General features: G+C 38.6%; 11 protein-coding genes across 13 annotated transcripts in view; 8 read left to right on the forward strand and 3 right to left on the reverse strand.

Annotated features, from left to right (window-relative positions):
• The first annotated feature begins 8,758 nt into the window (after window positions 1-8,758).
• On the forward strand, window positions 8,759-9,889 carry LOC121514424 (carbohydrate sulfotransferase 6-like). Its single transcript, XM_041794529.1, has one exon. The coding sequence runs from the start codon at window positions 8,759-8,761 to the stop codon at window positions 9,887-9,889; it is 1,131 nt and encodes a 376-aa protein (XP_041650463.1).
• Window positions 9,890-13,703: 3,814 nt separating this feature from the next.
• Window positions 13,704-62,246, forward strand: spire2 (spire-type actin nucleation factor 2). Its single transcript, XM_041794539.1, has 15 exons — window positions 13,704-14,147; window positions 30,144-30,187; window positions 32,386-32,784; window positions 35,953-36,033; window positions 36,159-36,323; window positions 40,604-40,690; window positions 41,889-42,006; window positions 46,348-46,514; window positions 48,423-48,645; window positions 52,124-52,251; window positions 54,044-54,181; window positions 54,262-54,329; window positions 56,426-56,453; window positions 56,990-57,087; window positions 60,958-62,246. Exons 1-15 carry the CDS (start codon window positions 13,853-13,855, stop codon window positions 61,316-61,318), a joined length of 2,400 nt encoding a protein of 799 aa, XP_041650473.1. The 5' UTR covers window positions 13,704-13,852; the 3' UTR covers window positions 61,319-62,246.
• A 4,894-nt stretch (window positions 62,247-67,140) lies between these two features.
• sntb2 (syntrophin, beta 2) lies at window positions 67,141-129,347 on the forward strand. The gene is made up of 7 exons (XM_041795727.1): window positions 67,141-67,964; window positions 104,919-105,135; window positions 108,900-109,110; window positions 117,420-117,562; window positions 118,276-118,472; window positions 123,712-123,902; window positions 125,225-129,347. Exons 1-7 carry the CDS (start codon window positions 67,238-67,240, stop codon window positions 125,315-125,317), a joined length of 1,779 nt encoding a protein of 592 aa, XP_041651661.1. The 5' UTR covers window positions 67,141-67,237; the 3' UTR covers window positions 125,318-129,347.
• Window positions 129,348-130,728: 1,381 nt separating this feature from the next.
• Window positions 130,729-142,859, forward strand: vps4a (vacuolar protein sorting 4 homolog A). The gene is made up of 11 exons (XM_041795373.1): window positions 130,729-130,941; window positions 131,769-131,880; window positions 131,982-132,126; window positions 132,226-132,287; window positions 132,578-132,697; window positions 134,689-134,845; window positions 135,482-135,630; window positions 135,794-135,875; window positions 138,471-138,690; window positions 138,801-138,941; window positions 140,844-142,859. The coding sequence occupies exons 1-11, from the start codon at window positions 130,921-130,923 to the stop codon at window positions 140,943-140,945; spliced, it is 1,311 nt and encodes a 436-aa protein (XP_041651307.1). The 5' UTR covers window positions 130,729-130,920; the 3' UTR covers window positions 140,946-142,859.
• A 125-nt stretch (window positions 142,860-142,984) lies between these two features.
• cdk10 (cyclin-dependent kinase 10) lies at window positions 142,985-157,283 on the reverse strand. The gene is made up of 13 exons (XM_041795374.1): window positions 157,094-157,283; window positions 154,687-154,759; window positions 154,508-154,579; window positions 154,240-154,342; window positions 153,009-153,090; window positions 152,672-152,739; window positions 152,242-152,294; window positions 148,311-148,380; window positions 148,139-148,198; window positions 147,599-147,722; window positions 147,369-147,508; window positions 144,479-144,531; window positions 142,985-144,385 (listed from the first exon to the last, which is right to left on the reverse strand). Exons 1-13 carry the CDS (start codon window positions 157,181-157,183, stop codon window positions 144,288-144,290), a joined length of 1,086 nt encoding a protein of 361 aa, XP_041651308.1. The 5' UTR covers window positions 157,184-157,283; the 3' UTR covers window positions 142,985-144,287.
• Window positions 157,284-161,960: 4,677 nt separating this feature from the next.
• LOC121515546 (charged multivesicular body protein 4b-like) lies at window positions 161,961-164,240 on the reverse strand. Its single transcript, XM_041796372.1, has 5 exons — window positions 164,065-164,240; window positions 163,025-163,121; window positions 162,683-162,800; window positions 162,296-162,422; window positions 161,961-162,112 (listed from the first exon to the last, which is right to left on the reverse strand). Exons 1-5 carry the CDS (start codon window positions 164,222-164,224, stop codon window positions 162,042-162,044), a joined length of 573 nt encoding a protein of 190 aa, XP_041652306.1. The 5' UTR covers window positions 164,225-164,240; the 3' UTR covers window positions 161,961-162,041.
• A 2,007-nt stretch (window positions 164,241-166,247) lies between these two features.
• chmp1a (charged multivesicular body protein 1A) lies at window positions 166,248-181,779 on the forward strand. Its single transcript, XM_041795469.1, has 7 exons — window positions 166,248-166,377; window positions 166,918-166,937; window positions 167,037-167,114; window positions 170,002-170,148; window positions 170,360-170,488; window positions 175,496-175,689; window positions 178,247-181,779. Exons 1-7 carry the CDS (start codon window positions 166,371-166,373, stop codon window positions 178,266-178,268), a joined length of 597 nt encoding a protein of 198 aa, XP_041651403.1. The 5' UTR covers window positions 166,248-166,370; the 3' UTR covers window positions 178,269-181,779.
• A 4,629-nt stretch (window positions 181,780-186,408) lies between these two features.
• On the forward strand, window positions 186,409-188,852 carry slc10a3 (solute carrier family 10 member 3). The gene has a single exon (XM_041796537.1). The coding sequence runs from the start codon at window positions 186,875-186,877 to the stop codon at window positions 188,288-188,290; it is 1,416 nt and encodes a 471-aa protein (XP_041652471.1). The 5' UTR covers window positions 186,409-186,874; the 3' UTR covers window positions 188,291-188,852.
• A 7,724-nt stretch (window positions 188,853-196,576) lies between these two features.
• LOC121514958 (Fanconi anemia group A protein) lies at window positions 196,577-228,727 on the forward strand. 2 transcript variants are annotated; one of them, XM_041795437.1, is made up of 42 exons: window positions 196,577-196,806; window positions 197,546-197,658; window positions 197,942-198,038; window positions 198,251-198,393; window positions 201,116-201,211; window positions 201,498-201,571; window positions 203,266-203,372; window positions 203,648-203,758; window positions 203,936-203,999; window positions 205,416-205,528; window positions 205,662-205,738; window positions 206,981-207,122; window positions 207,445-207,578; window positions 207,950-208,060; window positions 208,287-208,382; window positions 208,502-208,564; window positions 211,199-211,281; window positions 211,385-211,445; window positions 211,554-211,603; window positions 211,700-211,770; window positions 212,068-212,166; window positions 213,601-213,734; window positions 213,865-213,935; window positions 214,280-214,379; window positions 214,486-214,673; window positions 214,788-214,884; window positions 217,187-217,390; window positions 217,519-217,592; window positions 217,697-217,828; window positions 220,685-220,763; window positions 220,862-221,037; window positions 221,834-221,939; window positions 222,080-222,139; window positions 222,259-222,363; window positions 225,364-225,479; window positions 225,651-225,816; window positions 226,341-226,403; window positions 226,845-226,938; window positions 227,037-227,109; window positions 228,132-228,276; window positions 228,360-228,458; window positions 228,587-228,727. In XM_041795437.1, exons 1-42 carry the CDS (start codon window positions 196,746-196,748, stop codon window positions 228,683-228,685), a joined length of 4,347 nt encoding a protein of 1,448 aa, XP_041651371.1. In that variant the 5' UTR covers window positions 196,577-196,745; the 3' UTR covers window positions 228,686-228,727. The 2 variants fall into 2 exon arrangements, with proteins under 2 accessions (XP_041651371.1, XP_041651372.1); XM_041795438.1 differs by having other exon boundaries at window positions 220,688-220,763.
• A 3,221-nt stretch (window positions 228,728-231,948) lies between these two features.
• On the reverse strand, window positions 231,949-240,852 carry znf276 (zinc finger protein 276). Of its 2 annotated transcripts, none has more exons than XM_041795439.1 (12): window positions 240,740-240,852; window positions 237,977-238,280; window positions 237,163-237,478; window positions 237,019-237,065; window positions 236,523-236,939; window positions 233,954-234,035; window positions 233,788-233,871; window positions 233,591-233,701; window positions 233,361-233,436; window positions 232,985-233,102; window positions 232,629-232,728; window positions 231,949-232,233 (listed from the first exon to the last, which is right to left on the reverse strand). In XM_041795439.1, the coding sequence occupies exons 2-12, from the start codon at window positions 238,224-238,226 to the stop codon at window positions 231,960-231,962; spliced, it is 1,875 nt and encodes a 624-aa protein (XP_041651373.1). In that variant the 5' UTR covers window positions 238,227-238,280; window positions 240,740-240,852; the 3' UTR covers window positions 231,949-231,959. The 2 variants fall into 2 exon arrangements, with proteins under 2 accessions (XP_041651373.1, XP_041651374.1); XM_041795440.1 differs by lacking the exon at window positions 240,740-240,852 and adding an exon at window positions 240,417-240,653.
• Window positions 240,853-247,441: 6,589 nt separating this feature from the next.
• The window catches only part of LOC121515790 (C-C motif chemokine 4-like), a 6,432-nt gene continuing 5,785 nt past the window's right edge, over window positions 247,442-248,088 (forward strand). The window contains exon 1 of the mRNA XM_041796768.1: window positions 247,442-247,505. Coding sequence (XP_041652702.1) covers window positions 247,442-247,505 — 64 coding nt within the window. The remainder of the gene's footprint in view (window positions 247,506-248,088) is intronic.

A 248,088-nucleotide genomic window follows, 5' to 3' on the forward strand; every position in this document is an offset into this window, starting at 1 on the left:
TTAAAAATGTTAATTTATCTTAAAAAAAATATATAAATTCTACTTCAGAAACGGTTAGCTCATGTTCATAACTTCATAAATTGTTTTCCCCTCAAAATCATTGTAAATCTGAGTATTATAATGTAACACAATCACAAATCCCATTTTAAAAAAATATGTTCATTGTCATTGTCTGTTAACAAGACTTAACAGAGGAGAAAACATAACTCACAAGCCTTATAGCCAAAGATACAGTACTGTGCTTAACTTTAAAGCATGTCCTTGCATATTAGGAGGGGTATGGGAAAATAATCTGTCAGAAAAACAGCAAAGTCTGCACCTTTAGGGTTGCGTGTGGGTTGGCTGTAGCTAATAAGCCTAGCCTAGGTTCCGCTAGTGGTCTTCAGCCTTCACCAGGGGTGAAAAGGTCTGGACAAAAGAACTGCTGTTGAGCTTGACCTTGGCTGCCAAGCGACAGATGTGTTTTGACATGTGTCGAGAGTTAACTATGGCCAGAATCCACCCTCTCCAGCCCGGGTTTGGTGGCATATAGGGCCTTGTGATGAATCCTTAGCGCCTAATTGAGATTGTAGAGTTGTGGCTGGATTAATTTCCAGCCTTCCCCAGATCTGTGCTTTGCAACAATCCTGTTCCTGAGCTCTGCAGGCAGTTCCTTTGACCTCATTGCTTGGTTTTTGCTCTGGTATGCAATGCCAGCTGTGAGGCCTAGATGTGCGCTTTTCCAACCATGTCCAGTCAATTTATTTTATCACGGATGGATTTCAGTCAAGGTGTAAAACATCTCAGCAAAGATTGAGAGAAATGGGAAGGAGCTGAGCTGAATTTCAAGCGTAAAGGGTCTGAATACTTGAAATGGCATTTTCCCCCCTTATTAATACATACATAACACATATACATGTTTTTTTTTTCACTTTGTCATTATGGGTTACTGAGTGTAGATTTTTCTGGCTCTAGCATCAGGCTGCAACATCGCAAACCACCGAAAACTCCCTGAATGCACCGTATTAGAAGCATCACATCCTCATCAACAGTGTTAATCCCAGTACGCCTCTAGAGGGAGACAGAATCCATTTGACTGTTTAATCAGGTTCAGCGAGAGGCATGAATCTGACTCGAGTTTAAATTATTTAACAGTAATAAGTACATGAATGCATTTTTCAAATATTATTGACATTCAAAAAGATTGAATATTTCCTGAAAATGATGAGCCATGAAGCTAAGACCGTTACTTCGATTGTGGCCACACTTTTAATAGGATCTTTAACTAATGGGATTAAAGAAGAATTAAAGTTTCAACTTTGGTTTAGTGCTCGGTGGTGATATGCAGAATCTAAAATACTTAAACACAAATAAACAAGTAAAAACTCAGAACGAGGACTATAGTCTGCAGGCCACACTCCTGCACTCCTCCAAAAATGCTCACTCATTTTCATTAAACCTCTAACTCTTCATATCACCTGATCACATCTATCCAATAGCACTGCTCCACTCTCTCATTGTTTGGCTATCATTATGCTGCGGTCTTTAATAGATAGACCTTTCTCTTCCACCAGTTCTGCCATCCGTCTGCACGGCCCGCCACCTTTCCATTAACCCCCAGTCTTTAGAGTTTTATCATCGTCTTCATCCCATCAACTTCAGATGGCATCCCCAGCCATCATCAAGTCAACCCAGATCCTTGCAGTCTGATCAGGTTTTTATTCTCTTCAGCCTCAGGATTTGAGAAGATCTCCTGAACCAGCTCTGATGTGCTACTGCGGAATATTCTATCAAAGGCCTGATGAGTCTGGGGAAAAATAGTAAAAACCTAATTCCAATGAAAGTTGGGACACTGTGTAAAATGTAAATAAAAACAGAATGCATTTATTGTCAAATCTCACTGATAGTGCCTTTCTAGATGTGTAAGCTGCCCACACCATAGGCACTATTGCAACCTCATACTATCAGAGGTGCAGGCTTTGACTGTATGTGATAAAAAGCTGTGCCTGAAGAGTTGCCTATGGAGCAGTTATTTTCCTCTGAACCTTTGAAGAGAGGTAGAATATCGACCATTTATAATTTTTTCATTAATTCTAATAATCCCTCTCTAGATATGATTAGAACTGCTTGGGAAGGAGATTTGGAGGTGGCTCTGACAGATGACAGATGAAGAATGGAATAAAGCACTGGAGGGGATACACACTACTTCAATTTGTGCCAGACATGGTATCATCCAGTTTAAGGTGTTGCATCGTCTCCATTTCTCAAAAGTCAAACTCTCTAAAATTTTTCCAGAGGTGGACTCCACTTGCAATAAATGCAAGCTCTCACCTGCGTCCTTAGCACACTCATTCTGGCATTGCCCTCATCTGCACACCTACTGGTGCTCGATCTTCCAAACTCTGTCTGATATTTTCAGAAGAGTAGTTTATTCTGATCCAATGATTGCTGTGTTCAGCATAGTTGGAGAAAAGAGTCTGCAGGACACTGTGTCAGTTATTTCCAAAAATAGTGTCAAATTTATATTCATCTGACTACAGAACAGTTTTCCATGTTGCCTTTTTAGACTTGTTTTTGTGTGGATTATTAAACCTTTGTCCATCTTTACTTCTTCTTCTTCTTCTTTTTTTTTGTTTTTTGTCTTTTTTTGTGAAGATTTATTTTTGGGCATTTTCATGCCTTTATTAGATAGAGGAAGGACAGTGGATGGACTGAGAAACAGGGAAGAGAGTGGGGAGAGACATGTGGTAAAGGGCCACAGGCCAGGTTCGAACCAGGGCCGCCTGTGTATATGGGTGAATATACCCAGTAATGTAAGTAGATATTTTATATTTACTTGCATTACTTGCAATATTATATTTTATCATTTTTATTTATTTATTTATTTTGCATGAAACAAACTTTCACTAAAAAAATCATGTCAAAGAAAGATGACTTAATAACATGTAAAACATCACCCATTTGGACAAAAATACTGATACCCAGGGGTTAACAGTTGGCATTGCTCTCAACCTCTTAATGTATTTTGCAAACAGCAACATGCCCACCCTGATGATGTACACATCATTGTAGAGAGATTTAACCAAGCAGCTTTATTGCAGTCCTGCACACAATCTCTTAAGAAGAACCATTTAAGTATTAAAGTATTAAAACTATTAAAACCTGTCCAGAGGGTTCGTTGTCTGAGCTGCATTGATTCATTAGATCAGACACAAACTAAAACAACTAAACTCTGTGCAATAAGGTTGCTGATGGGAAACACAGCCACTATCAGCCATACTAACACACTGCTCTGCATCTCTGTCTAGTAACAAGCATGCTTTGCTGCAGACTGAAAAAGCATCCAGTGGTACAGAAGAGCAGAAATAAAGCTACCCACTTCCCCCATTAGAGGGCATCACAACCTTACCATACCTCAGCAGTGCAAACATCAGACTCCGCACATGAGCACATCCTGTTTGAGGGTTACACCCCATGCTAAAACACCTTAGACACACAACGCCCTCTTTACCACTCAGTCTTGCCTTTATCCATCAGTGGTTTCAGACTAAAAAATCCCAAACTAGATTTTCCCCAACACTGAGTTGCTTTCCAATTCACTCAGCTCTGATCATTGACATAAATGAACAGTTTATTGGTTGAACAAAATTTTACACAAAAATGGAGGGAATCAGCTGGGGATTATAATAACAACAGCATGGTCACATATTTGACACATGGACATGTAGATGCCTTAAGAAAAAACTAGTGATGCTTCTGGGACTGCAGTAAAACCTTTTTCAACCCTTTCAGGAAAAACTCTGTAAACTCATCTGAACTACACCAATCACTTTAAAGGGCATGCCAACAAGGCCTGCCAGAGTACTGCGTATCTGCACTCTGACACTGTCGACTCAGTCATAATTATATACCACACTAGCAGGTTTTGTTTGTCATCACACAGTTATATGTCAAACACTATTAGAGAAAACAGTAAAGGGAAAGAGGAGGCAGTGTTGCTGTTTTAGGAGAATATATTCAATTCATTTTCTCTCTGCTTGTGAATAAGGTAAGCCTGATTTTGGATCTTATGCTGACTTTAAAACAAGTTTTGGTTCTTCATTGCTGTGCCATGATACTTTAACTTCGGGTTGTATTTGCAGCTCTTAAGTATTTGAAACCTGTATGGATGTTTGTTTTAACCTGGTAGTGTCACAGTCTTTGTAAAGTCATGATTTTAAAAGCAATGATCTGGTACTGGTATTGACTATCAGTCAGATAGTGAATCAAATAGCTTGTTTAGGATTTGTCACAAAGGTAATCCTGGGCAAAGCTATGAGCAGATCACAGATGGTGATTTTGTTAAAAGGAAAAGGGATGAAAATATCAAAGGAATACTGTAAGCCTCCACTTGATAGCCTTTTCAGCCTTTCAGTCCATGAAATTACGGTACCTTTACTTGGAAGAGGGGTTAATATGAGACTAACCTATCATAAGTTTCACCAACAAAAATTGGAATGACTTTAACTGTTCAAACCCAAGGTCCAAAAAAAGTTGGAACGTTGTGTAAAATGTGAATAAAAACAATAAATAATGTTATGAAATCCTTTTCCAACTATATTAAGTTGAATAAAATACAATGACAAATATTTAATGTTCAAACTGATAAATTTTGTTTTATATATGCTCATACACTGAATTTCATACCTGCAACACATTCCAAAAAAGCTGGGACATGAGTGAGTTTACCTCACCTTGTCTTGGAACAACACTGTAATGCCTCCAACTTTTTTACAATCTTATATAAGTTTATGGCATGCTACACCGTGTGACATGAATCCCCACAGGCGACAACATATGCTGGTATGCTGAAATAACTGTCATCAGTGTGCTTCATTCATCTACACGGCCAATGCCGTGGTAAATAATGAAGCAAAGTAACAACAAAATCGTTGTGATTGTGATTGTGATTCATATGCTTATAAAAAAATCTGGGATCAAGATTTTCCTCCTTGTTGGAATCCAACAAACTTCTGCATTTAGGCATCGTCTCCATTCTAATGCTGACTTGTTTGTTGGTGCCAATGTCGTGTTTATCGTTTTGTCATTTATTCTTGCATTCCTATTGGTTTGTTAGTCAGCGTAGCTCGTAGCAGCAGTCACTCTGTGAGATGGTCTTCCCAAATTTCTGACACCGTCAAACTGTTATCTCAAGCTATCTTTGGCCACAAGACCATGACAACGGCTGTCTGTCACAGTCTGATGTAGGACCAGTGTTAATTTCATTGACTAAACTATGACTAAAAATGTTCATCGACAGCCTTTTTTTTCCATGACAAAACCAGGACTAAGACTTACAAAAATAGATCTGCAATGACTAAAACTGACAAAAAGTAAGTTAAGTTTTTATCAAGATGACTAAAAGTAGACTAAAATGTATTTGAGTTTTCATCGGACATTTAAAATCCGTGATATTTCTCCGCTGTGGGTAAAGCTGTCACCATACAATGCATCTATAGCAATTGATTAAGACCTGACTTAGGCAAAAAAATAAATGCTTGGACTAAACGCACAGACTAAAATGTGAGGACTTTTTATGGACTAAAACTAGACTAAAATGTTCTTAAGTTTTTGTCAAGTAAAACAAGACTAAAACTGAAAAGGGAAGAAATGACTAAGATTTGACTAAAACTAAAAGACATTTCATCTAAAGACTTAAACTAAGACTAAAATTAAAAATAGCTGCCAAAATTAACACTGTGTGGGACCACTATTTTAGAGCCATGGCCAAAGATATCACCATGATTAGTCATCTTTTGTCTGGTGCTGTTGTAACTCAAGCAGAATGTGGTTTGTCATGTGGTCTTTCTGAAATAAGGACTCATTCAGCATTTATCAGCACAGTTAGAAAACTACTAAAGTCCCTGTAAAGTGAAATCCAAACTTTGTGTCTTAAGACTCTAGATATGCTGGAATAATGTCGCTGTAATCATGTAAAAACACTGAGATCTACAGTACATGTGCCTGAATTCTTGATTTAGACCATTAGAAAGTTGTTCACCTCTTACCTGGCTTGGTTTTATTAGAGAAGGGCAAAAATCCAAGCCCATGACATCACTTATCTTAATTGGTAATTACCCTGCCCCCCTAACGCTACAACGATATAAAATCACAGAGCAGTTCATCTCCATACAGTCTGTTTGCCAATGCCACTGTCTCAATTGAAAGTTAACAGCAAGCTGTGTTTCTGTTTATTGTGAGGTACATTTCCTGGATCTATCAGCTGCAGTGGCCTACGGGTCATTAAAGATATCATAACAAAGCGATTTGTGCCAGAAAACAGTAAATTTAATCCCTAACATCCGTCAGAGCCAGGCAGCTGTGCTCTGATCAGAAGCATTTTTTTTTTAATTTAAGAGGATGGTATTTCTCATGAGTAGCTGTGGCAAACAACAAAACTTCTTCAGTGTGAGAGGAGATGGATCTTTCTACAAACTGAAGAGCCTCAGGGCCTCAATGAAATACTAAGACCGCAATGTTTTTGTAGCCATTTTGTTTGATCTGCATGTACCAGTGGGATTGTTTTTAAGCCATCCTGAATAAACAGTGCATTTCTGATCCATTTTTTCTCACTCCCTAGGTTTGTTTCTGGACTACATATTTGCAGACATGAAATCTGTTGTTCACTCACTTCATAGAGTTGGTCTAAACTAATGAAGAGTATCAGCAGCTCTGTCTGGTTGAGCGATCACACCTGGCCAGGTACCTGGTTTTTTTCTTTGTCCATACAGTGGCTACATAAAGTATTACGTCCCCTTGGATGTTTTAACCTTCTATTGATTTTATAAATCAGTCATTATAATTTGGCTTTTCTGGAAAAAAAAAAAAGCAAAAAAATGTCTTTAATGTCAAAGTGAAAACAGATTTCTGTGAAGTAACATCAATTAAGTAAAACATGTTATGTAAAGTAAGTGACTGCATAAATATTCAGCTACTTAAAGTGACTTACCTAACAGAGGTCCTGCCAATTGGTGCTACGAGTTTCTCAAATAGTGAAATGGGGATCACCTGACTGCAATGAACGTATCTCAGGTGATTGTAGTATAAAAACACCCGTGTCCAGAAGGTCCAGTCACTGGTTTATCAGTATTCCTGGCTACCATTACACCATGAAGACAAAAGAACACTCCAAGCAAGAGAAAAGGTTAATGAAAATTTTAAGTCAGGGGATGGATACACAAAATATATAAGGCACTGAACATTGTCCAGAGTTAAGTCCATCATCAAGAAATGGAAGGAATATGGCACATGTGTAAATCTGCCCAGATCAGGATGTCCTCATAAACTGAGTGACCGCGAAAGAAGGGGACTAGTGAGAGAGGCCACCAAGACATCTATGGCTAAAAGCTACTGTTGAAGAAAACTCTTTGAGTTCTCTCTATTAAAATTCTATTAAGTATTAAATCTGGACTAGAGTTTGCAAAAAAGCATGTTGGGGACTCCATGTCAAGTGGAAGAAAGCCATTTGGTCTGATGAGCTCAAATGGCGCCTTTTGGCAATCCGACATGACGCTATGTTTGGTGAACACCAAACACTGCACATCACAACAAACACACCATTGTCTCTGTGAAGCACAGAGACGGCAGCGTCATGCTGTGGGGATAGTTCTTGGCAGCCAGCCCTGGAAGGCTTGTAAAGGTAGAGGGTAAAATGAATGCCGCAAAATATAGGAAAATCCAGGAGGAAAATCTTACTCAGTCTGCAAGAGAACTACAGCTTGGGTGAAGATGTATAATCGAGTAAGGAAATGACCAAAAGCATAGTGGAAGCTGCACAGAAATGGTTTAAGGACAACAAGGTGAATATTCAGGAGTAGCTGAGGCAAAGCCCAGGCCTCAGTCCAATAGAGAATTTGTGGTTGGACATGAAAAGGGCCGGCCATACATTATCCCTGTGCAACCTGACAGAGCTTGAGCAGTTTTGCAAAGAAGAATACTTAAACTGACTTTAGTTGGATGAATATTTCTGCAGTCACTTATTTCACATTACATATTTTCTATTCAATTGAGATTACTTCACTTTGACATTAAGTTTTTGTTTTGTTTTTGTTTTGTTTTTTTTGTCAAAAAAGTCAAATTAAACATAATGATGACAAAATAATTTAATCATGAAATCAATAAAAGGGTGAAAGAGCCAAGGAATAGGGGTGAATACATCTTGGCACTGTATCTGCCCTGTGATTACTAACGTCTGAAGCACTAATGACAATCATGGCATAATTGTCAGGGGACTGAAACATTTGCTGCTGTTTATTATTTACTTTCTGCACTTTTTTGCATTCATTGTTTGGTCACATGTCTTATTAAAGGAAATTATTTTTGCATTCATCTCAGCCTGTGAACTCTTTGTGCATGCATTTCCTTTGGACAGTGTGCAATGGCACTTACCATTCATACATAATGACTGAAAAACCCTCAACAAATAATAAACAGCAAATATTCACATTTTGTATTCTATCAGCACTAGTAAACAAAAATGGTTTAGTACCTTAAACTTGCAAAAGAAGCAGAATGAAAAAATGCTTTACTAAAAATGAATTTAATAGCTTATATATTGTAATATTTCTTGTTTACCAAATCAAGTTTTCCTCATTCCTTCCTGTTGCTTTAGCGCCTTCCCTCTTGTAATCACTTCAGTTCTCTCATTTCATCTCAGGCCTCTCCTCCCTGCAGCCTCAAGGATGGAAGGATAAAAAGGATTTTAAAAAAGCTACTGCAGCCACAAGGATTCAGAGCCATCATGCTGTGTTGCAGATTAAACCGCAGCACCAGGAAATTCCTGGTGATTCTGCAGGGGGCAGTTTTGGTGCTCCTTTTTGGCTGGCACATGGAGCTGGGTCCCATCCACTCTACGCCCTCTGATAGCAAAGTTCATGTCCTGCTGCTGACATCGTGGCGATCAGGCTCAACATTCATGGGTGAGATATTCAGTAGGAACCCGTCTGTGTTCTACCTTATGGAGCCTGCATGGCACGTGTGGAGGTCTATGGAAAAAGCAAGTACACAGCAGCTCCAGGCAGCTGTGAGGGATCTCCTTCAGAGCACGTTCAAGTGTAACCTCTCTGTTATGGAAACCTACCTACCCAAGCACCCCAAGGTGTCCTCTTTGTTTAGATGGGCAGACAGTCGAGCCCTGTGCTCACCTCCAGCCTGTCCTCTAATGCCACACAACCGGTCCAGAAATGTGGCTCTGTGTAAGAAGTTATGTAAAACTCAGGACCTGCAGCATGGACAGGAAGCCTGCAGCGCTCACAGACATGTTGTAATAAAAGTAGTGAGAGTTTTTGAGCTGGAATCCCTCAACCCACTCCTGCTGGATCCAAGCCTGGACCTTCGCATCATCCACCTGGTCCGAGACCCCCGTGCTGTTTTTCTGTCTAGAGAGGGGGTATGGAAAGCTCTCAGGAAAGATAATGCTATCATGCTAAAGCACAGAAACGTATCAGCAGCTGAAGTGCACAATCAAGTCATGAAGGAGGTCTGTCACAGCCATGTGCACATCAATGAGAGAGCTGTCCTGAATCCTCCTCATTTTCTGAAAGGCTGCTACAAAAGGGTCCGCTATGAAGACATCATCCACAACCCACTAGAGGAGATCAATGCCATTCATGAGTTTGTAGGTCTGGAGCTGACCACAGAGCTGGAGGAGTGGATCTATCGTGTAACCCACGGGAAAAACAGAGGCAGAGGGGGCTTCAGGGTCACATCCAGAAATGCTACTGATGTCTCCCAGGCTTGGCGGAAGGCAATGTCACATGACAAAGTCAAACAAATCCAGGAAGTGTGTGAAGAGGCCATGACACTGCTCGGGTACAGGACAGTTAACAGTGAAGAAGAACAGAAGAACCTGGGCATAGAGCTTGTTGTGTAACCAGAACAGCATTAATTTAAGTGGTTTTAAGTTTAAATAGAGCAATCAGAGACCACTTAACAGGAAGTTTGCATATTATGACATGTTAATAAAATAAAGATTACTGTCTCTTCATGTCTATGTTGTACATGTATATGTTTGTTGTTCTTTTGGTTTAATCTTATCTCTGTGACACAGTAGACCAAGAATGATTTTTCTCAGCCAATCAGTGGAGATCAGTCAACGTCACAAAAAGTGACATCACACTGTCTGACCAATGAGTAGTGGCCAAGACTTTCTCAAACTTCCCATCACCTCCAGAACTCACACAATGCCGTTTTACATCTTTTTTTGTCCCAAACAAATGGCCCTTATTATTATTATTATTATTATTAACATGAAAACATGATGGAACTTTGTGTAGGATTTCAAGCAAAAGCTGAAATTTTAGGGTGAAAATGGAGGAACCACATTTGGATGTACATCTGTTTAGGGGTGTAAGATGGTGTCTATGTTAAAGCATATAGCCAATTCATCTGACAACCAAAGAGTATTGATAAATAACCTACTAAGGGTAGGATAATAGTAATCTTTAGAGTAGTTAGATGCTGCCACAGGTTTGTACAAAAAAATTTGAGTGATCCAGTGGTAAATTTTACTAATATATAGAAAACTTCAAGGAATAATACTTTAAATAGTTCTGCTAAAATTCATAAGGAAAAATAAATAGTATGAATAAATATGTGATTTTAGTCAGTTTTACAACTGTCAAACAGTTTTATCATACTAAAAGGAAAATTGTTTTTTTTTTTTTTGGTCTAAACAAAAAAAAATGCTAAAAATGAATCTATTAATTCAATACGTGTGATTATAACAGGCTTCCTGTTGGAATTATAAGACAAAACTGGAAGTACCACTATTCCAGTGGTTCTCAAACTAGGGTCTGGGGACCCCTGGGGGTCTGTGAGCGACAGCTTGGGGGTCTGCAAAATAATTCAAAATAAATGCTAAAAGTAATGCCATGTCATTAAAAAGAAAAAATACATAAATGGACCACAGAGTCATAAAACAACTAGACTAAACCAATGACTCCCACATAAGTCAGCTTTAGGCCAATAAAAACTCTCATATGACTGTGACATATCACATAAATCTATCACTTGTCACACATCGGTCACTTTGCTCAGGACGCATTTGGTGTGCAGGTAATGTATAAATATCTGAGCGCGTGTACTTCATCAAGTGATGCTAGACCCAAACCAGCTAAACTGAGAAACTATGATGACAGCTATAGCTACAGCTACAGTGACAGAAGACTAAAATGTGTTGTGTGTCTTCATGTGTGGTTACAGGCATGCAGAGTTTAAGGACAAAACAAAATATTTTTTCGACTAAAGGGTGAGAAATACACCTGCCAGAAAACATGAAAGGTGAAGCTGACCACAGCCTCAGTAAAAGCACAGAGGGCTACTCATTTGGATGCTCAAAGGGGTGCAACAAGTAAGAAGCCACACTCCACTGGACAAGAACTTGTATTTAGGCTGAAGAGTTTAAAATCCAGCATCAAGGAGTACAAATGGGAGTTAACATATGTTTAATCAGCGTGAGGGTTATGTGGGGGTCCTTCTCTGCCCTGTAAGGTGTCCCTAGTGCGGAAAAAGTTTGGGAACCCCTGCCTTAATTCAGCACTGGCTGACGTGGTTAAATATATCCCTAAATTTCCCCTTCACTCCCCTCCTCTGGCCTGCAGGAGGATGGTTTCTCCCTCCTGGGCTGTTGCCTAACATTTCCCGCAGATAAAATCGTCTCTCATTGCTGATAAGGTAACGAGCTTGGTGAAGGTTACCACAATCAGCGTGCCCCTGATCGGAAGTGTGGTGGTTTCGTTTTCAAAATAAAAGCACTAATGGTAACCTGTTCTGTTATTCCGTTTAATGAGATCGTCAAAGGAAAGGAAACGAACTCTGTAAAGGAAAGGTACGTGCGTTCAGTTATCTTCAGAGATCCATTTAACGTTTGTCAGCGAACACCCCCACTTCTGTTTTTCACTTTTTTCCAAACAGAGGAGCTGACGGGAGGTAGGAGGTAACTATGCCTGCACTCTCACTCGTCATTTTTCAAGGAATCTGATATACGATTTATGAAGGCTATGTAAATATAAAGATTGTTAATAAAAGACTGTTATAATAAATCAAATTTCCCCTACACATTAAATAGATATTTTAGTGTCTGTAAAAATATTCACTGCCTTGGATGTTTTACCGTTTCATTGATTTTATGAATCAATAATGATCAATATAATTTGGCTTTTTTTGACAAAAGGAAAAACTTCTTAGTGTCAAAGTAAAACAGATCTATATCAAGTAATGTCAATTAAATAAAGATATGTAATAAGAAATAAGTGACAGCATGATGCTGCCACCACTGGGCTTCACAGTGGGGAAAGGGCTTTCTTTCACTTGACCATGGAGTCTCCCACGTTTTTGGTGAGCTCTAGCCGAGATTTAATGTGAGTTTTCGTCAACAGTGGCTTTCTCTTTGCCACTCTGCCATAAAGCTTTGACTGGTGAACAATCTGGGCAACAGTTCAGAGTAGACACAGGTGTCTTGGCGGCCTCTCTTACAGGTTTCCTTGCATAGCAGGCAGATTTACACCTTTGCCATATTCCTTCCATTTCTTGATATTGGATTTAACTGAATTCTAGGAATTATTCAGTGCCTTGAAAAGTTTTTTTTGAATCCATCTCCTAACTCATAATTTTCCTTCACCTTTTCTCTGATTTGCTTGGAGGGTTCTTTTGTCTTCATGGTTAAATGGTAGCCAGGAAAACTGATAACCAGTGACAGGAACTTTCAGACACAGTTGTCTAACTACTACAATCACTTGAGACACATTCACTTCACACTCGTGACCCCCATTTCACTGATGTGTCATTTTAAAGGGGGTGACTATTTATGCTGTCACTTATTTTACCTTACATAATTTTATTTAATTGACAATACTTTGTAGAAATCTGTTTTCACTCTGACAACTAAGATGTTTTGTTGTCAAAAAAGCCAAATGGTACTAACCATGATTTATTTATAGAATCAAAAGATAAAACATTCAAGGGGGTGAATACTTTTTATTGGTAATGTATGAGGATTTAGGCCACAGATTAGGTCCAGTTCTAGTCAAAGTCTATTATGAGTCTTTGTCATCAAAGCATAATTTGTATATTACGATTAAAACACAAGTGATAGTGTGACTGAGATGCAAACACACACACTATTAAATGTTTTATGATAATTTAAAACAGGATTCGTCTTTTTGTGTACAATTGCAGTTGTGAGAAATAGTTTTGAATCCAAGAAGACAAATGTTCTATCATGAATATATCGATGGGTTAAGTTTTACCCCCGGTTTCTTGGCTGGTGTTGAACTTAAACCTATAAATAGAGTATTTACTGAGGTATTTAACAAATGTGAAGTGGGTTAATTTCCTCAAAGACTTCCACACAAATGGACTTGTATCCCCCTCTGCTGGATAGGAAGAATGCAAGGTTATAGGCTGACTTTCTCAATATCTTCAATTCTGAACAAGCTGCTTTGATTTAAATGTTTTTTTTTTTGTTGTTGTTGTTGTTTTTGTTTTTTTAGGGTTTTTTTTTTTATCGAAGGAAACATTAACAGTCGGCCTCTCGTTCTTTCTAAAATCTTATTTGCTAGAGAAAAATAAAACTAAGAAACAGCGGTAACTGGTCAATGCAACGTGTTGATTAACAACGGTTGAACTAGGGGTTTTATTTTGAATCACTGAACCGGAAGTTCCTACATAAATATGGTGACGTTGACCGTGTTGTGATAACGAGGTGCAGCTGCGGTACTTGAGGAGAGGTAGACGTCAAAAAAAGGACAGGAGACTGGGCCGACCAGCGGACGCAGAGAGCATAAATGGCCTCGGTAACTGCAGATTGAAGGATGGGCTCCATGGTAGCGCAGCCATGGCCAGATCCACTAACAAGAGTGCCGAGGACGGGGACCCACGGGTAACCGCCCCCACGGACCGCGGAGAGGCGCGGGACCTGGCCGAGCCCCGGGAACTGTCTCTGGAGGAGGTGCTGAAGTCGTACGAGCAGCCCATCAACGAGGAGCAGGCATGGGCGGTGTGCTACCAGTGCTGCAGCGGGCTGAGGGTGCCCCGCCCGGCAGGGACAGTCAAGCATGTGAAGGACCCGTCCTCTATCCTCCTTCAAAGGGACGGAACCGTGTTACTAAAGCCGGAGCCCCGGACCAACGGTAGGACAGTTGTCCGTTAATGCCAACAACTTCACCTGCTCTGTCAGTCAATAATACTTCTGATGCAGAACTCCGTTATGAAGAAGGGACATTTTTTAGTTCCTATCTTGTACGGAAAAATAAAGTGTTTACGGTTTAACAAAACGTTGTATTTTGAACGTTAAAAGCCACGTTTTTAATTCGGCATAAAGTTATTTTTACGAATCAACACTGTTTAAAGAAAATTTCAGACTTTCAACTAGTTCACGGAATACTTCCCTGCTGTCCTCTCCTTGTAATCTACTCCACTAGACGGCATCATAGCCTTCGGGAACACAATCATTGTTTCGATTTTATAAGTTTACAACGTTTAGGTTGATTGTTTCTGAGCAGAACTGAAGAGAATCTAACAGTGTCACATAAAACATTTCCACGTTTGTTATAGCTGTGAGGGACTTGGGGCTGAACACATTTGTACATAAAATAATCAGTTTCCAGACGAGGATTAGCACGTAGGAACATCCTGTTCATAAGAGAATCAAAACGTTATATTTCCCTGCTCCAAACAGCATTTCATCCCCAACTACAGGACATTTCGATGGATTATTGGAATATTTTTTAAAATATCTGCGTAACCTGTACGCTTAAACAAACCGAGACTGTATTCCAGACACTCAAGTCTGTATTTTGTCGCACTCCCCATGCCAACAGGGATGACTTGTATTTGCCGGTAAATGATTAATTATTCATTGAGCACGGCTCCTTCCTTGCATCCCCTTTTGCAGAGACTGTTTTGGAGACTTCAAAGGGTGAATGGAAACCCCAAAAGATTATACAACTTCTTCTTGTTGTTTCCCCTCTGACTGTAGCCTGTACCTGCATAATATCAACTGCATGAGAAGTAGTTATGTCTGCACTGTGAGCTGGCTGAGCAAAAAATGCTGAAGAAGTCTGACTAGTATAGAGGCAACTTCATCCACACTCAAAGAGGGATTTGAGTTGAGCTATTTCCAAGCCTGTAGTCTGCCTACTGGGAGAGCTCAGAGAAACACTTTCTAATGAAGCTAATAAACTATATACCCTCTAACGGGGCTGAGTTCACAATTAAGTGCCCTCTTAGTAAACAAAACTTGACAAAGTTACCCCTGAATAGACCAAATAAAAAAGTAATCTTAAGTACACTTTTTATGGAAAAAAATTGACAACGTGCTCTCTGGAGTGTCCTCTGAAATATATAAAATTTGACAGTGCCTTTTTAAGTTCCCCTCTTTGTGCACAGAACTTAACAAAGTACCCTCTGAAGTTCCCTTTGAATAGACAAAATTTGACAAAGTGCCTTTTAAAGTGCCCTCGTAATATACAAAATTTGGCAAGTGCCCTCCATGCAGCCACAATTTGACAGTGATCCCTTTAGTACCCTCTGAAGTGTCCTTTAAACAGACAAAATTTGACATTTTGCCTTTTTTAAGTGCCCTCTTAATAGACAAATGGAAAAAATGTCAGTGTAAGTGCACTCTATCAGTGTTAATTTTATTGACCAAAACTATGACTGAAACTATTTGTCGACAGCCTTTTCTTCCATGACAAAAACTAGACTAAAACTAACAAAAATAGATCTATGATGACTAAAACTGACAAAAACTAAGTTTTTTTTTCATTATGATGACTAAAACTAGACTAAAATGAATGTAGTTTTCGTCAGACATTCAAAATCTGTGATATCTGCCCTCTATATAGACAAAAATTGAAAATGGTTATCTTACATGCTCTCAACATGGACAAAACTTGACAAGTGTCCTATGAAGTGTCCTCTTAATAGACATAATTTGACAAACTACCCACTAGATTTCCTCTTTGTGGACAAAATTTGGCAAAGTGCCAATACAAGTTCTTCTAAGTACAGTTTCTGACAACGTGTCTTTAGGTTGCCTTTTAAGTGGACGCTGCATGATAAGTCGCCCTCTTTGCTGCCCATCCAGTGGGCAATAGGTGATGAAGTGCCCTGGAGAAAATGCAGTGAAAGTGCTATAAGCTCCTCGCCATGAAAAGAGCCATGCTCCACTTCATAGAGTAGGTGCCCTATTCGTCAGTTTGGCCCCGGCCCTTCAAACATCTCGAGTCTGCCACTGTCCTCCAAGCTGGATAAAGAAGCAGCTTATTTCCTGTTTCTTAGACTATAGTAGCACCTGTGTAGCACCTGTTAAAGAATCTAACAGGAGAAGTTTACATTTGGCTCCAGGAGATGTTTGAAGCTTGTTGCTTGGCAACAAGATGGCACCTTCTAAAAAGTATAGTGATTTTTTTGTTAGTCTGTAAAAAAAGACTTAGACTTCATATTACCCAAGAGTTCAGTTGATTTTAGAAGTACATGTTCAGTATACTGGTTTCATGATAAGGAGATGGTAGCGGAGTGACTGTTGGTGCTTTTATATTCTGCTCAGACTATCGTAGCATTAAAGTGGTCCTCATTTGACAGAGGACATCTGGACCTCCCTCATGCACCAAAGGGAGCTGCTTAAGATACTGGTGAACTAAGTTTCCCAATTAACTGTTGCAGTCACTTCACTACACTCATTATTTCTCAACTCTCACCAAGGAGATGTTTAACTCTCATTAACAGGCTCGTTTATCCTCACAGTCTGTGTGGGTTTTACACCCTGCTAATCCATGAGTAAACACAGTCGTTATAGAAGCAGTGCAGCAAATCCCTCTACCAGCATCAAGTGACTCTTGTAGTGCTTCTGTTTAGTTTATTAATAAAGCCAAAAGATCATTTTGAATACTTTCAGTGGCTAAACTCACCGTAAAACATGGCAGCAGAGCTATGGCAGAGAAAAATGACACTGGACAGCATTCTAAAGAAAAGCTGTGGTGTATGCAGACTGCATTTGTTGATTTATTTTTATAAAGCTTTTGTTTAGGATATCTAATCACACAGATGTGCCAGCACAACACCCCAGTGGATCAAACGCTCCAGTGGACCTTACTTTACAGATGTCGAGTACATTAGTCACCATAATTATTCTAGATGGTTACTGATGACACGATATGATGCATTATATCTAATGTGCTATGATATGATATATGAATCATATCATGGCCCATGAAAACCTTTTTTTGATGCAAGAATTGATGCATTGTTTGCAGTTATGTGATCCCAGTGACACGCAAATGTCAGGTGGGGAGCAGGAAGTAAGTAAAGTAGACAAGGAAAGCTAGTGTATTAAAGCTCTAGATCATTTTGCACACTGCAGTTACCCTCAGAAAAATTCAGCATATATTAGGTATGATCCCTACACTGATTGATTAAACTGGCATGGAAGTGATCAATATAGCCAGTGACTTAGTCTTGCAGGCCTCTTACCACACGTCCAGCCATACGAAGGCAGACTTGTTGTGAGTTAAAGTTAGCTGCACCCCTTTATCAGCTTTGACTCTTGTTTTGTCATTAACATGCTTTTGATTAAAACAGTGATACACTCTTAATTAAAGAAACCTTCTCAGGCAAGAGACTGAGAATGTTCCTCTTCTGTTTCCCCGTTTAAATTGCATTTAACCAACTAGTCTAAAGAGGAGAAAATATTTAGAAAACAAATTCCCCACAGGGTCGTTGTGTCAGCAAGTGCGATACAAGCCTGATATACTCTGCATGGCTAACATTAGCAGCTAGCTCCGCCAGCCTTCGTTCGTCTTTGAAGATTAATATCAAGCTTTGACGTGTTGCTTCTATTCATTTTAGTTCAGTAGTCACACTTGAGTTCAACCATCGACAGCCTACACCACTTTATTTTCATTTTCTACTTCAAAAAGCCTGTCATACTGTGCTGTTCCTACTACATGCCAACTGCTAAGTTTCTTGTATTTACATCCACCAAAGTGCTGGGGGAAGCTCTGACAGGAAGGCAGACTGGGATTTCAAGCCTGTGTTTATAAAAACTGAAAGGTAATTAGTTTAACTTACCTGTAGCTAAATGTTGTGCTGGCTAATTTGAATCATTTAACCACATGCATCCCTAGAGGAGATGTTTCATTTACATAGCCAGTTCTATGAAATGGCTCTTTTTGAACCAAAGAAACTGTCTCCCTTTTAAAAAGCCAGTTTTCTTCCCCACATTTTTGCTATCATTCAAAACCAAGGTTATAATAGTTTTGGATTTTTCATTAGTTTGTATTTTTATTTAGTTTTCACTTTCTGTGCTTGATTTCAGTTTAGTTTTTATTAGTTTTGACTGTTGGTTTGTTAGCTTAGTTTTTATTTTGCAAAAATGCTGAATTTTAGTTTAGTTTTAATTAGTTTTAGTGTTAGTTTTAGTTTTTTTACGAATAGATGTCGGGACTGAGTGAGCATAATACATTTTTAAAAATATATTCAAACAGGCTACTCTTCACTAATCATTTTATTTACCTAATGATGATGTTTGAATACAACTCCAGACATAAAACTACCACTGTGTGAACTCTTAACCAATCAGATCAGGCAATTTTACTCTCCACAGACTTGTGTGTAGGTGCCAGTCAGTATGGTTGTGCCAAAGACTAAAACTAAGGATATTTTTTCTCCATTTCTTTTGTATTTCAGCTAGTTTTGTAAATGCATACAGTTTTAGTTAGTTTTCTGTTTTTTTTTTTTTTTGTTTGTTTTGTTTTGTTTTGTTTTTTAGTCAAGCTTAGTTTTTATTTAGTTTCAGTTAACTAAAATGATTTTTGAATTTTAGTTTTAGATATTTAGTTAGTTTTAGTTAACTATAACAGCATTGTTCAAAACGTATTAATAAAGCCAAACTATACCAAATGCAGAGCTGTTTGGGAATCAAAAAGCTGGCTCTTATTTCTGAGCTAAACCCACTGATTTGGATCTTTAAAAGGTGTCAGATTTCCCATCACAGTGACCAAGACTGGACAGACCTCAGCTGTGGAAACACTAGCAGGATTAGAGTTTATGATGGCAAACCATGAAAAAGTATAGTGAACCAAACCAGACCACTTGGTGGAAATAAACCATACACAAGCATAGTCTTGTCACATTCCAGGCTTTAGACAGAGGTTTTTAATCCAAGTGCAACCATTTCTCTATGATTTTTTTTTTTTTACCCCTGTCCCCCCAAATGTGTCACTACTTTTTAGGACTCAAAAGCAGTTCAAGATTTTTTTTTTTTTTTCCACAATTTGAACAATCACGAGAGCCACAAATGATGTAAAAGGTTGGCATTTTGATTGCGCTTCTCTGTACAGAATCCCCTCCCTGTCCCTGAAGTTCTTCCCACATGATGTGACATTGTCTGCATACCACTTACTGCAAACTTTGTTTCTTAATATAAGAGAGCTGTTGTTCAATTGAATTTGCGAACAGATGAGAAGACAGGCTCAGGTTAAACTTCTGCAGAGAATAACAGATCAGTGTTGTGAGAGTCAATGCTGTTGATTGAAGTTATCGCTCAAGTGATCCTGATACGATCATTGCATAACATGAGCTAGCTAATGCTGGATAACACACACTCACCTGCTCTTTGCCCTTCACTCCCCAAACAGCATTACTGACCTAAACCCACTGAAATGACATAAAACTTGTCCTTTTGTAGACTTTTATCCTGGTGTGTAAGGAGAGAATCCTTCACTACTACAGATATACCAGTATGTAAACATCATCTGTGTCCCTGAGATCTAACATGACAAAAATGTATAGGTTAGATGAACATCCTCATATTTCAGTGATGCTGGTGCTAGAGGACCATGCAGCATCCAGTGTTAGCGACTACCATTCCAGGCTTTTTCCACCTCCTGGCCTCTGGCAATCATGTGACTAAAAGCTATGAATATAATAAAATGGTACATTACAGTATATGGGTAACTGAAGAATATGAAATACCTCTGAACAGCTTAACTACAATACTATGTGTTTATTAACTGTAATTCTGTTTCTCTTTTACCTCGTATAATGATTCATTTTTTTAGTTTCTTCTCTGCTGACTGAAATTATCCTGCTGTCTCCTTTTTCATTCATACATGCCATGAGGACCATAATGGGGAGACCTAAAGTATGGATGTGAGGGTCACACTGACTGGGAGATCTGTAGAGAGACTGTAATAACATTAAGACACATTCTTCTCAAGCATGATAAATGAAACTAGCTATAAATCTTCAGGAAGAAAAAGGAAGAAAAACTTGGTTCAGCTTATACATTTGTACATTATGCTGATATGTATGGCTGAAATATCAAATGTGGATTATTATGCAGATAGCAATATTAAACTTTTAAAGCTGTTATCTTCTGATATCAATATAATGTTGATAATTTTTGCAAACACAGACAGGTGCAGCTATGGAGATGACTGTGTACTGCAGGTCTGGTGCTGAGGACTGATATATGTGGACTACAGTGAGGTGGCTGAGTTGATCAGTTCAGCTGGAGGGGGTGTAGTTAAAGGTTTATGAGCAGAGAAAATGACCTTGAATTGGATCTATTGTTGGGACACAGAGCTTTGAAATTCATGAGGACTTTTGAAGATGTGCCACGACTCAAAGTTTCTCTGGCAAAGAAAGATATGGGTGTGGGTGGAGACTTACTGTGGTTTTACAGATGGAAAAGACTTTCTTTTTAGTCAAAGCAAGGGATGCAGCAATGCATTTTAGTTTAGGTTGGCCCTGTTGATCGACATCAGTCAATGGCATATAAGGCTGCATGAACACATATCAGTAGCCAATGTTTAAGGTATCTGAAGTGCCCATTCAATTTAATGCAGCAAGGAGTGACCTGTGTGAAAAACTCAGATCTGTTTTCATGGTCAAACACAAGAGAAAAGTGGACTGGAATGAATCCTGATGCCTGTCCATCATCCACTAAAGCCAAAAGATGGAACAGATGTTACCACTGCTGCAGGAAAAGTGTCAGATGAGAACATTGAAAGTTTGCTCCTAATACAGCATTTTATTTTCAATACTCAGAGTTCATTTTAATTTGTGCAACAGACCTTAAAAAGTGGGTGAAGTTTTTTTGTCTGAAAACACAACTTACACACGTACATAACATGATCAGCAAAGATCATGTGTTCGTCTGACTGAACTAGGACTTTCACAATGCATGTAAGACCATTAGTCTGACTGAAATCATGCTGGATGTCACACTGACACCTGGGTAATTTGTTTGGAGGTTGTTTTACTCTAGCACTTAAACACCTTAAAGCTGGGGTGTCAAACGCAAGGCTTGGGGTCCAATTCAGGCCCATGGTATAGTTAAACCCGGCTAGCAAGATCATATCATATTTTCATTCTAACTGGTCCACGACTGGTATAAAGTCTGCTGATTTCCTCCAGTATAAAAATGCAAACTTAACCTTAATGATTTAAACTATCCTTGTTAAGTCAAACAGTTTTGAAAAAGTAAAGAACGAAAATACTTAGATAAAAGTCAGGAATATGAGAAAAGAAATTAATTTGTGTTTTCTTGTCATATTTTCAATTTTGTGTCTCACAATTATGACTTAAACTTATGATTTTGACTCTTTATCTCTTTCTTTTTCACCTCCTTAATTAACAATTTTGATTTTTTACCTCCTATTTGGACCTTTTAGGGTCACAGTTTTAATTTTAAGTCATATTTTGACCTTTCTAGGTCAAACTAAAGCATGAACTGAGGTAACTTAACAGGATGTGTCAATATCGTATCGTATTGTCGCTTATTGCATCTTTCATATTGATGAGATATTTCCACTTTATGTTTTCATGCGACTTTGTCCTGAAAACATAAAAAAAAATACATGTCAGCAGTCTACTGTTGGATCTGCATAACCTGAGATTATAAAATGAATTTCTGTTTCCCACTAATATAAATTTTATCCGGCTGCACATCGGTCTGCAGCAGAGGAGCATGTTAATGTGAATCCCAATATGAGCTGGCACAAAATCTGCACTACAGCGATTTAATGAAACCTACACCTGATGTACGAGCCTGATTCACTGCAACAGAGAAAACATATCCTCCCCTCTGACATGCTGCACACTCACTCTGCTTATCGAAATTAAAATTCTGCTGTCTGCTACAACCAGGAAGTAAAGAGGGGGAAAAGCAGTAGGAAACAGCAGTGAGCAGCACACGCAGAGAAAGCTGATCTCAAACATTTCTTGCTTTTATGTCTTCATTTTTAGTCTGCTTTGGTATGAAACATGACAGACCATCCCTGGTGGAGCATGTGTGTGCAGATTACTGACGTCACTGACAGCATCTGTGAGTGACTGTGTCTGGCCCACTCTTACTCCACTGAGAGCCCAAACTGTAATACAATCGCAAGCATGGTGATTCAGTAAGCTCTAATAAGACAGAGATGTCATCATACTGGTACATGAGCTGTATTTAGGAGCTAGCTGTCATCAGTCAAAGATGAGGCTTTAATGGTGATCCTAGTACAGAAGTGCCTTAAACAAGCAGTCTCTTAAAGAAGAAATACATCACACAGTGATGTATGCAACATAGCTAACATTTAAGGAACTAGTTTTGTATCTAATCACAACAATTAAGTCTTCTTCTGTTAAGCAGGATGTTTTTTTTAACCATGGTCCTGTTTAGAGTGAGGATCTGATTTATGGACCTGTGACCTCAATGACTGAAACATAACTTTTTAAAAAGAACCCTGCATGATCAGACAAGTTCATCTTGTTGGATAGATATTTCTACCTCTCATATGTATATTGAACAAAAAAAACAGATATCCTAGATATCTAAGGTGCGGCCCTAACACTGGCTACCAGTCTGAAACAGTGGATACTGCATAGTAACAGCGAGGAGCGCAGTGACACTGTGCCGTCACAGTACCAGTGCGGACCAAAATATGGCGGCCTCCTGGTGAGTTTATAAGCTCAAATTACCCAAAATGCAGATATCTAGTGAGTTTTTTAGTTCAATATATATATGAGAGATATAAATATCTATCCAACAAGATGAACTTGATCCACTGCAGCAGAGGAAATAAGGTCTGTTCCATATTGTTTACTCCTGTACTAAATACTTAATGTTTCAAGTGCATTCATGTGCAGAGTCCGTTCTGTCTGACAAGAATGTGAAAATACACATTCAGTGCCATCTTAGGATTGAGTTCGGAACAATGGACACTACCCACCCTCAATGAAGGCAGTACTGGCGATGCAGCTGGTCTTCAATGATTTGGCATGTTTGCTAACTATAGCATCTGCTAGCCAACCAATGTGCTACCAGTAACTGTGACACATTTAATCAGGCATCAACATTGAGTTTGGTTTATGTGTGATATATTGTCATCATCACTGTACACATTCCTCTGTAAAAGATGTCTAGTCAGATTATTAGCAAGTTGTAAATTTTCATAAAAATTTGATAGCTGAAATTACGTAACTTTTACATCTGTTTAGTGGTCATCAAAAATAAACCATCCTGTTGATATCACAGCCACCATAAAAAACACTACAACTTATTTTTTAAAAGTGTAAATGCCAAATTAAAGGCTTTCAATTGTTAACTAACAAACCAGACAGTCTACTTGGAAGAAAACCCCAAGTTCTTATTCATGAAATAATGACTTCATGAAAGTTGCAGTCATGTTTTAAAGGTTAAAATATGTTCTAAAATTTTAAATTATGAGCCTAAAAGGAAAAAATATAGAGTTAAAAGTCAGTTAGGAGTTGAAAAGGTCAGAATATGAGATACATTTCATAATAATGAGTTAAAAAGGTCAAATATGATTTAAAATTCTGAACCTTAAAGGTAAAATGCCTTTATTTTACATGCCAAAATACATTTTAAGTAGGACGGGTTGTGACCTGCTCAGGTCTTTAACAGGTCTATTGTCATACCAGTGCTGACAATATATGAATCAAACTAAAAACTGTTATATTGTTTGATCTTGATGTAAATTTCGAATACACACTATCTGTGTGCCCGACTTCAAGTATAATCACTCAGAGGAGAAACTCCTAAATCTAATCATACCCTTAATATCAGCCTTAATATTTGGCCAATGGGCAGCAAAAAGCTAGCACTTTACCAGGGTTGTCAAATGAGAACCCCCCTCCACCAGGTTTTGTTCAGAAGATTAAACAGTGAGCTCCCAGATCTCACAGCCACCCCCTCCATACTGTCTCTCACTGCCCACCATGCCAAAATGCAGACGTTCTTTATCTTGCCTACCCTGCCACATGGTCATCATTGTCCAAAGGGCATCATCACTTCGAGCAGACCCAGGCTCTGCATGTGAAACCTCCAGGTAGTGACAACACGTTAACATGACACATGGCCCCTAATGGCCCTCAAAACAAACACAACTTTTCCTGGTGCCAGCAGAAATAGCAGGAATGTTCTTAATCCCATGATTGGACTTTAAATGAGTTCCATTATGCAGGCACAGTACTGTCCTTGGGCAATAACAATTACTAAAAGGGTGCAATACATTCACACCTGTAATAGAGTGATGACTGGGTGTATATTTTATTGTCCCTTGTAAAAGCTGCAGTGTCCCAAACTCTACTAAGCTCATTTACGGCTCTGCTGGTGTAGTTTAAGGTTCAGGAAAGCTTTTGATTATTCATTGATTCAGCTTTGCCTATCTTCCTCCCACATCAACTTTAGGTATAGTGCATCCTAATCTTTACCCTGTAAACAGAAAGAGTGATGAGATGAAGATGTTCATCAATGCAATAATGACCATGAACAGTAATTCACTGAGTGTATTTAAAACCAAAGTCCAGTTAGATATTGCTCCTTTAAAAAAAAGTCACCTAAATAGAAACAGGAAGCAGTTTTAGCTTCCCACTGATTATTGAAACATTCGATTTGAACTCATTTGCAAGGATTCCTATACTCCACTCAGCTCTCTTGAATAACTCCTAACTGTATTTGATGTAGATCAGTTGCTCAAGATAAGACTTTCTCATTTTTTTGTTAGAAATTGCCTTCAAATGTAAAAGTTTAGGATCAGAACCAGTACAAAGTTATCGCTTTGCTGGTTAGTTGGAACTGTCTTGGTATTTTTGTGCAGAACCTAAAAGAAAAGAGAACAAACAGCACAACTACTGCTGGGTACTTTAGTTCTTATAAGCTGATATTATTTTAATTTAAAAGTGAGCAAAACTGAAACCTGAAACTTTTTAGTGAAGTGTTTTTTGCGTGATTATTTTTTCCCTGTGATTACCGTCTCCCGCTGTAAATGCTCTGAATGCAATTTTAAGAACGAGCAAAGTTCAACTTCAGCTTCACTGAGGCTGTGGCTGCTATGTACAATTACTTCATATGTTTATCAGAATAATGGATTTTAGATAATGGCTGATTAAAATGCTAATATCTTACAACAAGAACCTTGTAATAAATGTAATTTAAAGTGGGTAAGCCACTGATTGGACTTTTTAAGGTGCTTATGAAGATTAATAAGTCCAGACAGTGTTAACATAACCAACACCTTTATTATTGCTTAGAAGATGCTTTAGAGCTCTTCTTTTCTTTTTTTCTTCTTCCTACAGTAAAAGCTCCCCTCTTCTTCCCAGCTCTGTTTAACTTTTTTTTTTCACTTTGCGGTCTCTTTACATGACTGCCTCCAATGATGACAATCAGGCATGTGATTTTTGGTCTGAATTACATTAAAGTATCAGTATCGGCTAAAATTGACTTGTAAATAAAAGCATTTTGGGTATTGGCAAAAATCCAGTATCGTACATCTTTAGCCATAACTGTAACTCAGCTTCACTCTTCATGTCACCATACTGACTGTTTCAGTGTTTCTCAGATGGGAGCTCCAGGGCTCTCTGAGGTGTTTTGGATGCAGATCCCTCGCCTCTTTTGTGCTCACTGACCTGTAACTGTGGGAAACTGGCGGCGCTATTATTTAAACCTGTCTGACAGGTTTGAAGGGGGTTCATGTTCACTCACTCCTGAGGGGGGTTGTGGATATGGGGTGCATCATAATAGAGTATTTCTTTGCCCTCCTCTAGTGTCTGTTGTTGCCTTTGTTGCAGACTGAGGCAGCATCTGCGTTCACATGGGGAACAGAGTGATGCTATGTCCTGGTCTCAGCACTTTGTTGTTGACAGCAGAGGATGCTGTGGCAAGCTGACCCCCCATACCCACACATCCAACCCCCTTTTCATCTTTCTTTTTCTGCTGATCTCTCTCTCCCTCTTTTCATCTTTCTTTCCTTTCCTTGATGTTTCCACTATCTCTCTCTCTCTCTTTCCTTGTCTGTCTGTATCACTCTGTCTTTCCCTCTCTCTCTCTCCATCTGTCTTTGTCTGCATCTCTTGTCCGCTCGATCTCGTGTTTCTCTGCAGTGAGAGCTGCTGACCGAGGGCTTTCAGGCCTCTCGGGTGTCATTACAGACATCTGAGCTGGGAGAGAGAGCTTTTTTACTCTCTCACAACACACATGCATACACTCTGACAAAGCCACATCAAACCAGAATCAACACAGTAATGCATGTCAGGATAAGACTGCTGGACATATGGAGGAACAGGTGAGATATATATAAAATAGAGCACACTAGCGAAGGCCTTTTTACTGCCTTCAAGTTTGAAGCATGGCTGTTGGTGAGATGGATTAAATCTTCTCCAGACAACTCTCTGTCTAATCAGCCAGATTTTTTGAAACTGCCTCTGGCAACATTTTCAAGCATTATTCTGAATTTGTCTCCAAACACAGAAGGGGATAAATCTAATATAGTATGAACTATGAGTCTGTGTTCTCCACATTATTGCCATCTGTTCATTCAAAGCTTCATTTTGAGGAAAGTCAGAGCAGCAGATATCATTAAGGATTGTCCTTGTATTTTCTTTTCTCTTAAAAACTCATTGAGGTTCTAATAAATGCATTGTAGAAGTTCTTGTACTGTTCTGGCAGAATGCGCTCTCATAATAGTGGAAAAAAATCCAGATTTAAAAAGACAGGAGTTCCCTTTTAAATAATACCTGTGAAGGAATACCTGTCGAGTCTTCTAGATCAGGGGTTTTTTAAAGTGTGGGAGAGTGAGCCTCCCCTAAGAGAAAATTATTCATTCAGTGGACCCCATAAAGATTCAGACTGAAAAAAACAACCATATTGTCAAACATTTATGTCTAAACTTAAACAATTCTTAACAACATATTTTGATATTTTGTTCTGTAAATGTTCTTAAACATCTGTCTTTCCCAGGCAATCAATTATTTGGCTTCAGTAATAAATGTATTGCCAATACTACCTGATTATTATGCTCTATGGTCTTATTTAGTGGGAACTAAATACATTTTCATCTGTACTGTTGATGCAGGATTGCATAACAGCAGACCATCCTCCACCTTCTGCCTTTCTCGGTACTTGCTTTTGATCAGTGCTGGTGCACTGATCAGTGACCGAAATTCCCTTCACTTCCTGTTAAAAATTCCCCTAGTTTGGTCACTAGACTTTTTGCTCAGTCTTAAGATGACCCCAAGGTTTACACAGCCTTAAGCTGTCATCAGCTTGCATCTTTGCAAATTAAAAACCGTGACTTGAGCAACACTGGGATCAACGTAGGAAAATCCTAACTTGGAAAGTTGACTCTATTGCATAGTCCCTATAGTAACTATAAGTATATCCATTTTGCTTCATGCACAGCAGAAGTTAGATCACCTTTTCTCTGGTTTCTGGTTCCGCGCCTCCCCTAAAGTTCTGCGACGCCCCCCGGGGAGGCCTGCCTCCGACTTTGAAAACCGCTGTTCTAGATAATTTGGTGAACCAATGTATGTGCATCTGTCTAAAACTCATCAGACTTGATGCTTACCTGCTAAAGTAAAGCAAGACATGGGTAGCGATTTTGGAATATTAAAATACTCAGTCATTAAAAAAAAAAAAATCAGTGCAGCTGTTATCTCAGTGTGAAATATTTTTTCTGGTTATTTTATCTGGTACCTGGTTTTAATGTGGCGCTTCTGCCTGTGGCACATATTGAAGCTGTTAATGATACAACTAAGGAGTTTGTAACCAGCTACTTACCCTGGCAAGCCAAATAGATTTGTTTCACACATCAATCTGATAGGCCTCTTGTACACAGTGTTTGGGAAAGGGCAGAGCCTTTGAAAAAAACTCAGAGGGTGATTGGATGAACATTCTGTCTGTCACATCTTTACGGGCCAATCAGAGCAACAAAGCACGTGATCTAACTGCCATCGAGCGGCTAGGTGTGCAGCGAAGGCGTAAACTCCATTAGGGCTGCATAACGCGAATCATGGCAACTATAAAAATGTCAGTACACGACATTTGTCTTTTTTGAAAAGAAAACAGCTCATTGCTGTTCTTTGTTCTTCTTTAAACGAAGAAATGTTGTCAAGTTCTGATAAAACTGGCGCTTTAACAGCATCCACACTAATGGCTTCTGCCACAACTGCAATGACTTCTTTCTTGTTGCTGCTTGCTTGCGTCACGACTCCGCTGCGCCTGAAAGTACTGCCCCTTGTCGCTGATTGGTCCTGTCACTTTCTTAGCGGGCCCAAACGGTTCAGATGGAAGCTTTGCAAGATGGATTCGCCAGTGAGAAACATGGGAATGGTCGTATCCATCTGCTTTGCAAGGTTACCCCCTGCTCATATCCAGGAAAAGCTAAGCCCCCGCAACCAGAACATACTTCATAAAAATTAAACATCAGTTTTAATTGACAAATGATTTTTAACACAATCCCAACATAACAGGCCTAAATGCACTTGTTGTTACCAAACGATGTATAAACCATCCTTCATTATGACGGCGTGTTAGGGCCACTAAAAATTATAAGAGAAGTTGTTATTTTTCAAGAAAAAAAAAACACAATTTGCCAGTTAAAAAAGTTCTAAATTTTGTAGAAAAAAAGAAACTTTTTACTTAAGTTTCAATTCACGTGAACTGAAACTTAGAATTTTTGAGATTATAATGTCAAAAATAGCCAATTGCTTGGAATAAAAGGATTAAGCTGTTTTCCTTGCACAAGTTTTGCAATTGAGAGCTGAATAAAATGATACTTCTCACTGGTACTGAGCAATGAAGGAACAGTTGTGATTTTAGCCCAGAAATGTAAAATTGTCATTATCATTGGGACTTAAAAGAGACATTTCTGTAAATTAGGGATATTCAACCACTGATTTCAGGTTCCATCCATTTTCTATACCACTTATCCCATTGGGGGTCGCTGGGAGCTGGACCTTATCCCAGCTGTCATTGGGCGAGAGGCAGGGTACACCCTGGACTGGTCACTAGTTAATGGCAAGGCTTGATTTCAGTTTGGTTTTTCCTAAAATTTTGGCTTTATAATGTTGTAAATTTATGACTTGATATCTTTTAGTTTATATCATCAAAATTTCCAACTTTGTAAACTCAGATATTTATTTTTTCTCTCAAATGTACAACTTTTTAAGGTCAGAAAATTGGAATGTTTCTGAAGTATGTCTAACATTCTTGTAAATATGCAACTTATCTAAAAAAATTGGACTTTTTCCTAAAAAATTTAAAGATCCTCTTATTTTTTGTAATCTTTTGGTCTTAAAAAAAATTTGTACGTTTGTAGATACATTGGTGTTAATACCACGTGAACAAACTTAGATGCACATCTCTTAGATTCCTTGAATTGTCTCCTAGTAGTTGCCAGTGACTTTTCAAGATTAGCTTTCCTTCAAAAGCACATCTCCTACTGCTGAAACAAATAAGATAAAAATCATCGGGAAATGTATTGGCTGATTTTTCCTAACTTCCAATACCGATAGTTAAAAATTTAAGATATTATCTACCAATACCAATATTATGCTGATTATACCGTGCGCCCCTACAATGCTATCAAGAGAGTTTAACAACACTTAACTTCATTACAGACACACTTCAGGTGCATAACTATTCTAGCAAAATGCTAATTAAAATAGTTATCAAAAGTGTCGCACAGCTTGTTTTACATTGCAGCAAAGCCTGAAATAAATTCAAGAGTTAAAGAAATGACAAACAACATACAATCAACAAACTGGCAGGAGTTTGAAATATCATGCATGTTTTTTGAAATCATGAAAGTAATTTTTTTCTTTCTTTGTCCCTCCAGATGACACTGATGGACCTTCTCATCCACCTGCAGAAGAGCGTCAGGTGAGAAAGTTTTCACAATGAACTTCCCAGCTTGAACAGTATAAGACAATGTTTTCTTATTGGTTGACTGTCATGTGAAATTTATGGTTTTGGAAAGGGAATTTTTTAACAAAGCTAGAGCTACAAAACTTTTGCCTACTATTGTAACAATACCACTAAATTTCTACTGCTTTAATATCCTAAGTACAACCTCACCATTTAGGTTTGGCAGAGTCAGCATAGGAGTATTCTAATTAAATGACAACCCCTTTATTATTGTGCAGTTGCAGTGATTCACAGTAATGTTTGCATGTGATCTGTATCAGCCAATTAAGGTCTTAAAACTTGATATCTGCTCAAGCCTGAAACAAATATGTATCCTGATATTTAAGACACCAACATGATACACTGCACTATCTTATAACATTACTGACCTTAGATGATAAAGACACTCTGGGAGGACTATGCACCTTAAAAAAACTTGAATTCAAACAAATATGGCTAAATTACAGCTAATTGTTAGACTAAATAATACAGTTAATATTGCTTGGAATGATTTAAAAAACATTCCATGTTAAATTTTATTTTAAAGGTATAATATGCAAATATACTTTAACTAAATATATCATTGAGCAGTGCCTTTCTAAAAAAGTCTTAAATCAGATTTCCTCTGGGTTTGTTGTTCAATGAAACCTCAGCTCCTGATGGACGCTTGTTGTGCAGGGATTTCCCCCCTTATCAAACGTTGGACCACCGCCTTCATGTAACATGCAGCTCATCTAATGGCTGCAGCATCAGGAGTACAACCCCTGTGCAGATCTTTTAGTCATAAGTGTTTATGTGTAATGTAGATTAAAGGCATGGGGTTGCAAACCCTGTGCCCCGAGACTCTGGAGGCAAAGGACAGCAACCACCTGGGGATGCTGTGGGTGCTGCCATCAGGTCTGTGTCTGTGACTGGTGAGAATGTGGAAGTTGTAATGTTCACCTATTCAGGCAGCATAATCCATTGATCTACTGACTGTGAGGCTGAAATCAACCATAGACTCCTGCATGGGGTGATGAGTCCGCTTAGCAAGACAGTGTGGCATCCCTGTTATCTTTGCATGTGGACGAAAGCCAGGGTCTTTTGGGCCTTGGTCCTCCTGGTCTTACTATACTCTTGTGAGGCCTGGATGTTGACTGATGGCCAAAGGCGCCATCTGGACTCCTTTATGACAACTTTTCTTTGGCCTATCTTTGGGTATTGTTGGCAAGACTGTGTGTCTAATACTGATGTGCTCAGTTCAGCAGGGATGGGAAGAGTCAGCTGCTTGACATGGGAACGACTGCTCTGCCTTTATAGGCAACTGGTGTGCTTTCCCTGGGCCTGATGCATCTCACCGTTTACTGGTGGGCTGGTCCAGAAGCCAGAGGTGACCACGTGCCTCATGGAGGGGGCAGCTGGGAGAATAGCGGGAGAGATGGTGCATGGGCCTGGTGCAGGCCTGGAGGATGGCCATCAGGAGGCCAGAACAGCACAGAACCAGGGTTGTGTTGGCAAAGTCCCAAGCTGGCATATGCTCCCATACCCAACCTGACCTTTGTTGTTCTCAACTCTATGGTCACACTGACAAGATGATGCTGCCTTCAGCTTCTTTTTGTTTTGCTCAGAGGCTTAACTGTTTTTCCATTTCCCTGAGTAACCCCTCCCCCATCACCCAACCATTAGTCCTTCTACTGTGTGGGGGATAATAGACAGCCCCACACACTCAGGGATGGGAAAGCCAAGAGAAACCAACTGACTTTCCAAACTCAAAAAAATACTTTGTTTGATTTGAAATCAGATCAACTTTGAGCTGCATATTTGAATGGTGGTCAGTGCTACAAATGGCTGAACTTGGTCAGAAAACTTGAGGGGATGTGGTGCACTTAAGGGCAGTGGAGGTGTGGACAAAGATGAGCTTTGTTTTGGTCTGAGAGGCTGGTACTAAAATGCACCATCTGCTGGCCATGTACACTAAAATATGCATAATATGCATACATTTGGAATTCTTTGTATTTTATGTGTGCAGCAGACATCTATCCATAACATTTAGTGTAGACATGATAAAATGAAAGATTTGAATGTCTTTGGATTAAGTCTATCAGTGGAATCAGAGCCATAGTTATTCAGAAAACATTCACACCGTGACACAAAAAAAATACATCTTTTCCTTCTTCTGTTTCCTTCATTTCCAGGTGGTTCAGTCACTGGGCGTGGCCATCTACCAAGCTCTGGACTGGGGGCTGGATGACAGCGAAGAGCGGGAGTTGGGCCCACAGCTGGAGCGCCTCATCGAACGCATGGCCGGGGGAGACCAGGCAGGAGAGAGCGACAGCTCTATTGGGAACAGTACAACAGATGAGGGCTACAGTGGGCAAGAGGAAGAGGAAGAAGAGGAGGAGGAGGAGGAGGAGGAGGAGCAGGAGGGTGTGATAAGGCCAGTGTGTACGTTCCACCAGGTGATGGCACTGTGTGCGTCTCGCCTGGCCAACCCCAGCTTGGCTCCAGAGCACTACCAGGCTGTGTGCAGGGCTCTGTTTGTGGAGACTCTGGAGCTGCAGACCTTCCTCATCAGGATAAGAGATGCTAAAGAGGTATATGTTAGCTTTAAAAGTCGCCATTAATTCTTGAAAAAGACGACTGCTGATAACAAGGCAGCTAAGAGTATTAAAGTAAAATACATCAGGATTAAGGACCTGCTTTCATCTATTTCAGTGCACTAGAGGCCTGCTCCTCAATAAGTTCATGCCCTTTGATTTGAATGCTTATACAATCCAACATTAATATTCTTGTGTACATGCTGCTCAGTAGAAACAGATGAAAACTACAGAAGCCACCCAGTTTCCTTCCAGAGCTCAACCTGATGAAGCAGAGAGCATGGCAGTTAATGAGAGTTGAACAGTGTAGCAGCGCACTGCATGAACTGTATCTGTTGTGAAATAAAACAACGTAAAAATTTCATATCACAATATCAGTGACTAAAATTATCACAGTCATAAGTGTTTTCTTGGGTTTGTTAGATGGTGAAAATGTGAGGAAAATTACCAATACGTCTCACTGATATCATTCCAGAAGCTTTATTTGCTGTTTATTACAACAACTGGTACATCAGAGCGAGGCATTAAGTTTAGATATCATGGAAAAGATGGATGCATTGAAAAACCAAATGGTCATGAAGAAAGATGTTTTCTAATCAGGTTTTCTAAGTTTTTGACACTTTTTCATGACCTTATCCACACAAAGCTACCAAGCAAGAGAGAGAGCGTGTAGCAGTTGACACTAGGATTACTTTGCCTGGAGATATACTTGTGGAAACTACACATACATGGATCCATCATGCCTACTACATGAGGTGAAGGATGTGTGACAGCCAATATGGCAGCCAAGACAACAAGTAAAAGTTTTAAAGCAAACTGGTAAACCAAGTCCATATTTCTCCACGTCTTCACAATGTGTTATTGTCACTGCACAGAGAACAGATTATCTGTCTAACCAGCTGGGACAGATAGATTTGGTTCTGAATCTTGTTTTTTTTTACCTCTAATAATACAAGCAAGATCAGTGTTTCATTTTAATCAGTGACCATGCAAGGCTGAACAAAAAGTGTTAGTGGCTGTTTGTATAGTTTCTTTTTTCATGAAATACATGGCAGATGACAAAATAAATTTACTACACTGAGAGGTTCGCACAGACTCTCTCTGTTTTTATCAGCTGCTGTAAAAATGATCTATGAACCAGGGTTAATTTCACTGACTAAAACTATGACTAAAAATGTTCGTTGACAGCCTTTTTTACACGATAAAGACTACACAAAGACTAGCTCAAAATAGATATTTGATGACTAAAACTGATTAAAAGTAAGGTTAGTTTTTGTCAAGACTAAAACAAGACTAAAATGTAATTTAGTGTTCATTGGACATCTAAAATCCATGATATTTCTCCACTGTGGGTAAATCTGACAAAACACAGCCAATGTGTAGCTATTCTGCCTCTCATCTGTAGAAAGCAGGATCACAGGTTTGGCAGTGTGCATAGAATGCAGTAGCATGATGTGGTGCCAGATTTAGGCAAGAGAATAAATGCTTAGGCTAAAAGTTAAGACTAAAATGTGAGGACTTTTTATGGACTAAAGCTATACTAAAATGTTTTGAGTTTTCATCAACTAAAACTAGACTAAAACTATAAGAGAAAGAAAGGACTAAAATGCAACCAAAACTAAAGGCATTTGATCTAAAGACTAAGACTGAGACTAGAATTAAAAATAGCTCTCAAAGGTTACACTGCTATGAACGCTGTTGCCTTTTCCCAGAATTAGCATTAAAAAAATGTCTTCAAGTGTCTTCATGTTTGTGGTCATCATCACATCCCCCATCCTGAGTTTTCAGTGCCCTGTCGTGGTGTCCTCCAGTCACACACGTGTGTATAGGCAAGTATATTTACAAGAATGCTAATAACACAGCTGAATGCATACGCAAGTGCAAGGTGAAACAGCAAATATACAGGTGCCTCTCAAAAAATTAGATAAAGCTCATTTAGTCCTGTGATTGAATTCAAGAAGTGAATCTTGCATACATTCTAGATTCAGCTCATACAAAGTGAAATCTGTCAGGATTTTTTGTTTTAAATCTTAGTGATTACAACTTACACTAAACAAAACTTCACCATCTTAAAATATTAGAATGTCATGCAACATCAGTCCACAAAAAGGATTTTTAACGTTGACTTCTGGAAAATTATGCTCATTTATGCACAAATTACTGCATCAATGCATCATGACAAGGAGCCAATCTGTCTGTGGCACTGCTGGGGTGTTATGAAGCCCAGTTTGTTCTGATGGCAGCCTTCAGCTCATCTGTATTGTTGAGTCTGGTGTCATCCTCTTGACATTGACCACTAATTATGGGTTTCGGGTCAGACCAGTTGGCACAGTAAAAACATGGTGAGCAATCCAGTTTCTGGTAGTTTTGCCTTCACTGTGGTCAAGTGTCAAGTCCTGCTGGAAAAGGAAATTAGTATCTCCATAAAACTTCTCAGCAGATGGAAGTATGAAGCGCTTTCCTGGTAGAAGGCTGACAGCGTTGACTTTGGACTAAAGCACGGTGGACCAACAGCAGCAGATAACATGGCCCCCTAAACCAGCACTAACTGTGGAAACTAAAAAATCTGGACTTGAAGCACCTTGGACCTTGATATCCAAATGAAATAAAAAATGTTCTTTCACCTGAAAACAGGACTTTGGACAGAGCAACGGTCCAGTTCTATTTTTTTCCCTAGCCAGCGCAGCTGGACACACACAAAAATGCAAGGTGAAACAGCAAATATATCTCAGGCCTTATAGGGAGTAGTGGTGGTTACAAACAAAGCAGTGATACAGAGAAATAAGACATTTCTGAATTGTTTCACAGCACTCTGAAAGCACAGACACATCAACACAAATATTAAAAAGCTCCAGGATTTTCTTTTCTTTCTTAATTATGAACGTGTTCCTTTCTTGGTAAACTAATCTATGTTGCATGCTGTCCAGATGTTATTTAGAGTAATATTAAAGACAGTTACCAGGGGTTTAATGATAATTAAAATGGACAGTAATACTAACTAGATGAATTTTACCCTTTTTTTATTTATAAACTTGAAGACTTGAGACTTGATTCAGACTTTGCCTAAAAGACTTTGTCTTGCAACAAGTGACTTTTGGTCAACTCTGTTGTTTATTCTTCTGTATAAAGATGCACTGATTCTGTGTCTTTCTATTTGTTGCACAGATGCTGAAGAAAATCACAACAGAGGAATCTCTGGAGGATAGATCGACAGTCGAGCTGGACGCTCTGAAACACAGAGACTGGGTGAGATGAAGAGAGTGAGGGTGCACTGTGTGACAGCGGGAACAATACGACTGTGTTTCTGACAGTGGCGGGCAGTGTTGTGGCGTTGACTCATGCAGATGTGCTTGTTGTTGTTTCCATGCCAGGCCCGGCTGTGGGTGCAGCTGATGAAGGAGCTGCGGCAGGGAGTGAAGCTGAAGAAGGTGCAGGAGCAGCCTTTCAACTCGCTGCCCACCGAGTTCAGCCTCACTCCCTTTGAGATGCTGATGCAGGATATACGAGCTCGCAAGTTCCAGCTACGCAAAGTCATGGTGAGAGACGAGAATCTGTTTCAAACACCAAGCAAACACAATGGTACAACAGATGTTAACAATGTAACTGCTGCTACATTTATTTTTGTACAATAGCAGTTAATGTGGCCATTTTCTGTGAAAGTAAGGAGTTTACTTTATTGGCTAATGGTAATAAAAGAAGGACCATTATACTGTAGTTTTCTCCTTCCGTACAGAAGGACAACATCACACTGATTTGAAACATCTGAGTTGAGATGCAAGAGGAAGAAATAAACAGGTTAAACACATGTTATTGATATGTTTTAAAAGTCAGAAATCAGCAGAGGTGGAAGAAGAACAAGACTGTTGCACTCAAAAGTACAGTTGCTTTGCCTAAATAGAAGTTCTGGTTTATAAATCTACTCGGGGAAAAAGTTAAAGTAAGTAATTTAGAGTTTACTTAAAGTACCGAGTTTGGCTTTTGGCTTCCCGAGAGGCTGATACAGTAAAATGTAAGCTTTCCTTTCCTTTTTTCATTTTTGCTCTAGAATGTCTATAATAATTGTAATATGTATACTTTATACTTTATACTTTATATAATATAAATATATTTTAGTTGAGTTCTCCCATTACCTCAATTATTTCTTAAACTTTTTCAAAACCAGAGAGAATGTGTTAAATGTTACAGGACTTGTCTTATTGTGGTTCCTGCCATGATGGAGCCACCATGACAGCCATGTCTTCATCATCATTGCCATTGAAAGGCTGGATGTTATGCAAAAGACTGTTATATTATGTAATGGGAACTGCTACTGGAAGCTGCCTTTCTGTTGTTACTTCTCAGTCATGTTTTGTGCTGCGTACTTGTGATGGAGCCCCATTATTCCCTGTCATGGGTTGCCAGTTCAATCACCTAAGCTCACCTTGTAACCTGGAATTCATTGCAGCCACACAAGGCATTTCCAGGTGGAATAGGGACCAGAGCGGCTGCTCACTGTGCCATGCTTGGTACTAACTAAACAGTAAACCAGTGTTTTGGTTTCATTCCTCATGAGGGAGAAAAGCTGTTATAGTGCCATTCCTCGGGGCGCATATGGCCTACTGGTTAGGTTACGCCCCATGTACACGGCAGGAATGGTAAAAGCACCTGCAACCAGCCTACTGCAGGTACTTTTAAGCAGTGTCTAACCTAACAGGGATTTTGTTACAGTATATGGCATTGATTCAACTGTACCATTTCTTCTTGTTCCTACTGACTTTATGAGCAAGGCTGAGCAGACCTACAGGTTCACTGACCAAAAATGATGGTGCCTTGTAGGAAGTACGGCAGATGTTTGCATGGTTGAATACAGGACAAATTGGTCTTAAAACAAAGTTACAATTTTGGATTATATTTCCACCAACTCTTTCAGTCAACAGCCTATAACTTGAATACTACAAGTCTTGATAAGTATATTATACCTTGATGAATAATGCTGCTTGTTAAAATAGAGTGGCTGGTAGACTTTTGAATCCATCCGACTCTATCGACTGTTCTGTATCTGTAATAAAGGCAATAAAAGCCCTGAAACAAATCTCATGGTGGGCTGTTTTTAATTAAAAAAACAAACAAACCTCAATTTAAAAAAAAAAAAGCTATGGAAATGTAGAACATTTTAGGGGACTTTCTTTATCTGTGAAAGCATCTTCAGTTTTCAGCTGTTATTTGAAAATGGTGACAGAGTTTGCATCTTAAAAGCCTTATTTGGTAAACTGGCTATGGTGAAACTAAGAGACCATTTAGGATTATAGAATGACTAAGAACTACCAAATGTGGGCTGTTATACTTGCTCTATTTGGTTGAAATTAATAGTTTGAAAGGAAATACTTTGATTAAATAAAACAAGCAGGATTTGTAGTATCTTGTTGGAATATGAACAACTAAAACTTAGAAAAAGCCCTTAAAGGTTAAATATTTTTAATGAGAATTTTGCACCAATATGTCTACAGCTGCTCCTCCTATGTTTTGTTAAGGGTGCCGCCATAAAAAACTGCATTTTATTAGGATTTATTAATTATTATTATTGGCTGTGAATCAGTCACATAAGACAAACCTCCCCTCTCCTGTTATGATCAGGCCTCAGCGATAATTTCCAGAGATGTCCTGCTCACAGTCTCCCATCTCTGCTGCTTACTCATTATTGAGAAGTCTTTTCACTTCACTGCACTTCATAAAATGTTTTAATGAATTTGTAATGATTAGGGAAAAAAGCTGTTAAAGGTGCCCGACCTCGTTGTTAGAATGCTTTGTGAGTTACTCAGAAGGCCACTTATAAAAGGCTCTTCTCCCTCATTATGTAAATCATCCACAAAATGAAGACGTGGTTCACCATGAAATAAATACACCTTACAAAGAGCACTTTTATTTGAACATAGACCTTTTTTTTAAGAAAGCTGCAAGTATTATATTCTCTTCCAGGAATTTTAAATGCAAGTCTGAACAAGCAGTGATACCCAGACAGGCTACTTCTGTGTTTTTTGTCAGGCAGCAAGCACAGTTTGACTGACTATAATTGTGTTATTATTATGTTATTCAGGATTTAACAATAAATACCTGCAGTAAGCCTGAAAGCTGAAAAATTAGATTTAAAGAAAATTGCAGTTCAGACTGTTAAGCTAGAGTCCAGTGATCATGCAGCAAACTTTAAAAGTTTAATCAAGACTGCTTTGGTCTTTCATTGACAGCCCACTGAACCAACTGCACCATCTAATATAGAAAATATTTAAAAAATTTTCAATGAAAGAGTAATAGAAACTGCATAAAAAGGTCTGAAAGGCATTACAAACAGTTCAGCTCTCATATCAGGTGAATTCTTGGCTATCCGTGTTTTGAAGCTGATTCAATTTTTTCACTTAACTTCAAGGTTGTTAAAAGTTCTGAATTAGTCAGTTGATTTTTTGGTTTCTGATACACTGAGACCCAATAAACACAACAGTGCACAAAGGTTGTCAGAGCGTTGCCATGTCTTGATGGAGTGACAGCAGGGTAGTATCATCACTATACATCATTAAAAGCAGAGAGGAAAGCACACGACCTTGTGGAGAACCACTGATGATAGTGAGGGAGTAATGTGCTTTGAATGTTAAAGCAGAACCCAAGTGAAATATCACATTTTACATGCCCTCACTTAAAGTGAATGCATGTTAACTTCTAAAGCCATTGAATCAAAGCCTTGCAAACCTTTGGATACATATGAAATACTTTATTCCTCTGATTAAATCTCTGACTGGTCAAAGAGATTTTTCAATTTCTCTTGACTTAATTCAAGGAAACTATGACAGGGATGGAGACTGTGACTCCTGCCTCTCATGTTAAGACGTTAAAGCCCTCTTTTAAAGCACTATACGCCTTATCCAGCACAGACTGTTTTTCAGAAGAAAATGCTATGTTGCAGCCATTCATGTGGCAGTCACCTTGAGGCAGATACATAATTCAGCCTGAGAACACTAATATTAATGAGAGCTTCCCCCACCCGTCTGTTGCTCTGGCAGCAGTTACACAGGAAATCAACTTTCAACTGTAAAGTGTTGTGCTTCTTTGTTTAGGTTTTAAGGTCGAAATCATAGTCACAACACAGGTTTATATCATTAAAATATTCAACACATGCTTTTTTGGATGCATATTTTTGCTGCTGGAAAGGAATCTAGTTTGCACAACAATGAGGTGAACAGATGTATCAAATCTTAAATAGGCCGCAGTTCTTCTATCTTAGATTGTCAAATTAACCACTTGTTGCACAATAATGATATACAAGAAATCTTAAAAGAAAAACAGACTCATTTACTGAATTTATTATTCACAAAAAAATGTTAAGTTCTGACCTCTTTTCCTCGACTCATCTTTTCTACCCACACAGCTACTTCTACTACCTTACTGCATAGAGCTACTTCCTCCATGCTGCTACTTTTTCTCTCTGTATGTCTTTGCTCCACTCACTTCTTCATCACGACCATGTTTGATCAAGTGTTCCCATAGAATCCACTCAGATTTAAATATTTTTCAAATGATAGCAATAGTGACTTGAGGAACAGCAGATTTTGCAGCTGCTCCTCAAAGATAGAAAAATATCTTAAACATTTGCAGGCTGTTTTAACTCCATATAGCCAACTTGAAAAAGAAATACAGTTGAGAACTGGAAAAATCTCGCTGTGGCTTTTCTGACTTGGAGCGTGCTTCCTTCTATTTCAACTTTTCAAAAGCTAAAAGTAGCCACACCTATAGTTTTGTGATTTACAGACTTAGTGCCATGGTATTATGTTTTTTTCTTTGTCTTACCCAGGTAGATGGTGATATTCCTACCAGAGTGAAGAGAAATGCTCATGAAATGATTCTGGATTTCATCAGATCAAGACCTCCACTTAAACCAGTAAGTGTGGTTAACCATTACAGTATATTGCCATTCTCTAGAGCAGTGAGAACGCTACATACAACTTCTATCTGCTACCCTCAATGTTGTGGTACAGATAAAGCTGACATAGTGACACTGGTGCAATACTTGCATTAGCTTATACCTGCTGAGTGTGTTTGCATGCACACTATTAAACCATCATTATCTGGTTCTGAATTTCATGCTCAACAAAATTAAGGATAAGAATATCTTTAATATCTTTCAACTATTTAAGAAGGCGTCTACAAACATGGCCAAGGTATGGTTTAAAAGAAGTGTGGTACAGATTTGCTGTCACTGGAAGTCACTAACATTAGTGTAGTACAAAGCTTAGAGACAAAACAACACAAGCTTTACTGTACGAGGTATGGCTACTAAAAACAAGGCTAATATTATAATACAATTTTATTGAACATAAACATTGTTCAGTGTCTTCCTCCTTCAGTCTCCTCCCCTTCAGCATCATCACACGCCTGCATTCAGGGCTTCCACTGATCAAAGCAGTGCAGAAGGTCTTCTTCAGCCTCTGTCATTCTTTTCTTAACTTCTGACACACTCAAAACAATGTGTTTCTTTGAGCACAGATTTTAGGTTAAAGTCACACTGTACTAGATCAGGTTTTACAACTTTCTCTTTTGTTACAAGTAATAGTTTTACAAACTAAAGATGTCACTTGTTGGAAAGTTACAGCAAAATACCCAAGCTTTGATGTATAACACTTGGTGTGACTGGGAACCATGGTGTTTTAGCCTCATCAGCACAGTCTGATGATTTAATAGCCATGGCCCGTACACCTGTGTGTATATACTTCAACCGATTTAAACCTGAAATAAAACAGCCTCTTAAATTAGAATAATGTTTGAAAATGTTCTCAAAACTCTCAGGGATTTCTGAAAAACTGCACAGAATGTTTTGCATTCACTAAAATCTTAATTTCTCAGCTTTGGTGCATAGAGAAATGAATTCAGAAACTTTCAAAAGCTTCAACTCTCGGTTTTAACTGTAAATAGCTGGGTTTACCCTACGATTGTTATAGTTGTTTATAGGCAGTTTGATTGCCCATTGATCATCTTACTGTTGTTTTACATGCTTTTACACTCAGCCATGAAATAATGGAAAGCCTTTCAAAAAAGCATTCAAGACTTTTGGATGTGCTCTAATTATTCATCCTCATTAGGTTTCAGAGCGCAGCCTCCCTCCTCCTCCCCCACAGCAGCAGTCTCTCCATGACCTGGTCTTGGCCGAGATCAAGCAGGAGAGAAAGCTCCGGCCTGTGGACCACTCTGTCTCCAGACGTAAGTGGACCATCGTATATCACTGTTTCTTTAACACCGCTAAAACTGCATGACAGTCAAACATATACTGCACAGATACACTGTCTATAAAGTTTTTATAAGGACTAAAACATGAAACTCTGACATCTACCAGTCTACAGACGTTTTTTCAAAATTAATATAAAAGTAAACTAGTGGATGAATTGCAGATGTGTGTTGCTCTTTTCATGTGTCTCTAAGTGAGTGATGGACACACATCACTTCCCATGTTCAAAGGGGATTTTTTTGAGGCCCCCAAGCTTACAAGTCCCAATTTACACCACTCCTCTGCTCCTGTCTCTCTCTCTCTCTCTCTCTCTCTCTCTCTCTCTCTCTCTCTGCAGAAAGGGAACAGTGGGCTTGACTATATGTATGTGAAGAATAGGAGTTTATTCACTGGCTGCCCATTTTGGGTACAAATATTGATCTTACAGGGAAGTTTCTGATGCGCTGAGTGTACAAGCTTCCCTCAGGGCTACACTTAGGCCAGAAAAATAAGCTACTTGCTGCTTCACTTTGCATTGTGGCTGCATCATTAGTGTAATTGTAAATACACTTGCCTATGCATAATGTGAGTAAGCGGAGGATACCACTAAAGGACACACCTGCAGGCTTAACTACTAGATGTGTGGAATGTAAAGTAGAAACATGGTAACAGTAAATATAATGATAATTCTGAGCTCAAACCTAACGTTATACAAATCATTTGGTAATGATTGGTGGTCAGGATACAAAGCTTGCACTTTCTTAAACATTTTGCACCACTGTGCATGGATGAAATGGTATGGAAATGGTATGTGTTTGACTGTGTCAACTGTTGACTTTCAGCTGACTTTGTTTGTAGATGTTGTCATTACAAAAGCTGCTTAAAACAAACTGTCCCTATTCATGCATTTATTTTATTTTTTCACTCATAAAAATACAGGCTAAGATGCTGAAGGTCTCTAGTTTACAGAGGGTCTCTCAGTGAACTGATTCACTGATCATATTTTTATCAGCTGCAGGTTTAGACTTCATCCTCTAAAATGGAACTTCCATCCCAGCTGTTTTGACCCTATACAGATGTAGATAATTGTGGACTATTTGCTTTGTCAAACTCTCTGTCATTGTTAGTCCTGCCTGCCTCTACACCCCCCAACACATCTGTATCCTGATTAATTTTTGGATATGTGGCATCCATCATCATATGCATAGTGAGAAGCAAGTTTACAAAAATCCCCCCCTGTGTCTCATCTTGAGTTCAAACTTATCTGGGTTTTTTACTGCTCTTTAAAACAGCCTCTTTTTTAACCAGCGAGATGCCAAACTTTCAAGCTGTGGACTTATCTAACATTAGCCGGAAACAACAACTCATTTAATGAGCCCCAATGTTGTGTAGTACATCAAAGAAGCACTGAGCACAGAGACAACACAATATCCCATCTACTGTGAGATAATTAAACTAAAACACAAAAAACCACAAATATTACACTAAACAATAATGTGACAAAACAATGGATACTAGGACTAAGAAAATGGCAAAGAAAATGTGAATGAATTGTAATTAGAGAAAGCTAAACAAACATGTTTCGATGAAGTTGGTAATGTTTGTCTCTTTATCAATAATTTTAACGTCTTTATTTGACTTGTATTGAAGCATCAAAAGCAGAGTTTATTCTGTACCCAGCAGACATGCACAGAACTTTTAACTGGTCAAAAACACTGCATGCTGCAGTGTTCTGTATCGATTTGAAACATTGAAGAACAAAGGTTTCTGCTAACTTGTTCTATTAAAGTCGCTGCCTGACTTCAGATATGACCCTTGTTATTCTTCTTAAGCTGTGATTCTAGAGATTAAACGCTCTACTGAAGGTGGAAAAACAACGCCTTCTCTGTTGGATAATGATGACAGGGCTGACAGTTTAGTCTGTAAACTCTGTACTGGAGCCAGGGAGGGTCAAACTACAATCAAAGAAAAACTACAGCATGTAACAAGCTTTTTCTACAGTACAAGAGGAGGTGGTATTACATTACATAAATATTGACCAGACAAGCTATTTGTGGATGGAGGTCGACGTGATTCAGGCAGTGTACTGTAAGGTCACGAAACACACTGAAAGCAGTCAGAGTGAGCAAACACGTATTTTGAAGTTTCTTTTTTTCTAACAAAACCATAGAACTACATGGCGTACCTCAATCTGAAATATAGATGCCCAACAGCACCTTATGACCTTTTAGAATAGCATCATAACTCAAAGTCAATACATCTGTTTAAACAGGTCTCTATGTACATGATATAGTTGCTTTGATATAAAGACATTCTGGTGCTTTCTCGGAGGCTTGGATTTATCTGTTGGGGCCAGAGTCCCTCCTCAGGGTATTTTTGGGACAATCAGAACCTATTTTGAAAATATTTATTTGCTCTTGGCCCCTTGTTTACATTCAAAATGCATCTCTTATTCACTGAAAGTCATCCAAGATTCAGCAAACAGCAGTGCCACAGACTGATTGGCTCCATGTTATTTGTGCAAAAGGACCTCCAATCAATTACTAAGTGCATAAATAAGCATAATTTTCCAGAAGATCAAATTTTCTGTATTTGAAATCCTTTTGGTATTTTGGACTGGTATTTTGTGATATTCTAATATTTTGAGATGGAGGATTTTAGAGCTATAGGCCATAATCACTGACATTCAATAAAAAATGTCTTGAAATATTTCATTCTGTATCAGATGAATGTTAAATATATGGAAGCTTCACTTTTGAATTACATCACTGAAAAAAATGAACTTTGTTATGATTGAGATGCACCTGTATTTGATGCACACCTGTAATTACTGTCTTGAGGCCCTTTTAAGCCCAGCTCCCTGGATAATTGGCCACCCTTGCCTAATGGTAAAAATTGCCTTTGATTACAAGATCCACCAGTTAGAGGGGCTGACTCTGTAAAGGTTTAGTCTTGCGGCTTATTTTTCAGGAGCCAAAGCACCAGGAAATGTGTCTTTGTAAAGCTGTCTTCCATATCAAGTCAAATCTGAGGGTTTGAAATAAGGGAGGGAATCATAGGGACGTTTTTCACACATTTATAAGGTCTTTACATTACTGCTATAATTAGAGCAATGATTTTACAGGAAAATGTTTTTGTCAGTGATGTCAACACATTGGTATAGCACTCAGTTTTGTTTCTTAAACCACAAAATTTGGCTCAAATAAGTAAACAGATTAAAATGAATCTTCTTTTTCTACCTAGTGGTCTGTACACAGAAAGAGAAGGCAGTGGTGATGGATATAGCGATCCTAAGTGATGGCAACATCAGAAAGAAGAAACACAAGAAACTTGGGCTATACCAAGGGCTGAAGGAACAGCTAGAGAAGATGTGGGGAGAGAAGGCAACTGGTACTAGTGTTGAATGGAGCACTTGGCGCTGTAACCCCCAAACTGGGAAAGTGGCTCCAACAGATTTAATGAGGAAGACTAGAACCTGCTAAGATACTGCGCAGAACCCTCAGACTCTCAGGCCTCTGGTAGAGGACCAGAGCTAGAATCTTACTTGAATGGGACAACATTCCTCTCCCAAAACTCTTCACTTCCCATGTATTTACAAATGGTTTTAAAAGAAGAGGGAAAGCTATGCGTTGATAAACATGGCTCTGTCCATACTTTTTTGAGATGTGTTGCTGCCATCAAATTCACAATGAGCTAATATTTTTTATGAATTAGTAAAATGTCTTAGTTTTAAAATCTGATATGTTGTTAATGTTATACTGTGAAAAAGATCTGAGTTTGAGATTTGAAAATGATTGCATTCTGTTTTTTATTTACATTTTACACAGTGCCCCAACTTTTTTGGATTTTGGGTAGTAATGTTATTGTTTGTTGAATTATTCTTTTATATCCAAAGGGGCTGAAAAGTGACATTCCTCACACCACCAAGTTATCAATGAAGTCTGGGTAAGCCTCTCAGGAAGTCCACAGAAATGTGGACACACATTAAGTGTGTAATTTGCCTTTAAAAGGTCAGCATTAGAGATCTTAAACTATCTATGATGTGACAGCAGGTCTGCACTGAACTTTTACCAGAAACACAAGAGTGTGGGGTTGTGATTTTGACACAGTCTCCTGTAATGCTGCCAGTAAGACTCAAAACAACATTAACTACAGTGGGAAAGCCCAAAGGAGATTGCAGTACAGAGCTGTTAGTTAACAGCCCTTCTACTCAGATCTCTTAACACGTGTGCTAACAGCTTACTGATGCTCAAATGCTGCAGGTAATGCATCATGAAACCACTGGTCTCTCTAAATTTTTTGTTCTGTGATGGTGTTTTTGCTTTGTCCTCTCTCAGCGTTTGGCTCTCTGCCCTGCCTGGCTCAAACTTGTCCTTGTAATGTCAAATCCACATCGTGCATCGACCTATCCGTGTCTGAGCTTGGGTGCCGCCCGCCGCCCCGCCCTCGTGTCTTGCTCAAGGCTCCCACTCTGGCTGAGATGGAGGAGATGAACATATCTGAGGTGAGGCCAGACGCCGAGATATTAGAGGAGGAATGATGGGACTCATTGTTGCTGTCTCACAAGGCTGATTCACTGCAGCAGCACAGACTCAGTGTTCCAGTCTAAGTGGGTTAAGATGCCTTTGCTGGTGGAGGATTGCAAGCACTGATTTGTTGAATTCTCTTTGTGCTCAGTAACTTGGGAAATCAAAACTTGACTGTTTCTCTCCTTACACAATTAAAACTCAGTTACAATCTCTTATTCTTTCCTTAAGTTTAGGCCTAGTAAGAAAGAGAAATCTGGGCTACAAACTGGAGCAGCTTACCTTACCTTTTTTATTCTTAACAAACTTTTTCTACCTCAAATCTATTTTTTGTGTCTTATGAATTGCCATGTAAGACTTTTTTATGGGGTACAGATGTAGTAGCACTTAGGTTGCACAAGTCAAGTCCAACCTGTGGCTTGTTTCCTGCATGTCATTTTCTGATCTCTCATCCCTCTTTTTGATTCTATCCACTGTCCTATCTTTGTAATAAAGGCATAAAAAACCCAAAATAATTCTTTGAAGCCTTTTCACATTGCCCAAAACTCCTAAAATTCCCTGATTTTTTTTCCAAATTTTGGTGGTCATTAGTTAAACTGTTCGGACATCCAATTACACGTAGCATTGACACGTAACAGAAATCATAGTTTTAATGTTATTCTTTGTTGCTTTGCCTGCAATCTCAATAATATTACAGCCAAGCTGTATTTGTGAATGTATAGTGCCTATAAAAATATTCACCTCCTTGGATGTTTAACCATTTTATTGATTGAAATCAATCATGGTCAATATAATTTGGCTTTAAAAAAAACAAAATACAAAACAACATTTTAAATTTCAAAGTGAAAATAGATTTCTACAAAGTAATGTCTACATGGTGTAATGGTAGCCATGAATGTTGATAAACCAGTGCCTGGACCTTCCAGAAACAGGTGTCTTTATACTACAACCACTTGAGACTCATTCACTGCACTAGGGTAATTTCCATAATTGAGAGACTGCTAGCACCTATTTGCTGGACCTTATGTTGACATTAAAGAAGTTTTTTTCCTCTTTTTTTTGTCAAAAAAGCTGAATTATATTGATTATTATTTCATTTATAAAACCAATGAAAGGGTAAAACACCCAAGGGGGTAAATACGTTTTATAGGCACTGTAAATGGCCAAGCCAGTTTTCTAAGGAAAATTTTAATTTAACTTGTGATGATATTGCTTTTTCCACCATTTCTTCATTTTTCTGTTTGTCATGTTAGGTGCCTGCTAATACAAGCTACTTAGATGCCAAGGGCAACCAGCCTGAAATATAAAGAACATTTAAGGATTATAGGTGTAAAAGGGGCTGATGTCTCCACTGTGGTCACTGCAGGGCAATTTTGTCTGCTTTCTCTGTAGCACTTTGAAAAGTAACTAGGAGAAACTTCAACATTATTGAACTAATAATTATAATGCAGTTTTATATTAACATTTTTAAATGGGTCTTTCTGCAATATAATGTTTAAAGTTCTTTTGGGTGTTTTTGATTGATGGTAATGTAATGGTAGTATAGTGATATATTAATTAAGTAATACACCTAATATTACTAGTGTTTTTATACTGTGGTATCACTGGAAGCCATCGCAAAATAAGCCATTTCAGATATTTAGCTCTTTAAGTGATAAAGTTAAGTTAAAATGATCAAATGAAAGAAATTGATGATGCTTAATTATTCACCTCAAGGTTGTGTAGTAATGTATAGACTGAAGGTTTATAGGTTTTTTGGAATATTGTTTGTTGAAATGGTTCTAGGAGAAACTGTTAATGACTAACAAGTTTAATATGACAGTTTATGTCCAAGTAGCTCTTAATTTTTCTTTACTTCTACCTTCCCTTCCCCTCTGTCCCTGCAGGAGGAGGAATCTCCAGATAGCAGCGAGTTGAGGAGGGCAGAGAGCTCACCCACACCTCTGAAAAGAGATCGCTCCTTCTCAGAGCACGACCTGGCCATGCTTCGCGGTGAGATGCTCCCGTCGTTCTCGGAGTCAACCCAGCTGGGTGGTGGGGTCAGGCTGAGAGGGGAGAGGCCTCGGTCCCGGACGCTGACCGGCTCTGGCCCGCCTCCCAATCACAGAGGTCTGATGATCCTTTGAGAATAACTCTTCAGTTTATGATAGTTACTTCTACATGCCATTTGATCCACAGCTGAATTTTTAAAGCGTTAAAACTGTAATCAAAGTCATGAAGACATGCTTCCAGAGGGATGGCTGCAAAATTCATGATATACTTAAATAAATTCAAAAGAAGTTGGTTTTTGACTCATCAATATTAAAATATGGAAGTTTACAAACTTATCAAAAAACACTGAAATTAAACTTTTCCATCGAAACGCATGAAAAAATGTTTAAAAAATCAGTCAAACTTATGAAGCATCTTTCAAAGAAACCCAGTTATAGTTTTGGGAGCTTTACAAAAGCACAGACTAATGATTGAAAGAATTTGGAATGTTAATAAGAATTAAGAGGATAATTCACCTCTTTATGAACTCCATAAAATGACAATGAAATTAAATATAGATGAATAAAAGGGACAAAAAAGACAAAAAAATCTCATGAACAAGGAGTATCTGAAAGTAGAATATAATATGAGACTGGCCCCACCAAACTGATGGAGGAAAAGTAAAATCTGTTTTCAAATCTAAAAAATATAAACATGAGGAAAACATAAAAACTGTCTGCCATGAAAACATTAAAACTGGAAGTATTCTTCTGATTATAACTTTGATTCCTTTAATATGTTCCTTTTTGCAAGAATTCAGAAATGTTTGTTTTTGTAAGATTTTTTTAAGTATTACTACGAGCATTAAAAAAATGGGAGGTTAAGTGAATCATACTTCAAAAACTTAACATTCTCTTCATTGCATTGAAGATGCATCTTTCATTGTCATTTTAGCTGATATAATTAAGCAGTTTAGTTTAAAAATGTAAATTCTGTTTTGATCATGCTGTAGGCTTTTGTATATTGTTTATTTGGATAAATAGATAGTACTTCTTATTGACTAAGTAAGAGCGTTCTACAATTTATAACACTTCCCCCCTTGGCAGTGAAAAAAAGGATCAGTCCCTTGTAGTAACCAAAGTTGCCCTTCCCTGTTCTTCACTGTGTTTATATACAGGTGCATCTCAGAAAATTAGAATAGCATGTGATAGTCCATTTTTCCTGTGGTTTACTACAAAAAGCTAAACTTATATGAATTCTACATACATACATCTTAAACAAAGTTAAACATTTAAGACTGTTTTGTTGAAATCTTGATGATTAAGGCTTACAGCTCATGAAATTCACAAATCCACTGCCTCAAAATATTAGAATATTGTAGAAAAGTCCCATTTACAATGGTTTCCTGGGCCTTCATTTTCTCACTCTGGTTCAGTTCACACAACTGCAATCATGGGGAAGGCTGCTGCCTTGACCATTGTCCAGAGGAAATCACTGACACCCTTCACAAGGAGGGTAAGCCACTTACAGTCACTGCTTAAAAGGCAAGCTGTTTTCAGAGGCTTTATAAAACAATATCCATTGAAACGTTGACTGGAAGAGAAGAGTGTGGTAAGGAAAGGTGCAAAAGTAACATGGATGAGCTCAGCCTTCAGAGGATTGTCAAACAAAGCAAGAGGAAGATGAGAGACACCAGACTCAACCAGGTTTCTCTTCTTGAAATAAATCACAGAAAGAAAATTGAACTTTGTCATGATATTTTAATTTTTTGAGATGCACATGTATTTTGTTATACCTTCAGCCCCTCTCAAATGTAATAAATGATTTCCGTTATCACTAGCAATAATTTTGAAGAATCTGTCAACAAAAAAACTGAGTTAGAATACACAAACATGGTCTAGTTAATGTCAAGGTCAGAAAACAAACAGGAACAAACCTCAGCATCATTTCATATGAGCCTGACTAACAATCTCTGAGTCAGTCAGTTCAAGACATTTAAAAGTATCATGTTGTTATAGCAACAGCAGTTTGCAGGTGTTTGACACATTTTTAGGGATTGGGTGTGAAAGCTGAGTGCATGTCATCTACATTAAATTATTCACTGCTCAGTGATTCACAGTGATTTGTAACAATGGAATATGACATAGATACTACTGTTGCTCATCAAGCTTACTATAAGACGTTACTGTTAGTGCAACAGAAGAGCTGTGCGTCACTTTATTATGGTTTGGACACCAGAGGAGAAACAAAAACACGTTAAACTTAAATGCAGTTTGGGTTTTGAGGGATATGTTTTCATAGAATTTCCACTTTGGTCTTTTTGTTTGTGATTTTCCAGTCATGATTGAGGATAAGCTACAAAGGTGATTGACTTGTTTTGGCACAACTAATCTTAATAGATATTCTTATTTGGCTGAAATAACCATCATCATGAAATCAGCTGCTCTGCTATTTACTTTTTCCAGTGGAAAACTGTAGACACTCTCAGAAGATGATTCTCACTGCCTGCAGTGTAAATTGCTCTCCCACAGGGGGAGACAGAGCTCCAGTTTTACTACTTTACATTCTGCAGTCTCCACACTTTTATTCTTTTTCATGTATGGTTTACTAAACGGGAGACTGAGATTACCTGACATTGTACACAAGTACCATCACACAGTAAAAAAGACTGATGAATACCTTTTTTAAGCATAGTTTCTGACTTCACTTTATGTCCTCACTGCCTCCATGCATCCTCTGGTACATCTCATCAGCCCCATTAAATTACTGTGAACCTGCTGAAATAAGAGTCCACTGTGATAAAGTCCTTACAGGTTTGCTGACAGAGACTTGGCAGGCTGTTGTGGGTGTTGTGATGGATTCTAATCAAATATAAAGATGTGCTGATAAAGTGTAACTGAGTAAAGCTAATGGGTTAGTCATGAGGAGGCTGTTATCCTTTGAAGGCAATGATTCTTGCATTAGCAGCCCCATCGTCCGTATCCAGAGATAATTGTTTGAAAAACATTCCCACTTCAAGCTCATCCAAACAGCTGCACGCCACAAGCGTCAGACCCAGCCCATGCACATCATTATTGGCATTCATGTTGTAGTTTAGGACTTTGCCTATAGGGGGCTCTCCAGCCTTTATTGTATGCACATTAGTCCGAAAAGCTGAGCCAAATTATATGTACTGATGATGTTTACCCACCTTCCTCTCAGCCTGTTTACTCTCCATTAGAGCCAAATTGACACCTTCCATTTGTAGGATGGAAGAGGAACCCAGTGTGTGGTCTCTTTTAACCCCCCTCCCAGTGTCAGAGCCTCTGCTGAGCTCCTCTTTTAGATCTGCCTCTCACTGTGATCTAAGTTACAGATGGAGCAGCATGGGCTCAATCTCTCCACTGAAAACAGATGAATAATACATGTCTGTGTGAGGCTCGATTGACAGGCGTGCTGAGAACTGAGACAGGCTGAAAGAAAAAGTCTGATGTGTAATTCATGGACTTGTTAGATGGGGATTTGTGACTTCCTCTCTGTCACTCTCTGATTTTGCTCAGCTTTGCTTTGATTGGGTTTTGTTCCCTGATAAACTCTTAGTTTTCTTCTATCTTCATCCAGTTCCATTTCTTTCCAGCTTCCTTCCCAGTTCACGGCTGGGTGCCGCCCTCTCCAGCCCGTTTGTCTCTGAGTTCAGTCGATGAAACCACTGAGCCATCAGAAACGAGGACTAGCTCCAGAACTGCAGAAGAGAACCAGTGGATGGTGAGTTTGAACTTCACGTTAAATGTCTACAGATGCACTGATAATGCTGTTAAAAACATTTATCCTTTCCAGGCAGTTATACCTTTCTCCATACAGGTAAAACAAGCTGACTGCCCTCTAAGATAAATTCATTAGTGTGAACCCTTTAAATTTGGGGAAACTAATTCAGTTTGATTGTCTGTAATGATGGAAATTAGAACTGGAGCTTTCTGTCAATAATCACCTTCAACTGCCAGTGTGCCTTCTCATCAATGAATTTGAACTGTCAGTGCTAATTTACCCTTTTTTTTTTGAGGCCTTTGAAAACTTTATTGTGTAAGTTAGCCAATAAACAATAACCTGCAGCACCATATGACTTTTTATATATCCATTGCATGAGTGTATTTCACATCCATCTGTAAAACTTTCCATTCAAAGAGGTAGGACTTTTAAAGAAATTCTTGGAAGGTTATTGGATGATTGTTCTGTCATTTCATAATTCAGAGGGACCAGACAAAATTGGATATTAGGCTCCTGTAGTAGCATGAGCTTAAACAGTGCCACTTGAACAGTGGAGCTTTTAGGTGGATAAAACTCATGCCGAGGCAGGTCATGACTATGAGAAGTGCAAAAACACCAGGAATCGCTTTCAGTGCTGTTCTTTGCTCTTCTTTAAATAAAGAAATATAGTGTAGTTCTGATAAAACTGCAACTATACTATGGCTACATTAAAGCTAAATGCTACACTGGCAGCAGCCATTGCTAACTGCTTCCAATACAACTAAACCCTGCCAATAGCTTCTGCCTCATTCTCCTCAAACAGCAATGATTGGTTAGGTCCATGTTCAGGCCGGGTACAAATGTTTGCAGAATTGGATATTCCTGATGACAGACATGTAATCGGGCTAATCAATCTGCTTTGCTAGGCTACATAAACAATGATTCAAAGTTAGCGTGTTGCCCAATTCACAGAGCAGTTTAAAGCCATGATATGTATGCTAGTGTGACATTTCACATCCACCTTGAATGTTGTGGAGGCATAAAGGAGGTAGTAAGAGAGGCAAAAACAGTGTCAGTGGAGGCAGCAGAGTAATTTAGTTCTGTATGAGCTCTTGCTTTCCCACAAAGCCAAAATGCTATATAAAATGGCAAACAGGGACACCTAATATCACTTTGTCCTGGTATCTGTAGGAATGTCTCAAGGTGGAAGGATGGCAAAGTTTCATTATGGAACTGTTGCAAAAATGCAATGTGAAAATGTTTTACTACTTCAAGGAAGTACACATAAACTGTCTAGAAAAGTGTCTTAAATTTACACTGATAGGATTGATGGATTCAAATTTTTATGAAACTTCCTCCTTAGATAACTTAATTGGATGGGCTGAGACATGCTACAAGCTGCTAGACAGTTTTGGGCCTGATTTGCCCAGTTTATAGAGTCAGCTGTCCTGCAATCGGAAGGTTGTGGGTTCACCCCCAGCTCCTCCTTAGTCACATGTTCATATGTCCTTGGGGAAAGACACTTAACCCCACTTTGCTTAAATGAATGCATTTGAATGGGATTAGCCAATACTGATGGCCTTTTCTCCATAGCACCCTCTGCTATCAGTGTGTGAATGTGGAGTGAATGGTGTAAGGTAGGTGTGACCTGCTCTGAGTAGTCAGGCAACTAGAAAAGTGCTACACAAGCTCAAGTTAATTTACCATTTACCCACTAAGACATGAACACAAGACATGAAGTATCCACAGAAAAAAATGGATGATGATAATGATGATGATGATTCTTTCCTCTGCTGCTGTCTGCTTTTTTCAGGAGGAGTTCAGCCACCCTGTGGAGAGTCTTGCCTTGACGGTGGATGAGGTCATCAACGTGCGCAGAGTCCTGGTCAAAGCAGAGATGGAGAAGTTTCTTCAGAGCAAAGAGCTGTATAATAATCTCAAGAAAGGAAAGGTAACAGAGTGGAGATTCCCTCTTTGCCATCTGTCTCTGTCTTTGGTTTACTCCTTAACAGTGAATGTTTGTGTTGTCAGGTTTGCTGCTGCTGCAGAGTGAAATTCCCTCTGTTCTCCTGGCCGTCCACCTGCTTACTGTGTAAAAGGTACCACAGTAATATCATTATCTCATCCATGTCATTCCTCGAGATCAAGAGAGCTGCCATATCTTTGATATCATCCAAATCCAAATACATCTGATTAAGTTATTTTAACTGTAAGTCGTTGTTTCTGTCATAGGTTGGCTCCCAATATTTTCACATCTGACAGCTTTACAGAAAGAATGTCAGCAGAGTCAGACTTTTGAATTATTATTTTTAAACATCTTCTTTGACATGCTTGTACAAATCCCTTTAAACTGTTAGAAGACTTGGATGATTAAAAACTGTAATTTTACCTCCCAGAACACAGGAGTTTTTTAGGCAGCTCTTTCTAGATTAACATGCTAGTTTAAGTTTTTTGTTCGACTTTAGTAACAATAGTTAGTTTAAAAAACACATTATTAGTTGGAAGATACAGAAATGCATGGTATAGTATAGTATAGTGGTAGTTTTATAGTATAGTGGTAGTTTTATTTAAATATGCACAAAAAAGAAAAAAATAAGAGAAAAAAGTGAAATAATATTCATACAGTAAGGATACATGCATGAAACAGAAATGTAAAACAATATTTATTGATTTGGTTTACCCATTCGAAAAGGAGTGGGATGTATAAACTTATTTAATCCCACCCCTTCTCCCAAACTTGGTAATAATGAGTTATTTTGCAATAATTAATTCTCTCAGACTTGTTCTAATAGTGTACTAATATTCTTTGTCATGCAACAAATTAAACTCAAAAATATTTATCTCAATCAAAAATGTTTTGTACAGTGCATTCAGAAAGTATTCAGACCCTCTTCACCTTTTTTCAATTTTGTTATGTTGCGCCTCGATGCTACAGTAAAAAATAAAACATTTTTATTCTCAATAATCTACACTCCGTACCCCATCATGACAAAGTGAAACAGAATTTTAAGATTCTTTCCAAAATTAAAAATGAAAACTGAAAAAATCACATTGACATGAGTATTAAGACCCTGAGATAAAAAAAAACACTTTAAATTTAGTTCAGATTCCTCCCATTTCTCTTGAACTTTGCTAAGATGTGTCTATACTGGAGTCCACCTGTGTTAGGATTAAATTGATTGGACATGATTTGGAAAGGTACACCTCTCTGTAGAAGGCCTCACAGCTGACAATGCATATCAGAGCAACAACCAAGCAGGCTTTCATGCATTTTGCACTGATGTGTGGTCTCCATCTAGCCACTTGGCCATAAACAAAGATCAGTGGAGGGCTGCAGTGATGGCTGTCCTTCTGGAACTTTGTCCCACATCCAAACAGGATCTCTGAAGCTCAGTCAGAGTCCTGGTTGTGCCAAACTTCTTCAATTTAAAGAATTATGGAGGCCTTTGTGCTTTTGGGAACCTTCAGTGCAACAGGTTCTACAGGCAGTTCCTTTGACTTCATGGCTTGGTTTTTGCTCTGATATGCATTGTCAACTGTAGGGCCTTCTACAGAGAGATGTTTGCCTTTCCAAATCATGTCCAAACAGTTTATTTTACCACAGGTTGACTTCAATCAAGGTGTAGCAACATCTCAGCAAAGATCAAGAGAAATGGGATGAAACTGCAAAATTTGCAGTGTTTCTGCAAAGGATCTGAGTACTTAAGTCAGTGTGTGATATGGGGGGGGGTCAATATTATCTTTTTGGTGTGTATGCCTTAAAGAATAATGTTGCAACAGTCAAGAGTTACCCTTTAACTTGTTGAGTTTGCTGTAATAAATGCTAAAGCCACAATAAAAAAGCCAGCCAAAACAATCACAAAAACCCACAAACCAACATTTCCCATGAAGCAAACCACTTTAAGGCTTTAAATAAATTTTAGTAGCAACAAATAAAAATAGAAAACTAATGAAAAAAAATTTAGCACTCCATGAATTTTATATCAAACAAGAAGGCCTTACGCTTAACTTCCTAAATCGTGTTAATGCTAGAGACAGTTACCCAAGCTTATAATGTTATGGTGTTATGGTCAACCCAATAATTAATCCTTAAAAATAATACAAGTTGTTTAATGATATAAGCTTCTCAGACTCTCTTTTGTCTACAGTCTGACACCCAGAAATGCAACTCTGTTCCTTTTTGTTTCTCTCTCAGATCTGTCTGCAGCTCCTGCAGTGCAAAGGTGAGTGCTTCAGTGTTTTTGGTGCTTATTTTGCACTACATTGCTAAAACAATATCAAAAGTTGAATTGTATATTGAGCCTCTCATGAACATATTCTTTAGTTTGTGCATAAATCATCAATTCAATTGGCTGATATATCTGTTGACATCTTTTTCTGCTGTTTTTTTGTTGAATTTGATTCGTTGCTGCAGTCCCAGGCTGTGTTGGATGTGTGGGTCTGTGCTCTGTAGGTTTGATGTTCAGGCTGTCTGGATTTTGTGTTTTGTTTTTGTGTTTGTTTGTAGGATATTGTGCTTCATTGTTGTGATGTTGTTTTAGTGTGTCTGGTGAAATCTGCATACTATGTGTTATTTTCTGATAATGCGGTTATGTGGTTTCCAAGTGTGGGGTTCCTAGTGTGTGACTGTGTTTATGTGTGCTTGAATCAATTTAGAAACTAAATAAGAATTGTTGTCAATAAGTCTGTCTTTCACTTTTATTCAATCCCTTTGATTCGTTCTCATTTTTGTTCTGTAATATCTCTTCTTGTGCTGCAGATGAAGATCCCCTCTAAGAAGATGGCCCATATCCCTGTGTACACTGTCGGCTTCCACAGCACTCCAAAAAGCCATGGACACAAAGGCCAAGTCTATAAGTGAGTCTGTGACTGTCAGTAGAGTTCAAAGACTGTCCCATCTTATTTGTAATACATATTATAAAGTTATTACAAAAGCCACAGGTTTTTACAACACTTTATTAGGGTAATCTATTTAACAGTGAGGAGTGATCTTTTATTTCACTTTTTATAACTGATCTTTTTTAATCCTGATCTCAAAACACTTGTTTTCTTTTCAATGCAAGTATATGAGGAAAAAAACACTATCTTCTTTTGATTTCCACTGGCTGCTTAGGCCTTTTAGTCAGCAAAAACTCAGAAACATTTTAGTCTAGCTTTAGTCCATAAAAAGTCCTTAAATTCTAGTCTTAACTTTAGTCCAAGCTTTTATTCTCTTGCTTAAATCTGGTACCAAATCATGGCAGTGTGTTCTATGCACCCTGACAAACCTGGGGTCTCTGCTTTCTACAGCTGAGAGGCAGAAGAAATACAGATGCTTTGACAGATTTGCCCACAGTGGAGAAATATCATGGATTTTGGGCGTCCAACAAAAACTAAACTACATTTTAGTCTAGTTTTACTCATCTTGACAAAAACTAACCTTACTTTTAGTCAGTTTTATTCATCAAAGATCTACTTTTGGCTAGTCTTGGTAGAGTTTTTCTCATGAAAAAAAGGCTGTCAACAAATGTTTTTAGTCGAAAAATTTAAAACTGCTTTGATTAAAGCTATGAGGGACACAGTATTTTTGTTGGCGGGCCTGCTGGTTACCACCATGTACCAAACCTGACCAGGCCGCAGGCATAAAGGCCTAAGTTCATGACTGTTCATGACAAGACAAAGTTCTTTTACATCATTATGCCTCCACAGTGATAGCTGAGGTCTGCGTCTAGACCAAGGACCTTCTTCAGACTTTGCACGTATATGTCCACTCTTACTAAAGGGTGGTCTGATTAGATTTTAGGGGCCAATAACATAAAATAGTATATATACCAAACAAATAAATTGTTATGGTTGTTAATGTTGTAAGCTCTTCCAATGCAGAAAGACACACTGATAGACAGGCTCTAACTTTGTCTGAAAAAATATATATATAGATTGTCATTCATGCTCCCCAGAGGATTTGTCAACAACAATCTTATTGAACTTTGAAATGTAACCAAAATTAAGCTGAACTTTGTTTTACATCTTTAGACATCACATCTGAAAACCCAGTGGATGTTTCAACATGGAACGTGTGCCGTACTTTTTGGCTATGTTGGCAGTGAAATGAAAGCCTGAATGAATGGGCGACAATAAGAAAGACAGACCAATTCTTAGTTTATTTTGTATCTCAAAAACAGCTAAATAAATTAAATGGTTGCTAGTTCTGAGACTTTTGCACTATCAAACGTTGTTTATTTTGTAAATGGTGGTCCCATTTTTAGAAAAATAGGCAATTTAAAGGTTTGTTACTTTCTGTAATTTAAAAGTCACCACCTTTGAGCAAGGTCAGAAGTGAACTGATGAGCACTTGCCTTCTCAGCTGAATAGTCTGGCATTAAAAAGCAAGATTTCAAAGGCAAAACTCCAATCTTCAACAAACCAATGATTGATAACGTAACAAAGTCTATGATAAGCTCTTGTGATTAACTCAAAGTAAGTTGATTGTTTTGTGGATTCTTGGTCACTGACCTAATCTTTGGGTAGGACTTGATGTGCCTTCCAAACATAATCAACATGTCCAGCTGATGCTATGATGTTGTCATTGGAAAACAAATACAGTGCTTAACAAATTTATTAGACCACCTGTCATATTTGTCTCAAAGACCATCCAGCATCATGAAGTGCTTCAATGCAGACTCTTTCATTTTCAGTGAGCTCTCCACGTTTTACCATTTTGAACAGGAATGAGGGATTTCAAACTGAACTCACCCAAATTTGAGCAGTACACTGGGCTTCTCTGAGAAGTCAGAAATTAATCAAGCATAACATTCAACCACTAAAACTCATTTTTTTTGTTCAGGAATGCAAGTAAATAACTATAATTTGACATATTAATCAAGAAATGATAATGTGCTTTACTGTTTTCTCAGTTTTTTTGTTAATCAGTAAATTTAAAAATTCATGGATAATAATAATAATTATATTGTAGCATAAAAATATCATTTGGGTTAAAGAGCTTCTACATGTTGGTGTATTAACCATTGCAGAAACATAAAATATGATTTTGGTAATTACCAGTGCTGTTAATTTAGGGCAGCTATGGCATAAACCTTACTTTGGTTAGGGTTAGTGTGGTCTAATAAATTTGTTAAGCGTTGTACATCTTGCCCTTCCATCTACCAGCTGTTGAGGTTTTCCCGACATTCCTATTTGTAGTGCCTTCGATCCCAAAGTTCAAACGAGGTGACGTTGTCTTGACACTTGGATGGACTCCCAGCTCGTGACACTCAGGCCCAGTTTCCTTACTGTTCTTTCAGCCAATCATGACCCGTGTCCAAGCCAAGGACAACAGCCCAGGCCAGGTTAAGAACATGGGTTGGATCTATTTAAGTCCACCTGCCCCTCCCTCAGGCCGCTGACTGCTAACCTTCTCCAGCCTAAGCAGATACAGTCATATGCTTACCTCAACCAATCACAGATTGCCTACTCAATCCAATCATTCCGACCCCCCCCCCCCCCCTCCATTGTTATGTAATCAGTTTTGTGTCTCTTCTGAGGCCTCTAAGCAGCCATTATATAATAATTACCCAGCTGTCATTAATATCCTCACTCCTCATGCTCATGTGAAAACAGACGTAGACATGAGAGAGAGAGAGAGAGAGAGAGAGAGCTTGGTGGTATTATGTTGATCTGCTGCTTAATACCCGTCATTACCACCACACCATGCAGATATACACACAGATATAGAAGGATTTCTTATCACAAATGTTAATTTAATCATAACTGATTACATTGATCTCTTCGTGGTGACTGTGATAACCTCCTGAGTATTTTTAATGTAATACCATTTCTCTTGTTGAGTTTAAATAAGCTGGGATAAGCAAACAGGATAAGATGATCAAAGTCAAAACTTGAAAAAAAGCATATTTATATATTTTGAAGTTTATATTAATCCATTGATATTCATTCTATTTAATTTGGATTCTACTGTATCGCTGCAAAAATATTTGATTTTAAGTGGAAAATCAACTTTGAAAAAACTATTTTTTTAATGATTGATTTTGATTGATTTTTGAATGATTTTCTTTTTTTTTTCTCTCTTTTTATTTTAACCAATATTGGACCTATCATGTAAAACTTGAACACACTTTTCACTTTCAGCAGAGGTGCATCTAACCTTGCAAAGCAGATGGATACGCCTATTTCCGTGTGTCTCACTGGGAGTCCCTCTTGCAAAGCTCCCGTATGAACCATTTGGGCCCAGTTAGAAAGTGGCAGGACCAATCAGCGACGAGGGGCAGTATTATCAGGTGCGGCGGAATCGTGACATAGGCAAGCAGCAACAATGAGGCTGGTGCAGTTATGGCAGAAGACATTAGCGTGGATGCTGCTAAAGCGCCAGTTCATCCAACATTCATCCAGTCACCCTCCAAGTCTTTTCACATTGGGCCAGATAAATTTGGATGGCTATTACGCATGATAAATGGAATCAAAAATGTTAAAACTGCACTTTTTATTTACTTGGGTTATCTGTGGTGTATATTAACATTTGTTTGATTATCTCAAAATATAAGTGTGACAAATATGCAAAAAATAAGATAAAAGGAATAAAATGATCTGAGGGTTTAGTTACTCTTTATTCTATACAAAATAACTCAAACATATGAGGGGAGACTAATTCACACATTGTTGTCAGAAATAACCTAGTAGTCGCTTCTTATCTGCAGTCATAAAAAATGACACAACATCTCTGTCCCTCTGCAGGTCCCTGCGCAGTTTAACCCGCCGCTCAGTGGAGGAGGAGTTTCCCCATCTATACGCACACGGCTGCACGCTGCGTGACATCTGTGCTGAATGCACCAAATTTGTGGCTGATGTCATTTCCTCCAGCCGCCGGAGCCTGGACTTCCTCAACAACACTCCCAAGAGGGAGGCCAAAGCTGCTGCTGCTGCTCCTCAGAGACCACTGCTTCAGCGTCAGTCTAGGCTGGAGACTTGTCCCCCACCTCCCCCCCAGTGTCACCCTCAGCTCCCTCCCCAGCGCCATCATCAACAGCTTTGCGTGACATCGTCATCTCTTTCGCCTCAGCTACACAACAAGGCCATTAACAATGTGAACCAGTGAACTGACAGACTGATGTTTCATCCCTTTTTCTCTCACGCTTTCACACAGACACTCTCCTTAATGAGTAGTTCCCTCTGCACTCTGTGCACGCTCACATGCACAGGAGAGAAAGGGTTCTTCAAGGGTTCTAGCGCTGACACATCAGATAACAAAACACCAATAAATGAGAACTTATAATCAGAGAAGACTGCTTGGTTGAAGCATCTTTAACGGTTGTGCTTTGATATTAAAAGCTTTTATGGAAATGTGCAGAAAAAGGGGGGGGGGGGGGTCGTCTAACAACATCACATAATGCACATGCACAGAACCCTTCAGTCACTTTAAAGGTTTGAGAAAGAAGCAGTTATGTGTGAATCTGCTGTATTTACAGCTCCATGACTTCCCTCCCTACTGCTCACAGCTGCTGGGAGGCAGCACGGAAGGGTAGAGGGTGGTGTTTGGAGGACTAAACACTGTGAGGGAGGAGGTAGAGGGGGTGTTAAATGTGGTGGTACTTTAAAGTGGATAAAAACTGCACAACAGAGTCAACATGTAACCTTTAGCATTTTAGCTCCCTCTTGTTGCCTTGTTTTGTCATGAATGTAACCTAGAGACACAGAAACAGAAATGTAAAGTTATAAGCTCATACACAGCATAGCAACATATATTTTCAATCCTCCAAAAAGGGATTTGTAACAAGTGGCTGCTGCATAATGACGCCTCTTTTGCATTTTAGACAAGCTTGTGAAGTCCCAGGTACAGTTGGATGGGGTACGATAGCAGCGACACTGTGAATGTAATGAAGTGAAGCTGCACCTTTACCGCCGCAGCATGATGATGCTGATTAGACGCGAGCAGATGAAACTACCGCCTCACACTCCCCATAGACGCTTGCAATCTGCTCTGGTTTTGTAAACACTAAGTAAACCTCAACTGCAATAAAATGTAACGACAAACACAAACAGTGCTGCATCTGCGAGTTTTACTGTTCACTCTGCATGCTGCATTCAGCTGCTCTGTGCAGCTTCAGTTAGTGCTTAGGTATGCCTCATAAATCCATGCGTTATAATCTTGTATATGTATTTGTTTTTTGTTGTTGTATTTTTATTCTGGGAAAAAAAATCTGCTACTAGCTCCCAACTTTGGCAGGCTTTTACATTTTAAAATAAAAGATGCTGGATGAATATATCGGCACATTTCATCAAAAAAGTGGTAGAAACAGGAGCATAAAAATAGTTTGGTCCATTATTTTTAATTACCTTAGCTCGTCAGAGCTACATATATTGATAATATCCATCCAATCCTACTAGGCTTTGAGAGGGGAACTTTGAAACAAATACTTGAATTAAATGAGGACGCCACAGCCAAAGAACAATACATTTTACTCAAAGCAGTTCTTCCAAAATGCTGGCCTAGGTGGGCTGTGACATGTCATTTACAATAACTACAAATCATAGAAATTACAACAACAAAAAAACTAAACCACATTTTAAATCATGAAATGGGGATTACCTGAGTGCAGTGAATGTGTCTCAAGTTACTGTAAGACACCTGTGTCTGGAAGGTCCAGTCTTTCGTTAATCAGTATTCCTGACTACCATTACACCATGAAGACAAAAGAACACTCCAAGCAACTCAGAGAAATGTTTTTTTGAAAATTATAAGTCATAAGATGGACACAAAAAAAATCCAAGGCACTGGGCATCCCCTGGAGTTCATTTAAATCCATCATCAAGAAATGGAAGGAATTTGGCACATGTGTAAATCTGCCAAGATCAGGCCATCCACTCAAACTGACTGTGCAAGAAGGAGACTAGTGAGAGAGACACCTATGATTACTCTGACGGAGTTACAAGCTTCAGCAGCTGAGATGGGAGAGACTTTGCACACAACTGTTGGTCAGGTTCTTCTCCAGACAAAACCTCATGGGAGAGTAGCAAAAAGAAAGAATTTTCATCAATTTGTCTTAGTGCCCCCATTACAGGGACTGAAGTAAAGTTGTATTTAACACTACCATGCTGCTTATAACAGTAGTCGATTTATTGGTTAAATGCAGTTTAAACTAATGCAGTATATGAAAAAACAGTATATCACAAAGTATATTAGCTTTAAGAAGTGATTCCTGATGCCTTGTTTGAATTTTACACTGATGTGGTTCAGTGTCTGGATATTTCTGCATGCATCATGCAGCACCATGTGAAAATATAAAAGGGCTTGTCTAACACACAGGTTGCATCTGTTGAGCTCTCTTCATAGAAAACTGATTTGAGGGAAAATGCCCAATTAGTGAAATGTTCACAGATGTGTCTCTGCTACGTCTCTGCTGGTAGTAAACAAAGGCACAGGAAGAAGTCAGCCATGTTTAACCCCTCTCTGCACTGTTTGTCTCGGCCCTGCAGCCTTATTAAAATGCATGAGTCATAATCTGTAGCCAGCTAGTAGTTGAAGTTATTTTATATTCTTAGAGTGCAGAGCGTGTGATCAGATACAAGAGGTTACATTTACAAAATACGATGAGGTAACTGGAAAATGCAGATATTGTTTTTTCCAGTAATGTATACATATTGATAGTCCGACAGTGTCACTGTGTCTCTATTTGTTTGTTGAATGTACATTTTTGTAGCTTAGGGAACATAATTGAACCCTAGCTGTTCCTTTTTTGTATGGATGAATAAGAAACATTGAGAGGCAGTAGGATTGGTTAAGAAGTTGCTTGTTTGCTTCAGGTCACTGAAGAAATATGGAAATATTTGGGCCTTTTGTGACAAAAAATGCCTTATTGAGTTCATTTTGTGGTTCAATCAACATTTTTGTAATTCAAATCAAATAATTTTTAGGATCATTGTTTGATCTGGGAAAAAAAAACATTTTTAGCCATAGCCTTCTCAATTTTTAGCTGAGAGTTTTTTCTTCTTAAGCTTTAGCAATACCTCAAGGAGAAATTCATTATTTACAGTTGTAGAACATATTGCAGACACATGCACCAACATGATCCTATAGATAGACACTAATGGAGAGATGTCGGATTGAGGGACTGCTGCACATGACGGAGCACCCTAGCACGGGGGGTTTGATATCTTGCTAAAAGCCTGGCAGCACTCTACAGACTTGGTCCCACTGGGACATGAACCAGCATCCATCCATTTCTCAAGCCAAAGCTTTTTCAGAGTGAGCTGCTGCCATCCCATGTTTGCTATTGAAAGGCCAGATATTAAGTCTTCATCATCATAGCCTCTGATGATTTCTGAGTTTTAGTTTGTTTTATTTCTATTGTGCTTTATGGACTTCCTGTAAGTGTATTCAAAATATGGTTTTGAAATTAGCATGGTTACACAAAGCTGTTGTGTATATAATGATGTTGCCCAATGACAGCTGGGATAGGCTCCAGCTCCCCCAGTGACCCCTAAGGGACAAGCAGTATAGAAAAAAGATTGATGGATAGATTTAACACTTTTAAGAGTGTCTATATTGGTCCACACCATCCATCCACCAATTTTCTACACCACTTATCCTGTTCATGGACATGGGGGGCTGGAGCCTATCCCAGCTGTCATTGGCTGAGAGGCGGGATACATCCTGGACTGGTCATCAGTCAATCACAGGACATATAGAGACAAGCAACCGAGTACACTCACATCTACTGCCATGAGTCACTAATTAACCCAATGAGCATGTCTTTGATGGTGGGAGGAAACTGGAGTACCCAGAGAGAACCCACGCATGCACAGAGAGAACATGCAAACGCCACACAGAAAGGCCCTGACCAGGAAGTAAACCGGGAACCTTTTTGCTGTGAGGCAACAGCACTAAACCCTGCAATTCCATGCAGCCTTGGTCCACACTAAATATAGTTAAACTACATTTTTGCAAATGTTGAATATTTCACACTCTGACAGAGTTGCAGTAATTCTTGAAAAACTGTGGCAAGGTGGGTCTCTCTGGCAGGAACAAAGCAGAGCGTCAACCTAATTGCAAGGCAAAGCATACTGGTGCTCTATGCATCCTGCAGGATCACTGAAGTCACTGGCAGAAACTCAGACTCAGTGGATGACTTCACTCATGGTGCAAATGTGTCTCATCAGAAATAACAACAATTCACCAGAAACATGAACAAAAGAACCCCAGCAGGAATCGCTGTACAACAGGCACCATCCAAACACACAGAAACACACTAAATACTCTGCCCAAGAGCATGATGGAGAACTCCACTCACATATTTCCCCAGATTTGAAACTGCAGTGGACAGAGCTCAAATCACATGACTCGTTACAGAGTTCAGCTGACACTGGTGGATCAACACTGCCAATATCTCCAAAGAACAGTTTAGTCAGAATGGATTTAAAATGACACTACTGGAGTTAAAATCAATTCTGACATATTTAACCATGAGAGAACAACACTACAGTTTTTTTCTGTTTTGGTATGTGATGTGGCACGAGTCTCTCAACAACAGAGGTGGAAAAAAACAATAAGTCAGCATGCATAACATTCGTTGTTTGCCAAGTGTTAAAGAGATGACATTTCCCTGTTTCAGGATTAAGCCTTTAAATATCTACATCTTTAAAATCTTTTCTTTTTTTATATGATATGGTACATATATTTGTTTAGTTTATCTCTTCTAAATGTTTAATGATAAATGTAACTTCACATAAATGTAAAACTTAAGACAACATTTTTGCCAAAAGATTGAAGGCCATTTGCAGCCTAAGTCATTGAGTGATTACCATTATTAGCCAGGATTTCCATTACCCGTTTGAAATAGACTAATTAGTCCTTTACCCTATCTTGCATTGATCACTTTGCCTTTGAGAAAGTAAAAACTGCAATCAGAGCAGCTATATCGACCTCCAGCTAATAAGAATGACATTAAAACCTGCTGTGTTTGAAAACTAACAGCATCCATCAATAGACTCAAACTGTGAGTGAACTTAAGAAGGCTTTGAGCACAGTCAGTGAATCCACAATACTGCACGCACGCCCCGCCTTCGTTATCATTAATAAATAATCTACAGGTCTACATGTCCATTGGCTGACCCCGTCTGTCATCACTTCACTCTTCAAAAACACAAACTCTGTCAAGCTAGAAAGCATTAGGCGGACTGAAACAGGAACACATAGGATTAAATTTTCAAAATAAGTTGGAAACAACGTCAATGTTTACAGGTGTGTAGCAGGTTTGGAGCTTTTATCCACCAGATGAACTTTAACTAGGGATGAGGAACCATAGCAACTTTTCTAAATACTCACCTACCCTCAAATTCTCTTAAAAGACCCTGCAAACTAGCATTAATAATATTTTGGTTTGGGTGTGTGGCACTAAAACTGCCAAGTGGTCGAAAGAGCTGTTATTTTGATTTCAGCAATGATTTTAAAAAAGGCTGTAAAAAGTTTCCTTTACTTTTTGTCTGCAGGCTATTTGGACAACAAGCCAGTAGACTCTAAAAATACATTTTCAATATGTTTTTGAAAACCTAAATTCTTTTAACTTTGTTTTTTTTACATGTAGCTGTGCCATTATGACTAATAATACACTGGAAGATGTTTCGGAAGTCTATTTTTTGTACTTCAGATGGGGCCAAACAAGAGATTATTTCTTAGTAAATTTTATTTTGAAATAATAAAGCGGATGTTTGTATATGTTACTGCTCACTTTGTAGTAGAAGTCCGACAGCTTTACAACCTGAACTCAACAACAAGCCCTGTTAGGCTGGCCCATCACAGCCAGTTGTTCTTTTCTTTTTTTTCCCTCTCCCTCTCTCTTTTTTGGGACTCCCTCTGTTTTTCCTCGCCCTCCGCCTGAAGCCACGGAGTGGGAGTGGGTGTGTCGACGCGGGCCAGTGGAGCCTCGTCTCTGCTTGTGCGCACTCTGAAAAAGAGGAAAAAGTTGATGATGAGTTTAGTGTGAAAGCGGCCCGCCTCGGAGCAGGCTAACCGTCCAGGATGGCAGTTTGGACCCGTGCGGATAAAAACGGTCAGCTGGACCTTCTGCTCCGCGACCGCTGGATCCGAGTGGCCGCCGAACTCACCCGAGAAACGCTCACTTTAACGGCCGAAGCGGAGGTGACCGGACAGGGGGGGAACCACTGGGACTACAACTCTTCGGCGGGCCTGCGAAATGGTATGTCGAACGGAAACGACCCGGGAACGAGTCCGGGGAACCCTGGTCGCGGGGCATCCTCGGGTCAAGACCAACTTCAAAACCAGAACCACGGGGGTCGGGGGCGCAGTGGCAGCCCAGGACGCGGAGCGTCTAGTCGGGGTCAATACGACGGCAACTATGCTCTAAACAGCCCCGGAAAGTACCCAAATAACGGCACGAACTCAGACTTTGGAAGCCCAGGCTCCAGCTACGGTAGTCCCGGGTCCAGCTTCGGGTCGAGGCAGGGCGACTTTCCCGTCAGTGTGGACGGTTCCTCAGAAGCAGTGCGGAAAGTACGAGTTGTCAAACAGGAGTCTGGCGGGCTGGGGATCAGTATCAAGGGGGGACGCGAGAACCGGATGCCCATTCTCATCTCCAAAATCTTCCCGGGGCTCGCTGCGGACCAGAGCAGGGCGCTCCGGGTGGGGGATGCGATTCTATCGGTGAATGGTAACGACCTCCGGGAGGCAACCCACGACCTGGCGGTGCAGGCGCTGAAGAAGGCAGGAAAAGAAGTGACGCTGGAGGGTAAGTTGGCCAACTCGAGAGCGAGGCTTTACTGTGGCCGAGATAAGACTCCTTTAGTCGGGATACACACCTCTGCACGGTCCTTCATAGTCTCCTTACTGTCATGGGGGCTACTTTAGTGTGGTTCTTTCAATAAATACCCTACCCTTCCCAGTCAATGAAAAATTTAGATATTATCAGGCAAAAAGTAAAATGTAACCATTAAAATACATTCTGAATGGACTGAGTGTGAAATTTAAAAAAGCCATTTATGCATTTTTTAGTTTAGTACCTCATTTAAATCGATATAATTCACATTTGGGCTGACATTAACATTGATGCTGTGGGTTTTTATGCTTGAGTGTGCATATTTTTGTCATTGCATCTCTTTGTCCTGATGTAACTTTGCAGTTATCCAAGAGCTGCCTGTTATAAACAAGTATATTAAATTGACCCAGATTGACATGATAATATCAGCAGACAGATTTATTTATTTTCATCTTATCTACTCAGCCTTTATTTAACCAGGATGTCCCATGAGATTGAAATCTCTTGTCTGAAGGGAGACCTGGCCAAGATAGCCTGCAGCATATTGGCTAAGCTCTGAAATAATACCACAATACATCCCATCCCCACAGTTCATGTGGAACAAAGCATAAAAACATCATTTGGGAGCCTAAATAGGTAAAATTTTGTGCCATATTTTTATCAGCATCACACATTTTCCCCTTAAATATCATCAGAAAGTATGATTTTACAGCTGGTTCTCCATGCATACCTTTAAAACACAACATGTTTTTGATAAGGAAGAGCAGAGGAGTTTGACAAACAGGCTCACAAACAAGGTTGATCTATGCTCAACTGGATGAAGAGGCGCAGGGCTCCACTAATATCAACAGAACTGAAGTCTTTGATTAGTGTAAACAGGAAAGTAACCACAGTTGTGGTCAGAGCCAGAGTTAGATACATTGTACTCTGTGTATTTGAATGGCTGTGGGTTACTAAAGATAAGAGGGCAGTGCAAACATAAGCAGAAGAGATTTGTGACTGCTGATGCCATCCAGAAGAGAGAGGGAGAAAGAGGAAAACATGTAAATGATGTTTGGGGAACGTGAATGCGATCAGTTATCACTTCTGAGAAAGTAAAGACAGAAGTTGTTTAAGTAAAAGTGAATGAACACGTCCTGAACACCGACAGGTAGACGTACTGATCAGTGTTGGGGTACACACCATATTAGATGTCCTTTTCTATGTAAAGAGGAAGAACTGTACCAGTAGGTGAAATTTCTGCTTATGTTTCTGAAATCTGTGAATATTTCTGGGATCATTTTTGTGAGCAATGAATGATGAATTGTCATGTTTTTAGTTTCCTGCCTTATTATTCCAGTTTTAAAAAAATAAAAGAAACACATAAATAAAATGGCTATTTGACCAATGCCAGTATTGCGCTGGCAGGGCCCATGGTCAATACAAAACAAACGAGTTCAGCTTTTGTCCAAAGCACAAAACGCCCTTGGCATCACCTGTTCTTTGTCACTGTGCTCTTGGCGCTCTCTCAGCTGAAACTAGTTCAATAGTTTTGGAACACAGCAGTGTCACTGATGTCAGTGTTCCCTCAAAATCAAGACGGGGTCTGATATCTGATCAACTCTGTTGACAACGTTGGCGAAAGAGAGACTTTGGACTAAACTGACCTTTCGTTGTGGGAATACAAGTTTCATGTCTAGAACTGCTGCTAAAGCATGGACAGGATACAGTTTATTCTTACTTTTAGCCATTTTTTAGAGTTCAGTTTTCAAGCCCTAATCACTTCCTGTTGGCAGCTCTTATTAAGCCTCGCTAATTATGCTCCTTTTATCTGACAGCACTTAATATCTTACAGATAAAGGGAGTTGTTGAAAGAAAGTCAGACATGGATGCACTATACAGCTGTACATTTTTATCAGATCCTGGTGGAGACCAAAAACAGCATGAATACTTCATAAACGCAGTCATCCAATAGTTGGGAGTATAACTCCAAATGAATATTGCTTTAATGCTCTTTGATAATCACAAAATGATAATAAGGATACATGATATAATTGCATGATATCACTGTTGACTGAGATGAAAATTTCTGACCATATTTAGATTTGATAAATCAGCTGTTTATAGCCCATGTTTGTGAAGTTTTAGGCAGGACTAACAGACCTACGTCTGCTGAAGTCTTTGTTCATAATCATTCCTTGAATGCTGACGTGTTTTAAGGACTTAAGTTTTAGGTTTTCAGTAAATTTTTGAATATCAGTATCCTCTAAAATGAAGCTGTAAGTATCTGCATATCAGATATCATGAGAAACACATGTCAACACACACCTGTGTCGCTTTGGCAGCCAAGGTCAAGCTTGAAGGCATTTCTTTTGTCTGGGTCTTTTCACCCCTGGTGAGTCAACCAGAGACTGCCAGCGGTATTTTTACCCTATAGGGACATCTACAGCAGCGGCCCATGGCAACCCCATTACCTGTGTGGTCAGCACCCTAGGCCACGTTTACTCATCAACCTAAAGGCGTAATGTTTTCAACATTACATCATTTTTCCATGCCCCTGGTAATATGCAAGGACATCCAGAGCATGACTTGGATTTTGTCAATCTTCCTTCCTGCTCGATGGTGCCCTCAGGCAGGCTTACTTGCCATTACACGCCTTTCTTCAGCCGAAGTTTTTGGCCCAAACATGCCTTAAAGTTCTGCTCAGTACTGTATGTGCCGCACTGTCTTTACATTAGCCATCAACAGAAGTTACTTAAGGAAAAAGAAATGAAAAAAAGTTATTTCAGTTATACCCGCATTTTATTAAGCTTACTGAACCTTAGGTTGAAAATGTTAATACATACATAGATGATAAATACATAGTAAGACATGTGAAACAGGAGAGCTGTACTGGCTTATAAATAGGCAGAGTAGAACTGTGGAGCTGAGTTCAGACCCTAAACCGCTCTGATGTTGAACTGTTCAACATTAGGAAAAGTGGAAAAAGAGTAGACTGGATGGCGTGAGGCCACAGAGCCCCGGGGATCGGAAACTTCAGGCCAGGAACAACTAAATCCAGAGTTTAATGGTTCGGAATGAATGCAGGATGAATTCTGATGAGCTTGAATTGTAGGAAGTGATCAATGAGTGACACATTTACACTCAAGGCAGAGGTAGACCTGCTCTAAACAAGGTCTAATAAACTTTTTAATCCACCACATGTGCTTATCCTATAAAAATCAACTTTTTCTCTTATCAGAAATAATCCCTAAAGCTTTATTGTAACAGTTGGTGTTTTTAGCTGATTGATGGTTTCTCCAGATTAGGAATAAATAGGGCTCTACATGACTCATCAAGCTGTCCAACATAAAGCTGCAAGATCATTTCCTTTGGATTTGGATTTCAATCATTTCATCTTATAAGTTTTTCTCCAAACTCCACATTTTTCAATTTCATTCTGAGACACCAGATGACTTGCTGAGTTTTTTCCAGTGGAAAACTCTAAGTTTTATCATGTCTAAGTGTGTAGTTTAACAGGATGAAAGTGTTGGCCAGGCAGTGAGGTAAGGGCAGTAAGAGCAGCGTGAGCTTTAATCTAACCCCACATCATTCTTCATAGCAATCTTGGTTTGGAGATTTAATTGGCCTTAATTACCAGGATAACTCAATCTTTAGTAGAAGGGACCTCTGAAGATAATTTAGTTCTTGTTAAAAAACCCTCATAAACATCAACATTGAAGAAATCAGTCGAGATAAACAAGCTTAGCAGAGAGAAACAGTTAGTGGCAGCTCATTGTCGGCCTCTCCTGACATCTTGAATCTCTTAAAGTAAAGCATGAGAGAAACATCATTCTTTTCTCCCATGAAAGTGTCTTTTAAGTGATGCTGTTCTTAATTATGTGTCGCTTTGTTTTGGAGGGAAGGGGATCTTTATTAAAATGTTGCCATTGGTTTAAGTTTCGATGTGCACCGAAGGATCATTTGACACTCTTGAGCTGAGTTCGGCTTACACAAACAGATGTAGGAATTTTAAGGCAACTCATGATTTGATACAATACACCATGCAAATATAATTTATAAGAAGCTAGACAAAATATAATGTTCTGATTGAATTCTGTCAACTTCTTCCATGGCTAGTTACCATGAAATGTGGTTCATAAAATGCATTTTTAAAGATTATTATTAGGGATATGCAATACTGGATTATCGCCGAAATGATGATATTTACACATTTATTTTAGCCATTTTGATACTTAAATGCTGTTCAGACCTGGAACTTAAGTCCTTAAAATACACTAGTTATAGTTTTAGGAGTAACAAATGAACACATTTCTGTAATTTTTCAAGCTAATACCTGCTGATACTGACATCATGCTTATGATATCAGACATCACTAAATTTTTTTTGTTCCTTTTGACTTGAATTGACAAGACAGCTGAAGAGAGACAGAAGATCTGTGTAGAGAGAGTGGAGGAAGACTTCATCAAACATATGCCAGGACTGGGACCTGTGCTTTGAGGACTGTAGCCTCAGATTATGTGTGCCAGCTCTACTAAGATAAACTGGTGAGCATAAAATGCCCTTATAATTAGGGATGCACAGGATTATTGGCATGGTACAGGGGTCAGCCATTCACTTAAAAAGAGAATTATCAGAATTGACAGATCTGTAAATTTCTGCTGGTATGTTCAACCAATATTTTGGCTGTAAAAATCTGCCTATTGTCAGCTGTAAATACTGGCTGCACAAACAAATACATGAGTGGAGTTTCAGGCTGGATCAATAGACTGATGTCAGTTCAAGTCTTTTTTGGTATTTCTCACCATTCCTTACAACTAAAATGTGTTTCAAGGACTAAAATTTGTGAATTTGTTCATCTTCAAACTTTAAATTGTGTGTTTTATGGACTGAAGTTTTAGGGCTGAAATACATTGAAATATCAATATTGATATCAGCTAAAATTAATTGGTAAATATCAGCATATTGAATCAGCAAAATTCCAATATTGTGCACCCTTACTTATAATCACTACTATTTTCCTTTTTAAATGTTTTCTGCATCTAGTTTATCATTGCAATCAGTAGAAAATGCTTAGACACAAATCTTCAAGTTCATCTAGCACCATCACACACACACTATTTAAACACTCCCCCCCCCAAGTCTATATAAGGAAAGCAGCTTCTTTCATTCATAGCTAATTGAATCAGGCTGGTAGTGGGGCTGGGCAGTTTATCAAGTTTCAATTTTGATCATGATTTTAGCTTTCAACAATCCTGAAAACAAGGTTACAGCGATTTAACAGTTACTGTGGTGTATGCCATTCTGTCGACAGCACAAGAGAAAAAGACAGAAAAATCGCCTGTTGTTAACAAAAACAGCCAACAAAAAGTTATGCAACAATGCAAAATAAATGGCAGAATTTTCATTGCATAGTTGTGATTGCTCCTTAAGGCAATAAGACAAATGTGTTTAATCATCTGAAATTCATGTACAGAGATGTAAAATCAAAGAATTACTGTACTTAAAATCCTGACATCAGGCCTTTTCTGCATGAAACCAGGTATATATAAAAAATGGGGATTTTTCTCCTTTGTCTTCAAAAATAATCCCCTTCACACACACTGTTATAAAAACATATTCATCCTTAAAGGGGACACATTTTACCCTTTTAAGACAAGTTTATATTGTTCTCAGAGGTCCAAAAAATATGCCTGTGAAGTTTGTTGCTAAAAAACCACTAGAATTGGATTTTTGCATGTCTAAAAACCCCTCTGTTTCAGCCCTGCTCAGAGCGAGCTGTTTTTGTGTCCGTGTCTTTAAATGTTAATGAGCTGTCTGACCCCGCCCCTGATCACACCCCTCTCAGGAAATGGATGTGGCACTCCTGATGTTACAATGCTAGACACTTTTAGCCAAAATTGAGGACCTGACTGGGATTTGAACCATTAATCTCCCAGTTTAAAGTCAGCAGGGTAACCCACTGAGCTATCCAGCATCTCATCTGGTAACTGAGAGGACGATCAGGAGACGAGCGTGGAATTTTCTTCCAAGCAGAACTGACTCCCCACATGAGGTCATGAGGGGAAAATCTGAGAACGGCTTGTTTCAGCACACATTTTCTGAAAGGTGGAGAGAGAGAGAGAAAGTGAAAGGGAATGGGAATGGATTTTTCTGGTATTTGAGGGGATTGTGGACAGGCTAGGGGCTCATATTTTTGATAGAAAAGCCTGAAAAAGTGATTTTTGCACAATGTGTCTCCTTTAAAATGTACTTTTACATGCTTTAATGAGCACTGCATGTCAACAGCAGTGGGATTCTATGAGGATGTTTGATTCTATTATGAATGCATGATACTGTATCAGGTATTAGCTTAAAAAATATCGGTATCAGCAGTTATAAACACTCCTGCAGATATTTACACCTATATATGGCTATAAAAATCTGACTATCAGCTGTAAATATTTGGAGTATGAACTAATAAGTTTGAGGCTGGAGCAACAGACCTACAGTATTTAAGCTGAAGTCATCCTCATTCCTTACACTTTAAAGAGAGTTTTCAGGACTACAATTTGTTCATTTGCTCATCATTAAACTTAAGATTGTGTGTTTTAAGGGTTGAAGTTTGAGGTTAAACTATGTTTGAATATTGATACCAGTATCAACTAAAACTAATTTGTAAATGTCAGCGTATCGGATATTGGTAAAAATCCAATATGCATCCCTAGTTTCTATAAACAAGTGCAGCTTACTCAGAGACAGCAACAATGCCCTTGGTGGTAATAATTCCTTGCAAATTTCTCTACAAAGACCATTTCATTTTGAAAGTTTTCCCACCAACCGTAACTAGTTCTTGAATGTTGTCAGCAGGGTTTGTGTCTTTACAGTGTTGGATGAAACAGCAGTGACCTCTGTAGTCATGTAGACCCCTACATTTTCTGTTGGGGGAGAGAAACTGTTTATGGATGTGTAAATATAAGGCTGATCCACTTTTAGTGCTGTAATTTTTTTAATTGTAATGAATTGCACACTTTATTGTCCCTGTCAACACACTTTTCAATCTATAACAAGTTATTTTTTTTCTGTGGCTAAGTTCATGTAATACACTTCGATCTACCAAAAAAAGCACATCTGTGTTCAAACAGGATGTCAGTTACCCTTAGTTTGGATTAACTGCAATTAACTACTGAAATCCTGAGATTAATCAGGACAAAAATGTTGATCTTTTGACAGCCCTAGTAATTATGTCAAAAGATCAATTAGCGATGTAAATACCAGCACAAGTTGAGCATCCATCATTGCCATAGAAATGAAAGTGATAGAGTTGCACACCAGTGATACAAGAGGAGAAACCGATACACAATGGACCAGTACGAGTCCAAATCTCCATTTTCTAAAAAATCTTCACCCTGGAAGGAGTTTTTAAAAAGGCCTGTTTTCAGTGACCTTTAACATCATTTGTGTGTGTATTAGAGGTCAAAACACACTGAAAAACAGCTTTCAAAAATACCTTCCCACATGTAGACATGGTCTCAACATCAATAGAAACAACTGTGATAATGATTTTTTGCCATAATTAAGCAAAAAAGTGGCTAGCTGTGCCATTTTTCACAGCTATGTGTCATAATCATGATTTTAAAGAATGCGAGTCACTAAATGAGAAGACTCCTTTTTTTAAAGATTTATTTCTGGGCTTTTTATGTCTATATTGATAACAGAGGACAGTGGTAGAGTTGAAAACAGGGGTGAGAGAGCTGGGGAGAGGCATGCCGGAAAGTGCCATAGGCTGGATTCAAACCCGGGCCGTCCATGTACATGGGGCGCGCCTTGAACCACTAGGCCAGTGGTCTTGCACCTAAAGCACAGCTGAGATCAAGCAAAAATCTTAAGGCACACCATATCTACATTGGCTTTTTAAAAATGTATTTTGCCATCTCAGTTAAAGGCATTTTAATTACAAATAAAACCTGCAGTGTTCTGGATCGCTTTTTGAAGGACAGTTGTAGGTTTTCTATTTTCTATTTTCTTTTTATTATACATTTTTGAATTTAATACATTTTTTAACTCATGCAACCACGCCTTCACCAGATGAACGGAGCAAATCAAGCTCAACGTTTCCAAAGAGCACCTGTACTGTATTTGAAACAAAAGAGACCAAGCAGCACTTCTTTTTTTTTGTCTTCAAGCACACCATATCTATCTCCGTGCAAAATAGCCTCTTTAATTCTTGTTAGAGTATCTTCAGTCATAGTTATAATAATGATGCAATGTTATACAAATTCCCATGGCACACCTAGACTTGCCTCAAGGCACACCTGTGTGCCTCGCCACACAGTTTTAGAACCACTGCAGGCCACCTGAGCCCCAGAAGACTCCTGTCTTAAAGAGGGGTTATTATACTTTTCCGATTTTTAAAACATAAATATAAAGTCACAATGTTGGGTGTCCATACTTCACGTATGCAAATTTTCAAACCGCAAGATAAACGTATGTGGCAGAAATCTTGGAATTAGACTGTAAACTGATGAAAACGGTTCATTGGGAATCTCTCTGAGATCTTCCCGAGACGAGATTTCAATGGAGCGAACTGATGAGGTCATCGCAATAAGACCTCCTGACTGGTTCGTCCGTGCTGCCGGCAAAGCAGAACAGACCGCCCCCACAAGATGAACAGAGATGAATAAATACACCGCTAAGTGCAGCGGGATAAGTCCACCGTTATCAAAGCCATTTAGTATCACAGTAATTAAACACTTACCAAACAGACACGTCCTGCTCTATCCTTCGCTGCTGCTGGTTTTCTTCCCCCTCTCTCTCCAAACTATCAGGGTCAGACTCTGGGTCTAACACTTACAGATGTATATCAAAATTCACCATATTTTACTCAGTCGGACCGGTTCATTCAAAGTTTACAAGTACTAGCATAGCAATATAGCCACATGGGAGGGGGCGGGCACAAACATTGAGTCCTGCCGCCGGCCAGCCTCCGAAAAATCGGAGGAAAGCAGGTCGGGGGGGGGGGGGGGGGTTGAAAAGACAGCAGCAAAAACGAAGCATTTCAGATGGAGGTTAAAATAAGGGTTTTTCCGGACGCCAGTGTGAGAAACATGAGGAGTTTTTTGAGCTGTAAACCATGTAAAGCTACTACGCAGGTATTAGAGAGATGGTGTAAAGCCTTGAAAAAAGGCATAATACCCCCTCTTTAAAGTTAACAACTTACAGGTGCAGGTGGACAGCACAACTACTGGCATAGTGGTCCAGGTACTTCAAAACAATCAACCTTACCTTTGAGCTCATCCGCTAAACAGTAGCAAGCAGATTTGCAAACTCCACACTGTAAAAACAGATGGTAGTACAGAGAGCTACACAGGTGCACAGAATCAGCATGTAGTGGACAGGAAGAGACTTTTTCCCTCTGGAAGCGTTTTAAGTGCTGCCACAAGGAGTCATTAAGAAGAGACCACATGAGTCGAACTGGTAAGGACATTTGTTCAGAGGGCCATCTATTATCTATTCCACTTGTCCCATGTAGGGTTGTGAGGGCTGTTCTTTGGACTCTGGTAGGAAGCCGCAGTACCCAGGGAAACTCATGTTTGCTTGGGCAAAACATGCAAACTCCTCACAGAAAGGCCTTGTCCAGCTGGGATTTGAACCAGATTACATCTTTCTGTGAGGCAGCAGTGCAAACTACAGTGCCATATTCTTATCAGTTAAAATATGAATGTTGTTGGTGATTTGGTAAATGAGTCTCAGAGCCTGGATTACAAAATATGTTATCATATCAGTGTTTTGTCTCAACCTTGTATAAATGCAGCCCAGAATGTAACCCGGTAAAAATGTGTTTGGTAAACAGAGAAGTACTTATCATTTCACACCAGGAGCTGGAATTTGTCCAGTTGCATTACACTGGAATAAACTCCTTTCCAGTGAAGAAACCTTCAGCACGGAGGATGTGCTGCTTCCTGCCTCAGCACTCTCTCCAGACTTGGTTCTGTGTTTGAAGAATGTGTCAGCAGCCCGTCACTGTTTGTCAGTTTGACAGGTGGTAAGCTGTGTTGTTTGTGGACCGGCTCTTCCCCCCTCTGTGTGTGCAGCAGTACCACCACTCTGAGAAAGAAACGGCAGTCAGACAGAGCCAGGCTTGGGTTTCCAGACCGCTGTGCCGTGCAAACAATACATAAACCCCCAGATATTCTCACAATTAGCTTAGGTGCCCCACATTCCTGACCTCCGCTTGCATGTGCGTATTTAGGCCAAAGGTCAACACTGGTGGCTCCAACTGGGATAAATCATGCTGCTCCACATCTTCAGCACACTTAGACTGATTTTTATTGTCAGTCTGTCTGAGGAGGGACTCATCAGAGACAGTGATAGAAAGAGTTCTAGTTTATATTTTGGCTCACTACTGAGTCATTTCAGTAGAAATGGCATGTTAAAGGGATTTTTCTGTCTTATTTTGGGCCATATTCAACACAGATGAAAACTAGAATGGCCGTCTGAGGCAGCAGACCCACGCCTAAGCAGCGCCACCGAGGTCCTCACGCTCCCATTGATTACCATGGTGTTCAAAATTTCGAAGTCAGAGGAAAACCGAATGGGTGCGCAGATCATCACCAAAATCTAATCGATTCTTCCCTGTCACTATCCCAATATTTCCAGTATATAAGTTTGGTGAGGATCCGCCTTTCCATTCTGGAGTTATCTTGTACACATACAAACAAACAAAGATACGGAACCCTTTCCATAACCCTCTGCCAATTTCATCGGCATGAGTAATAATCAACAATTATTGTACTTTTTTGAGCCAGATTATCTTGTTAAGCACAGTTCATGTGTGATAATAAAAAATATTTTACAATTGTGAAAGTGGGATGCATGGCTGTGCTGTTAACACCTTAAACACCCCAGGAAATTAGACCAATTTTGAGATTCACTATCTGCAATTTTGAAACCACAGGCAAATGCCTTGTGTCAAAATGAAAGCAATGAAGCAATTGTGTAGTTTCCTTCATGTCTGCAGAGATTTTAGGGTCTTTCAGACGTTGTCTGTGGTATTCAGTCATGCCAAACTCATTAATCAAGGCTTGTTTCATGCAGGCAGATATTCAGTTAAACTGTCTTCTGGAAAGATTACCAGTGTGAGACTGAATGTTTCTATAAAATTCTGCTTTGATTAGTCAAAAGAAGGCGTACAGTGTTCACTTGGGTCTTTGCATGTTAAGACAAAATATAGGAAAATGTTAAAAGCATTAGTTTGCTTTATTTGAATGCAAATAATTTTCAAATGGCAAATAGATTATAATACACAAGAGGATAACTGGTGATGATGACTTATTTTGTTGTCATTAATTTGACCTGGACAATTATAACCCCCTTTTTGTTTTGTAAAAGTGGGTTAAATATAAGGATGTTCCTAAGCATCTAATTCCTCATTTGGCTAAATGCTCATTTAAATGTCGTTAAACCGACTGGTCTAAAGAGGAGAAACTACTTAGAAAACAGTCAAACTCCTCACAGTCCTATCCATATCCAATGCATAGATATATTTCACATCCATCTGGGAAACCTCCCATACAAAGTTTTGGGGAAGGGCAGGACTTTTCAAAAAAATTTTCAGAAGATGATTGGACGGGCCCAACGAGAGCGACAAGGCAAAACGAGGTGGTAGGCATGAGCAGCTCCAGTAGTAACCTGAATTAGATGGACAGACACTGTTGTAGTTTACAAACAGTGGAGCTAGTTGGTGGATCAAATTCATGCTGACGTAGGTTAAAAGAAGTGCAAAAGCAACTTCTCCACCTAAACAAGGCTGTCAGTGTGGTTCTTTGCTCCTATTTCAATGAAAAAATGCTGTAAAGATCAGGAAAAAACAGCTGCTGCAGCTACATCCAAGCTAATAGCTTCCCCGTCGGCAGCCGTTGCTATCCCCTTGCAATGGTTCTAAACCCCACCTTTAACCATCACATACTTATGCCGAAGAAGGTCAGGAGGAAAGCCAAAACCCTCTCTTGTGCCATTATTAAACTATATTATGGGTGTTTTAGGGTTTTCGCACTAGCATAAAACTTCTGAAACCTGTCCAGATTTTCAGGATGAGCTGCATGTGTGAACACAACCTGCCGAATTGTTCACCCAGTGTTGTAAGCTGGACCTCCTGCTCTCTGGTAAATTTGTCCAATTTCTATGTAAAGTTGGGGTTAGAATTGGGATATACTGACATTTATATTCATAGAGATTGGTGAGTGACTGATGTGATCACTGAAGTTCTTCACTGCTCCCTTAAGCTGAATCTGTGACTATGTTTACCGAAGCACTGGCACAAAAGCAAAAACTTCCTAGTGTCAGGCTGTGTTGCTGTCTGCCATTTCCACTTCATACTTTTAATGTCATGTTCTGCTTCTCAGATTCCCCGTGATGTTCTTTTTAAGGTATTTGCTGACAAACAAGTAAAACTGCAATGGGAACAAATAGGATGATCTGCAGTCTGCCCAGATCTTCCTATTAGTCAATCATGTAGTCTTCTATTACTGACACAAGATGCATTTTTAATTCTTTAAATCATATAAACAAAAACCTCCACTGAACTTTGAAATATCAGCTGTTTTTAAAGTGTCATTTTTTTATTCCAGTGCAGTGACTCACGGTCTTGAGTACTGAAGATAATGACACTGATATTGACCAGAAAACAGCTCAGATTTTCATGACTTGGTCTTAATTTGTTAACAAAAAAAAATCTCATGTATGCGCTGTCATCTTGATGTGGCCTGTCAGAGTTAATCTTGCTGGTTTATGAGGCCCATTTCCCTCTCTAAGCTCACAGGATGAAATAATTTGTTCTGTTTTTGCCCTTTAACACGTGACATACATCCCAGACATGCCACTGGTTAATCCCCTCCACACGCCGGCTGACTGATAGACATAACATCCCATATGTTCAAATGATTAGTTGAAGCTTGCTGCAGCAGCCGCTAGTGTCTTATTGGGTTATCCCGCTGTTCAGTGAAGGAGACGGAGGTTGATCTCTTTGTGGGAGTAATTGGAGAGATAAAAAGAGCACATAGCAGACACAGAGGCTATTCATGAGACTTTCCTTTTGTTCTGAGGCCAAAACTAGGCGACCGTCGGTGCACAGTACCATGCACTGCACTCATGGGGCGAGATGTGCCTCAGAGCATGAGTCTGCACATCCTGAAATAGGCCACATTGTCAGCTCAGTGTCAGCATGAACTCCATCACCTTTGATATGCTGATGTGTCTGTGGTATCCAACTGTTGGGAAAACTGTTTACATTTGTTCAGCGGATGCTGAAGCAGTTTGCTTTTTAAAGAATGAATCCCTTGTAATACAAAAAGGATGATCACATCAGAGCAGTTGTAAAAACTCCTTCAGGTAGCTTATGGTAGCTTTACCTGAAAATGGCGTGGTGAATGTGCAGGTCACAACTTGTCCACGAGAGCGTTTTGGAGTTGTTGGATTGTGTATTTGATGAGTTTGATGAGGGAAAGCTGGAATACCGGCTGCTTACATTGAGTTGGCACAGCAGGTCCGATCTCGCCAGCGGGCAATCTAAAAATAGCTTGCACCGACAACTGAAGGTAACGAACCTATTACTAAGACTATAGGAACTATGGCAATGGACGAATTTGCCAAAATGTTGAAGTATCCCTTTAAAGTTTGCGCCCATTTTTGTGCCCCTGGTAAATCAAGTTGTACATTTCATGTCTTCACTATTATTCTCCTGTGCAAGTGTAAGAATTTACCACTTTTTTGACACAACAGGAGCAGTTGAGGCATCAGTTGTAGAAAACTCAGTCCGTTTATGAACCCCTTAAAGCAGTGGTTCTCAACTGGTCTAGTGTCAGGACTCACCATCATGTCCTTATTGACAAACTGCGACCCAAATATCTTATATTCAGTATCATTACCAAGTGTTTTAATGAATTCTTTTTTTCTTTTTTTTTTACATGAGATGGAGCAAAACACGTTCAAGTAATAAAGAAATGAGGAAATTTCCTTCAAAATAAAAGCACATCATAGACATTTTGCCACACATTGTTTTTAGGCACAAATCCACAACCCTCAGAAAATGGTTCCACAACCCTCTTTTGGGTCCCGACCCAATAGTTGAGAACCACTGCCTTAAAGGGAAGATAGATAATGGATTTTTGCTAATATCTGATATGCTGATACTTCCAAAACAGGATAGTGACATTTGATTTTACAATACATGATAGATATACCATATTCTTTTCAAAAACAAGCATTCAGTAATGGAGAACAAAGTTTTTCCTTGAATTACATGTACAGTGCCTATAAAACGTATTCATCCCCTTGAATGTTTTACCCTTTAATTGATTTTATTACTCAATCATGGTCAATAAAATTTGGCTTTTTGACAAAACAAACAACAAAAACCATTTCAAATGTTAGAGGGAAAACAGATTTCAACAAAGTAATGTCAGTTTAATGAAAATATGTAAGGTGAAATAAGTGACTGTGTAAATAGTTTCCCTCTTAAAAATGACTGACCTAATTAAATAGAGGTCCAGCCAATTGGTGCTAGTAGTCTCACAATTAGTAAAATGTGAATCACCTGAGTGCAGTGAATGTGTCTCAAGTGATTTTAGTATAAAGACACCTGTGTCTGCAAGGTCCAGTCTTTAGTTAATCAGTGTTCCTGGCTACCATTACACTATGAAAACAAAAGAACACTCCAAGCAACTCAGAGAAAAGGTTATTGAAAATTATAGATGAATTAAAAAAAAATTCTAAGGCACTGAACATCCCCTGGAGTTCAGTTGAATCCATCCAAGAGATATGGTGCATGTGTGAAAATTTGCCTAGATCAGGGTTCTCACAAACTGAGTGACCATGCAAGGAGACTAAAGAGAGAGACCACCAAGACAACTATGACTACTCTGAAGGAGTTACAAGCTTCAGCAGCTGAGATGGGAGAGATTCTGCATACAACAACTGTTGCCTTGGTTCTTCACTGGTCAAAGATTTACAGAAGAATGGTAAAGACAAAGCCACTGTTGGAATAAAACATAAAATCTTGACTAAAGTTTGTCATGTTGGAGACTCCATGGTCAGGAGGAAAAAACTTCTTTGGTCTGATGACCAGAATGGTGCTTTTTGGCCATCATACAAGATGCCATGTTTGGCAGACACCAAACACTGCACATCACCACCAACACATCATTCCCATTGTAAAGCACAGTGGTGGCAGCATCATGCTGTGGGGATGCTTCTCGACATACAATTTTACCCTCTTCCTTGTAAAGGTAGAGGGTTAAGGCCTTGTCCACATGGAGATGAAAAGTATATATTTCTGTTTAGTTTTCAAAAAGTTTTCCGTAAATACAGGACCGTTTCAGGAAATATCCGTGTAACCACGGAACCTCTGAAAATGACTGGAAACGCTGTAGTATATATGCCAAGCCTGTACGTGACACTGTATTGCTGCCACGGATATTCACCAAAAGAGAGAAGAAGATCACAGAAAACTGAGACAAACTTTCTTCTAGTTGCCCTCCTGGTTGTTCTCCACGGTGGATTTAAGAACATCTGGTGTATGTGTTTCACAGTGGTGGTAAAGAAGCATCCGATTTTGCTGTAAAAGCCCATAATAAGCTCAATAGTTTCTGCAGCATGAAAACCCCCCTGTAATCCGCCATTGTTGTTTTGGTTTGATATGGGCATGCAGGGTAAGTAATGCTACGCTGTGTGCGACCTAAATGTTTCAAGAGAGATGCGGTCCACAGGGAGACGAAATGGTTAGCGTTTACAGGTTTGTTCACTCTGGGACCCGGTTTACGGTTTAAGTAGCGATTACAGCCTCCCAAATGCCGGTTCCGTGTGGATGAAACGCTGATATGACAAAAAACTTTTGCGTATACTCCTCAATTCGTCTACGTGTGGAAAGGGCCTAAGTGAATGCATCAAAATATAGAAAACTCCTGGAGGATAATCTTCAGTCTGCAAGGAGAAGATTTATTTTTGAGCAAGACAATGATCCAAAGTATACAGCAAAGCTACACACAAATGGTTTAAAGACAACAAGGTGAATGTTCCGGAGTGGTGGATTAAAAGCCCAGACCTCAATCCAATAGAGAATTGGTGACTGGACTTGAAACACCCTGTCTACGTGCATCCTGACAGAGCGTTAGCAGCTTTGCAAAGAAGAGTGGGGTAAAATTGTACCATGCAGAACTGCATCTGCTAAATACTGACTTTAGGGGGTGACATTTATGCAGTCCCTTTTTTATATTAGATGTTTTTATTTAATGAACGTTACTTTGTAGAAATCTGTTTCACTTTGGCTTAAAGAGGGGTTTTTTTTGTAATTTTTTTAACGAAAAAACCCAAATTATATTTCCCCTTATATAGTGAAGCATTATTGTACATTTTGCTGATATAAACAATACATGAGCTGTTAATTTATCTGCAGAAATGTTAATGCCACCAATATGCCGACGATATCATGCACCCTAATTTATCAAATGAAGTCACATTTTTTTAATTTTGAAAGGGACTGTTCCTGTTTCCTGTAGGGTTGTCTCAGCCATAGATTTATCATATTTATTGTTGTTGCTCTGCTTGTTTCTCCTCCCTGATCTCTTTCAGGTACTTGTCAGATAAAAGGACTACTACACATCCCATCAAACAGAAGCAAAAAATCCTGCCACTGAATCAAATTTTGAATGGCTTGTTAGTTTCCCACTTGAATTAACTTACCCTTTAAAATCACAACAGTCAGTCACTGTTTTTCCACCATTTCCTCTCTGGTGAAGCCTCAGGGGTAAACAGAATGTTAGAATCTTTCAGCGCTAGTTTTTATTGCACTGTGTGTCCCATCCTAAACCAAATGTTAGTTGTCTCAGATTTGTCCCTGAATCATTCATTCAGTCTCATGTTTAACCTTCCAAAGGCAAATTTAAGTGAGTTTTTTCAATGCTGCTTTATTCTGAGCAGTAAATAGTGATTGTAAAGTGTATTTAGTAGTTTTGTTGCTCAGTGCTCATGCTTAGGGATGAAGCAGCATCAGTCTGTGGCCTCATATGATGGATAGACATTTGTAATCTTTTGACAGTAGAGAATGATGAATGTGATTATTTTTGTCCATAATCTTCTTTATCCTGTGTAGACAGTTGGCACACATATTCAAACACTCTTTTAGGTCATACGGTGAATTCTCTGAACGACAGAGGAAAAAACGGACTAATTTCATAAATGTGGAGTGTGCCTGTGCAGACAAAAAACATTTGTGTTTTATTTACCACAGCATGATTTCTCTAAAGGTTTCTCTCTGATCAGGTTAGAGGAGAACAAAGAGGAGGGAGCAGGTGTGACTGTGTCTGAGGAGTCCAGGGAATACTTTGTCTTGTTTTGTAAATAACACCATGTGATGCCATATAGTCTGTGTTAGAAGTCGTAGTTTATCACAGGGGTCATGGGGCACGTTGTCATTATTGTTTTTATGGTGACATGGAAATATTCCCTTTAAAATGAATCTTTTTTGTTTTCAAAAAAGTTAAGAAAATATATGTAAATATTTGAGAAGTGAAATCATCCAATGAAATGTCTGTTTGGGGTGAATATGGTGTAAGAAAATCAAGTGACATCTTCATATGAATTTGAAATAACATTATTTTTCTGCAGTGCAGTACTCATGACTTTTTTTGCACTGGCAGTCTCACAAAAATTCCATCTCAGAGGGCTTTTGCTGGTGTTTACTTCAGCTATGTTACCAAAAAGGGGATTTTTATTGACTTCTGCTTACCTTGATTGTGACATAATATTTTCCTTTATTAAAGGAAACATCATCAAGGAAAACATAAAAATGTTGTCAAGAAAACCTGGAAATTATGAGCTCAAAAGACGAGTCTATTTGAGGTGTTTACACAGTGCGTTTCCACAACAGCTTTGCTTGCATTACCTCATGAGACATTTGTTTTTGTACTATGACGGCATTTTATTTGATGTTCCTGTCCCTCAGGTCACAGTGCATTTGACCCTCGAGGTCCTTGGTGCCCCCCCCCCCCCCAGGTGGTCCAGAACCCCAGGTTGGAAACATATGCCCTAAAGCAACCAGAGGGAAATCACAGTACTTTTACAGCTAGGCACATTTAGCATCATTTCCTGATGTTATCTCTCTCACCTCCAACTTGTAATTTAGCACTCAGACTAGGGTTGCACAGTCTTATTGATATGAGCTGATATGACTTTTTCATAATTTCCTCATTAGATGAGAAAAAATATTTCATGTTAACAAGCAATTCTGTCCCACTCAGTACGCCAACTTTTATCACACTCTGACACCATTTCCATCTGAAAACTAAAGCGAGCTTTCAGATGTCCTCGAGTAAGGCTGAGCGATAACTCATATTTTGATATTTCTGGGCTATATTGCAATACTCATTTTATATTGCACTATTTTGAAATCTCTTCCAAATTATTTTTTAAATGTTTAATTCAGCTCTCTGATGCATAAAATGATCCCACACTGCATCCTTGTCCACACATGTCAACAACGTGGCAGTAAGTTTTCGGCAAAGACAAATAATACTTTCAGTTGAGTGTCTTAATGAGAATTTTAATCCTGGCTTTTCAAAAACACTGGAGCCATGTCTTTGGCAATGCATTGTATTACAGCTGCTGTAATCATGGCCTAATCTTGCAGCATATTTTACAGATTACTGATCCTCCTTTTGAGATCTCAAACCACCGCCAGATGACAGATCAATTGCCTTTTTTTATCTGGAACCAAATTGTGTGTCTATATCTCAGACTACAGTCCCTCACTAACTCACCTTAGACAGATATTTACTTTTCCTGCTCTCTCATATGCATGCGCATTATAGAGTTTTCTGGATAGGCAGGTGAGCGTGCTGTCTGCTGTGAGAGCAGTGTTAGGACACAGTGGGAGAAGAGAAACTCATGAGAGAATTGCATGCTGGCAGCTTAAAACATCCATGTAATTTGGTACCAGCTAGGCTCAGTGGGTAGAACAGGCTCCCACAGAGGCTGGAGTCCTTGACACACTGGTTGTGGGATTGATGCCCAGTCTTGCTGCGGTGGTCGTTACATAGTAATTTATACATCTCATGTGGCAAAAGTCGCAATACATCAGTAAACTTCATACATCACTCACTCCTACCTCAACTTGGATCGCAATATCCTAACATCAATTTGATCAATGTCCCCTGAATTGGAAGTAAACTCAGACATCCCATATCTGTTATCTGAATATTTCCATAGGAAGACCCCAACTATTGGTCTTTCCCCCATGGGCTTCGTTGTTGCTAAATGCTTATAAATGTATTTGATCATTGATAATGAATAAATGAAGAACATATAAAACAGAGAGTTAAGTGTTTTGATCTGTTAAATGAGAATGGACATCGTTATACAAGTTTAAAAATAATATTTGACAGTAAATTGTTAATCAACAAAGAAGTCAACAGTAAAGAAGTCCTCTTATTTATGAATCTGCTCAGATAGCCCATGAAGGGACCCCATGATCTCTCCCTCTCTCTCTCACACACATTGTTCTCATTAGGTTTCTGGCAGAAGTGGACTTAAGGGAAGAGGAGGGAGGAAGAAAGGACGAATGGGTGAAGTGGTGGACCAGAGGATTAAGAAGCAAAAGACAGAGTCAGAGAGGAAGGGCTGTGTGAGAGGTGTGGGAACAGTGGAGTAAAGGATGAAGAAAGAGAGGGAGAGAGAGGGGGACAATGTGAAGGAGAAGGATAGATGGACACAGGACAGACGAGGGGAAGGAGAAGGAGGATTAAGTGAGGAGGAGGAGGGTAAGAGAGGAATGAGAGGGGAGAATTAAGGGAGAGTAGAAGGCCAAACCACAGGGGAATTTCTGGCCAGTTTGAGGGGGGAAAATAGAGAAGCTGGGGTCCTGCTGCATGACTTGCAGCTCTGTTAGCTATTATTTCGTTATTTAGGCCATACCAAAAGATTATTACTTATGTGGATGTTTTGAGAAAGACGAGAGGAAGGCAGTTTAAAACGCGGTTTAAAGCTTCATGCCACAACTAACGCCAAGATCAAATATGTGTCGAGTCAGACTCTTCTGCCTTTTCACTCCTTCTCTCCATGTTTCTCCTTTGTCCGGCCTCTTCGCTGTTTTCCTCTTTCCTTCTGTTTGTGCAGGCACTGATGTGTGAAGGAGGCAGATGAGCTGGCCTCGTGGGATCTTAGTCTTTAGGGAATCTCCCTTACACACTTAAAATGCAGATAAAAACATACACAGAAGCAAAAATGTGTTGAGCACTCACAGACGCGTGATGAGCCGGCAGTCCTCTGTGTGCAGGCCTATTTAGGAAAAGTGGAGCTGAGTGACAGGCCTGACAGAACTAATGAGTTCATACTGCTGCACTAAAGAGAGAGAGGCAGGCTGACAAAGCATCAAAAACACTCTTTACCAAAGAGAAACAGGCTGTGAAGGCAGACACTTATTAGTTCTGGCAGAATAAAGCGGGGAAATTTGTAACATGAGGAAAAGTCTTAATGCTGCTGTAAACATAGGAGGATCTGCTGGCATCTCAAATATTCCCACAGTTGATGTCAACGGCTCAGCCATACTGCCAAAAATCGTGTTTTATTTTTTAAGCTTAGCGATGCTTTATCCTCCATTTTCAGCAGTTTTTTGTACAATTTGTTGTTTTGTACAACCATGTGATAAATACACAGTCAGTCTGTCCCAGGCATAACAAAAATTCTCCTTTGACAAGGCTCAAACAATAAATACAACTTACATTAAAAACTCACTTAAAAACAGGAAGTGCATCCATTAAATAGATGAACTGTTCCACTTTTGCACACAATAATACTGACGTTTTGAAGAAAAAATACTCACTAACGTCCACTTTATTAGGTACACCTGTTCAATTACTATTAACACAAAAAGCTAATCAGCCAATCACATGGCAGCAACCCAATTCATTCAGGCATGTAGACGTGGTCGAGACGACTTGCTGAAGTTTAAACCAAGCATCAGAAAGGAGAAGAACGAGGATTTAAGCGACTTTGAACGTGGAATGGTTGTAAAACGGAAAATGGAAAATATCCAGTGAGCAGCAGTTGTGTGGATGAATGTGCTTTGTTGATGTCAGAGGAGAACGGGAAGACTGGTTTGAGATGATAGAAGGCAACAGTGAGTCAAATACCTATTTATTACAACCAGGTATGCAGAATACCATCTCTGAATGGACAACATGTCAAACTTTGAAGCAGATGGGCTACAGCTGGAGAAGACCATGGTGGGTACCACTCCTGTAAAGCATGGATCCATCCTGCCTTGTATCAACATTTCAGGCTGGTGGTGGTGTGGTGATATTTTCTTGGCACATTTGGCACCAACTGATCATCATTTAAATGCCACAGCCTACCTGAATATCGTTGCTATTCGTTTTTGACCACAGTGCACCCATCCTCTAATGGCTACTTCCAGCAGGACAGTGTACCATGTCACAAAGCTCATATCATTTCAAACTGGTTTCTTGAACATGGTGATGAGTTCACTGTATTCCAACGGCCTCCACAGTCACCAGAGCTCAGTCTAATAGAGCATCTGTGGGATGTGGTGGAATGGGAGATTTGCATTATGGATATGCAAGAGACAAATCTGCAGCAACTGTGTGATGCTATCATGTCAATATGGACCAAAATCTCAGGAATGTTTCCAACACCTTGTTGAAACTATGCCACAAAGAATTAAGGCAGTTCTGAAGAAAAAAGGGTGTCCAACCCGATTTTAGCAAGGTGAGAGCAAGATTTACACTAAGTTCTTGTTGTGACAGTGCTGCTGTTTGCAAAGATCGTATCTGGAACCAGTGTAACGGTAGTGTTTCCAGGCAGACAGACATGGACAGTCCTCCATGCCTGACTAAGCGCAAAGAGAGAGGAAATCTAACTCGAAAAATTAAGGAGAACACAGATGACAGATCTTTTATGAGTGAGCATAACAGAATTATGACTACGAACATGCACCAAGCTCAAATCCCTGCTATGTTACTATAACACTAGTGCTAGCGCTGCTAGAATGACACTAGACTAAAAGTATTCTTCACTAATCATTACATTATTAATCATACATTGGAAAGAAATGTCATGCTTAGACCGTGTCCTTTATTACACAGGGTTACGTTGAGGTACACATTGAAGACTAGGCCCTATCACCACATTTACAGAATTAAAAACAATCCTCAGCTCTATTGTTTCATCTCCTCTTCAGATATAAAGTGGTTTAAGTGGTTACTATCAACAGACCCTTCCAGGATGACACATGAATCACCGTATTGCAGCTTTCATACCAACACGAGTAACAATGAGGTTAACAGTGCCGTGGGGACAACAGTGGATAATTATGACTGTATATTGGGAGCATTTCAGCTGCTAGAAGCTGCTTCATCCCATGAGGATGGTTCTGATTTCTGTCTCTACATCAAAGACTGCAACTGATGCCAAGCCTTTATTTACTCTGAGCAAATAAAAGAAAGTGAATGGAAGCAGATGTGCAAGGCTCAGCTCTGCCAACAGGAAACATAACAGAGCCTTCATGAAGATCACCACTGCAAGCATGAAAGACTGAAGATGTTTTAAAGTATTTAAGAGGCTGAAGATCCTTTTTAATAACATTTGTGCAAAGAGCTTTTTATTCTTTATTCTGTTAAAGAAAACAAAGCATAAGTGTGGCTTGATGTTAACTGTCTCAGATCAAATGTAGTTGTATGTGATAAAGCAGTCAACTCAAAGTAAACTGGTCTTTTACTCTCACCCTGATCGGCAACTCCACAACATAAATACTTGGTCTTCCATGCGTATTTTCTCTGTATATTAGACCTGCATATTGTGTCAGTCCTCACCTTTGGCATAATGCCTTGCACTCTTTCTCAAGTTTTTGACAAAATGTGGACAAAAGAGGACCTTGGATAAGGTGTTGTATTGTTTCAACAGGCATTAGCAACTGTAATTGAAATTGAAGAAGTAAATTGTACATCCTCATTGCTTTAAAGCTAGCTGACAGAATCTTTAAACCTATGGACAAAACTGAAAGTAAAATACATTTGAGGGCCTGACTCATGCATTTCCCACTGCTTACTCATATTGACTGACTGCTTCTGGTAAATGTTTTTGGTTTCTCCTTTCCATAGAACAACCACACTTGTAAAGCAAATTACAACCATTGCAGGGAAATAAATTACTTCTATATCCTCTTTTCTAAACCTTCCTTCTGGATGGCTTGATCCTGCAAAACAGCAATGACCTACAACAGCTGAGTCCTTTAGGCCAGTCTGGATGACTTAAAGTTTCAGTCAGACTGACTGATTGGTTTACTTAAAAAGTTTTGTTTTGATTTGGTCTAGTTTTAATTTGTCATAATAAAAAAGAGAACAAAACTATGGTTTCAAGAGCGCTGAGTTCTTTAGTTTTTTACTTTTTGAAGCAGGACTTGTAGAGTTTAAAGCCCACTTTCCATAACATTACCTATTTCTGCCATATTTGTACTTCTCAGGCCATATTTAGTACTATTTTTACTCCCCTTGGGTCCCTCAGAGCCCTATTGTGGGTCCCTTTCCTTTCTCTATTGTACACTATATTTGTGCCATATTATCACTTTCCACGCCTTTTTTTTTTTTTGCTCATACATTTTCATAAACTTATTAACCCTCTGAAACTAAAGTTGTTGTTTACAGCGAGACAGGTTAATAAAGTTAGGCAACTCCTGAACTGTAATTTTAGTGACCTTTTTCCTCTGGAAGCTCTCCATTGTGCTGTTTTAATGACACTATCCATGCCTTTGTAGCTCTTACAGTGGCATTTCTAGCCAGCCTGGAACTTTGGTGACATTCCTGAGTCTCTAAAGATTAAAACAACACCAGTAAATCTGATATTGGGTGTCTTTTTAATCATTTTAAGATATTTTTCATTTCTGCTGCTAGCTTAGCATGCTAACCCACCATGCATTGTGTTAGGCTGTGAAAACCAACGGCAAGCTGTTCTGTTTTTGCTAATCTGTGCATGTCTTTACACTTAGCTCATGCAGGAAACGGCCTGAATAGCTCATAATGAAAAGACAGAGAGACAGAGATCCTGTGATATGTCCCTCCGTGTCTCTGCAGATAGGAACTGCTTTGAGAAACAACATGAATACAGCCAATACAAAGAAATGTGAGTGTAAATATGTGAATATTTTGAATATTTTTTCTCGCAGAATAATTCCTAAAAGCAAGTTTGTGCAAAAAAAAAAAAAAATTCTTATCGTTAGGTGGCACTGTTCTCCCATCTTTCCTGTCCTCTATGTTTTTTTCCAGTTGGCCCCTAATAGCATCGTCATACCAAATGCCAATCAGACATTTGGTCTCCTCTTGTCCCCCTGTGCTTCTGTGACCAGTTTTGTTTTGGTGTTGGATTTCCTTTTGGATTCTCATGCTGTAGTTTCCTGTCATTGATACAAAGGTGCGAACCTTTCAAAATAATACTTTCACACAGAGGATGAACTGGACCGTGGTTGAGTTTGATCCTGTCTGAGAACACCTCTTTTGGTCAGACCAAGGTCTGGCTGTTTAGTCCAAACCGTGTCCAAGGGGAGGTTTCACTCCTATCATTTTGGTTCTTATGAAACTGAAAAGTCTGAAAGTCCCGACCAAACAACGTAGGTGTGAAAGCACCTTTTTTCATCATCATTAACTGTGCATCATATACACATAAAAATCTTTTAGTTTTAATTTCGGTTTAGTTTTTTCTTGTATCTTTAAAGTCCCATAACTTTTTCAAAATTCAACTGAAGTCACTGCAGCACACATATTGTTAAAGCCCATGTTTTCCTGAAAAAAAGGATGCTTAAGCTTCACTGTGCACCACAGGGTTGATGTTTTACAGTGTTTTAAGGACAATAAGTCCAGGTGAGACAAAATGGTTAGAAATAGCTTAGAGCTCAGAGGGTTAAAAAGACTACTGAGACAAGTTGTGTAATTTTCATAACCAAACCCAACAATTACACCCCTCCCTGCTTGCTCTGTGTTGTATCTAAAACAAGCCAATATTACAGATCTGCTCCACAGGGGTCATTTGGAAAGTAACCACCTCTCCCAAAATGTAGCTCCAGTGGTCATAAGCTAAAATGCCAACATAAGCAAAGAAACATAGATGAAAAGTTGAAGCTAGCCCAGTAAAGATGGAATGTCATCAGACATATTTGCTAAATTTGACTTGAAGTGAAATGAATGTCTTTCTCAGATATTAGAGCCAGGCTCAGACATGTCTTTCTGACATTTGGATTTATGCCCACTAGTCTCAGCAAGAGTTAGGTATGGTTTCACTGAGATGGCAGAGGCCATTTTATCTTCTAAGGCTAACTTCAGCCCCAAGCATCAACTTCAGCTTTGTTCTTTTTAAAGATAAACTTTAAGGTGAATATCTTTACATAGTTTGCATATCAACCACATATTACCTATTCTATGTTGATCTTAGATTTGTCTTGTTTCTGCTTTATTACCTGTGCTTATATTTTTATAGGGAAGCAAATCAGACATCACCCAGTTTCTCCAAGCGATCAATGAAGTATTTCTCAATGTGAAATTTATGAAGATTTTTGCAATGAAATATTTGACCAGTATTTTATTATCCTACTTTTTTACATGATTAAATCAAAATGACCAAAGCTTGAAAAAAAGACCTTCAGTCGTTCTTTTAGACAATAGGACAGTTGAGGCCAAACACCCCACCCTCCCACATCAACAGAGCAGACAAAAACAAATAAGGATCATGACATGCTTTACATCTTTATATCTCCCACAGGGCACAGGGTCAAAGCTGGGGCAGTAAGTCTACATCAAGTCTATGTCAATCTGTAGCAGAATGAGAGTGACTGCATGATCAGTATGTGGCTTCCATATCCTGACAACCTCTTTATACCTGATTCTCAGACTGTTAGTTGCTCCAAGGGACTACAATTACTCACTCTGAGTCTGAAACAAGGATAAAGTGCTTCAGATTTCCACATTAAAGCTTTGCATTTTCTTGTGACTGCAAGTACAATCTTGCTGAATTTTACAATATCATTACTGAGATTAAGATGGAAATTACAAAGCAGTTTAACTCAGGTTAGAATTAAAAAGAAGCCCCTGTCATAGAAGACATGCTACAACACAAGTCTACAGTCAAGTTTTTAATCAAAGCTGCCACGAGAAAAAGAGAGCAGTTGAACTCACAGGTCGGCAAATACTGATATTCCTAAGTCTTTCTAGTGCTTAATAAGGAGAGAAAGGAAGCAGATATTAGCCGTTTGGTATAGAGATATTGCCAATGTCAAATTTAGACAGTGTGTATAATGTTAATAATTGTAATCACACTATGCTTTGTTCTTTGTTAGTTACTGTACTCTTAATGTCAAATTTAAAATTCAGAGCAGTGTTAATTTTGGCAGGTATTTTAGTTTTAGTCCCATTTTAGTCATTTCTACCCTTTTTAGTTTTAGTCCAGTTTTAGTCAATGAAAACGCAAAACATTTTAGTCTAGCTTTAGTCCATAAAAATTCCTAACACGTTAGTCTTTACTCTTAGTCCAAGCATTTATTCTCTTGCCTAAATCTGGTACTAAATCATGGTGGTGTGTTCTATGGACTCTGCTAAACCTGGGGTCCCTGCTGTCTACAGCTGAGAGGCAGAAGAGATACAGCTGCATTGTTTTTTTGACAGATTTACCCACAGTGGAGAAATATCACGGATTTGAATGTCCAACGAAAACGTCATTACATTTTAGTCTACTTTTAGAATATAATGAAAAAGTTCAATATTTTTTCTCACTCATTTCAGAAAATGAAACCAATATATTATATAGACTCATTACACATAGAGTGAAATATTTCAAGCCTTTATTTCTTGAAATGTTGATGATTATAGCTTACAGATAATGAAAACCCAAAATTCAGTGTCTCAGAAAATTAGAATATTGTGGAAAAAGTTCAATATTGGAAAGTCATGGTGTCACACCCTAATCAGCTAATGAACTCCAAACACCTGCAAAGGTTTCCTGAGCCTTTAAATGGTCTCTCAGTCTGGGTCAGTAGGCTACACAATCATGGGGAAGACTGCAGACTTGACAGATGTCCAGAAGACAGACATTGACACCCTCCACAAGGAGGGTAAGCCACAAAAGGTCATTGCTAAAGAAGCTGGTTGTTCACAGTGTGCTGTACCCAAGCATATTCATAGAAAGTTGAGTGGGAGGAAAAAGTGTGGTAGGAAAAGGTGCACCGGCATAAGGGATAACCGCAGTCCTGAGAGGATTGTCAAGCAAAATCCTTTAAAGAATTTGGGGGAGCTTCGCAAGGAGTGGACTGAGGCTGGAGTCAGCGCATCAAGAGCCACGTCACACCGACGAATCCTAGACATGGGCTACAAATGTGGCATTCCTCGTGTCACTCCTGAACCAGAGACTATGTCAGAAGTGTCTTACCTGGGCTGTGGAGTAAAAGAACTGGACTGTTGCTCAGTAGTCCAAAGTCCTCTTTTCAGATGAAAGTACATTTTGCATGGGGAGCAGGTGGCCTAGTGGTTAAAGGCGCTCCCCATGTACGCGGGCGGCCTGGGTTCAAACTTGGCCTGAGGCCTTTTACCGCATGTCTATCCTCCGCTCTTGGTCCTGTTTCCAACTCTATCCACTGTCCTCCTCTATCTAATAAAGGCACAAAGGTGCCCAAAAATAAATCTTCAAAAAAAAAAAAAGTACATTTTGCATGTCATTTGGAAATCAAGGTCCCAGAGTCTGGAGGAAGAGTGGAGAGGCACAGAATCCATGTTGCTTGAAGTCCAGTGTGAAGTTTCCACAGTCAGTGATGATTTGGGCTGCCATGGCATCTGCTGGTGTTGGTCCACTGTGTTTTCTGAAGTCCACAGTCAACGCAACCATCTACCAGGACATTTTAGAGCACTTCATGCTTCCTTCTGCTGACAAGCTTTATGGAGATTCTGATTTCATTTTCCAGCAGGACTTGGCACCTGCCCACACTGCCAAAGGTACCAAAAGCTGGTTCCATGACCATGGTGTTACTGTGCCTGATTGGCCAGAAAACTGGCCTGACCTGAACCCCATAGAGAATCTATGGGATCTTGTCAAGAGGAAGATGAGAGACACCAGACCCAACAATGCAGATGACCTGAAGGCCGCTATCAAAGCAACCTGGGCTTCCATTACACCTGAGCAGTGCCACAGGCTGATCGCTTCCATGCCACACCACATTGATGCAGTAATTCATGCAAAAGGAGGCCCAACCAAGTATTGAGTGCATAGAAATGAAAATACTTTTCAGAAGCCTGACATTTCTGTTTAAAATATCCTTTTTTATTGATCTTATTTAATATTCTACTTTTCTGAGACACTGAATTTTGGGTTTTCTTATGTGTAAGCCATAATCATCAACATTTTAAAAAACAAAGGCTTGAAACATGTCACTCTATGTGTAATGAGTCCATATAATATATGGATTTCACTTTCAGAAAAGAGTGACAAACAATATTGAACTTTTTCATGATATTCTAATTTTTTGAGATGCACTTGTAGTTTTACGTTTAAAGAACATTTTTAAGTATGCAGGCCTCAAGAATCCCGGCCATTTAGAACAACTACCAGACATTTGCTTTAACATTATTTTGCTGCATTAACAGCAGCAAAACGCATAAATCTCTCTCTTTTTTTCGTGTAAGTGGTTTAAAGTATCAAAATTAAAGTTGTGCGCTTTTCCTTACACATGCAGTCAGTTACACTGTATACGCCGCTGTTAAACTCATAAACAACAACAGTTAGCTTCACATCAGCACCGTTAGCCTGTTAGCACATTGGCCACTATCATAACTTTGCAGCTTACAACAGCCAAATACCATCCTCCACCGACAACAACGAAGCATCCAAACACATAACAAAAGTGGTCTGTTAACTGGACACTGCATTAGAACTCTACATTTCGAATGAAAAATGAGTCTTACCATAAGCTTCTAATATCAGTCCTCATGATGATATAACTGTAACCTCTCTGAAGAGAGACAGAGCCTTTGTTATAAGCTTCAAGCGGCCCATGCCGTTCTGCACAATGTGATTCTGTGTTGACTACAATCTAACTTTATCTGAGGATTGGTCATAGGTAGTTTATCGAAATCCACTACAACTCTGCTCAGTGTAGGCCTCTCTCTCTCTGCTGCTGCATCGGTGTTTACAGCGCTCAGCTACACAGTTCCCTTTGTTTCAGCATCTTCATTACTCTCAGTGATGACATAAAATCCCTCCATACCACTGATGATATTAAGCCTTTGGTTAACCAGGAAAACCTCACTTAGATTAAAATTCTGCTTTATGAGAAAGCTCTGGTCAAACTTTCCCACTTTCTCTGCATAGTCCCCAGCAATACTGAGCTGGCACAGACAGGTAGATTTGCTTTGACATCATGGTGCATACATAATTAGCCATGTGCTTGCCTTCTGTTGAGATAAATAACCCCAGCACTGCAGGAAAGTATGCGGTGTGTTTCCTCTGTCCTCTGATAAACACTGATATTTTTGAAGTGGAAGATAAAACGAGGTTTCTCCTTCTCTGTCCTTCACTCCGTGCGTAACGCGGCACTTTTACGCACAGCCAGGCTGTCAGTGCCGTTTGTTTTTTCACGGTTTCATTCACTGTGCCAACCAAGTTTGTACGAGGAGGGACTGACTTTTCATTCATTCGGTCAAATATGATCAATAAGAGTTATAACATTGCACAGCTGAGGCTCGCGGTGAGAGGAGTTAACTCTCTCCACAGCGCACAGACTGGCTCACCTGTTTGTGTTCAAGACTGTCCAGACGAGTCATTTAGCTGGTTGATCTGGAGCTTTTATAAGTCGTATGTCTGAGGTCAGAGGAGACTGTGTTGGTAAATATTTTACTAAAGTCCCGTTAGTTTAGAAACAGCTCCAGCGAGTTTCGCTCCAACGAGCACACATGGTGGTGGTGGTGCCGATTTTTAAGGTAGACAGAGGAGCAAAAACGTCCTCCTCTCGAACACCACCTCATGTTTGATATCTCCTCATATCCGTCTGTATCAGTGCTTGTGTTTTTGCCTCTTTTTTTAAGCCTGCTAGAGAGGGAGACAAGCAACAGGCAGCCTGACATATCCACATGAGCGCAAATGCACTACTTAAATATCCGCAGCAATGTCAAGCTGCGTAATGATGTTGCAGGTGTGGAAGCTCGCTTTGACTCGCTACAGGTTCTAAATGTAAATATTTTGTGTAAATAATTTGCATGAAAAAAATTGCGTATAGAGTGTAAGGACCTTAAGTTTATAAACTGGAGTTAATATTTTGTAGGCTCTTAAATTTAACCACCCTAAAACCCCCTGAGTCTCCCCTATGGCAGAATGGTTTGACCCAAACTGGCATATGCCTGTCAATCACTATATTCACAATCTCTCCATTCATAAAAAGGTTTATGATTTATTTTTTGTGAAAAAATGTTGATCTATAACTAAGTTCATGATTTCAGTTTGAGAAAAGAGAAGTCTTTTTTATAACTTATTTATTATTTACAGGTTTTTAGTTCTTTCTAACTCTATGTTTTTATTTCCAAATTGTTCCAGAGAGACCGCTGCAGCCGAGCAGAGTTTTGCACACTTCTGGGTTTAAAGCCTTTCCAGTCACTGTTTTCAACAGCTACATTAATTTAAATTCCCACATTTAGAGATGAGAAGATGTGCCATGACTTTAGTCATGCATTTTTAATATTTGAAATATATGAAAAAAAGCTAATATTTGTAATTTGAAAGTGTTTATCATTTACAAAGTTTGATAAATCAGACGGCTGTCACAGCACTCTTTAATGTCTTTCTTTTTGGCCAAAAAGCTTTGCGCTTTTTAGGGGGTACTTGGCTGAAAAAATACTTCACGGGGGGTACATGACTGAAGAAAGTTTGAGAACCACTGATTTAATGTAGACATGATTGCGGTCAAGTTAAACATTTTATTTTATAGTTTATTTTTATTTTATATTGTGTATTGTTGGAATGAAGTGCTTAATAAATATTTACATAATTTTGTAATTGATTTATTCTTTGAAGCATTAATATTAATTTTTGCAATTGCAATTGATTTTAGTGAGGTTAGTACACAGTCATAGCCATAAATGCAATGCTACTAATAATTGGCATGATAGTTTCTTTCGGTGTTTCGGTTTTCGGTTTCCGCCAAGAATTTTAGTTTCGGTGCATCCCTAATCTCAACACATCACAAAGATGCAGGTTGTTTGTATTGAAGTGGCGCTACTGAGTGTTTCTGCTCTGCCCTCCCTTACTGCATCAACTCCCGTGGTCAGTTTAATTCAACTGTTGGTAAATAGGCTGCGTGGTATCATCTCCTTTTATAATCTTCTTAAAGTGTTCATGTCAGCGTTAGCTTCTCTTACAGACAGGCAGAAAGCAGAGGGGATAAAAGACGATGTCTGCTGGTCATTAAGTCCCGACAAGCAAACTTTTCCCCTCTCACCTCCGTAAATAAACGCTGCATGCTGCCTGCTTTATGCTCGTAAATGACATGGCGCAGGTTGGATCAAGTGATCCTGTTATTAATTGCCATTATACATGAATAAAAACAATGATCTGAGGTTATTTTGTAGGCTATATGAGTTTAAAGAGTACCACGCTGGGATCACAGAAATCAAAGGCAGGTGTGCGCAGATCGTCTCTAAATATTTTTAGTATGACGTGATGAGCTTTAAAAAAAATACATTAATACTTCCAAAGGTCTTTTTTGTCCATTTAAGGATCATTTAGAGTACCAAGCAGGTAAAGTAAGGAACCTGTACGGATTAAACTGGACCCCAACAAGGTGATTTATTTATTTTATTTATTTATTTTTACCTGAATGACCAGTCGATTGGTTGATGCCTGGGTGCGATTTTGGTTGACCAAGTTTTTCTTTGGTTGATTACAGCCCTGCATTTCAGGTTTTGAGATATTGCACCTTCTGGGATTTGAAAATTGCAGCAGGCCATATTGCAATTTGATCTAATTTTCGATTAATTGCCCAGCCCTAAAAGAAATGTGGCCAAGTTCTGATAAAACTCCTGCTGTATGATGGTCACATCCCAGCAAATTGCTACACTGGCAGCAGCCCGTCTGTATGCCGGCTTCCAGTGCAGCAAACCCCCTCCTGTAACTATCGCAAATTCATGCCAAAGCAGTTTGAAAGAAGAGCAAAACCATCTTTACTGTCAAGATTTCAGTGTGGCCCTTTCCTCTTTATTTCACGTTCTGATAAAACTGCTGCTATACTATGGCTAAATCCAAGCTAATCACTTCACCAGCAGCAGCCATTGCTATCTTCTCCCAGTACAACTAAACCCCGCCCATAGCCTCACTCTCCTCATTTCAGACTGCTTTGCAGGATAGATTTGCCTGGTGACAGACATGTAATCTGGTCAGTCATCTGTTTTGCAAGATTAGTATAATTGCTTGTGTGAAAATGGTGGAACAGTGATGTTTTCTTCAAGATTTTGCAAGGATAATTCATATTAAAGTTCTGGTGGTTATGGATCCACATTTTTAAATATTTTGCATTTTTACAAGCACTAGCAAAGTGTTAGATATCAATCCTTTTTTTCTAACTGAAAGGAAACTGTTGTAAAGTAAGGTGTACTTCTGCCAGCAGTTGACTTGAATGGTGATAACAGTAGTACAGTTATTCTCAGTTTGCTGTTCCTCCAGTATTGAAGATATAAACTTGTACGACCACAGAGAGCCCACTTGGTCTGCAGACTGCAAGTATCTCACTGAACATCACTGCTCCTAATCTGATTATTAGGCTGAAACAAGCAGCAGAGAAGTCCTCTCCCACATGACGCAGACACAAACATGGGCTTCAGGAATGCTCTCTCTCAGAACTACTTACGTTTGCAGAAATCATCCCCAACCTTGGTTGGTATGGGTGGTGTGGTTAGAAGGGCCTGTGAAATGAGGCTCCATTTCTTGGCCTGTTGCCTCAGCATTACTACCAGCCCCTCCCATCACTCTGAGTAATGTACACAATAGTGCATGGACTCTTGCTCTGCACTGCTTCCACTTAGTCATAAACTCTGTGTATCTTTAGTTGAGAGAGTCATATAAGCTCAGTGCTGCACGTACACACATCCTCTCAGACCTAATATCTCAGTCTACGTTCAACAATGACCTCACCTCCTCAGAGTCTGGTCTCAGGTTTCATATAGAGCAAAATAACCCAATGGGCCAACTTAAACACTAGACACACACAGAAATGGCTTACTCTTATTGTGCGCTCAAATAGACTAAAGGAGCATGCATACAAGGAGAAGCAGAGGAGACATTTACAGAAAAAGGAAGGATAAAAGGCAAAGAGGAAGTGAAGGGACATGAACGAGAGCTGGGAGGTGTTCAAGGCTGCTGGGCCAAATTTGGAAAGTCAATCCATCCCTTCGTAGCAAACAGCCGACCCCCGGAGCTCACAGCTGTACAACCGAGTCAGCTCTTGTTTTTCAAAGATGATTTCACACAGGGGACCAGTGTGTCCTTTAAAGACCTGCTGGAAGATAGCAGGAAGTGTTTACATTGCTTGTGTTTGGTTTTGATTTTGATCACCGTGTTCTTCCATTAGAATTCTTCACAGTATGAATTATTGGATTGATAAACAAAGGACAAAATCTATTTTCCAGCCTGTGCGAATCAAACCACAGTTTTGTCCCACTGTGTTTAAAAAGTCTGACCCTACCTGGGCCCAAAAGTGTTTTTAAATGCAGATTAAATGCTCACGTCTTTCTGAAAACATCCCAGAGTGTTTCCTTATGGCTTGGATCATGTCTGGCTTCACAGTATATTCTAAATGACTGGCTGTTATTGAGTTCAAACCCACATATGGTCAAACTATCAACACACTATTTGTTCTGGATCTGAAGATATTCAACAGCTGTCATGCTGTCAGTTTGATAAACCCTAACAAAGCACAGCAAACAGGCATGGTTTCTTATTTTATGATAACACGTTTCAGTGGATCTCATTTATTTGTACAAGATTTTACTTGATGGGTGATTTAAGAGGAGGATTGTTGGATATCCTCAGGCCTGTTGAAGTCTTCAGTGTTCAAGCAACTCCCAAACATTCAAAAATCTATGCTTTGCAACAGCCTTTCCCAAACTTCAGTACGCTGTGGCTTAATCTGAGACCTGAAAATCTTCTGAGGCCCACCAAAACCCTCTTATAACCAAAACATGAGACTCAAATATTTACCTTTATTATTCATGTTTTGCTTTATAAATGGGGACTTTCAATGCAAATACTCTGCTTTCACACACTGGCAGTACTCAGGATGTGTTTGTGGAGTCACAAAGTCAAATGAATCAGCTACTGACATTTATTTATTTCAATCAGGCATCTGCAAAGACAATTACATTTTCTTTTCTTATATTTTTATCTGCAAATGTACTTTGTGGCCTGAGGAAATCTTTCCAAGTATCATTAATGTTGATGACACTTAATATTCTTAAAATTGGGAAGTGTGCAGCATACTAGAATGTTAAAATGTCACCAGTAAATCCAGCTCCAATTAAACCATGACACCAGTAATACATCAGACAAAATTCATGATAAAAGGGTAACATTAGTCAAAACTTCTAGCTGTATTTTTTACTTCTGAAACTTAATAACATTAAATCAAATATAATGATAATTGATTTTTTAAAATTTCTATTATTTTTAGTTATTATAAATGGCCTCTCGTGGCTCACTTACAGTAGCTCCTGGGCCATCAGGTCAGCCCTGGCCCACAGTTTGGGAAGCACTGCTTTGCGACAAAGAAAACAAGTCTTTAAATATTTTAATCTGAAACTAGAAAAGCTTTTCAATTTTTCATAACTCAACTCATAATCATTTGAAAAATTCTTTTCATAATGTTAACATGGTTTGGATTAAGGCTGCATTAGACTACACAAATTTATCCCTATTTTGACCTGATCGTCCTGCTGCTGTCCATCATTAAATTCAGATGTTGGAACCGAACATGGACGTTGGGGACAACAAACGCTTTTGTAATGTGACATAATCAACAATGCACCTAGGATGCCACACAACCCTGACTTGACAAGAGTGGAAGGTCAGGATTTTTCTTGCATCTTCTGTCTAGTTTGACACCCTGACCTGACGTCAAAGATGTGTAACCTGGCACTGACCAGTCGAATCCCCTGTTTACATACAGCAAAGTTTGTAATGCTAATGGTAGTAATGATTGAGTGACGAATGATAGTAATTTAATGGTTAATTTCAGGGCAAATTTCTTGACATGTTATCAGATGTACGCTTCAAATGCTATTTAAAATAGGGGTGGACCGACATTGTTTTTTTCAGGGCCTATACAGATTATTAGCAGTTCATGAGGCTGATAACTGATGTTTAGAACCGATGTACATTTATCATGACACACAAAATGTACTTAATATGGCATGGTAAAATTGCATGATCAAAAAAATGAAGGGGGAAACAAACAATGTAATGCTATCAGCATGTGAAACAGCATTGAGAAGAAAACCGTAGAGGAACAGGAAGTGATGCCATAAGCCTGCTGTTTCAGTGGCACTCAGGCCTAGGTGTAATACTGGGTTGTACATTTGGTGATATGTACTTTGCAGTGGAACCAAATTAGCACACTATTTTATATTAATTTTACTGACTATCAGTAAGATAAAATGCTGGTACTGATAATCGGCCAAATGCTAAAAATTGTCATCAATAATCAGCCAGGATGATAATCTGTATACAGCTAATTTGAAGGATGGCCCATCCACATTGTCTTCTTCCGTAAACATAGGCACACAACTGTTTTTTCTTTTTTGTTTTCTTCTTTTCATAACACAAGACCACTGGTATCTCACATTGAGCTGTAATAGCAACCATTGACACTTTTCGACCCCCCACCCTCCCCTAAGGACCTATGAACTCATGTACAGTGGCAACAGCATACAATAACTGGTTGATATCACACTCTTTGTGTTGCCAGTCTGTCAGCAAAGACAGGAGGAGATTTTTGTGGCACAGTCTGACATGGTGCCATCATAAAAGACAAAATTAGGGCGCCAGTTTAGCTCAGTTGGTTGAGCAGGCACCAATATACAAAGGCTGTAGTCCTCCACACATTGGTTGTATACATTGGGTTCATGTCTTTCCCTATTCTCTCTCCCCATATTTTCTTCAGCTGTCCTATAGGAGTTCAGGCAAAATGCCCAAAATATCAAATTAAACAGAACAAAATAAAAGATAAAATTAACCAGAGGAGACTTTTTAGTTAAAGTACAGTTATCAGTTAGTTTTTAAGATGTATCTTTGGGCCTTTTAACTTTATTTGACAGGACAGTAAGTGGATAAAATCAAAACAGGAAAATCGTTGAAGGTCAGACTTGAATCTGGACTGCCCACTTGGAGGAAGATAAAAGACGAGATAAAACTTTATTAACCCTTGGTAAGTCTTGTGCCAGGTTTCTCCTACATTACAGTAACATAGAAAGGCATCAAATTCAAGTTAAATCCACAAAAACATGAAATCTAAAGTCTTTTATAATGATATAGTGAATAAGGATTTAATAGTGCCTATAAAGGGTAAACAAAGACATGAAAAGTGAAGTAATAAAATATGCTAGGCATGATGGTAATGATATTATTGACAGTTCAGACACAGACCCAGGGTCTGATGTGATCCTAGTTTTAACATTATATTTAATTACTTGCTTACATGGACAAAATCATGAATTGCTACAATAAAAATTAGGCTGTCAATACTAAATGACTTTAATTCCTTTAGTAGCTAACAAATCTACAGAAAAAAATAATCTTGTGTCATTCTAAAATTCCCGAGGGCCACTCAGTAATCTGTTGTTTGTCTTGGTATTATTTGTACATTTCTCATGATTCCTCTCTGTTGTTCCTCCACAGTGAAGTACATCCGTGAGGTTTCTCCACTCTTCAAGAAACCGTCCCTTGTAGCTGACCTGCCGTGGGACGGGGCCCGAGCACAGTCACCCAGCTACAGCGGTAGCGAGGACTCCGGTTCACCCAAACACAGCAGCTCATCCTCCAAAGACAGAAAAGTCATCAGTCTGAAGATGTGCTTCATCAGCAGGAACCTCACCATGCCAGATCTGGAGAACAGGTAGGACACGTGGCGGGACTCTTTGATGTTCGTGCGTATGTCAGAGAGGAACAGCTGAGCACAGGGGACTCGAAGTGTGGCTGATTGTGTGTGGTTTTAACACTGGGTGTGTGTGCGTATTTTATTCACACACCAATAATTAGATAGGAATGTTTGGTCTGTGGAAGATAATGATTGAGATTAAAATTATTTTTGGGTTTGTGGATAATAAACAGATTTTTTTTCTCCCCACAAAGTATATCAGTGGTTGGAAGTGAACTATCATGGCAAGATACAGTCCTACAATCCTAAAAATATCCCTGTAAATTGTATAGTGAGTATCCAAGATGCAAGATCAGCGTATTTTGAAACAATCTGTTATATTCCTGATGATTAGATGAACCCTTTCTTATATCTGCTTCTAAATAACTCAAACCCATTTTGTTTTCATGCAAATTATTGAATTCCATTCTCATTGATGCTCCTGTAACTTAAATAGAGAGCCATTTGACTTTGTGGGTTTATGGATTATCTTCAGTTGTTTAAAAGCTTCTAAAACTTCTGTTGGTTAGTTTTCTTTCATGAAAAATTGATTGTAATACATTTTGCACAAATCACATCAAAAACAGAAAGAAGTCATGGTCAAAAGTTATGCGGCCTTGTCATCATTAAGGGTCTTTTTTTCATAAGCAGAAGCCATGCACATACATCAAATTAACTATATTGTAGTTATCAGTATTTATATACACAGAGCATTTGGAGAGTGTTCAGACCCCCTTCCCCTCTTTTCATTTTTGTTATGTTGCTGCTTGATGCTGCAGTTGGAAAAAATGATTTTCATTCTCATTAATCTACACTCAGTCCTCCTTTATGACAAGGTAAAAACAGAAATTTAGAAATGTTTGCAAATTTATGGTAAAAACACAGAAATATCACATTGACACAAGCATTCGAACACTTTGCAAAAACATTTAAATTTAGCTCAGGTTCCTTCCATTTCTGTTAATCTTTATTGAGATGTTTCTACACCTTGATTGGAGTCCACCTGTGGTAAACTAAATTGATTGGACATGATTTAGAAAGGTACACACCTCTCCATAGAAGGCCACACAGCTGACAATGCATGTCATAGCAAAAACCAAGCCACAAGGTCAAAAGAACTGGCTGCAGAGCATAGAGACAGGATTTTTGCAAGCCACAGATCTGCAGAAGGCTACAAGACATTTCTCCTGCACTGACAATTCCCAAGAGCTCAGTGGCCCCCATTATTTTCCAATGAAAGAAGTTTGGCACAACTAAGACTCTTCAAAGAGTTTGGTTGTCAGGGCAAACTAAGCAATCAGAGGAGAAGGGCCTTAGTAAGATTGGTGACCAAGAACCTGAAAGTCACTCTGACTGAGCTCCAGAGATCCTGTGTGGAGATGGGCCAGGACGGGTTATATCTTAATTTTTCATTTTTAATTGATTTGCAAAAAAATTATAAAATTATGTTTTCACTTTGTCATGATGAGGTACCGAGTGTAGATTAATGAGAATTTTTTTTTTTTTTTTTTTTGTAAATTCTGATTATTGAGTTTTAAGAAATGTAACAGAACAGTCAACACAAACAAATAACGTTACAAGACTGGATAATCCATGTGATAAAATGTGCTGTGACATAGATAAGAAAGGTAAATAAGACAGTGTACATGTTTGGGACTCAGATATTCTCATGCTCATTACTCTAAATCTGAAAATGCTCTAATTGTCTGCTATTTGATCTATTAAGATCAAAATTATAGTCAATCCCCAAATGTTCCAGTGGCTTCTTCCATTTCTGCAGAAAAAGTTTTTTTCAACTGTAGCATCAGGTTGCAACATAACAAAACTGGAAAAAATTGAGGGGTCTGAATACTTTCCAAATGCATTGTGTATAGTTGCTGTTAGACAGGGAGCATCTGTAACTAATGCAGGCAAGCTTTTTTTCATGTAGCAGATTTGCCAAATATTTAAGATACATTGGGTTAAAAATCCTTGACTTAACTCAAAGTGTGGAGTTTAACAAAAAACATGATATAATTCATCCTACAGAGCATGAGCATATTGGGTAGCCTGTTGGCAATTATTCTTATTTATTGTTTTTATAAGGAATGCCCCAACAATTAACCCGACATGCTAGATAGACTGTTTCACATATCCATGCCTACATGCCAGTTTTACCTCAGTTTTAAAGTAATGCCTCTTTTTTGATACTATATCACTGAGTATTGGTCTAATGGGGGGGGGGGGTTATTCTTTGCTCTTTAAAATTATGTGGCAAAACAACAGCATAAGATTAAACATCTTATCAAAAGTAAGAGACAAAATTAGGCTGTTTCTTCAATCTTCTTACTCTGTGGAATCTATCAGTCTCAGCCTTTGAAATAACCCCCGCAGCAGTGTCAGTATTTTTGTCCATAATACTGGCGTGTTTTATTAAAGGATGCTTCTGTGGCCATGGCAAACATTTTCAATATCTCACCATTTAACAGGAAGTCACTGTAACCCATATGAAACATCTGACTTGCCTTTGATTTCACATCTATGATTAGGGTCTGACACTCCACACATTTAAATGTTAATTTAATGTATTTGCTGTAGCGCCACCTAGTGTAAGAGGCCACTAACACCTCTAACATTATACATGCAATCTTTGAATTTTACATCAGTCCTGTCATTTTCAGAGAGTAATTGGCTGAATCTTCTGCGTGCATCACCCCTGAGTATTAAACTACATAACACAAGCTCGACAGACCGTCATTGTCATGTCAGTACGGAACTCGTCTCTTCACGGACATGGAATCTGGCCAGTCCATCTGCCATGCATGGTTACAAAACAACAGCATTGACAAAATACCTGACAATAAAGTTTTCTCAGCCTCCATTTATAAAATAAGCCTTTTGATATATGGTTTCACTGCCATAAAATGTTTTTACAACTCATATGTAATATAATCTTTTTTAATATGTGTATCCAGTTTCATTTCCCCAGGTAGTAATTTCATTTGTCAGCTTTATTTTTCAAGCTATTCTTAAGAACCATATAACATTGTGAGGGGAGCCAAACAACACAAGCTAGCAATAAAAAAGATCAAGTTTTGAAAAGAAATAATTTAGTTGGTATTGGCAATTCAAGTCTGAACTATTTGAGAGGGGTAATTGTTGAAGCAGGTGAAAATCACTGAGAATGACCCAGACACAAAGTCAACAGACACAAGTAGAAGAAACACAGAAGACGGATAGAAAATAAGCATAATTGTTGCTAAAGGTCTAGGTTATGACAGACTTGACCAATTTTGTTTCCTAACAGGATTGCCACAGAGCTTCAGAGCCCAACACTATCTACTCTGTACCTTTGTTGTCAATCAGGCCTCCAAAATGGACCAAAGACCTGTGTCTGAAGGTTTCAAAGAGTCTGCCTGCATGGCTCTAAAAAATCTTTTATTTATGTATTTTATTTATTTTTATTTTTATTTTTTGAGGGAAAAAATGGATGGAAACCACTGCTGTGCTATAGTAGGAAAAATGTGGCCATGCTTCTTAGTTAGGCTGAGTTTGATACATTGGTACAGTCCAGAGTCTTCATCTATGTAGACCTCTCTCTAGACGAATGGGTCTCAGTAGGATCAAAAAGTGTGAAATTTAAAAATAGTCCTAAAGTGTGTCCACTTTTGTGATTGTGATCAGTTGTTTTCCATGAGTACTATAGATTACTGTGTCTGCTGTTTGCATGAACCACTAAAATACACTTAATTTGTCCTACTCAGACTGCTGGAGCTTCATTCCCCGGACGGCCAGCACACAGTGGTGCTGCGCTGTAAAGATGGCCCCTCTGCCAACTCCTGGTTCACTGCCATCCACACCAACATTGCCGCCCTGCTGCCACAGACGCTGGCTCACATTAACGCTTACCTTGGAGCCTCGTCTTCAGCCTCCACACACCCCCATCTGAAGCACATCGGCTGGCTGGCTGAACAGGTATCTAAAGCGTTGATTGATTTAACAGCTGCGTGCTATTCTTCTACAGGTGATAATCCTTTTTAGTTCCCCAGGGCTTAATACTAATCTTTAGATATTACATTGTAGGCATCGGCACAGTGCAGGATAGAGACAAGAATAACACAAACACATAACCTCAAATTACCTAAACATAATAATAATACAGCACAAAGCTCCAGAAATAGACTGTTGACTCTGGCAGATCTCAAAATGTAAGCTTAAGCTTTAAGCAGAAGCAGCTGTTTACAGCAACTACATGCAGCCTTGCTTGGATTCAAAACTTAAATTCAGACATTCACTGAACTAAAATATATTTGTCATAGTTTTTTCATTAAACTAATAAAACTAAGGCTTTTGTGATGTGGGCTGTCTTCAATATATTCCCTCCCAGTCCATTTGTTTAAGGCCTTCAACAAGCCTACAGCAACCTCTAATGACAGCCAAAGGAAACAATGTTAATAGCCGCCAGATCTAATGAGCCATCACAACAATTGTTTACATTTTAAACAGTAGCTCGCCTCTCAGAAAATATGAAAAATATTTTTTAAATGCAGCTTTAATTGGTGCCTCAGATCCTGATTACTTGATTACATTGAGTCAGCTTTTGCAGTAGAAGATGGTGTGGTATGAATATAGGACTTTTCAATTTCATTCATTTTCTCCTTAAAAGGCTTTGAAGGTACAATATATAAGATTTTTATACAGCAAAATCTACATCAATTAAAAATGACTACTTCTATGTTAGATCTTTTTAGTTGAGTACTTATATTGCCTGAAATATTCACAACAGTTTTCAAAGACAGAGAAATTGTTATTTTTTTATGAAAACACTCAATTTTATTAAGCCTCAATTACCTTTTTATTATATAGTATTAATAGGTAATAATTTCTCAGGAATAAGGTGGTAATAACCTCGTAAGTCTGCGTTTTTTAAGTAATAACTTGGAAATATGGTAATATCAAGGAAGTATTTACCTCCCTGTAATGTACCCTAACCCTCATAATATTTTAGGAGTTCTCTGATATTTAGGTATTATTTTACCCTTACCCCAAGCCTAACCCCCAAACCCAACCCACTCTTCAAAATTAATTGAAAACAATTTCTTACTTATATTTAAATAAAGTGAGTCCCTCCTGAATAAAGAAATTACCCGGGAATTATCAACCAACTTATATAGAAAACTATTATCTTATTTCTTAGAAGTTATTTGATAAAGTACCACCTAACCTTACCAGAGCATTGCCACAATATTACAAGGGTTAGGACAAGAGGGTTAAGATTAGGGTAAGGGGGAAATATCAACAAGATAACTCACAATATTAAAAAGGGTTAAGTATTAGAGGGTTAGGCTTAGGGTAAAATACTACCTTTTTACTGAATAGGTGGTAATACTGTGACACTGAGAACTGCCACAGTATTTCAAGAAATTACTTGATAACTTACATTTCATTACTAAGTAAATATTTCCTTTATATTATCAAATCATTACTTGGTAAAATACCAACTTAATACTAAGTAATCCCCACCTTATTCTTGATAAATTACTAGACCGCTTTTACTATACCCCTTTTACTATAAATTACTAGGTAATTGGGGCCCACTAAAATAGAATGCTACCATTTTTCTAAATGTAATAATCTATGTTTTGTCATAGCACCTACCATCACAGCTCTGCTGTGATCAACACTACCTGTTAATTTTTTAATGGAAACACTGCATGTTAAATCAAAAGCAGCTATGTTAAGGAAGCATGATCTGCTGCTGGAAGCTGCTGACTGTTGCTGTGTCTCATTCATGTTTTGTGCTGCTTGCTTGTGATGGACCATGATAATCCTCTGGCATCTGCGCATTCTGTGGCTCAAGCCTCCACTATATTGTAATACGTTACTCCATCTGCTCAACTCCAAACCCCTGCTAAGGTGGGGCCCGGCTAGACATTTTCAAGTTAGGTAGAGACGTGCTTCTGAGCTCCATCCACCTCCGAGCCTCATTTTGAATTAAGGAAGGGAGGAAATGTAACTTGTGGTTTAGAGTCTGGTACAGTGAAACACAGTACTCCCTAAATACTCATCGACCTATCCACACTGTAAAAGATCCAACTTGATCAATATTGAGTGAATAAATTATGATTTGTTTGGTGATCTTTTGCTGGATGGACTCATTCAAAACAAGACTAATGAATGGTGGCTGGGTGGAGCTGAGCAGCACGTTTCTACTTGCTATCTTTTGTTACTGTTTTGATTTCTTTGATGACACTCCTGGCAGATGAGTTTACATACTGGTGCTTTTACAGGGATCAAACATGACATACCATGAGGACATATTTTCAGATGTAGGATGACTTTGTCAGCTCCATGGTCTCTTTCAACAAAAAGCTGTGAGCTGCTGAAGTTGCTGAAGCATGGGGATTAAATTAGAGATCAGAGGAGGCAACCTTGATGTTATATTTGGAAGTGGAGTAATTTTTGTGGTCATAGACCTTTAGGCCTCAAAAGCCCTGAGCTAGCAGTGATAGTAAATGGTTTCTATAGCATCTGGTTACAAGTTGGAAGAATCCCCAGATCTTTGGAATAGTAGCAGAACAGCAGTCATCGATTGACAGTGTCGACAAAAGTCAGGCAGAGAGGGTCAGTGAAAAACCAAAACAGGCAGATGGACAGACAGGATAACATCCAGACAACAGCTATTTTATAGAAACAGCTAAGATCATATTTAAGATGCAAAGTCTCTATGCTTATTACATTATTTATAGAAGTTTCAACCATATTATTAGCCATATAAAGTGTTTTAATCATAACAGAAGGTGAGTGATAATGATAAAGGTGTGACACTAACAAGATTTTTGTCTTTTTTAATAGGACTTAGCTGATTTTTGGGTTATTATACAGATTTTAAAAAGGCAGTACTTGAAAACATGTCTTTTAAGGATATGGAGAAAATATCCTCACCAAATGAGACTTCTAGATTCCTAACAATGCTACTGCCATGCTTCATTTTTTCTTCTTTTACAGATTTGTTTGGAATGCCTTCAATTAAAAGTATAACTGGGTATCATCTGTATAACAAGTTTGTATTGTCTTCTGATTATGTGACCTTAAAGCATACCTTCAGTTAAAGGAGGAGAAGAATCTGTCAGAGCACCATGAGCCTTGTAAATGCTAAAAAGACTATATGTTAACAAGTAAAAACTTTAATCTGGGATCAACCTGAGAAATAGGATTGAAATGGGCTTAATATTGTTCTTTTATTCCACTTCATTTTGTCCTGTCTGTTAAAGGGAGATGGGGTGTCTTTTGTCAGAGGCATGTAGGAGATCATGTACTGCATAGCTGCAACAGAGCTGTCCATAAAATGTGACCAAAAACAAGCATATAGCATTAGTTAAGGCAGCCACAGAGTCAAACGCTGCCATATAATTGAGACCAGCTGATCTCATGCAAGCCCTCATCAGCTCAGCTAGTTGATTCACTGCAGGCATACTATTAGCTAATCGTACTCACGCTACCATATTTTAAGTACTCTAGCCTGGCTATGCTTTGCTGCTTTTTGCAACCCTCCTCCACCCCAGCTCCTCCTTTCATCTGCTTATGATTTAAGCATTGTCATTCTGTTGTCACTGGTGGCAGCTCTGCTCGGCTGTTAGGTTTTGCCAATTCCCTCCCACAGGCTTTCCTTGTGGGCACAGAAAAGACAGGAACTTGTGCTGTTCCTGGTTAATGCTTTCCACATAGGCTTGTCAAAGGGCAGGAGGATCCCAGAACAGCCCCACTGCCAAATATGAACATCAACACGTTCAAATTAATTGCTAAAGAAAATATTTATAATCCCCAAATCATATTTGTTCTTGTCAAAGGGGTCTTGACTGAAGTGAAGTTATGGAGAGGAACTCTAACTGCATAAATCTAGAATTTCAAGGATCCTGGTACAATAGAGATTGTTGGATATAGGTCTGCATCTAGATTAATTAAAGGCATTGTTGTGCATTTTTATATTTGATATAGATGAAACACGGGATGCTCTCTAAAGAAAGTGGTTTAATCTGGTCTGTTGGCTTACTTTGCTACAGTACCTGTTTCATTACACCTACGTCACTGCTTAAACCCAGACCTCAAACACAAACAGTGGTATTCTTTTTGAAACGCAGCTGCACACAGGAAGAGTGTGTTTTCCTAAATGAATTGCGAGCCAAGGCCAGGAACAGGACACTTACTGTGAATGTTATCATTTTACTTTGATGAAGTGGTCATTCATGCTCCTGTTGAATGTATGGATGTCTGACTGTGTTTATCTGGACCGTTTTAAAGCAGGAAACACCAATGCTAAGTTTCCGCTGCACAGCACTGTTTCCTGTTAAACCCACCTTCTCTCAGCAGCTACACTCTGCACACTGTCTCATTTAATGTCATCAATTTTTAGCATAACTCCACTGGTACTCCACTCAGCCATGACTCAAACCAACACACGCTGGTCTATTTTTACAACAGTGTTAAAAATTCAGGTCAAGCTGTCAGGGGCAATAAACGGCTGTACACTTTTTAAACACATCATTGTTCTTGTACACTGTAAAGTATGCCACTATACTTGTTCACCATTGAAGCACATTAACTTACCTTAAAGTGTCTTTTTCAGTCATGTGTTGCAATCTTTGAATGGCTGATTTGCAGGAAGTCTGTAGCTAGATTTGTTAATTAAGGATCAAAATGTGAAGTAAGAAATACAATTTTAAGGTCTTATGTTGTTTTGATTTTTGAGCTATGAATACTGTTTTATATATAACAGTTGAGCTTTTGTTTGGAATGCATCTTTAGTTTTTTCCACTTATTGAGATCAGTAGGGCCTTATAAGATTAAAAACTCAGCCATGTCTTTGAACAGGAGATAGGTTTTGCAAATAATAATGTCCACAAGTCTACTGAAGGTCTAACCTGACATGCCAGATGGATTTGTTTCACACATCCATCTGGAAAAACTTTCATACACAGCATTTGGGGAAGGGCAGAGGCTTTGAAAAAATCCTCGGAGGGCGATTGGATGAACGTTCTGTCTGTCACATCTTTACGGGCCAATCAGAGCAACAAAACATGCTACGTAGCCGCTACCAGGGAGTGAATCCATAGAGAACTGCATAACACGAACCATGGCAACTATGGACATGTCAGTACATGACTTATGTTGTTTTTTAAAAGAAAATAAAGAAGTGTCGGCAAGTTCTGATAAAACTTGCGCTTTAGCAGTATCCACGCTAATGTCTTCCACCATATCTCCACCGGCCTCTTGTTGCTGCTTGCTTACGTCACGACTCCACCACGCCCGAAAGTACTGCCCCTCGTTGCTGATTGGGCCTGTCACTTTCTAACCTGGCCCAAGCAGTTCAGACAGAAGCTTTGCAAGATGGATTTGCCAGTGAGAAACAGGGAAACGGGTGTATCCATCTGCTTTGCAAGGTTACTGAAGGTCCTGTTTGTGTAGAAAATACTGCACTGGATCAGTTTTAGAGCAGATGTTTTGGCCGTGTGAGCCAGTTGGTGAGGTGTGGAGAGTCTTCAGTCAGTAAGAAATGGTGTTAGTCATTGAGAGAGGTATGATGGAGTAATTTTGATGATGGATGATAAAAGCTTGTTAAAGCCAAGCATCAACAAAATTTCCTCCAGAACTTGTAAATTTCTTTGAAATTTTCCTTTCCAAATTCCACAGAAAGAACCTAAAATTTCAAAGATACTACCTGAAATTTCTTTGAAAATTCTTAAACATCATTTTAAAGAATTCTATTTAATGTACCAGTGTTAATTTCGTTGACTAAAACTATGACTAAAAATGTTCGTTGACAGATTTTTTCCATGACAAAAACTAGACTAAGACTAACAAAAATAGATCTGTGATGATTAAAACTGGCAAAAAGTAAGATTAGTTTTTGTCAAAATGACTGAAGATAGACTAAAGTGTTCTATAGTTTTTGTCTGACTTTCAAAATCTGTAATATTTCTCCGCTGTGGGTAAATCTATCAAAAAAATGCATCTATAGCTATTCTGCCTCTCAGCTGTAGAAAGCAGGGACCCCAGGTTTAGCAGAGTACATAGAACATACAACCATGATTTGGTATCAGATATAGGCAAGAGAATAAATGATTGAACTAAAAGTAAAGACTAAAATGTGAGGGGTTTTTATGGACTAAAACTAGACTAAAATGATTTTGAGTTTTCATCAACTAAATCTAGACTAAAACTGAAAAGGGTAGAAATGTCTAAAATCATACTAAAACTAAAAAAACATTTCATCTAAAGACTAGGCTAAATTTTGTCAAATATTCCCCATCTGTTTAATTGAAACTACATCAGATCTTCTAAACCAGTGGTTCCCATCCTGTTTTCCTTGGAGCCCCCTCTACTAATTACTTAGAAGCTGAGGCCCCTCAGGACCCACAGGAAAAAAAATGATACATTATCAACACTGATTTTAATTGTATCTTGGATAAAAATTCTGGTAAAATAGGCTTACATATATTTTTCATAACAAAAACTCTTAATATAAATTAATTTTAAAGGGGATTTATCATGATTTTGTTAAGGTTGTGTAAAGTCTAATTTTTAAAACCTCTGAGCAGAAAAAGCCTCGTATCCTCCTGAGGTCTTTGTCACCTCCCTAGGGGGTCTTGGAACCCCAGTTGGGAACCAATTGTCTAAACATTCCAATAAAAACTTTCCCATAAACTGTCATAAAAAATCTCAAAAATTTCAAATCAAATTTCCCCTGAAATTTCTAATCAATACAAAAGCACAAATAAATTCCATGAAAATGATTGAATGTCACCTCAAACATCCAAACAAATTCCCTGAAATTTCCATTAAAAGTCTGAAGCCCAGTACTCCCACCAAATTTTTAAAATTCTAAAATGTTTACAAATAAATTCCCCCAAATTTTCTTGAATTACCTCACAATTCCAAATCAAATTCCCCCCAAAAGTTGAATAGAATTCTCCAAAATTACACATACATTTCCCACATTTCCATGTAAATGCTTTAAAATGTCTAATCCCTCCAAACACATTTAAAATTCCCAAATTTCCATAAAAACAACACATTTCCCCCAAAAAAACTTCAAATGAAACTCTCTAAAATATACTAACATATCACCAACATTTCCATGTAAATATTCGAAAAATACAAAACAAATTTCCCAAAATATCCAGACAAATTCCCTAAAAATTCCATGAAATTCCTGAAAACTTTATAGCAAATCCTCTAAACATTTCATGCAGAATCAGACATTCTGGACAAATAAATATAAAATCAGTCATTAGAAATTATTACTATGTTGTAGGAAATCAACGGTGTAATGTCCTCATATGTAAATACAGCAGAGTTTGTGCTTATTGAATTATGTGAAGAATCTCATTAGACTTGCTGCATGATAAATTAAGACATACAAATAAAAGCACACAGTTGGTCTCTGGTAACCATGAACACAAAGTAGCAGGGGTGCAGGAGAAGGTTTGGGTTTTCACCAACTGCTCATTTGCAGTTTAAGTATGGAACTAGCTGAATTGGTGGAAAAACTAAATTAGAATTAGTTTTCATGTACTGTGTTTGCTTTGTCATTGAACAGTTGTGTAATTGTATTATCACACTCAAGCGGGGCTTTCCACAGACAGTGGAGTAGACAGCCTAAACCTCAAAAGCTTGCCTCACCGTCTGGTTCACTGAAAAAAAATAAGACACAAGTAATAAAGAGGATGTCTTAGGGTCCTACCCCAGGAAAATTTGAGCATCCAACTGTTATTTGATAATCTGGTGAAGATGTAGGCATCCATTTGTGGTGGGAATGCAAAAGGAAAACATAGTTGTCAACTCGTTTTTCAACAAACAATAATCTGCTTCTTGCATGAAAGTCACATTATTCGATTATGGTTAGTTTAAAAATGAGTGGTTTAGAATAAAGACTGTCTTGTGAGGCAAGAGTGGATACACCTTAAAACACTTAAATTCAATGAAGACTTTCACTTTTTATTATAGTCAACATGAAATATATAATGATATAAATATATATATGAGAAATTTATATGATGTACTATCACAACAAAATGTATGTATGAAAAAAAAATGTATTTGACTTGTATTTGAACTGTATAGTTTGCTCCATGTCCCATCTGTTAACATGAATAGGATAGAGTTAAGAGCTATACTGCCAATCAGAGGGGAACTTTTTTGGCTTCATTCCTCAGACAACTGTTGATATACAACTTGATATACAGTACAAGCCATGATAAATCCATATTTTCTTTCTCCTTCAGGTCCAGTTAGAAGGTGGACGGCAGCAGTACAAGCCGGTGGTCATGGCTCTGACAGAGAAGGACATCCTGCTGTTTGAATCAGTGCCGTGGAGCAGAGAGTCCTGGTCCATGCCTCTGCTAACACACCCGCTGCTCGCCACCAGGTAGAGATAAAACACATCAGGGTGACTCAGATAGTTTTACACTGTCAGAGTTTAAATGCTGAAGCTCATGGCTCTGCCTTACCTCACAACACAACTCTTATAAAACTCTTATAAATACTCTGTATGGGGCATTTTTTACAAGTCAACTGCTGACTATTTTTCCTACAAGGTGGTGCCCATAAATGTGCATCAAACTGTTAAGTTTACACATTCATATAGAAGCAAAAAAGTTTTAGGTCATGGTAAGGTCAGAGATAAAATTTTCCGAGGTTTTCATAATGCAAATGTGAGTCATGCTTCTTTTTTTATTTTTAGGGAAATATCAAAGGGGAAACCACACCAGGGAGAAATAGAAACAACACATGTGTCACTACTGAAGTGCAAGAATGAAACAAAGGAAAAACTATTTTTTTGTCATTTTACTCAATACCAGTAACAGATACAGTGAGTCTGACAGTTTTGGAAGAAATTTCCCTGCTACCTCTCTAAAGGCACCTGTGTTTGTACTCCAGTGGGTCAAACACAGCATTCAGTTTAATTTGGGTAGACCTGGGTGGGAGTTTTTGAGTCATTTCACCCAGAATTCTAAGTGGTTAATAAACAATTTATGAAAAGCTCAACAATTAACATCTTGCAAGCACAGATAATTATTGGTTGCGGTTTTTATCTCTGAGAAGTTTAATGTGTTTTTATTTTTGTCTTTCTTCGTCCAGATTGGTTCATTCTGGTAATGCCCGAGGTTCTCCTGCCCAGGGTGCTGACCTGGTGTTCGCCACTCGGACGGGCACAGGGCGGGGCATCGAGTCCCATGTCTTCCGAGTGGAAACCCACTGGGATCTGTCTTCATGGACGCGAGCGCTTGTGCAGGGTGCTCACGCTGCTGCTGAGATTATCAAGGAAGTCTCCATCGGTGAGTGACGGACAGACGTCGATCAGTCTTGATTTAAACAGACTTAATGCAGTCTTTTTTTTAAAGACCCTGTAAGGGAAATACAATTTTTTGTCTTACTTAGACTAGAAATGTTGGAATATCGTTGCTGTAAACATGTGAAAACACTGAGATCTACATGTGACTGAATTTTGGATTGAGACCATTAGAAAGTTTTTCACCTCTTTCCTGGCTTGGTTCAATTTGGGCAGGGCAAATATGTGGGCTCATGATGTCATGAGCCCACAGTGGGGAATGACCCCTCCCCTCTAACACTACAATATAAAATCACAGAGCAGTTCAACTCAGTACAGTCTGCTGTTAGCTGATGTCACTGCCTTTATTGAAAGTTAACAGTCAGTTAAATGCTGCTTTTTGTTCACTGTGAGGTAAATTTACCAAATCTATCAGCCACAGTGGTGTATGTATCATTTAAAGCACTATAACAGAGATTTAAGCCAGACAACAGACTTCTCTGGCACAGAGCAAGGCCACTGCGCCCTGTTCACAAGGTCAATGTAAGATCAAGGGGCAGGCTCATGGTGTGAGTGCTTTCCTCCATTCAGATTGAAACTTTTGTAACCCTTTAAAGCCTAAATACACAATTTATACCCAGAAAATTCTCATTTTTTTGGAACTGAAATGTTTATTTCACTTTCTACTGAAATCCCCCCCCAAAAAATCAAAATTTCCATAAATTTGAGCATAGATATGTTTTTTAATCTCATTTGATACATTAGGTGTTTTTGAGGGCATTTTTATCATTTATCAGATTGTAATCAGATTTTTTTTTTGTAATTTGTTGATCATATTGATTAGAAAGAGGTATCATAAAAGTATGTATCAAATATGATACAACAGGGTTAAATTTGAAAGGATTGTACTTCTCCTGAGCGGGCATGGCTTCAGCTCATTCAACGGGCTCATTCATCCTTATTCCTTACACTTCAAGGTGTTTTCAGGACTTAAATTTGTTTCTTTGTTCCTCTTTGAATCTCAAAGTGTTCAAATGACTGAAGTTTTAGGTCTGAAATACTTGAACATTAAATATCAGTATTGGTATCAGCTGAAATTAATCTGTGAATATCGGCACATAAGATATCAGCAAAAATCCAGTAGATTTTGATATTTCTTATATTCAGTGAAATGTCTGTATACTTGCACAGTCTCACCTAGTTTCATAATTTACAGTCTTAGTAATTCATCAGTAATGATTAAAAAGTATTCACATTATTTACATTGATATGGCCCTAACAGGAGTGCTTTCAGTGCTTATTTTTGATTTCCATGAAACTAGAAATGATCCACCTTTAATGAGTGAAAACTGCAAAAATGAAAAAAGCTCAAAACCAGGAGCCCAAAAGCTCTCAGTACCATCAGCTCTACTGAATTTTGAGCAGCTTTCAGCATCTTTTTGGGTTTCTTTTACATTCATTGACTGTTGGTGTAAGATAAACTGCTCTACTTAAGATTATTGCAATCAGTAACAAGCATAGCCAGTAGCTGTGCTCTCTTTCCAGTTCTAAGCAGCTCATAGACTAACAGGTGAACAGAGTGAAGAATTTGGCCACCAAATCTCCTTGTTAGCTGATGGAGACGAAGCAGAGCCAAAGCAACAGTGAACAAAAATGTGACCCCAAATGAATTCCTCTGTCACTTTGTATCAGAATGAATATGTAAGCATTGCTGCTGGCTGATTTCTGCTGCCACCAAATGGATTAAATGATTATTAATGATTAAAGTTATTGCAGGTTAAAGTAAACAAAAATTGACATCTTTCCACCACTAAATAAAAGAAGCCCAAGCAATCATTTTAAACAGAATCAGAATTCGTAGTTGATTAATGGGGGGATTTCTTTCAGCCAAGAACCTCTCTTCCAGAGTGTTCACAGACTGTGATGCCTAAATATTTAATTAGAAAAAAATTTAACGATTGTGCTAAAATTACAAAGCTAGAAGAATGAGTGACTATGGGAAAAATATTCCCACTGCACTGAAAACAGTGTCACATTTGAGCTAAAGGGGAAAATTTAATTCTCGGATTGAAAGTTTACATGTTTGTGTGCCTTTTCTCCTTTTTAAAGACTTGTGGTCAGCTCTTGTGTTTTTGTATTTTAACACCTTGTGCACATACTATAGCTCTAAAACACAATAGAGTGGAAGGAGGTCATTTAGACACGTGTTCCTGATATGATCAATCCATGTGTGCTTGTGGTGTAACTTTACACCAGAGACTGGATAGAAGGAGATTTTATACTTCTTGGAAATTGCAGACTTAAACATAAATCAGGAAAAAGGTGTTTAACTTCTAAGACAAAAACCATGATTGATATACATTTGTTTGATGTGTGTTTTAATTTTCTATTTTGGCCCATGTACGGTGGAGGAGGGAACTGCATCCCTGCAGAGCTGTTCTGTTGACCATCTTTGTCATTATGTCCTAGTTAGCCGTATGGAAGCCTTATTAAACAAACCTTTTAACAAAAGGATGTAGGTTCACCTACAGTTGATGATGTGTGCATGTAGTCAGTTTGCAATTTCACCGAGAATGAGAAGCAACCATAACAGCCACTTGGGTTGTCAGCTGCACTGTAAAGCTGAACAAGTTAAAGATTCTCAAAATTTAGTGTTAGTAGTGGTAGTAGTAATTTTAGTAAGTAATTTTAGTAGTAACATTTTTAAGTAGACTCAAAAAAGTCATCCCTGATGAGTAAATAAAACTTAAAATACAAGAGGCAACTGATTAAGTAAAAATTTTAAGTAATACTCGGTGAATAAACACTATCTATTTTTTAGCAGATACTTTGCCATTTTAAGTTACATCAACTCAATTTTTCTAATCCAGTTCTGTTAACTTTTTAAAGTTAAACTACGTGGTGGAAACTCCTACACTTATAAATTTTTTTAAATCTCACTCAAAACAACATGAAGTATTTTTCATAAAGCTACATGTTTCTCATTTACTACCCTTCCATCATAAACTGTAATCTTTAGTATACCATTGTGTACTGTGGTTGCAACCCACAGGTGGGAATCTCTGAGTCAGTAACTTCACTCATGGTGCAAAACTGTCTACTGCCCAGAGGCACTCAGGGAAAACTCTGCAGATTAATAGATTAATGTCAAATAATTTGAGTACAATGACAAAAAAATACTTAAAATAATTGAGTACTGTTTTCTTAAAACTAAAAATAATCTCAATCAACTCAGAAAAATAGTGCTGAAAAAGCGATTTTGGATTATAAGTTAACACAACTCATTTTTAACAGTCTTCAGCTGTTCGGTTTTACGGTGTCGGTGGTCAAGTGTACTCTTATCTGGGCTGAGGTCCCTCATGTAAAACCAACTTTTAAGTTTTAAAAAGTGAAGGGAAAAGGATCATAAAATGTCTTAAAAGTTTATTATGAATGGCATGAAGTTTGAAATCATATTTTGACACATCAGAATACTCAAGTCTTGGGAGTCTAGTCAACATTATATGATAGTTATTCGTTTTTTGGAGGATTTGTTTGTTGTTTTGACCTGTAATGGCACGTGTGGCAATGTATTATCTACACATTCATAGACGACTTAGCAGAGAGAAGGAAATGCCTGTCAAGGAAATTTGGCTTGAAGGTAAAATGCAGGGAAATGTTGGGGAACAATGATTATTAGGTAATACACAAGACATGCAAAGACAGAAATACTTCAAATCAATTATTTTTAATGGTGTGTATCACTGCATATGTATCAAACCCCAGGAAGAATAGTCAATACTTCTGCTGGTGCTAATGGGGATCTAATAACAAAAAAAAACAAACCTTAAAAGTGCTGAAGGTCCATGGTGCAAAAGTGGTGTTTTTTTTTCATTTTTGGGTTGAAAAAATCTTTTAAATTTGATTTCAGAGATGTGCAGAAACAGAAGGAACAGTCCTGAGTTTTACATACATTTGTTCATAGCCTGGACCCAACATGGCTCTTTTTAGGTCGACACAGATAAATCCTTTTAAAAGCCTTTGAATGCCTTTGCACATAAAAGTTCTTTGACTTTTTCAGGAAGCTCTTCTTAGCTCTTGGCTCACCAGCAGTGTGCAGCAGTTCAGAAAGAGCAGCTCTGTGTTGGAAAAGCAGAAGTTGGAGCCAACAGAGGGGAATGTTTTCACTGTGCTGAACAATAGTTGGCTGCCGGAACAGCACTGGAAAGCTTCAGTCTTTTTTTTTCCCCTCTTCCCTGTCCTGCTACTACACAAACGCACAGTTGTGCAGAAACATGTAGGACAGTGGAGTAACAGAGAGACACATGGAAATGCTTTCAGATCACATTACCTCACAGATGCAGCAGGAAGGGCTTTATATAAAAGATCCAGTTGTCTTTATACTGCAGTAGAGAGGAGCGTCAGATACAGATTAGAAAGATGTAGACTTTCATTGTCTCAGTACATTATTATGCAGGGGGTGTTGTGTAACAGCACCACTGTTACAAGGGATTCAGCTTTTTTTTAAAACCGGGCCATGTTTAACATACTTTGGGGTCTAAATGACTAAAAGGTTTAAAACTGCTGTAGTAGACGGCTTTAGTCGCCAGTCACAAAAACAGGATGTAATGGATGCAACATAATCCTTTGGACAAATGTGGTTTATTAAAGAGAGTCCATTTAAGGTGTTTGTTTTTGTCACTGACCACACAGACGGTTCTCACAGAATTATAGAAAAGATCATGTGGAGAAAACAGTGCACGCTGTTTTTACAAAACCCGCTTCAAAGCTAACTTAGTTATTAAAAACTGAATCTGTTTTAAAAGTCTTTTTTTACCACAAACATTTGAAATGAGGGACTGGCTAAAAAATACAAAATTACCAACATGTTGAGTGACTAATAATAATAATAATAACTTTATTTGTATAGCACTTTTAAAAACATGGGTTTACAAAGTGCTTTGACAAGTGCAGAAGCAAGCAGAAGAACAAAGCAACAACCCAAAGAAAAGATAAGAAGACAGAACGTGACATGCAGACAACATCAGCAGAATCCACACAATTAAAGAAACTAAACAGGAATATGGATGAGATAGTAATTCATCAATATACATACTACTAGAGTATGGACTACTAGAGACTTCAGCGTTATTTAAGTTAGCCTAATGTCAGTGCGTTTACATTCAGGTCACACAGGTTCACCCACACACCTGCCATTCTTAACCCCTTCTCTCTCTCTCTCTCTCTCTCTCCCTCTCTCTCTCCAGGTTGCACCTTGAACAGACAGGATGTCCGTCTGACGCTGCACTATGAGAAAGGCTTCACTGTAACTAGGGAGCCAGTAGAACCTACAGGGGGCGCCGTGCTGTACAGATACCCTTATGAGAAGCTGAAAATGTCGGCCGATGACGGAATCCGGAATCTTTACCTCGACTTTGGAGGTCCAGAGGGAGAAATGGTGAGTTCAGAGTAGATGATGTGGAGCAAGGTTGTTATAGTTGACTAAAACTAACTAAATAACTAAAACTTAAATTCAAAAATCATTTTAGATAACTGAAACTAAATGAAAACTAAGCTTTACCAAAAAAACGAAAACTAACTAAACTGTATAGGGCACTCACAAAACTAACTAAAATAAAATAAAAATGGAGACAAATATCCTTAGTTTAAGTCTTTGACACAACCATACTGACTGGCACCGACACCCAAGTCTGGAGCGTGTAAAATTGCCTGATCTGATTGGTTAAGACTTCACACAGTGGTAGTTTTATGTCTGGAGCTGTATTCAAACATCATCTTTAAGTAAATAAAATGATGAGTGAAGAGTAGCCTGTTTTGATATGTTTTTAAAAATGTATGACACTGACTTAGCCCCAACATCTATCTATAAAAGGCTAAAACTAATAAAAACTAAACTAAAACAAAGCATTTTTTGCAAAATTGAAACAAAACTAGACTAACAAACCAGTAGTCAAAGCTAATAAAAACTAAACTGAAATCAAGCACTGAAAGTGAAAACGAAATAAAAATAAAAATAAAAAATAAAAATAAAAATCCAAAACTATTATAATGTTGATGTGGAGAAAATCTAAATGTAATATTGTTCAGACACAATCACATGATTTAACACCTTGTAAATTAATTTTATGCTACAACAACAGATTGTTGGAAAGTTCAGTTTGTGAGCAAAACTTTGTGGATCTTTAACAATCTGCTAAATGGGGAAAATATGTGAAAACCTGAAAATGTAGGGATTACAAATGAAATTGTTTTAAACCTTAGATGATGTCTTCATATTTCCAGCAAGGAAAATGCAGAAAGTTGTCACAGTATATGATCTGGAAGCACAAACTTTCCAATATTTTTGCTTTGTAACTGGTTTAGATAAATATGTAGTCACTTGAATCACCTTTCTTCTCCACTATAATGCTCAGTTTAAACCAGACTTGACCATGTCTACATGCTTAAAAGCACTGGTTGCTGCCATGTGATTTGCTGATTAGATATTTGCTTTAATAAGCAGGATGGTTTCCTTAAAAACTACTATACATCTTTTATCAAACTACATATTCTATCAACAGCATAAACTATTTTAGATATTTTAAATATTTTGTTATTTTTTAATTTAAAAAGTTTCAAAGTGAACAGATTTGTGGGTGTCATGTATTTTATTACAGCAACATTTTACAGTTTCTAACATCCTTCTGTCTCTCTGCCATGCCCCCTGCTGATTTCTCTTTCCATTTCCTCCCTCACTTCCTCCCTCCTTTAATCCCACAGGTGTTTGACCTCCACTCTGGCCCAAAGCCGGTGGTTTTCGTCCTCCACTCCTTCCTGTCGGCCAAGCTCACTCGCATGGGCCTGCTGACGTGAAACAACAAACTACAGCAGCGTTAACTCAAAGACTGGGCCAAGGCACAGCAAGGGAGACGCTCCCTAAATGATGATTCTGGTGGATGTTTTTATATTTTGTTTTTTATTCTTCCTTTTTGCAGCAGAGGAAAGAGTCCAGTGGGGCTGCTGGGAAGATTTAACCCACAATGTGTACTGTTGATTGTCTTAAAAATGTGCCTTCTTTCAACAATGGGGTCAGGTGAAGGGATATACCAGGCTCTTTGCTTGAAGTCACAACATGTTAGGAGACATTTACAAAAGATAGCTTCTAACAATCAGATTACTGTTCATCTGGTTATGATAAAGAAAATATAAGCCAAGGCAATGTGTTGTTCTTATTAGCAGAGCACTTCAAGCAAAGTGTTGCTGACTCAAGTAAAGGAAAAGAAGGATTTTTTAGACAGTTAATCCATGGCGAAGCACAGACTGGTGAATATTTCCTGTTTTTGATGCCTATCATTCCATGACAGCCTTCCAGTGTACTTTTAATGTCTGCGTGTGTCAGAGTGTTGACATGTGAGAGAAAGAGGCTGTTTTAGAGTCAGAATGCAGTTCATTGAGATTGAGATTGTTTGAATGAAACAAAGTGAGTCTTTCTTCTACACGCTTCTGTTGGCTTGATAGTGTGCCTAATAGACTCACCTTTTAGCACATTATCCTAAACTATTGTTATTATCAGGATTGCCAACTGTGCCTTTCTCCATGTAGTCAAAGACTTTGTAATTTTTTCTTTTTTATTCTACACAATAAGAGAATTTCAAGTTTCCGAACATACACAAGCAATAGTATTACTCTTAAAGTGTAAACTGTGTTATTCCGTTTTTATTATTTGTTTTTTATAAGTGTATATCTCATGATAGCATGACTTCCTGACATTGACCTCTGTATCAGATGATGGTATATGACCTGATCGTGTGCTACTTCCTCTTATTGACCTACACTACCACATTGCCATCTCAGTGTCACTATCATCACATTCCACTCTGCATGAGATTACTCCTGTTACCATTCATCCATTCATACAGCAGCTTTTCTCTGACTGAAGACTGTTTGACAAGTCAGGTCATCAAACAACACAGCCTACTATTGTGTTTTAATGATCCTGCAGGAACATCACTGAACATGTTTCCTTACATAGTCCCCTCAGAAAGCACATAAGAGTTTGACAAATTATCTTTGCTCCAGGTCCACTTTCTTGCTTTTGTGCTGAGCTTTCAGGCTCCTCTTATAGTCTTTGCTCAGTTTTCTATAAAACAGCTGAATAAGAAACATGAACCAGAATCAATCCAATTATGTTCAGAGCAGAAAAATATGTAATTGAATGTTGTATATTTAGTCAGATATATATCTGATCAGGCTTGCTAAGAAGAGGATGTGGCATAGTTGCAGTTTGGCCTGGTAGAAATCCAATCCACTGAAGTCTGAAGCTACATTCACACTGCAGCTTAAAGTGACACAAATCTGATTTGTTTGTTTGTTTTTGCTCAGCGACAGTAGCTGATTTTTTTTCTGACAGTGTGAACAACACAATTCACACTGGATCTGATCTTTTCATATTAGTTTCAGGCCACTTTCAAATGTGGCACTAAATCAGATGCCTATCTGATATTTGGAATTGAAAGAGGTGAACAACTTTCTAATGGTCTAAATCAAAAATTCTGTTACACGTAGATCTCAGTGTTTTCACATCTTTACCACAACCTTATTCCAACATTTCTAGTGTGTTTAGGCACATAGTTTGGATTTAACTTTACAGGGACTTTAAGCATTAAGGCCTCAGTTTGAACGTAGCCTTAAGCTGCAGTTTGAAATAATGTCCATTGAAATGATCAGAGGTGTTTGAAGATAATGTCTGTCAGGTTTATTGTGATAAGTCAAACTTTGATACATTACTAGAAAAAAAAATTTTAAATGTCAGTATCTGTTTTGGTACTAGGGCAACAAAAATAGGCCCCACGCATCAAAAGGGTGTTGTCATGTTTTGAAGTGACAAAATTGCTTGGAACTCCTATACTTTGTCTTGATTGCTATTAACTTTGGAAGATATTTTTAATTTAACATCAGTCTATAGATTAAAATGTTCATTATTTTTATTCACAATTAAGTCATTCACTCTTCTAAGTTTTAGTCTGGTTTTACTCAAAAAAAAGTATTTTGACATTTAAGTCCATAGATAGTCCTTATATTTTAGTATTTACTTTAAGTCAGAACAGTTGTTTTCTTTGTACTAATGTAATCACACAAATTATTAAATGAATATCAACGTAAAAGACCCTTATTAATGCACAATCAACACTTTGCAAGAAAAAATACTGACATATTTTGAATGCACTCTCACCTCATCTCTGCTTGTGTTTTGACAATATATATGCACAGTGGATATATATCAGTGTCACTTTTAATGTCCAACAGTCTAGCACTGATGTTATTGTCTCATTTTAGTCTCTTGAATGATTTTTACCATCAAAGATCTATTTTTGCTGGTCTTAGTCTTGTCTTCCTCATGGAAAAAGGTACAAAACAAACATTTTAGTCATATTTTAGTCAAGGAAATTAACACTGTTCCACAAAAACATCGGCAAAATTTGCTACCTAAATGTTACCAACATATCTGTGCAAGTTAGAAATCGTGCCAATAGTTGCTTGCAATTTTTGATGGATTTCGCACCCTCCCTTTGCACCTGTCGCAAGAGACAGATGTCATTTTCTTAACGCTTTAGTGCTTTTCAGCAGTATCGATTATTTAACTAACATAGATTCTATCATTATTATATTATTGTTAACCAAAAAGTAACCAAGTTCTGACCGTTTTAAAACCTTAATTGTTGCTGTCAACTGTGAATGTTTATCTTTCTCTGACAATTTCCCATTAAAGTTGTTTGGATTTAGTCTAGAGCACCTGAAAAAAGTTTGTAAATGGACCTGGGGTAAAATTTTATTTGTCAAACTTGTCTTCCAAAGCAACAAGCTTTAACCCTATTAAGACAACTTGTAAAATAATCTACATCTAGCGAATACTGTCAATAGTAAGTTCAATTTTCCTGCATTAGGTGTATGTTTTTAATGTTAAGTTAAAAATGGCTAAACTAATTCTAAATCATTCCTCCAAATTATCGGTTCAGCCCAGTGCCTGTGAAGACTTTACTCATTAATGAGGTCATCATGACAGTAGTGAAATATTTTCATAACCTTCACATGCATGTTTCTGAAGTGACCCCTCAATAGATCCTTTGTTTTATTTTGGGCCTCAAACAATGCAGTGTTGTGTAGCAGGAAAACAAGATAACCCCTCTGTCCTCCAGTAAAGGACACAGCAACCAATCTGGACTCTGATGATGTCCTTCTGATATTGAATTATATTTTGGTCTTTTTATTGAAGATGAATAGTGTATCCATGTAGTTTCTATATCTATATAGGTCATTTTTAAAGCTGTAGTTAATGAGAGGCTGTGCTAAAGGAGAAGCAGGCTTTTTTGCTTCCCTTAAAACATGTACAAGGGCGGTTTGAGTTATATTTAACCTCCCATAAACTCTTGTTCCTTCAACATTTCAAGCAATGCTTTGTGTCCATCATTTCATGTCAATCATGTTTCTGCACAGATCTGATTTCTGTTACGTTGGTCAGCTTTTAACAAGTTCCACACCATTCCTCTTTCAGATTAATGCACTAACCTTTGAAACCCCTTCAAATCTTTGAATGTACACTTTCGGTTCCTCCTCTTTGAGGTCATTTAATCCTACTTTCCCCTCTGTTCTGAACTCATGTCTATCCTGTCTATGCAAAGCAATGCTTCAAAGAAGAGGTTTTAAACCAAAGGTAATATGTCCGTGGCAGCTTGCGTCCAACACAATCCTTGAACTGAAAAGTTTAAAAAAAAGTGCTGCTGCTGCAAAAATTCAGTCATATGCAAAGTATTTTAGGCATCCTTCCAAGATACAGTTCACAATGTATGATAGCAGTGTAATAATCTCTGATGTAAATATCTATAAATAAAACTGTTACAAATAACAGGTTAATGTGTGGTTTATGACGGTATTTTTTGTCAAGATAATTTTTTACTTTATTTTGTTTAGTGCAGAATCTGTTTTATATTGTGTTGTGCCCTCATTTTTGCTTCATAAATGCAGAGATTGAAAAAGTACAAGACTACTGTAATTAAGTAAAAATACATTTACTTTGGTTAAAAGCTACTAAAGTAAAAGTGGAATAACTGGTCTGTAAATCTACTCAAGTAAAAGTAAAAAGTAAGTCATTTAAAATTTACTCAAAGCACTGAAAAGCTACTTTTGATGCCCATCGGGCTTCTACAGTGAAATTTAATCTTTCCCTTGACGTGTAATTACAGATAATGAATATGGATCTCCCAGCAGGTTGTTTATTATAAGGCTCGACTCAACCTAAAGTAAAATGCAACAGCTGTTTTGGGATGAAATTTGGAATCACTCGCTGTGTGCTACTGACCATCATGTGTAATTCAAACCAAACTACTGGCTGTTTTCTTGTTGGCAGAAAGTTTGGACCTCCTCATTATGTCTAAAGTGTTTTATATACACAAAATACTAAGTAAAAGTAAAGAACTATTTTTAAAGAATTCTCAAAAAAATATGAATCCACAAAAAGCCATGCAATTACAGTAATTTGAGCAAATGTAATTTGTTTCTTTCCAGCCCTCAATAAATGCCCTGTTTAATATATGCATCCTGATACTTCATGAATAAGGCTTGCAACAATGCAATAGTTGAAGATCTGCTAAAGAGACCCTGCTCCAGGGTTAAGGATGTGAAACATGGTTATAGGGCTTATAATATTCCATTGCTTCTCTGTTTTCTTTTCTAAAAACATTTCTTTTTACAAAATCTGTAAGGGTGTTAGACTTCACTGAGGCAGCCCATTCTGTAGCTGTGCCACGACCCAGGCTTGCATCTAACCCTGACTAGCACTAAGGTACAAGAGCCAATTCAGTGCTACTTTGACTTAAATACTGAAGTCTTGTACTTTTTCCACCACTGGTTATTATTATTATTATTATTATCATCATTATTTATTTATTTATTCTTCTAAATTGATATTAAAGAGAGGTGCTTTTAAAGTTTTAGTAGATCACCAGTCAAAGCACTAGGTGGCGGCAATGACTTGGTAGAAGCGTCTGTATGTTGTGAAACTGGAGAAAACTGAATATAAATGATAAATAAACTGAATGTATGAATATAACAATTTAAATATTTTAAATCAAAGCCTAAAAAAGACTTAGTAATAAAAACATATTTGGACTGTAAACACATTAATTCTTGTCTTTTCAAAGGTAAATGACACTCCACTACACCAGTATATTTTGAAAGCATCAACCGGAAGTGACGTCTCCTCGGCTAGCTACTCGCTAGCCGCAGTGTTGTTGCTGTGGTTTTGTAAGGTCGAGGCAGAGCTATCACACTTGCTAGCAAACGTAATAGCCACGGTTTTGTCATGTCAAGATCAGCCTGCCCCCTCACCACATAAGGCTATTAACGAGCTCTTGAAACATCCACTTTTGGGGAGGGTCAGAGGATAGTAATCTGGGCGGAGAGCAAAAGAGGGAGATGAAATGACAACGTCAACATTACAGGTAGGCTGATATTAGCTAGCCGACGGTAGCTTGTTATAAGTTGGCCCATACAGCAGCTAACAGCTGACGCTAAAGCCAGCTAACGCAGTGAACAAGACAACATCCCGTAAAAATATTATATTATATTGAAAATAACAGTATCTTTACTCATTTCCACGCAGGTCTGTTGCAAGTCACTCAGCCAAAACAGATATTTTTATAGAATTCTACTTTGGCTAATGAAATAATGCAGAGCTAACATTAACTAAGCTAACGATAAACCTCTCCGGGAGAATGTTTATAACGGTAGCAGCACCGTTAGCTGGGCTGTGGCCACCGTCACACATCAGGTAATATCAACTAAATATAGGGTCTGTTATGATTTTAGTCTGGTTATTAGCTCAGTGTTCAACAGAAATGATCTTATTCAGTCCGTGATACTGGAAGGATCTTGTATCGTAAGTTATCCATGTTTGTTGTTTTGTTTTGGCTAAAGCTCGAGTGGTGACAGGTGGAGACTGATATGAAGATCAGTTACATTCAGAAAATTTGATTAGCAGCTACGAAATATAGGGTCAGTGTTGGCTGTTGGTGCTTAAAAATCTAAGATTGTTGTCTCCTTAAATTATTTTCATGAATATATTCTGAAGTAAAGAAAAATAGAGGATTTAAGTGGCATGGTTAACCATATTGCTACTGCCAGTTATGCATGCCTTTGTACTGCAATCCTGTTGTCTGCTGCATAGATCACAGAAAAATCAGGTGTTATTTGAACACCACCTGCCCCACCCCCCTCCTCCAAATACTTTTTACATCTTCATCTTCCTCCTGACTGTTTTCATCTGCAGAAAGCGATTGATCTTGTGACAAAAGCCACAGAGGAAGACAAGGCAAAGAACTATGAGGAGGCCTTGCGATTGTACCAGCATGCTGTGGAGTATTTCCTACATGCCATCAAATGTAAGTCCAGCAGCTTGACAGGCAATTAAATTAGTCTGAAGCTTTTGTTCCTGCAAACATTGTTATAATTCATAACTTGTTTGGACTTTTGTTTTCTCCAGATGAGGCCCACAGCGACAAAGCAAAGGAGAGTATACGAGCTAAGTGTATGCAGTACCTGGACCGGGCGGAGAAATTGAAAGACTATCTGAAAAACAAAGACAAACAGGGCAAAAAGCCTGTCAAGGAGGCACAGAGCAATGACAAGTATGCTGTTTATCTTCTGACCTGTCAGACAGAAAATGCGTACACTTATAAGCTTTGCTTTGTTTGTGTTGACCCTTCTGTGTGTTTATGTCGATTTAGGAGTGATAGTGACAGTGAGGGTGAAAACCCAGAGAAGAAGAAACTCCAAGAGCAACTCATGGGTGAGTAAGCTTATATTGTTGCTACAAGTCTATACAGGCAAAGTAAGCCAGCTGAAAGGATGTTTGTGCGGTTCAAAATTGGCATGGCCTTCTTGAATGATTAACATTTCATGGTTGGCTGAACACTTGAACCTGAAGTAAAGATATTTTCTTAAATTCAACTTTGTATGCTTTTATTAGTCAATTCAGTGGCATTCTCAAGTCTGATTTGTTCTTTTCTTGTAATTTATAGTTATGTTAATGTTTTCTTCTTAATTTAAGTGATAATCATGATCTGTTTGTATGTTCAGGTGCCATTGTTATGGAGAAGCCCAATGTTAGGTGGAATGATGTGGCTGGACTGGAGGGAGCAAAAGAAGCTCTGAAGGAAGCGGTCATCCTGCCCATCAAATTCCCTCACCTCTTTACAGGTACTGTGAGAACCTCATCCTCTAAATCTGTAACCTGGCATGCCAGATGGATGTGTGAAACACAAACCACTCATACACAGCGTTTGGGAAACGGCAGAGCCTTTGAAAAAAACTTGGAGGGTGAATGGATGAACATTCTGTCTGTCACATCTTTACGGGCCAATCAGAGCAACAAAACATGTGACATAGCCACCAGTGAGCTGTGCCCCTACCAAAGGAGTAAACTCCATTAGAGCTGTAAAAAGCTGCATCATGGTGATTGTGTTGTGACGTGTCAGTACACAACTTCTGTTGTTTTTGAAAAAAACAAAAAAAACAACTCAATGCTGTTCTTTGTTCTTCTTTTAATGAAGAAATGTTGTCAAGTTCTGACAAAACTGACACTTTAGCAGCATCCACACTAATGTCTTCCGCCATAATTGCACCGGCCTCTTGTTGCTGCTTGCTTACGTCACGACTCTGCTGCGTCCAGTAAAAATCTATTTATAACAAGTTGTTGCACAAATGTATCAATCAATGGAATAGCCAGGGCTGCACTGTGGTGTAGTGGTTAGCCCTGTTGCCTCTCAGGAATAAGGATCCTGCCTCAAATCCTGGTCAGACAGGGCCTTTTTGTGTGGTGTCTGCATGTTCTGCCAGTGCATGCGTGGGTTCTCTCCAGTACTATGGCTTACTCCCGCAGTCCAAAAACATGCCCACTGGGTTAATGGGTGGCTCTAAATTGACTGAAGGTGTCCTGGTTGTTTGATTTGCTGGCAGCAAGTCCAGGGTTTACCTGCCTTTCACCAAATGATAGCTGGGAATGGCTTCATCCCCCCTGCCCCCTCAACAGTAGAAGCAGTATAGATGATGAATCAGCTGAATATTCAGCCATACCTTTGTTGTTTGGTCCTTATTTAGCAAAAGACTTTGAGATTATTGTACACTGTGTGTATTGAGTTACTGTAAATCTCTTCGGGTTTTGGACTGTGGGTCAGACAGAACAAACTGAAGCAACGGTTAAATTGGATTCTCTTGAATATTTTATGTTTATGACACAGTGTCATTATTTTCAGGCTGTAGGAGACTGATAACTCTAAGTAATCACTACTTACAGCTATGATTTTTTTAAATATCAGTCTTGATCGTGGGCATTTTCTCTGTGTAAATGATTTATAACAGCCTATTGTATGGGGAATATGAATGATCCAACAGCCAGTCGGTTTTTGGCTTTAACCTCAAAGTGTGGGCTGTTCTACTACTGCAAGCTTTTGTTGGAGCTACAAGAAGTAAATGTCCTCTTTAAAAGATGAAAGATTGGTGAAAGGAAAGGGCATAGGAGTGATATTGTGTAACCCTCCAAAGACAAAGAGACATTGATTTTATCATTAAGCCTCATATTTTTGAGTCTAATGGTTTTAAAAACTTTTTTTGTTGAACAGACTTGAGTTTAATTTAACTGAACATAAAATATTGTGAATGAAATGATGGATATGATGTTTGAAGTGGTTGTACTCAGTGTCTTTTCTTTGGGTTGTCAGAGACAGATTTTAACCTAAAACTGCTTTATTTACTATCATTACTAATTTTTTGATAACTTTGATAAAAGCCTTGAAAATGAGTCATCAAATATGTTGGTAGATATGAAAAAAACTTAAGGTCTGCCTATGATTATCTGGATGCTTTGGGCCTATGTAGTCACCATAGAATTAGGAGCTTTTTTCTAACATCTTATATGTGTTTTTTATTTACTATTTTTAAGTAACTGCAACCAGTAACCTTAGAATATCCAAAATCAACTCTCAAGTTTCATGTCTGTCATTATCAATAATAATAATGTCACTGATGTTACTATTTTCTGTTACAGTTTTCACTGAGTTCATGTAATTATTCTTATCTCTGAGCTGGTTTTAAATATTGCTCAGGCTAAACATCTAGTGCAGGTCATTGGACACTAAACTACTTATTAAATACATCATGTGACTAACACAATGTCTGTTTGTGGTTCTCAGGTAAGCGGACTCCATGGAGAGGCATCCTACTGTTCGGTCCTCCAGGAACGGGGAAGTCGTATCTAGCCAAGGCTGTGGCTACAGAGGCCAATAACTCCACCTTCTTCTCCGTGTCCTCCTCAGACCTTATGTCCAAGTGGCTGGGAGAGAGTGAGAAGTACGTCTCTGCTCTGAAGTGTCATCACAGGGAGATCCAACAGAATATCTTTTTTAAATGTTTAAGTCATTTACAGAAGAAACCTTACTCTTTGTTGAAAAAATAAGTTAAAAAGATTCTGAGGTAATAAAAAACAGACATACTTATGAACAAACTTCTTGTTTTACTTGCACAGATTTTTTTTTAGAAAATGCTTATAAACATTGTAATAATGTTCTGTAAGCTGGCTGTTCTTCCCACTCAGCCTGTGAGATGTGATGTCTAGCAACACTCTAGAGACTAGTTTCACAAAAATAGTGCACAGCGTCTGTTGTGGCTAAAGGTGCAAAAATATTCGATACAATATTCAAAAACAACTCCGAGTGATCGTTAGGTCATCCTAACTGAGCTGCAAGAACATAATGTCTTGTTGCTAGGCTGCATGTATATAAATTAGCTAATTTGCATATATTTGGGTGCCCCTCTCTGTGCAGATGAGCCTTTGAAACAACATTAGAGCTAATAGCCATGAGCACTCAGAGAGATGATTGTGAATTAAATGCATATATAATTAGAGATGTCAGACTTCCCAGTTATTACATCAACATTTCAGCTTCTAAACATTTTCACATCATTCTCTGTCTCTGTGTCCCCCAGGCTGGTGAAGAACTTATTTGACCTGGCTCGCCAGCACAAACCTTCTATCATCTTTATCGATGAGGTGGACTCACTGTGTGGCTCCAGAAACGAGAACGAGAGCGAAGCAGCACGTCGCATAAAGACAGAGTTTCTGGTGCAGATGCAAGGTGAGTCTGATGAGAACTTTCTGACTGGTACAGAGTGAAAAACATGCAAACTCATTACAAACAGAATGTTCTGTAGTGGGAGATGGAAATTGCCACAGTAAATGTTGAATGCAGGACCCTGAAGTGTCCATGATGAGTTCACTGAAGCTGTTTGGCTTTGCAGGTGTGGGAAACAACAACGATGGGATCTTGGTGTTGGGAGCCACAAACATCCCCTGGGTGTTAGACGCTGCCATCCGCAGAAGGTCAGAGATCACTTCATTACTCTGGTTGAATGTGTTTTTGATAATAGTATTATACAAACATAGTTTCTTACCACAAAGACACAAGAGGATCTCTGTCAGTCAGAGGAGAAATCTCTGTAGTTGTGCTCTATCACTGTGTCTCTATTTGTGTCCTTCTGTTTGTTATTTTGGGGATCTAAATGCCACTGATGTTAATATCAACATGTAATGCATTATAAGCACTCATAGTGGAGTCAGCTTTGGCACTACCTTGTGAAATTCTCACTCAAGCAAATCATTACATCTTGCACACAGTGACTTCATGTTAGTGGGAGGATCCCAAATCAGACACACACAGCATGTGACACAGCTGGCGCACACTTGTGTTCTCCAAGACAAATAATAGATATTCTATAGCTTGGTGGGGTTTTTTGTGTTGGTTTCCCCAGTAAATTATCTGCATGTGAGCATTGTCTGATGCTTTTAGAAACCTGGATATGCTACCAGCAGGTGTCTGGTACTTCTTTGTTGGACCAGAGTAAAGTAGCTAGCCTGATAAAGTCAAGATAAAATGGCTCACAGGGTATGAATTGTGGATACTGCAATGATCACAAATAAAGGAATATGAATATGCAGGTTTACTGTTCCATAAAAACATAAACCAGGGTAAGAACCTAAATGGAGAAACTATCAAGTTTTAAAACACAATGATGTATCCTGTTGAAGGAAGGAATAAAAGTTTGATAGTTTCAGTTTGAAACAGCAAAAAATATCTTAATGTTATTTATTAGAGATGGCAATTCCACTTTTATATGAGGCAGTCTCTGGGATTTAAGTGTATCCAAAAGAAAGCTATTTTTTATTTACTACCATATCTTATAGCTTCAAAGTTAATCTGTCACTACATTACTTTCACACATAGTCTTCAGCCGATAAATAAGCCCCCGAGTGCTCTTTCATGCACTCTATAGCAGTGATTATCAACTGGTGGGTTGGAACCAAAAACTGAGGCATGGAGCTGAAGTCAGTGGATTATGAAGTGAAAATAGAGCAAAAAGAACATTATGTATGTATTCCCTAAGCAGGTATACATTCATGTATCCTTTTTTTAAACAAGGAAATCAAGATTGTTTTCTCGTGATCTCGTTGAATTACTTTATTTCCCTTCAGGCATACATAAAGTTTGTCTTTTCTTGGGATAACAAAGCTAGTTTTCAGTGGAAATGTAATAATTTCTCAAGATTTCTCACAAATAACGAGAATTTAACCTGAAATGGAGTGAAATTTTGCCAAGATAAGTAAGGTTTTTTCTCAAGCTCTCTACCTTGGTATCTTGTTATAGCAGAGCTGTTTTTTGCCATGTAATGGTAATTCCTCAAAATTTCTATTGAATTCAGTCATTTGCCTAAGAACTTGACCTTTTAATCTCAGTATCTTGGGTTTAAAAAAAGCTGCCTTTCCTGTGAAAATGTGTAATATCTTGATATTTTTAAAAAATAAGCCAAATTTACATGTTTTAACAGGACATGAAGTAAAATTTTGCCATTATAATAAGTTAACTTCGGTTTCTGTCTTGAGATCTTGACCTATTTACCTTGATATCTTGGGATATCAACACAGATAAATGAATTTTCTGTGGACTTCTACAAGTCGTTTGTCTTGTCTGGTCTTTGCTCAGTCATCTTTTGTCCTCTACGGTCCATATTACTACATTTCATTAAATGGATTAAATAGTTGAAAATGATATTTTGGTCATGAATTCTCATTAAGGTGGTGGTGGTGGGGGTGCAGATGACCTAGTGCTAAGGTTGTGTCCCATGTACAGTACCATGAGGGTTCAAGTCTGGCCTGTGGCTCTTTCACTGCATGTCTTTCCCCACTCTCTCATTCCTGTTACTGGCTTTATCCACTGTCCTATCTATCTCTAATGAAGGCAAAAAAGCTCAAAAATAAATCTAAAAAAAGAGGAGGTGGTGGCGGCCCATGAGTCTGGACCAGGGGTCTTCAACTATATTTGTACAGGGGGCAGCTTTTGACAGACACTTTGTGTGCAGGACTTCAAAGGAACTTAAATAAACACTTTGGTCAAATTAACAAATTATTGTCAAAATATATTTATTTTCTTTGAAATGTTTTAAATTTCAAATTACAGCTTTTAGTACTAGAATCCCAAAGTCTGGGTCAGGACCCTTTGGTGGGTCACGGGAGATCTTTTTCGGTCCCCAAATTGCTTTTCAAAATTTTTTTGCTACAATATTTGATGTGACATTAATGTCTGCAGTGGTAGGGGAGCTCCACCCTATCACACTCACCCTCTCCACATTCTCTCACATTTAGGCATTCCTGATAAAATTGTTTCAATCTTAATTGTTTTTGTGGCTGATTTAATAACTGATGGGATTAAAAATAATAATAATAACCTAAACACCAAAACATACTTTTTCTCCTTACATCTGAATTTGTTAAACTTCTGGGGGCCAGGTGGAAAGCTGTGGGGGGCCTCATCTCAAATGGTCCAACCCGTTTGAGAGCCACAGCTCTTATAACACTGTGTTTAAGCAAGCCATTTTGTGTTTATAACAACCTGTGATGTGCTTGTCTTCTGTCACACGCCAGATTTGAGAAGCGCATCTACATCCCTCTGCCTGAGGAGCCGGCTCGGGCTCAGATGTTTCGTCTTCACCTCGGCAACACACCACACAGCCTAAGCGACGCCGACCTGCGACAGCTCGCTCACAAAACAGATGGATACTCCGGCGCTGACATCAGCATCATCGTACGGGACGCTCTAATGCAGCCTGTCAGAAAGGTCCAGTCTGCAACGCACTTCAAAAAGGTGACAACAATCAACAGCAATTAATTATTTATCTATTTTCAACCTCAAAGTAAATATGGTTGACAGTTTTTAAACTGTCATTGAGGTTTTGTATGCTCTACTTCCTGCAGGTTCGCGGGCCATCTCGAAGCAACAACCAGGTGATGGTGGACGACCTCCTGACTCCTTGTTCCCCTGGAGACCCTGCAGCCCTGGAGATGACCTGGATGGATGTGCCTAGTGACAAGCTTCTGGAGCCCATAGTCTGCATGGTGAGACACTTAAGTCCACTACTTTACCATATAATTCCACTGACACTGAACTACCTGTCCATTAACATAGCACAACAACGCCAAAGAATTACTTTTAGGGTACACAGTTAAGCGATAGATATAAAGAAAAATCAAACCAAACAACTGATCTGCATTAGATTATTGCTGAGATCATGGTAGTTTACTTATTTTTTTTACCTTATCTTATTTTTTTGAGCCAGTGAAGACGATCAGCCAATGCAAATTAAGTCCGTAGGTCTCGACGGTCACCAACAATGCCATCTCGAAGCTTCACTGTCATCACACCTTTGCGCATATACTTCACACTGCACAGGAAATGGCATATCATTGGTGTCCTAATGTGTGGTTTTACATTGTGTTGCATGGTTTTGGAAGTGTGACAGGCATGACATGTCAAAGCCTCAGATATACACTCTTACACATGCACAGTGCTGTTCTGCCCCGTCAGCTCTGATGTTATGCATTGCCACAGTCTGTAGCCCTCTTTACTAACTTCATCCTCAGTTCAAGGGCAGAGAACATTGGCCAAGATATAGGGAAGTAAAAATCATACCTTGGCTTATGTGGGGGAAATAGTCAGTAATGTGTGAAAATGTTGCTTGGGGCCAAGTGTGCTGCTTATGTAAATATAGATTGAGATGAATCCAGAGTATGGCCTGAGTTCACTGTGTGATATCAAGCCAGTTCTATAAAGTCCTAGTGGGTTGTCAGCTCACACTCTGCAACTGAATCATTCAGGACACATGACCAATGTTTATGTGCTCACTCTGTAAAGCCCATAATATGGCACAACCTCAGTGCTCCACACCACGCTAAAGCTGGCAACACACAAGACAATTTTTAAAAACATCACATTCAAATGATATTTTTCATCTTATAATCCACTCAACTCTTTCACTGCACAGCTCAGCTATACTGAGACTACACACCTGCAGTCTGTAGAAATTATCTCACAGTGAAGATTCCCCATGTACATGATCTCACAGAAACCTGCATGATCAAGCATAAATAACAAACATGGAGGACAGTCGAAATTAGGGGTAGACCAAATAGCAGCCTGACTGATTAAAGGGGCCGATAATTGGCTGATTCTCAGTCTCGGCATTTTATTTGACAGATAATCAATAAAGTTAATCAAAAAGTGCACTGTTTTGGTTCCACTGCAAAGTGTGCCTTCCCCTCTGGCTTTATTTTCCCTCTCCACAGCCTGTATACAACACAGACTGATTGGCTAGATGTCACATGAGCACTAGCCAGGTATCTCTTAATCCCTTGGTGCCACTTGCATAGTGAATGTATGGCATCTCCTCCTGTTTACCTGTTTCTACTGTGTTGATATATGCCATTTCTCATGCTGACAGATCTTGGACTAAAATGTTTATTTTCCTTTATCAGGCAATTTTTAATGTAGCACAAATTCTTGTGCTACATTAAGTACATTTTTTACGTCATAATAAATGCATATTGGTTTCAAATATCAGTTATCAATCAAAACAAAACAAGCATGCCTGCTTGTCATTGAGATCATAGATGCCATTCAATAATTTGTGCAGGCACAATTAGAGTCAATCATGGAAAAAAAAGCCTTGAAGTTGGGGAATTGACTCAACTCTCACTACACAAGTGTTACAACCAAAAATTTTAAGAATGCTACAAACAACTGAGCAGTCGTAACCAGCTGATTGGGCCATGACTGGCCATTATGCCTTCCTGTACACTGATGACAAACATTGGTCTATCCTGCTAAAATTACTTTGATGAATCAGAAGTTTGGCTCAGAATTAGCTTGAAATTGCACTTTTTACACTTTCCCCAAGAGAAACTGTAGGAATCTATAAGTAGAATTAAAAACTGATTTGTATTTCTCTGTGTATTTTGCAGTCGGACATGCTGCGCTCTCTGTCCACCACTCGTCCCACAGTCAACACTGAAGATCTGCTGAAGGTCAAGAAGTTCACAGAGGACTTTGGGATGGAGGGCTGATAGACAGAGACGCCTCACCTACATCTTCCTGTCAACCACAGGGTCAAACTCCTCTCCATAAGCTCTCCCCAACCCTGTTTAACTGCTGTACCATCTTGTATGCTTTCTCTCAACGCAGCACTTGGTTCACTTCCTCTCATGGACTTCAAAAATAAATGACTAGATTTAATGAAAGAAGCATCTAGTCAGTAGTATTTAAATCCATAGAGGACGTTGATCAAATGCTACAACTTCAGTGTGATTTGGTATTAGGACAACAGAGCCCATTTCCCTCAGCCACTACAGAGTATTCACCAGAAGAACTTTTCATCTAACCTGCATCACCGTGAGGAAACTGACTCCCTCCCCGAGCCGACTCTGTCTGACTGAAGGACTGTACATTTTGTTGCCATTGTGCACTTTGCTTTGGATCGCCATGAAGGACAGTGACGTTTGAAGATAGTTCTCCTGCCTGGCATGCGAGTGTGTGAATGCATTTCAGTGTTTTTATGAAACTTGTGTGTCTTATTGTGTGTCTATAAGTTAAGAGCCCGGTTATTTTGTTATTGAAGGAAAAGTTCAATTAATTGATCATCTCTGCCTCAGTGTTCCTGTACAGCTGCGAACGCTTGTCTGAGCGACATTCATGTTTAACATTTTCAGTATGAGAGATGTGCTTGATTGAGAGCTGAACATCACATTTCTTTTAAGCACTTTTTGTAGATGTTCTGGAGCTTTTTGTCACAAACATGATTATTTTGCCCACATTATGACATTGTAAATGTAAAAAATGGGTCCCTTTATACTTTTTCATGTCTACTTGAAAAAGTTAAGTCCAAAACTTTACAGAAACTGCTCCATGTTGTTTGAATTTGACAACATGTTTGAGCCAGCAAGGATATATAAGTCCTCAAGATACTCAGAAGACATGAATTCCAATATGCTGCTGTTAGATTCTTCATATTAATGTATTTCTTTGCACTACAGGAAGCAAGTGAGGACTTAACAGTTTTTGATGCTTAAAGGGGGTAATATGACAACACTGAAACGTGCACATGCATTCATTCAAGAAAGAGTTACAACTAACAACCTTTATATTATTCAAAGCAACTGCAAGACACATGAGAAAAGAAACTTAATGGAAACTACCAGCTGATGAAGATCATGTAAAATGATAGAAAGCCCCAGAACTTCATCTATAACTAATGAAGTGGTTACATTTGTTCCTCAACTTCGGTTTCTAATGAAAATATAAACCTCTATTTAAATAAGATAAGCTTCAAGCACCACATTTCCCACTTGTCTTCAGCTTGCTCTAAGCTATGAGATTTCCTGATTTGAATTTTTCAGTCTGTGAAGTATCGAATGCTTCAGAGACTCAATGAAGCACATCTCTTTACGTCTTTTTTGTTCAACAGTGTTTCTGCACATTATTTATACATGTTTGATGACACGTGACATGTAATTTGACTGACTACAATAGCGATTCAGTATGTTTACACTTGAAGTATTTTTGTTTTCTGATAGAGCTACAGTGATAGTTTTCTTTTATTTAAAGGCAAATCTCCATACAACGTCCTCCTCTGAGGCAAACACTACCATAATGTTTCATTACTGTGTGTTCAGGGCTGGCTGTCATTCTCAAACCGGATCTCGCAGTAGATCTGTTTTGAAAATCAAACTGCTATTGGATGTTTGTCGCGTAACAACTCTCTGACCTCTCACTGTCGCATCAGGACCGCAGGCTCGTCTGCCAGCCATGGCACTTAATATGTTCGCTCAGAGTGCTCGTGCTGCTCAGCCTGTGTTTGTGGAGGTACTTGCCTGGTTTAGTGGGAGGTCAGTTCTCATTGTCCCTGTGAGGGGGCTAAACCTGCCACTGGCCCTGTAACCATAACTACTAATTTATCCTGCATTAATAAACTGACATTTCAATTAAAAGAAGACACAGCTGCTGCTTTGTCTTTTTCTTTTCTCATTCTAAAGCTTTTGGTTTAAACATTTTTAATGGTTTTCCTGTAAGACAGTTTTCTCTCACAGTTTGTTGAATAAAAGTCTTTACCATACTGACAGCAACAATTCAACACAAACCAACCAAAAGAAACCCATCAATGTTTTTATGACCTAATATGTTTTGCAGTTCATGTCAAATGTTCAAGCCGAGGCCTTTTAAATAGTTCAACTTTTCAGATTATAAGGTTAGAGTGTCAGGGACTTTTTGTTGCATTTTTTTCCCCTAGGGCACACATTCACGATCCACTGAAAAGGGAAACACGAACCACATTTGGGTCCCGACTCACCAGTTGAGAACCACTGACCTAAAAACATCTGTGCTGAAGTCGAAGTACAACATGAATCAAGCACCAGCTGAGGCTTTTGAACCTGTCTAAACCAGCTCTCAACACTGCTTTGGTGGGTATCTCTTTAAATGCAAATAAGCTCCTCCTGTTTTGTGGGGTGAGCTCATGTGAGTACAGCTGGGGCAGTTATGTTTATAATTCCTCTTATTGTGGCATCACAAAGAGCACAGATTCTTAACAGACTGTTAGCATGCACTCACACTAGACCCAGCTGCTTCATATCGTACTGAATCAAACTATGAATTATTTGGGTCCTGGTAAAACCTCCAGATAAAAGAAGAGGGAAGAAATCTGACAAGAGAAACAAGCATGTCATCCATTGTTTTAACAGCATTTGCTCCAGCATTTCCCTTTAAAAAGTGATGCAGTGAAAAGCAAAAGAATGACAGTAACAATCTGCAAGTCAACTTTTCTTTGGACTGGTGATTTAGATAACAGACTAACTTTCGCACTTTTCAGTGAAAAGTTAAATGGAAACTACTTCAACTGCCAAAAATGAGTAAAAACAGTTTCAGGATCTGACAGACACTCCCCATAGACCCATGCTTATGATGGAGGGGACAGCATGTACCAGATATTTTCTTAAAAAGGTTTGCAATTCTTTTAATACACCCCTGACTTTTAGAGCTATACAGGCACTTTCTTCCACTTCAGTCCTGTTTTCTCCTGACAGACTGACGTCTTTAAACAGAGCCAGTTCAGCTGTGATCAAAACTCAACCAAATTAGCTCAGTCCCCAGAGATCAGAGATCAGTGTTTACAGCCTTCATATTGATCACACCATCTCTGAGGCGATGTACTGACCGTGCAGAGTTCTATGTACACAGTCCAGCGATTTGTGCCAGAGTTTGTTGGCATCAACAGAGTCCAGCTGGTTTACATCCAAGTACCAAAGTAAAACCTTCACGAGTAAACTCATGTTCCAAGCATGAAGAGTCAACAGATCCAACATTCATCCTTGGACTGCAGCTGCAGGTTTGAGTCCAGTGTCTCAGTGTCTCTGTCACACTTTGCTCCGTTTGGAGTGGCTCTCTGCAGGAGCAGCAGTGGCCCTCTTGTTGCGATGGTGAGGGAAGGTTGGCATCAGCTCAGGTTCACAGGCTGCACAGAGAAACACAGAGGCATGAGGAATGACTTGCTAAAGATCCAACAGAGGACCATAATTACAGCTGATCCAAAGATTTTTTTACTCACGCAGAGGTTTTTCTTTGAAGTAGGAACTCTCCAGACAGTCTTTGGCTGTAGCTCTGAATCAGGAAGACAGACCACAGTCATTCATATTAAATAATATACAGGGTAATTTCTGTGCTGTTGAATTTGGTCCTCAAAACTAGATTGAGGACTGTTTGATTAGTTTACAGGGTGTGTGTCTTGCATTCTCCTCTGCTGGAAATGTGATTTCATCCACTGAGTGGAGACCCTACCCACTGGAAGACAACCCTGGAGGGCACTTCACCTGTTGTCCACAAGAATGGCAGGCAAGAGGGCACTTTATCATGTATTGTAATGTTGTGTTCACACCAAGCGCAAGTAAATTTATTCAACCGAGTGAATTACATGTAAAGTCAATGTAAAGACGCAAGTTGACGCCTGTTCGCCTTGGGCGGCGCTTATTGCGCGAAATTGAGCGATCGTTCGCACTTGGTGTGAACGCACGGTAAGTTTAAAGGCAGTCTAGAGACACTACGCTCCATTAAAGGGCACTAAGCCATTTTTCCACACTTAAGAGGGAAATCAAAAAAAAAAAAAAAAAAAAAACAAGTGTCTTTTTAGAGAGCATTAATAAGGTTTTTTTTTTGTCAAATTTTGACCTCTTACGAGCACAAAGCCACATTTTGTCCACATAGAAAGCACTTAGGAAAGCATGTTGTCATATTTGGTCTATTCAGAGAGCACTTAAGAGGGCACTGTCAAATTTTTTTTCAAGCAAAATTGTGTCCACCAAGAGGGTACCAAAGTGGGAACTGTAAAATATTTTCCACTTAGAGAGCACAAATCCAAATTTGGTCCACTTAGAGAGCACTTAACAGGCAATTTGTCAAATTTTGTTGACTCAAAAGGCACCAAAGAGTGTACTTCATAGTGTTTAACTGCCATAGTGGCACACAAGAGGGCACTTCTGTGGCCATTCTTTTAATATTAGGATGCCAAGGGCAGTGATCACTGACCCGAACCCCCTCTAAGTCCACCAGTGATGCAAAGTGTGTACTTCAGAAGACTATCTGCAGTATGTACCAAAGTGAAGAGAAAAGGTAATTGATGACTATTAAGAAAGTAAAAGTCGTTTATACATTTTGACCTGCCAATGTAGGAAAATTTACAGGGTTATTCATAATATTGACCATCAGCTACTGCAGTGTTTCAGTCAGGCATAACAGTGTGACAAGGAGACACTATGAGCAATACTAAGAGCCTAAAATAAAGGAGATAAATCATTTCATTTCTGTTTTATACTTTTGATTTTCATGATATAACAATTCATATGCTGCCTGTCTCTAAAATGGCATGATACAGTCATAATCCCAGAATCCAAGTGTTCGAACGTATAGTCAGTAACCAGGTGAAGGATTTTCTTGACACAAATAACATTTTATCACCCTTTCAATCTGGTTTCAGAAAGCAACACAGCACAACTACAGCCACTCTTAAGGTTTTAAATGATTTTATTGATTCCTTGGACTGTAAGAAATACTGTGTTGCACTGTTCATCGATCTGTCAAAGGCATTTGACACAGTAGATCACAGTTTAATGATAAACATGCTTCATCAGATTGGTTTGTCAAAAAATGATGCATTGTGGTTTGCCAATTACCTTTCTGATAGAACCCGGTGTGTCCAGGTGGCGGGCTTCACCTCGTCATTTCTGGAGGTATCTAAAGGTGTCCCCCAAGGCTCAGTCTTAGGACCTATTTTATTTTCCATCTATATTAATAACATATGTGATCATTTGTCAAATGCCTCTTACCATTTTTATGCAGATGATACCATTATTTATTGTTGGTCATCTTCAATTATGCAGGCTTTTGAGTTCTTACAGTCTGCTTTTAATGTTGTGCAGTCTCATTTAAAAAGACTTAAATTGGTTTTAAATGCAGACAAAACCAAACTCATGGTGTTTTCTAGTTCCAGTGAGTTACCAGGGAACATCCCATCAGTCCTAACTTCACGAGGTGTTCCAATTGAACTAGTCTCAAATTACAAATATTTGGATTTTCTTATTGACCGTAAGCTCTCGTTCAAAGCACATATTGCCAGTTTGGTCACCAAACTCAGGGTGAAAATAGGTTTCTATTATAGAAACAAGTCCTGCTTCTCACTCAAAGCTCGTAAATATCTTGTTTCTGCAACCTTTCTACCGTTGCTGGATTATGGTGACGTTTTTTTATATGACAGCCTCAGCTAAATATCTACAGTCTTTGAATACTGTCTATCACTGTGCGCTGAGGTTTGTCACTGGCTGTAGTCGCCTCACGCACCATTGTGAACTCTATGCCAAATCTGGCTGGCCCTTGCTGAGTGCTCGCAGATACACTCACTGGCTGACTCTGATCTACAAGGTGCTTCTTGGCTTGGGTCCCACCTATTTATGTACTCTTCTGCAAAGATCTAAAAGCCACTACGCTTTGCGTTCCTGTGATATTCTCCACCTGCTTGTTCCTCGTGTCAGGACTGAACAGGGGAAAAGAGCGTTCAGATTTGCTGCCCCCTCGGCATGGAATACTCTCCAGACTGAATTGAAACTTTCCGAATTCATCTTACTGGAAAACTTTCACTCTGTCTTGAATGATAGACAACGCGAGTCTGTGGAAAAGTGCTTGTGTTTCTAAATTGTTACTGTGACCACTATTCTTGCACTTTAAAATGTGATGTAGCTTCAATTCTTATTATTGTTGTGTTAACTTATTGTGTATTATCTGTCTCTTGAATATGTATTATTTATTATGACATGTGCTGCTGACCTCTTGGCCAGGTCACCCTTGTGAAAGAGATTTTGGTCTCAATGGGTTTTTTATCTGGTTAAATAAAGGTTAAATGAAACAAAATAAAATAAAAATCCCTATGATGTTCATGCAAGGTTGTGTACCTTCGCTGTGGGTTGTACATGAAGAGCAGGTTGAGCAGTCTGTGTCCTGCATCAGATAACCAAGTGAATTTGTTCTTCAGGTTGTTGTACGGCTGTTTCCTCAGACTGTACTGGCCGATTAGAGGCAGCTGGGAGAAACCCTGTAGAACAAATAAAAAAGAAATAGGCATAGTCTGTCATATACCACAGAGATATTGGATTTAGCTACTGCTGATGGAATTAGGACTGACCGGCCAGATGTTTTCATTGGGCGTCCCCAGCAGCTGGACGATCAGGTCGACCTGCTGGATCTCAGAGGTTCCAGGCAGCAGAGGTTTATGAGCCAGCAGCTCAGCCAGGATGCAGCCAACAGCCCTGTGAAGAAAACATCACCACAAGTACAGTTTGTCATGATAACCATTCGTTTTTATATAGTATGCTCGACTAAATGCACCGTTACCTTTTGTGAAGGTCCAAGGTAAATAATGTTAATACAGTTCAATCAATAATTACAATGGCAAGTAGTACTGTTCTTGCCATTATTAATTCTATTATCTTTATTATACTGATGCCTTCATTTGTCATTTATTGGCCTCTCAAGAGCCTAAGAAAAAATTCAGCAAAACTCTGAACCCAATGACAAATAAGAATACTTAAGTTTGTCAGACTTAGATAATCAAATATATTCTCCTGTCTAAAACATATTCAGTCCTTTCTTCAGGTGTCCTAGATTGTATTAAATGCATGAAGCAGCTGTGTGTGGCGAGCCAGTCTGTGTACTTTCTTCTCACCACATGTCCAGAGCTGTAGTTTGAGTTTTGGTCCCTAGGAGGAGCTCTGGGGCTCTGTACCTGCAGACGGATGAAGGAGAGAAGCAGCACATATGGTTGAGGAGTTTCCTCTGAGACTGCACCAGTAGAATGAAACAAAACAGTGATTATCTGCAGGGTATGACACACTCACCACAGTGTGACCACTCGAGGCGTCATGGGCTGCTGGGGGATACCATACATCCGGGCCAATCCAAAGTCAGCTGCATATAACAGAACCAGTAGCATGAGACTTAAAAATATGATTAATGATAAGTTCTAATTCAGCACAACCAATAAAATGTCAGCAACAATTCAAAAGTAAACATAAAATTTCATGAGGCTTAGCTTACATTTAATTGCCTTTTTTTTTTTTTTTTTTTTTTTTTTTAACCAAAAATATTTTTGGGGCGACAGAGAATTCAACACTTACAGTTGTAAATAAAAAATGTATGATATTACTACATCCTGAATTGTGACAACACAGCTGTCTATTTTTTATAGGAGCTAAAGATTACTTACTGAAGACAGACATCATGAACCAGTGTGTGCTCATGTGAGACATTAAATAAATAAATAAATCTTGGTAAGTTTAACTGTCTGATTTCTGGTAAAAAAAAAAAAAAAAAAAAAAGTCTCCTTATAAAAGTCTGACTGTAATCCAGACCCTCTAACAGTGTGACCATTAGGTGTTGTTTAATGATGCTGCTCACTATCATCGCTTAGCACTGACTTTTGGTGCAGCAGCGTGCTAATAGTATGGCTAGTACAGTGGTTCCTGACCTTTTTTGTGGTATAAGATGTATTGCCTAGAAGCACTGTAACAACTAAGAAACAGTCTATCAGAAATAAATGTCCTTACTTTTTGTATAAGGTACATATAGGTATAAATGCAAATCTGACTCTGATAACCCCAAGTTGTCGCAATCAACAAATGTTTTTGGTATGCATGTGTTTATTTCCTTTATGTGTATTGGAACAACACAACAAATCCAAAGAAAAAAGACAAAATTGACATATTTTACACAAAAATAAAAAAATAGGCCGGGCAAAATAATTGGCACCCTCGACTTAATATTTGGTTGCACAACCTAGGAAAAAAATAACTGAAACTAATCACTTCCTATAACCATCAACAAGCTTCTTACACCTCTCAACTGGAATTTTGGACCACTCTTCTTTTGCAAACTGCTCCAGGTCTCTCAGATTTGAGGGGTGCTTCTTGCAACAGCAGTTTTGAGATCTCTTCATAGGTGTTCAATGGGATTTAGATCCGGACTCATTGCTGGCCACTTCAGAACTCTCCAGCGCTTTGTCTCCAACCATTTCTTGGTGCTTTTTGAGGTATGTTTGGGGTCCCTGTCCTGCTGGAACACCCATGACCTCTGACCCAGGCCCAGCTTCCTGACACTAGGCCCTACATTGCGGCCCAAAATTTTTTGATAGTCTCAGATTTCATGATTCCTTGCACACAGTCAAGGTACCCAGTGCCAGAGGCAGCAAAATAACCCCAAAACATCCTTGAACCTCCAGCATGTTTGACTGTAGGTACTGTGTTCTTTTCTTTGTAGGCCTCATTCTGTTTCCTGTAAACAGTGGAATGACGTGCTTTTCCAAAAAGCTCTACCTTAGTCTCATCTGTCCACAAAATGTTCTCCCAGAAGGATTGAGGCTTACTCAGGTACATTTTTGGGAACTCCAGTCTGGCTTTTTTATGTCTCTTTGTCAGCAGAGGGGTTCTCCTCGGTCTCCTGCCATAGCGCTTCATCTCATTCAGATGACCACGTATGGTCCGAGCTGACACTTTTGCACCCTGAGTCTGCAGGACAGCCTGAATTTGTGTGGAAGTTGACTGAGGATGTTTATCCACCATTCCAACTATCCTGTGTTGCATTCTTTTAACAGTTTTTTCTCTTCCATCCACATCCAGGGAGATTAGCCACAGTTCCATGAGTTATAAACTTCTTGATTATATTACACACAATGGACAAAGGAATTTCAAGATCTCTGGAGATGGTCTTGAAACCTTGAGATTGTTCATATTTTTCCACATTTTTGCTTGTTAAGTCCTCCGACAATTCTGGGCTCTTCTTTCTCTTCTCCATGCTTGGTGTGACACACACAGGCTCACAACACAAGGTTTGAGTCAACTTTTAGACATTCTAACTGGCTTCAGGTGTGATTTCTAGATTGCCAGCACCTGTTACTGCCACAGGTGAGTTTAAATGAGCATCACATGCTTGAAATAAAATGATTTACCCACAGTTTTAAGAGGGTGCCAATAATTTTGTCCAGCCCATTTTTTGAGTTTTGTGTAAAATTATGTTAATTTTGTCTTTTTTCTTCTGATTTTTGGTGTTGTTCCAATGCACATGAAGGAAATAAACATGTGTATACCAAAACATTTGTAATTGTACAAATTACATTTGTAATTTAATCAATAATTTCTGGAAGAAATGGTGTATTTTCTGGAAAAATTCCAGGGGTGCCAATATTTTCATCCATGACTGTAGTCTTTTTGCTATTGCTGATGGTATGAAAGAACTATATCTTTCTGTCCTGCAGCAAAGAGAGAGGAGCCATCCACCACCGTTGTTTCTTTGGTCATAGAGAGATATGAAGTGAATGATCCATGTTCCCCTTCTTCATTGTGCGTCTCTCTACCACATCCTCCAATGAGTTTAACTTGATTCCAACCAGAGCCAGCTTTTTTCACCAGTTTGTTCAGATGCCTTGCATCATTGTGTTACACTGCCTCCCCAGCAGACTGTAGCATTAAACAGAACACTTGCCACCACAGACTGATAAAACCTCTGCAGCATCTTACTGCAGATGTCTATTGATCGGAGTCTTCTCAGGCAAAAGAGGCAGCTCTGCCCCCTTTTGTAGATGAAGTCTACGTTTTTAGACCAGTCTAACTTATTTACTAAATATTCATACGATGGTACCACCTCGATGTCCATGCCACAAGTGTTCACTGGCTGAAGAGGGGGTTTGGATCTGCGGAAATCTATGATCATTTCCTTTGTCTTTGAGGTGTTGAGTAGGAGGCAGTTTCTGTGACTCCAGTCACTGATGGCACTTATCAGATCCCTGTATTCGGCTTCTTGTCCATTTTTGATACATGCCACAATAGCAGTGTCATCCGAGTATTTCTGGATGTGGCAGGACTCAGTGCTGTATTTGAAGTCTGATGTATAGTGTGAACAGGAATGCAGCCAGGACTGTTCCTTGTGGAGCCCCTGTACTGCTCATTAATGTCCCAGAAACACAGTTTATAATTATAAATTATAATAATAATTATAAATATCATTTTAAAGATTTTATTTCAAGGTAATAATAGAAAACTCAGGGTCTGCATTTCAAAATACTAGTAAAAGCTGTGAATATCAGTTTCTTGAAAACAGATAAAAAATTTGATTTAAAGAAACTTAAAATGATTTCCATTTTCACATTGGAATCTTTTTCAAGGCCTAACAAGCATTCAATGCTTTATTTTTGCTTCAAATATGTTGAAAAAAGGTGCCTAGCGAGACTTTTGTGTAAATTTGGCTTACAGTCAGCGTAATGTGAAATTTAAAAAAAAAATTGACAAATATGCTTGCTAATATTTGACTTTTTGCAGTGCAGTTATTTGCCCACAATGCCTTGCATTAAATTAGTATGTGGAACTTCTGGAGGAACATAAAACAAATAGTGGAATTAGTTTGGCTTAAAATATAAATAAACCTTTTCAGAGTTCCATTGCCCATCTCAAAGAAAATGAGCTCTTGAAACGTACGGCATCTACAATCTAATCAATATATAAATAGAATAGAAATAGATCAGTCTTTTTTTGTATTCCCTTAATGGAATCAACATTGTGTGTTATTAGTTAAGACTGTGAAGGGCTTTATATAAAAATGATACATTACATGAAATGAACCTCCTTTAAATGCAGGGATAAGTAGACTGAAGTTAATGTTCAGTGATAAGTGTCAGACTAGATAAAGATTACTAAATGAAGACCGTCTCTGTCAAAGGTCAGAGCTGCAGAGTTTGGAATGTGACACAGTGAGGCGGTTATGGTTATACTGATGACTCACCGATCTTCACGCAGCCTTTGTCTGTCATCAGCAGATTAGACACCTTCAGGTCCCTGAGAAGAAGACCCAAGAAGAAAATGAACACTATCACTCCGTCCCCCATCCACCTGTCATTCATTTGTCAATCTGAAATTAAAACTGCTGTCAGCGTCAGCTTTAACTCTCTGTCAACATGTCTGCCTCAGCATATCTTTTCATCCTGGCAGATTAGATTAGGCTCAGTGGAGTTGAAGGGTGGGATACAGTGAATGGATTAACAACTTCAAGTCCCCCGGGACTGGTTAGCTGTTGTTTCTGGAAAACTCTGTGAGGTCTGTGGGGGGCGTTGGTCAGTTTTGACATCACTTCTGTACAGCCACCGCTATTGTGATAGATAATCAAACAATAACATTTTATTCATGTACACAGATTGTGAGGGTTTGGTGCTCACCTATGTATGATGAAGTTGTGGTGGAGATACTCCAAACCTCTGAGCAGCTGAAGGACAATACACTTGACCTAAGAAAAGGATCAAATGAAAGGAAATGTTTCAGGCAGCACTGGTCCCTCTGTAGCTCAACTGCTGTACATGTATCTGTTACACCTGACAACGTAATAAACCACAAACACAAAATAGATCTGCAGCTTTTAACGTGATAATCCTCAAACATAATACATTTCCCACAAGTGAAAAGCAATCAGAGACAACACTAAATTTCACTTTCTACAAAAATAAAACCAATACCAAATGTAGAAAAAATTAGATTTAAAACTTCTTTCTGTGTCACCTGAGCCTCAGAGAACGGCGTCTGCATGTTTTCCAGCAGACTGGCCAAATCCTGTTCGCAGTAGCTCATCACTAGGAACAGACTAAAGACATAGAAAAAAATTAATGAACCCCCCGAAAAATCAGCGTTAAGGTGTTGTGGAACTGTTTTTGTGTCTGACCGGCTCCTACTTTCACCCAGACTTTGTCAAACCTCTGTTAAAACAAAAAGACACTGCCATACCTCTCTGCCTACGTACCTTTCATACAAACTGTTTTCAAAATTACAAACTAACCCTCACAGAAGAAACTCAAATATTTTTAGAAGATACATGTTGATGAAAAATGATTAGACTGCAGCCATTAAGGCACATCTCATACTTGTTGGTTATTAAGATCCACCCAGTGCTCCAGTTTAGTTCAGTACAGTTTGGCACAGTAAACCCTGATCTTCCAATATCTGTCCATTCTTGCTCATAGTGATGGGAATTCAGACTCTGTAGAAATCTGGATCATTTTGTTCAGCTCAACTATGAGAGCTGGACCCTAGGCTCCAAAACAGCTCTTCATTTTGAAACATTCTGAATTTTATGTCATTTATTTAAACAGCGACAAAAAATAAAATAAAGGAAACCAGCCCTAAAACGGGAGCCAGCTCCAGTCTTTCACATAAAAGAGGCAACTCTTATAACTGGCTTATTCACAAATGACACATCGGGTTGTAACTTGTTGTCTTCAATTTGGTTGTCGTGTTAATCCTACCAGAACTCCACAGGATTTCTTGACAGTACATCACTGTTTCCTTTAAAGTATTTTACAATAAAATCAGGGAGAAAAGGTGTTAAACTAAAAAAAAAAAGGATGGCATATTGTTTGTTTGTCCATTATACTGCTATTGCACAATAAGTTTTAATTCTTTAAATAAATAAATGGACTGCAGTGAGCCTAGTGCCACTCTTAGGGCTGAACTAGTATGCTTGGTGCCCCAACAGAAGGGGGAGAAAGATAGGAAAGCAGAGATCAGTAATTCTGGTATCTTTGCTAAGAGAGGAAATACAGATAAAAATATACCATACCAAAACAGAACTGAACCACTTTACTTGGTGGAAACACAGCTTAATAATTTAATCTCTCAATAGCGCATTAAGAGAGACTACAGCAACATTTGTTGTCAGTTCTACTGTTTTCTGATCCACTGATGTGCAGCTACACTTAAAACACTATGGAGGTGTACGTGTGTATGCCTGTATTACCTCTGTAGTTGGCTTCCAACGACCACTTCTTTAAGCTCCACTATGTTGGGATGTCTGAGCCTAAGCAGCAGGTTGATCTCTCTCAGGCTGCTAATGGGGATCCCTGAAGGAAAAAGGACCAGTTACAATTACTACAGTGTGTAAAAATTTTACACACCCACAGCTTTACCTTAACTCCATGCGTCCATGACATTTACAAAAAAAAAAAAAAAACAAATAAGAAAAACTGCCCTCATAGACACAACTCATATAAGCACATCTGTCTTACCATCTTTTTCTTTGTCCATTCTGACTTTCTTCAGTGCTACAATCTCATCTGATTTGGTGTCTCGGGCTCTGTCTAAAATCAGGACAGAAAACATTTTTCAACAGCTCCACTTGTCATAGTTCCAGTGAACATGTCCTGTTTATAGTTTCAGTCAGCAGCTTCCTTTAAGAAATACTTACACACAATTCCATAAGTTCCTTCTCCTATGCGGTTGAGCTTCTCAAACTCTCTGACACTCCGGCAACTTCCAAACTACGAAGAAAAAAAGATAAAATATAAAACAAGCACAGAGATTCTGTTACACTATTGATACATTTTGATCAGAGTCTGGATGAACGCTAATGGAGTAAATGTTGAATTCTTAACAGAGGCTGACTGAACAAGAAATCCATAAATGGATCCTTTCTGATCATTACAACCAAATCACTGTCTTGAATGGGTAAAACTGTTTGGAGGGAAGACTACTCAACCTATAGACAAAATAAACTGATGGTTAATCCCTTGTAGCTTCCTAAACCCTGAAGGTAAAGAGGACACTGCAAGGTTTCAAAGAGGAGTCAAAGTGGATAGTGGGGTGCTTTTCCTGCAGGCTTATGTGTTGATGGAAGCTAGTAATGAGATTGGCAGCTAATGGAGACTACAGATTAACTTAACCTCTCAACAAGGTGTAGTGCTAACTAATTGCTTTTCCATGATGTTACCTCACAAGCACAGATAAAAAAAATGAGGTGTGGATGTAACAACTCATTTCAAATATGGACAAAATCAATCAGAACTTTTTTTCTCAGTTGAAAACCTACAGTATGTATAAGTGCTTAGTGGTGTTGTTGACCAATTCAGGTCCAAAAATTTGACAATCAAGTATTTGAATTCTACAAGAGCAAATGCCCTCCGCAGGTTGAAACTGGGTAACTGCAACTGAATTTTTCTGTTGGTTGATCTGGAGGTAGATGATGTATGTGGTTCCAGCTTTTGTCACTGGGGGGCCGAGCGCACCAGCTGGTTGTAACTTAAGTCAGTTTTATCTGCTATGTCCAACTTAGCTACAACCAACTTCCAGGCTCAACTTTACACCAAGTACACAAAGCACAGCATAGAACGGTCCAAGCTACGCCCGGTCTTATCATGCACATTCACATGATAAGAAACACTGATAAATATTAACTTGTTTCTTACAGGTTTTAAAATGTCCCTCACGCTTGCTGCTGCTCCACTGTCTTTAATTAAGAGTTTCTTCAATTAAATCAGCACCTCATACATTTATTTACTGAATCACTGTTTTCTTTAAATCAGTGATTATAACACAGTCTACTGGGAGAGAAAAGTTAGCACACAGTGAGAGAATCAGCACTTGCGGGTTGGGGACAGCTCCGCTTCACATCACTGCAGTGACACACCTCATAGTGTATTTAGAGAATATTTTGCTATTATTCAAACAGAGCCAATCTGCTTTATCAAAGCTTCCCTATCAGCAAAATAAGGCTGACAACGTGCAAACTTGTGTCTTCTTCAGGAGCACTAACCATAATCTCACACTAAGTTAGCTTTCCTTATGGCAGGTCCATCTTGTATGGTTATGGCATTGTGGGTTATAAACAAATCCAAAATAAGAAGCAATAACTGTATGATGTTGCAGCTGATGGTGATCCATGAAGGAGTGAGTGGGAGTATCTAATCGTCCCAGCCCTGTAGGTAATGTTGTAAGGGCATCCATCCAAATTCTAACTTACATGTACCTCAGCTAAACTCTGGGTTTTAGTGACCCTTTAAATAAGGTGACCAAAGAAAGAGTAAAAAATAAAATCAGTTTCCTTAATAAGCTTTCTGCAATTCATTTCAAGGAAAAAGGCTGCACCTCTGTTTAATTGAGGTTTTCCACGTTTGCACTGTATATGTACTTGATTACGTTTTGTTATTAAACCCCTGAGAGGTCAAAAAGGTATTTTGTAAGATATTATCAGTATCACTTTTAAAGGAAATGTATGCTTTGACTGACTGGAAGCTAAGCAGCCTTAGGAGACAAAAGTTTTTTTTTAACAAAGATAAATAAACAGAGAATATTTACCACAATAAACAGAAAATATTTTTACTGTATGAGAAATGAAGTGAAACATTCTCACTTATTTATAAAATAAATACAGTCTAACGTCTTTGTAAAGATTAATAGTGGAAAAAATAATCATAACAAATTCCTATTATGAACCCGGATATGCATTATATCGTGAATCGTGAGTGTATCTTTACATCCCCATTCAGAAGACTGAGATGGAGATAAATCAACGATTAACCCTATTTATAAGCACAGAGGAAATAACATTTTCTACAACAGAGTTTGCCACCACTGTCTAATATAAAAGCAGTTTGACGGTTTATATGAGGATTACGTTGACGAAGAAAGCCCAATAAACATTTTCGCATATTCTAGTTAAATCTTCGCTTTGTCAAATTAATCGACCAGGTGGTCGTGTAGAATAAATATTATTACGATAAATGCTTATTGGAAGCAGCAGAGCATCTTGAATGAATCGGCGTCCCGCACTGAGTCCTGTGTCCGAGTCTACACACGGAGCTGGTTATTTCTCTTACCCTGTCATTTTGAGGCACTGTGAAAGTTTTATTGTTCTTGATGGACTTGAGCTTTATTGGCTCCGGTTCTTCCTCTATAGTAGTGTCCATATTTTCGTTGTTTTAATCTGCGAATGAAAAAGTTTAATACGTTGAAGCGTTATCACAAAAAATATCAACTCAGTCACAGAGCGCCGCCATGTTGTTTTGATTCCGGGCCAGAAGGAAACACAAAAAACTTTCCCGGAGTTTTAAAGTTAGAGACACCATGTGTTAACACGGTGATAATGCAGGTCTGCAGCTGATTTATTTTGTGAAGGCCATCTCAATTCTTTCAATTAACACAAAAATTAATAATAAAAAATAAAAAAAATTAAAACATGTATTGAAATGATTATTTATGTGAATTATATAAATGTAGACATTTATGGAATCCCCTAGGTGACAATAGCTATCTTAAGGCATACAATTGAGCTGAGGTGGAAAGAGCAAAACACCATTGAACTTAAGTAAAAGTACAGTTACTTTGGTTAAAATTTTAATATAAGAAGAAGTAGTCTGTAAATCTACTCAAAAGTAAACAATAATCAATTTAAAATGGAGTCTTCTCACTTCTGTATAACTTGGGGTTATATAGTCAAATATGATCTTTCAATTAAGTGCAATAACAGCAAGAGAATATGAATCTCCAACCAGGTCGCTCAGATAAAGTCATACTGTTTCAGTAAAGTGAAATCCAACAGCTGTGTTTGAATGAAATGTGGACTCATTTTCTCACTATGTGCTTCTGAATATTGTGGAATTCAAGCCAAACTACTGGCTAGTTCTGTGTTGTTGACAGAAGGCTCAGACCTCCTTGTTTTAACTCAGCACAAAATGTTTTTTAAAATGTAGTTAAGTGCAGTACATAAGTGCATGTGTATTTGCATGTAATTCAGCCTGTGTGTGTGTGTAGCATGCGTAACAATAGAGTGTAAACTGTGAATTTCCCTTCAGGGATTTATAAAGTATGACTTGACTTAACTTAACTTGACTTACCTGCCTAGCTGTACCTACCTGATTCCCACTCTTCTTTATATGGCAGCATGTTTGGTTACTTTCCCTTCATCAGTTTATTTCCCACTATAAACGGTCCAGACAGAGGCCGTCGCTCCTTGACAGCATCAGCTATAGTCATTGTGGACGGTGAGGCGTAGAGGTCCTCCTGTGATGGAGCTGTGATGAGGATGGTGGGTGGAGGTCTGGACATGTCAGCTGGCTCTGTCTCAAGGCTGGGCAGTGGTGATGAAGGACACTCTGTAACTACTACAGAGGCTGAAGATATGCAGGGATGGACAAATTATTGGTGAGCTAGAGTCTGATAAACTGATGGTGGCCTAGAGAGCTCATTGCATAACAATATTCAACAACACAGCCAAATACACCAAATAAAACAACACAACCAAAACAATGTAACTAGATGAGATGTATAATGTGATCCAGTACCCTGACATAGGTTAACCATGATGGATTTGCTTGAACATCCCTTTTTCTCTTGCTTGCAGCTTGTTACTTTCTTAAGTCTACTATTGTTGAAATTGTTAGCAAACAAACTTAGATGTTTAATAACTAAGTGAAAGTGCTAAATTTGACTAAGTACCATAAATCCTCTTTATTTATATTAGCCCATATAAATAAGCCAACCCTATCCACATCGTGGGTCTTAAAATTAAACACAATAACATCATGTTACCAGTATCACTTGTGTCTAGGTCTGTTTCAGTAAGGTTGCATTCAGTTTGGTGTATTATTATTTGAGTATCTACTGTCTACTGTCCTACTTTTTAGCACCCTTCTGTTTGGACACCAAGTGTAACTATTCAACCCTATCTGCAGCATTGTATCCCTGTCCAGTTACATACAGTGCATTTGGAAGTATTCAGACCCCCTTTTACTTTTTTTCTGTGTTGCAGCCTGATGCTACAGTTGAAAAAATCCTGTTCATCTCATTAATTACACTCAGTACCCCATAATGACAAAGTGAAAATGAATTTTGGAAATTTTTCAAAATTAATTCAAAATTTAAATGGGAAATATCACATTCACATAAGTATTCAGATGCTTTGCAAGAAAACTTTAAATTTAGCTCAGTTTCCTCCCATTTCTGACCAATAATCTGATCGTCACTCTGAATGAGCTCCAGAGATCCAGTGTGGAGATGGGACAAAGTTCCAGAAGGACAACCATCACTGCAGCCCTCCACTGTCCTGGGCTTCATGACAGAGTGGCTAAAAGAAGCTTCTCCTCAGTGCAAAACACATGAAAGCTCACTCAGAGTTGGTAAAAAATAAAATAATCCAGAAAAAAAATCTATATGAAAGCCAAAGGGGTTTGGTCACTTCTCTTACTAAGGCCCTTCTCCCCCTATTTGCTGCTTGGCCAGAGCAATTGCAGGAATTTAATGTACCACAGGTGGACTCCAATCAAGGTGTGGAAACAGCTCAGCAATAATCAAGATCTGCAGCATTGTGTCCCTGTTTAGTTACAAGACCCCCTTACAGAGATAAGAGTAACCAACTGGACTATGATTGGACTGTGACTGACCCACACGACTTACACACCTACAGGGGGACTCAAAGCTGTGTATGTGTTGCTTTAATGTGCGTGTCTGCACAGCATTCCTGTATGAAGAGCACCAGCACATTTCAAATTGGATTGAGCTAATTTGATAAGAGTGTTAGGTTTGTGTCTACATCAACTTAAGAGGGACAACCATTACTAGGGATCGACTTTCTCTATACATTTTCCAACACCAAGCATCAGTTCTTACCCTTTTAAACACAAATGTACTTGTGTATACACATTGCAAAACAGATATCTACAGTCAGAAGGCTGGATTTATAGATGACAGAAACATCCAGCTAAAATAGTATAATTATGATTACAGGTATCGATTTAAATCTGTATTTTTAAACAAACAGTTCCACATATCTGTAGAAATGATACATTTTAATTTTAAATGAAATTACATATTGATATTGTTCATAAAACTTTAGGACAAACTCTTTGATAAAATTATTCACTGTATCCAGGCAAATTTTAGTTCATTCTGCATGCAGAAATACCTACATTTTATCTGCATAAATCACAGACCAACCAAACAGTTGATAATTTATCTGGTTTAATTATCTAGTCTGTTCTCAGAGTTTCCGATTGAAGTCATTAGAGGTTGTGTGTATTTCAGTCCTACCTATAATATTCTTCTGGCTTGATCCAGACCCCATCAGGCTTCAATCAGCTGTTGTACAGTCCTTACATGTCCACACTCACTCTCACTTTGGTCAGTCTGTGATGAAGCATGTTAAAAAGACTGATCCATGTCTGAGGCTGCAGATTGTGACAAACTTTCTCTCCAGTCTCTCCCACACCCTCTCCGAGTTATCACCTGCTCCGTCTAGGAAGCAGACAGTAATCCAGAGGAGTAGTAAGAAGTTGTGGATTTAAAGAGTAAAGGAGGATAAATTAGTGTAAACTCTTACTTTGTTAAAGAAGTAAATTAAACAACACTCTCATAAACACTTAAGGATAAAAATACAAAATGTACAACATGCCAGGACATCTAAGATACAGTTGTTCTAGAATATATAAAATGCATCAGTGCTGACCAACATTATCCTCAGATATTTTTTCCTGTGAAATTTGGCCAGCCACCCATTATCCTAAGTCCAAGATTAAGCAGAGTTTATTGGTCCTCCTATCAGGTCACAATGACCATTTATTGTTCATGAATTAGAATGGCTGCTGCATAGCATGAAGCAGAGCATCAGATGTGACGAAACTTGAGTCCTAGCTCACAGTGGATTCTTAGAATCAATAATAATTGACATTTTTTTCATGAAGTTATTTGTCGTGTTCTATGAAACTTGCGGAAGTAGCATAACGTAGGTGGCTATAGCAGATTTGTTTTTGTAAGTGAATGTAGAATTCTCCATATATCAAATATTAAGCCTCTTTTGACATTTATACATAAAGCCTTAATATACAGTACATCATTATATAGTACAACCCAACAGATTTCAAAGAAAAAAGTCCTGTGAACTGTAAGAAGGTGTAACATAAACCTTTATTCATTTTCTAAACATCTGGCTATTCTAAGCTGAGTTTTACCTAAATTGCAACTTGTATAAATGCAGTGTCTGAAAAAATGAATTTATAAATGTAGAACAAAAATAAAGTATTAACTGGCCAGAATATAAAACCCAAGGAGATTTTGAAGTAGACAGGAGCTAAAACAATGTGGTTACTTCTAGGCAAAGGGGATACTTTAAACAATGTAAACAAAGCAAACTAAATCTGTTTCCGTGTGCCTTAAATTAAAAGAGATTAAAATGTTTCTACACCTGGGCCTTGTTCTTACATACTTTTGGGTCCAAGAGACCAAAAGGCACATAAAGTTTTGAACTAGTCCAGCAGATATCCTCAGCCTTCTGGCCAATCTGCCATTCAAAAGTATGTCCATTGTAAGAGCTTGCTTTTCCACAGACAGGCTCAGATTGTTTCTGTGCACCAAAGAAAATATTACTTTAAATTATCTTTACAGAGAAAGACCTTGCTAAGGTATGATCCTGTTTTTTAACCAGAAATAGTTGTTGCATCAATCTTTTTGAAGCAATCATATCCTCCTGACCAAAAGAGGGACTTCAACTTAGAGGACACAAGAGCTACTGATCTACTGTTGCCTGATCGCCTTGTTTTTGTTATAAACTGCCCTCTAGGATGCTTGTTATATCACAAGGACCCCAAAATGTGTTCAAAAATATGATCCAGGTGTTTTCCAAACAATACAATTTTGATTTCATTGAGACTTTATGTGCTTTAACAGGCAGTTACACATCCAAACAACAAAGCATTCATGAACAATGAAGCTTTTTATTTCCTCCTTTACTTCCCTTTTCCTTTAAATCCTGCTGTGTCTTTGTTGGTGGTGTGTTTATGGAGAGTCATTTGCCCAGCGTCTCAGATACTCCAACTGATCATCCACTTCATCTTCCTCGGTCTTAGCTGTAGAAGGAAAAAAAATGGCGGCTAATGTGCATTTTGCATGAGCTCCAACTTTCCTTCAGGGCCTCCTACATTTGTAGTTAAATACTGTACATCTTGTTTCATAAAAAAAACATCACCCAGAATCTACAGTGTGAGTCATTTGTTTTTTAAATTGTTAATTGGGTTTAATTGTTTTTTTACCAGGAAGGGAAGGGGATGCAGTGGAAGACTCTTCTGAACAAGAGACCTTCTCCTCCATATTTTCTTTCTCAGCAAGACTCTGATCCAGGTTCTTCTCCAGTCGCTCCAGCTCTGCCAGCAGCTCACCCTGATAGCAAAAAAATAGGACACACACTTTCAGGCTGTTATCAGAATACACCAAAATCCCACAATCAGTATACTTACATGAATGTCATATCCTCTGAAGCTAGCTAAATGAGTAGTATTTGCAATAAGAAAGAGATTAATCCCAGTAGTAAATCTGACTATTAAAATAACCTGTTAGTTGTTGACTTCTGACATAAATGGTTACTGGTGTAACTCTGAAGTAAAACTGAATATAATAACTAAAAATAATTGTCAGAGAACCTCAGCAGATTCCAGTCCAAGGCTCAAAGAGGTGTAGAGACAGTCTGACATCTCCAGGATCTCAGTGTGCTCATCCTTGAAGTCCTTCATCAGGTCATCCAGCTTGTTGACCATATCTCTATAAAAGCCATAAGAAGTTTAACATGTTATTTACACGAGAAGATCATGCTATAATAGCAAAACCCAACCTCATTTTGACTCATCTCTTAAAATGTAAACAGATAGCATCCATATTTTTTTAAAGTGTGGTCTGCACCCAAAATTGCACCTCATATCTGTATAATTTTTTATATTTTGTGTAAGTTGTAGTTTTAATCTTTGTATTCTGATCTCTTTGCTTACATGTGCTCATAAACAGACGTAATGGCCTTGATAGCACTGTCAATATACTTGAGGTGTTTCTCGTACCACTTCTTTCTTTTCAGCGCCTGCAGAGCCACTAGAAGGAGAGCACAGAGAAGAACAGCATAGAGAGGTAATAAAATATTCTCAGAAAAGTTAAAGAAACAAAACATAAGTACTTTCAGGCTTCTTGACTGATATGGAAGCACAGGCATATACACCCCTATTACTGTTGTTAGGTTTGATATTTCAGTAAAGCGATTCTTTCTTATGACTTCACATCCTTTTTCACAGCAGACACCTTGACATGAAACATTAAAAATAGGTGTATTAAAAACACTTATGATGGCATATTTTTGTTAAAGCTTTAAATAAGACATTGAGTGAGTGATCCAATGGAAATGGCTCAAACTTTCAGGTTAATTATAACAATATTATACCTGTTGAAAAACTACAGTCTTCCACAATCTAATTTTAATTTGATTCTATTCAAAGTCTTAAACAGATTCTTTAAAAATAAGTGAACTCTGACATTACTTAAATGACATACTAGGTAATAATATACTGGAATCCAAAGAAAAAGCTAAGACTTCTAAATTCAACAAAAAGAAAGAGACTGGACAAAACAGCATCCATGGGAGAGTTTCAAGGCCAAAACCACTGCTGACCAAAAAGGACACAAAGGCTCAGCTCACATTTGCCAAAACCTCTTGATGATCCACAAAATTTTGGGAAAAATATTCTTTGGACGGATGAGACAAAAGTTGAAAATTAGAGACTGAATCTGGCTTTCAACCTTGTTTCCAATGAGGCACATGTCTTGAAAGTAGCTGCCATAAAACTGCCTTTGTACATTGATATCAATAGACAGCCATTTATCAGAATTATCCACTTATAATCATACAAGTGTTTGTTTTTGACCAAGAGCCGCCTCTTCACTTATTTTTAAATTATATGCTTAGGTTATTAGCTTGAATGCTTTGATTTACTGTAGTTAATCATCAGGCAGCTAGCTAAACAAAGCTAACTTAAAACTTCACCTCTTCTGTCTTTCCTGCTGGTCGTCTTTATGAACTGAAGTTCCTGTTCAATCTTTTTCTTCAGAAGTTCTTTCTTTGTCTGCAGTGACTCCTCTTTCTTCTTGAGTGTCTCAGTCTCATTTTGAGGGCAGATTTTCGCCTTTTCTCCTCCAGTAAACATGTCTGAGTTAACTGACTCAGACATGATTGTCACTCGGCAAGAGTCGTTATTTTACCGTTTAACGGAGAGGCGCGATGACTGCGTAGTCATGGCTACAACGTTAAATGTTAGCTAACGTTAGCATTTAGCTACTTTATCTTTCATGACAACAGGAGAAAACGTTTGAAACAACAGCAACAGAAAAAAAGCTTTTTATAGAATAGAGTTCCTACATTTTTAAACACATTTGAAGTTAAACCAGGTTTATAATACTTTTTTCTGTAATTATCGTTATTATTATTATTATTATTATTATTATTATTATGTACATTGCTTTGGCAATGAAACTGTTGATCTATTTTATTTTCTTGTCAAAACAGCTAATGAATAAAGGAATGAATCTGATGAATGTAATTTTTATATTAATAAAATAAGAGAAAGTAGGGATAACATAATGATATTGCTCGTAATGATGTTTCATATTTTGATTTTGATTTGAAGGGTATTTGCTAGTTTAAAAAGGTAAATCAACATTTTGGCTGAACAAATCATGTTGTTAATAGATTAAGTGTATATAGCATGATTTAGTAGATGGTGGTATTGCTCTTGAATGTAGAAGCAACAAATGATGAGAAACCTTAATTTTCAGGGAAAGTAAACTATATATATATATATATATATATATATATATATATATATATATATCACACTTATGTATTTATAAACTAAGAGAGAGAATGCCCACATGATGGAAGGAGGAGGTATTATTAGTTACAATCAGTTAATCTTTTTATGTGGATCAAGGACCTCTAATTAAAAGATCAGTTGAATTGAGAAGAGCTATCCTTGGCACTTTGGTTGAAAGTGAATGGGCCTACCTCAACTATCTATGCAACACTATAGACCTTACATTAAACTACAGAGAATTAGGTTGAGTTCGTACATGGGTAATTGGGGGCATTTTCGGCAGAGAAATACATTTCTGTAATTATTTAAGGAAAATGCAATTGTAGTAAGTTTAGAATTAATAAGAACATGGTCAAAAAACTCAGCTGGTAAAATGTAGTTTTTTTTAACTTGAGGAAGCAAGCAAGGGCTCATGGATCTGCTTTGACATCACCTCCTTTAAATGGTTAGATTACATTCAGTGCCTTGCTCTGATTGAATACTCTACTGGAACAACACCACCTTGGGCATTAAAGGTGATAAGACATTTTACTCAACAATGGAATTAATTAAATGGGCTGCAGTCAAGATCCTCCGACACTACACTCATAAAATCCTGGCAGGGTTGAGGAGAGGAGATACGAATTGCTTTGGATTGGCAGCCTCACAGAAAGCTGTTCAAAACTGGGGAAAAAATCAGTTTATATATATATATATATATATATATATATATATATATATATATATATATTTATATATATATATATATATATTTTTTTTTTTTTTTTTTTTTTTTATCTGTACTGTTACCGGCAACTCAACCCCTTTCTTAAACAACAAGCCAGGTGTCTGTACCTTGACAACATTCTTTTTACCAATAATCAAAATCCTTTCAAGCATATTCACTGATAAATGGATTAAAGAAACCGGACTATCAGTTGCTTATTTGGCCTGATGCAATTCCTCCCTTGCCTGATTCTCTGCCCATGCACACCCACTAATATAAGTGCTATTTTACAGAATTTAAATACAGATACAGTGTAATATTTATTCAAGAACATATTTGAGGTTTAGCAAAAAAAAAAGAAGCAAACAAACAAACAAACAAATTAAAACAGATGAATTAGCAAAGAAGCACCGAGAAGAAACATGTAAATTATTTTTTTGTGAAAGGGAATGAAATGCAGATATGTTTTGGGGGTTTTTTTGTACTTATTAGGATAGCTTCTAAAAAGAATTTGATCAAGATTAAATGTTTATTTCTTACGGTATTTATAATAATTGATTTGTCATATGACCTGTTTCCACTCTTTACCACACGATGGTGGTAAAGAGTGGATACTCCTGTGTGAAGTACAACAAATATTTCAGCGAAGAAGAAGAATCCTCGGACCAGGAAGTACGTTGCGAGATAGTCGGTATCAAAACAAATCCAGACTAGCCTGTTGATTAGTTGAAAATCATAATTCCTGCGAGCTTTTGGAATCATATTCGTCTTGACATGGATGGTACGTCGTTTTTTAATGCTGAAAATTAATTTTTTGTCGATGTAGCCTCTGTTTTTTAATTATACGACCGGTCTAAAGCCAGACTGATATTATTAGCTTGGTTAGCCTGGGTGGGTGTAAGCTAGGTTAGCTGTCAGACCTGTTTTGGTTGTTCAGTTCATTCTTTATTTTTATATGTAACTCTAGTAGTCAGACAGGCGGCTAGTTTTGCCCTTTGTTCAAAAGAAATTATGTTAACACTGACTGTTGTCATAGCGAATAAATGTAATATCAAAAGTGTAACACAAAAATGTAATTATAGGATCTACGACAAATGTAGCATGTAGACAACAACCATCTGTTTCCCCTCTTATGAAAGCAAGATGACTTATAACTGAAGATGCAGTCTTTATAGGGCATCAAAAGGAGAAAATTGTAGTTTTTGTTGACGCTGTATTTATTGTTTTATGTATCTTAGTAGTATCACAATGATTTAGTCTGTCTACGATGATGGTTGACATGACTCACTTTTCTGATTTCATCTCCATTCTGCTTTCACAGATATGATCTTTAATTTAAGGGTATGTATCTGTGAAAAGATTCTACCTTAATTAGTGTGATTAAACCGTTAAAAGTGGATTGTTGATTGATTTTTGGCACAACCTTCTCTTGGTTTACAGTTTACTTCCAAAAACCTTGAGAGACTTGCTAAGAAGGCGGAGAAAGAGTCTGAAAAGGAACAGGCCAAGGTTAAGAAGGTGAGCACAAGTGTTGTTCAGCTGCATGCATACCATACACCCATCAAATCCATCCTCACCTTTAACACTGGAACCTGGTACAGCTTCTTCACTGCCAAACACTTATCTAAACTCCAATGTAGTTAAAGCCAGTAAGATCATCCATTCAAACTAGGGATGCATGATATTGAATTTTTACAGATACCTAGATGTAGTCGAGACCTAAAACTTCAGTCTTTAAAAAACACAATTCAAAGTTTTAGGATGAACAGATTAACACATTTCAATCTTTAAAACATACTGTAAAGTGTGAGGAATGATGAATAAAGAAAAAGACCTTAGCTGGCAAAGGTCTGTTGGTCTAGTCTTTACTAATTTATTTGTTTATACCGCCAACGTTTGCACAGGTTTCCTGCACATCCTTAAAAAGCCTTTAAAATAATAATACTGGACTTCTGAAATTTAAGGCCATAAAAAGTCACCTTCGCCAAAGAGGTTATGTGATCGGCAGGATTTGTTAAGTTTGTTTGTTAGCAACGTAACTCAAAAAGTTATGGACGGATTTTGATGAAATTTTCAGGAAATGTCAGGAATGGCATAAGGAAGAACTGATTAGATTTTGGGGGTGATCCGGATCACTGTCTGGATCCAGGAGTTTTTTAAAGGATTCTTTACTGTTGGGAGATAGGGCTAATGACAGAGGTCTACGCTCTCTGAGTGCTTTTCTAGTTTTTCGCGTGAACGGTCTTTCATCTTAAAATACAGATTGACAAATACATTATTTAAGTTTTGTTTTCTAGCTAAATTTATTCGATTCTAATTATTCCTTTTTTATGTTTTCAGAATTTAGGATTATAAAGGAAAAGGTGTTCTCGTTCTGTGATTTAGCAATAATTTTGTATTTCTAATCAAATTTACATCACAAATTGTTTCATGAATATGCATTAGAAAGCAGGGGATAAAGTGTTTGATGCTCAAATTATTTTAAAGTTACAAAAGTCTTGTACTGCTGTGAAAAACTAGTCCAGTACTCCAACCTCAGGATTATTAGATTGCCCACTTTAATCTTTTGTCTAACTGAACTGTTTAACTGCTGTGTGATCAGTAAAGCAACCCACTTCTCTTACCACCTCACAGTTACTGCCATTAGGCAGATGTAACAAAGTCCTACCTGCCATCTATAAAAACCCTTCATTTCCCCAGTAATAAACCACCATGAACAACTAAAAGAGACATTGTATAACTCTTGATTTTGCCTGTTTTTGGTTTTTTTTTTTTTTTTTTTTTTTTTTTTAACCAGCCCCCTTATAATGCTTTTATCTTAGAGTTTTAAATGTGTTTTGAAGTAAGCTAGATTTATTGGCTGAGCTTTTCCAATGGAAATCATTTGGGACAGACAGTAACATTTGTTCATTAAATCAGTGATCAAATGTTCCTCTTGTTGAAGTCTATCTTGATAGACTCCGTTGCATCTCTCTCTCTCTCTCTCTCTTTGTCGTGTTCTCTCATAGAAAGGGTGTGGCTTTGATATGTAAATAAGGCAAAATATGTATAATAGAGAAGAGAAAGTGGGGTTGGTTTTGAAAGTTGTATTTAAAGTAGCCTAACTCTTTTCTGGTTCTTTCACTGTATATGTGGAGTTTCCAGACTTTTATTATTTTAACAAACATTTCCTGATATCTTGTGTCTTCTTTCTCTTATACAGTTGTGTAATGTGCCATTATGTGCAGCTGGCACGTAGTGGGTAATGATAATGTTAAGGTGTGGCTGTTTGCAGTCAACCCTTTTGCCAGACTCATAGATTACTCCATTTGAAGCATTATACTTCCAACTAAATGGTTATCAGAAGCAATAAAAGCTATATCTTTTTATTTCAATAAATCATTCAGTGAATTTGATCAAACTAAGTGTCAAAATAAATATTTTTCAACATTGCCACCTATCATTTGGTTAGAAAGGGAAAGAAATTTCTCTTTTTTTCAATTATTTGTTATATATTTTAATATCATGCAAACCCAGAATATTCACTTCTTAAGGATAAAATATATGCTTTCCCTTTGCATCTGTTTCATATATTAACATTAAGTTAATAAATATGGATTTTGCCTTCTTATTCATTTATTTCTTTCAGAAGATTACTCATATACAATACATTGTTCAAATAAAGTCAGAAGATGGCAGCACAGTGTAGAATTAAATAAGGAGTAATCAGGTAGAATCAATATGACTCTGTTATTTCAGCGATGCTTTTTAAACACATTCATAATTTTATTCTGAGGCCATTAGGCATCTCTGTTCCTGTTTTAAAAAGCATGTTTGTTTTGGAGATAATGGCAGAAGATCTTCAGGTTACGTCTCTCTTGTATCATTACTGCCTCACCATCCAGGGATATTTTCCTGTTGACTCATAATAGTCTTCACTGCTCACATCCTGTCGAGCAACTCACATGCATTAGAAATGAGGAGGGAGTTGCTGCTAAGGCTGTCATTTGTTTTTAATGACATCTGAAAGGATTTTGATTCTATTTATTTGAGTTTATGATGCACACACTTTTCAAGAGTTCACCCACTTATTAAAACTACTGTAAAAAGGACAATTTAAATATTGGACATAATTTAAAACAAAAATAGTTAACTATTCAAATAACGTTTTAGTGTTAATTAATAAAAGTACTAATCTAATCTCTTTAAAGTACAAATTTACACTTAATATTTACAACTGTTTATTTTGAGATGTTTATATTTTAGTGGAATTATGTTAACGACTATAATATAGCCAGGTTAACCACACAAGGGCGTTAGTGTATGTCAGTCATCACATGCTGACTCTCATCCTTGTCACTGAATTTGGCGAATTCCTGTGCTGTTAATGTGCTCCTATACTGACTGTGTTTTGTCTCATCAACAGGCCTTGCAACAGAAAAATGTTGAAGTTGCCAGAGTGTATGCAGAGAATGCAATCCGGAAAAAAAATGAAGGTCTTAACTGGCTGCGCATGGCGTCACGAGTGGATGCGGTTGCCTCTAAAGTCCAGACTGCAGTCACAATGAAATCAGTGAGTTCCTGTGTTCAGTCAGCTCACGTCTACATGTTGACTTGGGTTATACATGGTGGAACTATGCAATAAAAATGCAGGATTGCAATGCAAGGTGGTCTCTAGTAAAAAGCAGTATTTCCTTTATTTTTGTGAATTTGGAAAGTGGGTTTGTTGAGCTTGTTGAACTTTGTCTTTCAAAAACACATAATAAACACATATTTTTCATTAGGTGACTAAAAACATGGGCCAGGTGACCAAAGCCTTGGACAAAGCTCTGAAGTCCATGGACCTCCAAAAGATCTCTGCAGTCATGGATAAGTTTGAGACCCAGGTGGAAAATCTCGATGTTCACACTTCGGTGAGTGTCTATAGATAATGTGCATTTATTTGTTTGAAGTAGTGCTTCCAAAGCTCTGCAAACTTAAAGTTACAATATGTAGAATTTAGCTCTGAAATGTCTGCATTGATAAAAAAAAAGACTTAACCTGTGATATGATATTAAGATGAGTACTAAAACTACCTAAAATATTTCCAACTGTTTTTAAAGTCAGAGAAGTTTTTAATTGTTAAAGTTTTAACTGTTCTTGTTCTGTCGCGGTGTTTGTCATGACAGAGCCACCAGCACAGACACAACTGTTGTACAGTGCTAATAAATGCAATACAGAGCACTTAATCATAGCAAATCCCAGACTGCTGTTTTGCACTACCGGGAAGGGACAACAGTTAGACTGTCTCTGTTCTCTTCTTCTATATCTCTTTAAATGCGAAGTTATAAACAGACGTTAACAGATTATGATCCAAATTTAACAGTTAGTTTCACTCACTGTTCAATTCATGTAATCTGTATATAATGTAGGGCTGAAATGATTCCTCGAATTATCTGAGTAATTTGATTAAAAAAATTCCTAGAGGCAAATTATCTACCTCAAGGCTTCACTTAAATCGGTCATGTATCCATATACGCTGTAAGCTCGGACATCGCGCCGTGAGTTGCATGGCGTGCTGTGTTTCGCACAGACAGCTATTTGTGTTTTTGCTGTTACTATAAGTAACATGCATGATGTGAGGTGTGAAAATCACGAGGGAAGAGAAGCTGATGCATTGATGTTGACAGGCACATGTCCTGCATTTTTACACATCCACTACGCCTGCACCGGTGAACCTACACAGATGTCTGAGTTCACGCTCTGCCTGCATGACTCGCTGGTGTTAGACAGCGCTCAGTTTGTGTCTGGAGACTTAAGGAAATTTCATAAACTTCTCTGATTGACCTGATAGTTCAGAAGACAGTCAGGCTTCATGATTCAAGTCCTGCTTTGGTACTTTCCCCCTCTCTTTCTCTCTCTTCCGTGTGCGCACATTATACATTTAATTATAAATTATCTAAAATTCAACGCACTGACGTCTTGATTCCAGCGTATTTTTCAAAATATTTTAGCATCCCGAATGATTTGATAAGACTTACAGTATATTGATAATGAATTGACACCAATTAAATAGAAACACGCTATTGTCACAGACAGTGACTGAGAGAGAGACCAATTAGGTTAAAGTTCATCATCATACAGTCAGGATTCAACAAGTCATAGAAGCAGCGTTATCCCTTAAAATGTGTTCTTTATGGGGCGCAGGTGGCCGAGTGGTTGGGGCACGCCCCATGTGCGTGGATGGTCCGGGTTTGAGTCCGGCCTGAGGCCCTTTGCCACATGTCTCTTCACCACTCTCGGTCCACTGTCCTCCTCTATCAAATAAAGGCACAAAAATGCTCAGAATAAATCTTTTTTTAAAAATGTGTTCTTTATGTCAGTGGATGGTCTTAAAAGCTCAGATTATTATGGTGGATGAACTCACAAACAAAAATCTGCGAAAATTGAAAGTGAACACCCTTTGAAAAATAGACCATATTCCTGTAATCTAAAGGTTCACCTTTCAGACATCATCAGACTGCTGTGTGAATGATGGGGCTTTATTCTTGCTATAATGTCAAATATTACATTCATGCGCAAAGTTGATCATTATTGAGCACATTATTGATCACATTATTTTAATAGTACGTCTTAGAGACTGGGTGGGCATCAGGGACACTGCACTTAGCTGGTTTTATTCTTATCTTTTAGAGCGAACCTATGCGGTCACCATAGGTAACCACTCCTCCTCTACCTCTACCCTTACCTGTGGTGTACCGCAAGGTTCGGTTTTAGGCCCCATTTTATTTTCTATTTATATGCTGCCCCTCGGTCAAATCATTAAGAATTATAAAGTCTCCTTTCACTGCTACGCAGACGACACACAGATATACCTGCCCCTGAGACCTGAGGATCCTAGAAGCCTAGCTGCTGTCATTGACTGTCTAAATGATATTAACTGCTGGATGGCACAAAACTTTCTACAACTCAATAATTCCAAATCCGAAATCATTCTTTTCAATATTCCAAACTCTCCCAATACAATCACAAACAGCCTTGGTCCTTTGTCCACAAACATTAAATCAACAGCTCGAAATCTAGGAGTAGAATTTGACTCCAACCTCACCTTCACAACACACATCAATAAAGTTATACAGTCATGCTTTTTTCATTTACGCACAATTGCCAAAATAAAACCAATTCTCCACCAGACAGATTTGGAAAAGGTAATCCACGCTCTCATTTTTTCCCGTCTGGACTATTGCAACTCTCTCCTGTCAGGTCTCTGCCAAAAATCCCTCTCTCGCCTTCAACTGGTTCAAAATGCAGCAGCTAGGCTTCTCACTGGTTTTAACAGACGACATCACATCACCCCGATTTTAGCATCTTTACACTGGCTACCCATTACTTTTAGAATTGATTTTAAGATTTTACTTATTACTTTTAAAGCACTGAAGGGTCTGGCTCCAGAATATATTACAGAACTTTTATTCCCCTATGTCCCAGCCCGCAGCCTCAGATCCTCGGGTGGGAACCTCCTGGTCGTTCCAAAGTCGAGACTCAAATCTAAGGGTGACAGGGCCTTCTCCATCAGAGCCCCTCGACTTTGGAACGACCTGCCCGAGGAGATAAGGCATGCAGAATCATTGACATCTTTTAAATCACTTCTTAAAACTCATTTTTATAGAGTGGCTTTTATGTGATGTCGTCTCATCTTCGTCTCATCTTCTTATTTAATTTTTATAATTTTTATCCTCTCACAGATTCTTACATATTCTAGTTTAATTTCCTCTTAATCTCTCCTTTACTGCTTCCCCTTATGTTTACCTCTGTTATAATACTTATTAATTTTACTGCTTTTACAGTTTTAGAGCTTGTTTCACCCTGTTTTAATATCTGTTTTGCCCTCTCATTTACATTTTACTGTTTCTCTTTTAATTTCTTATGTCTTTAATTTTGGTCCTCTCGGTCTCAGCCTGTGTAGCTGGGTTCCTGCTTTGCCTGGGTTCCTATCATTTTATGCTTTGCCTGGGTTCCTATCATTTTATGGTACTGATGTCTGTGTCTTGCCTGCATCCTGATGTTCATGATGTCTTAGCTGTGCAGTTCATGACTGCACTCTGATTGACGTCTGTGATGTCTTAGTTTGCATGGCATCACAGGTCATCTAGGTTTGGTTCTATATTGTCGCTCTTTATCGATGTAGATGAATTATTATCTGTCTAGATGTCACGTTCTGTTTCTGTCTTTTGTCTGGGTTGTTGCTTTGTTTTTGTACTTGCTTCTGCACTTGTCAAAGCACTTTGTAAACCCATGTTTTTAAAAGTGCTATACAAATAAAGTTATTATTATTATTATTAAAGTAGAGGATATTAAAATGATTGTGTCCCTTTACTTTAATGGCAAATTGTAAAATAAATATAAACTACAATGAAAGAAATAAAGAGTTGGCACCAAACATTTCCTGGGAGAGGGTCCCTAAAACCCCAAATATGGCATAATCCTATGTAATTATTGAACTTCCTGTCCTTGTAACTTTAAATATGAACTGCCATCAGAACTTCATTGCACTTTGTAAAATGTATTTTCTTTTGAGAACCTGTTAATACCAATTTTTAATATAGAAGTAGTTCATTTAAGGGACAATCTTCTTTTCTCATTTATCTTGTACTTCTCTTGAAAAAAGCAAAAGTGACTGATTAAAAAAATGCGATATTTCTTATTAGAGTACTCAGTTAATTGTCAGAAGAATCGATAGTGTACTCGACTACAAAAAAAATCTATTACTGCAGCCCTAATTTAATGTTTACATTAGTTGCTTAAGGAAAGTAAAGTTATCTTGCCTTAAATGCCCTTTTCTTGATTGAGATCTGCTTCCGTTGCCATTACCACGTAAGCTAGCTAGCGGATGCTAACATTAGCTAGCGCTCTAGCTTGGTATCAGTACAGTAACTGCTATTTCACCAGTATGGTGTTCATTGAGGGTAAGAAGCGTCCATCATTTCACACTCAATTTTGGGGACAGTTTTGAGTGCATTAGTGGTATACTGTATTTTTGTAAACTACTCAGTGTGAATTCATTTGCGCACTTATGCACTCAAAATGTTTAGTATTTACTTCAGAACTTGACAACTCAAGACACACTGAACATGCTTAGTGTTACCATGGAAATGCAGTCAAAAGCTGCTACATAGAGATGTATAAAATGCTACTGGAAGCTGTGTTTCTGTTGCTGTATCTCATTCATGTTTTGTACTGCTCATCTGTGAGCAGTCACCACTATTCTCTGCCATCGGCTGCACGCTATTTTGCCCAAGTCTCCCTCATAATTCTAACCCCAACCCATAACAGTGTGGCCCCACTAGACATGTCCAAGTATGATAGGAGATGGGCTGCCCACTTAAACCCACCTCTGCCCACCTCCATTTGCTTAGTTCTTGTTTTGAACTGAGGATGCTATTCAACAAAAACTGCCCTCCATAAGTTGTATTTACAGTATGGTAAACCACAGTTTCATTTTAATGATATCACAGAATTGGGGAGGATAGCTGCAGAGGTTGGAAGAAGAACGAGACTATTGCACTCTAGTAAAAGTACAGTTACTTTGGTTAAAATTTATTTAAGTAATTGATTTTTTAAAAAATTTTATTTAATTGCAAACTAGCGGCTGGAGGTTGAAATTACATCACAAAGCTACTGTACCAACAAAGTACATTATTAATTGATAAAATATTGATACAGCATTTTGAATTGTGGATACAGTATCACTCAGTGAAGTATTGTGATATTTTATTATATTGATATTTTCTAACACCTCTAGTTTCTGCACTCTTGAGTCTTTGTTTTTCCCACTAATTTACTTACTCACTAATACTTAATTAGACAAAACCATATCATACCCATTTCTGAACTTGTGTCCTTTCCCTGTGTGACTTCATTCTTTCTCTGTTTTACACCAGGTGATGGAGGACTCCATGAGCTCAGCAACCACATTGACCACGCCTCAGGATCAGGTGGATGACTTGATCCACCAGATAGCAGAACAGAATGGGCTGGAGGTCATGGACCAGCTCAGCCAGCTGCCTGCAGGAGCAACATCAGTGGGTGCAGAGAGTTCACGGACCCAGGATAAGGAGGACCAACTGTCTCGACGGTAAGGACCAGTTCCTGTAGATGAATTAGTGGCGTTTTTAACCCCAGCTGTGCCACAGTTACAAGCAGCATGTCTGTGTCTGGTAAGGATTTTCTAAAGCACACACTAAACAGAGGTAGTTTCTTTCCTTGGATTCACGCTAGGAAGAAGCACATGAGCTGGAAAAAAGAGCACAAGACCAGAAAATAAAATTATACAGCCCCACCACCACTACACACATACATACGCACAAAGTGACATGACGCTTGTGCGTAGCACAGTGCAGTTGTGACAGCTTGATTCTGACCAAATTAGTGATTTTCCTTACCAACAACTAACTCAGATTTGTAGCAAATGTTGTGCTGCCTGTGTGCCCACTTGCGTGTAGGCACGCTCTTCACTTTCTCCTCCCACACCTACTTTAACTCAGGAATCCTTGGTAGATTTCTGCTAGAGTCTTACCAGAACCAAAAACACCAGCATGAGCAAGACCTGACCTAAGGCGGACTCCAAGCACTCTCGGTACACACAAAAAATCAACACAGACTTTAAAAGGAAAATGTATCATCCTTAAATATATTAGTGCATACAACAACTGTCTTAATGTGAAGATGCACTTACCGTTTAGCTGCAGTGAATTGCTTTAGTGGAAAGAACATTGATCTGTTCAATATTTCCTACAGTGTCCTGTATCATGTAGTGAAAAGAGACAGAGTCCAACCTGAGCTAGGCCTAAGTTATACATTTATTATTTTATATTATTGCTTTGAACATGAATGACTCTGTAATGTCAGGATAGGTAACACACTGGTCTCTGAAAGAGTAATAGCAAACACAAGGAAACAAAATTGATTTAAAATAAATGTTAAAAGATGTTAGAAAACAAAAAGTACAAATTCAAGGTGCAGGATTTGTTTCAGAAAAACAAAATTATGCTGCATTATTTTGTCTCCGTAAATGCCAGTGTTTAAGAACAAAAATTATAATGGATGTGTACTCATTGTAGTGGACTCTTCTGGATAAGACACAGGGTGGTTTTTAGGTTCACGCTCAAGCCCAGGTTGTAGGTCTACTAACACTTGAAATATAACAATATTCCTAGGCTACAGTGACATGCAGCTTCAGTTGCAAGAAATAGGAGGGCTACCAAAGAAAGAATGAACTGTTTAAAATTCCTGTAGATATTATGAGTGTTGTGACTATTCTAGTTAGAAACAGACTCTTGAGTATCCAAAGATTAGACACAACCCCTTAGAAGCTGGATCTTCTTTGCACCTATTGTATGCACCTTTTAGGGGGTTGGACACATTCTACATGCGCTTGCACCACCCACTACAACCACATTGTTTGAATAGTGCCCTAAAGTGTTGAGACTAAGAATATCTGCTGATGATGCAACTCTAAACTCCAGATTTTATATGGTGAGAGAGTCTCTTGCGCTTCAACCCCTCCACTCGTGGAGGTCGGTGCTCACAAAAGGACCAGCAACAATCAGATTCAGACCAGCAACAATCAGATTTCACCTCTGATTCCAGATTTTATATGTTTGAAAAACTGTTGCTAGTTTTTTATTAACTGAATTAACTGAGAGTTTTAGAGGATAACTGCATTTCCAGATGTTGATTTTTATCACAACAGTATTTATCTGATGGGCTTTTTGAACATTTGGCTATAGAATAGTTTAAAATCCACCTTTCCAGAGTTTTTTTCAATGTTAGGGGTTATGATCAGCTTGCTGCTTTAACCCTGTGACCCTGCTCTTATTTACCTCTGTCACTCATGCTGAGATTGATGTTAACAAAGAGAGGTATGACAAATCCTCAGAGGTATCTTTCAGGAAGATTTTCTTGATTTTCGACTATTTTTCTCGCTCACCAAAGCTTGTTATCATGTTTTTGCAAAATCTAAGAAGTGGTTCATTAATAATATCCATATACTTGTTTGAATTTTTGCCCTCTAAATTGTGTAAAGAAGGACACAAAACTATTTAACTAACTGCTGTCAAATACTCCTCAGTACAAAGCAACATACTTCTGTTACTCCATGCTGGAAATAGAAGCTCCAGATTTCACACTGTTTAAGGGGAAAACTAAAATTTACAGAGCTGAGATTTAGATATTATGCATGATGCTGTGCAATGCAATGGGACGTGGGCTGTTACTTACTAAGTTATTTACTTACTTGCATTCTCAGTATTTGAAAACATCACAGAAAGGATCTATTCAAATACCGTACATCTTTTTGGCCAAAAGTAAGCAGTTCCTTAAAGGCAGAAAAACAGTAATTATATTGCTCTGTGAAACCACCAGACTTCATAGACAAAGGCAGTAATTTAACATCTCAAATATGGTAGCTGCTGCCCTCGTACTGCCACAGAAGGTTGTTTTTACAGAAATGTGTTCTTTTAAAATGCCAAAGTGAGAAAATGATACATACTTAAAAAACAGTTGAGTAAACATGTGTTAGTTCACAACACAGACAGTTGGGGATTGTAGTTCAGGTCACCTTTTGGGCTCAGATCTCATTTCACAAAAGCTCCAAACAATTAATCCTTCCCACTTTCTTTCACACATTGCAGGTTGGCTGCCCTGCGAAACTGAGACTCCCCCAGGAGAGGTGACGGCCACTCACAGCTGTGTGTAAGCAGACGGGCTTAATGATGGCAACACGAGCTGCGTGTGTTTCTATTGAACTGTTCCTACCGGGAGGACTTAATGAGCCTATTGATTACCATCCCCCTGCTCTATAAATACTCATCCCGGCCAGAAATACCACCTGAGAAGGCTTGAATCTCTCTCCCTGGTTCACCTTCTTATTTCGATCCATCTATTCCTGTCTCTATCTTCCCCTCTAATTCCCCATTGCAGCTCATTTTACCCTCCCTCTCCTTCCTTTTTATCCCTTTTCTCCACCATTTTTGTACTCTCTGGCTCTTATATCAGACACTCAGTACGTTCACATGCAGAGTAAGGTCAAATTATTGTGTTAGTATGACTAAAGATGGACTTTAAAAAAGCAAGTTAACATGTTAGACTGAAACTGTTATAAACCTGATTTCTAAAAGTCGATCTAATTGATTATGTAGTTGGAGATAGATTTACTCTTTCATGTCTATGCCTCAATCATACCAAAACTAGACTAGGTGTTTGGACTTTGACTTAGAAGTTGATGCACATAAATGCTAAGCATGGCAAGTTGCATTGTTTTCCGCCTTTGGTTATCACTATTAGCTAGACGGATAAGGTGCATCACCTTTGCCAAAGGAAAATTATAGAATGTGTTAGAAATGAACAGAGCTGCAAAAATGTGTCTCATGTTTTCATTCTTTGCCATACAGCTAGTTTACTGCTTGCTAACTTGTTAGCAATGTCAACAGGAAAAAGGTACATAGCTGAAACAGGACAAATCCACACCTTCTGTAGTGGAAGCAGCCATGCCACCATCAGTAAATCGATTCTCCAGCTATGCATGCATACTGGGACAAGCCCAGTAGTCCAGTTAAATTACCTAATGGAGTTGTACCTCTAGTTTGACTTTTCTATGCATGTAAACGTACTGATTTATGGATGTATGCTATGTACAAAAATTAAAACCAGTCTTGAGAACTGTATAATGTAGAATATTTAAAATGTAAAAGTTTTAATAAGCAGTTACAATGATTATAAGGGGCAAGATGGATCAAAGATGTGTCTACATGTTGTTTCTTTGATTTTGGGCTCTGTCAATGTGAAGTGGTTTGATTGGACGATTCTGATGAGAAGGATTAATATGAAAGTAATTCTAGCCTGAGCAGTTAAGCAAGCTTGTAATTAAGGCAACGCTGTACACATGCACTCCTGAAAAATTCTAGAAAGTTTCATGCATGTTTCACAAATTGAACTCTTGACTTCCGTTCAGTCTTAGTAGGTAAGACATGATTTGAAACTTGTAACAGGAATTGGTTTGAAGGCATTGAGGACAATGCAGTGTATGCACTGTAATAATAATTATTTGTAGTGTCAGCATATGAGCATTGGGGAGCATACTTGCCAACAGAAAGCATAATGAGGTTTTCTGTGCATTAAAGTCCCTGTAGAGTGATTTAAGAAATCTGTGTTTTAGTTTGTTGTATGATAGGTCACTGTGTTATAAACCACCAGGCCAAATTTCAGTCATGAAAAACATCTTTAAGTTTTTAAAATTAAGCTTGAAAATAATAAATTAGGCAGTAAAATCTTCTTTAGGATGGTGTGGGCGTGTGGGTTGAAATAGATGAATGCACGCCCACTCATTGAGAAATACAGTCCTCTCGGATTAAAAACAAGTCTTTTGATCAGAGCAGCTGCCTGGCTCTGTGCCACAGCAGAGAGCCATACATTGGGGATTACATTTACTGTTTTCTGGCACAAATCTCTCTGTTATGATACTTTTAATGACCCGTAGGACACTGTGGCACATAGATTTGGGAAATTTACCTCACAATGAACAAAAATACGGCATGAAGCTGGCTGTTTAACTTTCAATGAAGGCAGTGACATCAGCTAACAACAGAATGTATTAAAATTAACTGCATGGTAATTTTATATCGTTGTAGCATTGGTGGGACAGGATAATTTATAGGCTCCTATATTTGCCCTGCTCAAGTAGCCAGGAAAGGACAACTTTCTAACAGTCAAAATCAAAAAATATATTTTCACATGTATACAGCAACCATATTCCGACATATCTTGTGTGTTTAGACAGAAAGATTGGATTTCACTTTACAGGGACTAAGAGTTCGACAGCTGCATGCAAAAACTGCTTGGCAAATGCCATCACCCTCTCCCATTCAGTCTTGCTGAATTCTACTGAATATTTCCAGAAGTGCTCTCACATAGGCATATCCTGACTTCTCATGAAAAATGTACTCAAAAACTGGCCTGTCAACTCAAAGTCAAGATTCTGCAATTTGTGTTCACACATGCTGCTTGTACATTTTCAGGAGTTTTGCGCATGTGTGACAGCACTTTAAGACACAGAACTTTGGCATGTTTATGGCTAACATCCACACTACTCCAGCCCAAAAACTGCAACCTTTGAGATGATTGATGACCTGTGTTACCAGTGAAGACATGTCCGTCCTTGATTTTCACACCCATGTCATTTTACCCTTTCTTGGGAAAAAAAAAACCTCCTAAATTTTCCAGTTAGCCAGACATGGACAACTATTAATAGGCGTTGTTGACCTTTTGGATATGCTAGCTGCTGTTGTGCTGTCTTCTTCTACACAAGTGAGCAGGAGGTAGGCAAACATTTTCTTGACTTCTGTGTCCAGCGTTGTCATCAGCCCAAAATGGAGTGCAAGAAACAGTGCCTGTTTTTGCTCCCTCTATCATCATGTGCATGGCTGCTCATGTGATATGCTCTTTGAACGTGTCTTAGAATAGTTTGGAGATGTTGTCGGAGTACTTACTTAGATGGAGATCAGCTCGTGTTAAAATGAAGTTTTAAAAACAAAAACACTGCAGCGTGGAGGTTGCCCAACAGGATCTACTTCTCTTATCAGATTGATCCAAATCAAACCTGCTTCGTGTTCGAACACTGTACAACAGAACGGGACAATCTTCAGAACTTGTGTGTCAAAGTGGCTGTTTTGGTGTTCTTCTTTGTGTTTATTCAGATTTGTTGTTGAATTTTCTGCCTGTATTCATTTTATTTTGCTTTGAATGCCTTATTTGGATTGAAGGTGACTGTATAGGTGCTTCCTCTTTTCAGTGCCTGAAGGATTGTAGATTAGAAAGTGAACAGCAACGAAACCAAACTCCACAGACATCGATCAGTCAGTGCAGGCAGGGAATTTTCCGCTCCTCTTACTGCCAGATGAACCAGAGATCTCTTGGTCCCTGTGATAGCCAGCGTCACTTCAACAACAATGATTAGTGGGAGCTTGGGTTACCATTGCAATTATAGGTGGACATTACCTTTATCATAACATTACACTATCTTTTTAAGTTTGTAAAGCATGAAGTTGTTTGATTGTGTTTTAATGTTTGATTTAAGGCGTTGAAGATTTCCCACAACAACACTGAAACCTCATGCAGATATATTTTTGGAAATGTCTCAGTCTCAAAATAAACAAATCATTCTCAAGTGTCTTGTTCCATCAGGAGAAGACATTAGTGTCTCTATAGCGGGGGTAAACATGCTGGATCTTTTTTAATAGGACAAGAGCAAGTTTTTGCCCCTAATTTGCCTTGTTGCCCACGTATTTGCCAGGGAAATTTATTCATATTATTAAGGAAGATGCATAGGAGGGGATCTACATAAAAACAGGTGATATTTAAAGGTAGAGGAATAAAATGTATAATGGTGACTGCATGAGTACACTAAAAGCTGGCTCCTTTATTCATATCAAAGCTTTGCATTGAGTTGCCTATAATTTTCTTATTGGTGTAAAGGGCAGATGGCTTTAGTCACATCCACCTGTGACTGAGCAGCTTCCTCCTCCAACATTGTTTCAGTTTTTGTCTATTTTATTACACAGAGGGTTTATTTGTACACAAAGTTCAGCTGAACTCAGCAGCACTTTTGTTTTGTAATCTTGTGAGAATAAAATCATGCCCTCTGACACATTTGACTTTGGTGATTGGTGTTTTGAAAGCAGAAAAACAGATGATTCTTGAGCTAATGTTTGTGTTGTAAATACCCCTGTTCTGCATAATATCAGCACGATCTCAGAGTCAGCACAATGGAGAACAACACAGAGAACATTACAGCAACTTCACTGACTTATTCTGAGTCGTACTGGATTGTTGTTGAGTTTTACACCATGTCCATGTTTTGTGCTTGTGCTTTTGCTCATGCAACTGCAACCACACTGTGCCATTTTGAAAAAAGTGATATTTACAGCACACTATTAGTCACTTTGTCTGACACCAACCACTGCTCTCAACAAACCCGATTTAAAAATTACTTCAGTAAACAATGATTACAAAAGCATTAAAACTGAATTATATAGCCACACAAAAAATCTTAGAAGTATTTCTTGCAAGGTTTATAAAAATGCCTACAGAAAGGCCTTTAAGTTTACATTAGTGCTGCTATTGTACTTTGTAGAATTACCTTTAATTTAAAAGAAAGGAAAAATAGTAAGTACCTTAAAAAACAGGTTTTTTTTTTACATTTTTTATGCTGTTTAATACATGTATGATCCCATCTCTACACAGGATCTCTGGAGTTCAGTCAGAGTGACCATCAGGTCCCTGATCACCTCTCTTACTAAGGCCCTTCTCCCCCAATTGTTCAGTTTGGCGATCAGCTCTTGGAAGAGTCCTGGTTGTGCCAAACTTCTTACATTTGAGAATCATGGAGGCTACTGAGCTCTTTGATCTTTCAGTGCAGCAGAACTTCTTTGTAGCCTTCTCCAGACGACAATCCTGTCTCTGAGCTCTACGGGCAGTTCCTTGACCTCCTGGCTTGGTTTGTGCTAAATCACCAGCTGTGAGGCCTTCCATAAAAGGTGTGCGCTTTTCCAAATCATGCCCAGTCAATTTAATTTACCACAGCTGGACTCCAATCAAGGTGTAGAAACATCTCAGCAAAGACTGAGAGAAAGGGTTTTTGCAAAAGGTCTGAATACTTATGTCAATGTGATATAATATGTGATTTGTTTTTCTTTACTGTGGCAGGCTGCAACATAACACAACTGGAAAAAGTGAAGGGCGTCTGAATACTTTCTGAATGCACTTACAGATTATATTGTAATTGCAATATTGTCCTACGTGATTGCAATGGCACATCATTACAAAACCTGCAGCACTACTCAAATATACATGAACATGACGATGACTAGTTCAGAATGCCACAATGCTGACTCTAGAAAACCTCTAGAAAATAACACCCGACTTTGTAATATATCACGTATAGGCAATCCTATTTAAGTTGTTTTTTCCTCTTAACACAGGTTTGAGTTGGTGGGATTTCTGCTCTGCCTTTGTTGCCGTCGAACTAGTGCCAAGCCATGTAGCAGAGTTAAATCTGTGAGGACTGGTGCTTTATTGGCATTTTGGGACAATGCTTTTGGATTAGTCATCATAGCTGCTTATGATTTCATTTGCAACACGTGGAAAATAACTGCTGCTCTCGATTAGTTCATGAATATTTACACATGATATTGTCTCTACACACAAAGGCAACCACTTGCAGCTGTGATCTCAGAGTAAACAAATGAACCTGTAGCATGAACAGTAGACTAACAGATAATCCTGTTATTTTTCTACTGGTTTAAGTGTGATGAGTGAGTGAAATAAAACTGAGTGGGCTGTTTGAGTCTCTCTTAACTCTCTCTCCCTCTGTGTTTCTCTCTCCGTCACAGCTTGTGAAATAAGTCATGAGGTATAATTTCATACCTTGGATAAGAAATTAGACAGCCATGGGGGAGGGGAGCAGCACAGGCAGACAGGGGATGTGCGTGCCAGCAGCCCCATAACCACAGGCTGTCGTTTCATTAAATGTCAAAGAGGGGGCTCGAGTCATCACCCCAGCAGGTTGTCTTGGCGTGTACTGAGTGTTTCCACTGTGGACTCCCCTGCCTTTTCTCTCTGTGAAAGCCTTGACTTAGCCATGCTGACAGAAGGAGGACACGCAGCTCATGGAAACACAATAGATGGTGCCATCCCAGGACTGGCTTTACTACTTTGAGCAGAGTGGTGGGTGGCCTGGGTGGTATTTTCACCAGAAATTACTAACCCAGTGTCCTCACTGACCCTCTGTGGACTAAAGAGATGGATGTTACGAAATGAAAAAGGCTCTTAGATCTGTAAGTAACTCCCAGCAGGAGTGTGTTACTATTAAAAGACATGCTCACTGGGTTATGCTGACAGAATAGGAGTCCCCCTTTAAAGCTACATTCCCGAGATTGGCGGTAGTGTCAGATTTCCCTGTTGTGTCTGCTGTTTGTGTACAACAAATAAGCTATAGCCCACTTGGCAGCTGATGTGTAACCGGAAACTGCTCTGTAAGCGAGGTGTGTAAGCATAATGGATCAGTGTCACAAGATACTACAGGGATCAGAGGACAGGAAGCAGAAACTAACAGTGAAAGTCAGGATTAAGTGGGCTATAGAGAGGAGCGTCACCATTTCCATATCTGCAAAAGACAATAGGAGTGAAAGGGGATGTGGAAACTGAGCTAAAAATAAACACCAAACATTCTGGTATTCATGACTTGAACCGGCTTGACTCTTTGCTAGATTACTTTGTGATGTGATTGCAATTCCGCCATTTTATTTAGAGGACAGGAAATTAAAAGCATGCCACCCTGTTTGTTCTGGGTAATCCCTGTTTGCCCCTCTACCCTCGCCCCCCCCTTGGCAGATAGAAATCACGGTGTTCCCTCTCCCATGTGACCGCCCCTGCTCATTGGCTGAGGAACGAGTGTACAGTTTGTGCTGCTCCGATTGGATTAATGACGGGTTACGTAAAGGTAGTCATAGTGACCCAAAGGGAGACAGGAAGTGGATTTGCCTGTTAAAGTAAGGGAACAGAACTCATCATGAAACAGTCAACACACAGAGAAAAAAACAAAAAACAAAAACATTTTCAGTCTTGCTGTTTTCAGATTTTTTTTCTATGGTTTAATCTTTTGTTTGTAGAAAACACAATACACACACACACACCCCCACACACATATATATGAAAGTGCTTTAAAAAACAAGTTATTTATTTATTTTTTAAAGGCAAGGGGAAAAACATAGAAAAAAGCAAGGGTTCAAGACTGTAAATGTTTCATCCCAAGAAGGAAGGAACTACGAATCCAACATTCAGTTTTATTTAAGGGAATAGCTTTCAAAGCTTTCAAACCTTATTTTTCTAATTTACCTTTACTGTAGTGACTATATTTGTATATTATTTGTATAATATAATTTGCGGATTTATCGCTTCAATCCAAGCAGCGGAATGTATTGTCATCCATAGTTGAAAGCTTTTGCTCAGCAGACATTTCCATGGTAGACACCCAACCAATCAGAGACGTCGCTGTGACTCTCAAGGATTGTGGGTGTGGTAGTATTTTTGGCTGACCTCATGAGTAAACTATGTTTTTCTTAAAACGAGGTTGGTATGGTGTAAACTTTTGTCTTCTTCAGGAGCAAATAACATTGTTTTCCACTCAGGTAGCATGGTCTAATTTGGATACTTTATAATACTGCTAATAATCAGATATGCTGTGGAGAAATTGAATAGGATTTTTGCTTCCATGACCTAACTGTTGGGCCCTATTATCTGCCTTGTTCAACTTGAATAATCCATTACCCTTTGTAAATCCAGAACTGAAAAGTAGGATATATATTCAAGCCTGTCTTCACACAGCATGTAGGCTATGTATGCTGGCATTTTCATCTCCCCTTTAAAATATACTTGGTTTAAGTAGGCTAATTTCCACAGTATAGATTTGTTTGTTCTTATTTTAATGTATTTATTTTGGTGATTGAATTTACATTTTACTTAAATTACGTAGCCTATGTATAGAATAATTATAGCTACATTAAGGTTTACCAAATAGGCTCTTGTTGTTGTCCCTGTTCTAAATGTACTCCTTGAAAAGGAAAAATAGTACAAAAACTAGTTTCCACTGTGTTAAATTCGGGGATTTACAGGCTACTTGAAGGCGGTGTCACAAGACAATTCCTCATACTGTCGGTAAATCCAGTTTTAATCCCGCCTCACCCCCGCCACAGCCCCTTTGATGAGAGGCTCTTATTTTGGCAAAGAAAAACCGGAAGTCCGCCATTTCCAAACGACACTAACTTCACCGTAACCGCTGTGAGCAGCAAATAAACGGCAGCTGAGCTACGATGCTCTCAGTTCCCATTTACCGGGAGATAATTCAACGGACGCGGAGAAAAGGTACTAGTTTATCGTGAGGAACGTTTTATCATCGAGTATACTCTCAAGGAGCCGTGAGAGACCTGTGGGAGTGTGGTTTCTGTGTGCCGGGGCTGCTGCTGTTTAGCCCGGCTTGGACCGGACAGGGCGGGGTGATGTTTAGGTTCCGGTATAAAGGCAGCGAGAAAATGGGAATCAGACGAGATGTGGAGCCGACGGTCGACGCTGTCGTATTTTACCGGAGACTAGAATGAGAAATTTACCGTCTTGGATTAACAGGGCGGCGGTGTAACCGTCTGGGGAGGCCGCTGTCGGGGGAGATTGGTGTCTCTGCGGCGCCTCTCCGCCCCCTGTCCGTCAATAAGATGAGGACGCTTTTTACATTCTGTTGTCTCTTCCTTATTACCGGCGGAGCGGACCGGGCGTGGGCGACCGGAAACCTGACAGTCGATGACAGCAATGACAGCAACCTGACGGCCGACAGCAGCAGCAGGTATATAAGAATCGGGGACGGGTCTTCTCAGGAGTTTGAGTTTCCTGAAAACACCAACGGCGTGATTGTAATCTCTAGCTGGTACAGGAGCTCCGCGGCCAGCAGGAAGGGCCGTCAGAGCTGGAAGCAGACTGTGAAAGTCCGCTCCCTGGACCCGGAGGTCCTTTCCATCCTGAATGTGACGGACAGCGGCCACGCAGGACCAGCCAGGAGCTACATTATCAGCATCCGCTCCGGCTTCCCAGGCAGAGCTCAGCTGCAGATCCAGCTGCTGGATTTGGACCAGGACGCGGTCCCAGTTCTGGTCGAGGAGAGGACAGACTACTCCATCAGAGTGGCTCCTGGGAGTGATGACCCGGCCACCCGGCTCATCCAGTCGGGTGGCCTGTCACATTTCTCTGAGAACCCCGTTCTGTTTGCCTTGCTGCCCCTCATCTTTGTCAACAAGTGTGCCTTCGGGTGCAAGGTGGAGGTGGAGGTGCTGCGGGGTCTCCTCAGGAGCCCTGTGCCCCTGCTCCTTGGGGTGCTGGGTCAGTTCATGGTAATGCCTTTGTATGCCTACTGTGTATCCCAGCTAGCTGCGTTGCCCAAAGCTCTCTCCTTGGGACTGGTCATCACCTGCTCAGCCCCTGGTGGAGGTGGGGGCTACCTGTACAGCCTGCTATTGGGTGGAGATGTCACCTTGGCCATTTCCATGACGCTGGTGTCCACAGTGGTGGCAGCAGCAGCCATGCCTTTGTCATCAGCATTTTATGGATGGCTGCTGGGGGTCCACGCTGCCTTGCACGTGCCATTTGTGAAGATCCTGGGTACCCTCCTCTTCATCGCCATCCCCATCTCCCTTGGCATGCTGGTGAAGCTCCGCCTACCCGCCCTTACACGCGTCCTACTCAAGCTCATACGCCCGTTCAGCCTGGTGCTCATAGTCGGTGGCATCTTCATGGCTTACCAAATGGGGGCATCCATCTTGGCTAATGTGCAGCTGCAGATCGTGGCAGTCGGGATGACAGTGCCTTTGCTGGGGCTGGTGGTCGGAGGTGTCCTGGCCAAGCTCACAGGTCTGCCCCCACCTCAGAGGAAGACAGTCAGCATCGAGGTGGGGGTTCAGAACAGCTTGCTGGCGCTTGCTGTCATGCAGCTGTCCTTTCGCCGTGTTGAGGCTGACTTTGCATCCCAGGCACCCTTCATCGTGGCCCTCAGCAGCACCTCGGAGATGCTCCTCATCGTCCTGGGATACTTCGCTCATCGAAGACTGTGTGGGTCTGCCGTCCCCAGGAGTGACGCCTGATTGTAGCCGCAGTTCTTTTTTCAGAACTTTTTTAAGAATGACCCCTTTCAAACCTGTGGAAGTTTTGGCTACGAGACGCCTAACAATCACCGATCCATTCCTCACTGTTGTACACAGGACAGTGAATGGACTTTTTAAGTGTTTTGTTGTTGTTTTGGTATTTTTCATGAAAACCAAAGGCCTTTTACCCCTCTGAGACCTTTTTGTGTTATTTTACAGTATGTACTTTTTAAAATCAGATTATACTGTGAGGTACGTAATGTAAATATTCCTAAAAAGAGAAATACCTATAAAATAAGATATTTTTGTACCAGATTACTTTTTGTAATCAAAAAGCAAAGATTGATTTGCATCATGTTTACAAGAGGTCCATGTGTCTTAGCCTGGGGAAAAGCTTTTTTGGGGGGTTTAAGTATAAATGTTTGTGAATCAAACAGGAACATGATGGTGGTGTTTTGAAAGTATTTGCTATTGATTGTGTTTCCTGGATCTGCGAATCCATGTACTTGAATATTGGAGAGGAGAGAAGAGGAAAAAGTAAATAAAACATTGTTAAAGCAGACTTGAGTTTGTCAGCACTGTATGTATTCAGGGAAACACGACCAACAGGCTGAACGGTTCAACTGACTGTATAATCAGAATACCAACACGTGGCTGTTTGCACCTTGTGAAGGTTAAGTTTCACTCAACACAAAGAAAGTAGAAGTAAGAAAAACTTCAAAATATGTTTTATATTCCAATTTTTCATCATATGTTCTAATAATTTTTGACCAAAGCTGTTGATAAACATGTTATTCTTTAGTGAAATGTGCTCAAAGTCACAATTTAAGCCTTTTAAAGTCTCTAAATGAGCAGAATGTAGCTTAGTCTCTACTGCTCTTAAAGTTCACAAAGTTGTAAAAATGGAAAAACAACATGGTAAAAAAATGTCTTTGCAGATAATGTGTTACCGTTGAATGATACACAGAACGCTGTGTTCAGTTTTCAAGGGGATGTTTTGTTTGTACTTTGGATTATAGAGGGCCAAAGATGTTTTCTAAATTTTTTTGTTCACCTCCAGAAAGTCATGTTGCTGTTTTTTGCAAAATGCCAGAGTCAAACATTGAAAAACCTGTGCAACTTTAATGAATTGTATTTGTACAAACAAAACTTGAACATGCTTTGTGTTAGATCAAGACATTTAAATTCCTACTAGTTCATGGCAAAAATCAAACACATGTAAGTGTTGATAACCTTTGGGGGAAAACAAAAAAAACTTCTAGTTAGTAAAAAAATACAGTGCTCAAACAAGAAAGGGTCTTGTATCAAAGAAAGTAGATTAAAGGAATGAAACATCTCTAAATAGCACAGGAAAGTGTTGAAGAATTACATGAAAACAATGCAACAGGCTGTACAGATGTATCACCTTCCTGCAGTTTAGTAACTTATTGTTCCAGAGGACAAGGTCCAGCTTTTATCAGCTTCCTCTTGTTGAACTACATGTGATGCAGTGAACTCTTCAAAGAAGGAACATGAATTAGCTTAAACCCTTTCTGTTTACCACCATGACAAAAACAAAACTTTCCACCCTCAGAAACAGCCCACAGCTCCAGTGAATAAGAGGGGAGGGGTTTAATTTGTAGGTATTTTTATGTAAAGGGTGCATTTCCTGTTTATGCGTGGAGCAGCAGACCTCGCTGCGCTTTCATTAACACGTTTTCTGAGGGAGTTTTTGTGGAGGAGAACAAGAGGGTTGAGACATGCTGTTTAAGCTCAGCAGATTGGACTGAGCTCTCAGGAATGTAGCACAGCTGTAAAGCCTCCAGGCTGGGGGCTGAAGCTGCTTCTCATTCAGCGCTGGTGCCATGCAAACTCCTGTGGTCGACCGGCAGAGGAGAAGTTGAGGTCTCGGGTTGTGTTTTTAAAAAATGAGTGAGCAATATGATCTCTCTGCTTCCCTTTTACAAATTATTTTTATAACAAGAGATGGTTTGGTATAGGATAATAATTGATTTTAGTCACATGATACATATATCATGAATATAGATGTGCTGACCTATATAAGTGTTAACAGGAACTCAATAGATTTATACAATAGCTGGGAACATAATGCACCACTGACATACATACAGGTTTTTATAATTAGTTTGTGTATTCTTATACTAGTTAGTAAAATCATAATTGAAACCAATGTACACATATTATCCAGAAGTTATTACAAGAAAGGAGAAAAAGAGAGAGTAAAATTCTTTTACTTTTTATATATTATTCAGCTAAGTTCAGTTTATTCCACATGGTTGTTTACTTTACTAAGAACTGTAAAAATACATGAATGATGGTAATAGAAAACTACAGCTTTGAACAAAATGACAGATAATACACGTCACTTGGGTACCAGCATCTATACTGACTCAGCGCTCTCTTCTCTTTTAACTAGGCCTACTTAAACATTTTACACTACACATCACATTCAGCCAGTGCCTCTAGTATCAACTAATGCCACACTACACTTACCGCTCAGTTTATTAGGTACATCTGCTCAGCTGCTCCATAATGCAAACATCTAATCAGTGCTTATAAAGCAGAAACCAGTGCATTTAGGCGTGTAGATACAAGAGGATGTGCTGAAGTTCATCAGAATGGGGAAGAAAGGTGATGTAAGTGACTTTGAATGTGCCATGGCTATTGGTGTCAGACACAGACTGCTGATCTACTGGGATTTTCACACAACTATCTCTGAAGTTTACAGGACATGGTCTGAAAAAGAGGAAATATCAAGTCAGCAGCAGTTCTCTGGAAAAAAAATGCCTTGTTGATGGAAGAGGAGAATGACCGGACTGGTTTGAGGTGATGGAGAGGCAACATAACTCACTTGTTACAGCTGAGGTATGCAGAAGAGCATCTGTAAATGCACAAAAAATCAAATCTTGGAGCTGGGGCTGAGCAATATATCAAGTTTTTAGATGTTCATCAAGAAAATACTGTTTCTATTGATAAATAGTCCTGTGAAAAGTATTCGTCCCTTTTCTGATTTCGTATTTTTTTTCCATCAAACAAATTGTTAATGTTAGACAAAGATAACCTGAGTAAATACACAGTGCAATTTTTAAATGATGTTTTCATTTATTAAAAGAAATGCCATCCAAATCTACCTTGCCCTATATGAAAAAGTTACTGCCCCTTTCTCCCCCTGTGAAATTGTGAATTAACTGTAATTAACCACTTTTTTTTTTTTTTTTTTTTAGGAAAGCTGAGTTAAATTCCCCCCACCATGGCCAGGCCTACAGACCTGCTGAATCAAGAAATCACTTGAATAGAACCTGTCTGACAAACTGAAGTTGTCTAAAAGGTCTCTAAAAGCAACACATCATGCCATATTTAAATTAAATTCAAAACAGATGAGAAACAAAGTCATTAACAACTATCAGTCAGGAGGGGGTTACAAAGCCAAGGCTTTGGGACTCCATCAAACCACCATTATCCACAAATGGGGAAAACTTTAAATGGTGGCAAACATTCTGAGGAGTTACAATGCTATATATAAACAATTTTTGCCATTTTGCACAGCTAGAAAAGCAATGCAATTTTTTTTAGATGACTTCCAGTTAAATGTAGTACGAACAGTGAGTCCACTCAGTCATCACAACTACTGAAACAAAGACAAGACAAAATAGGGGGTTATATTTCGTCACTGACTTCACCTGTACAATAGTGTGCAATAAAGAGAGCGCCAAACCCTTTCCTTTTGCAAATGTTCTATGTGAGGTAGTTTTCTCTGTGTATATAGATATAATGTACATGTTTGTGTTAGTGTGCATGGTAAGGGGGTTGGGGCCAGAGGTGGAGAAAGTACTAGACTAATGTACTCAAGTAGAGGTAAAGTTACTTAGGATACAACTTTCTAAGTAGAAATAAAAGAAGCAATCGAATCTACTCAGTAAAAGTAAAAAGTAAGTAATTTAAAATTTACTTAAAGTATTGAGTAGCTACTTTTGATGCCTGAGGGGGTTATACAGTAAAATGTGATCTTTTCTTGGTGTGAAATAACTTCAAGAGAATATGAATTTATAACCAGGTTGTTTTTATAAGGTGAGACTTAACATAATGTCAGATGCAACAGAAGTTTTGGAATGAAATGTGGAACCATTCTTTCGCTACTGACCGTAATGTGTTGTAAAAAGTCAAACTTTTTGCCCTTTTCTTATTGGCAGAAAGCTGGAACCTCCTCGTTTTGGCTTTTAGTGATAATTTTTTTACTCAGTACTCAGTACTTTTTAAAAATGTCGTGAAGTACAATATTTCCCCAAAATGTACTTCAGTAAAAGTAGTGATTTGAAAAGTGCTCAAAAAACTACAAGTACAAAAAACTCAATTACAGTAACTTGAGTAAATGTAATTAGTTACTTTCGACCCCTGGTTGGGGCCTTGATAATATCTGCCTGAAGGGGGCCGGCAGAAAAAGATTGTGACCCACTGGCTGGTGGCTGGGGTGGAAGAAGGTTGATGCGGACTGACTGACCGCATCAACCCTCCTCCATCCCAGCCACCTCCATTACAACTTATCAGGATTAAGGTGGAGGAGAGGAGAATGGGTTTTAGATTACCAGCAACAGAATGATTGAATCAAGAGAGGATGTGCCTACACGCCTACACCAGCTCATTACCAGAGCAGGGAACAGAGACGTGTGAGTGAATGATTATTGATGAATGAAGGATAAATGGACAACAGTCTCCCTGCTTGAACTTGCGCTAACACTCATAATATATATTAGTATAACACAAATATGTCAGAAAACATCTGGAAAAGTGGGTGGAACTGGTGTAGTGAGTGTCTGCTTTTACAGGTATGATCTTAATCTAAGGATTTCCCTCACTGCTCACAAGTTCAACCCATTTTTTTTCACAAATGCTGCCAACCTACCTGTGCAAGTTAAAAAGTGTGTAGGCGTTTGCAATCTTTGATGATTAAACTGAACCCTGGCCCCAAATAGCAAGGTTCACCCCCTCAAAAAACCCTAAAATGTCTTGAAATCATACAAATTGTAGTAAGGTAGATCCCTATAGACATAGTGAAACACTTAATTGGTTGATCACAGTATGGTAAAATGGCATGAGCTACTAGAAAGTGAGGTGGGAAGAAGGTAAGATGTTCAAAAACAGAACACCATGTACAGAGTTATGTGAGAAAAAAAAGTGTTAAATGAGAGCAGGTGGCTGGAAGCAAAGGTGAAGAAATGTGATGTTATTCTAGCCCGTACAAAACCAGCAGAACGCATGCAGCTTCTGAAACATGTTTATTCTAGCCAAGTGTATTCTACTTAACATGCATGTAATGTATCTTTTCTAGGTTAGATATGCTTCATATTTGACAGGTATTATCTGTGAGTCAATGCAGTCCCAGTGCATGTTCATCACGTCTGCCTCCTTCTCAAACTTTAGCACAGACTCACACAGGAAATCCTGCTGAGGTCCAGAACCAGTCAGTCTTTAATCAAAACTTTGCCCTGCAGTGACAGAGGCCGACTTATGATTCAGAGCTGCTGCTGTATCTGAACGTGCGTGTCCTCAGGTGTCACTGTGTGTTGTTCCTCATGGGGGCTGACAGGTGATGACGCTCTGCCTTGCTGGTAGTTTTGCACTCAGCGCCGCCTGCACATCAGCACTCCTGTTTATACAATACTATCCTGCACATTAGTGGCACAATAGGAGGAGAGGGCCCTTAAAAATTCATGAGGACACATTGCATTAAGTTTTCATGAGTTCCTCTCACCGCCTCCCATGAGATGGTTTTCCTGCTGCCTGCTGCAATGAAGCTGGGAAATCCAGAAAAAGTCAGGGGTGGAGGGAGGCATGCTGGATGCACACTGAGAGGAGTCATCCAACAGATCAAGGGCAAGATGGGGCCTGCTGCTGCACAGTCATGGCCTCTTAAAGGAGTGCTACTCAACATTTTAACACTTCAAGTCATAAATGGATTAGCCGTACAATACACTACAGATCAGCTTATTCTTCATTCGGCCCCCAGGCCACTGAGGTCATCCTCATAACTAATCCTCTCAACCCAACTATTATGCCTTCAAACCAAAGGTGAGGCCTTTTTCTTTCTCTCCCCAGTCTTACCCTGTATTTAGTCCTGTTCTACCATCTGGAACTGAAATAAATACTTGTGTTCTCTGTTGAAGATGTTTTGTGATTGCCTGTTGTTTTTAACCTGGCTTCATGACTTTTGATAAATGCCAAAATATTTACTAGCTTATGTTTAATAGTTTCTGTAATTTTTTTTCAAAAAAATATTGGTTTATTTGCTACTTTTAATCTCCAACATTTATCCTTTTGATTAACTTCATCTTAACTGTACATCTTTTTTTCACCGTGATATACAATGCCTATAAAATGTATTCACCCCTTGGATGTTTTACCCTTTTGTTGATTTTAGAAATCAGTCATGGTCAATATAATCTGGCTTTTTTTCCACAAAAATCTTTATTGTCAAAACTAACAAATGAAAAACAAAAATATGTAATGTAGAATAACTGACTGCATAAATATTCCCCCTTCAAGTCAGTATTTAGTAGATGCGCCTTTGGCTGCATCACAGCACTGAGTCTGTGGTTGAAACAATTTCTGCTTCGGGTCATTGTCTTGCTGGAAAATAAGCTGTAGTTCTCTTGCAGACTGAATAAGATTGGCCTTCAGATTTTTCCTATGCTTTGCAGCATTCATTTCACCCTCTACCTTTACAAATATCCCAGGGTGTGCCACCCGAATCCTTAGCACCCTACATGCTTATAACTTATGCACATGGCTGTAAATATGCAATGCTATTGCTAATAGTATATATTTCTGCCTTGTAATGAAAAACGTCATGAGGAATAGACAAGCTCAGGATAGGGTGTTTTACAGCATTCATTTCAGCTGTTGAGAAGCATCCCCACAACAAGATGCTGCCAACATGAGCTTCACAGTGGGGGTTGTAAAGTGATGTGCAGTGTTAGGCATCTTGTCTGATGGCCAAAAAGCGCCATTTTGATCTCATCAGACCAAAGAACTTTCTTCCAAATAACCGTGGAGTCTCCCCAATGCCTCTTGGCAAACTCAAGTGGATATTTAATATGACTTTTTTTCAGCAGTGGCTTTCTCGTTGCCATTCTCCCATAAAGCTTTGACTGGTAAAAAAATAAACAGTCAAAGGGTAGTAGGGTTGCCAGGAAGTCCTTGATTGTCCCAAGGGTCTGAAAGCCACCAGCGGTCTCTGGGTGTATTGCCAGGTGTGAAAAGGATCACACAAAAGAAGTGATTCTGCCCCCCAGCCACGAGGTGTGGCACATCACGACAAATCCTTAGCAACCTACATGCTTAGAACTTATGCACATGACTGTAAATATGTATTAGTATTGCTAATAGTATACATCTCTGCCTTGTAATGAATAAAGTAATGTGAGAAGAATAAATAAGCTCAGGACAGGGTAATACATTTGTTTTAAGATGTAGCATTGTGTCTACAGTGAAGTGCAGTAAACTAAAGCTCCTACTCTTTTTATCTGTGTTTGAAAGAAAAAGGGGAAGTAGGTCACATAGTTCAGGTTGGGTTTCACAACCTGTTCCATAAAACCCCTCAGCTACATTCAAAGTGCACACAAAGTTGTTCAGCAAGTTCATGTGAACCTCCTTGAAGATACTACAACCAGCAAGTCTACTTATTGAGTTACAGGCGGTTAAAAAGACAATTAAATTTAACATAAAAAAAAACTTTGGAACACTGTGATAAAACAATTTTCAGAATTTTAAAATATCACTGTACAAATTAAAGGCAACTTTGAAAATATGGAGATGGGACTCTTTCTGACAAATAAAATCTCTAAATCTCCCTAAAGTTCAGGAAACAAACTCCATTTTATATTAAAAGTGTGATGACTCCCTTGTGCTCACAGCGCCCAAGTGCCAGCAGACAGATAGCTTGTTTGCTATTACATGGAGAAAGAGGGATTACATGACCTCTGTGACATTTATTGATCTGTTTGTCCCCTGTTCATCTGAAGTGATTGATTCATTATTTAATTACATGACTAATGTACATGATGTTGTTCCATGAACACATAAACGCTCGGGATTTTTTTATTTTAATGTAAACTCATCCAAAGAAGCACACTGAACACAATAATACCCCGTCACTCTGTAAAGACAGAAACAGTGAGGAGGACTAGATAACTCCGGGTTACTATCTGTTTGTCCCACAACCCAGCCCTAAGGCTCATTCTTATTGGCTGTGGGACGGACCAATGAGCGAGAAGAGCGCGAGGAAAAACATGGAGGAGAAGCTGCACTAAAACAACCCTACACTAGCTTGAACAAGCGACCACGGAATGAGTAGTTATCTAGTAGAGTTTGTGCCAGCTATACTTTTAAACGTTTTATGTTAAACGTGAGGAATACTGACGTTTAACTGGACAAGTCTCAAGCAATTAAATAAAGTGAAATGTCACTGAGTGCAACGTGTGACTCGGTCTCTCAGAAAAGGACTCTGTCGAGTCTTCTTGGTGAGTTGACAGCTGAGATAACGTTTATGTTTTATGTACAGTGTGACATTAAACTGACTTTCTAAAATGAAGCCGCTCACTCGTTTTGTAAACATGGTGAAACCTTTATTGCGTCGATAAATCCTGACTCAACGTTCTTAACGTCACTTCTTGATTGCGAAGTTATATCAACCATTCTGGTTGACGTAACTTCATGCTGTGTCCTGACCGTTAGTGACTTCAGGCAAACATAACTGTTCTTGTCACTAATGGCAACTGCTGGTGAAAACTGAACAGTCCCCGCAGATGTTTAGTTTTTACTGAAGGAATATGTGTTTAGTATATTATGCCGTGATAACAAAAAATATATAAGCTCTTCATGAATACTTTTGCCGTTTTCATCAGCTGTTGAAACTACGTCAAGTACAGAGACATTCGGCTGAGGGTCACCAGTTAACACGGTCACTCTATAAACCGAAACACCCTGTTTTAAGAGGAGTTGTATTTTCCCTTTCCCTTGACAAGTCTTATGCCTTTATTTAGACAGGGGGTATATCTGTGTGAATATATTTTGTAATCTATTCTATCGTGGTTTAAATAATAAAAAAGTCTAATAAAGTAAGTAGAGTTTTTGCTCCAACTCTGGTATGAGGGGCAGTATTCTAATCTTTTGAAGGTTGTGTTTTACAGTAATGTTTCCGAAGCTATTTCTATATGATTGAAAGTGAGGAGAACTATATGACTGTTGTTGTTTCCCCAGCTGGCCGTGTTGTGAAGAGGCCAAAGCAGGAGGATGGTCAGCGGCTGCAGGAGGCTGCCATCCAGCTGTTACAACAGCAGCAGAGCCTCAGCTGTCTGCTCAGGGAGGTCGGGGTGAGTTAGGGCTCTTAGGGATAAAGAACAAACATCAGAATATTATACTGATAGTATGACTTTTTTTTTTTTACTAATGCAAAGAATGGAAAAGTGTCCTACAAATTCTGTGAGCAGTATAATGTCGCATAATATTGCAAGTCATAGTAGGATAAATCAAAGTGCACAACATCTACAGGCCATTGTACTGTGCTTTAAATGGTTTACAAAAGCAGCATCCCATTTAGATTTCCTCAGGTGTTGGTCATCTCTATCACATAACTTTACTTTTTATTTTTTGCAGAATCCAGATCTGTGCAGTATTTTCAAATCTCATGATGGGAAGCAGAAACAAGCAGAGTCAGAAGGCATCTCAGCTGCTTTTACAGGTTCACTACTTGGTGAGTGTCTGATTCAACCTCCCAGTTGTAAGCAAGGCCCCTGAAATTGTCAGTGTTTGTTGTGTGTTGTTTTGTGTCATGAGCACTTAACGTCATCTTATATATGAGTCAGCTGCTGAATGGCAGACATGAAGAAACTGATGATGACAAACTAACTAAGACACAAAGTTGGTGCTCACAACTACACAATGTGTTGTGTTGTCTGTGCACAGTATGCGAGCTGAGGCATCAGGCCTCACATCTTGGTGTCCCGGTTGTGGGGCTGTCAGTGAAGATGGTGCTGGAGAGACTGAGGGAGATCACTGAAACTGAGGAAGAGGACAAGAAGAGAGATCTGCTTTCTTCCCCTCAACGAGTGAGTATCTGACAGGAGGTTTTTTTGTGGTGTAATTTAGGTGAAGAATAAAACCAATGCACTCATACAGATGTGGATAAACTCCCCAAAATAAACAATTTATTCACAATAAAATGTATAGGACAGTCCAAACTTTTACCTGAGGCCTCATCAGTATTTTGTCAGTGAAGTAAGTTAGTGCAGCTTTTTCTCTCTGTAAACACATATCTGAATTCTGATGCAGAGTCTCCAGGCAAGAGACAAGACTATAAGTGCCAATTGTTCTTGTTTCTGTTGTGCTCATTGTTATACTCAGGAATCACATTTAGGGATGCAGAATGACAGTCCATGCTCACTGCAAAGGAGGTTATACGCATTACAATCGATTATGGTTTGACAGTATAGCTTTTCCCTTCATAAACAGATATCCAAATACAAATTTAGGCAAAAGCTCCAAACAAGGAACTTCATTCTAATGTCTCCATTGGCAGTCAGTCCATCAACACTTATCAGCAGTCAAAACAGCAAGTCTTGGCCTGTGTATCTTTTGTTTGGTAGTCTGTTATTCACTGGCCAGATCAGAGTTCTTAATTCTTCCCTGTGGGCCCAACAAGCTAATCAGTTATGTAATAGCTTAAGCGTTCAGTGTTCAGTTCAGGATATCACTAGGATTTTGACATTAACATTAGAAATGTTCTGGTTAAGTCGAACTTATCATTACGTTTAGTAATACTTGCAACTGGAAACAAATCAGACTGTGTTCATTGTGGTGAGATGGATCCAAAGAGAGGAAACAAAAAGACTGCTTAGCAATGAGAAGAGTACTTGCAACCCTTCTGGTCAATGTACAATTAGACATTTTTTTATTAGACATCATATAAGTGGAATTAATTCGAAAGATTTTAAAATTTTAATGATTCATCCTATTTGGGGTTTTTAGGCCTTTAACTCTTGACTAAAAGACTTCTTTAGCTTTTTCTATCCAGGTAATTTTTTATTTATTCTCAGCAGGTCTAGTTTTTTTATGCACTACTTTAATAGCTAAGATTTAAATATAAAGTATGCATTTTGCATCTCACTGCCAGTCAGCAACCAATACTTACCTTGAAGTTACTGTGGTTTTTGTCGCTTTTTCCAAAAATGTTTTCATCATAAATTTGACTTGGTTTACCATTAATCAGTTAACAAATACATAAGAATTGACACTTAACACTTAATCTGTCAATTTGTCTCAAATTAATCAAAGTCAACATTTATGTGAATGTTAAAACCTTTTGAAAGTTGGCCTCTGGGCCTCCTGAGTACTTCTTCTTCATTATCATAATTTTTGTACAACTGTTGTGTTTAAGTGTCAGGCCACTATGTACACTACTAGAAAGCTATGACTTTTGATTTCAAGTATTTTAAAGTCCAACCAACACAGCAGCCACAATTTATGCATCCATCGGACCACTGACAAACAAACAAGCTTTGTTTGATTTGTAGAGAGATTAAACTTACTGTTAGAACATCTCCTGTGCTCTCCTGATCACATTTCACCAAGTCAATCCTGCTGCATTAGAAAGAGCCTCCATGATCCAAATCTAGTAAAAGATCAACTCCACACTAGGGATGCACGATATTATTGGTCTGGTATAGGTATTGGCAGATATCAAATTTCTGCTGATATTTACATCCGATATTTTGTCTATTTATTTCAGCATATATCGACTGTAAATTTTGTCCATATAGACTAATAAATTAGGGAATTTTAGATTGAACCAATAGACCTGTGTCAGTTGAGGTCTTTTTCTTTATTTATCCTCATTCTTTAAACTTTAAAGTGTTTTTTTAAGGACTAAAGTTTTTTTGGTTATCCTCAAACCTTCAAGTGTGTCCAAAAGGACTGAAATTTCTCGTCTGAAAAGCATATTTGAATATCGGTATCGATATCAGCATCGGCTAAAATGATTCTGTAAATATTGATATATTGGATATTGTCAAAAATCCAGTATCGTGTATCCCTACTCCAAACACATTACATCCAATTGATCCACAGATTGCCTCAATTCCACCAAGAAAATAAACTTTTTAGATTTACTCATGCAGCGCTCTAGAAATACAAAACTTCATGTAGGTCAAGGAGCATTTTAGAATAAAAGCACCTGGGGCATTATGTCTGGTTATTCAGTTAGTTATTTAAACTGCAGGAGGCTGTATGATCTTGCTTTGCAAATATGTAACAGAAATTGAGTTTAACAGAAGTGTAAGGTAATAATATTTTTCAAATTAACACCCATGTTTAAAATGGAAAAAAACCTTCGACACTGGTTCATTAATGATTAATGGATTAACAGATGACGTATTAAAGGATTAACAGATGCGTGCTCAGCTCTGCTGATTGCACAGGTTTTCAAAAGGTTTAGATGTTACATTTCATTTTAACTTCAGTTAATTTTGAACTGTATTGACATTAAAGTTTCGATCACAGATTAATGTAAACAGAGTAATATTTTTTGATGAGTTGTACCCACCTCTGCTGTTAAACCAGCTCTGCATTTTTTCATTCATTCTTGCTTCAGATCTGTGCTGCACATCTGTTGGTGGATTGTTTCCTCTGTGGTTTAAAATGGTTGAACTGCAGTTGCACCACAGCAGTCACACTATGAGTTTGTCTTTTATTACTGTGGAATTCTTTTTCAGATTACACAGCACGTTAAAAATAAAATCTTAAGGCTATAATTATCATTTCAATCCTGCACAGACACAGCTGTGTGTCCTGCTGGAGGCCTGCAGGAAGCTGCTGTCACAGGGAGCCCTCTGCCCCAAACTCCTCTGGCAGGAGTACAGAAGAGATCAGGTGTGTTTGTGTGGCCTAAAACATGTTTATTTCTAATATTCTATGGTTGCAGTAAAAAAGTTAAAATATGTTTGTTTAGAGCTTTCAGTGAGAGTTCTAAGCCGGTCCGTCAACGTTTAAACACAGTTAATAATGCACATCTGGAAATATCAAACAGTTTTGACTCAGTGTATTATGATTATTATTATTTTTACTGACATAAACTGTTACTGTGAAGAGGCCAGTTTGGCTCCTTATCAAAGGGAAAAGATTTTATATTAAAATATATTAAATCATGTTTTTACAGAGGCTACCTAACCTGGAAGTGGTGTACCAGCTTCATCTAAACAACATCATCACTCTGAAGCACATTTTAGAGAGGTGAGAAATTGATATGGATAAATATAATATATCTGGTGTTGGAAGTTACAACTACACAGAGAAGTGAGATTAAAATGAAGAAAAAGTCACCTTTTGAGACATTATTTTACGTATAAACATTTTCTTGTTGTAGAAACATAGTGTATACACATAGCAAAAGAATGATTCCAGATTTCATCCCATAAACAGCTGTTTCATTTCACTTTAGTTTAAGTCGCACATTAAAATAAACAACCTGGTAAGAGATTCATATTGTCTTTTTATTGCATATTTAGGAAAGATTGATATCACCGTACAAGCCCATTGGGTAGCCAAAAGTAAAGCTCAGCACTTTGATTAAACTTTAAATGACTCACTTGTTACTTTTATTTGAGTAGATTTATAGACCAGTACTTTTACTTCTTCTTAAGTCAATTTTAACCACAGTAACTGTACTTTTACTTATGTACGATAGTCTTGTACTTCTTCAATCTCATCTTAAATCATACTTAGTTGTAGGCATTGAATTATATTTTGAAACTCATCCGCTGAGAAGTTGGCAATCTCAAATTCAGATATTTTAAGTGAATTTAATTTAAAATATAATAAGATCAAATACAAACTCAGTGGCTGAATTTACTGAACTTGGGCAGCAGTAGCTCAGTCTGTGAGGGCTTTATTTATTAACTGGTGGGTGGCTGGTTCCAGTCCCATTGGACAAAGTCTGGAAATTGACCTGGCAGCTGGAGAAGTGCCAGTTAACCTCCTTTTTTAAAGATTTATTTTGGGGCCTTTGCGTGCCTTTATTAGATAGAGGAGGACAGTGGATAGACTCGGAAAAAGGGATGAGAGAGTGGGGAGAGACATGTGGTAAAGGGCCACAGGCGGGATTTGAACCCAGGCCGCCTGCGTAAGTGGTGCGCACTTTAAATCACTCAACCATCTGTGCGCCCCAATGCCAGTTCACTTCCTGAATGCTCCTGAGGTGCCCTCGGCCAAGGCACCAAACCCTTAACTGCTTAAGAGGCGCTCCTTTGTGGGCAGCAGCCCTCACCCTGACATCTCTCCATTACAGCAGAGTCCAGATTGTGTATGTGCATGTATTTTAACCTATGAGTGTGTGCTTGACTCAACAACATAGTGTAAAAATTGTATTTCACTTTAAGGCATTAATTAAGTATATCTTTTTCTTAATGTATGAGATTGTAAGAATCTGAAGCGATCTTAATTTTTTTTTTTTTTTCCAGAAAACTTTAGGTCTTATGTTAAATTATACATGGAAAACAATTTCTGCTTTTAATGCTCATCCCTGTAATTCATGCATGCAATATTACAAATGTCAGTCTTTTCTGAATCCCCATCAGAAGATTTAAACACAAGTCTGACTGTTTTGTTGTGACAGCGCCCCTCGGTGGACGTAAGAAAGAAAGACAAGTTTAGTTTTGCAGCACATTTCATCACCGAGGCAGTCCAAAGTATTTAACACAAGATATCAATACAAAATAGAAGGGAAAAGAAATGCATAAAAAGAGGCCATAAAATGACCCACTTACAGTCAAAGAGAAGATCTTGCAGACAGCAAAAATAGAAACTGAAAAATATTCAGTCATTAAAAGGACAAGGGCAGAAGTTGCACTTTTACATCCATTATTATGTCATGCTGAACTTAAATCAATCTCTCTGTACCTGCTCTCTTCCTGTTTTTTTCCTCTCAGTGATGAAGGAGTGAGGCTCTGGTTGAGCTCACTGTTGAAGAGTCTGTGCAGCAGCAAACTTTCACATGAAGATGAGACCAGAGAGATTCAACAGAAAGTTTTAATGAGTAAATAAATACACACACTTCTTTCCGCAGTATTTAAAAGTGATTTCACGTTAGACCTTGCTCACAACAGCTCTTTCAACTTTGGGATTCAGTTTTCAAGTCAATTTTCTTTTCTTCCTAATAATAATTAATAATATAATCGATAGTTATAATTATAAATAATTATAATTATATAATTATTATCCTCTCTATATAATTATTATCCTCTCTTAAATTGTACTTGTTAACACATAAGAAAAAAACATTTTTAGTGGAATAAATATTTTCTGTTTTAGCTTTGGTTGGAGTCTTGGTGGGAACGGGCTTTGAACAGATCTCTGATCCTGGGTCGGCAGAGCGGAGAACATCCCTGCTCTGCCGCTCCATGCTGGACGACATGCTTTTCTGTAAGTCTGTGTGGCTTCGTCCCACTTACTCTGCCCTATACCCATGAAATATTTAGGAAAGCACTTTAATTCACACCTCTGGAACTTGAAATTTATTTTCTACCAAAGTATTATTGAAGCACTTCCTTTTTTGTCTAGCTCTTTAACATTTCAGTGTTTTATGTCTTTCCTCTGCAGGGCTGCTTGATGTCATTGAAGAAAGTTTGACTGCTCAGTCAGCAGGATCAGGACCTGAGCTCTGGTGCTTTTTGATTTTTATGAGCTTTAATTTTGTTAAGATTGAAGCCTCAGTCGGACTGAGTAGAGCTTTGTATACAGACAGCATGGCGAAGAACATAGATATGTACTCCCTATGGAGAGAAGTTGATACCTTGGTTGTAGCTAATTAAGATCCAAATAAATAAATAAATACAGTTAAACAATAGTCAAGCATTTAAAGATTAGATCTAATTTAGGTGAAATAAATATCACTAAGAAACAATCTAAAAGAATCCTGTAGGTGCATTAGCAGTTTCGATTTCAAATTTCACCCCTGATGAGACAAACTGTTTCTCTCCTTCCATTGCTGTTGGCAAAGCTGGTATCAGACGTCCCGCCCCTGCTTGTTTTGATTGTAAGGAAGAAGTGGCATTGATGAGTGCTGTGCAGTTCCAAAAAGTTGAATAGTTTTCAATTGTACAGGTTGTGTTTTTAATGGTCAAGGTGCTCAGTGCTACAAACTCTTTACTACTTACTAGTGCTTTGATTACTTAGCGCAGTGCTAGAACAACAGCTATGGAGACAGGTCTTTAAGCAGGTTTGCTTTTTGAAATGGTAACCTGTCATTTTAAGTTCTAGCCACAGTGGCCTGTCAGTCAAAACAGAGACATAGCAGTGTGTATTGCTCTCCTAATATGGTAGTTTTGCATTAACAAAACAATGATGGCAAAATTGCCAGAAATTCCAAACTTGAAGTTTCAAGACATGAATCTGAAAACTAAAAGGTGATGCCACACTGACTATACTTCTTATTTTTAGACTTTGATCACAACAGAGTAGGATTTTGCGCTTTTAGCAGAAGTGTCTTGATGTGAAGCAAACCATTTTTCATTTTTTTCCCACCTTTCTTCATCTGTTACCATAGCTCAAAAACTAATGACATCTCTCTGAGAGTGTTCTGTTCAGACGTGCCACCTCTCACTGCTCACTTCACACATTTTCCTGAACACTTCAATCCAACAGTACAGCAGCTGACAGGAGCAGGAAGGTTTTTCATGCACCGTTCTCGGTAAACTGCGACACTGAAGTGTGAAAATTCACATCGCACTCATCCTGATAATGCTTAAGCTGAACACCTGGCACCTGTGATCGCGCTGTGTTTGCTTAAATCAGAAACTCTGACTCGCTGCAGGTTTCTCTCTCTCAATCGTGGACACCTGCCTCTGGTTAAATCTGTAAAATATTCATTAAGAACAGGAGTTTTAGAGAAATGAAACCAAAAATGCAATCCCGCAGCACAACGGTTGTGTTGGGTTCTCCACAAATATAGAGTTAAACTTTTAATGCAGATTTGAACATTTCTTTATTCTGGGTCATGTATATGAATTATAGTAACAGTGATAAGTTTATGGTATTAAATGGCTCTGTTTCTTCCTCTTCTGCTGTGTGTTTTTTGCAGGATTCAAATATTTGATGCTTCATTGTGTGGTGTTTCAGCATCAACAGACGCTCTTCAGAATTTCTTCACACACTCCCTCACACAAACTCTGACTTATAAGCCTCGACTAACAGGTAAAGACAAGTTTAAATCATTCTAACAGCTCATTAAGGTTTCAGTCAAATGTACCTTAACTATTTGCCATCGTTTTGTTAACATCAATCAATTCTGAAACCCTGAATGCACACATTTCTTTCCTGTTCTCAGTGTCAGATGCTATCACTCTGCAGAATAAGTGGATCTTTGCAAAAACCAGCCGCCTGTTGACCTCTCTGTTCTGTAAGGTAAATGCTTTATGTTGTCAAAGAAATTAACCAGAACAGCTTTAATGATCCTGCTGCAGTCTGGCCCTTCCCAATCTCCAGGGCAGTCAAAATTCCCATGGACTCTCAAACTCACTCTCTCATGCTAGACAGTCAGTTTTTTACACTGTGGTATTATTTTCTCTCTGGTTTGATTCTTTAAAAACTCACCTTTACTGCCATAACCCTCAAACTTTAATTTACCAGTGTAATCCAGCCATCCACTGTTAAATGCTGGCATTTTATAGCCCAACCCCAGGATGTGAATTCTTTACTTTTCTAAGAAGGGGTTACACTTACTGGACAATTCCTCTACCGATTGAAATTTTTCATTCTTAATTTGCAAAAGTCATTAAATCCCCCAATTTATTCAGTCAGTCTGATTTGACCTTCAGTGTAACTATTGTAATTTCTACAAAACTTGTCAATAATCCCTTAAAAACATGCATGTATTTCACAACCTATAATAAATAAATTAACTACCATTTCCAGTCTTAATTCAGCCACTTCCAGCAGATTGAGATTTATTGCTGGCTTCCCATACTCAGAAGGCGTTTTAGTACTTAGTGGTTTAAATACAGTGTTTAACAAATTTATTAGACCACCTGTCATATTTGTCTCAAAAGACCATCCAGCATCATGAAGTTCTTTAATGCGGACTCTTTCATTTTCAGTGAGCTCTCCACGTTTTACCATTTTGAACAGGAATGAGGGATTTCAAACTGAATTCACCCAAATTTGAGCCGGCTCTCTGGGCTTCTCTGAGAAGTCAGAAATTAATCAAGCATAACATTCAACCACTAAAACTCATTTTTCTGTTTAGGAATGCAAGTAAATAACTATAATTTTAAATATTAATTAAGAAATATTAATGTGCTTTACTATTTTTTATTTTTTTTTGTAAATCAGTAAATTTGAAAATTCATGGATAACAATAATAATTATATTTTAGCATTAAAAAAATCATTTGGGTTAAAGAGCTTCTACATATTGGTGTATTAACCTTTGCAGAAACATAAAAAATGATTTTGGTAATTACCAATGCTGTTAATTTAGGGCAGCTGTGGCATAAACCTTACTTTGGTTAGGGTTAGGCTGGTCTAATACATTTGTTAAGCGCTGTATGTGTTCCTTAAATGCTTCTCTGTGTCTCCAGATCTGTGGTCCATAGGATCCCTTGTAAACATCCAAAACTTTTGTATTGTTACTGTTTTTCTACTAAAGCTGGCTGTGATCTTCAGCGTGGAGCAGCTGTTGAGTCACCTGCAGCAGGTTTTGGAAACCCATGAGGTGAACTGGAAACATGTCCTCTGCTTCCTCTCCACTCTGCTGGTTTACAATCCCTGTGCCCAGTCAAGCCTCAGAGGTATACCAGTACATTCATACCCAATGAGATCAATTTTCAGGAGTGCCATCATTTAATTCTCTGATATAAGAGAAAGAAATGAACCTTGCAAATGTTTTACTTTTTTACTGTAATTATAAATCAGGTTGATACACATTATTTTAAACACGCTTGTTGTAAGTGTCACATGAAGAACCAACAAGGTTAGCGTTTTTAATTGATTGATGTATTTTATATGAGTTTGCAAAATATTACAAAACTATAAATGAGAGGAAATAAGAGTCAGATTTTCTTAGGAATTGAAAACAATAAAGATTCTTAAATTGCTCTTCACATTTTTCAGATCTTCTCTCCAGACTGCTGACGTCTGCATTTGATGGCTATGACCTGGAAAACATGATAACTGCCTTCCTACTGGCTCGACAGGGGGCGCTGGAAGGACCTGGCATCTTCACCTCCTACAACGAGTGGTTCAAGGTTTCTCATCAGCTTTATCACATTAGCTCAGTGTTCAATGGTATCTCTGGATCATTGTTTTTTATATTAGGGTTAGAGCATTATGGTATAATAAATCCTGACCCATATGGCCACATTCAAAGTCACTTAAATCCCCTTTGTTCCCCAGTCTGATGCTTGGTTTGAACTTCAGCAAGTCATCTTGACCAGGTCTACATGCCTAAATGCACTGAGTTTTCTGATTCTTGGGGGGGATTGTGGGCATGCGTGGGGGAACGTATTTTTGTTAGAAAAGCCTGAAAAAGTGTACTTTTTGCATAATCTGTTACCTTTAATTTAAAAAACGCATTTTATTGTTTCATCAGTGGCATGATACCTCTCTACTTTTTCAGATGTCATTTGGTGGTGGCAGCAGCTACCATGCAAGCAGTAAGAAATCTCTGGTGTTTCTGCTGAAGTTCCTCTCAGACCTGGTGCCTTTTGAACCACCACAGTACCTCAAGGTGACTTTCTGCAATTGTTTCTATCTCTGAAACATTTTACTAACCCCATGTAGAAGATATGTGGATAGTCAACAGGGCTGAATTGGAAACTTCTGCACTAATCAGGCAGATACTAGGAAGACAAAGTGTGGGAATGGAGACAAAAGATAACTATAGTGAATGCAATTATAATGTGTTTGAAATACAGTTGTCATTTTTACCACCTTTGCATCACACTCACCTACAGGTTCACATTCTGCACCCTCCATATGTACCTATGAAACACCGCAGTCTGCTGATGGAGTATGTCTCCCTGGCAAAGACTAGACTGGCTGATCTTAAGGTAAGGGGGATGTAATCCTACATAATAGGAGCAAACTACAAATCCTTAATATCTGAATATTTCTTACCTACTGTCATTCATATCGAACCAGTAAACAAGTATGTCTTGTGTTCATGCAGGAATCAGTGGAGGATATGGGTTTATATGAGGATGTTTCTGGTGCAGGAGCATCATCAGTGCAGGTAACACTGACACCCAGTGGTTTGTTTGTGTAATGAGCCCCGCTAATAAATTGTGAATGCTTAATCATTTTCAATTATTATAAATGATGAGAGGCCTCAGGCAGAATGTTTTGATGAAGTTTATAGATCACCTGGCATAGGAAAGGCACAAAGACAAGGAAACACGGGGGAGATATTTCCAGATTTGTCTAGAATCCTGACCTGAAGAGCCCCAAGACTTATATTATTTATAAGGATGGTATAGTTGCTCAAACATCAGCCTACCCATTTGTTTAAGTCAGAGCTAATAATTTTTCCTAAATGTTCTCAAACTGAGATATGAAACCTAAAAAAAATTTCAGCTCCTGGTTCAGAAACTTTTAATGTAGTAAATTTTAATTCTGAACTTCATGTAATTGCCTTTGTGTAATGAAAATGAAGATTAAATACTGTATGAGGGACTCAAGATTGATGTTTTACACTCTGCACTTATTTTAAACCATCTGTCATCTGTTATATATACTTGCATGTGAAGGACCTAAACACATGCGTCAGTGCAGTGCTTCCCAAAGTACGGCCTTGGGCCCACTGGTAGGCCTAAGAGGTAGGTAGTAGAGGTGGGAATCTTTAGGCACCTCACGATTTGATTTGATTACTGCATCAATTATGATGCATTTTGATGCTCTTTTTTTACATTTATGTTGTTCTCACTGTGTCAAACATGATAAAAACATTATATATTTGTTCAGAAAAAAGAGATAAATTTAATTTCCATGATCCTCTAATGGGAGATGTGTGTAAACTTGAAAATTACAATTGCGCTGAACCAAAGGTAGCAGAATCCTTTCCTTGTAACATTTCTAGAATTACAAACATAAAGATGTCCTTTTTCCACTGATGAACAACTGGTAATCTAAAATTTGCTGTTACATGCTGCATGTCAGAGTTCCACCTTTTTTTCCTGCTATTCCACAGTATTAAATATCTAAATAATTGATTTTTACCGATTATTGGACATTTATAAATCGATTCATAATCTTCCACTTCCACATCACAATGCATCTAAGAATCGATTCTTTCTCCCATCTCTAGGTTGGTGGGCTGCGAAAGGCTATTTACAATAATTAAAAATCATAGAAGTTGTTAAAAAAATGTTCATAACATTTGAAATGATCAGAAATAACTTGATTACATTTTACTATTTTAACACTCAGAAGTAATAACACACAGTCAGAAGTGTTGACTCATGTCACCTTTTATAATTTATTTTGTCTTATGTATAAAACAGATGTCATGGTTTAACTGATGTTGGATTGACTGGTGACACTCCATTAAACATTCTACTATGTGGTTTTAAGAATTTATCAGTGTCTTCTGAGACAATAATGCTACTTGGAAAGGGTTTGCTGAGCCACAAAGTACTTTTACAGAGATAAATATTAGAAAAATGTTAAATCCCTGTTTATAAAACATAATGTGATAAATAAAAGTAAATATTTGATCTTGTGTTATGGTTGTACAAGGATTCATAACTTTTGGTATGATTGTGATACTGTTAGAATATGGTGAAGACGTTTCATAAGCACTAAGTCACACGGAAATTATTTCACCAAGTTTTATATAAAGAATCAAAAATAGACCTAGAAGTAAATTTGACTATGCACTTTTTGTTTGAAAACACTAAAATATTAACATGAAAAAAATTAACTGGAATTCCTTTCAGTACTACTTAAATGATACAATATCAGTTATTTAAACATTTGATAGTACTGAGGAGTATCAAAGTTATAAAAGAGAAAACAGATGGGCTCCACAGTTTTATTTCTACCTAAAGTTGCTCCAAGTGAAAGAGAGAGGTGGGTGTTCTACATTAAAACTGAGTTTAGTCAAAGAGCACCAGTGGTTACAAACAAAGCAGTGATTCTGAGAAAGATGATGTTCTCTGATTGTTTCACATTAGTTTTGATCTAAATAACTTGGCAATATATCAACACAGACTTTCAGAAAGGTGCTGAAGATTTTATTTGGTTTTGGCTGAAGATGTGCTCTATCCTTCCTTGTGGGCCACCCTCAACCAGACAGATGCAGTTCAGACAGATGGAGAGCAGAGGAAAGAGACAGCGATGTTTCCTATTCCCTGAAAGTTTTCTTTATGTCCTGACCTGTGGACTTATTTTGAATTCACCTCCATAAATAAACCTGCATTGTATGCTATCTGGACTGTAACCACGATATTAAAGCGTGGTAATCGTAAAGGGTTTTAGTGTTAGTACAAGTTTTAACAGTTTTGTTGACTGTTGGGGAATATTACTGCTGTTTTTATTAAGACCCTCTCAGCCATGCCATTCAAGAATTCAGAAATGGTGCTTGTTTTTCCTTCCTGCACTGTTCAGAGAGAGAGGTTCTTTGTTAATGTCTAGATTTCATGTTTCTTTTTTGAGTAATGTGGGCATGTAATACAGCTTAACAGTTACTGAACAACACTAAGACAGATATGAGTCTGCAGTGGTATCTATTTTGAAAGGGAGGTTTTTGTGTAGAATCACTGCTATTGTTAAACGGGACATTTGTGTTTAAACTGGCCTTCCTAATTTGCAGTTAAACCCCCAACTTTTAACACAGTGCAGTATAATCTTTGTGTATTTGCTTCCTCAGTGCCAGGCTGCCCAGGATGTGGACAAAGCTGTTTCTCTGTTTGAAAGCACCAGCAAAATCTCAGCCACAGTTATGGAGGCCAGGTACATCAATAGTTTATTGACTGCAGCATGTTAACAAGGTATATGATCATGAAACATGTAGATGTTTTAAATGAAAAGTTTAATGACACCACTGTCGTCTCAGTATTTTCCGTAGGCCATATTTCCTCACACGCTTCCTCCCTGCTTTGCTGACACCAAGAGTGGTGAGCAACTTACTTTCTGTTTTTTATTATATATACGTTACATCTTACCTTGGGATTTGTCTGACGTCTTCACACCATGAATAGTAATTAACCTTTTTTAACTTTCAGCTTCCTGTGAAAGCTGATGCTCGGATGAGTTTCATAGAAGCCCTGAAAAAGTGAGTTATTTTCAGAAACTCATATTAGGTTATAGTATATCATGTCTCTTATTTTGTTATTTAAAGATGAGAGTTTGGCTGTTTTTCTATTTTCAGAGCAGATAAGATCCCTGCTGCACAGTATTCATCTTATTTGGAGGCTTGTCAGAGAGAGAGGCAGCAGGATAGTGAGTATTCCTTCCAAGCAAAATAATCATTCAGTTTCCTTTTATTTGTGGTTTTTCAGCAAAATACATTAGATTTCCTGTACTAATGTACCAGTGCATTTTAATCCTAAAGAAATCTGTTTTCTTTTGACAAGTTTGATATTTAGAATGAAATGTTGATATGAAATGAGTAAATGTTTCAATAAAAATATCTATATCGTACTGCATGCTTACAATTTGTTCAACTGCAGTCAGATGAAAGATGAACTATTGAACTACATTTAAACGTTACTGTACTCTGACATGTTTTTGTTTCAGAAAGTGTCGTGTGTTTGGACACAAAGGATGATCCTCTGGAGGTCTTGAAGATTCAGCTGCAGGAGTTTACACTGCTGGTTGTTGAGGGGAATGATGGAGGTAAACCTTGAAGAACATTAGGATACTTCACACAAACAAAAACAACAAATGCAAACTTGATATTTTGTGGTGAGGGGAGATACTTTCTGTCTTGATGTTGATGACACTCATACAGACTTTTTCCAAGACTGTGACTGAACAGAAAATTAAACCAGAGCTGTGATCAGAGACTACCCAATGAGGTGTGAGATTAAAAAAAAAATCAAGACAGGAAGTGCAAAAAATTCAAACAAGTTGTGATTTGCTGGCAAACATAATGAAGAACTGAACACACATGGAGCCTGGTATTTTTATAGGAGTTTCAAGAGGCTTTGTTTATTAATTGAACTATTTTTCTCCTGTTAATGAGACAGCTTATCTGAACAAATTTTGAGTTGGACATCCTGGAGGAATAGTGAGTAACTTTTTAGTGGGGTTTCTTAAAGGTAAGGAGGTGGTGATAGCTGGCATTATTGAGCAGAGGTTGGAATTGGGGGTATTGGTTGCAATCATAAACTGAAGATGGAGATGGTGCCAGAATTCTAGAAGAGGCTTGAGCTGAATACACTGAAGGTAGCTTTCTTTTTTATCGCACAAGTTGAGGAGGAAACTGATGTTTGGCAAATGGTTAAAGCAGATGTAGGCTGCTGCTGTCTGCCACTGTTTAAAGCTATAGGCTGCTGCAGGTTGCTGATTAGCTGTATTGACTAATGAAGTATCAAACGCCTTTGGGCTGCACAGGTAAAACGTTTGTGTGGGGGCATGGGTGGACTGGTGGTTAGATTGCGCCTCATGTATGCGGTCGGCCTGAGTTTAGATTCTGGCCAGCGGCTCCTTTACCATGTGTCTCTACACCACTCTTTACTCTTCTCTGAATAAAGGTATAAAAAGCCCCAAAAAGATCTTAAAAATGCAGCTAAGAGTATTTATTATGTAGCAAACATTTAAACTTGAGCCATATATTACTGTGTTGCAAAAGCCAATCAGTATTTGGATTTCCTGACTACCTTAAACGTATCAGAAATGATTGAACTGAGCTCCATTCAAAAGGCAAGACTTTTTAAAGTTGTTTTCCTCTCCTCTTGATAACAGGCCTGACAAAGCTTGATTTTTTTTACTTTTTTATAAATCTTCATCACAATGCCGTGATTTCATAAACATTTTATTCATCTTAATTGTATGTGAATCACACCAGTGAAGTAATATCAGGTCAGGTCAGCTATGGGAGCATAAGCCAGTTCGGCACTTTGCTGCATTAACTTTGGTCCTGTACTGCTTTGGCCTCCTGATGGCCATCAACAAGGCCTGTGCCAGGCCCATGCCCCATCTCTCCGGGTATCCTCCCAGCTGCCCTCTCCATGTTTTTATGTTTCATACTCAGTCTACTCAGTCATGTATTACATTCCTAGCCTTAGTGTAACATATTCTACATGTCATGTGTTCATATTTTGTTAGAAATGTCGGCACAGCTTTCCAGGATCTCACACACACTGAGTGTCATCTTTCCCGGCCGTACCGAAGAGCCGAGTGGACAGAAAGTCATCAGCCTTCATGTAAACCCTCCACAGTTTCCTGAACTCCACGTCAAAGTATGCACTGATGGAATTCATAGGCTACTTTTTTATTCATGTTATCATGTTGCCTGTTCTGCTATTTAAGGTGCTGTAAATTTTTTAACATTGTTTGCTTTCTTTATGGATCTATTATTCCTGTCTTCAGGTCATCAACATGATCCTGAGAAACTTCTGCCAATGCATGTTAAACGCTTCCCAAGCAAACCCTCCAAATAAGTGAGACAACAAAGTTTTAACAGTTCTTGTTGCAAATTTCTTGAAAATTCTTCAACTTATTGCCACACTTGAGCTTGTTTTCTCAAAATTTTTAAAGTAATTTCCGCAAATCCCATTTACAGTGGTCAGGTTTTAAATGCTGTTACTTCCCTGTCTGTCTTGGTATTTCATGCTCTACTGATAAGAATGTCACAGAACTTCCATTCAAAAAAATCAAAATTCTCCCTGTAAACCAGATTTTCCGGCCATGAATGAATTTCTGCTTAGGTTTAGAATATGACAAAGATTAAGTGTGCCCTGAGTTCATCTCTTCCTTTGTGTTGATGCATTTTTTGCCCTTGCAGACAGAGCCTGTGGGCCTCCAGGTTTGTTGGAATTCTTCTGGGTAACACACAGCTCCTCTCAAGCCTCTTACACAGACTCTGGGATTTATTTCATAACCAGGTACATAAATAAAACATTGTCTTCGTATCACCTTTTCATTGTTTATTAGCAGAATGTAAAATGACTTGTTCTCTTGATTTCTCTTGAAAACCGTTGAACTCTAAAGGGGTCATCCCTGAATGCAGCACACTTAATTGGACTAGCAGCGTTAGTGGTCCACCTGCATGCCTCTATGTCCCACAGTCCTCTGGTTCAGCTGGTCCCACACATCCTGCCTAAACCTGTACCTGTGGGAGAAGCTCTAAGCTTGGCGCTGGTCTGCAGCACACACACTGACATGCTCTTCTGTGTCAGGTGAGGTTAAGGTGAATCATTATAGTTAATGTGAAAAATGTCTCTGTAATCATCAGGTTGTGATGTTATTAACTCAGTGTCCTTGTGTTTTGCTGTCTTCTTTTTACTGTCCAGGCTGTGTGTATCGGCTATGTGTTATGGGATCTGCAGAGGAGACGCACTTCCTCAGCAACAGCAGCAGGACCACATCTTCAGCAGCCTCTATAAGAAGGTATTGTTTATGTTAATATCAATGGGACTGTGACCTTTAAAATCCCCATTACATAGAATTAAAACTCCATTGTTTTAATGACTATCTTACATCCACATTATTTTTTACAAAGGGCCCCTTGGCTATTGTAAATTTTGGCAGCTATTTCAAATGGAGTTTTAGTCATTAGATTAGTTGACGACAACTTGAAAGATTTAAGTCCAGTTTAGCTCAATTAAAAGTCCTTTCATTTTAGTCTTTACTTTTATTCATAGCGTTTGTTCTCTCTGAACTAATATTTATCATCCAAATTGTAAAACTGATATAAAAGTAAAACAAATATATAAATGCACTGTCAATTCCTAAACTGACTTGAAACACACTCATGAAAACACCGATATATCTCATATGCAGGTCAAACTGTCCAGCACCATTATTTTACTCTCATTTTAGTCTCCTTGATGAAAACTAGATTTACGTTTCCCTCACAGGTCACCCTTCCCCTTGCCCCTTGAAACAGAGTGGTAAGGGGTGGGGTGAAAACCTTCCCTTAAGAAATGAGACACCACTTGATTGCTGTTCATCATCACACATTGCTGATAGTGCATTTATAAGAAAACACAACTGTTTTGTTTTCTATAATCATTTATAAATGCTAAAAATATTTACATTTATGTGCCTCCCTCGTAGTCCGTTGTGCCATTTGACAAGTGAACACAGTGCATGGTGGGAAATTCGTCATACCCCTTGGTTTCAAGTGTGGTCCTGAAAAAGCTTCGTTTCAAGGGCTATGTAGCCCTTGGCCCTAGCCCTTGATTCAAAAGGGGATTTGGGATACCCCTTCATCTGACGAGAACGTGAAAAACCAAGAGAAAGGCCTAAGATAAGGGCTAAGGGGTGAAATGGGATTGACCTTAAGTCTCCTCTTTCTCATGGGAAAAAAAGGTAGTTGACTTAGTTTTAGTCGATAAAATTAACATTGTCATCAGCTCTTTCATTTGTAATGCCAGTACTAGGGGGTGGGAAAAAAGAAACAAAAACAGACAGTATGTCCATGTATGTCCTCACTTGTTTTACATCGACTAAATCTCTGAATAATATAAAAAATAAAAGAAACAAAGTCCTTTCAAAAAGTACTCTCCCCCCAGTTTGGCTCTCCACATCTCTATAAATGACTACTAACAGTTAACCTGACACCCCAGATGGATTTGTTTCACACATCCATCTGGAAAATCTCACATAGACAATGTTTGGGAAAGGGCAGAGCCTTTAAAAAAAAAAAACAAGGAGGGTGGTCATATGAATGTTCTGTCTGTCACAACTTCATGGGCAAATCAGAGCAACAAAATATTTGATGATTAGACTTTTGCAGAATCAGGTCGGGAGAAGGGCAAAAACATTGTTTCTGCAAAGAAAATAACTTAATGCTGTTCTTTGTTCTTTTATTGAAGAAATGTCATCAAGTTCTGATGAAACTGACACTTTAGCAGCATCCACACTAATGTCTTCTGACATAATTGCACCGGCCTCTTGTCGCTGCTTGCTTACATCATGACTCAGCTGCTACGGAAATATTTCCTCTTACTCCTGATTGGTCCAGTCACATTCTTTCAGGGCCCAGTCTCTTCAGATGGGAGCTTTGCAAGATGGATTTGCCAGTGAGAAACATGCAGACGGGCGAATCCATCTGCTTTACAAGGTTAACCAACAGTGGAACCTAAGTTACATGAGGATAACATAAATTGTAGATAACTGGTTAAAGAAGTAGTCAACATTGGGTCAAAAAACAGCAGGCTAAAGTTGGACAGCTTTAAAAAGAAGTTAGAGAATTGAAATGTAATGAATTGAAACTGATACAAATTGTAGTAAATAATAAAAATATAATAATAATAATAAATCTTTATTCAAAAAGTTCTTCACAAAACAGGTTTTACAAAATACTTTACAGAACATAAAGAATGCACAGCAGATCAACAAAACAACAAATTACATGGGACCAATTTTGTTTATGCACCAGCCTGGTGCATAAAACCTGATAAGAGAAAAATTTAAGTAAAAGCGGTTAGTTTAAGGACATGTTGTAGTCAACCCCTTCATAAAGTCAGGAAATGTCCTCCGGGAAAGAATGTTTTTAAAAATGACTCAAAAGAAAGTATAATAAGCCAAAGAATAAATACATTAATCATGCACATTCTCTTTTTGAGGAGATTTTGTGTTTTTTGGTCAATCAGACATGATGATCTTTTATTATATGATAGTTAATGATTGAAAACTTGCATATGATTGTATTACTTAAACTCAACATGAAACTGTGTTCATTTAGCTCCTGTACCTCATCCCGAGACTGTTGCCTGAAGCCAGAAGAGCTCCTGTCATTGCTGGAGGTCCAGTCAGTGAACTCCTGGAGGAGAACCTACCCAGTCTGTGGAGCAGTGCCACAGACACCAACCACACTTGGAGGAAGACTGCCTGGAATCTGTGGAGGCATGCTGCTTTCTCTCAGCTACGACACAAACCTCAGTACCAGGTACAGTGGCTTCTGTTAGAAACAGTGCAGAATATAATGTTCAGTGAGAATTATTGATCAGAACATTTGAAAATTTCACTTGATTGTTTAATTAAACCAATTTATGCATTTATTGATTGTTTGTAAAGTTGAGTTTCTCAGAATGGCTGACCAATGAGCTTCAAGTTCAGAGAAGTGAAGATGCTCTCTCAGACTCAGAGCGGTGAGGCAGTAAACACACATATAGCTACACAGCTGCTATAAACACAACAGAAATTATGCTGATTCACATAGTAACCCTGTGTGTTTTTGTGTGGGTGAATAAAGTCAGGAGTACCAGCAGTGGGCCTGCTTGGAGCACTACCTGCCTCTCCCAGAGGAGCAGGGAGGCTGTGGAGGAGACATAAAGAACCTTTGTGCTCATCTGCTCACTGCCATCATGGATCAGCAGCACTTAAGGTGGTGTACAAGTTCATTTAAAAGGCTGGCATGTTAGCTGTATTAAATGCTTTAAATGCCTTCTATGGTATGAAACTGTTATATAGTTATTGTGTGTCTTGTTAAGTTCTACTGAGTTATTGCATATGAAATATGTTTTTAAAAATCTGCATTTATAGTCTTTATGATGGATCCCCCAGGACACAATTTTAAACTTAATTTGTGATGAAGTAAAATCTGCTCAAATCCTGGTGTTCCTTCATGGAGAAAATATTAAAGTCATAGACTGTATAGAAAAACTTACTATGCATCTCCCTCTGCTTCCATTGTAGAAACTAGACCGAGAATACCCCTGTGACTGGAATTTTAATTTTATACTGGTGATTCCCTTTTGCTGAGAATGACCAATTCAACTAACCTGGCAAGCCAGATGGATGTGTTTCACACATCCATCTGGTAAACCACTCATAGACCATGTTTGGGAAAGGGCAGAGCCTTTGAAAAAAAAAAAGAGGGTGATTGAATGAATGTTCTGTCTGTCACATCTTTACGGGCCAATCAGAGCAACAAAACATGTGACGTAGCTGCTAATGAGGACTAAATTCCATAGAGAACTGCATAACGTGAACCATGGAGACTGTAGACATGTCAGTACACGACTTTTATCATTTTTGAAAAGAAAACACTCAATGCTGTTCTTTGTTGTTCTTTAACGAAGAAATGTTTTCAAGTTCTGATTAAACTGATGCTTTAGCAGCATCCATGTTAATGTCTTCCGCCATAATTGCACCGGTTTCTTGTTGCTGCTTGCTTACGTCACGACTCTGTCGTGCAAAAAAGTACTTCCCCTTTGTCGCTGATTGGTCCTGTCACTTTCTAACCAGGCCAAAATGGTTCAGACAGGAGCTTTGTAAGATTGATTCAGTGATAAACACGGAAATGGGCGTATCCATCTGCTTTGCAAGGTTACAGCTAAACTTCTCAGCACTCAGAACACTTGGAAAGAAAAGCATCCTTTTTTTCAACAAAGAGGGATTTTTGGGGTTTGTAGCTTTAATTGCAGCCTGTCAGCAGGAGGAACTCCAATTTTTGTTTCTTTTCTTACTGGAAATTATTGTGCCATTCATTCTTTGTTCAGGTACACTGAACTAATCTAAGGTAGAAAAGTTTGATATAGAAAAAGGAACAGCTTAACTAACCCAGCACACCAGAAAGACTGTTTTATTTATTAACTGCATGGGATATATTTCATATTTATCTGGAAAACCTCTCATACAAAGCTTCTGGGAAGGGAAGGACTTTTAAAAAAATTCTTGAAAGGTGATGCAACGAACGTTCTGTTTGTCGCATTTATGACAGGCCAGTCAGAGCAACAAGACACAATGAGGTAGTAGGCATGTGCAGCTCGGGTAGTAACCTGGTTTTGGCAGACAGGTGCTGTTGTAGGAAGGGCAGAGCTAGTTGGTGGATAAAACTCATACCGAGGTCGGTGGATAGAAGTGCAAAACTTCCTCTCCAGATTATTGAGTCCTCTGAAAAATAGGACTGTCATGGTGATAGTTTTTAAAGGTGGTATACCTCAGAGGATGACAAGGAGTTGAGGATTTTACCAGCAATTTGGTGTCAGCAGTGTGTTCATGATCAGTTACACTTTCATTTTCCATGATCAGAGATAATTTCATCCGATTTCACTACTCGATGTCAGTGTTATTTTTTAATGGCTCTAGATTTAGGCTCCAGTCTTCGGTAGTCACCTCAGCAAAATGCAACAATATTTTAGTTGGGACATTACACTCTACTAGTTGGACATAAAGCTCTACTCCACTGCTCAAAAAATAAAGGGAACACTTAGATAACACATCACAGATCACGATGAATGAAACATTCCAGTTGAAAATCTTTATTTATTACATAGTGGAATGCGTTGAGAACAAAATAACATAAGAACGATCAATGGAAACCAGTATCATTAACCCATGAAGGACTGAATTCACAATCAAGCTCAAAATAAAAGTGGAAAAAGAGATCACAGGTTGATCCAACATCTGTGAAAATTCCTCAAGATGACTCAAAATGAAGCTCAGTAGTGTGTATGGCCTCCATGGGCCTTTATGCATTCCCTACAACATCTGGGCATGCTCCTGGTGAGAAAAGGGATGGTCTCCTGAGGGATCTCCTCCCAGACCTGGATCGGGGCACTTCTCCTTTCCGCCTGTTGTCTGTCCCATTTGCACAATTGGACAGGTTGACATCCTGGAAGTGTGATTGACTTGGAGTTACATTGTGATGATTATGTGTTCCCTGTATTTTTTTGAGCAGTGTAGTTAAGATGAACCTTATGCCTCTGTGGTGCAACCAAACAATGACACAGCTTAAGTTATAACCAAACTAGTTTCAACATAGGGTTTAGGATTGATTCACGCCATAACTGAAGACACAACTTGCACATAACTGGTGCAATAGGCTTTTGTACTCAAATCTTGTGTCTTAAAGGGGATATGTTATGAAAAACCTACTTTGTTGGATTTTTGCATGTATATTTGGCTATTCAGAATAACTACCAAACCACAAAATGTGAGATAAGGCAACTCAGTCCTTGTAGAGGTCTACTAATGCCTGAAACACCAACAGAGGTTGCCTTGAGCCATTGTGTATTTTGACCAAAGCACAGATGTTTCATTTAGACTACAGGGGACTGTATTGGATGGTGGAAAAGGGGTATGATAGGTCACCATGAAAGTGTTTTTAAATGCATTTCAAACTCAGAGCACAGTTTTATAGCTTGGTTGAAAACAATAAAACAGCTACTCAGAGTCTTTGTCTCATCTACTTTTTTTAGAGTTTAGTGTTATTAAGCAGTAACTTTTATGTCAACAGCAGCCAGAGCTTTCAACACCTACATCCCAGAGTGTCAGAAAGAGGAACCTGTCTGCCGGACATCCTGTCCAGATTACAGGTGTGTGACATCAGTTTATCTCATACAGACAAATATTGTCAGTACCTGCTATGATGTGATCTCTGACCTGTGTATATGTGTATTGTGCGAGTATGTAGGAGCTCGTCTATGAGATGGAAATGACTGACCATGCTAGTAGCAGTAGAAGAAGTGCTGGTGTCTTTGATTTCCTGTTTGAGCTGGTGGATCAGAGATGTTTTCCTCCAGGGACTTCAGCCTCACCCAGAATGAGCACTGAGCTCAACCTGCAACACATAATGAACTCATGGAACAGGTACACACGTACATGGTTGGTGTAAGGGTTCAGCTGTTGAACAGTTTGGGGTCTCCTTTGCATGTGCATTGATGTCCACTGCAGAATTGCGCCCTGTTTTAAACCAATAAAATAACCAGAATTGAGTTGTTGCTTTATTTTACAGAGCAGTCTTTCACAGACTGATGAACCTCTTCTCATCATTACTTGAAAAAGACTTGGCCTCTCTGGGATGCTCATTATTTACACAGTCAAGTTGCTTATCTGTTGCCACTTAATAGCATATATAGTTCTACATTTTTTTTTTACAAGGTGTTTTCATTTAGCATTTCCCATCTGTACTCTTGTTGCCAACTATTTTCAAATGTGTTGCTTGCACAAAATCAAACACGGGCATCAATTTTTCTAATATTTTCAATATTTATTGTGGAGAACACAGGAAGGGGGTTGACTGGCAGCTCAATGTGACTAAGGTGTTTCAATTGTAAACAAAAATTGGGTGCTCTTGGAAAACAGGGGGAAAGAACGATTCAAAAAGGGAGAAAACCAGGCACTCCATACACAAAAATAGTGCAAATGAGGAAGGAAATACTAAAAAGCCTTTATTGTAATGACCAAATAATTAAAAAGCCAACATGTTTCGACCAATTTGGTCTTTGTCAGGGCTGACTTATTGTGTTTGTGTTATTTTTAATTAGATATGGGGTCTTGTTGTTTTGAAAATAACCACTTTCTGCTTTTATGAACATTATTCACAGTGTCACATCTTTTTTGGAAACACTGTTGTGGAGATACTCTCTGTCTTTGTACACCATAGAGTGCTGCTGACTCTACCAGCTGTGTTGATGGTTCATGTTAAGACTGAAGGAGAGAGGATGACTCTGGACTGTAACAAACTGATTAAACATGTCAACAAGCATCAGGTCAGTTGATAATATTTTTACTGCTGAAATTTCTAATATGTTCATATACCAATTCTGGTCAGGTGTATAGTGCTTATATATGAGACATGCCTCTACGCTCAGCCTTATTGCTCTGTTTCCTTCTACTCTTCATATAACAGAGGCAGGTGTGTTCCCCAGCTGGTTTGCTGCCTTTCCATCTGACAACACACTTCGTAAAGGTGAGAAAGTGGTATTTTAAACCAGTTATAGATTGAATCTAAGAGGCAGTTTTCATAGTATGCCAACAAGTTCTACATTTAAAAAAAAAAAGATTTGTTTGTTCTCCTGTCCTCTGCAGAGTGTTTTATGTGCCAGTGTACGTTGTGGACGCTCAAGGGAGGAGGTCAACAGAGCCTGGTCTCAAATCAGCTTACACTGCCCTCTTCTTCTGGTCTCCACAGTGGTAATGTTTGTTCAGCTGATGAGCTTTATTTAGGTTTTCCATGCTGCTCAAGAGTCCCTCACAAAGTCCTGCAAATATTGTCCACCTATATGAGTAATATGTATACTCTTTATCAAAATTTGAAGACCAGCTGAAAAATTGCAAGAATTTACATTTTGCTCATTTGGATCTTAAGATGGTTCTAAGTAGAGCTTCCAAATGCAAAAAGAAGAAATGGGAGTGAGACAAAAAAAATTTGAGTAAGCAATTTATTGAAAACAACAATTAAACTGAAATAGGCTGTTCATCAGTAGATCAAAGGTTTGAGACTAAAAAAATCAAAAAACCAAAAACCCCCTCAAAACAGAAATAGAAGTTTCAATAATGAGTAGCTCCACCGTTTTTGATGATCACTTCAAAAATTTGTTTCAGCCTGCTTGATGCAAGCGTTTCCAGGAGGCTAGCGGGAACATTGCTCCAAGTGGTGAAGCTGGCTTCACGAAGGGCATCCACTGTCTGGAACTGATGTCCATTTTTGTAAACTTCCCTTGCCATCCGTGCCCAAATGTTCTCAATTGGATTTAGATCAGGGGAACATGATGGTCCAAAAGAGTGACGTTATTCTCCTGGAAGAAGTCCTTTGTCAGGTGGGCATTGTCAACTGCAGCATTGTCCTGCTGGGAAAAACCCAGTCATTACCACGCAGACGAGGGCCCTCAGTCATGAGGGCTGCCCGCTGCAACATCTCCACATAGCCAGCCGCCATTTGACGCTCCTGCACAACCTGAAGCTCCATTGTTCCATTGAAGGAAAAAGCACCCCAGCCCCTTCCTCTGTGCCATGTAGAAAACATCTCCAGTGGGATCTCCTTGTCATGCCAGTAACATTGGAAACCACCAGGACCGTCAAGGTTACATTTTTTCTCATCAAAGAATAGAACTTTCTTTCACTTTTCAGTTTCCCATGTTTGGTGCTCCCTTACAAAGTCCAAACGGGCAGTTTTGTGGCATTGAAGGAGACAAGACCTTTGAAGACTTTTTTTTTTTTTTTTTCCAAAGCCCTCCCCCCGCAGATGCCGTCTGATGGTTATTGGGCTGCAGTTGGCACCAATAACGGCCTTAATTTGGGTCGAGGATCATCCCGTGTCTGGACGAACAGCCAATCAGATCCTTCAGCTCGGCACCTGTGAATTTTTTTGGGCCTTCCACTTGACTTTTTTGTTCCATAACCCTCAGGATCTTTTAAGAAATTCAAAATGACTGTCTTACTGTGTCCAACCTCAGCAACGATGGCGTGTTGCGAGAAGCCTAGCTTATGCAGCCCAACAATCTGAACACCTTCAAAGAAAGAAAGCTTTTTTGCCTTTGCCATCAGGAGGACATGACAGTGTGAATACCTGACAGAAAATGACATTGAATCTACATTTTTGTGCAGATTTTGGCTTTTAAAAGCTGTGGTCTTTAACTTTTAATCAGCTGATGAACAGCCTATTTCAGTTTGATTTTTTTTCAATAAATCGCTAACTCCAAATTTTTTTTTTTTTTGTCTCTCTGCCAGTTCTTCTTTTTGCATTTTGAAGCTCTACTTCAAACCTTCTTAAGATCCAACAATGCAAAATGTAAATTCTTGCAATTTTTCAGCTGGTCTTAAAATTTTGATCAACAATGTATTAAGTAAAACGAGGGTGGATGTTAAAGAAAGTCTGTACTGTCATGATAGATTCTATCTCAGCTTTCCTGTAATCAACCATCTCTTTCTTCTTAAAAAAGGCCAATTATACATCTGTGTTTCATTACAAGTTTATATTTCAACTTTTTCTTGACTTTTGTTAAAGTAAATAAGCTCTTCATTGGTCCTCATAGAAACAAGTCGCATTAAAAGATTCAGAATCGCTCACAAGATTAAAGCAATATGGCATGGGAGAAATTTCTGTTGAAGCTTTTGTGAGGAACTTACAGTCTGTGTTTTGATGTCTCCTCTGGACAAGCTGTACACTCGCCTATCACTTTTTTGGCATTGTTTTCTGTCAGTCACATGGAAGCAACCAATGATTTAGCGGTAAAACAAGGTCAAAATGATGCCCTGATATGCTTTTCAAATCTTGCTTTGTGCATGTTGAAGTTGTGTTTTCTGACAGTAAATCTCTTCTTGCTCTTTTAATTGTTGGACTTATCTCTCAACATGTATGTTTGATGGGGGAAATGTACACAAAGTCTGGGTACTGTAAATTGCTTTGTCTAACACCTACCCTGTGGCAGTAGCAATACGAATTTCAATCAATAGACTTTGTAAGAGTTTAACAACAATTTATTTGACACATTTTGATGAAAGATAAATGTGCAATGTCCTTGGTGATTAGACTCCATTGTGATGACTTCATCTACTTGAAGGGTTAGTGAGGCAAACAGCGGGAATAGTATACCCCTATGGAGTCTAGACACTGGTGTTGGTGTTGATGAGGAGTAGACTTCTGTGGAGCTGGACCAGGGCACCAATGAGGTGGCTTGGAGGAGGAGTTTGAGGTACGCAGGATGAGATGCGCGAAAAAACCTATGAGGATCTCCACAAGATGCTGATAAACTGAATGGAGGTAGCTGGGGTGGAGGAGGTTTGCAGCATCCACACTGAAATAACATGCTGACTGTTAGAACAACCAATTTAGAATATGACAGGTGAATGATGATTGATCAAATGAGGTTGTGGCAGAATCGGATTAGCCTAGTACTAAAGAGAGTGAATGCCCATAATCAGCTGATCACCAGCATGGTAATAGGGAAAGAATGGAAGAAGGGAGAGATATGAACAAGTGGTAACCAAAGGATGAGTAGAAACAGTCTTTCTGCTTGAACCCTGACCTCCATTAAAAATAACTGTAGAAAGAATCAGTCTTATCACTGATGGTCTTGTTTGCTTATGTTGGTCTAAATAGCATAATTTCAGCCTGTTTCAATACAAGTTTGAACTCCTCACAGGAGATGTAATAGGGGTTTCAGCATTTATTTCTTTTGTGTTTGTGTGTAGCACTGGTGGGAGCGTCTGTCTCCAGTGCTGTTGTCACTGTGGCATCGTCTGTGTGATGGAGAGCCCTTTCCGGATCAACTACAGCACCTCACTGACTGTAACACCTGGGCATCCAGGTATCAGACCTCATTGTCATAATCCACTGTGTCTGAAACTGTGATCTAACTCACATATGGAAAAAGATTGTGAGGAAATAAAAGAATACACAGCAGAGTCCTCTGTGAGTCCTCTGGCTTCTGGTGTCTCTTGGTTTTTCTACACTAATTTTGATTCTGTGTGCCGTTCAGTTTAGAGAAGGATCCCCTGTCATCGCCTTCAACAGTGCCTGCAGGCCCGGCTTTACAGCTGGCTGCCTGCTTGCAGTCTGCCTGGCGAGGCTCTGGTTGTAACACCCAGCGCTTCAGCGCTGCTCTTAAAACTCTGAGACCAGAGAGGGGCTACCAGAACCAACAGGTGAGCAGCGAGAACCACATCCCCATTAAGAGTCAGTGAAAAACCAGTGAATGTATTACCTCAGAAACTTAGCCTTTAAATACTTCAAGTCACTTCCTATAACGCCTACTTTACAAACAAGGTTCAATCCAAGTCATGTGGATAATAGCTGCAAAAAAACAGCTGGTAAATTGTATTAAAAATAAATGAATATTAACATTACAAGGCTAATCGTGTTGATTTTTTACTCAAAGTATGATACACTTAGCTCTTTCTTAGATGCTGTTTTTTTTCCTTCCATTTAATTTAACCACCAGCTGTAGATACTTTACAAATGATCACTCTTGCTCAAAATAATACAAACTGTTCTGTTTTTTATTTAACTACCCCACAGAATATGCATTTCAAGTGGTTATAGGCTGATGCTAAGTATACCATTTGTAACTGAGTACCAATGACTTCAACCCTCATGGAAAAAAGTTTATCTTTCTCCATTTCTTCCCTGTCATGCTTTAACATTTTACTGTCTCATTTTTTTCTTCCAGTTTCTGGTTTTTCTGTTTTTCCTGAGTGTAAACGACTATCTGTCAGCACTCCTGTACCCTCAGGTAACTTCCTTATCAAACAACTTTAGTTTGGGTGTAGTGAAGGAGTCTGCATGACAGATCCTTCTTCCAGCTCCAGCTCAACCTTAATGAGAGACATTCACTTGTAATTCTGAGTTAGCTGTTTTATTTAGATACATCTTGATTAGCTGCTGCAGTCTGCTTCCAGTCTAACAAGCATCATATGAGTAGCAAACATTGAACTGTTTTCACCAATGATCCAAAAAGTTCTGCTTAGCAATTTCCATTATTATTTTTTTTGTTTTATTTCAAATAAAGCAAAGGGTAATTACAGCAAAAATACACTCTTGATATGACTTTGGCTCTTGTCTAGTGAAATTTAAAAGATAATCAGCAGTTTTTTCAATGCTGAGGTTAATAAAAGAGCAGAAATTAGCATACAGAAATTCTCATGTTCAATTTTCTCTCTGATTAATCCTGTAGGAGCAGAAACACGAGAAAGCCAGGATTTTATGTACAGAGCTTCTGCGAGTGTTGGTCCACTCTGCTGACTGGCTGCTCATTTTTAATTTGAATGGTATTCCCTTTTTTATTTAAATGTTTTTACTAGTCATAACATTAAATGATTCTTTCATGTGTATATAAATCAGTTAACAATGCTACATTTTTCCACAGCTCTTGATAAAGGTGTTTATCATTTGGTTACATCAGATGAGTTTACCAGGCTGTTACCTTGGGCCTTTTACAGGTTTGTTTTGCATATAGTGTTTTGAAAAATATTGTATATTCTAATGTAGAGTTGATGTAGTTACTAACTGTAATGATATTAAAAGTCTTCCATAACCAAAACTAACAATGGGAATAGGATTGTGTGAGACTGTTGTATGTTTGTATTGCAACGTTTAAAAACAGGTTTTTAATCTGAAAGTATTTCATGACAGGGTGAGCAAGACTCTGATCGCAGGATCAAATCCCAGTCCTGGTTTTGTTTAGTGCATACTCTGTCTCCCTATGTTTTCTGTCTCTCTTCAGGTGGCCTATCTTAAGGAAGGTAAACCCCCAAAAATAATTGAAAAAAAAAAAGTTAAAAACCTGGCTCTTAGATCAGATCAAATTTCTTTGCAGCTGCTGACGGCGATTAAGCTGTGTGTAAGGTGAATGCTGACGAGATTCTGTTTAAAGCAGTCATAGCTAGTGAAAAAATATACTTTTAAAAGTATCTATTTCCATAGCCACAAAACCAAAGAACCAAATAACAACAGGTCATAACCAGATGTGCAAACATTACTTGCTTATTATCTTTTAAACCATTAAGAATATAACTCATAGTCTCTACATCTCAATAGTTTAAAATGCCTAATGCAATTTTTACCACACAGTAATCAACTATTTTATGGTTTTGGTATCCATCTTGTTTTAGTTTGCTTGATATAAAGACATTGCAGAGCTTTTTAAGGGGGTTTTAATAAAGAATGGTCTTATGGTCCTTTTAAAAGTACTTGGACTGTCAAACTCTATTTTGATGCCGCTTTGTGCTTTCTGGCAACCTTATTTACATTCTAAATACTCATGTGAATTTTTAAAACAATTTTTCATGCACATCTCACATTTGATACACACCTTTGCCTTGTGGTAAAACTGCCTTTAAGTCCTGTAAATGACTGGAAAATGCCTGGCTAAATTCTGGTTAAAAAAATAAATAAATAAATAAAAAAAGCAGATTTTAGCTCAGAGCTAAAAACAGACCTATATTTCCCTATGTGCATTTAGGCTGCTGCTCCAGCAGAGTGCTGAAATGTGTCAGAGAGCTGTGAGCTGTCCGGGGTTCCTCCATACAGCCGTTCTCTGCTACATCAATCTGCTGACACTTTTCCTTGAAGGACACAGACTTGCACCAACCTCTCCTGACCACCAGGTGACAGCTCCAGATAATGCTGTATCTCAGTGTGGACATGTTTTGTGATGTCACACGTTTTAAAGTCTGAATTTTTCTATCAGATGGAGTCTTTCCAGATTCTGAGGGAGGCCAAGCAGTTTCTTCTAAGAGTGATATCACAGACGTCTCCAACTGCTCTGTCCTCCAGCCAGCTCAGACAGGTAACCAGCACACAAATGGAGCTCACACTACTTGTTCATTTTTGTCTTCTGGTAAGATTTCTTATCACTGGCGTCTCACTCAAACTCTCCTGTCTTCATGCTGCTCTGTGGTGTGTTTTCTGGTCCAGCTGCAGTCCCAGTGTGCAGAGCTGGACCCAGAGGTGGCAGCAGCTCTCTCGGTGCAGCTTCACTCTGACAGCCACAGTCCAGAGATGGACTTCCTCTGAACAGCTGCACACTGCCGTTCTAGATAAGACTGTCAACAGCAAACAGCTACATCCTTCATATCTCTCCTCTCTTTTATATTACGACAGGTTCTTCATGTGTTCTGTGTTAATGTTCCTGTGGTATTATTTATGTATCTGTTCAGATACTACTAAGAAAGAGTGAAAAAAATGTTCATACTCATCTTTGTAAAAACATTTTTACATTTATTTACATGTTTGGACTATTTTACATACATGTACATCTGAAGCCCTTCCTACTATTCGCTATTAAGAGAACTGAGTGCTGTAACAAGTTCATAAGAAACAGAGAAATAATAAAACTGAATGTTGTTGGAAATGATTCTGTACAACTCTCTGCACTGCAAGGAGGTTACACCACAGATACAGGGGCTTTATTTTAGAATATTGCATTATGGGACTTGTGGTTTTCCCTCCTCAAATGGTAGTTTTCAAAGATCTCCCAAAATCAAACTATTTTTTAAACATTTGGTGCCTCCACTCTGGCAACAGCTGGGACCGCAGGTGTTATGTTTCTGTGTTGTCTGTCCAGCCAAACCATTCTTGGGACACTTTGAGAACTTCTTCAAATTTTGAAAAATGTCCACTCTGAATGAAGGATAAACTGAGGAAATTAGGAGGTCAAAGGTCAGGGTTATTGGGCCTCATGTTAGTCCCTTACTAGTGAACATAGTATTTCTAGAATATCCTGCTGGATTTTTCTTCGAAACTTTTCACAAATATCCACTCTGACTCAAAATGAATTGAAGGCATTTTGGATTTCCTCAGATTTTGTGAACACAACTTTCAAGAATTTATTTAATGATGTTTGTGAAACCTGGCACAAACCTGCACTTGGACACGAGTGTGAACTGGTAAGATTTTGCAGGTCAAGGGTCACTGTGACCTCGTACCATACTGCAGCATGATCCACCACTTAACTTTCACTGTCCAGCATTGTATAACTTCTGGAAAAGTCACTTGATGCATTGACATATCAGAATCATTTCCACTCCTCCATAGGGTGTCACATGTAATCATTTAAAATAATACTGACTGGTTTCTTTTGTAAAACCACAGTCGTAAAACTGGCTGCACTTCAAAATGAAACTCAGGTTAATAAGGGCATTTTTGACAGCTTAGCTTGCTATCGTATTAAAAAGTTTTCTATGTTGCGACCCATTTCTGCCACTTTAAAAAAAGAAAAAAACACAAAAGTTGGGCAGTTATTAAAAATATTAAATATTAGGTCAAAATCCTTTCATTAAAAGTCAGAAGTATGACATAGCAGGAGTAGAAAGTAACTAATTGCATTTACTCAAGTTACTGCAATTGAGTACCTTTTTTGTGCACTCGTACTTTAATTAAATTCTAAAATCACTACTTTTACTTTTACTTAAGTGTATTTTTATGGGAAGTATTGTACTTCACTACATTTTGAAAATTTTTGAGGACTGAGTAAAAAATTAATGAGGTGGTAAGCCATTAAAGAAGAGATAAATGTCTGTATTATGGTTGTCATTATTATAAGTGGTTGAAATTATGAGCTTTAAAGTTAGAATTTTGACCTATAACATTAGTATGAAGTACTTATTCTAATGTCTATTTATATCATATCAGCTTTTGGTCTCATAATTTTGGCTCCTAACTCATAATTATACATTTTTTATCTTATAATTATTCATTTTAATCTCATAATTCTGACTGTTTATCTCACACTGCAAACTTTCTTTCATATTATCATGACTTGCTATCTCAAAACTTCGACTTGGTGTCATTATCATGACTTACTTTCTCATAATTTCGATTTAAGATTTTTGTTTTTAATAATTACCTGTGACACTTTTTTTAAGTAGCAGGGGTTAGCTTGCATAAACACTTGTGTTGTAAAAACTGTTTTCACTTTAAATACCTGCTGACAAAGAAACTATGACCCTAAGGCCCCTAATGCCCCACAGCTTCAGGATGCTCAGACACATTTATCTATTTCGCATCTGAAAATTTCAGCTGTTTTCCTGTAAAATTGGTTCCCAACTTTATTTCCTTTGTGTCTCCCCACACATAAAAAGTTAGGCTCCCCAAGGACCAACATGGAAAAATGTAAGATATTTTTAATTATTTTCATTGATAAAATCCAAACAGAATATGCTTACAAGCATGTGCTTGGCAAAATACGTATGAACTATGATGTGTCTCATGAGCAGACAGAGACCCTGGGGTCTGAAGATCTTTGGGGAGGGCAAAGGGCTCTCAGGTTGGGAACCAACATCCTACAAAATGATGAATTGAAACTTACATACATTAAAGGGTAATTCTGGTCAACCTTGGTCCACAATTGACACATTTTCATAATGCATAGTTAAACTCAGGTCTGTTTGGTGGGGGAGTGGTTGGTACTGACTCCTCACAGCTGGAATGGTTCTGGTTCAAATCTCTGTCTTTATAGTCCGTTTCTTTTTGGTAATTAAATAATCTCCTTGTGACTCTAAGGTGACTGTGTAAATGTCAGTACTATTGTCTTTCTCTATGAGTCAGCCTTTTTACTGATTACCAGCCTGTCCATGGTGTACCCAGCTTCTCACAACGACAACTGTGATCATCTAAAACCCCCCGGGACCCTGCACAAGATAAGCAGTATAGATAAATGGCTGTGTGGATATGCAAGTTCTGAACTGCCTTAGTCGACAGCAGCTATTGAACAGCCTTTAGCAGATAATCCTTGGCAACAATGAACCTAATCAAAGTACATCCATTACAAGTGTTTTTAACATTTACAGGTTAGATTGTTTTTCTATGTTTCTGCTGATTGTACGGAAAAAAGTCATTGTTAAAGAATGTACTGATCTTAAACCAGAAGCATGTGCAACCAATACAATTAGTTCGTCAAACCACAGTTTAAAATCTCTTTCATTTAAAAGTTTGGCTTTGAAGAAAGTATGGAGTGATAGTTTTTAAGAGTAAAAAAACCTGATTAACCTTTCAGAGCAGTCATGAGATAATTTAATAGTCAGCAGCCTGGTCATTATCCTCCAAATTGTGACTAAAAGTTGAATTAAACTTTGATAGTTGGATGTTAGGATACAAAAGCTGGGCTAAAAAGAGTACTCTGATAGGGAGCTAAACCAGTTCTCTCCAGGTTGCTGGAATTAAGACAAACAGCAGGTCCCCTTCAGTGCAAGAGCTGAATGTAAAAGTACGGAAACTACCATCAAGACCTTCACAGCTGGTCCCCCTATGTTCTCATGCAGCAGAGCTGGACTCCTCCGAGCCCCTGCTGTCATCTGTCCTGGTCTTGCTGAACGACCTCCCCGGTCAGAGTGATGGTGTGCAGGTCGCTGTAGAGCGGCTGCTGCTGCTGGCTGCTGCCTCTCTGGGCCTCGGCCTGAGTCAGCGGGTGGACCATGGACATGTGTACGTTCAGGTTGTGAGCCTTCTCGAAACGTTTCCCGCACATCAGACACGCAAACTCCAGGTCAGCCTCGGCCTTGTGTTTGGTCATGTGGTACTTTAGTGATGCACGCTGTCGACACTGGAAGCCACAAACCTCACATCTAGAGAAGAAATAAAGCTTGTTGGCATTTACAGTGTGTCTACTAGGCCTGCTGTGCTGGATTATGGCAAAATAATCAAAAATTGTTTAAATCACGATTATTCAACAGGACTACTGACTGATTTTTACAATATCTTCACATGCAAACACTCAACTTCAATACTCTAAAAACTTCAACATTCATTCATAACATCCTCTTGTTTATATGAAAGTGGGAGGCCAAAATTGCAACTGAATTAAACAAACTGATTAATTGTGCAGCACTAATGCCTTCTGTCTTTTCTTTGAGTCTACAGACTAAAGAAATAATGTCTAATTTATCAATTTTTAACAAGTTTGTCATTACCCATGGACTTCAAAATGTTCCAAATACCTTCATACATTATTAATACTTACTGGAGTGGTTTGGCCCCTGAATGTCTCATCTGGTGAACTGAAAGGTGCTTCCTCTGTTTAAAGGTTTGGCCACACTGGTCACAAATGTAGTTCCGCTCCTCTGTGAGCAAAAATAAGTGTTAAAAAACAACAAATCATACATCCACAGCTCAAACTATCACAGTTGATACATGTATTGCAGTACAATGTGGTTAAAATTCAACATACTGCCATTTACCATACATTTTTAAGTCAGATTTGATGGTAAAGCTAATAAACTCAAACCGAGCCAGAGAAATGTTTCTGTTACAAACTTGAGGTTTTCAGGAAAACCCCAGAGTGTGAGGAGAAGTCAAAGTTCTTCATGCTGAGCTCACCTGTGTGAATCAGCTTGATGTGTCGCTGCAGGTAACGGTCAATCATGAAAACCTTGTTGCAGCCAGGGTGAGGACAGGGTCGCTCTCTCATCTCCTCATGATGCTCCTTGATGTGCTTCTAGAAACCAAAAGGTCAAGAGAGCCAGTCATTTATAGAGTCAAAGACAGTGAAACTATACAGCTATCACATTACACAAGTAATCACAACACTCAGATGTTCAGTAGTAACTTCAAATGGTAGTGAGGCTGCCTCACCAAACTTCCGCTGCTTTAACTATTACTGAGTTCACACCAACAGCATCGCCCCTGCTGGCATTGTCTTGTGTCAAAATCCATCACTGAGTTGTTAAGCTATGTTGACAGAATTAATGCTCACCTTTAAACCATCAGGAGCTCTGTAGACGGCCGTGCAGCCCTGATAAGGACACTTGTAGATGTTGGGCAGCTCCTCTCTTAAAAGGAAAAACACCACCAACAATAGTAAAAGCATGTTTGCTTAAAGAGTTATAAAAGCCCACCTAATTTTAAATGACAAACTAAATTTATGCTAGGTTTTGTTTTGTATTGAAGGAAATGTAGGACTCAAATTGACTCATGTCTGCTTACACTTTAGGTTTGAATTTGTTCTTCCAGCCAGGTTTAGGTCCAGGTTTCTTCTTGATTTTGGGCTCCTCCAGGACTTTCTGGCTTTTCTTTCTCTTGTTTGGGACGGTTACCCTTTAAGAGAATAGGAAAAGTGTCATTTTCAGTCCATTTTAGTTGTGGATGGAAAAAAACACTTTTTGATGACTATGCAAACCCACCTCTTGTCTGAGTAGGGCTCGAACAGCTCATCGTCTGATAATCCCGTTTTCCTTCGCTCCTCAAACTCATCCTCTGAGTTACCCCTGGAAACACAAACACGGTCATAGAGGCACTAGATGTGTTTGCCTTCATCCAACATCATTAAAAATATCAAGTGTAACAAACCTGTCTGACAGATCACTGTCGGCAGCTCTGTCCCTTAGCTGGGCTTGAGCAGGAGACAGCGCCCCTGCAGGATCTGTAAAAACTAAAAGAAGGAAACATATGGGGAGGTCAGACAGTGTGAGCTGCACCCTTCCATGATAGCTCTCACTGTCCACCATACTAACACACAGTTTTCCTTTTTCTTACTTCCCCCACCCTACATGGCCTTAGCCTAAACAGCATCACCACCTCCCACACCCTCAGTTCATGCTCAAAGCAGTAACAATGCTGATTAAAAAGTTTTAGCATAATTATAACATCTGATGCATTACAAGTATAAATCAAACCATATTATCTCTTCCAATACCACAGCAAACAAAAAAGAAGGCCTTGGCATCAAACATTTCAAAATTCAGGATCTTTTTGTGTCCAGATTTTTAAGTAAGTTCTTTGGTGCAGTGGTTCCCAACCGATGGGTCAGGACCCAAAAGTGAGCCGTGAACATGTGTCAGGAAAAACAAAAAACTGTGGAAGAGAGTCTGTGACATACAGAAGCCCTTGATGGACATACATCCATACACTGCATTTTATTTTAAAGCTTGATTTAAGCTGTTAAATTATTACGTTTTTTTAAAATTTAGTTTGGCCAAAGTGCCAGTCAGTCATTCTTTCCACATTTATACATATTAGTGTTTTATTTAGTCATAAACTAGCACTTTGATATTATAATGTATGTGGTCCAATTAAATATCTATCAGGGTTGTCCACCGGTGTGTTGGCACCCAAAAGTTGGTCATGGAGTTATTTCCAGTGGTTCACAAGCTGCAAGGAAAAATAAATTGTGGCCAACAGTGTATGATTTACAAAAGCCCCAAGTGGATGTATACAGTCATTTATTTATTACTTCACTCCATTTTGCTGTAATAACGAGTAAATGTTGCTAGTTCATTTAAAAAAAAAAAGAAAAAAATGAACTTTTTCCCATAATAATGCTTTAATTTCTAAGATTTCTAAAAAAACAATAAAAATGTACATGCTACTACAGGAAACACAGTAAAATAAAATGTTTGCACATTGTCCTCTCAGGTCTCTGTAGTGATGTTCTATACAAACATGCTTGTTTTAGCCTTTCTCGTTTCTTGAGTCATATTTTGTCTTGGCAAATGCCATACTCTAACATTTTTTTTGAGTTGGGTTGTTGTTTCTCATAGTAAAGGTGGTGGTGAATCCTGTGACCTGACCAATTAAGAAGCATTACTCTAGTGTAAACTCGGTGACACAATTAGAAAATCAAAATACTTTTTTTTTTTGGTCATAGGTTTGCTGTTATTAGATCAGCCTTTGCTCTCCTGCTGTGTCACTTTACACACACTGTTCTCTAGTTTTTCTGCTTGCAACAGTTTCAGGTTCAAAATATGACTGCAGATCTGTCATTTTAGTAGTACTTACAGCTTTAGTACTTTTTTCCCTTCATATCCAGCAAAGTTAGTATCATTTTAATATTACAAAAATATTGAAAAGTATCAAAATAAAAAAAAAGTACAAAAAAAGTATTGAATTATTTAGTTAATCTAAGATGTTTTACAATCAGGGCTTTGAATCACACTTTATCTCTATTAAATCTACTATTAAGCATTTAAGCATTTTGTTTCATGTTGGATTTTTGTACTTTCTTAAACTAAGGATAACTGACTTCCTGTTAGGATACAGAACTGCTTTTATTTTGAAAAATAATAATAATAATAAACAAAAAATAAAATAAGGGAACAGTGGAAAGGTAAATGTTTGACAACACAAGATGCAGATGACTTGATGCGTCCACTGAGCTGTCTGAGAGTTTTTCAAAGTGAAATGAGACATTAAAAAGCAGTGTTTTATTTATTTTACATCACTGTGGCTGCAGAGAGACACTGCAGTGGCATAATCAAAGTGTACTGAAAAAGACAACAAAGCATTCAATTTATTGTGATTTAACAAATCATGCATTCATTTTAACCTAAATAAATTAAAGCAATACATTAACTCTGACAGCCCTAGTGAATACTTTTAATACTGATAGAGTACCCGTTATATTAGGGTGGGTATACTGGTGATCTCAGGAATAAAAACACACCTTTAACGACTGACTTTGTTAAAGAAAATCTGTCATTAATCCATATATTTTCAGCCAATTCTCGTGAAGGGTAGTGTCTGCTTTCCTGTGATTCTCTACAGGTGCTGTAGACAGGGCTGTTTTTGAAATTACTAGGTCAGAGCACATAATGCTGGATACACCACATATTAAGCATTGTTTTTTGCATTGAAAATTCCATAAAATATCTGTGATAGACATTGAATTACTTTTCAAGAGATGTAAAAGTGCATTTTTTTTAAAGTATTTGAGGCTACATCTAACAATTTTGTGTGTGCCATTGACAACTTACGTAGGTATCTTTACTGAATAAGGGGAGAAAATTCAAGAATACATTGCTCCACAAAAAATCTAAGAAAAATCATCAGAAAACAAATGGAAGAAAATGGCATCACTGGTTGTTTATCTCTGAATTGATTCTGCTAACATCCTCTGACACCTCAGTGATCCCAGTCTCACCTTCAGTGTTGCTGCTCCAGTCCACCATCACTGAGCTCTGCGACTGTGCCGGGGCTGAAGGTGAGCTGTGTTGAACCGAACCTCCCACTGACATCTTTCCATTCCGGCTGACTTGCTCCTCTTCATCTCCCTCCTCCTGCTCCTGTTCTTCTGCCTCTGACATCACTCCATACATGATACTCCCAGTCCCCAATGCTTCTGTGCTCAGGTTCAGAGTGTACCCAGGGTTTGTGGGAGTTGTGTCCATTATGTATCTGTGACCATCAACGCAGCCCCATACGGCCTTCACAGAGCCCCAGCACTGGCCCTCTAGCACCTCCTTCAGGTCGGGGCAGAAGCGGCACCCTTCTCCGTGGTGGTGAGCCCAGGACACCAGACTGTGGAGGCACTTTGGGTCTGAGCTAAAGGACGGTGGTGCTAAAAGAGAGCGGTATGATATGTTACTGTCATATTGCAATAACAACAGCAAAAGAAAATGTAAAAAAATATGTTTTACTTGTTAGGCTGTGGCTGACTGAAGACTCTGGAAGCTTTGCATTCTTCCTGGAAAACAAACAAACAAACAAAAAAACAGTTGTAACTGAAGCTTCCCTAATTATTGATAAACTACAGTCAATGCACACTTTGAAGATGGACTCACTGGTTTTTGAGATTCTCTTTTCCCACTGGTGGGAGGTTGACTCTCTGCAGAAACCTGATCAGTATGCTGTGGCACTTGTAGAACTTTGCATGGCATTTTTTGCAGATGAATTCTGATAACCGGGGATCACGGTCCAACTGGACGCCCACCAATCGCTGGAAGTCTGTGTGGAATAAAAGTGGCGACGGAGCCACAGAGTCGGATTCATCGTCAACAACATCGATGGAGTCTTGAGGCCACTTGTTGAAGGCATGGCGCAAGCTGCGTGGAGAAAACTTTCCATGGCAGAGGCGACAGATGGCTGCTGACAGACGACCTGCAGGGAGGTACAACATATCACCTTTTATACTAGTTGGCAGTGACAAGAAATGTTAACAATCAATAAATGGAAACAACATCTGCATTTCTCTGTCTCATTCTTGATGACTTGAAGTTTGAGGACCCTTGTTTGTTGATTTACTTCCAATGGCATATATGACCTAAATGGTCAAGATAGTTAACATGCCAATATTATATCTATTGTCTTTGAAGAAGTTTACATAACTAGAATTATCTTAATCATTTCTATAGAGTGAAAGCAGTAAAAAATTAGTAGATGTTTACTACAAATGCTTTTCCATTTTTTTTCTTAACTATTAAAAGGTTCCCTTAAGAAGTCATGACCCTGTTAAATGGTACCATTTCTAATGTATTTGATGTTTATATGTGTTACTTTTTGTAATTCTAGTTTCACAAAACAGTATCTTTTGTGGTCAATTTGTCAGACTGTTACAATACAAAAAACAGCATACTAAAGGCTGACACAGCTACCCACCTGAGGGTCTAGACTTGGTCTCTGGATGTCTCTGTGTGTCATCAGCTGCTGTAACACTGAAGTCTGCATCAGCATCCCTGTCTTTTGCAATATTCTCGTGACAGAAACTTTCTGTGCTTGCAGGAACAGTCCTTCGTGGTCTCCTGCTGTTCCCAGTCTGCCTCTTGTCCTCACCAGTGCTCATCGTGGTCTGTGTCCTACTGGTCTGCCCTGAAGTTTCTGGCCTTGGACGTCTGCTTTTCTTCTTCATTATTTATTATTTTCTTTGACCCTCAACTTAATCTTGAGGATGGTGCACTGGTGTCTGTAACACGGAAAAAGAAATTCAGCCAGTGAGCTAAAATTCAATTTTTTTTTATCCTGGTTTTACTTATTTTGATCAAAACCAGCCAACAAACAAACAAAAAATAATAATGTATTAATATACAACTTATTGATCTCCAGGTAAAACTTCTATGAGTATCTACAGTGCTTAACAAATTTATTAGACCACCCTAACCCTAACCAAAGTAAGGTTTATGCCACAGCTGCCCTAAATTAACAGCATTGGTAATTACCAAAATCATTTTTTTATGTTTCTGCAATGGTTAATACACCAATATGTTGAAGCTCTTTAACCCAAATGACATTTTCAATGCTAAAATATAATTATTCTTGTTATCCATGAATTTTCAAATTTACTGATTTACAAAAAACTGAAAAAATAGTAAAGCACATTATTATTTCTTGATTAATATGTCAAACTATAGTTATTTACTTGCATTCCTGAACAGAAAAATGAGTTTTAGTGGTTGAATGTTATGCTTGATTAATTTCTGACTTCTCAGAGAAGCCCAGAGAGCCGGCTAAAATTTGGGTGAATTTAGTTTGAAATCCCTCATTCCTGTTCAAAATGGTAAAACGTGGAGAGCTCACTAAAAATGAAAGAGTCCGCATTAAAGCACTTCATAATGCTGGATGGTCTTTGAGACAAATATGACAGGTGGTCTAATAAATTTGTTAAGCACTGTAAATCTTTGTTGACACTGTAATTTAAGTCTTTTTTCTAGAACAGATAATACCATCCTGTATTTTTATACAGTCAAATCTCTCTCACTGTTAATTTTTTTGCCATGAACAATGGCAAAAAAGACACTTTGCAGAATTAATTTACTTAATTTGTTTGACAGCAACCCTTGCAGCAGTTTCAGGCTTTAACCAATAGAAAAAAACTGATATTATTTCTGATAGTTTTGGTTGTTTTTGTTGGACATACAGTGTCTATAAAGGTTTTCACCCCTCAGATGTTTTTTCTTTTTATTGATTTTATAACTCAATCATGGTCAATATAATTTGGCTGTTCTTTTTGACAAACATAGTGTCTTGTCTGATGGCCAAAAAGCAACATTTTGGCCTCATCAGACCAAAGAACTTTCTCCCAATTCACCATAGAGACTCCTACATGCCTTGTGAGGAACTCTATTCAAGATGTAATACTTATCTTGAACAGCAGCTTTCTCTTTGCCCATCTCCCATAAAGGCTGGTGAAGAACCCAGACAACAGTTGTTGTTTACAGTCTCTCCTATCTCAGCTGCTGAAGCTTGTAACTCCTTTAGAGTTGTCATAGAGTCTTTGTGGTCTCTGACTAGTCTCTTTCTTGAACAGTCACTCAGTTTGTGAGGACAACCTGATGTAGGGAGATTCACACATGTGCCATATATTGCTTCCATTTCTTGATGATGGATCTAACTAAACTCTGGGGGATTTTCAGAGCCTTGGAAATGGTTTCAAATCAATCCCCTGAAGTATACGTTAAAGGGGATGAATATTTATGCAGTCACTTATTTTACATTCCATATTTTTGTTTAATTGACATTACTTAGTAAAAATCGGTTTTCACTTTGATATCAAAGAAGTTTTTGTCAAAAATGCCAAATTCTGTTGACCATAATTGAGTTATAAAATCGATAAAAGGGTAAAACAGCCAAGGGGTGGATTCTTCTTTAAAGGCACTGTACATGATACTATCATCTGTTCCTGTTTCATCACCAATTAAAAACACTTCATATGAGGCATGATTAATCATTGTAGTTACCTCATAAATTGATGTGTATTCTATTTTAATAATGTTATAAACTAAGACAATGCATATTTACTCAGCCCCCTGAAAAACAAACATCCCAGTTCTTAAACATACACATAGCTTTGTTTTATGGTTTTCGAATTTATTATTTTCATTCTGTAGTATAAAATCTAGTGCCATATGTCTATTCTTCTAACTTGAATCTTACAATGCTTTAAATTCCTGAAGTAAATATTTTGTTAGTTTATTATTAAACAAGTTTATACTTGTAAATAGGTCAAAATAGCTGGATCATTTGCACAACAGACTCAAACAAGAACGTATCAAATCTTGCTTTAAAAAAATCACAAGTCACTCTTTGACTTAACACTACTAACCTTGCAAAGATTAAAGAATAAGTAGTTGAGGTGACACTGTAAGCAATCTTGAGTTATATGCTTCTTTAAAGATTATAAAATACAAACTCAACACTATGAAGTTTTCAAATAGATATCTTCAGCCATGCACCCATGGTTATATCTAATTCTGGTGAAACCACCTGAAAAAAAACCCGTCTGAAAAAAGTAAATTTGACCAAAACGACGAGTTGTACTCTCCTGCAGGTGTTAATTCCAAACAGCTAACGTTAGCTGTTAGCCCGACCATGAATACTGCGTTTACTGGCTACTGTGTTACAGGGTGAACATTGAACAGTGCCTACCGTAAATTAATATATGTCCTAGCACTTGGAATGCATGTTGTTTCTGTCATAAAATGTGTTTTAAATGAGGCAGAAAAACAGCTAGCTTCATCGATGCTCCCAGATGTAAACATCAGAACCCGGAAGTGCTAGCGGAAGAGAACTCGGGAGAAACTATGTTACAGCGCCATCATGCGTGCGTGGAAAATAACCTATGAAGTTTGACACGGAAGCAACCAAAACATTGTAGGTTGTTAATTTAATTACCTCAAAGCATGAGGATGGGTATACCTGGGCACTATCAGCAACAGTGACAGCCAACACTACTCTTTATGGCAGGAGTTTACATAGCCTGTTACAATGTCTGGTGGAGTTATTTCACTGATGGTGTTTTTGTTAACAGGGGAGAGAGAATATCTTTAAAGGCTTTACAAACCCCTGGGGGAAACCGTCTGGTCCACAGGTTTATCCAGATTGTAAGCTTCCTATCACCTCTTCAACTTCATGTTGATCTTATCAGAGATGCTAGGAAGTTTTATACCATGGAAGAAGTCATTCATCTTATCATCCTTGCCCTGTGTTTTAAAGGTAGCTATACAAACATGAATAAAATTCATTCAACATATTTGTAATTTTATTGTTAGTAAAATTAATTTCATCACACTTAAATGTTTTGGATCATCAAATCAATTTTAATATCCCACAAAGACAACCCAAGTAAATAAAAAAATGCAGTTTCTAAATGATGATTTTATTTATTAAAGGAAGTAAAGATCCAAACCTATCTGGCCCTATGTGAAAAAAGTAATTGCCCCCTGAACCTAATAACTGGTTGTGCCACCCTTGGCAGCAATAACTGACATCAAGCGTTTGTGATAACTGCTGATGAGTCTTTCACATCGCTGTGGAGGAATTTTGTCCCGCTCTTCTTCACAGAATTGTTTTAACTCAACCATACTGGAGGGTTTTCGAGCATGAACTGCCTATTTAAGGTCACATCAAAGCATCTCATTTGGATTTAAGTCTGGACTTTAAACCTTAATTCTGTTTTTTTGTTTGTTTTTTTTCTAGCCATTCAGAGATGGACTCACTGGTATGTTTGGGTCGTTGTCCTGCTGCATAACCCAAGAGTGCTTGAGCTTGAGGGCATGAACTAATGGCCGGACGTTGGCCTTCAGGATTTTCTGGTAGACAGCAGAATTCATTGTTCCATCAATCACAGCAAGTGGTCCAAGTCTTGAAGCAGCAAAGCAGCCCCAGACCATCACACTGACACCACCATGTTTGACTGTTGGCATGATGTTCTTTTTATCAAATGTTATTATTTTTACGCCGGATGTAACGGGCCGCACACTTTCCAAAAAGTTCGTCATTTGTCTCGTCAGTCCACAGAATATTTCTCCAGAAGTCTTGGGGATCAACAAGGTGATTTTGGCAAATGTGAGACGAGCCTTTATGTTCTTTTTTGTCAGCAGTGGTTTTGGCCTTGGAACTCTCCCTTGATGCCATTGTTGCCCAGTGTCTTTCTTATGGTTGAGTCATGAACTCTGACCTTACCTGAGGCCAGTGAGGCCTGCAGTTCTTTGGATGTCATTCTGGGTTCTTTTGTGACCTTCTGGATGAGTTGTTGTTGCACTCTTGGAGTAATTTTGGTTGGCTGACCACTCCTGGGAAGGTTCACCACTGGTCACAGTTTTCTCCATTTGTGGATAATGGCTCTGACTGTGGTTTGCTGGAGTCCCAAAGCCTTGGAAATGGCTTTGTAAACTTTTCCAGACTGATAGATTTCAATCACTTTGTTTCTCATTTGTTCTTGACTCTTTGGGTCATGGCACGATGCGTTTCTTTTTGAGATCTTGTAGCCTACTTCATTTCGTCTGACGGTTTCTATTTAAGTGATTTCTTTATTTAACAACTCTGGCGATAATAAGGTCTGGGTGTGGCCAGTGAAATTAAACTCAGCTTTCCAAAAACTGTGGTTAATCACAGTTAACTCATCATTTAACAAGGGGGCAATTACTTTTTCACACAGGGCCAGAGAGGTTTGGATTTTTATTTCCCTTAATATATAAAATCATCATTTAGAAACTGCATTTTGTATTTACTTGGGCTGTCTTTGTGAGATATTAAAATTGGTTTGATGATCCGAAACATTTAATTATGATAAATATGCAAAAAAAATCAGGGATCAGAAAGGGGGCAAATACTTTTTCCAAGGCACTGTATTTATACACAGTCATGGACAAAAGTATTGGCACCCTGGGAATTTTTCCAGAAAATTCATCATTTCTCCTGGAAATTGTTGCAATTACAAATGTTTTTGGTTTACACATGTTTATTCCATCTATGTGCATTGGAAGAACACAAAAAAACAGAAGAAAAAAGCCAACAATGACATAATTTTACACAAACCCCAAAAAATGAGCAAGACAAAATTATTGGCACCCTTTTAAAACTGTGGGTAAATCATTTTATTTCCAGCATGTGATGCTCATTTAAACTCACCTGTGGCAGTAACAGGTGCTGGCAATCTAGAAATCACACCTGAGGCCAGTTGGAATGTATAAAAGTTGACTCAACCTTTGTGTTCTGTGCCTCCTAGCATGGAGAGGAGAAAGAAGAGACGAGAATTGTCTGAGGACTTAAGAATCAAAATTGTGAAAAAATATGAACAATCTCAAGGTTACAAGACCATCTCCAGAGATCTTGAAATTCCTTTGTCCATTGTGTGTAATATAATCAAGAAGTTTACAAACCATGGAGCTGTGGCTAATCTCCCTGGACGTGGACGGAAGAGAAAAACTGACAAAAGAATGCAACGCAGGATAGTTGGAATGGTGGATAAACATCCTCAGTCAACTTCCACACAAATTCAGGCTGTCCTGCAGACTCAGGGTGCAAAAGTGTCAGCTCGGACCATACATCGTCAACTGAATGAGATGAAGCGCTATGGCAGGAGACCGAGGAGAACCCCACTGCTGACAAAGAGACATAAAAAAGCCAGACTGAAGTTTGCAAAAATGTACCTGAGTAAGCCTCAATCCTTCTGGGAGAACATTTTGTGGACAGATGAGACTAAGGTAGAGCTTTTTGGAAAAGCACGTCATTCTACTGTTTACAGAAAACGGAATGAGGCCTACAAAGAAAAGACCACAGTACCTACAGTCAAACATGGTGGAGGTTCAAAGATGTTTTGGGGTTGTTTTGCTGCCTCTGGCACTAGGGGCCTTGACTGTGTGCAAGGAATCATGAAACCTGGAGACTATGAAAAGATTTTGGGCCGCAATATAGGGCCTAGTGTCAGAAAGCTGGGTCTGCATCGGAGGTCATGGATGTTTTCAGCAGCAATGACCCAAAATATACCTGAAGAAGCACCAAGAAATGGTTGGAGACAAAGCGCTGGAGACCTCTGAAGTGGCCAGCAACGAGTCTGGATCTAAATCCCATTGAACACCTATGGAGAGATCTCAAAACTGCTGTTGCAAGACGGCACCCTTCAAATCTGAGAGACCTGGAGCAGTTTGCAAAAGAAGAGTGGTCCAAAATTCCAGCTTAGGGGTGTAAGAAGCTTGTTGATGGTTATAGGAAGTGATTGGTTTCAGTTATTTTTTCCCAAGGGTGTGAAACCAAATATTAAGTTGAGGGTGCCAACAATTTTGTCCAGCCCATTTTTTGAGTTTTGTGTAAATACTTTCATCCATGACTCTGTGTGTGTGTGGGTGTGTGTGTGTGGGTGTGGGGGTGTGTGTGTGTGGGGGGGTGTGTATAACCACTGTACATACATTTTATTAGTACGTATGTAGTAAGTGTAAAGCTGCAGTGATTGTGACTCTGGAGTTATGCACAGAGTGCAGTGGAGACACCACGATGGCTGCTTCACAAACTCAGCCTTTACCAGTCTCCTCAATCTGCACATTTCTTGTAGATCTTGACAATGTCAAATACCACCAAATATCAAAGTTGTGATATTTTTACCAGGAAATATGTCATGCAAAAACAAACAAACAAACAAATCGGAACTGCATACACAGAAAAGACAGGAAAGCTAACAGACATGGAAAAAGAATGGCAGAGCTGTTTGCTGAATTGGAGTAATTTAACTTGGACTTCGGTGAATTTTAATCCAAACCAGAATGCATAATGCCTGGTTGATAAAATGTCAGACCCTTTTGCTGCCTTAAAAACAGATTCACAAAGGAAAAGTGACAATGTGAGTACATTTTCTATTTGAGTTTCTTTAACTTAAAGCACAGCATTATCTTAAAGTCCCGCTAAGTGCTGAGAGCCTGTATTGATATTTTTAAAATCTTAATTTATGGATATTTGCCTGTATATGATTCATTTATCATAGCCTGGCTGTGTAAAATGTGAGTACTATTTCAATAAAAACATGGGTAACAGAGCATTTTATTTTAAAGTGACAAATAACAGATGATAAGGTATCTTTTATCAGACAAAAATCTTTATCGGTACTGTAGTTTAACTTCTGATACTGAAAATCTTGATGCATCAGATCGTAGCCTTTTATATATGTATGCATATTTACCACTGATGATAATCAAGAGGAAACTAAAAGGGTTGCAAATGCAAATGCATGCAAACAGATCACAGATACTAAACCAAAGTTTGTGCATATGTGAAAACAGCTGTGATAAGATCTTGTAAACCTTTATTCTACCTCCATCAGCTCAGACTTCACACCACAATAATTTACATAAACAGGGGAACTGACTCATGGTTTTCTAGCAATGTCTTTCCCCATGGAGAAACAGAAGGGTTTTTTACAGTTGGTATTTCAGGTTTGTATATGTAAATCCATGATACATTAAAACATGTTTTTATGTCTCAATAGCCCAAACATATTGTATTTTAGAATCAGGTCGCTGCTTTGTTACCCATGTTTTTGTGTTTTCCTACAATTTCAGAGAGCTTTAATACATCTTGTGTGCTTACATGTACAAACATGTTCATTTTTTTAAAAGATTTATTTGGGGCATTTTTGTGCCTTTATTGATAGAGGAGGACAGTGGGTAGAGTTGGAAACAGGGATGAGAGTGGTGGAGAGACATACATGGGGCGCGCCTTAAACAACTAGGCCATCTGCCCCCAAAACATCTTCAATTTTAAACAAAGAACTGATGATTAATCAGTCTCTTCTTGAAAAGCACAGATATCAGCATAAGATACCAAGGAACTGGTGAGGGCCACACATTATCCCATTTTGTTAGATATACTACATTATTCTAACCTGACACATCAGATGGATGTGTGAAACACATCCATCTGGGAAAGCTTCAATAGGAAACGATTTAGAAAAGGCAGAGGCTTTGAAAAAAACTCGGAGTGTGATTGGATGAACATTCTGTCTATCACATCTCTACGGGCCTATAAGAGCAACACAACACGTGACGTAGCCGCTATCGAGCTGCGCGTGCGCAGCTAATGAGGAATAAGGTGAAACATGGCGACTATAGAAATGTTAGTTCAGTCACTTCCCAGCATCCCCGCTACTCTCAGTTCATGATGTTGGTGCCTTTTGGGTAACATTCAAGTAAATATTTGACATTAAGCTTGCTTTGCAGATAAGCTTAGCAAGACCCCATTCTAAAAACTACATTGTTTTATATTAAAGAGATGTTTTTACATTAGTCATGATTATTCCATCCATCATCTTTCCATTCATCCATACTTCCATCCTTCCATCCATCCATCCATCCATCCAACCATCCATCCATCCATCCATCCATCCAGACATCCACCCACCCACCCATCCATCAATCCATCCATCATCCATCTATCCATCCATCCATCCATACATGCATCCATCCATCCATCCATCCGTCCATTATCCATCCATCCATCCATACTTCAATCCATCATCAATCCATCATCCCTCCATCCATCCATCCATCCATCCATCATCTTTCCATTCATTCTTACTTCAATCCATCATCCATCCATCCATCCATCCATCCATCTAGTCATCCATCCATCCATCCATCCATCCATCGTCATCTATCCATTCATCCATACTTCAACCCATCCATCCATCCATCCATCCATCCATCCATCCATCCATATCCATCCAACCATCCATCCATTCATGAATATCCACATAAATATTTGCTGTGAAAGAAAAGAAGCCTTTATCTTTAGGTCACAGGAAATTGTCTCATCTGTCACCTACCATGATGCAGCCATTTGGTCATTAAAAATATCTTTTCTTGAGGTATGTGTGAATCTTGTTTCTGAGAGTCTTGCATGCTCTTTAGGTCAAACAGAGTCATTGCCACTAAATTTAGACTATCGTCAACCAATGAAAAACAGGAAACGAAAACATTAACCTTCATGATAAGCATCTAAATACACACAAAGACTCATATAAGGTAAAAATTAATGGACTCTTCCTCTTTGTGTGGAAGGGGAGGTGAAGTACACAAGAAGGCTGTCTTTACTGTTATTCCCTTCCTCACAACCAGACACAAGAAGCTGATGACTTTGTCATAGTGGAAAGCAGGGGAGGTGCGGGGGAATTTCTGCCCCATAGGTTGTCTAATGGCTGGATCAATTTTGGGTGGAAACCTGACACCACGCATATTTCAGTTCCACAGTGGACTGGATATATATCAGATGCAGCACCCCAAGTCCATCAGAGCAAAGAGAGAAGAAGAAGAAGAAGAACATCCTCATCACCACCATCATCATCATTAGCCTGTCAGCATCATGAAGACTCTTTGCTTCAGTCTGGGACTCCTGCTGCTTGCCATCTGCTGCTGCGATGCCATGCGTGAGTGATCTTAGTTTTTTCACTAATTATCTTCAGTGTTTACTTACATACACGTTTGTACTGACTTGATTTCTCAACATTCGCAGCTGAAGGTTTGAGCAGCACAGCACCTGGAAAGTGCTGCTTTAAATTTTCTGAGAACCATACTTCAATCCATCATCCATCCATCCATCCATCCATCCATCCATCCATCCATCCATCCATCCATTCGTCCATACGTCAAACCAACCATCCATCCATCCTTCCATCCATCCATCCATCCATCCTTCCATCCATCATCTATCCATCCATATATCATCCATCCATCCATTCATCCATCTATGCGTCCAACTCGCATCCACCAATCCATCCATCAATCCATCCATCCATCCATCCATCCTTCCATCCATCCATCCATCCAGACATCCATCCATCCATCATCTTTCCGTCCATCCATTCATTCATCCATCCATCCATCCATCCATCATCTATCAATTCATCCATCCAATCATCATCCATCAATCTATCCATCCATTCATCCATCCATCCATCCAGACATCCAACCATCCATCTATCCATCCATCTATAATCCATCCATCCATCC

The sequence above is a fragment of the Cheilinus undulatus genome, linkage group 9 (assembly GCF_018320785.1).
Source record: "Cheilinus undulatus linkage group 9, ASM1832078v1, whole genome shotgun sequence".
In the NCBI taxonomy this organism is placed as follows: Eukaryota; Metazoa; Chordata; class Actinopteri; order Labriformes; family Labridae; genus Cheilinus; species Cheilinus undulatus.

What these genes read in the sequence shown, in the direction of transcription:
- LOC121515546 (XM_041796372.1), bottom strand. Translation starts at nt 164,224, where the DNA reads ATGTTTACTGGAGGAGAAAAGGCGAAAATCTGCCCTCAAAATGAGACT. An exon ending in CAGCAGGAAAGACAGAAGAG is followed by an intron (nt 163,122 to 164,064) that starts GTGAAGTTTTAA and finishes CTCTCCTTCTAG; the next exon opens with TGGCTCTGCAGGCGCTGAAA. An exon ending in TGCATCCCCTTCCCTTCCTG is followed by an intron (nt 162,113 to 162,295) that starts GTAAAAAAACAA and finishes TTCCTTCTACAG; the next exon opens with CTAAGACCGAGGAAGATGAA.
- slc10a3 (XM_041796537.1), top strand. Translation starts at nt 186,875, where the DNA reads ATGAGGACGCTTTTTACATTCTGTTGTCTCTTCCTTATTACCGGCGGA.
- LOC121514958 (XM_041795437.1), top strand. Translation starts at nt 196,746, where the DNA reads ATGTCACTGAGTGCAACGTGTGACTCGGTCTCTCAGAAAAGGACTCTG. An exon ending in GACTCTGTCGAGTCTTCTTG is followed by an intron (nt 196,807 to 197,545) that starts GTGAGTTGACAG and finishes TTGTTTCCCCAG; the next exon opens with CTGGCCGTGTTGTGAAGAGG. An exon ending in CAACCTCTCCTGACCACCAG is followed by an intron (nt 228,277 to 228,359) that starts GTGACAGCTCCA and finishes TTTTTCTATCAG; the next exon opens with ATGGAGTCTTTCCAGATTCT.
- spire2 (XM_041794539.1), top strand. Translation starts at nt 13,853, where the DNA reads ATGGCCAGATCCACTAACAAGAGTGCCGAGGACGGGGACCCACGGGTA. An exon ending in GCCGGAGCCCCGGACCAACG is followed by an intron (nt 14,148 to 30,143) that starts GTAGGACAGTTG and finishes TTGTCCCTCCAG; the next exon opens with ATGACACTGATGGACCTTCT. An exon ending in CAGAAGAGAACCAGTGGATG is followed by an intron (nt 52,252 to 54,043) that starts GTGAGTTTGAAC and finishes TGCTTTTTTCAG; the next exon opens with GAGGAGTTCAGCCACCCTGT.
- znf276 (XM_041795439.1), bottom strand. Translation starts at nt 238,226, where the DNA reads ATGAAGAAGAAAAGCAGACGTCCAAGGCCAGAAACTTCAGGGCAGACC. An exon ending in CTGGAGCAGCAACACTGAAG is followed by an intron (nt 234,036 to 236,522) that starts GTGAGACTGGGA and finishes TCCTTCTTTTAG; the next exon opens with TTTTTACAGATCCTGCAGGG. An exon ending in GACAGTGATCTGTCAGACAG is followed by an intron (nt 233,872 to 233,953) that starts GTTTGTTACACT and finishes TTGTGTTTCCAG; the next exon opens with GGGTAACTCAGAGGATGAGT.
- LOC121514424 (XM_041794529.1), top strand. Translation starts at nt 8,759, where the DNA reads ATGCTGTGTTGCAGATTAAACCGCAGCACCAGGAAATTCCTGGTGATT.
- vps4a (XM_041795373.1), top strand. Translation starts at nt 130,921, where the DNA reads ATGACAACGTCAACATTACAG. An exon ending in TGACAACGTCAACATTACAG is followed by an intron (nt 130,942 to 131,768) that starts GTAGGCTGATAT and finishes TTTCATCTGCAG; the next exon opens with AAAGCGATTGATCTTGTGAC. An exon ending in TGGCTGGGAGAGAGTGAGAA is followed by an intron (nt 134,846 to 135,481) that starts GTACGTCTCTGC and finishes TGTGTCCCCCAG; the next exon opens with GCTGGTGAAGAACTTATTTG.
- sntb2 (XM_041795727.1), top strand. Translation starts at nt 67,238, where the DNA reads ATGGCAGTTTGGACCCGTGCGGATAAAAACGGTCAGCTGGACCTTCTG. An exon ending in TCGGCTGGCTGGCTGAACAG is followed by an intron (nt 109,111 to 117,419) that starts GTATCTAAAGCG and finishes TTTCTCCTTCAG; the next exon opens with GTCCAGTTAGAAGGTGGACG. An exon ending in CACCCGCTGCTCGCCACCAG is followed by an intron (nt 117,563 to 118,275) that starts GTAGAGATAAAA and finishes TTCTTCGTCCAG; the next exon opens with ATTGGTTCATTCTGGTAATG.
- cdk10 (XM_041795374.1), bottom strand. Translation starts at nt 157,183, where the DNA reads ATGGACACTACTATAGAGGAAGAACCGGAGCCAATAAAGCTCAAGTCC. An exon ending in AGGAACTTATGGAATTGTGT is followed by an intron (nt 154,580 to 154,686) that starts GTAAGTATTTCT and finishes TCCTGATTTTAG; the next exon opens with ACAGAGCCCGAGACACCAAA. An exon ending in CTTCAAAGAAAAACCTCTGC is followed by an intron (nt 144,386 to 144,478) that starts GTGAGTAAAAAA and finishes TTCTCTGTGCAG; the next exon opens with CCTGTGAACCTGAGCTGATG.
- chmp1a (XM_041795469.1), top strand. An exon ending in ATATGATCTTTAATTTAAGG is followed by an intron (nt 166,938 to 167,036) that starts GTATGTATCTGT and finishes CTTGGTTTACAG; the next exon opens with TTTACTTCCAAAAACCTTGA. An exon ending in AACAGGCCAAGGTTAAGAAG is followed by an intron (nt 167,115 to 170,001) that starts GTGAGCACAAGT and finishes TCTCATCAACAG; the next exon opens with GCCTTGCAACAGAAAAATGT.